At 37.0% G+C, this 288,358-nt stretch overlaps 1 protein-coding gene and 1 long non-coding RNA gene across 2 annotated transcripts; one reads left to right on the forward strand and one right to left on the reverse strand.

The window, feature by feature from the left end:
- Nucleotides 1–17,470: 17,470 nt before the first annotated feature.
- On the reverse strand, nucleotides 17,471–232,080 carry LOC129119846 (uncharacterized). Its single transcript, XR_008534158.1, has 2 exons — nucleotides 232,034–232,080; nucleotides 17,471–17,726 (listed from the first exon to the last, which is right to left on the reverse strand). It is a non-coding gene; the product is annotated as an uncharacterized LOC129119846 (long non-coding RNA).
- HNF4G (hepatocyte nuclear factor 4 gamma) lies at nucleotides 132,652–194,815 on the forward strand. The gene is made up of 10 exons (XM_054632057.2): nucleotides 132,652–132,729; nucleotides 175,449–175,617; nucleotides 177,965–178,059; nucleotides 181,523–181,629; nucleotides 185,866–186,021; nucleotides 188,105–188,192; nucleotides 190,224–190,376; nucleotides 190,555–190,791; nucleotides 191,383–191,505; nucleotides 191,914–194,815. The coding sequence occupies exons 2-10, from the start codon at nucleotides 175,472–175,474 to the stop codon at nucleotides 192,030–192,032; spliced, it is 1,224 nt and encodes a 407-aa protein (XP_054488032.1). The 5' UTR covers nucleotides 132,652–132,729; nucleotides 175,449–175,471; the 3' UTR covers nucleotides 192,033–194,815.
- Nucleotides 232,081–288,358: the final 56,278 nt, after the last annotated feature.

The following is a 288,358-nucleotide window of genomic DNA, read 5'->3' on the forward strand; positions in this document are numbered from 1 at the left end:
AGGGTGGACACAAAGGTGATTTGGGACAGCCAGTACAGTTTCAACAAGGGCAAGTCCTGACCAACCTGGAGGCCTTCCATAGTGGAGAGACTACACTGCTGAACAGGGAAAGAGACAGATGTAATTTATCTGGACTTCTGTAGAGCCCTTGAAACAGTACCCAGCAACATCCTGCTCTCTGGATTGGAGAGAGATGGATTCCATTGATGGTCTGTAGGGTGAATGAGGAATTGGTTGCAGGGTCATATCCAGAGGGTAGCGATCAGTCACTCAGGGTCTCACTGGACATCAGAGACTAGTGGTGTCCCTCAGGGGTCTGTGTTGCTACCAGTGTTATTTAATATCTTCATTAATGATGTAGATAAAAGGATCAAGTCACCCTCAGCAAATTTGCACATGACACCGAGCTGAGTGGGGAGGGATGGGATGCCATCCAGAAGGACCTGGACAATCTTGAGAAACAGGCCCATGGGAATCTCATGAGATTTAACAAGACCAAGTGCACAGTGCTGCACGTGGGTCAGGGAAACCCCTGGTATCAGCACAGGCTGGAGGCTGAAGAGATTGAGAGCAGCTCTTCTAAGAAGGACTTGGGGGTACTGGTGGGTGAGAGGCTGAACATGACCCAGCCATGTGCACTCACAGCTCAGAAAGCCAAATGTATCCTGGCTGCATCAAAAGCAGCATGGCCAGCAGGGCCTGGAAGATTTTTCCTCTACTCTGCTCTGGTGAGACCCCACCTGCAGTGCTGCATCAGGTCCTGGCTTCCCAGCACAGGAAGGACATTGACATGATCTGTTGGAGCAAGTCCATAGGAGGGACACCAAGTTGGCTGGAGGGATGGAACACCATTCCAGTAAGGAAAGGCTGAGAGAATTTGGTTTGTTAAGTATGGAAAACAAAAGTCTTTGGGATGATCTAACTTTGGCCTTTCAGTAACCTAATTGGGGCCTGCAAGAAAGTTGGAGAGGGACATTTTACAAGAGACTGGGCAAGGGGGAATGACTTCAAACTGAGAGTAGATTTAGATTAGATATTAGGAAAAAGTTCTTTGGTGTGAGGTTGGTGAAGCACTGAAACATGTTGCCCAGAGAACTTTTGATGCCCTCTCCCTGGAACTGTTCAAGGCCACCCCAGATAGGGCTCTGAGCAACCTGCTCCAGTAGAAGATGTCCCTGCACATAACAGGGGGATTGGAATTGGATGATCTTTAAGGTCTCGTCCAACCCAAGCCACTCTATAACTATTTGATTCTATGACCTTCACCATTCTTTTCAGAGTGGATATTTCTGGATGTCCTTGCCCACTGGTGCCAAGTCTCCCAGAGTGTGGCTGAGCAGGGAGATGAGCACTGATCTCAGGCTGGCATTCTCAGCCAGTACCCAAAATAATATTTACACAGTAAGCATAAGTTGCAGTATGATAAAAGGATATGGAGTATAAATAGCCTGAATTTAAGATCTCAAGGTAAATTTGCAAGGATTTAGCTGCAAAAATATGTATCTCTTGTAAAATTATGACAGTGAGGATCATGGACCTGGGACTTCACACAGTTACTAGAATTTTAACACACCTACACACAAAATACAAACTAGATGGGCTAAGCCAATGAGTGAACAATTCAGTCATCTATTATAATGCCTGCACCTTTCACAAAGTAATTTCTGTACATAGGGAAAGGAAAATGAGACTAATGCAAAGTATAGAATGAAAACTATGCAGTAGTTTCATCTGTATCCATTTCCATGATGAAAAGGGTTGGCAGTAGCTCTAGAATGGCTGGCTAACTTGGGAAGGTTGGTGTAACTTTGGTAGTTTACACCATTTAATATTGAATGATGGCATATTTAGCCTTTTTCTGTCAAATATTTTCAACAATAAATAATTTAACAACTGGGAAACAGTCCAAAAAAAGAGATTAGGATCACAGAATCATTTAGTTTGGAAAAGACCTCCAAGGTCCTCTGTATTCCAACTACTAAACACTAAACCATGTCCCTAGGTGCCACATCTACATGTCTTTAAAACAGCTCCAGGAAGACTGACTCTACCAACTCCCTGGGCCTCTTCCAATGTTTGACAATCCTTAGAGTGAATAATTTTTCCTTATTATCCAATCTAAACCTACCTTGGAATGACTTAAAGCTGTTTCCTCATGTTTGATTGTTTGTTCCTTATGAGAAAAGGTCAACCTCCACCTCACTATGACCTCCTCTCAGGTAGTTGTAGAGTGTGGTGAGGTCTCTCCTGAGCCTCCTTTTCTCCAGGCTAAACAATCCCAGTTTCCTCAGCTGCTCCTCATAAGCGTTATGCTCCAAGCCCTTTACCAGTTTCATTGCTCTTTTCTAGACACACTCCAGCACTTCAATGTTTTGGGGGTTTTTTGGTAATGAGGGGCCTAAAAACACAGGACTCAAGCTGTGTCCTCACCAGTGCTGAGTACAGCAAAAATCACTTGCCTTCTTGCCACGTTATTTCTGACACAGGCCAGGATGCCCTTGGCCTACTTGGCCACCTGGGCACAGCTGGCTCATGTTCAGCTGCTGTTGACCAGCACCCCCAGGTGCTTTTCCACTGGGCAGATTTCCAGCCACTCTGTTCCAAGCCTGTAGTGCTGCAGGGGGTTGTTGTGACCCAAGTGCAGGACTTGGCCTCTGGCCTTGTTGAACCTCACACAATTGGCCTCGGCCCATTGTTTGAGATTCTTCTGCAGAACCTTCCTACCCTCCAGCAGATTGACACTCTCATCCAACTTGATGTCATCTGCTAATTTGACCAAGGGTGCCCTCAAACCCCTCTTCCAGTCCACTGATATTAGAGAGAACTGGCCCCAATACTGAGCTCCAGGGAGCTCCACCTGTGACCAGCTGCCAATTGAATGTAACTCCTTTCACCACCACTCTTTGGGCTCTGTCTTCCAGACAGCTTTTACTCAGCCAAAGATATATCTGGTGTACATGAGTTTTAGAAGAATTTGGAAATATTCACATAAAGTGAAGTAATCAAAACAGCATGTTATATAAATATTCTGTGTAGGTTTCTGCTGCAAAATGAAAACAAAATGACATCATGGATCTTTTATACTGAAGTTTAATTCCATCTCTTTTAGAGGTAAAACACCCCATCATTCTGCTAAAACACTCTTTCTTTGATGTCATGTCATCATTATCCTGTAGGAAAGTCTTTCAGTGTCAGATGCGAACATAATATTCATCTGTGCTGTCTATCACTGTGATAGTTGTTTCTGTAGTGCAGGAAATGAGAAAGGAAACAATAAAAAGTATAAAAAAATTTATGGATCATTCAGTCCATAATTATAGGGACTTCAGTGCAGAAGCATTTACTTTTTGTAAGACTTCCTTGGCGGTCTTAATCATGTTCTCATCAATAAATTGAAAGTGCTGTGAAAGGGTGCTGCATAAAAGACATGGCTTAGGTTTTTTAATTTTTATTTCTCTACCTAGAGCCTACTTGTCTGTACAACAGTAAAAGGCTAATAAAATGAAGCAAACACTGTGACAAAAATCAACAGTAACAGAAATGTCAGAAGAGAAATCTCAAAAATAAAAATGAGAAAATCATATACAAGAAATTATAACAGCCAGCTTTTTGTTTGTTTTTCACATTATATTTTCCACTTCATGGGACCACAGTATCATTTCATGCTGTAGCAATAATTATTGTTAATATTATTAATGCTGTGATAGGGAGCAGAGAGAAGGAAAAGGTGGCAAAATAATACTCATGTGTGCTAACACTTGGAGAAAGATGTGGAAAGGAATTCAGGGAAATTACTTCAAAGCACCCCAGCACTGGATATTTGTCCTTTATTAAACTCTTAAAAATTCTACAGAGTGAATTCTGTTTTTCACCCTTCCCTTCCCTTCCCTTCCCTTCCCTTCCCTTCCCTTCCCTTCCCTTCCCTTCCCTTCCCTTCCCTTCCCTTCCCTTCCCTTCCCTTCCCTTCCCTTCCCTTCCCTTCCCTTCCCTTCCCTTCCCTTCCCTTCCCTTCCCTTCCCTTCCCTTCCCTTCCCTTCCCTTCCCTTCCCCCTTGCTTCCTTCCCAAGCATTTTCTTCTGGTTTTTCCCTCCTATTCTACAAGTTTCCTATAGAAGGACAAAGATATTTCAAACAAAAGGAAAGATTTCATGCTCCAAGAGATAATTCTTTGATACGCATATTTTTCAATCAATATTCAGCATTTTCTTACCCTCTGCCTGCCAGGTGGTCTTTCTTTTCTAACCTGTTTAATCACGTATGACAGTTTATTAGATGAATACTTTTGCCTTTCCAATGAGGTACTCTGACTTCATATTTCAATCTTCATATCTCTTGTAAGCTCTCTCCAGTGATTGATTAAAACAGATATATATTTATGGCCTACATAAATGATAACTTATTATAACGTTCTAAAGTATCTCAAGCATGCAAAACCAAGGGTGAAATTCTGGCCTCACAACAGCAAAACTCTTATAATTTCTGAGGGGCTAACATTTCACCCCAAGGATGAAGAAAAATTATTTATGGCAGCACAGGGGAATATAACTATGAATAATTTGATGAAATTAAGATGGAGTAAATGCCTATCAGTGAGATATATTATGTCAAGGATCAGTATATCAAGGGAAGTAATGGAAGATCTATAGATTCAGACATTTTAAACTAGCTTTGAAGAAGGACTAGACAGTAAAGCAGTGAGAAACTTATTTAATGGATTACTTCATAAATTCAAACTCTCTCTGGTTCTTATAGTTCAAAAGAGCTCTTATTGCTGCCTGCTTATACCATTTCTGTTAATTTTCCTAATGAAATAAAACTCATAGTCTTCCTGATGCATTTTTTGTACATATCTGCTTGGAATTAAGTGATCAGACCGAATTCTATTGAGGGAAGGTTTTATGGAGTTAGATATTCAAGACTTACTATTGGCGTTGTGGAAAGAGGCAGCTACATAGAACAAGGCAGGACCAATTGATAGCATTGAGAAGAACCTAATAAGACATCAGGGAATCCATACAGAAGAGAAATTCTGGATGCCAAATTTCATTTAGTCTATTACTCACAATTTTGCTTTGTTTCATTTTTCTTTTAGTTCCTTTGTGTGCTGAATGCTGTAATGACAATATTATTCTTATTCTTATTCTTATTCTTATTCTTATTCTTATTCTTATTCTTATTCTTATTCTTAATTTAAGAACACAAATTCAAGGGCATACATTTAAACTTCCAAGCAAGAATTTATGCTGTAAACTAGAAACCATATGCAAGAAGAAAGGCCCAGACGAATAAGATGTTATGACAATGAGAGATCAGTGCCATGTAGAAGGGAAATATAATTCTAGGATATATTATTAAACTTGATTTTAGTAGATGAAGTTCTACCCTTCTCTTGTTAAAAAATGCCCAAAAATTATCAAACCTTTGTGGAGTCTAGGACACTTTTGTGCAGTAAACACAACAATGAATAGAAGTAATTTCCCGTTGCAGATTAAATGTATTATTCTATTGAAAACGCCTCAGAAGAATAAGTTCTGCTTATAAATGTCTCACAAAGGCTTTTGACCTTCAGAAATTTAGGTTTGTTTTGTACTGCCAAACGTGTATTAATATATTGATATCAGAGGTGTGTAGGGGTAAAAATCAATGAAATCAATGTAGAAAAATTTGCCAAGACACAGGCTAATTTATTATTCTCTTTTTTGTGGAGTAAATGTGTCCTATCATGGACAGAGACCACTGGCTGAAGCAGAGTCTGGTTCTCATCTCTTTCCCTCAATTATCAAGAAGTGGAGTTCAGACTTATCTTTTCCAAATATTTACAGCCAATGATGTAACACAGCCATGAAAAGGTAAATCTTGGATTATATGGGTATCACCAGGAAAGATAAGTTCACCACTGAAATTCCTTCAGTGGGCTTTGGATCTGGCTCCAAAAAAATAATAAATGCAGTTTTTACCATTGCCTTTTTCTAATTCTCATGAATCAGAGCTATTATTAGAAAAGAGAAGTCTTAGGGCTTAGTCTTAGGGCAGTTCTTTGGCTTACTTTGTAGCATAGATTCGGAAGCATGAAATGAAAGCAGGAAATAGAAGGTTCCCAACAAAAAAGGAGGAATTTTTTTCACATCTCTGGAACACTTTGCTTGCAAAATTGTAAAGCAACTAGAGAAATGTACTGAAGAGAAATCTGTTGATGTCTACAATATTCTAAGGTACCTCCTTGCTTCAAAAAATATTTGTTCAGGGTCAGTAACACTCTCTGGTAACACCAGCATATCCTTGTTCTGCTCATATTCTCCTCTGGGCTTCTGTTACTGGCCTGTATCAGAGACAGGATGCTGAGCTTAGTGTAGACATCTAACTACCAACAGTCCTTGCAAATGCAATTATGCTCTTTTTTTCCTTCTTTGTCACCTCCACAATAATGCTGCTGAAGTTGAGCTTTATAATTAACATCTGCCTGAACACACAATAAAATATTGTCCAAGAACACTGTAAGACCAGGAAAAAGTAAATTAATAAATAGAATAATTGAAATTAAAAAAATTAATCAGGAATTGGCAATGTAAGTTTGTCTGATGTCCATAATTTCATATATTAATCCACAAACCAGTACTAGAAAAAAAATTGATAAGCCATTTTTTAGTCCTCTCATTCTTTAATTAGTGGTGAAGAACAATTTGTAGTAGTTTAGTGTTTACTTATAAACAGAGTAGTTTATACAGTATTTTTCTGCTGTAAAGATACAAACAGGGCATTTTTGATTTCCAGATAAAAAAGACTCGATAATTGATTCATACAAAAAAAAAATTGCCTTTTTTTCTATCAAAGAAATTTAAAAATAAAAATTAAAAGCTGAAACAGTGAGAATAATGGAGGATCCCACCAAAGTCAGATATTATTTATCCTCTCAACGCTATAAAGATCTCAACAATCATCAAAACCTAATTTGAAGGCAAGACAGTTTCCAGACTTTAATCCTATTCCCCCAAACTACAAGTAACTCAATCCTTTGTGATTGGACTTTAATATAAACTTCTGATATGGAACACAAACATCTTCTTCCTTTGCAGTCTTTATAATTTATATAGTAGAATTGGCATTTAAAAAAATGGAAAAATATCCCGTTTTTCATTCATTGTATAATTACACAAGAAACAGCTGTGAGTGTTGGTCAGATCTGTTCTTGTACACATGTCCCCACAAGCAGCCTTTCAGCCTCCAGAAATTCTCCTGAGCTCCGATTGAACAGCCCATTCTGCACCAGTGCAAGGAAGGTCACTGGCAAATCTGAGCCAACGATGGCATAGAGCAAGATTTGAAAATAAGTTTGTTATATTCCTCATAATAACTGTGTTTTAAAGTGACAGTCAGTAGAACCCTATCTAAAAATACTTTAAGAAAAGATAAAATTAGCAAATGAAAAATAATTTATCCTCAGTAAATCTACATGGGTATAAGCATGACCTTTTATAAGGAGTAGAGATATTAGAGTATTTCTTCTCACATGTTTCTCTCTGATTTTACAAATACTATAAAAAACTCATTCCTCTTTCCATGGAAATGAGGCTAAGTGTCATAGCCCAGGGACATTGTCTAGGACAGCCCACAGTTTTATGTCAGAAGGAATTAGACGCTTATTCTTTCTTTTGATTCAGACATTAGTCTTTTCTCATGGATTTGACAATTCCTTCTGGCAATGAACTACTGATTCTTTTCCCATGTCTCTCTCTTCCAGTTTCACACATCAGACAACTCTTCTCATTTGGGTTGATTTCCTGAATCTTGTAGCTCCTCAAGGCTGACATTTTTTTTCATGTACCATTGGCATGGCTCTCATACAAAAAGTGAATGGTGTAGGTTCAACTTCCAGCCTGCAGTATTTCTGTCCTCCCTACTGGCTCCTACTGTTTGAGCATATCTTTGAAGTGTAAGATTTGCATGACAGAATTTGCAGACTCAACATCAAGAGAATATTGTGAAGTATTTCCTATATCAATATTTCTTTGTTGAAAATTATGTCTGGCGTGCATACAATCTAGACAAAGGCTGAAAATGGAAGAGGAGGAAGGAAATTGTAAAGTAACCAATACTTGAAAAATCTACGGAAGTCTGTATTTTTTAAGCCTGCACACAGAAAACATGAAATATGTGTTCCTTCAATTCATTTCTGTATTGGTACCTCTGAAAACAAAAACCACAGAAACCTCAGAAAATAAATGGCAAGTCTAGAATTTCTATAAATAAAATTTGGAAAAAATCCCGAAACTGTGGAGATACATGTGTGTATATAGTCATGTTGAAAAGATACTTTGATCTTAAAAGACAGATTTTTTACTAAACCCTATGCCCCTTAACATAAAGGTATGCATGTAAAATTTTAATTGGAAGACAATCTTCATGAAAGCTGATATTTCCCTTACAGAGTGAGTCCTCTGAGAGCTTGATCTTATTCAAGACCTTTAAAATCCAGATGAGGAATACTTTACTTTGACCTACTAGAGCAGTGTGTTGAGAATTTCCTTATTTGGCTATACTTTGTGCAAATCAGGCAGAGCTCTCAGTTTTTTTTAACTTTGCAGAACTGAGTTCAGAATTTCTGTGTTAATAAACTGTCAATTCACTAAGCCATTGTACTACTACTACCACTAATACTACTACACTAGTGGCCATTGCCTTTGTCTGACTTACCCCAAGTAAAATTCATGTGGGAAGGTAAGATTTTTGCCTGTTTCTGGATCAAATTATTTTGCTTCTCTTACTAAAAAGTCATTTATAGACAGCTCTAAATGTATATATCATTTTACAAGTGTGGTGTAAGATACATTCCTTGCCCTGAAGTGCTTATAGTCTCTAAGATAGGTAAAAGATAAATGGAGACCAGACTGAGGAAACCAATTTAGACCGCGTGATGTGAGGAATAAGAATGAGGTAGATACGAAGGGGAATTTCTCAAAAGAACTGGTCCTTGTGGAAGGCCAAATATTATGGAAGATGCAGATGGTGATAAGGACTTGGAGACCAAGTCCTCAGTGCAAAATCTGAGCAGTGACACTTACCTTCATGTGAGTAAAAAGGAAAATAAAACTGGAAAGAGGAGAAGGAGACGGGAGTATAAATTAAAAGGTCTGGAAAGAACAGAGACACTGAGTGAAAATGGTGGACCTTGGGGGTTTGGTCAGGGTCATTTTATGTTGCCTTGTGTCCATGATAACAACACATAAGGTTTTTGGGATGTTTTTTTCTGAATATTAGCTAGGCTAGTGTCATGAGGATTTGTTGCTGTTGAGGTAGTCACGACACAAAGCAGAGATTACAAACAGTCTCAGTTGGCAACTCTTTATTATTGAACAAGGCTGACTTTTATACACTTTTTAATTGTTTATGCTTCTTTTATTTTAACTATTGGCTACAATAAGTCAACATAATACATAATACTATTGGTGAAAAGTTATAGTGACTTCAACTAATGTTCTAAAAATACTTCGTCCAGCTGCAAGGTTCTCTTATGTTTCTTCTCTCGATCACTTTGGTTACAGCCTTGGAGAGAGCTCTTTATCAGCTTCTTCTTACTTCTCATCTTCTTCTCGCTCCTTTAGCTAACAGGCCCGCTGTTTGCCTCTTCCACAAGGATTTTCCATCTTGACAACAGAAACTCAGGTGAAAGTGTTCCTTACAATGTCAGTACTGCTTATTTCTTTGCTAGACAATTTATTTCAATCAGTGTGACTTAACTGAGTTCCCACTCTAATCACAAATATATGTTTTCCTCCCATCATTGCTGGCTCTGCATTTAAAACCCGTTGTTGAAATTCCTCTTCAAGAAGGTTGAAACCAGAAAATCAGGGTGCAGGCCTTCCCCCTTCAATCCAAAAATACATGCTAGCAGCTCTTCTAATCCTTGTTCCTGTCAGTCAGTCTCTGCATTTGGGTCCAGAATAAAAACGAGCCTGAAGGATGCATGATGCCAAGAATAACTTACTTCTCCAAGTGGCCCACTGCGCCTCAATTCTGGTGACATCTTGCTCCAAAAATGCCTTGTGCTCATTCTGGAGGCTCCACAGAAGGGCTTGGTGAGCTGTGTCCGTGTGGGGCCCTCAGCTGTGGCTGCTCTGGGGGGCGGTCTGTGTAACCCAGAGCACTCTGTGCACCCTGGGCTGTCTGCTGGCATTGCTGCCCCAGTGTCACCCTGCACGTCACACACCTTGAGGTGGCTCAAGGCAGGCCCTTGCAGAGCCCACAAAGCAGTGCTGGCACTTTCTCAGGAGCTCCTTGCATGAGCTATGGCTGCAGAACAGGCTCCCTAACGGGGACATGTAGCTGAACAGCAGATATCCTGCTGGCAGCAGCACCCTGCTCCTCTGTGAAACCAGCCTGTGAAACCTCTGTGTCAGACCAGCCTGGCTTTCTCCTCCACCTGTCTGCAACAGCTTGCTGTATGATAAATGAGAAATTATAGCTATACCTATTCGTTTTGTTGCAGTTTCACCAACTCATGAGAGAATTACTGACAAGGTAGAAGATTTAACATTCCTAAATGCTTAATCTGCTAGAAAATGCTAGATTTAAACAAAAAATGTGCTTATTCATGTAGCTGGAACATAAGAAGGGTATTTGAAACATAAGTCTAGACATTTTTGCAAACTGTTAAAGAAATGTACAAGCAAAAATATTGACTTTGGAATGCAAATGGTCTTTGAAGAAAGTTAACCTGGAAATTATCTCAAGGAACAAAACTGCAATCTGCCTACACAAATACCAATTATTATTTTTTTAACCCGTTCAAGCAATACTTTTTAGCTGTGGTACAAAGTTAAAAATGGTCATCAGGAAAGGAATGTTATAACTTGTTTTCCTATTTAAATGGATATTTAAGACAATTTGTTTTCCATTTCATTTTTGGAAGCAGTAGTTAAATACAATGTCTAAAACCATATTCCAGTTTGACTTTTCACAGCTTATATAAAATAAGAACATGCTCAAAACCTATGTGATTCCATCACTAGTTCTGAACATTTAACTCCTAAATCAAGCTTTTTGGGTTTTGTAAAAACACTTCTGCAGAAAACAACAGTATCCCCATTTATTTTTTTTCCCATAAACCTATTTTAGCTTAATTTTTAGCTATCAAAAACATTTGTTTTTCTGAGAAACCTAGCTGAAAAACACAGCCTGATAATTTTATGGGAGCTAATAATAAAGAAATATACATTTTCCAAGTACATAACTTTTGACATGTTTTCTTCCCTGGCATCTGACTTGTGTTTTCAAATTAGCTTTGCCCAGCAAAATTAAATTCTAAAACAAAGAGAAATCATTAAAAAAAAAAAAAGTTAGACATGTAATGTTTAACCTGGCTGTATTTCTCACTAGAAAGTAAATACTGTTATAAAGAATTACTGTTTACATAGCTGACTCCAAAATGAAAACAAACCAACTCCTGCAAAACTGGCTGGGACATTAGTTACAGGCTGATCATCATGACTTGAAAACACACAGAGCCTGTTTTTCTTCAAAACAATTGACTTTGAATTAATTTTTTGTTTTCACTACCAGCTAGTACAGCATGGAATTTCTCTAGTTTGCTGTTTATTTTTTAGCAAAACAAAATGCCTCCAAAAAAGTATCTTAAGTATTGTGGGGTCTTCATGCAAACTGGTGGGTTATACAAACTAAGTCACAAACTGGATTCTACTTCTGTCAAATTGGTGGAACTATTTTCTCAAGGGTGACTGTAAAAGCCAAAGACATCACATCCATCCCATCAAAGACACAGTAGGCTTAGTAAGACTGCTTGAACTGTCCAAAAGATTCAGTTGCTAAAGAGTTACAGGCTGTGCTGCAATAGCATAACCTGATCTCTTATCCAGAGACCAATTCTGAGCACACACAGGCCACAACTGCAGCATTTGAAACAAGCTTTGCATTTCGTATCACAGTCACAAGGGACATAAATCTGCAAAGACCCTCCTCTTTACTGTCTGTGATAGGCATAAAAGTCACACATCACTGCTGCTTTAACTTTGGAAAAAAGGGGAGAAAAAGAGTGACTCTAAACTGGTCACAGTCATGCTGAATTACACATGCAGGAGCAGCACAGTAGCTGTTAAGGCAGCTATTGGGAAAGAATACCTCTTCCCAGTATGTGTAGCTATCATCTGTGGTCATGATTGAAAAAACCTATAAATAACAGTGATTTGATTAACTGTAATAACAAATCCAATAATTGATGTCTTCAAATTATATCGTGCTTATTTTATAGTTTATTTATGAATAGTGTTTATTTTGTCTACTGTATCCTGAACTGCATTAAGAAGTCTATTGAAAGCAAGTGGAGGAGAATGGTTCTGCCCTTCTTCTTTGAAATGCTAAGGCCACACCCAGAGTACTGTGTCCCCTCTCCAGCACCAGAGAGAATCTGGAAATATTGGAGAAAGTTCAGAGACAAGCCACAAATGTGATCAATGTGCTGGAGTTTCTTTTGTATAAGGAGAGACTGAGAGAACTGGGCCTGGAGAGTTGAAGGCTCAGGAGGGATCTCATCAGCTTGTATAAATACCTGAAGGGAGGGAGAAAAGAAGGTGAAGTCTATTATCAGTGGTGCCCAGTAGATCTGGACAAGAGGCAATGGGTACACACTGGAACAGAAAATTCCACTTAAGTGTAGGAAAACACATTTTACCTTTAAGTGGTTGAAATCTGTCAAAAGTTTCCCAGAGAGCTTGTGGGGTCTGTATCCTTGGAGATATCCAAAAAGTGCCTGAACACGGTTCTGTTGATTCAGGAACTGGAAACAATTATGGATATAATTGTGTGATGCAAAAGCAACAACAGTCTTGGTACTTTCCTACTAAAAGTTCTTTTCTTTTATCCTGGGACAGTTCTGATTCAGTGAAGACATTAAGGTGACACTAAAGACTAGTGAATACAGTGAAGAAATTCCTTATGGAACATTAAACCAAAGTTAATTATATCTGCAGGTGTGGGTCTCCCACTTACATGTCTTGGTTCCAAAGAGCTCTGGATATTCAACAAGCAATAAATGGACTTCTTCTGGCATACATCTTCACAAAGATAGGAACTTTGAAAAATTTTTTTATTTGCTTAATGTTTATATTGTCTTTGAGGATTTGAAGCCATTAATGGAAATAACTGTCTCCTGTTGGTTTGCAGAGCCCTTTATCCCAGATGCCTGTGTTGTGAAAGGATTACAACACTTGTAGTCCTTGGATCCCCTTTTGATGTGGGCCAACAGGCAGTCTCCTATGAAATTTGCAATAAAGGTAAGGGCCTGTATGGGTCAAGACCATTAGTAACAGATAGTTTGAATGTGGCTGACCTCCTAGAGATATTAAGGTTTTAATAGAACAGACAAAGAGTATCCTGTACTTGTTAAATATAGTGCCAAGGAGTGCTGTGTGAAGCATTCAATTTACTCTTATAGATATATCTAGATATAATTGGATATTCTTATGGGTATATCCAATTATATCCATAAAGATTTAATAGTTGTCACAGGAAGACAGAAAATCTGGAAATAACTCCAACACACAAAATCTGTCAAGACTATAAAGTGTAGACTGAGATGCAGATACTAAATTAAAGCAAAATAGCTGCTGAAATTACAATGTATAATTTTCCCCCGGTTTTCTGAAGGCAGACCCAGTATAGTTTATAAAGGCACTTCAGGTATACACTAGAGACCCAAAGATGATCATGCAAAAATGCATAAAGAGAGTAGAAAAAAAATTACTCTTGAATGACCAAAAGATTTAAATAATCTAATATTTATCATCAAATCTGAATTGGGGATTCTTACATGTTCTGAAATGCAGTCCACAGTCAGCCTTCTGCATGTGCTGTAAGATGTGCAGTGACACATGACTTCAGTTAAGACCTGATGGGAAAGCACACTTGTCTAACTCCCATCCTAGAGAGGAAGGCTCATTCCTATTCTCATCGAGGCGGACAGTGAAGAATGACCCATATTTATGAACCATAATGAAACCCCCACAGACAAAATGCTGAGCTATTCCTATGGCCCACCTCAGGAGAACACAAGGCTACTGAGATCTGTGACTGTAGTTTGAGACTTGTCATACAGATTTGATTGGCTGCAAGAGATTGCCAGGTATTGTTCCTGCCCAAAATTAACTCAAAATTAACTTCTAAGGTACTGGCAACTGACCTTTCAACATTATACACTTTATAACCTCCTAGATTCACAAGAGGTTCATCAAAGCTTAAAAAGGGGAAAGGGTCAAATGCTCAGCAAATGTGAGAAATAGGTGGACAGCATATGATGCTTAAAGCAGGGAATTTCAGCTTTAAATTTGGTTCATGTGAAATAGAACTGAAACATATTGAAAGTGGAAACCATCTTTTAGAGGTCTGTGCTGCAGCCACTGTATTTCTGGCATTTTTTAAAGTTTACAGTTAAGTTTTCATAAGCTTTTTCATAGCAACCCAGAGAGTTTAACATTTGAATTAGCTTAACCTGGAGGAAACCACAGTTGAATCTAAAACTGCACATTGGGCATTGCTGTAAGTGTAGCACTTGATATCTTTGTGTGTGAATGCATTCTGATATTTCCTGTTCTAGGTATTGAAGACAAAAATTGTATATAAAGTGAAATTCAGCGTGGATAAAATATTTTTCTTGAAATATCCATATAGTACTATAATTAATTTCACTTACGATACTTTCATTCCAAAGGGAGGCCATATCTTCCAACAAATTCCTGTGTTACTTTGTGATCTATTCCTGTGTGATGCTCTGTAATCTAAACTAATTTGCCAACATAAAGATGTAGAAGTGTTTGCTCTGTGCATTTGTTTCAGTTAATTTTCCTTTATAGCAGAAAAAATGGAAGGAAGAAAAACATTGCAGCATTGTCTTGTATTCTAAGTGTAAACAAGACATTTTGCCACCTAAGTTGCTTTTGGAAATCTCATTTTCCCCTCAAACATATCAATGACATACATTAAACTACTTGATTAATCAAGCTTTCAGTGATTCATATGCTTTGATTTTGCTGTAACTGAAATAAGCAGTTGCCCTAAGTTTTAATCAGGAAGGAATCGGATCCACACTTTCGAAGGATAAGGTAAGAGCAGTTTCTTTTTCTATCATTTTCCGGGTAAGACACAGTCACACAGTCACACAGTCATTTGAGGGAAAACAGAACCCAAACAACTTCCCTTCCAATGACTGTACAGACAGATTTCCTTCTTCCATGTCATTTTACAGTGACATTTAAAGCCTTAGCTACTAGGACCAAAATTTTGTTTTGATTTTGTTTCAGCTGTTTCTGCAGTTGTTTCAGTCTCTGTGGGTGTTGCATTCCTAGTTTACTGGGCTGCCTGTGGAATATATGTGCAGCTGAGGCACAAAAAAGGAATGTGTGTTTTTATGTTCCTTCTTCCTTTGTAAGTTGCAGAAAAAAATATCTGCAGAATCCCAAGCATCTAGGAGGGGTTGTTGCTCACCAACCACACCGGGGCACAAAACTGCTTAATGTTCCACTGTCTTCAAAAGTCCTCTGCAGACAAAAGGAGATATTTCCTCATTAGATTTAACAGTCTATTCTAAGTTTACATCAAATCACATCAACTAAACCTGAGTTTTGAACTACAGAGCTGATAATTCGGGGGTCTTATTTGGGACTAAGTTTACAGGATGCAAGGCTTTGCAATAAATATTGTCTTTGAGGAGTATGGGAAAACTGATACCTAAGTTAATCCCACTGGAAACAGAGAGGAAACTGAGATTTTGACATAGTTTTTCTTTAAGTTTTATAAATACTGGCATCCCCTGCTGTCTGAAGAAATCAATACTATTCCAAGAAGCTCTGACCTTTGCTGTGCATATTTTGCTTTGTTTAAGCACACAACCAGATTTCCTTCTGTCATCCAGCATAACTTTTCCCAAATTCTGTGAGAATTCAGATCATTGCTTTACTATATTCCTAGAAAACTGCTGAGAAGTATGCACGTACAGACAGGCTGTGTCTAGAAAAGCATTTAAGTTATGTGGATGGGACCTGCCCTGAGAAGAATGTTTCTCATTTCTTTGGCAAAGCTATTAACAGGAGGAGACTAACACTCTCTGTTACAGTGAAGACCACTTCTATTACTGATTTAAATAATAGGTAGTTTTTAATAAATTAAAGCTTTGAAAGAAAACTTATTTTATAGAAAGTGGCCAAGGTAATAATGTAGTATTTTTCTGGTGTGGCTAATGGCTTACTGGAAGAGTCAGAGTCTAGGAAGTTGTGGGTAGTAAGAGCTGCTCTGCCATGGTTATGCAATTCTTGTCCAATATGAAGGATGTCCCTCTTTCAAAAACCTGCTATCTACTAAGGAATGGCATCAAATGTTGCATAAATCTGTTATATGTGTTAAAACTCTTGAAGTTCTAGTTATCTCATTGGGGCTGAAAACATTAAATCTCAAAAAGCAGGTTTTCATGAACAGGTTATCTTAAGTTATAGAAAGCCAGCTTGATTTTGAGGCAGCTTGTGGAAGTCATGTTTAGAATATTATTCTTCCAAACAGGGAGTTAAGAGCATTTATCAGGAAAAGGTTTTGAGGGACATTTTTGGGAACCTTGATGTGTGCTTCTAAATACCCTGCAAAATTGTTTTTGAGAGACTACATAAGGATTACTTGAAACATTCATTCACCTGAAATGAACCATCAGAGTATTGCCTTGCTGGGAATAGTCTGCAATAACTGTAAGTCTTGGAGTTACCTATTCCCTGATGGGTGTAACACTTTACATTCTCCACCCAGAGCAGTTCCATATGAACTTTATCTATATATATCTATATATATATCTATACTACTGCATGGTAGTGAAGGCTCAGGAGCTGGAAACCCTGAGCACAGACTCATGAGCATTCTGCCTTTGGTCCCTGGCTTTGAGCCTGGCTTTGCCATTTCTTCTCTTTCCTGCACAAGCATCAATTTGTTTTAAGTTTCCTGCACACTCAGGCAAAAAACAATGAAAGAAATGGAGAACATCCACCTGTGTGAGATATAGGATGCATAGATAGCCCTGAATTCAACTTTAAGTTGTGCCTGCACACATAGATTTGTAAAGGAGTGATCTACGAGGCTGTGAGAGACTCAAAAAATGGCACAGCATGTTCTTAATTCTAGACTGTGAATGAGTGAGAAATTGGTGGAAAAATAATAGGACCATCATTCTATAATAGATTGTGATATGTTTATATATGTAAATATTAACCTTTTTGAAACAATAATTGATATATTTCATAGGTATCTGGTTATAATAAAAATTCAATTACAATTAAAACAATGACCCACACTGCAGAGCCCATTTCATAGACGGTACTTATTTTGTAGTTTCACTAGTTTTGTAGTTTCACTAGTTTTCTAATGAATTTGGAGTGATGAATTTAATATATTCTTCCTAAAAGATATAAAAAAGTAACATAATAATGAATAAGAAAATAAAAAGAAAAATTTATTTCAGTTTTGAATGGTGAGTCAAAAGTCAAGCATTAATGTACCATAATCATCTAAAGTTCAAATATAACCAACAGGTTTAATGTCTGAGGACTCAAAATCAACAACAAGGAATTATACATCAACTGAAAATTTAAATTACAGAAATTTTCATGCTGTGATAGTTTTTGCATCTTGAGAGATCCTGAGGGACTATACTCTGGCTCATCTGGTGTCATTAGTTGAGAAAGAGCCTGAGGAAAGAGAAAAAATACAGACTGCTTAGTTGAGGAGCAAAATCTTTAAAACATTTCATAGTATCAAGTAGACAAATACATCAGAGGATTCATTAAAATCAAAATATTTAAGAGGTAATAAATAGTGAAAACAGTACTATAACGTTGAAATTCTGGTCCTGCAATAAGTAAGGAAAACATCATTGACAAAACATCATTGACAGGCAATACTTATATAAAAATCACCTGATGAAGTGCAGCATCAGACATTAGTGGTTTAAAAAGCACTGTAAAAACAAAAGTTATCCCACTGGAGGGTAGATTTGTTGAAGAGCAACAGTGTGGTGGTTTTTTCCTAATGTTGAACATAATCATTGAAGTGTCACTGATATCCGGGTGAGCCAATAAGATGCTTTTTTTGTTAAAACCTGGAACTTTAATAATAGACAGACAGAAGTAAAAAACCAGAATTTTATAGAAAGTAATGAGGGAATGGAAACTGGACCATAAAGGCAATGCAGAAAGAATCAAACGTTTTTCAGATTGTGACTGAAAATTAGGAATTATGGTGATCACTGTTATTATAATTTCAGTTTCTATTCAAGGTGGAGCTCCTTTTAAGACATGAGGTTATGTTAGAACATGGCAACACTCCAGAGGTAGATAGACCAAGGCTGCAGGGGGAGTTCTATGAATGCAGTGAATTTGCCTGGAGGACTGGGGAAGAGTTGAACTAAAAGCCAGGTTACATCTCTCATGTTTCCCATATGGAGAAATAAGGAAATTATTTTTTCCTAAAGTATATTTTTGATGCTCTTGTCTTGACAATATCTAATACAAAGATGTTATGCTGCAGAGAGGAAGAATTATTTTTTTTTAGATTCAGTGTTATGAAAACGTGGGTATTTTGAATAGGGGACAACAGTGCTACAGATGGAAAAAATGCCATGAAAATTGAAATATATGTTCTTAACTACAAATATTTGGTGTAAATTTTAACAAAAAAGCTTGGAATTTCTCTGATTCACACAGAGAGTTACTTCAGACTCTGGCATCCTAAAAACAAAATAGTACGTTGGTCCCTACCTCTTTTCATCTACATCTAGCACATCTACATCTAGTACTGAGAAGAAAATTAACTCTAGTGCAGCCAAAACCAGTACAGTTATTCTGAATGAAACCATTAATTGGCTTGAATGATATTTGTCCATTCTCGAGAAGAACAAATATCACCTGTTTCAGTTACATCTTATTTTAAAGGCAATTCAGAGTGGCTATATGGTGTCTGTCCCTGCTGCCCAGCATAATGTGAAAAAAAACTTTCAGTTACTTGAAGATTGATGTTCCCAACTGACAGATTTGCCAAGTGAGTTTCCGGAAGAAGATTTTAATATAAAAATAAAAATACATTTTACTTGCTTTAAAAGATTGCTGGAAATCCATCTCCCTAGCCAGTTTTCCTTTCTTTGCTTTGGAAAAGCCTTTCTTGATACAGTCTTGTCTCTTATCTCTGCAAAATATGATGTCTGGAATCTTTACTAAAATTTCTGTTCCTATCAGAGCCTCTTTGTTTCCTGTGGCAGTTATGTTATAAAGTAGCTGTGGTTCCAATAATTCTGACTGCCCAGAGATCCTTCTCAGATTAAGGGCAAAACTCGCCAAATGCAAAGCCCTAATAGCTCTGATTAAAGAAGATGTAATATTTTCCTCCTCAAGGGGCATCAAAACAAAAAGACCACAATGTACAAAAATATGAGACACCAGATAGTCTTTTCTGTAAAACAAAGAAAGAAACTTGCACATAAAAATCAGTTTTAATATCAGGTATTTTTAATGAATCTAATCAGAAAAATGGCAGTACATGTGAAATGGAAGTACACGCACCACACCCAAAGGATGTTATACCAAGTCAGCTCCTTGATAAAGTTTCACTTTTTGTAAAAGAACAATGTAAGCCACCTGAGTTCTCTGGACTTCATGTGAAATATTAAAAGGAAATTGATCAAATTAGAAAAATTGAGGATTATTACAAAACTGTAAAAATTACTTTGAATCATCAATAAAGTGCATTTGAAAAAGTTCTGTTATTGTACTAAGACATTCTCAAACTATTTTCAGCAGAGTGCGACAATATGAATGTCAGTATGCCAAGCATAAGAGACAGAGATCTAGAGTTCTGATCACTGACATTCAGAAAGATGAGCCTGGGTTTAAATAGGTGCAGAGGGGAAATCCATAATCAGAATTTTGTGATGCCTTGGCCTAAAGAAGGAAAGAAGCAGAAAAAGAAGGAAAGTAGATACAAAATATTACAGAAAGCAACTTATATCCATTCAGGTATAGTAAATTGAAAGAGAATATGTGGACAATCACATAAAAAGATCTTGTTTTTAAAGGAAATGATAGCATGAGTTCGTTCCTGGATCATTGCAACAAACTTTGTCCTGCTGTCAGACCTTGTTGGGTTACTGATCCATAACCAAAAGAAATACCCTGTACATCAGAATGTGGAACAAGACTATCTCCTTAGCTGAAGTATTTGGTGGCACTGGTAGGTAACACTGAGCTTCCCGTGACAGAATCATACATCAAGTTTGTATGGCTCAAGTTGAAGCAATAAAGATAAATAGGCTCTCTGTTCCTAATAGTTGTTAGCTCCAGTGAGACTAAACTATACCTGTCATTGAATTATTGCCATCACTGCCCTGAAGCTGAAAAGCAGACATTTATGCTGATTATTGCAGGATGGCATATTATTATTAGGCTATTAAACAGAATGCCTAATCTACCATTCAAAATGTTTCTTAGCTATAGAAGATCCTTATGCAATGAACCATCAAATATTACCTACCACTATGGGAGACTTGAATAAACTTGTTATTTAGAAGAAAAAAAATGGAAACTTCCTAGGTTCTGCATATTAGCTATGATATCTGTGGGCATCAGTTTATTTTAGAGTAAAACAACATGATGCTTGGAGGCATTATTGGAGAAGACCTCTGAAGAACACTAAGAAAAACTTCTGTAACACAGACCTTACCTCACATCTTTACATGAATCAGATATGGTCAGTTCTAGGCCTTGAAGCAAGAACTTACTGTGCCCAAAGGCTTCTTCTCAGGCACATGATTGTGCTTTTTTGATGCTTCTGTCAAGGGAAGATTCTTCATTCTAAAGTAAAATATTTAACCCAGAAATCCTTTTTTATTTTAAACCTTAATACAGTATATTCAGTTATCATTCAACGGTAGCAAAATTTTAAAATACCAGAATGTCTACTACCATGCTATTTATTGCTTTTCACCTTCCAAAGTCATATTAGTTAGTATTGCCTCTGAGTTTAGGTTTGGAAGTTTTATATAAAGTTTATCCTTTTGTTTGTGTAGATAGTATAATCACTGTGACTAGGACATAGCAAGGTTCACCATTCTCAATAGGAAGCTGAGGCCAGAAGCATGGAAATAAATACCTACCCATAAATAATTCTCATAGAGTATTTTGATTTATCTTTTTAACTATCCACTTTAATATGTATTCCAGGACAAATAAATCCAGTGAAATGACTAATGTATAAAGTAAGTAGAAAGTGGCTTTTGAAAAAGAAACCTAAGTATGAATTGTGTAGATAGTCTAAGGAGCTGAGGGAGGATTCATTAGAAGACATTGAATAGCCCTTGATAACCTGTCATGTGATGTCATCTATCAGCTCAGCATTCTAGCCACCAACAAATGACTGTAGAGCATAGTTTGCAGACTTCAGCCAGTCACTGGCTGTTAAGATAGGCCAGGCACATGACTGAAGATTTTTTTTCAAATACCTTCTCAGTTCCCAGAAATGACAGATGAATTGGTGTCAAATGGCGTGAGAGTGAGCCTTCACCAGCTGAGGAGTGGGTCATCATAGTTTGGCTTGATAGAATTCTGAATATTGGTATGCTGCAGGCTATAGAGGCTATAGGTGTTGTCCTTTTGTTTGCCACCTTTCACATGAAAAGAGTTGATTTGAGAAAGAGACATTTATTCCAAAGAAGAAGAATAATTTTTATTTGACAGCCTCACTAAGACCTCTCTTCTCTGCTTACAGCAGCAGGACTAGTAATTGTCAGCAGTATTGGATGGTTCATTTGCAATTTCTGTCCTGTCTTTTGTAATTACAGATATGCTATTAGTTTGTTGGGTTTTTTTCCAAAAGTGTGATAGATGTGTATATTTATAATAGTATTGGTTCAGCACTGAGTTCTTAGTCAGTTTGTTTCATTTGCATACCTTCTGGTACTTTTTATTTATTTGCCTCTATAGAGGGACCTAGAGCTGAGATACAGAGCACATATATCCAGAAGGAATCTTTTTCTAAGAGCAGTTGTTTTCTGCTTTGTATTAATGATATTCCAACTCTTGCTGCTAGCTGTAATTTTTAACAAAATTCGCAATGTCATCCACAAGACATAAAAAATTTTAACTGCAAGCCTTTAGATCTTCTAAAAATGCATTAATAGATACTGAATTTAGGCAGTATTAATTAAATAATTAAAATCATAGAAATAAACAGTTGCCTGAGGAAACTTTAGCAAAACTCATTATACTTTAGAAATTACTTAGGCATTCAGACCAGACAACTGACTGCCTCCAAAAGACAAAGTTTTGGAAGATAGCTGGCATTTAGATAGTTGGCAGTATAATTTACACTAGGAGTAAAGTGGAATTTAATGCACAATAAATCATCTTATGAGAAAATTCATAGGTGCAAGAAATCTGCTTTCGAAGGGGAGAGGAGGTGATTAAGATTGCAGGCAAGATGCCTGCAGGGTTTTTCATGAAAAAAACCACATCAGATCTCAAGAAGAGTCAAAAAACCCACACAGCTCTAATGCACATTGCAGTCATATACACTGAACATGTACTTCCTCCTGTCACCAAGGAAAGTGGGACATTGACTGTGGGGAAAAAAAGCTTGTGGCTGTTTTCATCCTGCTGTGTCCTCTCTCTGGAAACACATTAATCACAGTTTATTCCTATGCTCTGGATTTATAGTAATGAAAACGTGGAAGAAAGGAGATGCAGAAAGAGAAGGAAAAAGCTGAGATCACCAGCTAGGTTATATTGTGTTTAGTTGTAAAATGGTTTTAGGATACTGATAATTCCTCAAGAGGAAACAAAACCCATTTCATTAAAGCTCTAAGGTCACTTTAAATCTAGAGAACTTGAAGGTTTCTTTTGGCCACAGGAGAAATTTAGGTTCTGTCTTGCACAGTGTGCTATTTTCTAATGGGATAGTGGGTGTCTAAAATCCTGAATTCTTGGTTTTATTGTCTTATAAAGACAACAAAGAGACAGCCAATATGAATACAGGAAACATAGATGTGTGTGCATATATATGTTTTGATAATAAATACATTGTTCTTTTAATATATTTTCATGGTTCTATATGAACCTTTGGCTTTATCTTGTGACGTACAGACTGCAGAGAAGCAAAACCAGCTTTTTTTAGGGGAGAACTGTATTATATGTAACTTATGAGGTTGTAGTACTGTTTATAAAGTGATGCCTCTGCTCTTGACTGATTTTGTCCATAAGAAGCACATTACTATGGAAGCAGGTCTGTTTCATGGTGTTTTATATATTCATAGTGGGCAATGTTGTTTACCAGTATAGAAAAGATCTTTTAGACAGTCCAGACAGCCAAGACACATAACTCATGAAAATATTTGTTCTCTCAGATACCTTCCCACCTGACAGATACTATATTTAAAGTCATGTAATCACTACATATTCCTTTTATCAAAACATTCTTTTCTTGCAAAACTAATTACAGGCGGTGAAATTACTGTCCAGAATGAATAATGGAGAGATAAATAATTAAAAGAAAAATTTCCCTTGTATCTTTCCACTTTTTCAGGGTGCAAGGACACTGCGAGATGCAATAGCTGAATTTCAAAGCTGTTAAAAAGATGCATAAAGAAAGGGCAGGTGGGAAACTACAACCCTGAGGACTCTGAACTTTGAAAATCTATAAAACCTCATAGCTAGAAATTGATTTGTACAAGCTAAGTCTAGACACTGACAGCAACTTATTAACAACTGCCGCACTTCAGGAGAGAATATATGACCTAGCACATGCCCAAGTTATAGGAATTCTTTCGTTCTGGTCACTGTCTTGAAAAAACAATTGCTTTATTGAAGTTCCTTCAATTTTCATTTGTATAAAAATAAGAGCAATGGTTGGAACATTTGGGCCTGATGTAAGTGTGCAAAAGGCCTAAGGTGACCCTGTGCAATGATGACCCCACTTCTCACATTCCAACACTACTTACCAGCCATGAAAAAGCAGTGCTGTGCTGCTGTGTGAGTCCTGTTCTCTTATCACCAGACTCCTCAGAACTGCAGTGTGCCATGTAAACCTTAGGGGGATCTAAAGTCTTGAAATAAATTCTAAATGTTCTGGTACTGAATTTTGCATGTTAAGAGACATGATTTCTTTTCTCTCATGTTAAGGGACATGATTTCAAGGTACATAGGAACCTTAATTATGATGTTTATCATGTGTGAGATATGCATGTTTTATTTGAGAAATGTAATTTTCAGTGCATTTTGGCATTCCTTTGAGAAAGTAGAACATTTTGAATTGGAAAAGTAGACACAGATTATCTACCCACAAGGACCTTGAAACACTCAGCTGAGCATTGAGGGCATTATAAGGTGTTAAGCAGCACAAAAATTTTGGAAGATTGAGGGAAGAGATTTTTTCCTTCCAAGCAACTCATCCAAATATAATGAAGTCCCACTTTTTGGTGGGACAGTTTTTGTAATGCATGGATTGTGTAGTAGAGACTCAGAGCAATCAAGAATGTTTGGTAGTTACCTTAGTGTTTAGTGTCCTCTTTCCCAGTTCTCTGAAAAATTATTGTTATGTGAAGAATCTCTGCCTTAGCTACAATTAGAACTTGATTCCAACACATGCTGAGGAGGTAAATATGTGCCCATAAATCTGAACTCTGTGAATTCCCTATATTCTAGAAGGCATTGAAGGTGATTTGCTAAATCCACAGGGTTGTTTCTAACCCCTGCCCAAAGGCAACACTGGAGGATTGGAGGTTTTCAGCATTTGTATTCAGCAACAAAGCATAAACTGGTGTACCCACAAAATTTATGTTAAAAATATTACATGTCACTATATAGAAATAGTTTTTTGTGCTTCTTGAAAATAACCTTCTCTAATTCTTTCAGCATGACCTGTCAATCCTAATGCCAGTTATACTTCCTGCTCCTGAGTGCCAGAATCCACTGCTTGTATGTTGTTGGGCTTGTGGTCAGCCCTCACAAGCAGAAATCTGAAGTAGATGATCAGTGCTTATTCTAAGAAGTATCCTATATTTATTCCAGATAGCTATAACATTGCAGGGGGTTAACAGGCAAGATCATTAATTCCAGAAGCTTTTGCAATTTTTTTCTTGCACATGATGCCGTCTCTAAATATAACACCAGATTTGGCATGAGAAACACAGGAATGTTCCAATTTCAATACTTCTAAACTTCTCCAGCCACTCAAATATCCAAGAAGTGCTGATCTATGACATATCCATCAACAACACCTACTATGTGAGAATTAAATGCCTTGCACAAGAAAACATCATCTGCAGCCCCATGTATCTTGTTTAACTGCAGCTCAGGTTGCTTTTGTTCCGTAAATCTTGTTTTAAAACTTACTCTCACAAAGCCAAAGTATGCAAACAAATGTAGTTTAAGGGGCCTCTCTCATGGATTTGAGGCTATCTTTTTTCCTGACTTCATCATTTCTGCAAAGCAGATGTTAAACCAGCATGAAATTAAATTAATGTTTTGCCCACTTTTGGCTTTCAGAAAATGATTTCAGTTCATGTAAATAGGCTCCAGCTAGCACAGTGCTAGAAGAATGAAAAACACATTATTGCCAAACCTGACCAAAGGTGAAATCTCAAAGACAGGCTTAAAAATACTCACAAATTGGTTGGTTTGTTGTTTGGTTTTTGGTTTTTTTTTTGTTTGGGTTTATTTTCTGTTTGTTTATTTAGGGGTTGTTGTTTTGCTTTTTCTGGGTGTTTGTTTGTTTTGTTTTTCTTTAATTTTAACTGTCAAGCTACTCTTACTTCAGAACAGAAACTTCTAAGTGGCCACATCCAAGTGTTCAGGATAGAGCTGATGTTGATATAACACAGTATTGTAGACAATAAAAACAGTTTTAGAATAATAATAAACAAAGCTTTAATAAACAAATACAGTGTTATGTTTTCAACTGGATTTGGAGGCTTTTTTGTAAACAAGGAATTATATTTTCTGGTCTTTTAACAAGTATTGTAATAGTATACTTGTAGTATTCTGTGACATTTTATTTTTTATAAATGTTATAATAATTTTCAGAGTAACTACAATATTTTAACAATCTCTTAATGCTGTCTCTGAAGTCAAGTTCCTGGACCTATGGTTAAATGCTTGATTAAGCAAGGAACAAGTTTTCAGAAAAAAAATAGAGAAGTAGTGGTCACTCAGTGAAAGGGTTTGATAGCTCTAAACATTTTAAATAGAGTGAATTGGCTTTATAAACAGGGATTTTTTTCTAGGAAGGGCAATGCAATATGACAAGCATGTGCAATTTTTCCATATCTTTCATGTTTTACATTAATTTATGATACAACTGGAGAAAGTTTTCAAGTGTTAGAGAAGATTTAAAACTTCACATTGCTTTTTTGGAAAAAGTTGTGTTTTCATACTGGCAACACTTCTCATTCCAATTTGGGCTGTTAATTATAGGTAAGTTTTCAAAGAGAGGTGGGCAGATAAATACCATGACCAATTTTTTCCTTGTATTCATCTTCTTAAAATATACTTTTCAAATGGTTTTTACTGGTACAATTGAGAACTTGGTTGAACTAATTTCTTTTTTATTTAATATATGTAAATTCCATTATGAAGTTCTAAAAGGTGCTAACAGCTCTACTGTTTCAAGGATCTCAGACGGAGTAGATTTTAATCATAGGAAGAATTAGAAATGTTGTTCAAATATACTATTCAATGTACTCAATATTGTTTAGAAAATAAAGCATTTAGAAAAGTCTTCTGGTGCACAAGACTTGATAGCAAGCTATGCTTTCTAGAAGTACAGACTTATTTTTTGTATTTAGTCTATGAAGAAGAATATTTTATGTACTAAATTTAAAGAACAATAAAGAAATTAAGTCCTGTCATATGTGGAGCACCATTCGTGAATCTTTACTTTTGTCTCATCCTCTGAGCAGCTTATTTTATAAAATATTATAATTTGGAAATGAATGTGTTGAAAATGTTAAATAAATGACCAAGTAAAATTATTTAGGTTAAATGATTATTTAAGGTAAGCTGAGTCTATTTTACTGGCTTGTAAAAAATAAGGTGAACTCTATCCTTTCCCAGCTTGACAACTCACTAAGAATTTTCTTCTTCAAACAATAAGAAAACAAGTGAAAAAAGATTAAGAGTGTGTATTTCACAGTGCAGAAGAGAGTAAAGAATCTCCTTTTATTAGGAAATTAACTCAGGTGGAAATCCGTGCTACCATGACAATACTGCTTTCAGCACAAAACCTTGGATATCTCCAAGCAGTTCTCCAGTGTCAGCATGCACTCTATAGCCTCTACAGAAACTATCTAGATTCCTAGTCCTTTCAACATCTCCTAAGATCTAACTCAATTCAATTCTGTAAGCAGCAAGATTGATTGACTAAAGAAGATCCTACATCTCCTCTTGGAGTATCATTCTGTAAAAAACATTGAAAAGCCTCACTCACCATTCTGACAAACCAATTAAAATCAGAGCTCTTTCAATCTGTCTTGATAGAGATTTATCCATGCAGATGAATGAACTTGGAATTCAGAAATTCAAAGTGATCAAGTTTCACAAAGTCATAAAATCTCAATTCAAACAACTCGAATGTATTCCTGAAGCTTTTACACGAGTGTAATGATTGCAGTGGAACTCTGACCAGAGTTCTCTAAAGGAAAAATACATTGTGGACACAGCACATGCAAGACAATGAATGTGATTGATAAGTGTAACTGATAATATATTTGCACTTGTAGAAGACATAAAATCTACAATACAAAATCAATTGAGCAAAAAATTAAATGGGTTAAATCTGGTTAGCTGGTCGATTTCAAAAAATAATTTTCAATAATAAATCACCATCATATGAGAACTGTTGCTAGTGGACTTCCTCATGTATCTTATCCTAGTTTTTGCTATATCATGTGCTGTTACAAGTGAGTTAGAGAAACATGCATTATTTAATTAGGTGAGAGCTCCATCAATACAGACATATATATGTAAAATTTGAAAAAATTGAATAAAACTCAGGAACATTTACAACAATTAGAAGGATAAAATAGAGCTGCAGGGAAGGATGTAGCCCTGTATAGGACTATCAGGATATTTTAGTATGATATATCACATTTCTCATATTTCTGCTCTGTATGTTGCATAAAAGTTGAGGCCAAGCTATTTTTTCTCTCTGTTTCTTCATATGTCAGAACACTTTTTATATAAACAAACTTTCAGTGCGTAGTTACCAGTGCCCAGGATCCTGAAATGGTTTGTACACCAAGGTACCTGGTTTGCTCCTAGTTGCATACAAAGAGAGAGACTAAACTGGTACTGACAACATTCATATTTGTAAAAATAAGATGGAACTTGCAAGAAGAAAGCAAGTCTCTTGTAAAGTCATGTAGGGAATATAAATGTATTTTAGTTTTGAAAAGTAGTGGAAGTACATTTGTTAAATTGTTTTAACGTCAGCTTCCAGTCATGAATTTGGAAGTTTAGTAGTCTGTAAACAGGGAAATGCTGAGTATCAAAAAATAGAAGCCATCGTACAATATTTAAATTATCTCAGTTTCGTTGTATGGAAACATATTTTGGTCTAACATTCAGACCTTTGGGAACAATGGAGAGAAACTGACAAAAAATTCAAGACAGTTGAAAGCATATTTAAGGTCAGCAGGTTTTAGCTTACAGGAGAACACTAAAGACCCAAGAGGTTAGCAGCACATATTTTACAGAAAAAGCACCAGATATAAGGATAAGTTCACCAAGAATGAATAAAAATTGATGTTATTAAAAACCAAAGTTTTGGTGCAGGAGCTGCTGAAAATGTAGTTTATGTGAGACATCAGATGTTATATTCATAAATTCTTCATGTTCTAGAGCCAATGAGCAGTCTATATTTTTCTACATTTTGACCTTTGACCTCCTGCGTAATACCCATGAGCACAAACCATAATGTTTAAAATCAGGTTGTCTTTCTCAAGATGCACAGGCTGTTTTCCATTGAGGCATTACATTTTATCTTTGGATTTTAAAATTCAAGTTATATTATTTTGTGACAACTGTGAAAGAAACTTAATCAGTCTGCCTTCACCTTTGCAGATGTGGTTTACACCTTGGAGGGGCAATGATGAATCAGGAAAACAGTCCAGGCAGCAGTTTGAAGATGAGGAGGAGGATTTTTCTTTCTAAGCATTAGGTGGAGCTCATGGGGAATCAATGCCTCTGTACATTTCCTTACAGTGTATCAGTTATCAGTGGAAACTGCTCTGGAAAAGGGATGGAATAAAATCTCACTAAGGATAAATGAATCCCTAGAAGCTTCCTGATGCAGTTGGCTTTTACATAGACATACTTTCCATGGCAACAGAGTCTTCTAGGATAAAATTTCACTTTTCACTTATAAACGTTTGGAAAAACAATTCAATTTAATGTAGTTTTGACTTAGATTGCATCACTTTTCATATTGGGGTACAAGTAAATAAACAAAATAAAAACCACTGTGAGAAAAAGTTTTGAATACCTCAAACTCATTTCAGTCAGTATAGTAAATAAAATTGTGCTCACAAATTATTGGCAGAAATCTGTCTCAAAAGTCTGTAGACACTTATCATGAAATGTCTTAACACAAGCAAAAGTACCAACAAAAGTTGTTCAAATTGCCTTATGGTTAAGTAATAGATATGTGAGGATATGGATATTTGTTTTCTGATTGTTTTCTGATTGTTGTTCTTCTATTTAGGTTGTTGATGGAGGTACTCTTGAAAGAAAAGTTTTAATTTTATATCATAATAACATTATTTGCATGAATGTTACCAGAAAGTAAATAGAAAATTGGAATTAACAAAAGAGGAGATAAAGAGAAGGCAGCATTAAAAATAGATGCATCTTTGAAAATTATTATTATTATATATATTTTAAAAGAAAATTGCACCTAAGATATCAATTCATGGACTTTTATTTCTGTGTTCATAATTCATATGAAGAGCAGTAGTTACAGAAAGGAAACAACTGCTACTCCAGTTCCAATCTGACAATTGAAAGCAATCTATAGAGAGTCAGATGAGTTTGAAGGTTTCCAATAGGTAAATGCACTAATTGGAATATGGTAACAATTAGTATGATGCACAAAAAAGAGAGATGGGCTGCATATTTGCAAGTCCATTCTTATTGACAATATTACAAAGGGATGTCAAGTTATGAGACATCCAGAGTAATATATCAGGGAGTGCTACATAGACCACTAGATTTATATCTTATCACCTAATGGGCCTTTTCCCTGTGGAAGAGAAACTCTGTTCTTCTCTTGCAGAAATTTTAAAGGGGAACACCAAGATTGTTACGAATGAAATAAGAACAGAAATGCCTGTGTGCTTTAACACCAGAGCAGGAGAAAAGGGTTAAAAGAAATGTCTGCCATTTGTCACAGAAAACACTATCCCCAGGTCATTGCTTCCAGGGTGATCTTCCCAGCAGTAAAATTGAGGAATGTGTTGCTCACCTGAAGACCAAAAGGCCTGCATCCAAATAAGAAATGGATGACTGATCGGTGAAGTTCTGCCTCCATACACCAGGAGCATGGCAGCAAGAGTGCAACATATCACACACAGCAATTCTTTCCCTGTTAGCTCCCCCGAGAAAAGAGACTGCAACATCAAACAGATTCCAAAGAAAAACAAAGCGGCAAAATTAATCAAGATTTTTTAAGGCTTTTTAAAGGCTGAAATTTGCAACCTTTTGAGGACCAGCCCATTAAGGCAAAAATTGGTTTGCCATTGTTCATCAGAAAGACCCCAGGGTTGTGATGAGGCTTTGATAGAGTCCTTTGGCACCTCCTTGTACAAATGATCCTGGCCAGATCACTGAGCTCATGGCACCCTGGTCCTGGTGAGCATTTATGTATATGAGAGGCCATGAATAATATGAAAAAAGGACTGCAAGTGGGAAAAATCTTGGTGATTTGAGTCAGTAAAAATCTAGTAAATCTTATAAATTATTTTCTCCTCCCCTTCCATAAGTTCTCATGCTTAATTTTTCATGAACTGGAGCGAGACTTTTTCTGGCATTCTTTTCAATCACTCCAGGAGCCTGGCTATGCCAGGAAATATGGGTAGAGTGATAGCCTTGGCTGCACTTACAATGAAAGAAAGAAGCTCATACACATTGGTTTGTGGCTGTTAGAAGAACAAAGAACTTCTGAGAAAAATGTTTTGCACTCCAGTTTTTCAAAAATGAAGTAGTAAAAATCTTCTTTTCAATATAAATATGCCTATTTTTTTTTTGTGAGACAAGAATGGATAATTTTAATTTATCTTTTTCTCTATGTACAAATCCAGGTTAAGTGTTCTCTAGAAATACAATTCTGAACAGTGACCATGACATTTTTGTTGCACTTTAATACTTAACACAAGAGAATAGTAGCCAACAAAAATACAAATAAAAGAAAATTTGCTAATGAAAGGCTTAAAATATGGGATTATCAGAATGTCAGCTCACAATTTGGAAGGTAAAATCAATGAGCAGAGGATTTCACAGGGAAGCAATCAGTGTTTAACAGACAAAACAAAAGAAAGGCAAAGATAAACTAATTTCCAGGAAGAAATTCTCAGCTACACAGGTCTTTCTGTGATATTAAATACCAAGTTCCGGTTTTGACCTCTAATCTAAATGCTTTTTTTCCCTCTGTAGTTTTATGGCATTCATCCACAATTATTGAGAAATGTCTTTGAAATGTGAATAATAAAGAATGCATTAGTATGGATATTCTCCTTACAAAGACTCTCCCTCAACCAGTTAATCTTTTATTTTCATATTTTACATGCACAGCTTCATCTTATCTCTGTTGAGCACAAAGATTTTTAAGGGAAGAGCAAAGACCATAAACCCTGCTTGGGAGTGGATACACTTAAAATACAACAATAAAGGATGCTTTCTCACATAGGATCTAAACATAGAATTTTTTTTTTTTATTTTACCAGCTAAATATACACTTGCTATGAATCAGAGGTACTGTAAGTCACTCGTTGTTTTTTTTGATTTCTACCAGCTGACAATTTTACCCTTAAAATGTTCTCATACAAGCAGGGCTGGTAAATCCACCTACTGTTGCTTTGCCTGTTGGTTGCATTGCACAACTTTTTTTCAGTTGTTTACAGTTTTGCCAGACTTTAAATATTTGGTCTGGAATTGCTAATCAGGATTCTGGGCTTTAACCTGTATAATTCTGGCAATGGGGGGAATGTTTAATCTGTTTGCCATTGGCTTGAAAATCCAGCTACATGGTACTACAATCCAGCTACATGTTATGAGCATTTGCAAAATTGCAGTCCATGCAGGTTCATTTTATAGTTTGTTTAAGCAGTTCAAACCCTGCTAGATTCTCCTCACTAGGGAATCAACAAGGTTCTCCCTAAAATGGGAGTTCTGCAAAGTTCTGCCAAAAATGATTTTGGATAACTCTTCTGAGACTGCAGTTGTCACATGGAGGAAGAAGACACTGCAGAATTCAAACCCCAAAAGCACAAGGGTAACAGCCATGAGTGCACTGAGTCAACACAAGTGTGGAGGAGACCTCAGAAACTGAGACTTCAAGTTGGGGAAGTACACAGACAGATTAGACATTAACTGAGAAAAACTGAGAACAGGAGACTGGGAGTAGCTGACTGGGAAGTTCGTGCAGAGACCAGTGCAGCAGTGATGAGATGTTTGAAATAACTGCAGTATAAGAAAGAGCCAGACTCAAGGCACAGAGATTTGTTGTACAGTGTAGAAAAGATGCTATGGATTGGGATTCAGAGGTCCTGAGGGAAGAAAGGGAGAATTATTTGTGTGACATGGAAAGGAAGAAAAGAATTAAACCAGGACTAGCTAAGACTCTTGGAAGAAAAACAATGTAGAGAGTAGAAATGGAATTGCTGGCTAGTCAAGGAGGCCATATTTGGGACAGAAGAAAATTTTTGCTTACAATGTCATCAGAATCATAGAATGGCTTGAGTTGGAAGGGATATTAAAGATCAACTGGTTCCAATCCCAATTCCATGAGCAGGGTCACCTTTCACTAGATCATACTAAAGAAATATTTATTTAAAAGCAGTACTGAAGTACAAAAGTACTAAAGAAATACTTTCAGAAAGATATTGGTAGAACTATTCTGTGGTGGAGTGACCTTGGCTGTCTTCCATATGCCCACACAGCTGCTCTCTCATCAACAGGATTTGGGAAGAAAATAGGATGAAAAAGCTTGTGGGTCAAGATAGGGAATGACTAACCAATGAATGTAATAGGCAAAACAGACTCAAACTGAGGAATAATAATTTAATTTATTGCAAATTAAAATATGATTAGATAATCAGAAGAAAATAAAAATTAAAGCAACACCTTTCCCTCACCCTTTCTACCCAGGATTAACTTCACTGTTTCATTCATGCCTCCTCCCTGCCCCTCTCCACAGCAGTGTGTGTGAGAAATTGGGTGTAGTGGTCTATCCCTAACAGTCCCTTCTTGGCACTCATTTCTCCTCACATTTCTCTCCTCCTCATGGGCCCTCTCCATAGGCCCTCTCCATGGGCTTCTGTCCTTCCAGATAAACCTGCTCCATTGTGGGATTTTCCAAAGACTTCAGTACCTTCAAAGAATGTTCACCTCCTTCAGTGCTGGGTCCTCTACTGCCCATGGGGTGGATATTTGCTCCAGCCTGGTCCTCTTTACAGGCTGGAGGAGAACCTCTGCTCTACCGTAGTATCTTCCTCAGGCTGTGGGGAAATACCAGTATTAATGCCTGGAGCCCTTCCTTCCATCCTGCAGCCTTGGTGTTGTTGGGCTTGTTTCTCACAGGTTTTTCTCCTTGCTCTTCATAAGGTTATGTGGTGGTTTTTTTCCTGTCTTAATTAAATTTTTTTCCCAAATATGCCATCAGTTTGACCGATGGGCTCAACTACATCCTGCAGTGGGTCTGCTGAAAACCCCTGAGTTCAGCACAGAGCAGCCCCAGCCTGGTCTCACAGAGACTATCCTTGCAGACAGCTCTTAGCCATGGACATCCAAATGGGCATGCCATGAGAAACACATTTCAGAACCAGATAAAATCTAAGATTCCTGGATCTCAGTGTCACCATGGATATTGTCCTAATAAGCTCACTGGTGGATCCAAGTTTGCTTGATGGGGTAAAAGTCAGTAATAGTCCTAGTACCAGAGCAACCCAGCTTGGAGCAGGGTTGGAACTTATTCAGTCTCATTTCCAGCACAGTCACCTGGATGACCTTCTCTTGGAAATTAGAATGTGGAGAAGGAGCTAACAAGGGAAAAAAAGAGCTGCAGAACCATATCTTTCAACCAGGTCTGAAGCAGTTAAGGGTGTGCATAACGAGGATATGGGCTATATGTGCTCCTCTTTTACTCACAGCTGTTGCAGCTCATTTCTTTGCAAAGTGGTTGCATAGCGAGTGGTAAATACAATCACCCTTTTAACTAAGTAGAAATACATTTTAATCTTAAAAATGTTATAACTCTTGTTGCAACATATGCACTTAATATAACCACTGCCAGACTCATAACCTCCTTTGTATACCTTTAATGGGAGTTCAACTAGCTAGATTTGATCACCCTTTTACCTTTCTCTGGATACTTATAATCAGATCATGAAAGTGATTGCTGGAATAGACATTCACTGATGAAGAAAGTTAGTTTTCCCAGAACTAACATGAAATCACAATGCTACACAAACCAAATTGCTGTCATAGTCCTCATATTCCAGAGAATAATTGCAAAATCAATTTTTGCAACAATAAGTCTGCTTGTCTGTCTAGCCTAAAACAATAGGCCTACACATTCTGGTAAAAAAGGTGTCACTCTCTTTTTTTGCAAAGGGCTTTTTACACAGAGAGGCTATTTCCAGTTAATTTCTCCAGGCTGCTAAGATAAGAAAAAATTCTGTTCAAAAGAATCAGTTCTCAGACATCTGATTTCCAATGCTAAGAGAATTATCAGTATTATTAGTCATCATTGGATTATATCAATCCTTGTTTGTATTAGATTAAAATCTAATAAATGGCCTTAGTTCCACATATACAATAATTTTCCTGAATTCACTGTATTATTTTCTTCAAAACCCTTTCATCCAAACATATTCTCACCATTTACACTGATTTTATTCATTTTGCTGCGATGCAAACAATGGGCAGGATATGCTGGGAGCTGTTCAGCTGGAAAGCAGCTCTGCAAAAGGGAGCCTGAGGGTCCTGGTGGACCACACTGAACACAAGTGGTGTCCTGGGCTGCATCAGGAGGAGAGCTACCAGCAGGTCAAGGGGGTGATTCTCACCCTTACTCAGCCCTGATGAGAACACACCTGGAATGCTGGGTCTGGGACTCTGTTCCCCAGTACCAGAGAGATGTAGACATACTAGAGAGAATTCTGTGAAGGGCCCCTGATATCATTAAGGGACAAAAGCATCTCTCCTATGAAGAAAGGCTGGGAGAGCTGGGACTGTTCAGCCTGGAGAAGAGAAGGCTCCCAAACCTGGTCATCAGATCAAGGGGGCAATTATGAGAACAAAACTGTCACACTTAATTGATGAGTGTTGGAATGTGGGAATGTTTATTTCATTAAGGTTATATGTTCAAGAACCTCATCAAATAGAGTGTAAGGACCTTATCAATTGGTGTGATAAGGAAAGGCAGGAAGTCATAGAGAAAACAGACACAAACTTGAAAAAACATAAGGGAGACAAAGTGAAGAAATAAGCCTTGTCAGTCACTAACTGATGAACTATCAAGAACTGCAGGCAAACCTGGATTCTGTTACTGATAAGGATGTAAGCCTAAGCATCCAGGATGTTGGAATGAGAAATATGGAGAATGAAGAGGAATTGTGCAGGGCACAAGGATGGAGAGACATAGATGGAGAAGAGACAGAAAGGTTTACAAAAGGGGATAGTTGCATGTAAAAGAAGGGGTCTTTGTCTGATGGCCGTAGTCTATCCAATCTTTTATTAAATTCTTTCCTAACTACCTCTCTGCAGAGTGTTACTTTCTCTCCTGTAGGTATATGTTCTGTGAAACTGTGTGAGATCCATACATGTGTGTGTTTGTGAGTGACAGCTGGAGTGACACTGGGGTGTAGGCACCCCTGCTCTGTGGTGTCAGCTGCTGGAGTGAGACTGGGGAGGTCTCAGTACCAGCGACTGAAATGGGTGGGGTCTTAAAGCTCAACCCACTGGGGAGGGAATGGGATGTGTCCCAAAAACCAGCTACTGGGAGGGATCAGAATGAGTGAAGTGATTGGCCTGTTCCTTCAGCTGTTTAGCCTTTGTGGGTTTGGATCACAGGATTATTTTCTTACTGAGGGATCCTTCTTACTGAAGTTCAGCAGAAAGTCTTGGTTTGTGCCTCTTGTTAAAGTTCTTGAATATTGGTAAGCAAGCTCTCTATTTGTTCATCCTCTGTGCTACTTTTATTAAAATATGATTATACCTTCATTCAACAATGAAACAAATAAAGTTAAGCAGCACAAAAGAGAATATATGTATTCTATTCCTGATTTCAGGTACATACAGAAAAAGAAAATCACTCTCCTTTTAATATGGATGCAATTTTTTCACGGGCATTTATACCAGAAAGGGCAAGGTTTGCTTGTGTGCAAGTGACTGAACTTTAAAACAAAGGAACTAATTTTTTTAGTGGATGTAGGAGTTAAAAAAACTCAACAGTTTGTGATTGCAGTGTTTTGGGCAGAACAATGGAGAAAAAGCAGTGGACAGACCTGACTTCTACAATTAGGGGCGATTTTTATGGAGTTCTGTCAAGGGAACTATAGCTGTGAATTATGACCTTTTTATAAATCCAGAGCAAATTCAACTTGTTAAAATCAAGTGAGCATTACAGAGAGTTAAGCAATATTAAATAGGAGACCTATTGACAAAAATGAATTAGACTCAGAAAAAAACATTTGTTAAATAGAAATTAGGGGGTCTCTGAAACAACCTTCATAAAATATAGGACAGTATGTCTCCACAAGCATAATAGAAATAAAGGACATACATCATATGTGGCAAAATAATTATAAAATGTAACTTTATCACATGTGGCCAATGTTTCCAATTATTTCTGTAAAATAAAGCCATTTTTTTCCATTAATGATGTTGCAGATAACTCACTCAGAGGATCATTACTGGTAGTAGAACTCTCCATCTCTTTAATGAGGACCTTACAGGCCTTGAAATGATACTGAAGTAATTATAAGATTGACTCAAAAGTGAGAGTGAAAACTTCCATGGAGACATACACCAAACTAACATGGAATTGAAGAGTTCCCCAGAGAGTCAACAAATGCAGGATGGCCTTAATGTGCTTTCAATTCCTGCTGAATATTTAATTGTAAGTATATGTTGATAAAATGTTGCCAGTTTTTTCATTGGAAAGCACATTCTTTTGTCACCCATGAGAAAAAATTATGAACGAGTGTAGAAGTGAAAAGACAGCAAGATCATAAAAATAATACATTGCATTTGTTTACTGCAATTTAAGAATCTGAGTGAAGAGACACGTAAGCATACCTTCTGTAATTTAGAATCCTTTTAGATCAGTAGAATAATTCACAGTAACAACCTATTGTTTTAATTAGTTTACTCCCTCTGTGTCTTTACATATAATCCTGGAGTAAAATTCCTAAGTCTAATGCACAGAGCAACAGATGATGCCATGTCAAAGGTTTCATATGAAATTGTTTTCATTTCTGATATTGATATTTAAAAAACAGTAGAAGCACAAAGGGAAACACAGGATAATAAATTAAATTGTTGAATAAAATGGTACTTAATTTATTCAGGAATTACATGAGAGAGCAGAAAATATGACACTGATGTGCCATCAAGTCGGGCACATTGGTAAAAAATGTGCATAAAAGTGTGTTCGAAAGACAGACCGTGACTTCATTTCTAACTATACATGTATAAACATGCAGCAGACCTAACACAATTTCCCCACAACAGTTTGTGACCACATCACATCAATATTTCTCAACTCTATTAAAGACCCTGTTGTAACCACAAGAACATACCTAGTCTTTGCAAGTCTAAGAATCTCCACCCTTTTCTGCCACCACACACAGCACCAGCCTTGTACTTTATTGGTTTAGGAAGTGGAATTATCACACAAAGAATGTAAGCTTAGAGACTTTATTTGTATAAAGCAATTAAAATCTAAGTGAGAAAAAATTACATTGGGCTAACTTCATTCTCTGTATAATAAAGAGGACCAGACCCTGCCTATGTACTGGTGTGAAATTTTAACAATATCAGAGCTTCCAAGATGGCCCAAGCTCCATTCAAATGAACTGCCCACACAGTGCAAAGCTCTCATAGCATTGCTCTGAATCAGAGCTATAATATTGCACTGTGGGAATTAAATGAAGTGCATATCCATTCATTTTTATGAGAATACTGCAGGTGTTAGGTTTGGAAGGTTAAGTTTGAAATAGTATGCTGGTAAGTGATACTGCAATGACTAGACTTTCTGGTCAGCTAAGCAGGACAGCAATAGTAGGGGAGATTTTCCTCTTCAATCAAGAATTTGCAAGCCCAGCAATGCATGCAGGAGCAAAGATAAGTATACAGCCTCATTGTATGTGACCTCTTGGTGGCCTTAAGATGCAGTGCTGAACACTGCTCAGCTTGGGCCTAATTTACTGGGAATATTACTACAAGTTAAAATAGTGTCATGGGAAAGCTGAGGTGTCTGGTCCTTTACAATAAAGACTGCTCTTATAAATCAGTGATAGTATCAGACATCTTATATTGTCATGGATTTTAAAAAATGCAATAAAAAGTATGCTTGAAAGAGTTAATGAGGGAATTCAAGAGCAATAAAAGATCACAAGACTAGCCCTTTAGTCCAGCCAAAGAAAATGGTGCTAAATTGTAACCAGGTGTTTTTATTTCCTGATTTACAAAGTATTGCAAACTCAGCACTCTGTGCTAGAAAGGGCAAGATGCAGACTCACACACATAGAACATTCATTGGATTCACCTAGCCCTTATGAAACTTTAGACTTCCTGAATCAATCTCATCAATTCCAATTGATGTATGTCCCAAAACATACGGAGGAAGCTGGTGGAAGAACTCATCAAACCACTCTCAGTCATTTATCATCAGTCCTGATTAACCATGGAGATCACAGATAGCTGGAGGTTGGCCAGTGTGTCACCCAGGGTCAAAAGGACGATCCAGGGAATTGCAGACCTCTCAGCCTGATCTCGATACTGGGAAGGTTATGTAACACATTATCTTGAATGCAATCACACATCATGAAGAGCGAAATCACAGAATCAGACCTAGCCAGAGTGAATTTAGGAAAGGCAGGTCCTGTCTGACCAACCTGATCTTTATTTATGACCAGGAGACCTGCTTAGGGGATGAAGGAAAGGCTGTGGATGCTGTCTGCCTTCAGTAAAGCCTTTGATACAGTCTCCCACAGCATTCTCCAAAACTGGCAGCCCACAGCTTGGACAGGGGCGCTCTTCACTGGGTTCAGGACTGGCTGGATGCTGGGTCCAGGGAGTGGTGGTTAATTATTAAGTCAGTCCTGCTTAGTATCTTTCTTAATGATCTGGACCAAAAGATTGAGAGCACTCTTAGCGAGCTTTGCAGATGACACAGTTGGACAGGAGTGTTGATCTGCTGGAGGGTAGGAAGGCTCTGCAGAAGGATCTGGACAGGCTGGATTGATAGGCTAAGGACAAAGATAAGAGGTTCAATAATGCAAAGTGGGTCCACTTTTTTTTCTTTTGAGGTATTTTCTAACATTAATGGTGCAATGATTTTAGGACTCTAAGACTGTTTAAAGTCATGACTAATAATCAAAACCTGTAATGACACAGGTCATCAGATAAATTGCATTACTTATTCCTTCATTAGTGTTATGTAGTTTTGCATATGCAGCCATTTTGTCACATGGATAACTAAATCGTACTTCAGCCAGTGAAGGAGAATATCTTTGTATCTTTGCACAGTGTGACTCCCTAGCATCAGACTGGGTAATGTGCTGCAGTATCCCTTCTCAAACTCCACTGAACTATTTTCAAACGAACAGAAGTACAGAAGGATTTCAGAAGACAATTGATGAGAATTTCTTCTGTAGAAGCTGCAATAAATTCTAAAAAAATTGAGCATTAAAATTCTCCCTAGATAAGGCTTTTCCTTATTTGAAATTGCACTGAAGATTCTTTGTTATCTTTTATGGCATAGTGGGTATTTTCTTTCCATTTAAACTGCTCAGAAGTTAAAAACCATTCAAACAAAGAAATTTTTACTTCCATCTTGGCATTTGCAGGGTATACTATACTATTCTGAAGCACTAACTAGAAGCCATGGCATCCTGCAACATCTCACGTGGCACTGGCAAGGCATTTAAGCAAATTAATCAAGCCTTTAATTACTCTATCTCAATGTAATATTTAATGTAGCTGCTCATCCCTGTCAAAGGATAAAAAATTGTTTAGGCCATGTTCCAAAGCACATGAGTAAATAGAAACTTTAAAGAAAAAAAACAAACAATCCCTTAACAGACATTAGATATCAGCTGGAAAGCAGTTCCAGTGAACTAATATTTCCTTCATCTCTCATTTGCTTCTCAAATTTTTATGAGATTGGATTCTTTAGACCAAAACATGTGCATTGGCTACACAGAATGACATAGGCAGTTTTACACTGTTAGAAATTAGGCTTCCATTTGGTTTCCTTCTGATAAAATAATATGGTTCTGTGCATATTAAGGAAAGATCAAGTAAAAAGATATTTATTGGGGTATTAGGGAGCTGATTCAGTCCAAACAACTTTTTGAACTGAATCCTCGAACTTCAAATTTTTTGCCATCTTCATGCTGTGAATACAATACTGGTATGAAACAAGCTTTTTAATTTCATTGTTTTAACACCTGTCAGATTGTAACAACACTTGGTCATTAATCCAGAATAAAAATGTTTGACACACTGGGTAAATAAAGCCCATTCAGAACATTCAGAAACCTATGAGTTTTCCAGTAATTAGAAAAAATGGGTTATTTTTGTACCCTAAAAAAAAGTGATATTTGGGTAAATTGAAGTCCAGCGTTTTATCTTTCTAAAATTTCTTTTCATTACTTAACCTTCAGCATGTGGAAAAACATTAATACCATTTTCTTATCAAATATAAGAAAAAAAATTCACAGACATAAGCATCATGTGGAAAAACATTAATATCATTTTCTTATCAAATATAAGAAAAAAAATTCACAGACATAAGCATTGTTTAGATTCTTACAAAAACATAATGAAAACAAAGAACTCCACTGTCTTGAGTAAAGTCTGCCATATGTTCCTTTGCACAGCATCTGTCTTCTCAAATTAAAGGCTTTAGTTTGGAATCCTGAATGCTTCAAAATGAGCATTTATAATTTAAGAATACTGTTAATCTTTGTTTTTGTCTCCTTGCATTGTTCACCTGAGAGCTATAAATTACAGAAGAACCACTTCTATAATTTTTTTAAGATAGATGACTTTACACAGCAAATGATCTTGGAATAAACTCTCTTTAGTCAATGAAACTAACTGGGTTTTTTTTTAATTTTGGGGTTTTTTTTTTAATTTGGCTGAATTTTTCAAGCAGCTTGATCAGTATTTGCATGTTATGAAAGCATACTTCTTAGCAGTAATATCTGCAGAAATGCCACTGAAATTTCTTTCAGAGGATCACGTTCTTTGCAGACGAGCTGATGTTAAATTTCTTCAGTGAAGGGTCTTCCTTTTAGAGAAATTTAGGTTTCTGTTGGATGTCTTTAAAATAAGGACTATAGGGAAGGGGCAAAATATAATCCTGAAAAAAACTTTTTTGGAATATCAATGGGCTGATTACACATTTGTTTATAATTTCATGTAGTATTTAACACATCTGTGTTGTGATACTACATGCATTGTAAGCATCATTTATTGCAATGCGAAATTCTTCAAATAAAATTATGACTGTGAAGCACCACAATTTTTACAGTAAACTTTTAAATTGCAGAACCAACTTATTCCTTCTTTTTGCTGAAACATGTCATCCTCATGACCTTTTGCATCTATATGAATACAAAGTCTGTGCTTTGCAGCATTAGTCAGGAGCACAAGGAGGTCACAACCTCTCTCTCTTTCTCAGTCCTTTCAGATAATCCCTGTCTTATCAAATAAAATATAAATCTCTATGGTAAAGTACATAAGACAAGACCTAATGGGGCATAAGAAACATTCCTCCTATAAGCAAATCATTCTATAATTTTGCACTGAAGGTTTTCTTTGTGTCCTCCTCTTGATCATCTAAAGATGTTGTCAGAGACAAAATACAGGACTAGGCATTTCTTAAATTGCTGTGCACCATGCATTGAGAAAGGAAGTTCTTCACATGGCTACTCCTGCAGTTTCAAATAAATAATTTTTTGTCCATTTGAATAAATATCACCATTGTTTTACAATGTATATTGTGACTCCTTGTTTACTGATGAGAAAACTCAAATATCTGTTGACATTCAGAGAACTAGCATCAGCTTAGACAGTACTCCCAACATCAAAATTTTAAGGAACTATTTAGACTGAATTAAAAGCAAATTTAATACAGTTTTTTATTCTACTACAAGTATTTAGATTATAACAACTGGTTCAGATTTCTGGGGATCTATCACTTCATCTTGCTAGCTCTAGAAAAAGCAAGAAAATTCTAACATTTAAATACAATGAAAATCTAGATTTTTTGCAAATGAGAAACGGAACACCAAAGAAGCAATAGCAGTACTTAAAATATTAAAATATTAAAAAATCCTTATTTGTTATATGTCCTGCTATCTTTGATCCTAATGATACTTTAAAATAGTCAGATAGGCACAGATCAAACATGTTTCTGAAAATCAATGCTAACTGGTGAATTTTTTTTTCCAATGGTTAAAATAATAATGAGCTGCATTTTAATATTTTTAATTCTCAAGGAAAGAATTATAGTAGGATGCATATATCAAGATATATATAGCCTTTCATCCATCAAAAGCACTCAAAACAAGTCCTGAAAGTAAACTTTACAATATAGTAACTCTAGACATTAAAGGCTACAACCATGAATTAAATAGAGGGATGATAAAGTCTGCAAGACACTGAACAGGATAGACTACCCTGATTAAGACAGAGCACATAATTAATCTTTAAGGTGGTCTGGAATTCTTCAAGTAAGATTCAATAAAAAATAATCTCTGAGTATTTACACACCTTCAGAAGACCAGTCTGCAAAAATCCAGACCTGCTTAAGCAGACTCTGTCCATATATTATAACTGCTGACTGGACTGACTTTCTTGGGACTACAGGACTTGCACATTCCCAGGAGTCCAGTGCTTAATTACATTTTGGGGTTTGGCTCCAGAAATCAATTGTTACAAAGGGATAGCCTTAATTTACTGACAAACATCTTATTATACAACACATGCTTTTTCAGTTCCTGGCCTTTACACTTCCTGTTCCTAGGAATGGATTCCTAACCCCAGCATCTTGTTGTTTTGTGGTTTTTTTGTTTGTTTGGCTTTTTGTTTTTGTTTTGGGGTTTTTTTTTGGTATTATTTATTAATTCTCAATTTTTGAGTTATGTGATAAAAACTCATCTGCACACCCACAAAGGAGCACAGAAACTCAATAACATCTGTGAGCTCAAACAATCCCCTGCCCTGGATGGTGCAGTCACGTGAGCCAACATTTCACAGGCCCATCTCCACAAATCCAGATGAGAACAGGGGCATTGTTGTAGCAGGCAGAGAACCAAAATTAAGACCTCAGAGGAACTAACATCCTACCTGAGACCCTCCCAGATGTGTCCTGGAAGAGGCTCAGCCCCATTGTACAGGCATGGAACCCATCAAGATGAGTAGGGAGAGAGGAGTAGTGGGAGTGACTGGGTAGGTTGGATCTAAGCCAAGCTGATGGAGGGATTTATGCACAAACACATAGACAAAAGTAGACCTTGATCCCACTTGGGCAGAGAGGGGAGGAGAATGAGGCCATAAATGTTTTGTGTTTCTCAGTTCTCTCTCTGTGTACCTTGCTGTGTAAATGCATATAAGGGATGTATACGTGTGCTGTCTTTGAGTGACCTTATTGCTTGTTGGAACTGAGACCATGGAGCTGCAGCAGACTTTACTGGCAGCTACATTCTGCCCTATTCACTAACACTGGCTTTTGGAATTGGCCTATTACCTATATTTTTAGAATAATCTATCACTAATCCTGTGGGAGGCTTGTACTGTCATTTGGATTTGACTGTCACTGTTGAAACCTCCCCACTACAGTCACAAGCTCTGTTTTCTTCCCTAGTCTGCTCTCCTAGAGTTAAGCTTCTTGACTTGCTCTGCTATTTGACTGTGCTTCTCTCACACAAAATAGAAACCTCCAGGTTTCTTGTACCTTTTTTTTTCTGGAAGCTGAAGCAGATGTTTGATGCTCTGATACACCATTTTGGTTGTTAGCCACCTGACATGAAAATATAAAATTGCATCAAAGTGACAGAGTACTGTGGAAGAGAAAGTATAACTAGTGCAGTGGTTTATTCTTTTTATTGCTGAACTAAAAGCTGGGCAAAGTTTCTTTCCAAGACTACAGAAAAATTAACTCCTGTGTGGAAAATAACCTCAAAAAATACTGCATTTAATTAGTGTGTGGGAAGTCTTTACAGCTAATATGTTTGAGAAGGAATGAAAATTCTTTTCACTAGGCTGCAAGCAACTCTTCTGTTTCAACTTTTATAATTAATTATGACTGAAATTATGTGTTTTATAAGCCCCAGCTCTATTTTATTGGTTGTTACTACTTCTGTCTGTGGGTGGGTACCTTTCGTGGTAAAGGATATGTTTTCTGCTTACCTAGACTTCTATTTCAGCTTTCAGGTGTCCTTGCCATATTGCATTATTTATTCAAGAGAAAAAGATTAAGATTTTCCCTTGAAGAGTTTTAAATAACTTGTTAAAAACTGAGTTATTTTCTTTTTTTCCCTTTATGTTTTTGGCTTCATATTGCTCTTTGTAAGTACTTTGCTCCATAGAGGCTTCTCTATTATAAATTGGAATTTAATTTTGGTATGCACTCTTCCATTCAACCATCACCTTAGGAATTCACATTTATATCACTTATATTGTTATATATTCAATTCTAGGCTTTCTTTTTTCTCTTGAGCCCAATTACCACTGAAAGAAAATATATCTTTTAGGAAGTGGGACTTTTTGAAAGTGTCCTGTCAGCTATATGGAGAAGGGCCAATCCACTGCAGGTTTTATATATGTTCAAATAAATTCATGTGTGTGTAAATATATATATGTATGTAAAAAGGAATGTAGGAGGGTGTAGAAGAGTGAAAACAGGAATCAGTAAAGATAAATGACAGGAAATAATATGTATGTTTGTGTGGGAAGAGGAGAATGAGTTTGAGGTGGGGAGAGGAAGAGGCTAATATTTCAGCCTTTGGTTCTGAAAGTTTCTCCTGAGCAAGCAAATGCTCTTTCTCTTGCTATCAGCAGGGATCTGAGTACATACAATGTGCAGACCTGATCTGACAGATTGGGAAAGAAGCTGAACAGTTGAATTAAGTGATGTTAATGGAGGGGAAAAAGGTCCTTTTATCTTGACTCATAAATCTAGTTCCTTCCTCATCTGTGCAAAGCAGCCAGTTTCAGGAGTCCCTTCAGCTGGGCTTGCTGCTTGCAGCTCATGTTACTGTTTCCTCATTAATGCTGGAGTTAGAAACATGAAGGTTCCCAGTGTAAAGCACACTTTCTTAATGTACAGTGCCTGTGCTAGAAATAAATGTTTGTTTACATGAAAGCATAGGGATTTTCATATATCCCACAAGCATTCTACAAATACTTGTATTTAGCAGAATACCCTACATTATACCTCATCAAAATTAATCAATCACTACTGCTATTCATGCCAGAATGAGAGTTTTGTCTTAAAATAATAATAACTTACCAACTTCCATTCTCTGGGCCAAAGTTTGCACAATTATCAAACACTTTTCCTTTGCCTTCTTGCTAAGAAAATGAAATCCGGAACACAGCTGAAGGAAAAGAGAGGCTCAGGGTTTTAAGACAAAACAAAAGACAGAAAGCTTAATACTATTAATTTTCATGCAGTTTTAGCATACACATGCACCTGAAACTGAGGAACAGAAGTTGACACTGTGGGGACAGACATAAAAACCAGAATTTAAGCTGCTGTGGGAATCATAATTAAATTCTACAAAGCTTATGCAAAGCAGCATACACAATTGTAGCAATTTTATCACGTGAACATAGAAATAATTATTTTTTATAAATAGATTCTTATAAAATAATACAACAAACTCAGGATTTGAGAGTGAGCTATTCAATGTGCAAGTATTGCTACATGGTGAGTTGTCAAAACCTAAAATATGTAACTGAATCCTCAGTATGGATGAAAAGTAGTTCCCAAGTTAGGCTGAAATCATGGAGGAGCCAATAAGCTTGTGACTATAACACCACCAAGAGCAGTCAAGTCAATTATAAAACTTGCTTTAACAGTGTGTTCTTCATCTGTACCCATCTGTTCTTGGTATTTCACAACCATTTTTATTGCTCTGTCAAGACCCCAGAGAGGTAAGGAAATGCTATTCTCACTCTACCTAATGCAACCTGCAGAGTCCCTACAGTGAAGGCAGGAATTTTCGGTGTTTCTGAATCCAGTCTTATGACATAAACACTGAAAGGTTTTTTGCCACCTACATAAGGCAACATACAAGGCAAGACCATGATCTACTGAAAGACACTGTTAAGTGGTCCTTTGTCCATAGGTCATCACACCTGGGAGTTAGAAGTCAACTGCAATTCCAGACAACAACATTTTCATGGTAACATCTCCAGTGCTGGCTCTGGAATTGTGCAGATGCAATAGCTTCTTATGAAAGCTCCTGTACCTTGATAAAGCTTCTCTGTCTGAGACACATTGTATTATAGGATCACTAGGTTGGAGGAGACCTTCAAGATCATTGAGTCCAACACAAATTTCCTCCATCCAGAACTAGATAGGAACACAATTCCACAATATGCCACCAATACTTGCACAATATTTTTGTTCTTGCACACAACATGAATTTTAACTGATTTTGATAATGAATTTTTTAATAGCTTTCAGAGCAGCATGGGTTGGAGAGGTACTCAGATGTCAGCAAAACAGAGATGTATTTTGGCAATTTCTGAGACCACGAGATGGTTTTAAAGCAAAGACTCGTATTTTGGCAGCAGGAAGTTTATATATGAGGTCATGAAAACACATTACAGAATAATGTCTAAACTAAAACAAAATCTATTCACTGTATTAAAAAAAAGAAAGAAAGAAAAATTGCAAGGTTCAAGGATTCAGTCCTGTAGCCTTCTCAAAGAAGCCATCCCTGAGTCACATCTTATATTCAGCCATCCCTGAGTCACATCAATATTCAGAATAAATGATGGATAGAGTGTTTATATAGCAATATATGTTTGGTAGAGAGAGGACACAATATATCCCTTGAAAGAATGCTGAAGTTTCAGAGAAGGAAGAACTCTTTCTTAGTGACACATCCAGTATTTTGTCCAGTTCTAGGCTTCTCAACTCAGGAGAGATATGGAGCTCATGGAGTGGGTCCAGTAGATGGTAACAAATACAATTAAGGGGCTGGAGCATCTTTCTGATGAGCAAAGGCTGCAAGAGCTGAGCCTGTTCAGCCTTGAGAAGAGATGGCTGAGAGGGACTCTCATCAATCTCTATGAATATCTGAAGGAAGGGGGCCAAGAAGATGGATCCAGGCTCAGTGGTGCCAGGCAATGGGAGAAGAGGCAATGGGCAGAAATTGTTGCACAGGGAGTTCCACCTGAATGTGAGGAAGAACTTCTATACTGTGCAGGTGACCAGGCACTGCTCTCAGGTTGCCCAGAGAAGCTGTAGAGGCTCCCTCACTGGAGATATTCAAGAACTACCTTGATGCAATCCTGTGCCATGTGCTCTGGGATGACCCTGCTTGAGCAGGGAGGTTGGACCAGATGGCCCTCTGTGGTCCCTTCCAACCTGGCCCATTCTGTGAATCCTTTGTGGAGGTGCACCTGAAAGAAATTGAGATCTCTTTCTCAACTCTTTTCTCTTCAGGTTTCTTAGACCCTCATTCAGGCAAAGCCATCTCATTCAGTGACTGAAATGATTGCTTTGTGAAAGGTTGTGTACAGGACTTTGGATGAGCCAGTAATAGCTGTGAGTAACACTAACCTGCTGATATCACAAGCAAGAGCCTCAGCCAGACCCCTGTGAACACCTCAGAATGACATTTCTCAATATGGCATTTCTTTGGCCCATTCAACTGCCAAAACTTGTTCTAAGATCCTGCAGGTACAAACCTGTTAGTTTAGAAAACAGTGCAAATGTGATAAGGACCAACCTTTCCTCTATGAGAGAAGAATGCTGCCACTAGTGTTATATGACAACTGTAGGTATACCCCACTGACTGCTGAAAGTTTGCAAATCCACTTCAGTTTTAGCATTCACAACACCTCAGTCTTTCACCAAGCTTACTACTGCCTGCTGTGGGGCAGGTTGTTACAATCTAATGGTGCAAAGAACCAAGTGATATTCCATATTTCCACTGACTAGTGGGATGTGCATTTCCCACTGATAGTCTGACATTTCCAGGTGCTGTTCTAAAAGACAGCTTCTTTCAGACAGCAGAATTGTGACTTTCATTGGTACACTGACTTTCATTGACACTTCCAAGTTTTAAGGTCATGGCAATCGAACAAGATAGTATCAAATACTTTTTTTCTGATCTGAGTTGCAGTGTTAGAGGTAGAACTGTGCAGGTCCCACCAGCTTTGATAGCCTATATAAAGTCCCACCATGTGTTCATTAGCCCTCTTAGCCTTCCTCTAAACCATTAGTCTACAAGAAGAAACAGAATGGAGAAAAAACTTCATGCTGTTTTCTAACAGGTTTAAATTTAGTTTCAACATCTGCAGTTCTTTCAGGAATAACCTACATTAAAACTGTTATGCTTTAACTTAACTTGTAAAAAATGGCTCCTCATAAGTTTAAATGGCTCTACTCTGGACAGCCATCAACTGGCTTCACTTTGTGAGCACAACTCCCCACAGCTGTAGGTATCCAATAAAGTCCTCAAGCAAAACAAACAGCCAAAATGAGTTATTTCCTAGGCAAATAAATGGTTTGAGTATATCTCCTTATTCTGACCTCATTTGTGGCTATTTGTTGCATAATGAAATTTCCTATCAAAAATAGTTTTGTTTTCACACAATGAAAAATGGTAATATCATTCCTCCCAAGTGAGAGACTTCCAGTTTGATTTCAAAATCGACAGAGACCTTGGAATACCCTAGGCTAAACAGCAACTGGGCTTAATGCTCAAGTTTTGCCTTACACAGTCATAGCCACTGGCTCACCTCTCCCTCTTTTTGCCTCAAAGCTAAGCAAGGAAGACGCAGAAGCAATCTCTGGATTGAAGGAAGAGTAATTACAAAGAATCTACTGATAAGTGTAAACAATTCAAAAGCTATGATTTAAGGAATTTCAAGGAACCATAAGTGTTAAGAGGAAGTCTGTGATGAAAAAGGAGGCTGTGGAAGGGGGAAGATGTCAGATAGCACCTCCAGTTTTTCCCCAATAGCTGGAGGACAAAAGCTGCTGTGGATTTTTATTGATGTGGGAATGACACCAGTTCCCTTCTGTCTGCAAAAGCAAGTCATACTTGAGCATAGTAGAAACAGTGTGCTTATTTCTTTGTTCCAAAATGCAGGGCTGTCAAACCCAGACTTCCAAATAGCCCCATGATTTGATTTGTGACCCCTTATATTCTCTTATTATTGAGAGTTTCCTTTTTTAGCACACTCATTCTTTCCTAAAGAAGCATCCATCCCAGCTGATTTTTTTTCTCTATTGGTTCTTGTTTTGGGACAGCTATTCTGCATTTCTGGTATTTTCCTCATAGTTCCTCCCTGAAAAGTCCCTGATATTCGCCTTCAAACCTCTATAAAGTTTCTTTGTACCTCACATAACTCCCCCTAACAACCTGCACAATCCATCTATTCTTTATGATGAGTAACTCTTTTATTGCCTCACAACTGTTGATTTTTACACACAGCAGTTTTCTCATGTCATGCCCAGTAGCTTCTCACATCCTGCTCAGCTGGTTTAGCTTTAGGCCAGGGTCTGGTCAGCGACCTATTCATCTGTCCCCAGCCTCAACACAGGGATTCAAAAATATTTTATAAATCCATTTTCCACAGAAAAACTTGAAAGAAAGAAACTTTTTTTCTGAAGTGTGGACTTAGTATACTTTATGTTGCCTTGGCTGAGCTGTCAGGCACACAGTGTTGCTTTAAATGCATGCAATTCTGGTAGATGTTGTGGGCAAGGATAATTTTTCTTTACTGTATATATTTGTTTAATTAACTTAATAAAACCAATTTTTTTACCGTTTAACCAATTGAAACATATTTTTTATAACACAGTACCAAAGGGTAAGAAGTTAAAAAAAGGAAGTTTAGATTTGAGGATCAGCTCAACTTGAAAGACATCATGAACAGCAAATCGTGAAGGATGAACCTGTGAATACAAGAGAAAAACTTTCCTGTCCCACTCTGTCCCACCCTGCCCCACCCTCCCCTTTCCTTTCTTTCCCTGCTGCTTGATGAGGGCCCTGCAAGGTCCCAGTATTTTATCCAAACAAAATTTGTGCCTTCAGTTCCTGAATGTGCAAGGAGCATTTATGAAAGTGTAACATAGGAATGAAAATGTGAAGTCACCACTTTTGATATGCGGAATTGTGGAAACAAATTATTGAAAACAGTTAAAGGGGATCATTATTAAAATCTGCTGTGAAAAGGAAGAGAGATAAAAACAGGGTAAAATCAGCCTTACCTTTGAGTAACAAACAGCTACTAATAAGCATTTAAAGAACAAGCAATACACACACATAAAAAGAATCTAATTTGCATTGCCTACAGTTTCTCAGTGAGGGAATTACAAACTCAGGAACATAGATGGGGAAATAGTTAAGGAGATTCATAAATTTTTTTGGCTGTTATCTGAACCTGAAACTTCAAAAAAATCCCCAAGCTTCTTCTCAGTAACGCTGAGTGGGTAAGGATTAAATTATACTTTTGATTCACTGCCCAATAAAAAACCTGGCAGAGACAGAGAACTTGAAAATCCCTTTTTTCTCTGAATGGCAACTTTTCTTTATAATAATGAACCATTTATCTTCAGTAATTGAAAGAGGAAGTTGGTGAAACAGTGTCCTGTTGTTTTGCTAGATTATCTCAACCAGCACTTAAATGTGATTTTGCTCCCTTGGATCACAATATCAAACTTCAAATATTGTAATATGGTTCCCCAGTCACCCTCTGGCTACTCAGAATGCTTTGAGAGCCAAAACTTAACCTGGATAGAGTTTTGGAATTATGGCTAGAAATATAAATGGATTTTACAAGTCTTAAATTTGTTAGAAAATGCACTACCTGTGTGCATGTTAAAATCATTCAAACTGTCTTGAAAGACTAAAGCAAATAGCACATGCAGAACTGTCATTATACATATTCTTAGTGTTCCACATTTTTAAGTCACAGTGACTTAAAGTGTGAAGTGAAATAATTTCATACAGACAAACATATTCACAGCCAAGATGTAGATTTTTCAAATTGTGACATAAAGTGAAGATAAGCCATCTTTGTGAAGGAGGGCTGGGTGATAATAATAAAAAAATCTGCAATTACTCCAGTAGTCTGAAAGCAGTTCTGAAGGGGGAAAAGGAAGGAAATAAGGATAGGACAGCAGAGGAAAACACCCTCAAAATACTTTCTTGTAATATGCTCCGTTCAGGAAGAGTTGAATAAAATGGGGTTTGATGATCATAGCAGCCAAAGTGAAGAACTACAGACATCTAACCTGCAAAAGACTTTGTGAGGTCACTAATTCCATACTCCCTGCAAACACTTCAGCCTAGAAATTAAGTACTCAGACTGAAATAACAAGTTGGGCTCTGAATTTACATAAATATATTTTTTTAATACATTTTGGACTTCCTCATTTGGGATCAATGAGTTGCTACTAGTGTTATGAAAAACAGGCTAAGGAGGACAGGGTTTTAGAGAAGTTATGATTAATTGGTTTGTTAAATGTGTCGTATTAAGGCTGTATCTGTAACACAAATCCCTACTTAAGTACTATATAGTTACAGTTTTTAGTTTTATACTATATATAGTCTAGAGGTATATATAGTATTATATAGTTACAGTTCAAGTTTTACAGTTAAGGTTGTATTAGAAAACTCTCTTCCCACACCTCTCATCCTGAAAAACAGGATGGGAACTTGTCCGGTCCGGCTGTCTGTCTCTGCCCCGACACGGGTAGGGTGGTTCTTGGGCGGCCCGTGTTTCAAAGGACGAGTCTGGACTCTTCAGCTTTCGGTCTTCAGGTTGTTTATTATTTCTTATCTACAAAATTTTCTGTCTGCCCAACAGAGGTCTGATCTGCAAGGCAGCCAAGGGCACTCTTGACCACCCACAGGGCGGTCATGTCTTTTTATACTAAAATCTACGTACATGATATTTACCTTTATTTTCCAATACTTTTCACCCATGTTAACAAGTGCACTTTCACCATAAACCAATCCCCAAGTGCCAACATCACCACAGGAGATGGAAGACAAGAAGAAGAAAGAAGAAGGACGAGACACACCCTGATCCCTCCATCTTGTCTCCATAACCCCCCTGTACCAAAAACCTTAAAGTCTATATTTCACCCTATAAATGTGTCCCTTTTACACCTTTCACTCTAAAGTGATTCTCATGTCCTCAAACTGCTGTTACTTCTGTGGATGGATCAAAATCAAGCCACCAAACACTCCCGGCAACATTCCAGGATTTCTGAGACCCCCAAGGGTTCTCCTGGCATCTCTGGACATCGGGAATGATGTGCTGAGTTCCCAAAGGAACTGTGGGAGCAAAATGCTTCCCACTTGAACGTATGAACATATGCAAGTCTATGAGACCTAAAGAGATGCATCCCAGAGTCCTTAGGGGATTGGCTGATGTAGTTGCCAAGTCACTCTCCGTGATATTTGAAAAATCATGGTAGTCAGGTAGAGTCCCAGGCGACTGGAAATGGGGAAATATTGTACCCATCTTTAGAAAGGGTAGGAAGGAGGACCCTGGGAACACCCAACCTGTCAGCCTCACCTCTGTGACCGGCAAGATCATGGAACAGATCCACACAGAGGCTGTGCTAAGGCACAAGGAACAAAGTGAGGTGATTTGGGACAGCCAACATGGTTTCACCAAGGGCAAGTTCTGCCTGAAAAACCTAGTGGCTTTCTACGACAGAGTGACAACATTAGTGACTTATGAAAGGGCTATAGATGTTTTTCTGGACTGCTGTGAAGTCTCCTCTGCCATAACATCCCTCTCTCTAAAGTGGAGAGTGATGGTTTAAATGGATGGTTGGATGGTTGCATCCAGAGGGTAGTGATCAATGGCTCAGACTCCTGACAAACATCAGTGAGAAACCTGCTCCAGGGGAAGGTGTCCCTGCCCACAGCACAGGGGCTGGAACTTGATGATCCTTAAGGTCCTTTTCAACCCAAGTGACTGTAAGATTCCATGATTTATGATTTTATTATTATATGATCTAGCAGATAATCCACATAGGACGGTGGATGATTTGCTATATTTGTTCTCTGCACCCCAGTCTGGGTAGAGGTGAAGCTTTAACCTGACCTCTCGACAACAAAATGCTTTTGTAAAACTTACACAAATTTTGTAGGGGATTCACTTCAAGGTTAAGAAACCTCAGATGCTTACAGAAAAATATCTATGTGTGCACTGTGCCCAAGCTTCCACATTTATCTGTGAGCATGTAGGACTTGAATAAATTGCCCATACACAGGTATTGAGTGTTATTTTCTACATCAAATGGACATCAGCTGCCTTATTAAATAAAAGGGCTGCAAGATTTTTTAGGTCTTGATGCATATCTGTCAAACTCATGCAGATAATGCAAGTACTTTGGTAAGTGTTACTAGGTGTCTATGCCTTGACAACTCACTCAAACCCTTTGATACCATTGAAATCTCTACAACTCTCACAAATTTACTCTGACTTAGTACAGATTTAAAATATGTTTTGGCTAACAAGATAAACAAGAACTCATACAATTACAGGCAGAGAATCCCCCAGGATATCCCTCTGGATATTTTTCAGCGTGCTGAAAGATAAACACATACCTGATGGGAGAATGAGTTTCTTGAAATTGTATAATAATTCATCAAGAACAAGGTTGTTAATAGTCTTTTCAGCTCATGTGTGTCTGCTGCACAATAACTTTTAAGAACAGATCCTTTCAAAGAAAGGCAAAACACACCAATCCACCCATGCAATCTGATGATGGTAAAGGGAAAGAGCATGGGGGAAAGTTTGATTGCAAAAGTCAATAGTAATATATGTTTATTAGTTTTTGGTTGTTTTGTGGAGTGTACAGGAGAAGGGTATACTAATATATTTGTATATTTATGTAACACTGTCAAGGCATGCAACCTGAAAACCCTCAGTGATGGAGAGCTGTTTAGAAAGAGCTCTTAGGGTCTGTGGCAAAGGGCATGAACCTTGGTCAAAAAGAGATAATGGACATGCCCTAATACACGAATATATTTCTGAAAGACATGAAATTTTCATATAGCATATTAATAACTTGGAAAGAGAAAAAAAGCTTTTTTGGGGGGAGGTGTGTGGCTTCCCTCTATTTCAAAAAGTCAGAGACACAGTTTTCAAAGATACAATATCCTATTATGAACTTCTGGCATGCTGAAATTGGAGGAATCGCTGTTCCAAACAGCCTACAGACTAACCATGGTATTAAGTATTGTCTGACAGCTTAATGTAAACAACTTTGAGTGAGGAAATGTTTTCACTAACAACTATGCCAAGCTCAAGACCTAACTATTTTGCAATGAAAAGACGTGAAACCAGATCAGAAGATGGAAAGGTATGAAGGCTGAGTTGAAAGGAATGTGCAGAGCCCAAAGTCCTCAGGGAGGCAAGAGCAGCTGTGGGCATTGCTGATGTGATTCACTTTACTCCAAAGTGGAATAAGATTGTTTGTGACAATCTGTTCATCTGTGAAGGCATTTACTTTATCACAAATGAAGCCACCATGATTTTGTCTAGTGGGTCTAGTGGGTGAGAGACTGAAGTGCTATTGTAATAACTTGTTTTCTAGAACAATGTACAGAGCAAATCCTGTTCCCACTTTGAGACAAATGAAAAGAAGTAAAACATTAGAGAATAAAATATTTATTTCCGCTAACTCTTGGCTGTCCTCTTTCTACGTAAAAACAATGTCTGCAGCTGAAATTATGGTTTTCCATAGCATGTACAGATGACATTATTGTTCTTCCCAGCTCAGTTTGTCAGAACATGGTGCTGATAACCAAGGTCATGGGTTCAATCCCTGTATGGGCCATTCACTTAGGACCTTTCTGGGTCCCTTCTGACTCAGACTGTTCCGTGATTCTGTAATTTGTGTGTATGTCAAACACTGCACTGGAGAAAACTTTTATTATTTTGTGCTGCTTTGGTAGGAGTCAAACCTTATTTCATTTTTCCATTTTTCTTCTCTGTGCCAGTGTCAGCAGGAGCACTGAAACCTTCCTGGCTGATGAATGTGTTTATTTAACTTGTTTCCAAATAATTTTTTTTAAATAGAAAATTAACACAAAGTAAAGAATAACAGAATACAAGTTACTGCATTTACCCTAAGTTATTACTGGAAAAAAAAAGTTACTGCAGCATAAATTACTATTTTTTCTTCACTGAAAAGAGGTTCACTTTTTCTCCATATGCTTCCAAGCTCCATCAAGTAACTAAAACCTTTTTGCTTTATAGTTTAATTGATACAAAAAGTAGTACAGTATTTTAAGAAACTGACATCTGTGCTGACAATGAATGCACAAACACATAAAATTATGAAAACATTAATTTTCTCCTTATTTTCTGGAAAATATTGAATGAGGAAAAACTTGATCCTTGGGATCTCAGAATGGCTGGAACTGGGCAAAAAGGGTACAAAGAGTCCACAGTGCTGGTTTTCTTTAAACCACCCTTCTCAACTGCCATAAGTAATAGAACTTGAATCCAATGACTTTATTCATATGCTCAAAATTAAGGGAACATATGGAATTTGGAACAATTGTGTATTTCGGAGAACTTTTGGCAGTGAAAGGAAGTCTATAAGCTAAGAGGATGGATGTTGCAACTGAATATTAAGAGGTTCTTGGCTGTAGTTCTTGACAATAGCCTAGCCATGAGGCACAGAGGAAGAAACAGTAAGAAGTTAGAATGAGGTCATGGAGGTGTAATGGCCTTTTTATATGGAGCAGCAGGACCAGCACCAGGTGCCTGTTCTGGGAGGGGAACAGGAGACTGAAAAAACTACTCACACAAAAGTTTTCATACCTAAAGGAAAATGCAAGACTAGAACTGTAAACCTGCAGGTTTAGATGGAGGCTATAGTTAAAAGAAAGAATTTTTTAATTTTAATTTTTTTTTCTGTTGTTAATGGAGATTTTGTTAGAAACAGTCAATTCTATATCCTAAGTTTAAACTAATAAAATTTAAGGAGATGCCACTTTCTAAAGCAATGCTATACCTATGAAAACAAATTTAAAGAGGAGTTTAGATTGTCTCCAAGAACCCTGGAAAATATTAAATATCTTTGTAATGAAAGCAGTTCTTCACTGTCAAGAGGTGTGCAACACATATAGCTAGCAATAGACTGAAGGATACAGGCATGTAAGAAAGGAATACTACAGCACTGAGTGCCTAGTCATAAGTCAAATGAATGAATTACCTTATCTTTCAGAAGTTTCACTGATTTTCATGTATGAAAAATACCTTTTTCTTTAAATTAATTTTTATCTTGTTATTGGCTGGTTAGGCCTGCCCTGTTTTCCAATCTGCACTGGGAATTTACACTGAAAAAATTAGAAGGGAATCTAGGAACTGCATTCCTGGCCAAACCCTCACTGTATCTCAATAACACACAACGTTAAACTGGCTGCTAGAACATTTGGCCCTTCTACCCAAGACTGCAACATGATGTCAAAAATTGTAACACAGACAGGGAAAGACACTAGCCAATACAAACAACAGTGATGAAAAAGGTAAGATTATGTAGTACATTGTGTCAACCTGATATGTAGAATCACAGAATATCCTGTATTGAAGGGGACCCACAAAGGTCATCGAGTCCAATTCCTGGCCTTGCCCAGGACCATTCCCAAGAGTCACACCATGTGCCCAAGAGCACTGCCCAAACATTTCTTGAACTCTGTCAGGCTGGTGCTGTGACCACTTCCCTGGAGACCCTGTTCCAGTGCCTGACCACCCTCTGGGGGAAGAACTTTTATCTAATATCTAATCTAAACCCCTCCTGACACAGCTTCAGGCCCTTCCCTCAGACCCTGTCACTGGTCACCAGAGAGGACATCAGGGCCTGCCCCTCCACTTCTCCTCATGAGGAAGTACCCAAATGTAGAAGTATCCAAATAAAGATGTTGTTTCATTCCCATGGAAAAAACCAAACCAAACCAAACCAAACCAAATGCCTCAAAAAACAAGCTATGACAGAAAATGTATCCAATCTTCCATAATTCTTTGCAGCTAGGATGGATAATTTTCTTCATTTTTTTGTGAGAAGCTGACAAGGCTGCTGCTGCTCTCCTGTTGATCCTGGTAGCTCTGGCAGCTATTAACAGAAAGACTGATCTTAGATCCTAGGGGACTCAGGAGATTGCTTCATATGAGCCACAAGGATTAATGCAATAAAAAGAATGGACTCACAATATTTTTAAAGCCTTCTTTCTTTTCAGCAATCAGTAGAGCACATCTGAAATTGAAAAAATCAGTGCATACTTCCTGTCTGGCTATATATGTGAGTGTCATTCCACTGCCTACTTCCAGTGTCAGTGAAAAAATTATTTACAGGATCTTGAAAACCATCACGCATTCTAGAAAATGTTCATTTTTATTTAATTTGGCATGACCAGACTAAATACTCAGAATATTTATTGACATCTTTCTACCTGCTTAGTTTCTATAGAAATCTCTTAAAAGTCAGAAAAATGTGCAAGAGCAGAATTGAATCCTGTGTTAATCCATCAGTAGTACAGTCACTAATGGGATTCCAGTATGCAGTTAGGATCCCTTTGCCAGAATAAATTTTTTTTGGCTTCTGCAAGCTACATTCATGAGTCAGTTTAGGTTTTTTTCCTTTACTATAGTCTGATTTTTCTCTGTGTCCTTTTCACGGACTGATGATTTCTTCCTGCAGCCAAATGAGTGCCTTGGCTGCAAAATGTTCAATGAACAAAATGAGAACATCTTAGTAAGCCTCCAGGCACTGAAATATTTGGGTGGAGATAAGTCAATTGTACATCTGAGCAAGTAATTTCTGCCCTGGCATAGGGATTTGCCTTCCTTTGAACACTGAAAGGAGCTATATGACTTTTAACCTGGACCGACCTTTAAAGAGCTGCTGAAGACTACTGGAAAACCTTACAAAAGCTTAGACAGAAACAATTCTCCTTGTGTGTCTCATTGTCCCTTCAAATGTGTCATTAAAGAGAAAAGTTCCATCTAAAATATATAATACAGAGTTTTCCAGTCAGAGAAGTAAAATATCAGGCACTTAAATGAGGCATGTGTAAGCTCTAATAGGAAGTGATCATTGTTTTCATTTTTGTATAAGGTTCCAAAAAGTCTTTCCTTGCTGATTAAACCAGCATTAAATGAGATTTACAGTGTAAAAATACACCTTCATTGCCTCAAATTCCTCCTGTTTTATCCCAATACCTACAAAAGCTTGGCAGCTCAAACACTGAGGGAATTGTCTACAAGAATGACTAATATCTATCTCTGTTGTTTCATTGTTCATCTTCTTTGTTGTTAATAGTTTACTTTCTTCATATTTAGATCATAAAAACCTTGGTCCAGAGGTCATATTTTATTCTGTGTTTGTTTTGATCTAGACATCTGAACCTGTGTTGAAACAACAAAGAACCCTACAATTCAACTAGGCAAAAACCAGAAGCAGAATATCAAAATTTTCACTGAACAAAAGGTAGAATTAATTTGCTTCAAATATGCTTTGAATTTTCTGGCTTTTGTCAGTTTCTAAGCTCTACACTCAGGCTTCCTTTATTTTAACTCTGTATGTCTAAACATTACATCTGCCTTCTGATCCAGGGGACTAGGATAGAAACCTAATGAGCTGTGCTCTATATTTTTCCTTCTTGTGGTGAGGTGCTGATTTAGTCAGGTAAGAGAAAGTTAAAAAAATGATACCATCAATGAGTGTGACACTTGTTCGTCAGTCGTATTATCTGATTATGCTACTGCACAGATTCCTTTTTTATTTCCTTCCTAAATGTAGATGTGTATTGTTTAAGCCCTGGCTCTTTTCCCACTGTGATTTGGGAACCTGCCATAAAGCAATGCCTGTGGGGTGCACATATATCCCTTAAAAGGTTGAAATAAAAATTCACTAAAGTAGTTGTACAAAATAGATCTCCACCCATGGGAATTAAATAGTGGATTGACATAAAAGGTGGGGTTTAATATCATGCCTCAGCTTCTTCAAAAGTCTCCAAAGCTGTGTTTGCATTTGAATTTCTCCCCATGGGAAGGCACTACTTTAATTTCTTTAAAGGCAATCCTTAAATTTTCCAGCTTTGATATAAGATCTGCCACAGAACTTCTTTCCCAAGGTAGAGTTACAGATAAAGTGTTAGGTTAAAGTAGTTCTAAAAGCTTTTTGAAGGAAACTCCAGGTAACATACCCATGGATTTTAAATGCTGAAAAAAATTACAGACGTTGGATGTAATGGCATGTAGCATGAGGCCTCCTATGGTGATTCATTGCAACACTCATGTCTAACACATACCTTGAGGTTCACTGCCTATTACACTAAGATAGAAAAAATTATTTATGTGGCAGCTGTAGAATTTTAGGGCTTTGCAAATAAGGCACTGTCTACATAACAGGGTTATTTTAGCAATCCAGTTTTGTAAATATTTGCCCTAGCCAATAGATAGGTCGTGGTTAGTGTATAATGAACTATTAAGTAAGTGTAATTTGGAAAGTAATAAAATGTTTCAAGTAATATATTTTCATATAAAAATGTAGAACAATATACTATATTGTAGAACACAATATAGTATTGTTTGAAGGATGCTGTGGTGAGAGTGGTGAGATAATTCAGGAGAAACATGCTGCCTAGACATTCTGGATTATTCATAGGATCTAAACTCTGGCATATACATTAGAGTTTAACACTGTGAACTTAACATTTCTTGGTATGGAATACATACAAATACAGATGGCCTTAATACTGTAACATAGTACTGTATGTTAGAATGAGTGATTTACTAAGCTTAGCAAACATATTCTTTCAATTTTATGGAAATGCAAAAAAAAAAAAAAAAAATTAAAAACTTGCAATTTGACCTCTATTGAATTACATGATTGATACTCCTGCATAAATATATTTCAAAACTTGGGGCCCACTCGAGCAGAAAATGTCCGTGGCCTTCCAGGTCATTCAAACCCTGCTGGCTGCAGAGGAAGCCAAGAGTGTGGGAGGAGAGAAAGAAAGAATGTTAATGGTTAGAGGCTCTAAGACTCTTCTTGAAGGGTACTCGGTTGAGTTGGGGCCCTGGTTTTGGTTTGATACAAAGGGAAATACAAAAATCTTACATCAGGCAAATAACTTTTCTTTTTTCTGTTCCTCATCTGTCATAAGCAAGTACAGCTTTAAACTGATACTATCAGAGCTGCTCTGATCATCTTCCATGGGGCTGATTGCTGGGCCGAGGTTAGAGAGTGAAGACAATTGCAAAATCTTGTGCTGGTGATAGATCTTCACTCTTTTCATTCTAAGGACATGTGGAGCTGTATTTTGCTTTCAGTCAGAAAAGACTGCTACATAAACCTAGTCTGCCTAATACAGGCCATGGAAGTGCATCCCAACCAAGCCTAAAATTTTTTTTTGGTATATTGTTTGGCAACAGCAGTGTTACGTATTTGAGTCAAGAACACGTGTCCTTGTCTTACAGTTAATTCAAATCACTGTCCAGAAAAAAACATGGCTGCCTAGCAGATGAGTTGGAGAACTGATATAAAAAAGAAAGAAAGTGTTCATATATATGAAAACCTGCAGCAAAATTTACAGAAAAAGAATTCCTAATTTTACTGAACACTCTGCAACAAGGACAGAGGACAGGTAGCAGGTTATAATGTGTATGTTTTATAGTAACTAATTAAATTAGTCAAACTACCCTATTTAATTATCCAGGGCCTGGTTGAGTAAAAGAAGTATCTTTGTTTTCTGCATATACAGGCTTGGAGAAGGAAATAATAGCTTTTCTATGAACCTTATGCAATGTGGGCCCAACACTTGAAAACGCTCTGTGTTACAGATATAAGCCCTCCCCAATTTCATCTGAAGGAGTGTTTAAAAATAAAGCATATGTTAAATAACTATAGTCTTGGTAACAATTTCTAGATATATTATGGAACAGATGTATTCAAAGACTGTCCTATTGGTTATAAGTGCTATCATTATATGGAAGCAGCTGCTGAAGAGTAAAGCTATATTGCTTAGACTCTGTTATTCTGTTAGTAGGTCTCAATCTCAGTAATTTATTTTCAGAGAGCAAGCTAAGAAAAATAGGTCAAGCGGAAACTGAAAACACCAGAAATCTCAGAACAAAGTCTGTTCTTATAAAAGCTTCATCCAAAACAAACTTTGGCATTTTTTTTAATTTGCCCACTGATATCCTCTCACTATGATATGAATAATTCTTGCAACTAATCTGGCTGTTATCACTGCTATTCAGTGCTACAGTTACAGAAGCCACAAGCAGTTTATTTACTTTACAATAAAACTAAAAGGATTGCAGATTAAACTGGAGATGTACTGAGAGCCAAGTAACTTCATTTACGTAGCTCAGGGTTGCATAGAGCCACATGCAGAAGTTTTACATGCACTAGCCTTGCCCGTGGGAGACTTTTAGAGTTCTGGTTCCCTGTCACTGTCTACCACCTGAAGCTTACTGCCCTCATTCCTCTGCCAGCAGGCAGGAACTTTTGTCTTTAACACACTTCTGGCAAAGTTGGCCAGGTGAACTCAAGTGACCTTTTGCAGCTGGCTTTGCCAGATGTGGATGAGTGACAAGTCTGATGCCATCTCCCTGTAGAGTTTCAGGGTCATTAACTTTCTGCAGAGGAAGAGCACTGTCTATGGCTATGACTCTTTGTGAAGCTGACTTCTACCCATGGACTAAGACAGTCCAACGGACCTCATCAATAGACGATGAAATAGGAAACTAGCAATAAATGAGGTAGTGAGAGCAGGTTATACTGAGAAAATGTCTTTGTGAGAGTAGGAAAAGTCTCTCATTCCATTTCTGAGCATTGTTCAGATAGCCTGCTTCTACCTAACAGAGAGGAACTGTATATCATCAACAGAAAACCAACCTCCAGATATAAGTAAACACATTTAATTTTTTTTCCAACTCTTCTTTAAAAAAAAACTTTTCACTGTATCCTACTGTATTGGCAATCTAATACTAAACTGAAGAGGTACAGTCTGGAGTGTCTTCCACTGACTGAGTGTCATCTGCAGTTATTCCACTCTAAAGTCCTCCTTTATTTCGGCTTGGAATATTGGTTAAATTAAAATCTTATGTTGCATCTATGGTCCTATAGGAAAATATGATGCAGACATGGGAGACAATCAAGGCAGCATAGCACTTCCAATTTTTCAGCCAAATCAGTGAACCTGTGGTTGGCACTCTAAAAGGACTTCTGGTGTAAAATGAGGGAGAGTTGCCTCTTGAGGGAAGGGAAAGGAAATAGAAAAAAAATGTTGAAATAAGAGTGGTATATTACTTTGGACTGGATTCAGCAGATGTGGGACTAACCTGCAGAAGTTAAGAAGGAGAATTTAAAATTCAAAAAGGAGAATTTAAAATGCAAGAAGGAGAATTTGAAAGTATCTGTAAAGCTCTGTGAAATAACCCCAGTTCTTGTTATTGTTACTTTTTATGCTTTTTGATAGTGACTGGCTTTGTTAGAAGTGTAGGAACATCTCTTCCTCACACAAGACAGTGCTCATAAGTAAAAATTATTGTTCATATAGTAACAACAGCACTGTTTTTTCTGGCTGTTACGAGCAAGCTGACACCTGATCACATAATAGGAACATGGAAGATATCACTCAGTGGTCTCTGGAGCAGGAAGTAATCTGATGCCAGGGGCAGGTGTGAGATGAAAATGTGTTAGAGATATAAGCATGGAAAAAATGTCAGACCCAAAGCTCTAGAGAGATAAGCATTGCATTTTGCTGATCTAACGTAACTTTCAAAAAAATAGTCTTGCAGGGAAGCAAATAATTTTCCTGGAATGTCTTTACTGCATTTATTTTTGTGCAAATTTGTTATCTCTTTCATTCATAAAAAAAAATATAATGACAGAATGCGAAAAACAGGATCTGTACCTAACTTTTAGAAACAAAAGTAGCACAGTAGCAAATCTCTGTTTGCTATCTAGAATTGTTCAAGTTGGGAGATAAGGAGAAACAAACCACTGATAACAAAAGAATTTTAAGAAGATTAAATATTTTAAAGGTCATAAAGTAGGGCAAAAGTGAAGCAATTCAACAGTTTAAATATGATAAATATTTTATTACTGATTAACTGAGAGATGAAGATGCCCTAAAGTATTTCTTGGCCTTTTCAAGGCTAGTTTGGATGGAGCTCTGAGCAATCTGGTCTAGTAGAACGTGTCTCTGCCCATGGTAAGGGGCTTGGAACTTTAGGATCTTTAGGGTCCCTGTCAACCCAAACCATTCCATGCTTCCATGATAATTCAGACCAGTCTTGAACTGATCTATCAATGTTGGGTGAAAGACAGTAACAGGAAAACTGACAACCAGCATTTTCATTGGCATCCCATGGACTGAAACAGGGATCTGTAGAGCTGTGTGCTAGTTGTTACACCTTGCTTTAAACAGATGGGATCTTAAAGGTTGGGTTGGAAACAGCTGACATAATCTCTGAACTGGCAGAGAAGGGACCCATCACACTTTTTCACACCCAAGAGACATAGACTCAATGCTGTATGTGTAGAGATCATTTAAACCACTGAACTGTACTTTTCTATAGTAAATAGTCTCAAAGAGAAGATGTGTTATGAGTAATACTCTTGAGTGCAGCCTTCCAGCACCATTAATCCTTACAATCACCACAGATTTATCAGTGCTTGACTGTGAGACAGAATTGGGCACTCCAGCACAAATCTGATCACAACACCATTTATTTGCCTTTCTGAGGGGTGACTGCTCAGCTTCTGTTAACATGAGTTTTGTACATGCAACACATTTCTCACTGCATTCCAAAACCCAGTCCTGTGTTCAGTTTTCACAGGGCACTGTGGCTACAGATATTTAATAGAGGGGCTGTTATGGCAAGACCTGGCTCCTATGATGGCATTGATCTGAATTTTATTAAAACTATAGGAAATATTTCAAACCAAGTAGAATATTTCTGGATTCTATTTTTGCTTTTAAGATTGAATTCGTGTTATCATGCAGTGGCTAGCCAAACATTTCTAAACTATACTGGAAACCTATAATAAAAAAACAAAACACCGATAACTTTGCCTCGTTAAACTACAAGTTTATGTAAAATTTACCTGACTGTAATACATTCTAATTGAAATTGAATATTTCAATACTCTGATATATAACTCAATTCTTTACAGAGTTTCTGCAATGCAATAATGCAATTGCAATTTTTGAAATGTATCTATTGAGATTGCATCAGTATATCTTGGGACATAGCACACCTTGAGACACAGCACTTGCTATAGAATCTGTATCACATAAATCTCGTAATGGAAGCACTGGAAGTTTTGCCTTCAACAACTTAAAAGACTAAACTATTGAAAATCACCTGGGCTTTCATCACAGAAAAAAGATTCATGACCACTAGTTATGGCTAATAAAGTTAATACATATTTACAAGCTTTGAGAGAGATTTTTTTCAGTCTTCATTAGCTGCAAGCAGTTAAACAGAAGAGAAGCTTACATTTTCCTTCTGAATTTCTTCAATTTCACCTGAAAAAAACTTGGATCTTGGATTAATAGTGGTATTTGGTCAAGTTTTGGATACTTTCCCTGACAACTTTATTGCTTTGTGAACACAAATTAGATTCAGCTCAGTTCTCTTTGATTTGATATGTTTTTTGATATGAGAATGTGTGCTAATCTGTCAGATAAACACAGAGCTTTTGTTGGTTTGGCCAGAAAACAACATACCTAGGGCTTGATTAATGTGACATCATTGTTTCTATTTCTAAGTGATTGCTGAGGACTCAGCAAACATGTTCCTATGCTATTTCAGTCTAAAAGTGGTACAAAACCATTTTTCATCTTAACCTAATTAGCAGTAAGTGATGTTAACAATCTGAGATGGCTGTTCATGCTTCTAATGGGAAAAAATAATCCTTCTAATATGTTTTCAGGTCTCGTGAGTCCAGTGCAATGTGTTGCCTTCTACTATTCAATAAAGTAAAGTAGGATAATTTCCTTTTTCTGTTTGCACTCTTGGGAAGCCTGTGGGTCATGACTATATTGTATATTTGGCCCAGACCCAAGTCCATGACCTTGTCTTGAAAAGCATCTGATCCTTATGTTCCTTTGTCCAAACACTAGAGGCTTGCTACTTCCATGTTCACACAGTTTATGAAACAACCCCAGGTTACTGAGTTCTTAGAATGCTACATGTTTTATGCATTGGATCAGTCTGCCCAGGGAAGCAGGTGAGTCACCATTCCTGGAGGTATTTAAAGACAGGTAGATGTGGCACTTAGGGACATGGTTTGGTGGTGAATTTGGCAGTGCTGGGTAAACAGTTACATGTGATAATCTTGGAAGTCTTTTTCAACCTATGATATTCCATGATCCTCTATTCTCCTCATCAGACAAGCCTGCCTTCACTGATTTGCAAGGCGCATGTTGGTTATTGCAGCCATAAAAGCACCGACTGGGACTGGGCTGCTCCTCAATATTTCAGCTGAAACTTCACTGTCACTGAGGCGGTCTCAGGCGGTCTCCTGGCCCATTTGGAGCAATGACAGCCTAATGCTATTTGGCAAGAGTTAGCTGCAGTAAACCGGTTCCACTGGAAATGGATCCAGGGCTGCTTTTCCACATCTGTGACGCCAGTTCCTTAACTCTTATATTTCTGTGCCTCAGCCCTTAATTTCTTCATGGTTTCCACCTGTCACCTCCTGCCCAGCCTACCTAAATGCCTTTTAGTAGGCATTTTGACTTACCCAACAGAGACCACATCTTGAGTGCTGTGTCCAGTTCTGGCCCCTCAGTTTGGGAAGGACATTGAGACACTTGAGTGCATCCAGAGGAGGCAGTGAGGCTGGTGAGGGGCCTGGAACACAAACCCTGTGAGGAACGACTGAGGGAGCTGGGGGTGTTTAGCCTGGAGAAAAGGAGACTGAGAGGTCACTTATCACCCTCTACAACTCCCTGAAAGATGGTTGTAGCCAGATGGAGGTTGGTCTCTTTCTCCAAGACGCAGCTGACAGAACCAGAGGGGACAGTCTCAAGCTGCACCAAGGGTTCGATATTAGGAAAAAGTTTTTCACGGAAAGAGTGATAAAGTACTGGAATGGTCTGCCTGGAGAAGTGGTGGAGTCACCATCCTGGATGTGTTTAAAAAAAGACTGGATATGGTACTTGATGCCGTGGTTTAGTTGAAGTGTTAGGGCATGGGTTGGACTCGATGATCTTGAAGGTCTGTTCCAACCTAGTCATTCTGTGAATTGAATTCTGTGAATTGAGCTGATTGTTCACTGATCTTTTTGATACTGCTTCAAGCTGTGATTGCAGAAAACACTACAACTTGCTCATGGGGAGGTTGAAGGGGTTCATGATTTGGTTAGGGCAAAAGTGTGTAGATTCAGGCCCACAGAAACAAAGAAACATAGTACACAAATCAAGAAATATTAGAACAAGCTCTGAAATTTGACCTTCGACATTGTATATACGTCAAGATAGTATGTCATGAATATCAATTGCTTGAATAAAGCATTAGAAAGTAATTGGAATTTGCTGATTAAATTTTTACATTACTTTTTGTGAGTGACACAGATTTTGCTTTCCAAGTCTGGTTGTGGGATATTATCCCATCACCATTCACTTGATTGGAAATTGGGTGGTTTCATTCCATGATTTTGACAATGTAAAACCTGATTTCGTTATTTCTCAATTTATAGGTACACGAGACTTATAAAATGGACTTATGAAACTAAGAATAACACACCTGGTTTGGACTGGACCTTCTGACAACTCAACAAGATTTGCCATGGGGGTCATAAAACAAGATGGATTCCTATGGATGGAGTCAAGTGGAAGATTTAATCCAGAAAGTATCCTTACCCCATGAGAAGCCAACCTTTATATTGTCCTGCTTTGGCATGATATTTAGAGTGACATTCTCTTCTTTCTTGTAGGAATGATTGAAATATATAAAGAGTTTCCAGTGTTGACCTTGGATAGCTCTGAATGCCAGTTCCTAGTTTTATGGCGAGGTCTACTGAAAGAAGAGAAAGGAGTCTAAAAGACCACTAAACTTATCATTGCCCACTCTTAACCCCCACTACCTCTAGAACACTACTTAGTAAAAATCCAGAAGGTGGCATTAATTATTCAACTTTTTGTTTGGTCATCCATACAACACTCAGACCTATGAGGTATAAATAGAGAGCTGAGCAATTCAGACTAAATAGCAACATAAAGCTTTTACTTTTGCATATGCCAGTGGAACACTTCAAAATAATTTAAGGTTCACTTCAATATTTTTGACAGGATTTATCATATTGTTTAATTCAATCATAGTAACAAAACTAATGCTTAATCATCACACACAGAGCACGGCGGCAGTTGCATTGTACCTTGTTCCAGAACAAAGATTTATGTATACAAAATAGAAAGCACATTTCTAACTTTTAGACAAAAATCTGTTGTTTTTCAACACTATCCTAAAGTTTTAACCATCACGGCACCTTGAGTGGTGATCAGTATGTCTATATTTCTTAGAGCTGGTTTGAAACTTATTCAGTGAAACTCTAATTTGCTGAAACATACTATTATGTCAAAGTTAGAAGTATTTTGGTAAAGTTCATGACTTTTAAAAGTAATCTTATTGTGAGGGGAAAAATGAAGTGATAAATTCTCCAGCATTGTAAGTGCTGGGAAATCAGGCATAAGGGGGATTTGAACTGGAATCTTTGGACAGTGTCCCAGCCATCACCTCCCATTGTAATAATGAAGTAGGAATTTATGTGTCAGTTTAAAAAGTGATAATTCAATACCATTCCAGCAATGGAAAATAAATTGGAAAGCTTTTGTTTGCATGCCAGTGTAGTACAAAATGCGTTCAAGTTCCACAGAAGGTTTTCACAAAATGAAACCACTGTTCTTTGGTCAAGTCTGATATTTTAACACATTTGTTTGCTCATGGGAAAACTGGCATAGTACTTTTAAAGGGTATTCAATATGTCACTTGTTCAGAAAAAGCATGGGGATAAATCTACTTACAATGGTAATGACACAGCTCAGGAGTGAATAAAATTTTTCATTTGCAAAGTCTTGGGATGTAGGTTATTGTGCTCCATAGGTGCAGCTCCTTGAGCAAGCAGCAAACCTGCACTACAAGGGGTTTAGTCCATTTGCACAGAGACTGCTGGTAAACTCATAGCTTTCTGCTAAATTAGTTATTTGGAAAACACTTGCTGCAGGGTCTGTTCTTTGCCACTGCTGTTCAATCTCCCAGGAGACACAGTGTGATACTTTTACATGTAAGAGGCTCTTCTGGTCCTCTTATTTTGCTTTCTCCCACTTATAGAAGGTTTTGCTTTAGAAAACAGTATCTACTGGTTTCATGCCAGCACCACAGAACTGAGTTTTACTAGGTCAGTAGTTTCTCCTGCTGTGTAAAGCTAGAGGGCCCAATCATAGCAAAAAAACCCAACCCGACCCAAGTCAAACCAAACCAAACCAAACAACCAAACAAAAAACTATGGAGCTCAACATAGCAAAAGAAATTATGCTAGTCTATGTGTAGTAAATGGCATATGTCTTCCTCAATGAATTTCTAAGGCAATCTCAAACTTCTGTCTTTGTCCAAAATTCCAAAAACACAGGGGAAAAGTTTTCTCTGCTATTATTTTTATCTTTGGTTGCTTTTAGAATTCTACATATGTGTTTTTTCCCTTGAACAGTGAACTTTCCATGGCTGCTCCTAAGGTGGCCTCTAGATGAACACACATTCCTGTATTGCCCTGTTCAGTAACAACTGTGTTGTTCTTTCAAAATTTCAGTGGGGTCTAATGAGACTTAAATTTTAAAATTTTTGAAGAGTTTTGAAATCTTTTACTTGACACTTAAGTGGCAAAACAAAGCAGAGTGGTTGCAGTGCACTTCATGCAGGAGCTATATGGTCAGAGGAAACTTATTTGTTGTGAACAACAATATTCTACAAAGGAAAAAATGAAAGAAGAAAAAAAGAAAAAGAAATGAAACAGTGCAAGAACATTTAAAAGCTGTCTTTGTTTAGTTTAACTTTGTTTTCAAAGCAGCAAACGCTTCTTTCAGGATTTTATTCTTCTCCCTACATGGTTCATATAGGTAGGAAACTGGCTGCTCTCAATAAATCTACTCCTGAATGAACATGCTTTGCACCTGACTGAGCTGAGGAAAGGCTGAGATAATTGGGTTTGCTCAGTTTAGAAAAGAGAAGGCTTTGGGGTGACCTAATTGCAGCTTTCCAGCACTTAAAGAGTGCATAAAAAAGAGGGAGAGACTTTTTATAAGAGCATGTAGTGATATGACCAGGGGCAATGGCTTTAATCTGAAAGGAGTTAAGTTTAGATCAGATATCAGGAAAAAAATCTGTGAGATGATGAGGCCACAGCCCAGAGAAGCTGTGGATGGCCCATCCCTGGAGGTGTTCAAGGCCAGGCTGGATGGGGCTCTGAGCATCCTGACCTGGTTGCAGGTGTCCCTGCCCATGACAGGGATGTTGGAACTAGATGACCTTCAATATCCCCTTCCAACCCAAACCATTCTATGATTCTGTCATTCTATGCTGTTAAGGGAAAAATGGTCCCTAAGGAAGCCTGTGGAGTGCACATCCAGTACAACGAAGGTGTAGAATCTCTGTTCAGAGTTCACCTTCTCATAATTGTGCCCTGTCTGATGTTGACAGGAAAAATCCCTCGGAAGCAGCCACAAGAGGGAGCAGGTACGGTGCTGTGAAAACACAGGCAGCTGGTCTGTAGAGTAGAGGGGTCTCTTGAACTCCCTTTCAAAGCAAAGTAGGTTACCAGTCTCTCCAATAAACCCTCATGACAAATGTCTGCTATTACATCTTCCCCCCTTTTCTTCCCGTCATGGAATAGCTCTTTATTTGAGATACATTGGCTTTTTCCTATTTTTTTCTAAAATTCTTCCTGGAATTAGAATTATTGTCTTTGAAATAGTTTCTGTGTTCTGGTAAAAATAGATGGGGTTCTCCTTGCTGATTAATGTGTTTTCTATGGTGGTAACGAAGGCAGTGAGCAATAAGTCACTGGATAGTAAAAAAAACCAAAACTTGAGACAAACAGAGGAATATTCATTTCCAGTGTTAGTTGGAATATATATTCCACATGGAATAAAAAAACAATGTTTAGAGCTACAATTTCACGAATTAATTTATTTATAGAAAATAGACAGAAGCAATGATGAGAAGTTCATTATTTCATTTTATTTTTAGGTTTGTTCTTCTAGGCATGAGTAATACAAGTGTTTTAGCGGTTTGTCTTCTACATTTTCTCTGAAATAAGGGCATCATTCCACAGCAAAAACTCAGAGTTGAAAAGTTACAAAGTAACAGAAGTAGGCCTGAGAGAAAACTACATGAAAAAATTCAAGGGCATTATGGAAGGAAATTCAGAAATAAAGCTGGTTTCCTCCATGTTCTCACTGTACTCTCCCTGAAGTATTTATGTGTTTAATACTGAAGGGTTAAGTGGAGCCCTGACAGAAGAGCTGCTAAAGCAATATCCTGCATATGCAGCAGGGCTTGCTGCTCACAAGCACACAAACCCTGCTCGCTGCTGCAGCACAGGAGGGGACACAGGGGCACACGTGCATTGGTACAGGGCCAGGGCAGAGCTCATGCTATGATTTACTACAAGACCGAATCTTTAGAAAGCTGTTAGTATCATTTGTGTACATATTATAGCACTTCTATACTGTCTGTCATACCAATCAGTTTCAAATACTTTACAGATGTCTGTGTGTAAGGTTTATGAAGAAATTATGAATAATACTTTTGTTGAGATTACACTGTGTCACTGAATGACAAAGTGTAGGATAGCCATGAGACAACAACCTCACTCCATGTCAAAGGCTTGATTTAGCAAAGCAGTTAGTGACATTTTCCAGGTACTTAAATTGTAGTTCTTTGTCTTAGAACAGATGAACAGGAAAATGGTTTGTTTAGTTCAAAAATACTGATGAAAACAAACAAAATTAGGTTTTTCTTTCATAGCTTCTATGATTTATCAGTCTAAGCATCTAAATTCTTTACCAAAACTGTTGTAAAAAAAGTTCTAGTAAAGTCTATGAATAAATTCAACTGATTCAAAGTTTCTCTCAGTAACTGCCATGAAGAGGAAGCTAAGTCTCCATAGTGTGGAAAACCCAAAACCCAGACATGAATTTGCTAGACTTGCTAACAAGACTCACTTCCATATCAGTGTTAACTATCTCAGTGCATTGCCATAAGCAGATGCTACTTAACATCTAAACATCACTATTACAGAGGCTTTCAAACTTGAAGTACTTGTTTCTTTATGTAATTTCTAGAAGTGACCAGGCTATTCTCAGCTGCCCAGCTAACCTTATGTAAACTTACTGCTAATGTTTTCTTTTCACTGAAGCCATTTTTATGGCCTCTTGATGATCACCTTTTGATTTGGCCTTAAAACTAATCTTACCATCCAGAAACCTTGTATTGCCAACAAAAAAATACTAACAATAACACCAAAATATTATGATAAATTTCCAGTTGTTTATCTCTTTACCCTAATGCATGATGAAACTTTCTAAGAGACATTGCTCTGCACAGAGCTGCACATAAGAGTATCGTGTGCAAATCTGTAAACAAAGTAAATTCATGAGTGGCTTCTTAAATGCCATCGATTTTGTATATTCCTTTTCACATGTGAAAAATGGGTTATAAATTGTATGAGCCCAAAGTGGGCAAAACATTTCTATTCTGATTCATTTACATTTTATGTTCCCTTTGGACAAGCACAAAAAAGCAAAGGAAAGGTGGCACTTTCTGCCCTGAGCCAATTTATTCTCATTATAGAAATCCTCCAAGAGAGGGAAATATTATGTGCCATGTGGGGGAATATGTAGAAAGAGAGCACCTTACATAAAGAAATGAGTATCAGAATCATCTCTAACTGTCCTCTGGTTGACTATAGAAACGGCCCCATTGCCCTGCTGCTGCTATATATTTTTTATGTATGTTATTGTCAGTCAGGAGAAAGATAATGCTGAGTACTCTGAGGTACTAGAATTACTTTCTGAGCATTTCACATAGATTTTGTTGCTATTTGTTTTTATTCTGAATTTCCTGTTCAATTTAGTGCTTTGGCATCTTAGTGCATCGAACCCTGGGGTGCCTCCAGGCTATATCCTTAGCCCATTCTGCACAAGAAATTAAATGAAATGAAGAAAATGATTGCTCTCAGCCAGCTTGTGCTATCTGGGAAATGGGATTTCCACTACCCCGCTGGTATGAAAGATGAAAACAAAAGGTTGACCAATATGAAAGCTAAAGCTTGAATATATTTTCAGCTCAACTCTTTTTGTGGAACAAAATGTTCTTTCAGAATTTCTTCTACATATTGACTTATCTGAGTAAACAGCCCTTAGTTAATAATGCAGAACACATGGTCCTGTTTTGATAAGCACATCCCCAGGGATTTATGCCATTCAGTTTGAACAGAGCTACTAGTCATATATTTTTGTACCAAAACCTGGGCAGCTCATGTTAATTTATGGTCAACAAAGACTTTTTGAGTCCTTTGCTAATCACTACTGAAATGAAATGTGAAGTACAGTGATTTTAAGGGCTCTATGAGGCCTACCCTATCAGATAATGTTTAAAACTGTCATTTAGGTTTGGGGATGGAAATAAGAAAGTCAGAACAATGCTCTGGATCTCATTTGGGTAAAAGGGCAGAGTGCACTGGGTCTATTTCAATTTCATGCTCCTTAGTAGCAAGATGCTTATCAGAATGTCTTAGCCTGGAGATGGAGTTGTATTTTCTTTGGAAATAGAAGGAAATGTTAGTTATACAACACTTCCTGGGCTAGCTAAAAAGTGGAGATAAAGGGTGTGGCTGCCATAAAATAGCCCAGTTCTGTTTGAAGTGAAGTAACATGCAGTAACTAGTAAAATAGGCTGTGGCTAATTCAGCCTATTACAAGATTCTGCCTGAAATCATCCAAGATTTCACAGCTGATGGACAGTGCACCTGATTCAGTGCCACTGTGTCATTGCAAATCATTGCCTCAGAAATGTGATTAAAGGATGCCTATTTTTCACACGCAGAGGAAAAAATTCTAGTAGAAAATGCTAGAGATGAAGCATTTAAAGTCAAAAAAATATTCACATTGCTGTTGCAACTGAAAACTCTTAAAGAAAGCACATTTACTATATCACAAATAATCAACATACTGCTACATGTTCCAATACAAACTGTGTTTTATTGCTGTGAGCTTTTGTCTAAGTGACACTGAGCAAAATAGAAATACAAATCCCTCTAGCTTAACTCCTGGTTATGAGAATAACTTTTCTTTTTCTCTGATAAATGGGAAGCAAAAAAACATGAGCTGGTGATGAAATGGAATGAATAGTAGAAGGAAAGGTGTCAATTTAAAAATAAAAATAAAAGTGGGACCATGTGGAGAGTGGCAACAGCAATAATTATTTGTATAACAGAGCTTATCTATCTTGCTGTGCAGGAATACAAGGTTTCAGAATCTTTCTGTTAAAAGAGGAATTCTCCCATAATTCTCACTTTAATGGTCATCACTGCAGCGCCCCCCCTCCCTCCCCTTCCCCCTCTCAAAAAAAAAACATTCTGTTCCATATACTCCTATTTTTTCCCAAATATTAGGTATTATTATTATTTCTTTTCCCTTCCTCATAATGATTAATAATGTTCTTCAAAGAAAAGTTCCATGGAAATCAGTGGATGTAATTCTAATGTACTTGCTTGAGTTCATCTGGGAAAATAAATTGCAAATCAACTGCAGGGAAAAATCAGAATACTATATAATCTTCAGGTTTTTATTTGTTGTAAGCTCTAATTGCACAGTCTGTCTCTTTTTTACTCACCAAAAAAATTGAACCATTTTTCTTTTGTAGTTTGGGGATATGATTAGTCCATCTAAGCTCTGATAGCACAAATGCATTTTCAATCTGCAGATAATTTCTAGGATAAAAATTAGAACCTATTCTTAAGCTGCAGATTTTTACAACTGAACTGATTTAGAAGCAATTTGGGTGTAAAATGCATCATATTACTTCTGTTGGGAAAATAAATGAATTCTTATTATTTTAACAGTAACAAAAAAGTTCAAAATAATGTTAAGGACATATCAGTTGAAGAATTCAAATTTTCACACTAACCCTGTAATTCCTGTTTCACAGCAGTTTTAATAAACAGTTTTCTTCCTTATACTGTGCTCTCCTGTACCTACTGTGAGAGACAATAGACATCTGGGACAGAAATGAACACTGAGCTGCGGGTCAGCTTGTATATGCTGATTCTTAGGATTATAACAAGAACTATTCCTGAATTTCAGATTGAAATACCCACTGAGATCTCATAAAGAACTATTTAAAGCCTCCACAATAACTTTGCAACAAAAAGGTCAAATAAGAATTGCAAGCAGAGAAGCTGCTGGAGATCAGCAATGAGATTGAAAGTAAGGAAACTGAAACAAGCCAAAGACAACAAGCGTGTTATCAGCCTCCCATCTACTCTGAGAGATTTGATAACAACTTTTAAGGTCCTCTGTCTGGCATGCAACTCTGCTCCTTGACATCTATAGGCTGTATATGTTTAGATGATTCAAGGTTAAAGAAAACATTCTGCCAAGAAAATACATTTGCTGCTGGTTTCAGTTATCAAAATTATTATTAATTGATAATGTGTCATGTTTCATAGACTCTGTTCACAGAAGCACCCCAAACCCAGGTTTGACCAAACACCCAGATCTTTCAGGAGGTGTGCAGCCTCCTTACTCCATTCACCTGCCTGCTGCTGAAGTGTTGTGCCCTGAGGCACCCAGCCCTGCGCTGTCTCTGTGTGGGCACTGCACTGTCCCCTTCTGCTGCTCTCCGTCAGTGGGAGCTGACATATGACACAGACAGATTCATACACATGCAAGGCTAAATAAAGACCAGATGGTCTTTGCAAAGTCTGTTTAAAGGGAAGCAAGAAGTTCCTGTGAGGTATTAGAGAGGTGTACAGCACCAAGGTGAGACAGCCATCATGTTCAAGAAGTGCGTGGTGCGGTGCTCCACCCGTTCCCTGTGAAGATAAAAGCTCTTCTTTGGAGCAATGCAAGGTTTATACTAGAAAAGAACTAAGAGCTAGAGCTGGAATGACTAAAAATCATACTTAATGAATAAAAGGGTGCCACAAAAGCAAAATATTAATCTTGACTTCTGAGCTATAATTGCCTTATTTCCGTGCTTACATGCAGACAGTGAATGCAGATTCAGCTAAAGCCTTAGATTAGAGGTAAATTTTCTTTCATCAGTTTTAATTCCCTTAATGAGCTAATTTAATATGTATTTGTGCAGTTACCTGCTATCCTACCCAGAATATCTGTATGTGGGTGACCATATTGATCTTAACTTATTAAGATGCAAAACTAAGCAAGACTTTTAACTTCAGGGGCCATAGGGAAACACAAAGGTCATGATATTTCTTGAAATAAGCAATAAAATAAGCAAATTCATTTTGATTTTATTCAGGATGTAGTTTGGAGTGTTAGCAGTAGCTTTAGTAACTTAGGATATCAAACATTTATTTTTGATTTTCTATTAGTACAACATGCAAAAGCTTAAAGAAGGGAACATTTTTTGCAGTTCATGTGAAATCTTAAACAGCAAAGCCCCTTTCAAAAGCAATTACTGCTAATGCAATTTTACCAGAAGCCAGTAGGCTATGCTCATGCTCTTATTTTCCAGCTGAGACACACCTGGTCATCATTCACTCTCCATGCAAAGAGAGGGGCCGCTTTGTTTCAGTGATTCACACAGTTCTGTAGAGCTTATCTCCACAATATGAAACGTTTGCTTGTTCCAGAGAACACATTTCATAACATTTATTTCTAACACAATTCCCATCATCTATTTTTGTAGAGACAGTGACTGGAAAGTACCGTGTCCTGCCTATTATAATAGACATAATTATTGCTGGGATACTAAAAGCAAGCTGGCTTCCTCACTTCCAATTGTCCAAGCAAGCAAATTCTCCTTGGCCAAGATAATTAAGTTGTCTGTCAGCTTTATCACCTCAGTGACAGGCTCTCCTCATTTTAGCTGGTGTTTTTTAGGCTAGGTAGGAATTTCAAAGAACAGAAGCCTTGCAAGCCGGCATAGAACATAATTTATATCTGTGTCATTTTCTGAATAAGTCCTAATCAATTTTACTGTAAGATCATCTGTGCATGGGATCTTTCAAGAAAATTAGGATGATTCAGCTAAGGATTTTATTTTCATGTGCATGTGCTTAAACAGTTCAAATATCATGGGAATGAATTCAAGTGTGAAGTAGCTAGAAGCAGGAATGGTCAAAGGACACTAACTCTGTGAGCATGCATCTGTGTAGTTTTAATACCCTCTAATTGACTTCACAATAGCAAGCAATGTATTCTAATTTTCCTTACTATTTCCTTACTTTCCTTAATGATAAGAAACTCAGATTCATACCTATGAATGTGTCTGTCAAATTTCCTTTACAAGTTTTTATTCTTCTGCAGTAAGCTTTCAGTTGAGAGGTGTCCTGAAGGAGGAATCAATTCTTATATACTTTTCTGAAAGACCATTTGATTTGATTTCTACCTGAAGGTTTTACTTTTTTCTGGGATTCATGGGGAAGAATTTTGGTACTTCATGCTTACAGAGCTTATGAGAAAACATGGGGAATAATACAAATATGGTTGTTTTTGTGACTGATAGTGAGCTGAGGTGGACTTGTAGCCTTACTTTCAACACTGTTTATGGTCTTATTCAAAAATAAAGTAATATAGAGCATAAGCTGAAGTCTTCACTCCTTGCAGGCCTTCTGTCTTAGAACAGCACTAAAAAAAACCCACAAACGATTTTGTAGTGCTGTGATACAAAAGAAAAAACAGTGTCTGCATTTCTGTTGCTGGATTGGTAATGCCAGAGCTGATGGTTCCCCTTAAGCCCTGTGCACAAAGAGGTTTGGCTCTGCATGGCACTGCCCTGCACCTCTGCATCCTGGTCCTGAGAGATGGCACAACATGTGTGATGTCAGAGGAGAAGGAATTGAAGGTAAGCTCTATTCCCTATTCCCTTTCTCCTCTCAGCTCTTCCCTCTAGAAGAACTGTGAGTAGAGCTTTTGTTTGTGTGAGATCAGTGACTGAAGGGCAGGGACGTGTCAGGGGATTTCATATGCTAGCAGATGTAGAGGGGAGACTCAGTGTCACCTGGTCTTTGACATTCCCCTCCCAGACAGCTCACAGACACAATTAGATCATTTGGGCAGTAGGGACAAAAAAGTGAGAGCAAGTTTTGGTACGGGTATTGTATAGGATAAAAATTGCATTCCCTATCACTTACATCAAAGAAAGGAAATGGAGGGGGTGCACAGTTCCTGACAGATGCAGGCTGAGGGGAATGGGCAGTGAAGGAGGTGAAGTGAGACAAAGCTGAGTCAGCAACAGGGGCAAGACCAATCTGCCAGTGGTAAGGATTAAGTTGCAAAGAGCCTGTTTCCCAGACTCAAGGGAAGTGTCAGGCAAAAGAGGGCACACTTCACACAGCAGTGTCCTGTTGGGGCAGAAAAGCTGAGCTCTGCAAAAGGGCAAACCAGCATTGTATCCTTTCTCACATCATGAGATAACCACACAGGTTACCTTTGAGAATTTGGAGAACTATTTATTTACTACCCTTCAGAGGATAGAAAAGAGTTCTGCCAGCACGTGCAGCACTGCTTGCCACCAGATTCAGGCTAAGCTAACCTGTGTTTATATCTCATAGGGGGGCAGGTCTTTGACATGGGGGGAATTCCAACCTGTCTCGCTCCAGGGAGCTGAGACAGTCCAAAAACATTACATCACCTCTCTGGGTTGCTGTCTGCTAGAAGCACAGCGTTGTCTTTGTGATGTATCAGGATGCAGATTTATATTTAATGCGCAATTTAAGGGGAAGAACAAGGCTAAGCAAATAAAGAATGCTCCACAAACTGAAACATTCACAGCTGAGTGAGGAGCCCCTTGAAAAGCCTTCAGTATAAACCAGCAACACGGCACAATCAGTACCTTTCCAGGCAATACTATCTAACCACTGGGTAAAAGGTTTCAATAACTGAGCACTGGCAGAGTATATTGACTGTTTGTCATTGCAGCAAGATGACTTCAAAAAACCCTGTGCTCATATCAGAACAAGCCACAAAATGCCAAGGAAATCAATAGGTCACTTACACACTTTTAGAGCCAGCAGTATTATGAGAGTCACAGTGAACTGATGGTTATTAACCCTGCAAAATTAAAAACTCACTTGAGTTCAGCACTTTTGGAGCACCAAGGGACGTAATGTAACCCAAAGAAATGTTTATAGCAATTTAAGGATTTATAGTTGCCCTTCTGCTTGTCTAAAAGGTAGATAGAGGAAAAACAGCCTCTTAAAGATTATTGTTAGGTTGTTTATCACGAAAGTTTTAAAAATTGTATACAATAACTTATCCCTTTTAATTATATTAGATGTCCTATATTTTTAGGGACTAGTAAAACCTAAAAGACTCACAGTTAAATAATGCTGCTCTTTAGGACATGAAAAAGATGATGTTGAAGACAGAAATCTCAAAAATCTGAACCTCACTACTGTCTGTCAGTTTTACAGAGAGGAATGGTAAATACGAGTTCCGAAGTGTTGGACTGGAAATGCTACAAACTCTCTCTCTTCTCATTCCATTTACATTCCATTTACCTGTACAATTTCTCTGGGGAATCTGTCATGCTCAGTAGACACAAGTGCTAGAGATACATTGTGACATTCAGCTCTACATCACTTTCTCATTCAGTAAGTTAACTTTCTACTCATTGCCAACCAATAAAACAAATTGCCATAAACTACCCCGCTCCACCTGTCCTGGAACCTGAGAGGGGTTAGTGCTATGACTAGGAACAGCTGGCTGAACTAAACTTGGGCACAGTAAAAGCAATATTGATAGGCAGAGGAAAACATTTTGGACAAGTAACCAACACAGTAATAACATTTTTGCTTGAGGGACAGCTGCTCTCATTTCTTAAGGTGACAGGCAGCCTCAGCGTGGTTCTGCATTTCTCATTACAGCATATGACAAGAAACACCATAAAAGTCTTCTTTCATTTATGACCAGTGAGATTGGACCTTCTCCTGGCAGAATCTGACTTGGCCACAGTTATTAAAACTTCTGTGGCTTGGTTTGCAATGGACTGAATTTGAATGCACTGCTCTGAAATCAATGTGATGAGCCTCAGACAGTCAGGTTCCCCACAAGCAAAACTCTGCATGAAATCACACGGATATCACAAGGATCCACAGATTTAAGACCACTCAGTGGGTTTTTTTTAATAAAACTCTTCAAACATTTTTTCAAACCATTAGAACTTTTAACATCCATATAATATCTTATGGCAAGGAGTTCCACAGTTTAAAGGAGTGTTATTTGAAGCAGTCTTACCCTTTTACTTATTTTGAGCTTTTCTTTTATTGTTTCTTTTAGTGTACCTAGGTTTTGTATATGTATAATATATAAGACAGTGTTTTCTTGCCATCTATTCAACTTTTTAATGCTATTCATGATTTTGCAGAATTTTACAAGTTCTCCCTCATATCTTCACAGAATGGAGAGATGCAGTATGTTTGTTGACTCTTTTTATGAAAAACTCATGTAATTTTGATCATAATTTTTTTCCTTTTTTCCCATGCTTGTTCTACTATTTTTTTTTTTTTTTTTGCAATGGGATGACTGGAATTATACCAGTTCTTCAAGATGTGAGCTCCCCATGGATTTGTAAAGTGTTTCAATAATTATCTCTGCTTTATTCTCTATTTCTTCTCTAATAATTTTCAGCACTCAGTTTGCTTCTTCACAACTTTGGAGCACTGAACTGATGTTGTCCTAAAACGTGTTATAATCACAAGGTCTCTCCTAAATGGTAATGATCAGTGCAGAGCATATCACTGAAATTTTTATTTCAGTGAACACAAGTTTTTATTTCATACCTTTACATATTCAGAACATCCAGACTGTTGATATCAATTTAAAAATTTAATTTTTAAAGTGAAAATATCTAATGTTTTGATTTAGTGGAAATAATCAAGATTTTCAACCCCTTTTTAAAAAATCAACAATCTTTCATGGTGTAAAAGTAAAACAGCAAAAGTATGCCAGAGTAGAAAATGGAGTTTCTTCTCAGTTCAGTGGCTATATTTCAGAACAGTATGTGCAAGGACACAATGATTTCCTACCACCCACAGAAAAATCTAAGTCTATGGTTTGGATAAGAACTATCCAAGATTTCCATGTCAACTTGCTCTTCATTATGAAGCCTAAATTATTAAAAGAACTAACCAACCAACAACAACAACAAAACAAACAAAAACCCCACCAAAAACCTTAATAGATTAAGTTTTAACATCTGCCACCAACCTGCTCTTTGGAAGTAGATCACCATGAGTTGAACAGTCTCTATACAAAACCTCTGACTCTTGCACCACGAAAATTTCTTGAAGGAAGAGTGAGCATCTCATTAACTCACAGAAGTTTTGCTCCTACTTTCAGCACTCTACTCAGAGAAAATGTCATCAATCAGCTTTCTGTTAGTTTGGGTGGCTATATCTTGGCAGCAACACTCAAATTACTCAGGGCTTACAATTTAGAAATATCCCCACCACTATATTGAATGGTGATTTACCATTACAGCAAGGAGATGTTAATTAGAGCAGAACTACAGGCTTCACAATTTAATCATATTTTAATGGGTTTTCAAGTCCTACTAAAAATATTTCCAAAAATATTTGGTGACAGACTAATGTAATTAAACTGATGCCTCAGTTTTTCAAACTTTGAAGAGTCACCAGTTACAAGCAATGTTTCAAAATCAAATCTCATTTTATAACACTCTGTACCATAATTATGCATGAATAATGGAAATCGATACAAAGGCAGGAACAGAAGCTGTAGAAAATTATTCTGGTCAAATCATTCATTAGTATTATCTTTAATGTAGAATTCAAAGATGAGCAACAGCTAAGATATCTATTGCTTATATTTTTTTAAAAGAAAACCTTTAATGAAGCTGCAACCAGAAATGTGTTTTCATAACTGTGACCTGAGATATTGTATTTCTTTAAGTACGTATCAATTTCAAACACAAGTCTGCTTGGCAGGATGAGGAGAGCTCTCCTAATAAATCATCCATCCTTTCCACTCATGCATGAAATCAGTGTAACATGCATGAAAAAAGATAACAGATTATTATACTAAATCAAAAAGGAATAAGGCATACTTATATTTTTAAGGAAATATGTTCAAGGAGGATTCCTGTCTGTGCTTAATGCTTCTGCTTTGTTCTTGATTCTGCAAGTTTTATGGAATAAGTTTTAGTCTGAGTGAAAGCAAAGACCAAGTTATGATAACATGGCATTTGCTCCAACATTATAGCTAGCATACAAAAAGTGCCACTGGTGCCAGATTGTTGGACCACCACATTTTGAAAATTCAGAAGCAGGGGGAAGGGAAGGAAAAGAGTTAAAATACAAAGGTGGTTTAAAAGCAATAAGAAGGAAAGAGAAATATATTTTAAGCTCTTTTTGCTAATTACTCTGTTGTCCCCGTGTCCCTCAATAGGTTTGCGATCCGCGGGGCTGCGCTGACACCTAGTGGCGCTCGCCTGGCTGCAGGGGGACCCTTGGGTGGCTTGCCCGATGCTGGTTGTGTCCCCTGGAAGCCAGCATCATCTCCATCTTTGAGAAATCTTCTCCAAAAGCTGCATGAAAAGCTGTTGGAAAGAATGTGTTCACCACCTTCAGCCACTCAGTGGAATGGCTTCGTTCAGAACACGAGGATGTTTCCATATTGAGGAAAACACAGCTGGAAGAGATAATGGGAAAGTTCATCCAAAGAGGTGCAGCAATGCCGAAGGGACTACAAGCCAGTAATGAAGCCCATCAGTAGAACACAAAATGTTCTCTTTCAGATGGCCATTTATTCATGCACACAGAGCAAACAGCCTGAGCTTATCATCCTACAGCAAAACCCAGCATTTCTCTGTGGTCACTATACCATAGTCCAGTGTTATGTCTGAAGAAATGAAGGGAAAACTGTTGACCCAAGCCAGGTATATCCCATTTAGCTTGAAATGCCTCTTGGATACTTCACTGTGGCTGATGCAAATGAATTATGTCTCTTCAGTCTTACCAGGATGCAGTATATTTATACAGTGAGTTGTATCTGCAGGTTTAAATCTGGAGGCTTTAGTGAATGGTGCATTACACTCAGGATTTCACTATATAGAAAAGTTTAATAGGGCAAAACATTAATAAGTTTCAAATATTAAAAAAAAAAAACCCAAAAAGACCCTTCAACTACTCTAACCTGTTTTCTTCTTTCCATTAAGCCTTGTCTAGAGGATCAATTACTTGATATTTTCTGACATGATCTACTGGTTGAAGAGCATTTGGTAAAATTAAGTATGGATTATGGACAAAATCCAAGGACTCAGTGAATTTGAAGGGTATTTTATCTATGAGTTAAAGAGGGTCAAACCTGAGCATTTCATTTAGTAATTTAATGGTGCTCTTTCAAATACTGTTCCTTAAAAATACAGAGAGTCTGCATCTGTTCTCATTGATCATTATATATTCATCTAATCACATGGAAGTACTGCATCGTAGATGCTGGAATAGGTGAGACCTGAACTCTGCTTGGTAAGAGCAACCAGAGGACAGACGACCTGGTTAGGAAATTAGGTTTGGAGAAAGTTGTCTGCATATCACTGTAGATCTACATCTATAGGCAATGAGCTCCTCAATTACAGTAACATTCCCTATATGCTATATAAGCTCACCATGCCGCTCCTCTTCAGACAGGACATTATTTAGCAGACCTCCCTGGCAGCATTACGTGGGGTTATGAAGCCTGTGGTACTATTAGGCATGCTGAGGAAGAGAAAGGGATTTATAGGAGCACTGTACCCCTGAATCAAATCTGGGTGGATATATGTCATCCCTGTGAGGCATTCTGAATACATCCAGTAATTTCAGCCAATTTTATAAAAGGGCAGAATTGCAAACAACATTAATTTCATGTAAGTCTTCTGAAAATTAGAAGATTTTAGGGCTTCCCCCCACCTCTCCCCAATGGAGATGCTGGCACCTCTCTGCCCTGTTGGTGCCTGCCCAAACTAAACAGGGCTGACACCATGCAACCTTCCCAGCCAAATGTTGCCAGGAGGCAAGCAGGGATGTGAGGAGAGGTGGAGGCAGAGCAGAGAGTCCGAGGAACCTTTGGGAGTAGGGGTAAAGAAGGTTTGAGTTAGCTGCTTGCAACCACAGGTTTTATAAAGCCTATTTGTTTCTGGAGAAACTCTTTCTGTTTTGTATGCAAGTAGTGGAATTGTCAGTGCCTACCACAGTCAATTTGTTATGGTTTGAAAGAGGAAATGACTACTGGATAGAGCATAGGATAAGATGGGAAACTTGGGGTAGATACCTTGCTCTCACTCTAATCAGATAATTTCCATAGGTTTTAATGTCTTAGGATCATGTCTTTCAAAGAAAATATTCAGATGCTGAAATATTTACTACCTTATGTTAAGATCAGTTCTCACATAGCTTATGTTAAATTATAGGTGGTTTATATTTATTCATTGAGGAATGGATCTCTGTAACAAGACAGTCTTTTAGGATTGATCAAATGTACTGCAGCTTTGCTGGTTTAAGATGTTGAGAGTACGCTACTTACAGAAGTACTTTTAAGACATGAAATGCCATATAAAATCTGGGGATGGTTTGTTGTTTTAGAACAAAAATATACATTTAGGAGAAAAATTACTTCTATCAAGAAAGATAGAATTATTTGATGAAAATATGATGAAAAATTATTTCTAACTATTGGAAGATTATAAAAGAAAAATCAGGGTGAGTATATTTTTAAGCTAACACGCCACATCTTTTAAGAAATAATGGGGTATAAACTGAAGGATTCTGATGTAAAGTAAGAACCCTTCCTAAGCTCTCGTCTATTCTACGTTGTACTTGGGCAGATTCATGAAAGCTGTGATGGGATAAAAAAGTGAGGAAAATATTTCTCTTTTGGTTTGTCAATGCTGAAAATATTTACAGCATATTTTAGCAGTTTGAACAATATTAATAGCATCTGTGAATGAATTTCCAGATTTGTAGAATAATTCCTATAACTAAATGACCTGTTTGAATAACACACAATTTTACAAATTCTGCTTTCCTGTTCCTTTTTTTTTCAGGTAAATTTAGCATTGTTAATGAAAATACTACAGATGCCACTTAAGCAGGGAAGGGACGATTAAAAGTAGGTATGTGTTTCATTTTATGATTTCTCTTTTGTTATTGTTGTCTTTAGAAGTGCATGGGGTGCCTCTCTTTCTTCCACCTTCTTTTGACTAACCTTTGTCAAAATCTTCTAGAATCTTCTAAAACACCAAAGAAACAAATGTATTGCTTTTTTTCATGGGCCATACCAACCTAAGGTTCTCTGTGATCACTTGAAAAACTCAGCATTGTATCTACTGAGGCAGAACAACTCACAGATGTTTCTGAGATGTGCAGAGGTGTACAGAAATGATACAAAGATGGACCAATATCATGTCTGGAGTAATAGCTTGGTCCTGAGATATTTTACTACAGGAAGCAACTTTAGGTTACATGCAAAATACCAGTCCTGAAGGCCCTAATATCACTCCAAACAACCCAGTAATTTTTCCCTAGCTAACATAAATTTGTACATCTGTTGTGGTGCTCTTCTAATAAATCCCTTGGTGCAGAGTGAAAAAAACTGGTATAATTTGTTCAGACAAGCAGATGGAAGGGTGTATAGGATACAGCTCTGTTCTGATTTCAACCAAATATGCCGGGAGTCAGCTACTGTTGTAAGGTTTTGGGTTTGGTGGGATGGGTTTTTGAAGGGGATGTAGGTGGATTTTATGCTTATCTTGTCCCTCTTTATCATTGACTTGGAGCTCTGTTGGAAGGTATTGGATAGGAATACATAGTCTAGCAATGATACTCAGTGATCTGTTAAAATAAAGATTTCTGATGACATGGAGATTCCCCATTTTATTTACATTTTCTTTAAGCTACCTGATCAATTCTTTGAATATCTGTTTTAAGCTGCCATTAACCAGTGCTCAGTTTGACTCCTGCTGTGTTCTGTGTATTTTTCTCCCAGCAAAACACTCTGGCCATTGTGCAAGGGGCACTGCCATCCAAATATGTCATATTTATTCAGATAGTCCATGCCAAAATAATTTTAAGTTATACTTCAACTAAAGAATAAATAAACAGTCTGAAATTTCCCTCAGTAACATGGTTCCTATAACTGCAAAAACACTTTTTGAAACAGCGTTTGTAATTTTTTGTGACAACAAGCCGTGGAAACTGTCCCTCATATGTTTCTAATAATATCTGAATTTTCAAGATATACTGGAATATGTGAATTTCCAAGATGCTCTGCTTGGACTCCTTTGCTAACTAACCTTACTGCTCTCACTCCTCAGCTGTACCCTAGCACATGGTTTGATGGTAGGAATGCTAACCAAAACAGATTGTTTACAATACCCAGTCACACATACTGCTCGCTCTGATATATGGAGAGTATGCTAAAAAATCTGATTTTCAAAAATAATTGGCTCACATGGTACAAATGAAATGCAGTGCTTTGCTTCCACTGAGGTTCCTAAATGATCTCCAGAAATATTTAGTTCTTGCTCCCAATGGTAAGTACAGAGAACACTTGAAATCTTGATCACTTTCTTTTAATATGTAACAACAAATGTCATCTCTTTAAAAGTAGGTCAGTTATTTAGGTTCCTTAATAAAAACAGCAAATTCCTTTAAATGTGACACCATGTAGCCTTTGTATTTAATCAGAATAAATCTGGAGAACTGTAAAGCACTATTCAATAAGCGTAAAGACTGTTCATAGTATTTTAGAGAATGTTCTAGGAGGGACTATAAAAAGTTTAGAAAGTCAAATAAAATTCTAGATTAAAATATTGAGGTTTTTCTATGAAAAACCTAGACAATGATATAAGGTGGATTTTTGGAATCAGGATTTTTATACTGATATTTATATTATATGAACACAAATACTTGTGGTTCCGTGGCTCTAGCAGCATTTTTCTCCAGTCTCTTCAGGTTCACTGTGTCTCAGACACGACTCATAACTTCTGGCATGTAGGAGTCCATCCAAGTGCCTTCATGAGCTCCAGTCTTCTTCCACAGAGTAACTCCACAGGAATGGGTGTTCCCCTCTCCCATCCTTAACCACATTTGAAGACATCTTTACATAACTTTATTCAAAACCTGAAAAGGAAACTCAGATTGTTCCTTGGCTTCCTGGAGGAGCAAGCTTGACCTTTTCATGTCTATATTTAATTTAAATATTTATGCAGCAAAAATAAATCCTGTGTTTTCACTCTGTTTTCTGGAAATTTTCAATGTTAGGTTTATACTGTCCTTGATTTTCCTTTCTTTTCTTATGACTCAAAGTAGCTGGGGTTATTCTATCTGGATCTGCTGCTTGGTTGTAAACAGCCCTTTAGCAGCCAGTCACTAGTGGTGTTTCTGAGGGCTCATTTTTGGGGCCAGTCCTGTTTAAAGTCTTTATCAATGATCTGGATGAGGGGATCAAGGACACCCATATGCAGTTTGTAGATGACACCATGCTGGGCTGATCTGCTGGAGAGCAGGAAGGCTCTGCAGAGGGATTTGAACAGGCTGAATCAATGGGCTCAGGCCAGCTGTATGAGGTTCAACAAGACAAAGAGCTGTGTCCTGTCCTTGTGTCCCCACAACCACAGGCAGCACTACAGGCTGGGGACAGAGTGGCTGAAAAGCTTCCCAGGGGAAAAGGACCAGGGGATGCTGCAACAGCAGCTGAACATGAGCCAGCTGTGCCCAGGTGGCCAAGAAGTCCAGTGGCATCCTGGCCTGTGCCAGCAGGACAAGGGCAGGGATTGTCCCCTGTGCTCAGCTGAGGTGAGGCCACACCTCGAGTGCTGTGCTCAGTTCTGGCCCCTCAGGACAAGAAAAACAGAGAAGGGCAAGGGAGCTGGTGAAGGGTCTGGAGCACAAGTCCCATGAGGAGCAGCTGAGAGAGATGGAGAAAAGGAGGCTCAGGGAAGACCAAGAAAGCTTTACATTTACATTAGGAAAAATTCCTTCATAGAAAGGATTGTCAAGCTTTGGAACACGCTGCCCAGGGAAGCGGTGAAGTCACCATCCCTGGAGGTGTTTAAAAGGCACATAGATGTGGCATTTAGGGACATGGTTTATTGTGCATTTAGTAGTGTTGCTTTAATGGTGGGACTTGATGATCTTGGAAATCTTTTCCAACCTAAAGGATTCTTATGACTGTATATACATAAAATATTTTCAGAAAAAAATGTGGAAACTGGTTGTTTTAACAAGATTCAGGAAAAAAAAAAAAAGTGTGTTTCTTTTTAAAATTCCCTAAAAAATAAACCAGTTTCAATTTTATGGAACGGATTTCTTCAGTGTACTTTTCAAATATATGTTAGAGAGAATGATTTCAACAAATTGCTCCCCTTTTTCATTCTATGCCTGAATGCAATTTGAAAACTGGAAGTTTGTGAAGAAAACTGAAAATACAGTTTTGACTTTACTCAGGAAGAGAGGAAGCACAAGAAGATTAATCAAGTGTAGTTTTTATTATATTTTCTTTTAATTTTTTTATTATTATTATTTTCATTGATTAATGATCCAATATCAGTAAGTAAAGCTTCTCAATAAAATAATTTCTCTTATTTTCTTCATATGATGAGAGTACAAAAAAATGGGTACAGAATTTGCATAAAGGAGTTCACTGGTGCTGGATGCTTCATATTTGGGATGCTCTGTGTTCTTGTAAGATCTGTAGTTCTGAGGCTTTTTCAAAAGGCTGACCTGAATTACTCACTCCAACTTTAACAGCAAGGGAGAAATCGTGGGTCTTTTGAAGTTAATAGCCAGACTTTCAAGGTTTTCAAGGGAGCTGGTTTTTCATCACAGATCTATCTAATGTAATAAAATCTAGATCATCTAATCCCTAGTCCTGGAATTTAAGCACTGGACTTCGTTTTTACATTGATCACTGAATAGTTCAGAATTAAAAGAGAATATTTTTTCCCCTATTGATGTAACATCTCAGGGATTGGCAAATCTAGGTGGTCCTACCACCCCTAAGAGAACTGAAAATTTTTAATGGAAATTGGAGCATAGATGAATGAGCTAACAGCAGGGTTCAATTTTAATGACAGCAACAAGGAATTCTGTAATTAAGCACATTAAGGCAGAACAACCTCTTTGAATTTCAGAACATCTCTAGTTCATGCTCTAACATCTGTTTTTCTTACATTGCTTTAATCTGCATCCTCCCTTCAGGCATCTTACACTAAGGGCTTGGCAGACTCCTAGCTGACAGTAGCTGGCATCCTTTTAATTGACAAGGGAAACCACTGTTAAAAGAGATTGGGAAGAGCTTCCTCTCTTCCCTCAGGGTCTAAATGCTCTGCTTTTGCAGAACTCCTGCAGGACCTGCTAGCTACAAACCCAACCTGAAAACACAGATTTTGCAGAATCCAAGGAAAAGTTCACCTGAGCTTCTCATATGCTTTAGACCCTTTTACTTTGGATTTTTTGCCCAGTATCCCAAGGGGTAGGGGGTTGGTATTTTATTTGTCACATGTCTGTTTTAGCAGAAAGTTAAATAATTTCTATTTTCACCAAAAAATGAAGCATTTGTTTATGTCCCACTGGAAGCAGATACAAATGAGTTTACCTAAACTTCTTGTGCGTATAGTTATGAGATGTAAGAACACATCCCTATCTTTTGCTGCATCAGGCCCATTGAATGTACCTTGGAGAAACATAAACATTGCATAGAAAAGTGTTTGTATTGCTCATAAGCAATCCCAAGAAAATATTTTATGCCCCATTGTACCAAATGCATTATTAAATTTGTCATCCAGCTGTGCTGGCTTTCTTTGACTTACTCTCATCATATGCATAAAAGCTCTGTTTAGGCTGTATGCTTCTGGTTTAGGAACTTTGCCTTCCTGTTAGTATTTAATGCATCTGGTGCCATGTAAGTAAAAGCAGTGGTTTTTATAATCACTTGTTCTGCCATTTCTATGATCTCAGTTATTTCACTCGGCTTGCTGTCTATGATTTATCCCTCTTGACTGTATTCAGCTTGTTGAATAGCCATTACCTGGTGATCTGCTCAGATTAATTGTACAGATGCTTTCCAAAGCAGACTGTTTGATGTCTGTTGTCAATGTGCTACATTTTCTGTGATCTGTTCTCATAGCCAATATTCATGGCTAGGTGTTGCTGACTGAAACTTCAGTTATATTCATGCATGGCTTTCAAAAAAGACTGAACTCCAACTTGTCAGGACTATTGTAACAATGGTGGAATGATTATGATTAAAGCTAAACTGATATTTCCACTTCTGCAGCCAGTGTTTCTGGTTTTATTATTTAAATCTTCCAAAGAATGAAAATGGATTACCCAGATGATTTATTTTCCCTAATTTCCTTTTTTTATTTTCTTTCTTAAAAAATCCCCAACAAAACAAATGCTCTAGCTTCATTAATCTATTCTTTCTTAATTTCTGAAACAAACCAGCTTCTGTGGATAAAATGCTTGACATAGTAACATGGTTAAAAAAGCAGACTGGTAAAGACGTAAGACATACACTGAGCCTTGTTATTAACAGACTTTTGAAAACAGAAGCCTTGCTGAGATCTCAGAAGCTGTTAATGGTATTGATATTTCTCATTATTGGCTCAACTCTGTATCCTGTTTGCTAGTCACTTTAAATATCCAGTACCTTCTACAATCCAATGTGGGCATTGATCTCATTACAGATTAAAAATGTAAATCAGAGAAGCTTCTGAAACAGCAGTAACTATCATGAGGTCTATGTATTACTTTGCTTTTCTTCCTCACCATACCTGTTGGGTTTTTTGCTGAAAATAAAAAAGCAGACCATCTTTCCAAAACCCTCACACTTTTCATCAGAAAGATATGCTCTCGGGTACTATATTCCATTAGAAATTGGAAGCCTTAGGCTTAATAATTTGGAAAATTACACACAGTGTACAAAATAAGTGTTACAAACCACTTTCAAAATGAGATACACCTACCCAGGAAGAACCTGCTCAAGGGGAAACGGTTTCCTCTGGCAGCTTATTCCAGAATTCTTAAACCTGGACCCTGCAGTGTCCAGCAGTCCCCCGACACTCTGTCCCCAGCAGAGGACTCCCCAGCACTGACAGATGCTTGGCACTGCATCTCCCACCCACCTGCCCCCAGGACAATATTTATTTCATCAACCTGCAGGAAGCTGGATACATAGATAAACCGCACTATTTTGCACACCTCTGTTTTGAAGAGCTGTCCAGGATAAGTAATGTTGGCCAGTGTTGTGAGAGTGTCTAATTATTTTTTTGCTCAGAAACCACATGCAAACTAGTTGGCCCTTGCTGTCTCTTGTCATCTGATGTTACAAAGCAATCTACACTGTCCGTGAGCTTCAGAACACATACTGACAAAAGAAGTAGTTTCCCTGGTAACAAGGACCATATGAAAGCTCTCAGAACATATCCTCCCCAGGAGTTAATTTGTTTCAGATGGGAAAGGTGATTACTTATAAGAAAAAAGAGAAAACAGCTGAGCTATTAAAGGATGAAATAGTAAAGAGTAAGCAGTGTTATTTGTTCCACTTCCACTGTTTTCATTTATATGCATGATATATATATTTATATAGAAATACATACATTTTTGTATGAACTATCGTTGCATAAGAGCTAATACAACATGTTCTGTATTTGGCAGTAAAGAACTTCACTGAGGTCTTCATTACAGCACCAAAAAATGAAAAATCATTTCTCAAATGTAAATTCAGATATTTCAAAAAGATTTCAAGGATACAAAGAGATGAAAACACTGCAGGACACATGAACACAGATCTAGCCAAAAGATTAGGATATTACAGGATTGTGAAAATTAAAGAAATAAAAAGCAGAATAAATAATGGCAAAAGTTACAATAACATTCAAAAACAAAGCTGTGTATGCAAGTATAATGTTCTCATGCAGATAACTCTTAGAAAAAGTAGAACCCTTCTCCTCTAGAGTAACTGAAAGGATTATTGATATAGATGGTCTTCCAGACGTGGAGTGTGGGTTGCTAATGATTTATGGCTCACTAGGGGTTTCAAACAATTGCTCATGACTGAAAGGGAAAACTGCCTGAGCATGAATGAGCTGAAGAGCAAATGGTGTCCACAAGTGGGCATGGCAGAGGCAAGGAGTGTCACAAAACTCATGGTGTGGAAGGTGATCAGTGCAAGGAGCACTTCAGTCGATCACCAATTCAAGAGTGGGTATTTGCTCAACTGTTTAATCATCTTATCCACAGAGATGTTTTGCCATAATGGTTCAATGAAGAAGGATTCTGCTATGCTTTATAAAGACCCACTTCTTAAAAAAAAAACCGGTCTAGACATTACTGGAAAGAGAAGGAGCAAATTAATCAAATATCTTTAAAATGAAAACTATGGCTACCTAAATGAGGTTATTGAAACCAAGGGGTTTCTTTGTTGATAGTTCAGAGGTTTTCATCAGCTTGCTTTTTTAGGTAGGGTTTGTTAATTTTGCCTTCGGTAGGGTTTTTTTGTTTGGTTTGTTTTGGGTTTTTGTTTTGTGGGGTTTTATTTTTCTTGTTTGCTTGGGCTTTGGGTGGTTTTTTGTTTGGGTTTTTTATTTTATTTTATTTTGGTTTTCATTTTGTTGTGAGGTTTGTTTGTTTGCTTTGCTGGTTGGTTGATTTTTTTTGTTTGGTTTTTACAGATGAGCGGGGAGAACCAGTCTGAAAACTACAGATTGGCCTTGGTCTTTACAGAACACTAAAACTGTTAGAATTGAGGTAGGGGGAAATTAGAAATGTCTTAATCTCTATATTCTTGTCATGACTGTAATTATTTATCTGCCATTTTTCAAAAAAACTCTAGCAGTAGCAATTCCTTCATAAAGTCAAATATTTTTCTTATTAGTTCTCAACAGCATTAGTTCATTCTAGTTTTCATACATAGTGTTATTATTTTTTTCTTTACAGCTAATGAAGGTATAAAAATTACTACCTGTTTGAGAAAGTTATGAATAAGCAGTTAATAATAATGGATATATTTCAAACCATTTTATTGAAAAAATAAAGTATACATTACAATGTCTTTTTAATATCTCTGTTCCTGAAAAAGAAGGCATGAGTTGACAGTTCATACATTTTGCTACATATTAAAAATGTAGGAAAGCATTCCTATAAATTGTACTTTCTGCAGTGTGCCACACCTCAAATTAGCTGGAAATCTGAACTGAGCTCTGGTAGGAGTCTGTGATTTTCTTGCAGAAGAGTTCTGCTTTTGGGGAGTATATGAGTATTCCAGAATTTCCTCTGGGTCTCCAAGTGTTTCTGCTTACAAATCAAGATATTCCTTTTGTTTTTAAAATATGTGATTGACTTGGAGCAAAACTTTGAGGAATGTCTGAGTGCCTTCTCTCAATTTTAGAAATGATTTAGGCACACTACCTAGAGACAGCTAGGACCAAAACATTTCTGAAGTGTCTGAGAAGCTAAATCCTTGTACTGCATGGATTCACAGATTATTCTGAGTTGGAAGGGACCCGCAAGGAACATCAAGTCCAACTCTTAAGTCAATGGACCACATGTGTGGTCCACTTAAGTGAATTGTACCCACAACCTTGGTGTTATTAGCCCCATGCTCTGGCCAGCTGAGCTAAAGTGTTCTATAATCCAACTCTCCTAGAGTCTAAAATAAACGATGAGATGTTGTTGTACAGAAATGGCGTTCCCCAATTTAATGTTCCCACTGAAACACTCCAAACCATGCATCACTCGTGCACTTCCCCCTCCTCCCTGCAGTTGGCTGGAGAGGAGAATTGGAGGCCCAACAGGTAAAGATCACAGGCTGAGATAAGAAGAGTTCACTGGAAACAACAAAGGAAAAAGAAACAAAAAGTAACAGTGATAATACTAATCACACAGTGTACAAGAGAAGGGAACAGTTCACACAGGAGTGTTCACCATGCAGAACCCAGCAACACCTGAGTGCCCCCTCCCCACTACCTGACCGGAGGGGGCTCCTTCCCCTCCTGCCCCCTGCACATGCCCTGAGGTGGTATAAAACAAGCTCCATGTCCTAGCCATGCCCCTCCTGGCTACTGTCCTATCCTGGCCAGAACCACATGAGACCACATGAGATGTGTCAAGGTTTGATGCTGGTGCAATGCCAGTGCCCCCATGAAAGCACACTCTCCCTGGTGTCTGCTGTGAGATGTGACCAGGAATAAGCAAAGCAGGCCCCCACTTAGAAATAAAGAAAAGAAAACTTTATTAACTAAACTACAACTATATGAGAAAAAGACACACACAGGAAAAATGAAAACCTTCCAAAAAACATTTCCTCCTTCTCCCACCACATTTCCAATAAATCCATCCCTCAGATCACCAGCTCTTGGTCCATCACCATCCTTTAGATAATCAATTCTCAGTTCATCAAGAGGAGAGGAGTCCCTCTTGTGCCATAGGCTTCCCCAGGAAACACAGTTGAAACCTCGTGTGTTTCCATGTCACTCGTGGCACCGTCCGGAGTACATCTGCCATGGTGACATCTTCCTTCCATGCCCAATGCTGTCACCACTGCCCATGGACCAGAGCTGCTTCTAGGGTTTTCCTTTTAAGGATACATTTTCCTGTTCCAAAAAGAGCACAGTCACTCACCTTCGGGACACCTGTCCCCCCAAAATTTCACCCCCTGTGGCCAAGGGGTCTAAACACTGAACCCTCTTGGCTCTGAGCCTTTGCCTCCCCCTGGATGCAGTCTCTGTGTCACAGGAAACATGGTTCTGTCCATGGCTATACAAGAAAAGTCCAGCCAAGGCCACTCCATCATCTCTTCCCACCTATGATTCTTCTCCACTCTTCCAACATCTTTCAATTGCACGAACTTTCATCACACTTGCCCATTTCCTCCTCCATTTCATCTCTATCTCTCTTCTCATTCAGATCCAGGAGGATCAGTATTTGTAAGGTTTCCATTATTCGAGAAAGGGTTAAAATCTCAGGCTCTGCCTGCTCAGGGCTCCCACTGCCCTGCTGGCACCTTCTTGCTGCACCCGGTGGCACCAGCACAGGCTGGCTCTCTCTCTCTCTCTCTCGCGGTGGGGGTGGCTGCCTGAGGCCTCTTGGCGCTTCTCCACCCTTCCATCCTCAAGGGCCTCTTCACCTCCCATCTCTGTCCAAGGCCCAGGCCTACCTCACCCAGCTGCATGGCTTCCCCTCTCCCGCCCAGCCGGCAGCTGGGCCAGGGGAGGTCTGACCTGTTTCCTTCGAGGAAATCCAAGAGAGCTTCCCCCGGGGAGTGCTCTGCTTTTAACCTTCTGTGTTCTCAGAGGCGTATCCATGTCCCCAGTGTCCACACCAGGTGCCAGTATTCAAATCTGGGCACCCATTGGCTTGACCACAGCATTCCAAAAAACTCACCTCCTCTCAAACCATGACAGATGTCTCAAACCTTCCCATCCGCTTTTCTGTCAAACTCTTTCTACCTGTGCACACACTGGTGATGTCTCAATGACCTGTGACTGGGTTTGCTTTTATATTATCCACTGGAGATAATTTGAAAGTTTAAATATTTCTCTTTTTTTGTTCTGTTTTGTCATTTTTCCTCTTCCTTTTATCCAGAGTACAACCTCTCTAATGCTTTATAGTACAAGTATTTAGAAAGTGTATTGACTAATGAACACAAAACAAGAAATCTGATTTCTGTTTCCTTTTCAGTCTTTCTTATTACTAGAAGTCCTCAGATTCTTTGGTTTTTTCCCTAGGGAAGATAAAATCTCCCACATGTTTATCTTCCCACTTTAGAGTCTTTACCACTACAAAAGTCTGTGGGCTGAGGAGCCCAGTCTCCCTAAAGGAAGATAAAATCACTTACACTGTCATTTTTATAGCTGGGCTTTCTGTTTCTGAAGGGCTGCCCCCTTGTACAGATGACCTCTCACTCCTAAAATAATTTGTGACACATTTTTCATTTCTGTTTTATGGCTGGTAATTTTTATTGCCCTGTCTCTCTTACCCATTACTTTTGGACAATGAGTTTTTAAAAGTCGGTGTCACAATTAGTAGCAGTCTCATTGTCCTGCAACTTAATACTGAAAAACTTCTTCCTGTCTTCATTTTTTTTGCCTCAACTTTCCAGCTTTCATTTTTGCTGCAAAATGGAGGATTTAAAGTATAGATGATACCAGCATAAAGAAAGGTGGCAAATTTAAAAAAAAAAAAAAGTGCTGACTCCAATATTGTACAGAAACATTTTTACTCTCATACTAAATATTAATTGTTATTGTTTCTTTTGAGGATTTATTCTGTCCTAACCAGGTATCTGGAGATTTTCATATAGTCCAAAGGGAACTGAGACATACTTTTGAACTAAAAATTAATTCATACTCTGATATGAAGTTATGAAATCTCATAGTAAAGAAAATCCTCTACATTATTATCTAACCATAGCTTTTTTTCCCTCCCCAAATTGATTCAAGATGCATTTTATTCCATTTTTCCAAGGGGCAGAGCAAGAATATATGCCATTAGAATAGCTGTTGATACCATAAAGCCATCAAATAAAGAACATAATTTCAAGCTAAACAGTGGAATCCTGTCACAAACTAAACACTCCATCTGGTGCCATTTATCTGAAATAACTTCTTCAAGGCGCCACTCCCATGAAACATACAAACTTCAAACAACATTATTTTACTACAAATATGGGCTATAAAACTTGATAGAAAACAAAGGAAGCCATAAAGCCCACAAGTTCCCTCTGAGCCTGAGCTAGAATCCAGATCTTCCTGAATTAAGTCACTTTCAACATATTGTAACAGATGACTGAAGGTCCCAGTAGATGTAAGTTTTATTTTCATAATTCATTCTCAGCTTGGCTGAGAGCAAAGTAGCCACCTCCACATTTTTGGCAAGAAAGCTTTCTTTACTGGAATAAAGGTCTGCCTCTTCAATGGGGTGTTTGGAGAGAGACCAGGAAAAAATAATATCTGATTTCCCTTACACTTGACTTCCTCTTTTTTTCATTTTCAAGCTTTAGCAAAAACACTCTCTTCCTCCTTCAAATCCTCCAGTCCAGCTATAATTGCTCTTTTAGCACCTTTTTGACCCGCTCACATACCAAATATTTTATATCTGCTTTACAAATATTGTATTTTTAATGACACTGAAACCTGTGAGCTTTGAAAGCATTTTTTTGCCTCAACTTTCCAGTTTACTAGCATCTGAAATTGTTTTACCCACAGGAAGATTATTATGCCAACATCATAAACCTGCATTTTATTTTCCAGCATAAGAATGACTTTTATTTTACAAGATTTCAAGCATTCATCAAAAGTCTCTGGTCAGTATATCACTCTTGTCCCTACAGTGTCTTTTCCTTGAGTGTCTTTCTATTCTAATTATGAGCCAATCTATGCTGTAGACCTTTTCTTCCCACTAACCAAATTTCTCCTCACCACAACCAGCATGATTGCCCTTCCACAGTAGAATCCCTTGTATTTTTTAGTATTATAAAGAAATATGAAGGGGTTGCTACAATAATTCAGCCTTCATAAACTAAACATGAGTGCTGTTCTTGCACTAACCTGAAACAAAGCACAAAATATCTTTCATAACTGAAAAGATTGTTCCGTGCAAATTGGTTTTTGCACTAGTCTGAGCAAAAAAGAGAAATACTTAACTACTCAGATAGCAAACCTCTCAAATTGAGAACATGAGATCTCTGTAGACTTTTACAGAACACCCCAAACATACTGCTCTCTACAACAAATTTCCCCTGATACAGATCATCTGCCTCATTTCCCTCTGAAATAGAAACTGAAAAAAAACCCTAATGGAAATTCTCTGGCATAGGAGATTAAACTAGGGAATTTATGGTCTGTTTGGAGCTTGAAAGAAGCCATGTTTTACCTGAAAGTGATGAAAGGGAGTGGACTTGGAGAGGAAGAATTTACCTACTATTCAAAAACACTTTATGTGTTGAACCTGAAGAACAACTTCCTGAAAGCTGCAACATTCACAGGAATCTGTTGTCCACATCATTAAAGTGAGGATGGTTAACAAAAATGCATCTACAAAGTATGGTGTGAAAATTTAAGCAAAACTAACAACAGCTACAAATAAAAAAGCTTTGAGAAAGTTGTAACAAACTGAACAGAGAGTTTTATATTACATTACCATCCCAACTTTATCCCATACAACCTATAATAGAGAAGAGTAAATTTGTTATTAGGCAACTCCATGGTGCTACAGGGGAATTACATATAATAAAAAACTAATAGAAATTTTAATAGTGGTGACGTACCAAAACCAATTTTAAAATGCTCATAACTGTATTTTAAATTCCATAGTACTTGCAGGGGTATATCTACGTTTTTAACAGAATGAGATGCTGAGGGAAGCTCTCAAGGGTTCCTGGAAGCAACTTGTTAAAATTCTGTCACCAAATTGAAGGGAAATTGAGATTAATTTTAAAGTCTCTAATGCAATTCATACTTTCTCTGAGTAGAAAAAAACATCCCCACTGGAAATGGTCCCTGGTAGTCATGAAAACAACTAAAAGAGTAATTTATTTTGCTTTTGGAATGCACAGCACTGGTCCAAATTACATTATCAAAATGTCTTGGGGTTGCTATAAGCCAGCCACCTACAAGGTCTTCATGTGCACCCCCATCCAATTACATGAACTGAAGCTTATGCCCTTGTGTCACTGGAATGAATATGATTTTCTCCCTCAGTTGAAGGAAGGCTTGTGGAGTTTGTTTATTTTTCATGGGTAAATATATCAGTAGATTTTCTGGTCTAACTTCTTGAAGTATGAGGATGGTAGGTAGTTTAAAAGAAGCTGTAGGAGAAAATGTATGTTACTGCCTGATAGTCATGGAATGAGAAGATTCAATACATTAGAACATTGTCTCCTTGATGCATCTGAATATGCAGATTATCATAAAGACTTTTGATTGACTTTGAAACAAGTTCATGCTTTCATTCAATTTTATTGTGTATTCTGCCATGCCTTTTATCTATACAGAAGGAGGTCTTGTGTGAAAATTTACGCTTCATCCCTGTAAACACACTGGCACTTAAACAATTTAATAGTTCCATTGCCTTCTGTGAGACCAGAAGAATGTATTTGAAGTGAAGCATTCACATCTACAGTTGCAAGAAAGCAGTTCAATGAAAGTATTATGGTCAAAAATTATAAATTGAATTCTGTTTCAGCAGAAAGACTATATCCTGCCATAGCAGTGGTATGAAATTGGAATTTAAAATTTGCTTGCTGTTTTTCCTCAGTAGCCATATAATCCTAGCTCTTGACAGACCTCATACACCATTCTAAACCTTAGAGATTACTTTGTTTTTTACAGGTTCTGTCAATATGAAAACACCAGTGGAGGAATCATATTTTCCAACTAGCCAAATTTTTCTATATCTTTTTTGAGCTAAGGTGAAGTGTGAACAGTTTAAAAAAAGTTTAAAGCATAAGCAAGAAAGAATAGTTTAGAGGAAAACACTACTAAGCCAAGATCAATAAAATACCCCTAACTGATGACATTCTTATAGCAAAACTGATGTTAAATATTAGATGTTAAATATTTACTCTTAGTATAAAACTCAAAAAGTGTATCCTGAAGTTACTTATCAGCCAATATTTATATCTTTAAGTTGTTCTGCAGTATTGTGAAAAATTTTAAAAGACAATATATCAGAGAAAAAAAATTACCTTGAAGCTGTAAAAATCTATGTGTCCTTGGCCACTGAAACTGTTCTGGTAAAATTTGGTAGCCAAACTGCAAAATTTGTATTTAAATAATGCATTTCTAAAATACTTCCAAATATAGTTCCTATTATGCCTTTTTAACAGGCAGAAGGCAAAATTTATTATTTATGACAGAGGCAAGACAATCTGTTTGAGTAAATAACATAAAACTATGGGGTTTTTTCTTCTGTAAGAAATACATAGGTATGTCCAAACTCCTATAGGATTTTGGTAGTGGCTTATTCCAGCATTTGCACATTGTGATGGAACTCTCTAATTTGATTTAGATAATTGTCACAAAGATGTAGTAAATGTTCAGATTTTTCAGCTGTACCCACCTCATATATCAATCTGGCTTTTAGCCTTAATGGAAATCAACCAATGACATGTTACATCTTACAGAAATGAATATACAACAGCTGAGAAAACAGGAGCTTAGTCTGCCAGTCTGAACATTGTCTTGTTACCTCTCTGCATTAAATTTTGTTTTTAGTACCTGACTACACAACACTATTTCTATTAGTTAACTAATAATATAACAATGTATTTTTTAGAAGTGTTACCTTTAGGATGAGTAAAGCATGAACAATATTAGTTCAAAACGGAAATGAATAAAAGTAATAGAATACCTGTTTTCAGGGCTATTCCTTTGTCACACCGCAATTAGAGACTAAGCATATTTAATTTATCATATTTAGTTAATAGCACTGCCTGATAATCTGTAATATATAAGCAATGTAAAATTATTTCATTTTTCCAACTGAATGAAATTATAGGAACTTTCGTTCAATTACAGTTTCAGCTGATAACCCAGTGCCTGACCAAAATACATCTCTGTTTCTCCTGGTCTAAAGAAGGTTAACCTTGTAAAGACAGACTTCAGATGTTCACCATATGTAAAAAAACCTTCAAAGTAAATAATGTACAGCAATGGTCAGTCCTAAAGGGAGAACAACCTGCTAACATCACTTGGACAAACCAAGTTTTAATTTTACAAGTTCAAGTACATGTGACAACAGAAACACAAGTCTGTTTCTTGTGTCACTTCTCCATAGACTTCACAACCATCATAAAAAGCACTGTACTCTTGAAGCTATATTTCTAACATTCAGAGGAATCTTTCTCTTTAGATGTCAAAATAAAAGTCACAAATACACTTATCCATGTGATCTTATTTTCCATAATTTGCAGTTCTACCTATCACCAACATCTTTTATATCTTCACATTTTCTTCCACAACAGGCAAAAACCTTAATTCTTTTAAGAAAAAATTGCACATGTCAAAAATCAGTCAAATATCAGACCTATATTGATGGTTTTAACAGCAGCCAGTAAATATCATTATATATTTGGTACAAACTGCAGCTAAGAGCAGCCTTTTAAATAGCAACTATGGTCACACCAAGTAATGTGGGTTATGGTATGAGATGTATGACATAAGCATCCTGTCTCCAGAAACAGGAGTAAACTATTGGTGAAATGGCATCTCAGAGCTAATGAGAATTAGCTATCTCAAACCTTTACAACTATAAATCAGAAAAATGGAAATCAGCAACCAAAGGCAGATCCTATAGCTATCCTAGCCTCCTGTAGTTAAAAACACTTCCAAAGAATGTTGGAATTTCAAATAGAGGCATTTATACATCTATGCAAAGCCAGGCTATGAATGTTCATACAACAAATACAGCAAAGCTGTTATAACTTCCTTGATGTTCCTTAGCCCAGAAAACATGCCTATTTCATCCTAATATAATTAATATCATTTCCTTAGTCTGAGAATTTAAGGCTCTCCTGCAATTGAAGTGGTCCAAGAACTAGAGTAGCCTCTAAAACTGGAGCTGCAAATCCTGTGTGTGGATGGAGAAGTTTAGACCTATTGTCACTCTCCATTACATTTAAAATTTATGCTTCCATTCAGCAGAAATGTATTCTTATAATTAGTCCTTTAACAAATAACAGCCCTGAAAAAAAGAATTGAGAGACCAAAAGTGAGCTTCTTTGGGCTTGAAATTTGGCAAAATGCTTTCAAGATCACCCTTAGGAACACGAGTGGTGATGTTACTCCACGCGGCCCCAAGCGACCACTGAGAGATTTGTTATTTCACTTTAGGCTATCCTCTTTTTTCTGGAGATTGAATTTTAAAGATGAAAACATTATAGTTTAAGGACAAAGGTTCAACCTGAACATCCAGTTTCCCTGTGGGTTTTATTGAAATTGTTTTTGTGATCTTGTGCCTAAAAATGAATTGAATGCAACACAGCAGGCACTGGGTAACAAAATACTGACATTTAAAAACAATTAAAGTGGCCCCAGCTTTATTAATAACCAGGGAATATTGTGTTTTCTAAAACAGATGCTTTAGTTATACCACAGAAATTTAATACAAAGCAGTTGTTATAGAATCAAGGCATATGGTCTATAATGGTGCAAATTGTGATAATTTTCTTAATTTAATTTGCTTTGCTTGACGATTCACTCATAGTCTTTCAGAAGCTATATTAATTATTTAAGCCTGAGATACCTGATAATAGCTAATTTGTCATTACTACAAGTCACAGAAATAGATGTTTTGATGGGTAAAGTAGATTTTATCCCATGTACTAAAGTGAGAAATGAATTTAAACTAGATAAGGCCACAACTCTTCAAGGTATTTGGAGGCAGAAAATTTCAAAGACCGGTGAAACTTTATGTAAACAAAATCCTCAAGAGAAAATAAACAAAACAAGACAAAATTTCTCCCCATTTTGTAAATACCACATAAGCAAGATTGTGTTTGAAAGCTGGAATTCCTGGCATGTTTCCCCAGATGCATTCTGCAAATATATTCCTACTTCATTAAAAGAGCACTTCACCCACTAACACATCCACAATTACACCCTATCCTGCTTTCATGCTTCCTTAGATAAGTTGGTATTTTCAAGAGACAATCAAATCACATTTTGGAAGGTTTGCAAGCACTTAATTTAAAATGTTTCTCTGTACAGTCCTTGTATTTGCACAAGACCTGCATCACTCTTCTCTATAATTCTCTTCCATGGCTTTTTTGTCTCTCACATCAAGTCTGAACTTCTGGCCTTGGCCTTCAACTGGCTCTTCTTTGTCATCCCATTACAGCCTGCCTAAGTTTCTGAGCTACTTTTTCATAGCTTCTGTGTACCTGTTTGTCCTGGAATCAGCCCCACGTGCTATTTATATTAACTAAAATAGCTTTTTAAATTAACTTTTTCTGTCCACTAAGGCTAATTAACTTCAACAAAGATAGTGTCGCCAGCTCAAATGAAACACAGCAACATGCTTTGCATTTTGGGGTGGATTTGTCTGATCTGCATATTTAGACTGTAAAATCCTCATGGCAGGAGCTCTGTCTCCATCTCTTCCTGATTCTGTGAAGCAGCACAATGTTGGCACCTAGAAAATAATTTTTTATAAGAATAATAAGCTATGTTTTGCCAGGCATGATCTAATGGTGTCCTTTCTAAGGTTATGCGGCAAGTATGAGAGACAAAAGGTACTTTTTTCTTGAATGAGGATGGTTTCTCAGAAATATTCACATTTTAAATGGGAAAAAAATGTCATCTTATTTTTTCATTTAACCAAACTTCTTTTTCAGACTAAAGCTGTTTAAACAATACAGCTGACCTGATTCTCACCTCAGATAACTGGCAAAAGAGGCACTTTCAAATCTGGGACTTCAAAGTGTTCCAGAAAAATCTCACATGGTTTGCTGCTCACATTTAAAGGTAAATTAGACCATTAAAAAGGACACAAATGAGCTCTAAGCACAGGGAACTCGGAGCCTAAAGTTAAAATAGTGATAATTAAATCATTAAAATAACAGTAAAATTCTCCCTCGTTGATTCTCAGGCTTTGCACCTTTTGACTGCCTGTGACTGTTCAAGATAATAAAGTTAAGTACATCCATACGTATTTGGAAAAAGTGGGCCTAATTTTATGTTAAGTTTTACAGCACATGGTGGACGTTTTTCAGTGCTGAGACATCCTTTTCCTTCCCAGAACCAAATTCTCTATGTGTACATAAAAATTACTAATGAATTTCACTAATTCACTATTAATATGTGTATATCTAAAAAGTAAACAGTTTAAAAACCTGTCCTAAAAAATATTCCACATATCACTGCTAGAGGCACAAAATACCCGAGGAAAGGCTGCTTATCAAGAGTCCTTGCTTTACTTTTGAGGGTTTGCTGGCTTCCTCTGCCCCAACACAGCACTCAGGAATCTGCCACACAGCAAAGCTCACCCAGCCCTGCCAGCCAATGAATCCATGCCATTGGAGAATCCATATGTGAATGAAAATATCTGTTGGAACAGGTTACATGGCTGATGGGGAGAAGCAGGGAAAAACACAAATGCCACTTTGTTCAGCCAAGGATTTTGCCAGCTTTCCTGTCAATTGCACCAGCTCTTGTACTATTTGTAGGCAGTTAATGGCAGCTGCCATTGATATATTCATTTATATACAAGTGCATATAAATCAATACTAGGAAAATACTTTAAGAATAAATACATTGGGACTGTCAAGGCAAATAACTGTTTTATTCTTGCCTTTTAAAAGTGCTAGGTCAGTGAAACAGCATGTTAAAAATCCCTTCCCAAATATTTTATATTATTGCTTCAGAAGATAGTAATAATCATAGAAAGCCTAGAGCTACCAACCACCATTATCATCTCAGCATAGCAGCTAGTTTCACAATGATGGATTTAATAAAACCAAGTCTGTCAGAAGTATTTTTAAGGAAAGCATTGGCCAGACATATGTTTTCAGGTAATGCTTCCCATCCACATACCAACTGTTCCTTCATCATGAAAGGATTTTTATACACATAGCTATTTGTATATATTGTAGCTTTCATACATATGTATGCATGTATGTGTATATATATATTATAAATTTTAAACCTGAGAAACACTTCTTCATATGGAGGGAGACGCATATTTTATACCAGAAGATGTGAAGTATTAAGTAAAACACTCAAGAAAACCTCGGCTCACTCACAAATATGTGAAGGAGGAGCCTGATCTTGGAACTTATATGAAGGCAATGAAAAATCTCCTATTCACATTTCAGTGCGCTTTTCACAATTCTTTTCACCATTCAACCGTGTTGTCCTCAGACCCATACTGAAACACTTTTGGTGTGAAGCATACTTTAGATTTTGCTCTGAATTAATATGTGAAGAAGTCAGAAGAGAAAATTATTCACAGTGTTTAACTGAACACTGCTAAGTTGTGATTTCTTTTTCTATTTGTACTCAGAATTATATACCTCTACTTATAAACTTTTACAATAAATTCCAATGTTGCGATCTGGTTCTAAAGAGTAAGTTCATCAAACGGATTTTGGATTGATCCCTAAAGACAAATCAATAGTTGGAACAGTCATAAACATGCAACAGATCTTTTTCTTACTTACCAGTGATCTCACACAACAACTGAAATTATGATTAATGACAATTTCTTATTCTAATGTGCTGAATGCCTGCCTGGAAAGCATCCACTTTACAATGGCTAACTTGGGCATTTATCTGGACTTTTACCTCTTTCAGAGGTAATGAGGTCACACATGAGCTAATGACCAACTATCTTCTGACTGAATTCTTCAAGGGCAAATGCAGCAAAAGGAGCCAGTGTAACAACTGGAAAGAACAGCAAGTTTCCACGGTCAGTGTTTATAAAGAAAATAAGCAAGCACACAAAACTGTAGGGTGCTGCTCCCTGTTTCTCCTGGCCCTGGTCACCTGGGCTCCTCCACAGAAGTCTCTGCAGATCCCTTTATACTGGATAAAAAAATAAATTATTCAGAAATTCCTGAGAATGTCCTTTGTGAAGGCTGAGTTGTCTGGTTTCTCTGGTTCACCAAACCACCGATAAGCCTCTGACAACCAACTCAAGAACCCAAAACTGGAATGAGGGGTAAATTTATTTGGGCTGTCATGCACAGACTGAACAAGTCAGGCTCCTGATCTGTCTGTCCTCAAATTATGCAAACATCTTTAAAACTGAAGCTGTACTGTCCTGTGCCTGAACACTTTGAATAGGGGGCAGGGTTTACACAGAGAAAAAGAGTGAGGTTCCAGATGGAAGTATTTCATTTTTGCAAGCATTATTAATTTCAGTGGGAAGCTTATATAAGTGGAGCTAGAGCAAGCATTGAATTAAAGAGATGAAATAATGAAAAATGACAGCAGAAAATGAATGCAGACAACAGAAAGAAAAGACTGTAGAAAATAAAATGAGTGGAGAAAGCTATGTTAACAACATAATTTGCAAAGCATAATTTAAAAAAAAAAAACTTACATTCAATATGAACAGATTAAAAGTGGACACAAGGCTGTTAAATGGGAGTTTTGATAAGAGATCTAATGTTGTAGCAGGTTGAATGACTCCCAAAAAGAAAATGACCTCTGATTAGTAGGAGGCAATACGAGCTGAGGGAAAAAAATGAGGGGGCTAAGGGCTGGACAACAGAACACAAATCACACAAAAAAAAAGAGGAGTAACAGAAATGAGGGATGAAAGCATGACCGTGACAGCTTGAACTCTGGGTGTGACAGTGAGCTGCTGGGCACCTAATGCAGTGAAAATGAGTTATAAGGAGAATGGTTTGCATAAAATGAAGAGACAAATATATAGATGAAGATAACAAAGAAATGTAAGAGATAGTTTAATTAGAAATTTAATGATTTAAAATGTAGCTCAAAATTTTGCACAAAAGATACACTTTTTCCTCAGATATTTAGCAAGAAGAACATTTCTACATAAACTAAATATATCACAAAACTTATTCCTATCAAATTTTTTTTCTCAGTGTTGTCTAAGTAGAGACTTTTTTCATACTTTATCATTTAAAAATAAAAATGAAGGTTGTCCAAGGAAGAGGAATTTCAGGAATTACAAGATATCTCCAAAAATGAAAGATTTTATTAAGACCAAATTCACAAAATAATAAATCCAGAAGACAGGAACTATTTTGTTACTTTTAAAAAGAAATGAAAAAAATCTCTAATTACAGTGAATTCTTTTTCTAAAGAAAATCTTCCTTTAAATAATGATCAAATCAAAGAAGCGTCTCCTTTGTGTCTTTATGAATGTAAGGGAAGTATGAGTTCCTCATATACTAGATTTAAGAATACTACATGAGTTACAATTCACTTTATTAATTAGGAATTACTTTTACAATTCAGGGATGTCAAGTGGTTGTTCTAAAAACAGGCATATATTTCATGATTGTTGTAACATGTGGAATGCAACTTATGAGCACCGAAACAAAAAGTTACCACTGTCATGGACCTTTCCCTTCTTTAAAATAAAGCTAGATTATTTTGCTGGTGTTCCTCCACCTTTGCTACTGATGCTGCATGTTCCTTGATGAAGGGAGGTTATCTTGCCAGTTGTCTGTGGAGTGCCATGCATAGTGAGGATTTAGCCTCACCTGGAGCATCTAAAATAAAAATTTAAAAAAATTGAAAAGAAAACCATCAAGATGATGTTCAAAGCTGTCCACAAATGTCCTATTCGAGAGAGCTGTGAATGGCAAATATTGACTTAGTGTATTCCAGACAAATCAGAATAAACCCATTGTGCTCTGTAACATTAGGATAAAAAAACAACAAACTCTTCTGCGGAAAATGGATCCACAGTAAAACAGAAGGATACATTTATTTTATTCACTGTCATAATCTGGAGTCAGTCCTAATCCCAAACCATAAATTTTTATTATTGTCATATTTTTAGATGTTAGCAACCTCAGCATATTTTTAACATAATCATGAGTTGTGAGATTGGTATTTTAGCATGCAGTGTATCTGTATAATTGCAATCTATACTGTTCAACTCCTCAATTGAACTGCAAAGCTCTGTGGCATTGTTTATGGAAAATTCCATATGTTTTTAGACTTTTAACCTAGATTATTTAATGTTTTCTAAGCAAGAACTTCCCAGACTTTATTATGAGAGTAGTTAGGGCAAAAAAATGCCACAGGAAATTTAAAAAAAATACCTTTCAATGAGTTGTTGTTTTGCTTTTGTTTATCAATTAAAGAATTTTAACTCTGTTAAAGTACAGAGGAAAAACAATTTCTGTCAAAACATTGCTTCTGTGCTGAACAGCCATCTGTATAGTTAATAGGTGCCAGTATCCTTCTGTTATAAGTAAGCTGTGAACTCAGATAAATAGCAATTTATGCTGAGGAATTTATTGATAAATAAACTGAGCTATATAAATAATTTTATATAGAGCTGGCAGTGAAGAAGTGCAAGCATAAGGAGGACATAATAGTTTAAAGAACTTGTTTTCTTCATCTTGCTGCAATCCTCAAAATTATTTTTCTGTGAAGGACAAATAAAAAAACAAAGCCAGAGTCACAGTATAAGAAATGCATATTAATTTATAATATAGTACTTAATGGCTTCAGTGGATGGTAACAGCAGGGCTTAGAGCCTTGTGAATTATCAAAAAGGGTTAGTTTTTCTGCTAACATCTACATGAATAAGTAGTGGTGGAAAGCTGAAGAGAAATCTGGAAGTCTCTGATCTCAGGTTACTAGAGTTCTTTTCTTTAAAGACTTACTTGACCTTATGACAGCATGTCAGCAAATTAGATTTAGGTAATGCTGTTCCCAAGAGCTCTAATTATGGTTCATATGTATATTCTGTGGTTCATTAAAAAAACATGCATTATAACTGCCCCACTGTACATTAATTTGCATACACATCAAAATAGAATCTGTACAACCAGAATCTGCAGAATGGCTTTAATTTTTCTAAAGCAGTTAGATATTTCATAAATTCTCCTAACTATTATTCATCATTGACATGCATTTCTTGAACTGTCTGAGCAAGGATAATTTACATTTGTTTTGGAAGTGGCTAACACAGATAACTGGTCGGCTCAAGAACATCTAATAAAATGAAATATAATTTAAAAAAAAAAACTGAACAGATTGCCCTGGGTTTGACATCTATGGAGGACAAGGAGAATACAGTAATGAGAATGGCTTATGCTTGCTATTCCTCATTCACACTGAAAACTTGTCAGAAAAATGGATTACCTGCAGTTCTGTGCTGTTTGTTTCGTTTCATGGTAATAAGACATTAGAAGTTTAATATATCCTGTAAAATACAATAGCATATAAAGATGCGTAGATATCAAAATATTTGCTACCTCAACTTCTTATCTTTTACTCTGTATATCTCAGGTTGACAAATCAACATGCTATCTAATGCTTTCAGGCTTCTGGGAATAACAGTACATGCTTGCAAGGACCACAGATACCTTCCTTGACAAAAGAAAAAAGCCCCACTGAAGGTGATAAAGATCTTGGATGGGTGACAATACCATGAGGTTACCCAGCTGATGTTGGTGGTGTGTTGTTTTATTAGTAGCCCAGCTGCTCTTCACTTTTACTAACTCCAGAGGAGAATCTGCAAGCTACTGAGTGCTTCTCAAAATGTAATGTCAGTACCTGCCTTACAGTGATCACAAGGAGACCCTCTGCAATTTGTCAAGACAATTTTGTATTTAGCTAATTTACTAATGGAAATTCAGTGTTCAGGACTGAACCAAATCTAACTAAGGTATCTGAGGATACAAACAAAAAAAAATCAAGAGAGATGCTCCATATTACATTGTAACTCCCATGGCGTTAGATTTGAATGGCCATACTTTAAACACAAAGCTGATGGAAAGGAGTGCAGAACTGCAGAGAATAGACATCTCTCCCCCTTCCCCTCTCACCTCCACCTTCTCCTTACCAAGGTTTGCAAGCTAGGATGCTACAGCTTCTGTCACCACTACTGCATTGCCTGTGAGTACTCTGTTTATGGACTGACATTGCAGTTACTTAAAACACTGTTAAATTAACATTAGTAAGACTGGGACTGAGCCCATAGCTATCATCATCTACATTTTGTGTGTTTTTAAAATCTCTTATAATTACTGAGTTTTCTGAGCTCAATTCAAATGAAACTTGACTGAATAACCTCAAACTTGAAAAAAAGAAATTAAGCAGAAAAGATACTAGAGTAAGACCAAAAAAAAAAAAAAAAAGTCAGACCAAAAGGAGGTTTTCTGTGGCAGTTAAACAAAAGCAGTACAAATGTATGTTAATATTAGAAAATGTGCCACATTATCCTATAGAACCATTTCTCTAATGTAAGAGTGTGTGTAATCCTTCCAAAAATGTCATTAGAAGAGAATTTGTCACCCCAAACTTCAGTTACATTTACAGTAGAATATTTGTACAAGCTGCTTGCTGAAATATGTCTGATTCCTCAGTAAAGAGAGGAAAGGCAAGAAGCTCTAGCTTGTATTTACCATGGCACACACTCAAGATAAGCCTTAAAATTACCTTTTGGTGTCCAAACAGTGTGGTTTCCCCATCAAAAGGTTATTTGTTATAAAAGAGCTTTATTTGGCGAAACATTGAGAACATTCACTTTTTAATTAGAGCAGCAAACTTCTGAGCACAGAGTTATGGCATTTTATAATGCTTCTTTTCCTGATTATAAAAGAAACAACAAGTGCAGCAGAACCTATTTCATCCCCTGGGAATTTCCCATAGGTCAGTTACATTATGAAAAAATAAACCAGGAGTTGTAACACTGAGTACAATTTCTTAACATCTTAAGGACTTTTTAAAAAGTTGTGGAGCTTAGCTCCTGATGTTTTTTCTTTGTTTAATCTCATAGTGCTAGAAATTTTAAAAACACATTTAATTAATTTCCTTTCCCTATGTATTCATATCCTTATTTTTAACTCCATTTTTCTTTGGAGTGTATTTGTGTTTAATTTTATTAGTTAGGTGAAAGTGGGTCAAGTATAAGTTTAAGTGTCTTTTTTTCTCTGTCCTTGAAGGAATGGGACCCTTTTTTTTACTGGATATTTTAATAATTCTTGCTGCTTCAAAGTGGATATTCTGCTGAGTTATTGAAGATCTCTAGGTAAAATTAATTCATATCTAGCTGGTCAACTGTGAAAATTGTATCCAAACCTTCCCAAAATAAATGATCAGATGACATTGTTGAAATTTTTTTAAAACTCTACTAGATTAAACTAGATTTATTCTTTCAAAAAAAACAATTTAAAAAAAAGTGACTTCCTTCAGTTTTTAGACAAAACAAATTACATTCTGCTTGTCTCTTCATGTGATAAGACCCAGTAAGCTCATTAATTAAAACAGCCACCACACAGCAAATGCAGCAGTTATGAATGAGTGCAAGGTCAAAACTGCCTGTCTTTATGGATCAGTATTTGTGTGAGAAGGTGAGGGACTCATTGCCTGTCCCAGAGTTCTCTGTAGCCTGAGTCTCCTCTCTCAGAGTTGGATTAGATGCAATGGGAGTTGTCCAGACTGTGTTTATTTTTAGATATCAAGGGTAATGGAAGTTCTGCCTGAAACAGCCTGAGAGTGTAACATTTTGCAAGCCATGTAGGTGAGGTTCAACTGTAATGTTTCAGTGTTTGAGAGGCTCATCTATCTAAAAAGTGCCATAGATCACTGAAAGCTGAGCTTCTAGGGAAGATTTGTTTGCCTGGAAGCAGTTCACAGCCATGGTTCACAGCTAGAGGGCCTTCATATTGAGGCTAAGGAATCTTTTCTGGAATAAAATAGTTAAACTACCAAAAGCCTGTTTTGTTATGCAATATGAATACAATCACTGAATTTGCTTGAGATTCATTTTGGGTAACACAAAAGGAATTTAAAGACAAAATCCTAGGGAAAAACCTGCCATATTGATGTTCTACAATAGCTTAAGAAGAAATAATTTAAAAGAGGGTTTTAAAATAATGAGATTGATAATTTCTCATGGAATCATTCATCATGCCTAAAGAGCTTGGATTATGAAACTGAAAGTGAGTTTTGGAAGACACACAAAAACATTCATTTGAGCAAGGATAATAGAATTAATCAAGGCAGTTTCCGAGGAATAAACCTGAAACACTAATGAAAGGGAAAAATAGCATTTTCCAGCTGATGAGAGTATTAAGGTTCACTTATCAAAAAAGATGTGTAATTGAGTTCTTCATCAATGTTTAAAAATGGAAGTATAATAATGAATATCACTGTTCAAGTCTGCATTGGTGTAACATCTTGAATTGTTTGTCCACTGTGAACAGGTTGCAGTAGTACTAGAAAAACTAGAAAGAAAAATAATCCGTATTATCCACCAGCTGAAGAGAAATTATGTAAACTAGGAAAAGACAGTTAAGGATGGCTGTAATAAAGCATCACTAAAATGAATGATGACTAAAACTTTTACAGACAAGGAGGAAGCAGCATGCAAACAAACTATTTTAAATACAAAACAAGTGTTTTCATGGAGAAAATAATTAATTCATGGTAATAAATACCACAAATGTTGTGGAGCCCAAAATTATAAAAGGCTTCAAAAAAGACCAGAGCACTGTCACAAAGCATAGGCCCATCAGTAAGTAATGTGTGATGGTCTATGCCCATGCTCTGTGACAGTAAAATCATGAGAAACAAATGTTACAACAAAAAACCCCACAGATCATCCCCCTCTGCAGCATGTTTCTCACTCCCTTTCTTCAAACCTGTTCATATGAGGATTATGATATTTTCAGAAACGCTCCAAATGGCCATGACTTTCTGTGGAGTCTCTTCCTTCTCCACAACAGGACTCGCAGTCTCTACCTGAGGCATTTAGCCCTTCTCCCTCTGGAAAGCTGACACACTGGCCTATTATTTTTACTTGGCTCCCACTCCTGGTCAACTGGTAGATTTGCCCATGACAGAGGTTTCCTGTAATTTAATTTGCTTTGACAGCAAGAGAATATAGAATAGTTGAGGAATGAGAAGAATATCTTAGGAGAAGAGAGCTTTACCTTTAAGTGGGTCTAATAGCATCCTTCCGACAAGATCAACAGGAATATGGAGCAATGCCCTTTGCAGCTGTGAAGGACTGGAACATGAGAGATGATGGGCACAAGATGAAACAAGAAAGTCACATACAGGGCAGAAGGGAAAAAAAAAATCATCACTTTGTGGATGTCATGGTATAAAGCAAGTTGCCCAATTAAGTTTTACAGTTTCCATTTCTGGGAGTTTTTAAGACCCAAATGGTTAAAGCCATTACCTGACCTTACAACTGAATCCAGTTTGAGCTAGGCATGACAACAGATCTCTTGAGGTTCCTTCCAGCCTGAATTTTCTAGGATCCTATAACTGGTACTATCATGAATTTGATTCACACACATAATCCATACCAATTAATATAATCAGCAATTAATATAAACAAGATTTAAAACCAACACACAGTTTGATTAAGCAGAAAGAGTATGCTGCTTGATGGACATATTTCAAAATGACTAGGTGGCCCAGGGATGGTTCAGTTGCAAATGGCTTCCAAGAGGTAAAGGATGATAAAAATAAATAATTGGGGAGCTAATGTCAAAACTCATAAAGCAAGAGATAGTGTGATGATGCTGCAGTGCTTTTTCTCCAGTTCTCCTACTCTGGGAGATGTTTTCACTGTAGCTCAGTTATGCTGTTTTATCCTGAGAGGGATGGATGAGGAAATTCTGAAACCTTGGAGATTTCAAAGGAAGAATGCATGCATCTGAGGATATAGGGGGGAAAAAGGGAGATTGCCTATTCTTGTACAAATAGCTTTAATTAGTTATAAATAGTGATTTAGACATATAAATTCAGTAAAAATAATTAATTCAGCTTCCCTTTACTGCTGAAGGTTATAAGAGAAAAGTCTAGAGGAGGGCCTTTCAAGAAGGAAGTCTTAAGGAAAACTTATTTCCTAGAAAACATCATGGTGGGATTGAGTCAATAAGAGAAGTTGGTATGGGTATGATACAAGGTCTTTTCCCTCCACCTGTCAGTTGTGCATGAGTTTCTCAGTCTTGGTCAAATCACTTTACATGATATGAAAACGTTCCATTTTTGGGGAGTGTTAGGGAGTGTTAGTGTATGTCAATTCTTAAGAGATACAGTGGAAACTGTCACTTGAAACAGCTTGCATGTTCTATGGAGGTCATGTCAGGAAACTGACAGCTCAGCATTGTGTGTGAGACACCTCCTATGACAATGTAGGGGAACTGCTTTGACACAGCACATTCCTTGCAAGCAGTGGAAGAAAGTCTGCATCAGTGTTTTCTGTTCAGGAGAGGACACATCATGGTCTATGTGCTCATGACTGAGGGTAGTGGTGCTCATGCTCTTACTACAATCATTCTTTCTTAAAGAGTATTATTTGCTCCACAAGCAGCTTAAACATTAATATTTCATAAGGCCCTTGAACAAAGTATGTTCAAGCACTCCAGTATATGTTATTATAGGAGATGGATACTTTTAAAGCTCTCATCCCCATACCCTTTGTCTCTTACTAGTTTTTCCTATCCTATGTCTCAGCGTGTCATATCAGTTATGCCCACAGAATTCTTCATGAGTCTGCTTTGTGAAGTGGATCAAGAAAATTATTTAGATTAAAAATCATGCACCAAAACCCAGGGTTATTTATGTCTGACAGGAGGAAGATGGAAATTTTATTGTAAATGTTTGAATAACTGGTAGTTTGGATGCCAATATTCCTTCCCAGTGCTTCTTTGTTCCTTACTTTGTATCTATCTTTTTACTATACTTCCTACTGAAAAGTAGAAATGGCTAGGTATGAACTTACACTGATATATGATTACAATCTGTTAGAACTTAGTTTGCCACAGACATTACTAAAAAGTTGATCTTCTAATCTTCAGAAAAACTGGAATTTCAAGGTTTTAAATGTCTACAAATATCATGACCTCTAAAATATATCAAGGTAAACATCTATATTTTTTAAGCTGAATACTACAAACAGAAATAGACCATAAAATAAACTGAATATTTTTTACAATAACTATTAAATAGGAAAATATAATCTGAATGTAGAGATTTTCCATACTGACATGAAAAAATATAACTCACTGCAGAGTGAGAAAAAAGAAAAAAAGAAAAGAAGAAAGAAAAAAAGAAGAAAAAAACCCATCTTTTTTATTGTATATTGTATTTTTCAGTCTTTGGATGTACAAAAAAATCACAGCACATTGTCATTCAATGTTTGTAGTAACTAGCTGGAAAGATGCAATTAAAACCAAATAGTAGTCTGGCTGGGTTTGCTAGGGTACTTCTCTGTGATAACAGTGTGTGTTCAGACAGGGAACAAACTCAGGGGGAGTCTTGGACAGTGCAGCCAAAAAATCTTATTTACTTCTGAGATTCAATGCACACACTTAGCAAAGCAGCGAGGTCTCAGAACTAGTTTGAGAGTTAATTTGATAAAACCTGAGTATTCAACTGGGAAAACCAAGTCAAATTATACCTGAAACATTTCAGACTGTCAGTAATTTTCATGAAAGTTTGGACGTTCTTTAAACAGAAAGAAGTTTCCCTAACTCTTCACTAACATGATGATGTTTGTTTATTTATATATCAATTATATATCAGCTATTTTCAGCTAGCATAATCATTAATGAAGCGGTATAATATTTACTAGAAATATCTGTAATATGTTTTGTGTGTCAAGTTTTTCAGCTATGTGGCTATAGTATAGATAATTAAAAATAGAGAAGCATTCTCAAAGTTTTTCACTTAAAACAGGCAAATAAATCTGTCCCAACGCATCCTGAAGTGGAGTATGGAACATATGGTGATATACTTAAAATCGGGGGAAAAAAAGAGAAAAAGCGAGCTGTCAGTGACCATGAAAACATGGAGTTCCTAGTGTTTCAGAAAACTGAACTGGGATAGAAGCCTTTCATTTCAGGATAAGCATATAATACTACTGCCAAGTGCTGCGTGAGTAGTGAAACAGGCAAAATGCAAGCTCAGGAAAGCTGCCCAAATAATCCATTTTATAGAACTAAATATGACTGTACCTACAACCTGTGATCTCCATGAGGGGAAAACCTGCAATACATTCCATGTGGAATCAATGGTTACCACACTGTGAGTTTATTAAACATCTTGCCACAATGTCAGTGATTTGAAAATGCAAACAAAACATGTCACTAATGCTGAAGAAAAACTATGTTCATGGGTGTCTCCAGAAAAAAATAATGGTTATTTTGATGCAAAGCAAGGAACATTCTAGGTTAGGACTTCAAACTTTGTCCTAATTTTACTTTATATTCTGTGTTGATCTATACACAATCCGTTTAACACAAGGCTCCATTCAGTAATTTACTAGAAAGTCAGTGCCAAAATCCATCATTTTTGTCAGTTTCCAGTCAGATTCCTAGGTTAGTGGAAAATGCAAAATAAGAACATTTTAGAAATATCACCAAAAAACATATTTTGATTCCTATTTCTTCTAAAGGCTTGTGTTAGGTTTCATTTCTTCCCCTTAGATCACCAGGAAGAGGACTCTGAGTCAAATAGATGGTAAAGATGGTAGCAAGACATTGCAAAGGTCACCAACTCTGCAAAGTCAGCATAACCTTCCACCTATTGATTCTGCAAATCAAGAAATTCAGAAGCTACTGCAAGTAAATCCAAATCCTATAAATATCAGGAACACGAAGGTTCCAGTAAATAATTCCTGTCAAAGTCAAGTCTATAAACAACTTGTTAAAACATGTCAAACTGTCAAACATTCTTTATATTTTCAGTCCCCTTTCCAGTACAGGAGACAAAACAAGGACTTGCTGATATTACCATATAGAAGGCTGCTGGACATGCTGGTGCCTTTCCAAAGGTCCTTAAGAACTTTGAGACAGCAAGAAGGATCTAGCAAATTTCTTCACAATACCCATCTCTCTGGCAAGTTATTAAAAAAATATACAGTTGGAAAAGTAATGATCTTGGAAGCAAGCAAGCAGTTGATTCTACCCTCTAGAAGTCATTATGTTTGACAGTACAGTGCCTGCCATAGCTTGTTAGAGATCTTCCTTTTCAAGCAACCAGCCATGGAAACAGTTGCCCTAGCAGAGCAATCAGAGATCATTTAGTAACAGCATTCTGGTAAAGCTCTAGCATAGTCCACTTTTACTGAATACAGCTACTGAAAGAAATGCAAGCACACTTGCAATAGTTACATTTAATTATCAAGTTTGCAGGGAGGGATGCCCGACAGTTAAGCTTATGTCTATGTTATCAAGCATACAACGCTTACACTTATGGTGCCCAGCAGTAGAAAATCTTAATCTTGTATGCTTAATCAAATTTCTGAAAGAAGGATTTGCTCGAGACTCGCTACCTCTTACTCACCAATAATCCACCTACAGTCTCCTGCAAGCTTATGTCTGCAAATGACATTGTGCTTATTATTGAGCCTGGTGCCTAGAAACCATTACTCCAGCTTTCTCCCAGAACAGGAAGAAAATCATTGTTAGAAAAGGTAGGGGCTGGTAAGAAATCATAAAAAGCCTCAAAATATTTTTCAGGAAAACAAAATTCCTGAATCAGAGAATAATGCAGGTTGGAAGGAACTTCAGGAGGCCACCTAGGCCATCCTTCTGCTATAAGTAGAATAAGCGTGGAAAAAGGACCAGGTTAGGATTGCCTGCTGAAATGTGTTGGAATCTGAAAGCCACTCACAGCTGCCAAACATATTTTGAGAACAAGCCAAATGCAAAAGTCCAGACCTACCCATTAGAAGGTAATGGGAACTACCTGGGGTAGCATTGTATATGCCCTGAAGATTTTAAAAGAAGGATTTGTCCTATCTACAGCAAAGAACTGCTCATCTGTTTGATATAAGAGCCCTCATACATAGTTCATCCCCCCTGAAATAAATAGCTCTTTGAGAGTAATAAGCAGTGCATTAAACTCAAATCCAATTCCTTGGCTTTCAATACTATTGAGCATTCTGCCATCCAAATATTAAACATGAAGCAGCTGCACTATAAGAGTGCCAGAAATTTATGGCCAATAAAGATCCACCACTCAAGGCTAACATAAACGGAGGACAAGCCATCTGCCTAAAATCCAGAAAGCTGTTTAGAATATGTGTCTCAAATCTTTGGGCAGAACATAAAGATCTCACATCTTGACAGTATTTCATATAGGTATCTACTAGTATCCTAAATAAGAAATGAATATTTAATCCCACGTAGTAATGCCAGTATTTATGTTACTCTGCCAATAAAAGTCTATCTAAACTAATTTGCAGCCAAAGAAGTCACAAAACGTGTACACATCTTCTGCATAAGCAAGGATAGTATTTTTAACACAGTTTCAGAGGACTTAATAAATCTCATTATGAAACAATACTGGTTTGTGCAGTGATCTAGGTAATATCAAAGAAATTCAATATGTTGTCCCAAAATCTACAGTAGGTTTTCTATAAATAAATAGTGTGTTGTTGTTTTTTGGAATGTCTAATTGTAAGAGAGAAGGAGAATTTCAATACATAATTCTAGAGATAGATGTTATTTTATAACTTATTGGGTATTTCCAATTTATATATAAGGTTTTGTTAGTCATTTCTGCATTTAATTTCAGCGGGCAATGGATCTACCGTTTTCATAAAGGTTCTCTCTTACTGTAAAATGAACCAAAACCAGATGATGGAAAATTTCTGCTTTTTCTATCAGAGTCAGTGAAAGCATGGGATAAGAAAATAATGTGTAAAAACTTTATTCAACCTGTGGAAGTCAAAGGCATTGTTGAAAACAGAAGGACTAGTGTTCATGTTTGTTACTAGGAATTTAGGAACCATAGAGCCTTCTCAATGAAAGAAAATTATACTATTTCTACAGAAATGTGACAAAAAATAATGATTTCCATCAAATCCTTTGCAATTATTCAAGTTTTACAAATAAATCTGAAGAATTTACAGTTGTTAAAAAGAAGATACTCATTGTAAAATGATAATGCAAACCTTGTCCTAGAGTTATGTGTATGTTTAACAGTTTTGTTTGATGCAACTTTTTTCTCAAAGACTCCTATGCTTTGAGAATGCAAATTATCCACATTATTTAGATCATCTTATAGTCTGATAGATATGAAATGCCTCTTAATTTAAGGATTGCCACTGAACAGATTTGTGAACATTCACCTATACCATGCAGTCTTACTTCATGGAAATAAGCTATGTTATACCAGAATGTACCTTAAAATGTCACTTAGGGATTTTTATCAGAGAACTTACTTTTCTTTATAAAAATATTTTTAAAATTAGTTTTACTGCATCTCTTATGGACCACAGGGTGTAGTTATCAGGTACAATAAAAAAATTGTGCATTTCTGATGCTGATGCAATCAGTCTAAAGTGGGCTAAATTTTCCTGAATAATTTCCGATTGTGATATTATTTATAGTCATTCAGAACACCACAGGGGCTATATCGTAAATAAGGTTTAACATGGCAAGAAGTAAAAGGCCAGATGGCCATCTAGCGCTCACTATGAGAAAGGCAGGTGATCAAAACGTCCCATTTGACAGTGACTTTGCTTATCTTCTTTGAGAGCAACAATCTTTTCAGCCAGGCCTCACATTATCTTGGCAAAGCTGAAATCTAAAACTCTGTGTAAAATACTGAGAACTGTAATAAACAAGCTCATTTCACTGGTTAGGTTATATCCTTGTGTCTAGACTTTTACAGCACACTCAGCAGGGTGAAGCAGGAATACTGGGGCATGCAGATAGAATTTTCATACTCTCTCAGGTGCTGCATGAATACACTGAATTTTGGTAGCTGCCAAGTGCCTAACTCCATGTGGTTATGTAAATAATACCAGCTGATATGCTAATATGCCCAATTACTTTTCATTGACTTGTCGGGGTTGGATGGGATTTTAAGACCACGTAGTTCCGAGCCCACTGCCGTGGGCGGGCACACCTTCTGCTAGACCAGGTTCTCTGGGCAACCCCTTCCAGTGCCTCACCACCCCCAGAGCAGTAAAGAATTTCTTCCAAATATCTAAACTAAACCTACCCTCCCTCATTTTAAAGCCACTGCCCCTTGTCTTATCCCTTCATGGCCCCTTCTCCAGCTTTCTTGTATGCCCCCTTTAGTCATTGGAAAAGCCAAATGAAGATTTCTTGCCTTCTCACATGCACAGACTCTCTGCAGCCTGTGACTATTCTAGGCTGCTCTGCAGGAGGGTTATGCTGAGCAGCCTTGAAGATCTCTGCTTTGAAAACACAACAGGCACACCCTGGAATGTGGGGTCCAAGAATGTGCTGCAAGACTCGGGTCTGGTCTTGCTCTGAGGACAGCTTCATAGCCATAGCAAAAAAGATAAAGACAGATGTAATAGGATTCTTTGGCTGCAATATGACCTGGTGCTGAACCAGAGCAAGTATTTACAGAAGATTCATAAGTTAAACCATTCTTATGGCTGTCATTACATGTCAGGGTGGAGTTAGGATAAACAATTGTTACAACTGTAGGTTAATGTTTGCCTGTACATTCTATAATGGATTCAGGGCAAAAAAATCACATCCCACCAGAAACAAAAGTCATTCTGTTTCCCTTGAAGGCAAAAGGAATCTTACTATTGACTTTGGCAGCATTACATTTCATACGAAATTAACTCATTTCTGCTCATACATATTTATCACACTAGTTTTCCTTCACAGAAATGCAGAAATTATCATACACTCACAGAACATGTGAGGTTGGACAAGACCTCTAGCCATCTCTTCCACCTCTCACGACCTGCTGAAAAGAAGGGAGAAGCTATTTTGACACCCGAGTACTGACAACACCCCTCAGAAACTCAAGCTGAATCTCTCTTGCAAAATAACAATTCTTTTAATACAATTTCTACTTCAGTGTGCTCTGACTGTCACTGTGTGGTTCCACATAGAAATCAGTGGTAGTAAATGAAATCCTTCAGGAAAATTGACAGCCCTTCCTGGGAGTAGAAGTCTTTCATGAAAGCTATTTCTAATGCATCTGAAGATGCAAGAGACATAGCTAAACATCTCATCAGTACATGTTCATTAGGAATGGCCCTTTTGTGCATAGTGAATTTTAATTAATATTACCTTTGTCCCTGAAGGGAATACTGCCAGTGACAGCTGAGTTCACTACCTTGCTGCCACTGGGTAAACACTGTGATGTCTGCCACCAACATGGATCTCTTCTGCACTCACATGTGGCTTCTTGTTCCACCTCTGCCTCATTTGTTAATTATGGCCATGGAGAATTATGCCATCAAGCTTTATTTGAAGGTACTTCCAGCATAAAGATGGAAGAAATTAAGTGACATTATTGCTAATGAGGGACCACCTGAGCCCTATAGCAATTTCTACAGGCATATGGGATCTGGTGGGTTATTCAAGAATGTAGAAGAAATATCTGATGTGATTTAATTCATTAAATAATTCCCTAGGTTCACACTAAGTACTACACATACACAGGTCACAGTGTTCTCCTTCTCTTTTTTCCAGTGTACAATTAATGAGATAGCATACTGGGGAGCAGTTGGATTTAAATGTAAGAAGAGATGCCCCATATGCAAATGTCCTGAAGGCAGCCCAGGCAGGCATTCCACAGGAAAACCATCAGTGTAACCTGGCACTACAGCATTTTCCAATCTAGGTAACTGCACTTATCCCAGATAAGAAAATATTATACTAAGACAAAGGGAAAATCTTTTAAAACCTATCTCAAGGGCTGGAAACATATCCTTCAACACATTTAATGAAAGATATGCCTAAGTCCCTACAACATTTAAAAGAATTCCCTCATCCTCACTCCAAATCATATGACCCCTGTCACATGTCAAAGAACCAGTCTCAGTCTTAAGCGAGCCACAATGAACAGCTTTCTTTCAGTAAAGAAAATAGTAGGACTTGATTATGATGGGAAGACTATAAGGCCTTATGACTCTGTACAGTATATCCAATATATCCTCTAGCTCCTCTCACTTCATTGTCTAGTGAGGGGTGGTGTACAAAACATAGATAGCACTGTAGCTCATTCCAGCCTAACCTCTCAGGTTTCCTTCCTATAAAACCATAGGAAAAAAAATAGGACCCTTAACTCCTGTCATACCCATATCTCTTAGTATAGACATAGTCCAAGGGCCTAAACTTGCTCCTGCTAAATACTCCATTGGTTGTACCTTTTTTTTTTTTTTCCAAAAAGATTGAAATGAGAGACAAAACCCGTCACCTTCCCCTTAAAAACAGAGGAAAATGTTCATGGCAAAACTGTTTGCTTGGGGCAGAAAGCAGATGACAAGCTCTTTTCTGTTGCAACTACATCACTGACTAATGGAGAACAAAAGGGGAATTTATTTTGCACAGTCTGCTGGTCCATGTGACCATAAAAATACAGAAGTACGCCTACAAAGAGATTAATCAGAAACAGGGGCCATTTCAATTGCTCTTCAGATGTTTCTCTGCACCTACATTCAAGGAAAGAAAAACCACTCAACCATCAAAGGGTGAATCCTGGCATGGTCTTACATCAGCTTCATATCTGACTCCCTTACTGTACCAGAACAGTTCATATTCTCTGTATATTTGTTTTTACTCTATACTGTTCTGAAATATGGAAGTATTTGCATATTTTCAAAGAACAGTTTGGGTTGGAAAGGACATCAAAGATAATGGACAGTGTCTATTAGATCAGGCTGCTCAAAGTCCCATCCAGACAGTCCTGGAACACTTAAAGGCATTTTCCTTTTAGACAGGAGAGAGAGAGGCACAGAGACATTTCTTTCTTTGGCTGAGATCTGTGGCAGAGGGGACAAGGGAAAATCCTTGCAGTCACAAGGCTCAGAGTGCAATTACCTTTCAGAATTCTGGCAAATACACAAAGAACTTGATTAGAACTATCCAATGATGTAAAATCAATACATGAAGATACACTTGTGAGAGTAATTAAATTATCTTGCACTTGCCTGTTTGCTGAATTTTCTTCATTTTCCCAGTAATGCATAAAGCTTCCAAAGCTTTAGGTTTCAAAATTTTACTACCAGCTTGACAGAAAGTTGTTACATTGCATTTAACTTTCTTAGTTGTTTCAAGGATTTCATGATGCATTTTGAACTGCTATTAGGTGCCATTTTGCAAATGATGCAGCTTAGGGGATAGGATACAGAACCTACAAGTGCATGTCTGTGGTGGCCATCTACCTTCTGTCAATAGCGATTACAGTAAATGAAAATGAATTGGAATTCCAACTCTGCTTGCTAACCCACAGCAACTGCATCAGAAACTACCCTGACAACTGACATTCAAGTTGTGATGCCTCAATGAAATGGGTGAAAGAAGAAGTATCAGACTCCATTCTTATCCTTCTGGGAGAGGGTTGGATCACTAGATAATTTGAGGAAATACATACTACCCATAGTCAATGACCAAATAAGGAACTTCACTTTACAGGATTGTCAATCTATCACCTTTCAGGAGCTTTAGGTTCACTTAAAAAAATTAACTTTAGCAGAAAAGGATGTTATTGCTTTTACTGAGGTCACTGAAAGGGTAAGATCATTCTCAGTGATGCTAATGTGAAGGTACAGGGGTGACAGGAGTTAATTGCACAGTTACCACTCTATTATTGATTTATACTCTCCTGACATTTACAGAGAAATAAAATAGAGTTTACATTTTACACACTCTCACAAAATACAAGACACATAAACTACTGTAGAGAGTTGGAATTCAAATTGTTAAAATTGTTACATGAAAAGGAATAAAACTGAGAAAATATGTAATTTCTCTCTGTTTCCTTCCATGAAGCATTAAAAATATAATTAGGGATTTTAAATTAAAGCACAAAAAAGAGATTCATACACTAAAAGACTTTACTCTTCCAATTGCTATGTGCATATACAGGTGTTCTGCCTCTGTGATTAGCGCAACTCCTGTAATTAGCGCCCACAAGAGGGCTGCATACATGTATTTGCTACACATTTTTACTCTGTCAAAAAATAAGTTGAAACATGAATAGAAATTAATTGGCAAATAAATTTACCTGCTTGAACAGCAGCAGTGAATTTAAAGCATATAAATAGTTGATTTACCTTGAAAGAGCTTTTTTTGGCAGCCTATTCAGCATGGTAGCTCGCTTTGGTCACTTTTGTCCCTTTACAAGTCAGGCTAAGTAAAAAATGAGGATGTACTGCTTCAGACTTTTTGAAAATAAGATTCCTCAAGAAGCTTCATCTGATACCTTCTTCAGTCACAGGGCTCAATTAAGTTTCATGTTTCTGAATCCCCTTCCCTGTTTCATATAACACTATATGATGAATGGTATTGGGAAGAGATGCTTCCAATACAGAAGAAAGTCTGAAGTTCACTTCATAGTACACATTTCCAGCCATGAGACTCAAACACAATAACAGAAGATGAAGCTGGTGTACACCAGTAGTTCAGATGCAACACAGGCCCTGGTTGCAGTGCATATGGTTCATATCAAGCACCTGAAAAAATATGTCTTGGATCTTCTTCCATGCATGCTTTGTAGCACTGAGTTCTTGTGCTAGACCCTATGGAGCATGCTGTTTCATCTTTAGGGAGTCTGAAGCCTCTTTCCTATTTGTGTCTGGCCTTCTCTCCAGAAGTTCTATTTGTTATATGAGGAACATCCCACTATGCTAGGTACATTAATAAGTAAATGGAACACAGTGAGCCTAGAAACTTGGTAAAATATCACACAATAAGTCTACTGAGAAAGCAAAGGAAGTAGTACATCTAAAAAATGTATAAATATGTATATAGATCATCCCTCAAAGACAAATCAGCTGTTATGTGATGATGGTCTCAGAGACAATAGAGAAGCAGTTGTTTCCCAAGGAATTATTTCTCAGATCCAATGAATTCCACACTCAGGAGAAAATTTCTTTTCAAAGTACTCTTTCCCAGCATGCTTATTTTGGTTTACATCTTTTGTATTAAAGAGGCAGGCCAATAACTCTTAAAACAGCTATCTTGTTTGATGTATTTCATTTCTTCTAACAAACACATCATCTGGACTTAAATGGTCATTTTGTTTCCTTTTCTCAGGAAAAGGTGAATACTGTAAAATTTATCCATGCTAGCATGCCACCATACCACATACAAACTTTCTAGGAAAAACCAATCTGAGCACTTCACTAAAACATCCTACTACATCCTGTCAGGACAGTAAAAACATGCATCAATCTTTCCCATTGCATGAAAGAAAATGCCTATGTGCAAATCAGTATGAGAAAACACACTGAAAAGTAATAGTATTATTTTATATAGTGTGAAATAATTTATGGGGTGCTGTTATTTTTATGGCAACCCCAGTATATTTCATGGGGTTAGTGACTAAATTTTACAAATTATTTAGTAAATAAATTTATTGTCTCTTTGCAACCTTAAGTGATGTTTGATTTTACACTTTCTTTATTAAGCTTTTAGTTTTATGCACTTAAGGGAACCTGTATTATTTCACATGGTTCTCTCTGAAAATTAAAATGCAGAGTTTTATTCTCTAGCTGTGTTAAACAGCAGTCTTAAAAATTACTCCTGAAATGACAAAATGCCATTCTTCTCCATTTTTCTTGTCTTAGAAATAAAAATAGGCTCATATTATTAACATAAATCTTAACACAGTAGAGTTTGATCATGTGTGCTGAATGTTGCTGAGCTCTGTATAGAGTATGAAGAATATACATGAATCACTGCTCTGGGTTCTTCACAGCTTTGGTAGTTCTATGACCATATGAAAGGCTGAGGCACATATAAAAGGGCCTGCCCCTTCTGAATTTGATAACTTCAGAACTTGAAGATAGACAGAGATTCTTCCCCTCAGGGATGTCTAAAGTTATACAATGATTTGGGTTGGAATGAACCTTAAAGATCATCTAGTTCTTATACCTTCAACATCTCCAACACTGCAGTTAACCCAGAATACAGCCACATACCTTCTGTTGCAAGCTGCCAGCCCTCCTTTGATCTGTGTTTTAAACATTATTCCTCCTGCTAAGATCTCCTATCATACCTTGCATGCATTCCCAGTACTGTTAGAATCATCTAACAGGAAACAAACTGATGTAATTTTGACACAGTTGGCAGCAAATGTGAGGAACTGGCAGCTTTGAGCTAGCTGGTGGGCAACCTAAGAAGTTTTTGGAGAAAAGGTGGGACTGGGCAAGTACTTCAGCACTCACCTGGCTCTATCCCTTCAGCCTCAGCTCCTATGGTCAAGATTTGAGCCTTCTTCTGCACTAAAGACCTGACCATGTGTTTCTGAGCCAACAGCACTGAACTGGTTAAAGTGAACCAGTTCCACTGAAACCATCAGGAAGAAGTTGGCCAGATTTTCATAAAGCAGCACTTTCCAGCTGAAGATGAATCACTGTGGTTTGCATGGATTGAGGAGAATGTGAGAGAATACTAAAAAAAGTAAATAAAACCATGAGTATTGCCATGAGTCTGTGCCTCCACTTAAAAGGTGGTGATTTGCAAAGGGAAAAAATTAAATTCTTTTGAAAAACAATTTAACACCCAAATGGGCTCCAAACCTATTCCACAGTTTTTTAAGTTCAGTGCCAACAATGCACTCTGGAATGCTATAAACAATCTGGCAAAGTTTAAGACCTAGGAAAAATTGAATTCTCTTGTCTTCTCTGCATCATTGTGAGCATAAAAATAGCCCAGACAGACCACATAATTTTAACTATCATTATTAACACAGAAATGGAATTTCTTAAAAGGTTCATTAGACTTCCAGGGTGCTTTTTACCCAACAGAGCCTGACTGAAAACAGAAGTTTTCATCAGTTGATGTCATGGAGATTGCATTATTCTCAACTCTCAGCAGAAGATGATTGTCATACACCATGTCTACACTGTCAATATCAATGTGTACACACTGTTTAGCAGTATACACAGTGTGAATTATACTCACTTATCAGTAAAAGACAATTTTATTTTTCCATGCTTACATTTTGAATTCAATCTCCTCTAACTGAATCAATGAGTTGGAACTATTTTGTGTACAAATTATGTATCAGATGCATGCTCATCCTGTTAATCTCTCTTGCAGCCAGTTTCATTTTTGCTGTGTTCTCATATCAGTACTGTTTAAATCTCTTTCAACAGCAATGTTCTCTGCTTACCTATCCTACAGTTTCCAAGGTATTTCCCTGTATCATCAGGCAGGCAGTCTAATGCAACCACTACATACTCATAGAGGGAGAAGCCTCTGCTTGAGTTAGTATCATTCCAGAGTAGCCCATATTGCACAGACCATGTAGACTAGCAGATATATACCCATTCTAAAACTGCCATGCATATACATCCTTTTGATCGTTTTTGTAGATAAGCATGAGATACATTCTAAATCACATGATAGGCATCAAATAATCACAGAGCAACACACTTCACATGCATAGACCAAGCAACAAATCCTTAGGCAGCTGATGTGCTGTGACCGGTGCTCTACATATGACATGTTGAAGTACTCACAATAACCATTAAATGTTTTTCCTTTCATCTTTTGTTCATGCATGCATTTCTCGGCTGTATTTTGGGAGGAAAGGAAACTAATCCTAATTTGCATAGGGTATATTATGAATATGTTTTGGGGTCAGCAACAGGATCAAAACTATATCTCCAAATATGCAGCTACTGTCTTCAGGCAGGGAATAATTTCCACTACATGTGTTCTCATTACATCAGTGGAACATTTGTGCTTCCGAGCTCTTATTCCTGCTTCTGCCTGGCAGGATTTTTAATCAGAAAAACAAACACGGTGAACATGATTCATACACTCACTCATTCACTATTAGGTGTGTTAATGACAATGTCCTAGACAATGATGGGCTCCACACCCTTTATTTGCAGGACCAGAGGACGTGCTTTTCTGGAGAACAAATTGCTAGAACCACTGACATGACTCAGGTGAAGCAAACGGGAAGGAGCTCTTACACTCCTGGCTCTTACACTCTTACTTAGCTATCTATCTGCGGAGTAAGAGGATCAAGATGGGGAGTGGGGTGGGGCCGGCGTTGAACTAAGCTTTCAGGCAGCGCCAAACCTTCCTGCTGCCCATCGTTTCCTCCCCGCCTGCGACATGTGGGACGCCTCGCATGTGACACTTGGCACATGCTGGCAGGATTTTGCCCACTTTCGGATTTACAGGAGCTCCTCCCTTGCTCCCGCTGCGAGCCCCCTGCGGCTGTGCTGCGCCGCGGGCTCCTCGTGTGCGGTGGCGGGGGCGGTGCGGGGCGGGCGGCGGCGGGCAGCAGGTGCCGGGCGGCGGGCGGCGGGCAGCGCGGCCCGGCGCCGCTAGGTGGCATGGCTGGGTCTCGCACGGCTCCCCCGTACCTGCGGCGCTGCCCGGCCCGGCCCGGCCCGGCCCGGCCCGGCACAGCCCGCCGCCGCCGCCGCAGCCCCCCCGGCCCGTCAGACAGAGCAGGGCAGCGGGAGCCCCCCGCGCCCCCCGCCTCCCTGCGCTGCTAATGAGAGGAACGGCCGAGGGAGGGAGGCGCAAATCATCTTAAAAGAGAGGCAGAAAATGACCGCGGGCAGCCGCCACGAGGCGGGTTTTGTTCGGCCGCTCCGGCAGTAAACTCGTGTAATCTGCAGTCATTAGCATAATCTTCAAAGATCTTTAGGGGGATAATCTTTAAAATGCCTGGGGTGCTCGCTTGTGAGGCTCCTAAATAGGATATCGTCGGAGGGCCGGCGATACCCTTTGAGGTGTCTTTCTTGGGATTCGAGGGGTTCCTCTCCGCCTTCTGCTGTGGCGGACAATAATGTGATCTCCGCCTGGATGGGGGTCAGGAGAGCACTGCGGCGCTGAACACTCAGACCTACTCTCTGGCGGGCTTTTAATTTACGAGGGGGAGAGGCATATATTTTCCCTCGAAGTTTACTTTTCGTCAAGGGTAATTATCTCACTTGCATTTGAACTCTTCGGGGGACTAGAATGAGTTTCCAAGCATTCGATTCCCCTGCCTGAAATCTATAGCTCTTTTGTGTGAACCTCCAGAGCTCTGGAAATGAACAACCCAACCCGCGGTTTGCAGAAATGTTCATTGCAGTGAAGGGCGTGTTCGGAGAACACAAACAGCACCCACAGATAGTTGCCAAGGGCACCTAATACATCTTTGCATTACACCTTGAACCAGTTTGCCCATATCTCCGAGTTTTTATTGCACGGATCATAAATGATTGTAAAGTCTGCAAATCTTTCATGAAATCCTGACAATTAATAGTTTAGCCAGGGAACCTCTAAAGAAACCAGTCTCTAATGCATCCCTTGAAATCGGTTCACAGCCGCGTGGTGCCGGCGTAATCTGACGATTCAGAGTTTTAAGAGGTTTACGGCTTTTCTTTTTCTTTTGAACAATATACTTTCACTCTGTTTTTCGAGGCAACAAAACGCAGAAACCTTAGTACAGAATGCCAGGTGCTCTCTGATCAGAGGGAGGGGGAAAGGGCTCTGCAGAAGTCAGCTTGAACGCTCGATACCAGAACCTGTAAAATTAGACCGCGTTTCCCATTTATGGTTTCAGGTAACCACATAAAACTATCTGTTTCTTTAAACCGGTTTGGTCCCGATCGTTTCCTGTATTGCGCTTTTAAAGGCAGGAGCACCCCGTGACCCCAAGTGACTATAGTTCTCGGCAGCCGTTTAGATGGTTTTTGAAGGCACGTTGGGGTCCTTTATCAATTATTCGTGATAACAAAGGAAAGGCGCTTGCCTTAAGATGGGAAAGTTTTTCAAGGGAAGCTCCTGCGAGGAGAGAAGTGCCTAGTTTCCCATAAATGATTTACGAAGGATGGATCAGTAACAGGGAAAAAAGCAGCCCAGGGGAGGGAGAGAGTGCACACAAACAGTTGATTCACCCGCAGGTTAATGATACCGGAACGAAGCGAGAGGAGACCGGGCGGGTTGCCGCGATGGGCGGCCGCCCGTTTCCGACCCCAGCCCCTGCCCCGCCGCCCGCAGAGGCAGCTCCGCCAGCTCCCCTTGTTTTCTTCCCGAATAAACTGCCTGGCGAGGGGTTGACAAACGCTGCTGGGAGCGGGTCGGGAAGGGCAGACCCTCGCAGATGTTGCCCTGCGGGAGCGTTCCGGGCTGCTCGCCCGGGGCGGGGGTCGCTGGCCCCGCTGGAACAGGGGGGCTATGCCGGCGGCCGCAGCCCGGCGGGCAGCCGCCCAGCAGCTGTCTGCGGACACAGCCAGAGGCAGCCAAGTGATTAGAGGGGCTTCTTCAAAATGGCACAGAGATCATACTGTCTGGGACTTTCCCCTTGAGGTCAACGCCTGGAAATATTCGTTATCTCCGCTGTAAAAGGCTTCGTGGGTTTTATCCCCTCGGCACCGTCTCCCAGCCCTGCTCCCCGGGGTGCAGTGAGGGAGAGGTGTGGAGAGCAAAAGGGGTATCTCCTGCCTCCCGTGGCCCAGCTGGTGCTTTCGGAGATCCGGGGGCAGAGCGATCTGGCCGCTGCCCTAGTGTTATGGTGCTCCATCCTCAACAGAGGGCGGGAGGATTGGAGGTGGTGGGAGCCCCCACCCTTGAGGGAAGCGGGAAGAGCTCCCGGCCATGGGCGCTGGGGCAGTTTACAGCTACCGCGGCTCTTAGGGCGGTCGCATGATTCCATCGTGGACGTGACATATGAAAATGCTGCTTCAGAGGTAGCACCGGCGGCGAGGTGACCATCAAGGGACTCTGTGCCGCACCCCACTCTTCCTCAAAAACCTCGGTAACTATAAGAGGCAACCACTTCATAAAAAAAATTTAAGGAAACGCTGAAGTCGAAATGAAAACCACTAGTTACATTAAGGTTAAATCAAATGTGGCCTTATGTGATGAGAAATAGGCGCGAATATTCCCCTCACAGGAAAGAAATTCCATTTACTCTTCTGCAAGCTATTTGCTTTTGGAACAAAGCAGTACCTTTCCCGCAGAAAGAATAATAATAACGTTTGTATACGCTGAAGGGACTGGAATCAAAACATCTTGACCCCCTCCTCCATCTCCCCCATCCTCCCCATCAAACCTACCCGCATCTGAATGCAGGTGTAGGAATACAGTTGCCTCAGATGACCACACGGCTTTAGCGTATTAACTTTATTCTAATTAAGACAGCAAAGAAACTCCGACACATCCTCTTTATTCATCTAAGAAAACTGGTTATTAGCTCACGGCATATGCCCAAGATTCCCTGAAGAGTGGTAAAAAACAACCCTCGCGTAAGTGACAGTCACTTTTTAAGCCGGCTACTTGTGCCTGCGGATTGCTCCGAGGCGCGCTGGAGCCAGCAGCAGTAACGTTTATTTCACTGTCAGTGCTGCCCTTGCCTGCAGTATTTTATCTGCGGCAGGAGATGAGCAAGAACTCCTCAGAAACAAGTCTTCCTCGGCCACTTTTATTGGCCTTTTAAAAACCGCCTTTGAAATAACACCGGAGGGCTTTGGATGTATTTACACCTTTCTTGTGGCTATCTGGACAATTATTTCCAGTGATTACTAATGTTTTGTAATAGGGGGGGAGGGGATTGTCAAGCAAAATTCTCTTTGTTCCTTTCAAGGGACAATCGAAAGCCCCTAGAAACTGGATCCAGAGTTTCCACGGGCAAATTCTGGAAATGAGTGATTGACCATCTTAACGAGATCCAACAGCATGGCAAGGTACCGTCGGTAAGAAAGTAGAGGAAACCCGCTGATCTGCTCGCTGGGGAAACCAATCAATCACCGGCCGCTTTCAGAGACTGGAGGAAGAGAACATTTTTCATATTTTTTTTCCAACTTCCTTCCTGTGTAGAGCCCGTGCAGTCCCTCTCCTGTGAGAGCGTCGTTAAATCACTGACACGGGTGTGCGGGTGCGGATGTCAGGCTATTCACGCACCCACGGCGAGGCAGCCCCTTCTTACGGGGACTTTTGTCAGTCTTACATGGGAACTTGTTCCAAATATCCGCCCGTCACGGGGCCGAGGAGCCCCCCCCGGGTGATGTGTGGAGTGACAAGACACCATTCTTCCTTGAATTATTTCCCTTCTTCCTGATGCCTATGTGGGTGTGAGCGGGTGGTATTATAACATAACCAAGACGTTAATTATTGTTTCGAGTCTGTGAATGTTCAATGTCTGAAAACAACGGCAATTATTGTTTTATAAACATTTCCTCGTGTCACGACCTTCCCAACCCTAAGAGGCCGGCGAAGTGTCTTCAGCGCTGGGAACCCAGAGTTTGCAATGGATCCCCGTGTTTGATCCCATTTCTGTACATAGCCTAGCACCGAACTAAAAAGAGGGGGCTTCTTTCTCCCCGTGATAGCTTCAGTGAAGACAAGAGGGCGACACTGGCATGGGAACATTTGAGGTCGGGGTGCCCGCAAATGTGTGGCTGCCAGCACGGCGGGGAGCTGAGGGCCGCGGGCGGGTGCTGCGGGGACGGCCCCGCGGACACGGGTTCGCTCGGTCCCTGCGGAGCGCTGGGTTCGCCGACCGGGACAGAGCAGGGCGGCCCGGGGGACGTTTACCCTCGTCACAGAGGCAAGGGCGACCGGCGGGGTACAGCCGCAGGAGCGGGGCACTAGCCGCTTTCCCGTCCCGGCGGCCGGGGGCGCTGCAGCGGAGCCGGCCGAGGGCAGCAGGGCTGGGACCCAAAGCCCGTCGCAGCGCCGCAGCGCCCGCCGGCCGCTCCCGGGCCGTGAGGGGAGCGGCGGGCCCGCCCGCCGGCGGGGCGCGGGCTGCGCAGGCCAGTAGCTGGAGGCGGCGGCAGCAGCAGCTTTCAGTTTTCATTGAGGCCGCTGGTTACTGTTTAACGTCCCCACCCACGTTTCAGTTTGTTTAGTAAATCGATCTGATGCTGGGGCTGAGGCTGCTGCCCTGTCGCCATTGAGCAAAGTTAATTCACCCTCACACATACTCTCTCTCCTCCTCCTTCTCCTCCTTTCCCGCTTCAGCATATGGTGAGGACGTTGTCACCGCACCAAACAAGTCGCGCAGCCCAGCGCCGGGACGTCCGCGGGGAGCCGGGGGGTGCGGGGGAGGCAGGAGGCCCGGGGGATGCCGCCGGCCTGAGCTGCGACCGCGCCGTCGGAGGCCGAGGGACGGGGCGGCCCCGCCGGTAAGTTCCCGGGGGCCGGCGGCCGCCCAGTGACACAGCCCCGCGCCGCCCGCCGCGCCGCAGGGGCCGACGTGCGCGGCGGCACAGCTGGCGGCCAAACGGACAGCAGCCGGTTTGGGGGGGATTTTACATTATTCTTTTTTAATTATTATTATATTTTTTTCTTAAGTCGCCTGGTCACGTGTCCCTGTTATCGGGTCCAGGGGCGTTGCGGGGAAAGGCGCCGCACTGGGCGCAGCTCCGGGGCGGGGTGTGTGTGTCTGTGTCCCCCGGAGTGCGTGTCCGTGTGTGCGTGTCCGTGTGTGCGTGTCCCTGTCCCGGCCGCTCTGCCCCTGCGCCGCGTCCGGCCGCACGGCTGCCTGGCGCTGTGCTGGCATCTGTGGCTCCTCAACGGCAGAAGTCATGGCTTTTCACCCGGTTAAGGAACATTTTCTAAAAGGCTTTCTTGGTTTTGCTTCCCTTATTGATTTCTCCGCCCCCGCCCTCGTGGTCACCTGTGCAACAGACGAATTGTTATTGTAGAGATGTGCTAGTAGTAGTACTCGGCCAGGGCTGGATGCCTTGTTAAAGAGTCACAAAATACTTAGAGGGAAAATAATTCAAAGAGAAAAATTCAAACATGAAACAAGCAGAGCAGTCCAAGGGTGAGTTTTGCAGGTGGATCCAGCTTTTACAGTGCAGGTGCACTGTTTACAGGGTATCTTTGATGAAAGCCAACTTTCAGCTGTCACACTTGTGAGTTGAACATGTGTTCCTGTACCCTGAAACGGGCAATACAGTCAAGCATTTTGGAAAGTAGACAGTAGATTACAATGGTACCAGTATCATAAAGTGACTTTATAAATTTTTAGCTATGGAATCCTATTCCACAGTAAACTCTGTTAAACTGGACCTTCCTTTGTGTAGGCCTTGTAAAGTGCTGCACATGCTTTGATTTACCATGATTTCTCATCTGTATTACATAGAAAGTGGAGTAATTTTACATAGCATCTCTGTTAATTGATGCTGAGTTCATTAAAACTGAGCTTGTGAATCAGACTTACTGTGCTACACAGCTTTCAAACCCCAAGTCTCTTGTATGCTAAAAAAAGTATAAAGTGCTATGTCATTTCCCACATTCCTTAAGAAGTTCTTACATCTTATATAGGAGGCATATTAAACATTTATATATGTGCAGGTGTTTTCCAAATTTGATGAAAAGTATTTTTGTCATTTCATTGTTTTACTTTTTTTTTTTTCATAGTCACATGGTAAGGGGAAAAGGGACAAAATGCTTTGTTGTAGTTCAGTTCATACTTCTCATTATCCTTCAGCTTCTGAAGTATTCAGAGTAAAAAAGAATTTGAAAGTACTATTTTCATAGTGCAGTATTCTGTGTCCTGTACCCCTCTCTCCTGCTGAAAGACACCAGGCTGCCTTAGTTTCACATCATACCTGTATTAAAAAAACCCCAAACGAATCGGTGTAAGACAGGATCAGGATGCTGTTACCTTGTTCATGGTGTTACCTTTGATTTTTGCAACTCACACATTTGGACTCTTTTCCTGGAACGCAAACTTTGGTTTTCCTTAACACAAAGTGAAACTTTATCTGCAACTTGCCTCATATAACAAGAAAAATGTATCTTCCAAAAATTTTAGTACTTAGTAGCAGAAGTTTAAAACTAGAGCAATGCAGAGGTCCAGTCTGCATTTCCAAGATGGCTATTTTAACAGCATATTGGGAAAAGCTTCAGGTGGCATGGAGCTACCCCTGCCCTCCCTACTGCCTCCTACCATGGAGGTACAATGAGGAAAATGGATTTCTTGTGGCCCAGCTATAACGGCCAGTTCCTTGGATGGCCAAGGGGTGTTTACTTCTAATTTGTGCACAGAATTAAATTATCGCTAAGCCAATTCCCTAACAGAAGTGTCCTTGTATAAGCACGTCTTTACTGCTCCCTTCCCTCAAGATAATGGCCCAGTATTGCTTGCCCAGGTTTAAATCTCCGAATCAAATCCTGTTTGAGTCTGCTGAGTTTCCCAAAACCTACAGGAATGCAAAAACAGAACTCAGTCCTTAAGCTGGACATGGCTTTGGTTTCAAACTTCATGGCAGACCTTATGTCATGGGCATATGGACTCCATACTATAAGAGGTTGCTCTTCTGTTAAGCCTATGGTGGAAGGGGTCTAGTGTGTCATCAGTGTTATCTGTAACCTGCATCATGTGCATCATTTACCACTGGCTATGAGAAAAAAAGCATTAAACAATTCAATTCTTGGCAGGTCATTAATTAAAAGATACTTCCTGAAAAAAAATTCAATTTGAAACTAGCAATATGGCAACCCATATGATGGAAAAAACATCAATTTTTTGTTTGTTTTTGGTCATTTGGGAATTTAGTCTATTAGAACAAACAATAATTCATGACTGATTTAAAACTGCATTTTTGGTGTAGGGGTGTACTGAGCTGAGCAGATTGTGCTTTTATATCTGTCAAATAGCAGAGGCAACGCACTCCATGTCTTAATTGATAAATAGACTATTTCAATGCAGGGATCTCTCTACCTCACTTCTCAGTGATTTCAAAGACCCATTTATTGCTTGTGAGCTTCAAAATATGATCTGATTTGTTTGTTTTAGTTTTTTTTTTTCTTTTAATGAATTGTGTAGCTCTTCAGAAGTCATCTACTTCCATGTTTGAGAATTAATATTAAGCCTGAAAATCAGTTTGGTTTGCCTGTGTTGTGTCAGGTGGGCAGGACGTATGTCATCTTGGGTAATTACATTACTCTGGTACAGTAGATTTGTAATGTAGAGTGCTTTAGAATATAAAGAAAGGTTTTATGTGGCTGGTAAATAGTTACCTGTTGTACATGGTAGTATATTCTATAATAGAATTAAATTTCTCACTGAAAGTATTGCTGAAACATAAAAGAATGTAAGGTTGAGTGAAGGCATGGCTCTTAGGTTTTAATGTATCAATGAATAAAGCATTCTATACATATCATGATGAGAAAATAAGGAAAATGAATTTCTAACAGATTAAGATGTTTGAATGTCTTACAACAGCTTTGATTGAATCAAATATTTTTCATTTCAAATTCTCAATTTTAAAATGGCACACCTTAAAAATCAGGTCAGAATGGTGTGTGTAATGTCAGAACTGAGATCTATCAAACTGAAAGGCTCCAACAACATTTTCAAACCTTTCTCAATTGTCAATTTAAGTTAATTGAAAATGAAAGGTCTCGCTTTCAGGATTGGGCCATTTAAATAGAAGCCTGCTGCTTTCATTTTGTAGAAGGGCAATCTCCCTCCACATACGTGTTTTTAAAAGGTTCATTCATAATTCTCCCTTCACACTTCTATTGGAAATGACAGAATTCATTATTTTGAGTTCTTGAACTATTTTTCTGCAACTTGGGTGATGAATTGTATGAGATCTAGTTCATAACGTGGCACGGCAACCCACAAGATTTAAAATTCTCAAGGCTCGATTTGTCTCTTTCTGGCATTCACCTGGCACAGGCGAGGGAAGCTTCCATGTGCATCTTCTGCCTCTTATAGAGCAGGAGGTTGGGATTTTTTTATTTAATACTGATCAAGGGAAAATCTCACACCCTTGCTCAGTAATTCACTAGAGGTATCCAGGCAACGAGGACATACATTACAGTCAGCGGTATACAAGGTGCTGTGAGAATTTTCCTTGCCTCCTGTTTATCTGGGAATCCAACTGCAATAGACCTATACAAACAGCACTGTTTCCACTGTCTGTTTCTAACATGCAGTTTGTCTGTAGACTTCTGGGGGTTTTATTTATATTTAGCTCTCTGATGGAAAAGGATTTCTTGATGTGTATCTGTTCTTGCCTAAATAAAAAAATTTGGCTCAGGTGGGAGAGGGGGACAGAGACTCCATGAAATGACAAATACAGCTCAGCTTGCAATTGATGGTGCATCTGTGTGAGTGTTGCAATGAGAATCCTCTTTTTTTGTCTGAGATTGTTAGGCTGTACCAGCCTGGGTTGGACTTGATGGAGACAGTAGCAGTGTCACCAGTTACTTGCTAACCAAAATAGGCCTCGCTGGCAGAGAGTTGTGGTGATTGAATTTCCCTTTTTCTTTGTTACATAAAGATATTTTCACTAACTGCTGATGTGTATCAACAGTGAGCACTGAGTGGGGCCAGTTCATACTATCAGAGCTGGTCTAGATTCTTGAAGATTTCTGACTACAATGACCCAGTTGATCATGTATCTTAAACACTTTTTGCACCTCTGCAGCTACAGTTTGTTTGCTTGTTTCTTTCTTTGTAAATTGAAGACTATGATGAGAAAGATGATTCTTATTGATACCACCTTTTTTCAGAATCATATCCCTAAGTGTCTTATGCCCTTCAGGATGATAATATTTATTTCTTTTGCAAGGAAATGCCAGACTGACATTACGCTACCTGACAAAATTGCCTCAGCAAAGGTCTAGACACTTCTCAGAGACACTAGACAGAAAAGAGATGGTGACATGGTGATCATGCTGTGATTGCACATTAATGCTCAATCCCTGTTCTCTCTCAGTCCCTAACAGGTGTTAGCTTGTACCTGCTGTTGTAGTTACAAGGGTAAAATTATTATTTGGGAAACTGATAGGATTTTGTACACCGAGTTATTAAATACTTCAACTGCTTACTGCTGCCTACTCCCAACTGCTAAACAACTTGAAAACAGTATTTTCTGCTGGACTGTTTGGTAGGCATGCAGTCGCCCTATTAGGTGGGATAGAGATCCCATACACTGGCTGCATGGGGAGTTTTACATGTTTTCTGGGCAGTTACCCTTTGCTTTATATTGCCTCTTTTGTCCTCACAAAAATGGAAGTAGGTTTTTTCTTACAAAGGAGAAATCAATACAGAGCTTTTAGTGCTAGTTCTGATTTTGGTGCTGGGCACTATCTACATAATAGGTATATATTATCCTTATGTAATATTTCCTGCCTTTTGGAAGAACAGTGATATTTCTGACTTTGATCTCCAAATCCAAAGCATTTCCAAAAGATTTACATTTTTAAAGAGGCTGTAATATCTTCCAAACCTCTTGTCTCTAGTGATGTTTTAGAGTGTCTTACACTATATTATTGCTTTTAACTTTCTTTTTTTTTAGTCTTTTTATCTGAATATCTGAGCTTCACTTATCTGACCTTCAAACTATATTAATATTGAACATGCAATTTTAACTAGGGTTTTAGGGAGACTTAGGGACAATGCTTTCTAATTTACTTAAGTTTTGAAGTGCCAGAACTTAGACAGACATAAGTTTAAGGTAAAACTTTGCATTTCATCATAGGACTGTGAATAACTTTGGCTATGATAGTAAGAGGGAAAGAATGCAGAGAAAGGCAGTTAGGTTTATTATCAGTTTTATTTTCTTATGCCTAATTTCAGGCTCTTCTAGATAAGTTACAGCAATACAAATTAGTGCCTTTAAGGGTTTGGTTCTGACACCAAATCTTGTATGAAAAAGTAGATAACTATATCAATGAAAAAAACATTATCTTCAAAAATAAAAATAAAAATTAAATAAAAGGAATTTTTGTTTGGAATTTCCCCAAAAGAGCAAAAAGTATCTTTAGGAGTAGAAGGAAGAAGTTTAAATTGAAAAAACGCAAAATTCATTAAGCTAGTTGCTGCTGTAATATGTTAGGGCTGTGAATGGATTTTGTTTCTTTGTTTATTATGACTTTTTTAGTTTAAAGTGAATAAAGATGAAAAGAACATACCTCAAGCAAAAGCAACTTGACAGGGTCTGTATCGCCTTAGCTATCATCATTTAGCATTCAGAGTAAAACCGAAGTAGTATGAACCAAAGCCCTGGTGCCCCGGACTTAACCATCTGTAGTACATTTAAAAATGCGGGTGCATTCTGTACATCAGGGAACACAAGGCTATTTTGAGCCTTTGGTTTAATTTAAGGTCCATTTTAGCCAGATTTTTCAGGTTTCCTTCAGATGCCTTTTTTTGCACCTATGTAAGGGTTGAGAAGAAAGCGTGCAAGTTCCCTGGCGCAGGCTCATGCATTTTGCTTCCATTTTCTGGCTTGGCCGAAACAACCAAGGCAGTGTAAGGCATTAACACCACTTGCTTCTCCACTTAAGGTTTCAGCTGGCCTAAAGGTGATTGTCCCTATAACAAAAGTACCAGCATTAATACATATGCTTGGCCCCAGTGGAGATGGTTGCTTAAATGGCCAAATACAGGCAGATGCGTGTTGATCGAGTTCACGTTGAACTTGCGCAGCTGAGGTCTGCTTGCGTCCCTGCCTGTGCTGGCACCACTGAAAAGAAGAGTCAGTCAACACAGTATGTAATTTCTTTTCTTTCTGAAAAGAGTAGGCTGACTGGTAGATACATAGTGGAAGGGGCATTTTCCCACTCAAAAATTTATGGACGACAACTCATTTCACGTGTTTAGCATGTTGATTAGAGGTAAATAGAAGAACAAGCAACTCTGCTAATGTAATCTTTCTGGTATCAAATCTATAAAGATCTTTTAAATAATGGAGCAAAACTTGGAAACTTTCAATTCAGAGGCTTATATTTCAAGGGCAAGGAAATGTTAAGCAGTTTGCATGCTCTGGATGAGAAAGGGATTCAAATGTTAACATAAATTTTACCATGAGTTTTGTTAGTGAAGAATTTAATAGTGAAGTTTTTATCTTATTTTAATCTAGTAGGTCAAGTAATTTATTTCCCAAGATGAATTTGAAGCTGAAAGAAGGCAGAAAATGAAAGACATTCTCAATGATAATTCCCAAGATTCTGTGGTTCCAGAGAGCATAAAGGACTATTCTAAAATTAAGATACATGTATGAATTGCAAAAACCTTGGCAGGTAGAAAATGAGCACAGCTTTGAATGGCCTGAAGAAATTATCTATGAGACTGCAGCAAACGTATTAACCCTTTATGGTCAGTGGTCTTGTGCATCTTGTAGCTTTGAATTTGTAGGTCAGAGCTCTTGCTTTCTCTAAAAGGATGAAAAGTAGCATTGTGAGCAGTCCAAGCAAACAAAGTTCTTGTTAAACCTTGGCTGTATAGTGAAGGTCATGAAGGAAAAACTCTCTTGGTACATAAGTATTTTATTAGCTGGACAAAGCGACACAGTTAAATAGTTGTAGGGAAGCTGCTGTAGGGAAGCTGCTGTGTAGAACTTAACTGCTTATCAAACATAGAAAGGCAGCGTGCTCTTGGAATTTCCTATGAAAACAGCTTCTTTTTCTGCCTTTACTGGCAATTCAAGGAGGTCAAAGTGATAGATTTGTATTTTTCAGCTTAAGAGCTCTGCTCTACCTCAGACAAGAAAGCAGACACTTTGGGAAACATGGTTTAGAAATCTAGAAAATGGATTGTGTGGTGCATTCTCTACAAAGGATACATCTGCTCACCACAAGTGCAGTTTGTAATGCTGGAAAATCAAAGATACTCCATTGCTCTTAGCTAGGTAAAGAATTCAACATGTCCTGTAATCCTTGAGGAGTCAAAAGATTTTTTTTCAGATGTGAAGAAAAATCTATGGTTTGCTTGTGGCTCCTATTTGCAGGACTCTCCTTATTTCAGCTTCTGTGCTTTCCCATTTACAGTTTGGAATTGGTTTGCCAAAGACCACAAACGTCCTCATCTTTGTTTCTTTCTCTGTGTCCTAATCCTAAAATCACTGAATTCAGATTTCTGCATCATTTTTGTTTGGACTCAGTGCTGGCTTTTTGTGGTGATCCTGGCCCTAGAGTCTGTGTAGTTATACTAGAGCTGCAAGAGGATCTTGTGTACGTACAAGGATATCTTCGTGCTGGGAATGCTGAAGTTACTTATAGTGTATATCTTTACATTTTTAGGTTCAGCATTTGGAGATATACATATATTTTCTATATCTGTGAATCATACAAGTCTGAAAGTTGCTTGCCTTCTTGCTCTGATAAAAAACATGTAATGCTCTTATTAGTATGTGACATAGTTAGATTCCTGTTGAAAATCAATAACTTTCCCATAAAGCAAGTCTTACATCCTTTCTTAAATTCATTTAGAATCATTTTGTATGCCTCATTAGCCTTGTAATTTAAGAAAGAATAAAAGAAAAAGAAAACAAACCAGCCACCTAATATTAAACAGTGTATGTAATTTAATTTTTCCAACCAGGGGGGATGTTTATGATGCTAAATATATCTGCTGGTCTATAAATATCTGTGTTTATAGTGGACCAGAATAGTGATTCTCAAATGGTGCTCTATCAGACACTTAATGTTAATACACAAAGTGCTGTAGGTAGTATTATGTCACTGCTACCTTTCTTTTTTCTTGCATCTGCTACATTGCTTTCATGGAAGCTAAACACACCAGATGAAATACATTCCTAAATGTGAGTCTGTGAAATTGCCCATTAGAAAGAGGATGGTCAATGTGAATAAATACAGGAATTATTTTAAAGACAGACCCTATACTTAAGCATTGTCGACATTTAAAGCAAAAGGTGTTAAGTTCCTGGAAGGAAAGACACTTTACAACACAGAAGAATATTGTTGACTTCTATGTAAAACTCAGAGTGAGTGTGTTTGAAATGCCTTGAGAAGGGTATGGTGTGAGAAAGAGTCACTAGCTTTTATGCATATTCCTTGGAGTATTCCCATGGGAATTACACCAAATTAAAGAAATGGCATGGGGCTGATGATGACTTACAGAAAAACACCCAAAGATAGGCATTATTTAAATCTTGTATGTAATGAATGTGGGAAAAAATAAGAAACGCTTTGTTTATTAGTACAGTGACACCTACTTTATTGAGTGGTAAAATGTTCTGCAATGCCAAAGCAGATAGCTGTAGTAGACATAGTTGTAAGAAAAAAAAATGCAAATCATTTAACAGCTGCTTCATTAAACAATTTTTTGCTTTTATAAAGGAGATGCACTTTATAAATTTATATTTATATTTATTTTCTACATGCAGTTAGTATTGAGAAATTTTGAATTAAGCAAACTCTTTGCATATTTCAATTTATCTTTTAAGAATTGTCTCCAACAAAATAAAGGCAAAACCAAAAATATTTCTATAGTTTGTGGGGGTTTTTTTGTGTGAATGTTTTGGCTCTTTAAACTGCTCCTTAAATGATTATTTAAATTTAAAATAAAAAATTTAGTAATTTAAATTTTTTGTGTAGTCTAGGTCTTGACCGACATGTTTTTCTGTTTGTAGGATCTTCACTTGTAACACTTAGGAATGATGTCACACATGTGAGAACCTTACTGCAGACTGTTTCTTGAGTAGCACATTTATTAGTAGCTATGTTAAGAAACATTGTTGGTTGTAATGAAGGAAAGAATCCCATTATTTTGAATTCCCTGAGCAATTTCTTCATGCCACTTGATGCCTGTTGATTGAGCCTTGATGCCTATTCTGTCTGTATTGTTACCTATGTCAAATTAATTAATTCACGACTTTCTATGTGTATCGCAAATATGTACATTTTTATTTAAGCAAAATTGTTGATTTTTTAACCTCTGTGAAGTTAAATCTTGACTTTTCCCATTGTATATATTTCTCCCATTTTTAGTATAGCTGTGCAGCTCCATCAGAATTGTCTTGCCGTAACAGAATGAAAATAAGTGTGTGTGAGTTATTTATAGACACGAGTATTAATAACTAACAACAGTATGTAGAGGTAATTTTTTTCCATACAGAGGCTGATTGTATATGTTTTGTACATGTATTTGGGAGCTTGTTTGGCTTTTTTTCTCTTTACTTTTATTTGTCTTTCAAGTAGCCCATGAACTTTTGCTAAAGATGCAAGGAGAAGAGCTGCCAGGGTATTAAATGTAGTTTGGTGGTGGACAGCCACAGCATAAAAAATGTGGCATACCATGTTCTTATTGCATTACTGTAGATTTCTACAAGGCAATTCTTTGGAGAGAGACGGGGTTAATCTTGGAGGAAATTTATTCTTGTTATTGTAACTTACTCTTGAGTGAGGAGCAGGAATACCATTCTGTGTTTTAGAGCATGTATTACAGTATGTACATCTCTAGGAGTGGAGAGCTTGGCTTTAGGGCAGAAAGAGACATAGCTGAACTAAAACCAGATGAAAGTCAAGATGAGGAATTTGGTGAAGATGTGTATGGAGGAATTGTAAAGCTCTGCTCTCCCACCTGCCACAGGTTTGTAAGGGATGAAATGAAGTGACTGACCTCTAGTACCTGGAGTTGCTGTGGCTGGGAAGATCACAGTTCTGACATCAGTCACAGGAGCTAATGGACATGGTTGGACTTAGAGGTGGAACTGTCTTTGAAAAGGGACAAGGTCTGCAAAAATTGCTAGGTCTGGGATTTTAAGTAATCTGTTGTCCATAAAGTCCTTGGAGAAAAAGAGCACACTCTGGCTGTGGCAAAGGAATTTTTATATACAGAGGATGTTTTGGGAATCAGAAAGCAGTTTGCAAGCAGAGGAGAAAAACTGGATTGATGCTGAAACTATGAAATATGGAATCAGTTGAGAAAGAGTGCAGAGAAGGGGTAAAGAAAGAGGTGCTTGCTTTAGGCACATCTCAGGCTGCAGTGTTGTAAGCCAAGAGGAAACACAAAACTTGAAAATCAGGGGCAAAGAGAAGGAGGTATGCTCGTAGGTGTTAAAGTATCTAAAAATAAGCATCACTGTAGCTGGTATGGTGGTTAGGATTATAGGTGACTGAAAACCTCAGGTTTAGCGTTTAGGCAGTATTAATGTGATGACCTGGGAGAAAAGATAAAGGAAAAGCCTGGTAGGAGTCCACAAGGGTAAGATTCTCTGTTTAGACAAAAACAAATATTGAGACAAGAAAAATGAGCAAAAATAGCAGCATTAGATTTATGTTACAAAGACAGTGGGAGAGTTGAGGAATTAGAGAGAGATGTGTATGGATTACAAGGCATGTATACGTATACCTGATAGAGGCTCACTTTTAATATATTGCAGTTTGTCAAATTCTTTAATGTCTCATTCTACATCAAGTGCACTCTTACAGAATCACTTTGGCATAAACCTGATAAGAAAAAGGTAAGTCAAAGGCAAGACTTGAATAGTCACCAAGAAATGCTGGCAATTTTTCACTGCAGCCTAACTTTTGAAAAGCTCAAGCTGAAAAAGTAAAAATTACTTGATTAATAACATTTCCAATTTGCAGCTGAATAAAGAATTCTAAGTACAACTTTTTAACAAAATGAAACTATTTTAATAGTCATAGAGATGCCAGAAGAGCAGCATCAATATACTATTACTAGTATGTCACTGCTGTCATGTGGCATGTACGAATATTTGCATCAGTTCTGCACAGTCTGTTGTGGATCGTTCTGCTGACCAAACTAAAGTTAATTAAGTTACACCAACTTAAAAATTACTGTGATATAAGGTAAAATGAATTCCATCATTTTCATTTAACATATTTTCATTGTGTGACAGTAATTTTTAAATTCAGTGCTCTAACTCCCTTTGCGTGTTGCTTGATTGAAGCAATTTTATGGGCTTGCCTAGCTTGTACCTTAACAATGGAACAGTATGGATACAGACAATTGCTTGTTCTTGACTGCAGAAAGTACTTAAAGCCATCATTATATGACAAAGTATTTTCTACAGTAGAGAATCTTAATTGATTCTTTGCTCAGTCCTTTTAACTCACCAGTTCACATGCAGTGGTTTAATTCCAGCATTTATAAATACCTGCTGCATAAATGCTTAACTTTTGATGTTCTTCAGATATGTATTAGAAAGAAAAGCTTCATAATCCAGTCCTATGAGTTACAGGTATTACAGTTTACTTGGGGAAGCTACTATACTGCATTCTCTTCAAAGATGTTAAAGTCATATCAAGAGAAGAAAAATAATGCATAGACTTGGAAATTTGTGTTTTTGTAATTGGGAGCTCGTTTGGCTTTTTTTTTAATTGGAAATTACAAAGTTATTAATAGGTCATAGAAACAATGCAATAAATTTTGAAACAAAAATAAATTTGTTCCTCTCTAAGAGTTCTTTTAGCTATGAGATCCTCTGCAGTGCGGTCCTTTGTGCTAAGGTATAGATAACGTAAACATAAAGCTTTTTCATGCCTTCCTGGTCATTCAAACTGTTAAATGGCTGAGAGAAAACTCAGATGAGCAAAAAGGATTTCTAGGTGTTGCTCTTACAGCAAATATTTACTATTTGTAGTAATTATAGCTTAGCAGCACTAATTCCACTAAATGGGCGATAGTCTGTGTCCCCTTTTATTTGAACGAGAAAACTTCAGCTGTTTGTATTTCATCTGGAATCACTTAAAATCCAGAACTGTGTTTTGGCCAAATAAGCAATTAACATTGGCACTCTGATGTGCCTGGAAGGAGGTCTTGTTTATTAATAATTTCTCCTTTGGCAACAAAAGGAGCAATAGCACCTGCCCGTAGTTTGGGTTTACTTGATGAAGCAAAATAACTTCGCAGACCTTGTGAGAATGGGGCCCGTAGGATTGGTTGTGGTCCACTTTCTCATTTGTGGTTTTTTTCTTTTTCATTTTATTTGAGATTGAATTTGAGAGAGAGCTTTGTTCCGGACAGTAGTTTATGGCAGTGGGCTGAAGAGATGAGATTTCACTGAATCATAGAACGAATACACAAAGAGAAAATATGTGAAAATTGAAATGACAAGGTAGAGTAGCTTGGTTGTTGAGGTAGATAAAAATAACTGGGTTCTCAGGGAAATGAGGTGGGGATTTTTTTTTCCTGAACTAGATTTACTTTGAACAAGAGTAGTTGAGATGGAAAACCTAGACACCATAAAAACTTGAAAGAAACAACAACAAAAAAAAGCACCCTGCTTTTTCTTGTAACTTTGTGTTTTACTATCTGTGTGATCCCAAAGAAAGCAAACTAGAGTCCATCTTCTGTCAGTGTAATTCATCTAAAGGACTTATAAATAGATTTGATTAGAGTGGGTTTCTTTTCCTTTATTTACTATGCAATGTTGCTGTCGGAGCACCCTGAGATTTTGAAATACACAAGAAAATCTGTGTGTTCTACCAGTTGTTTTGCTGTTTTGTTTTAAAAGCTTGAATAATAGTATATTTATTTTACTTCCTTTAGATATACTTGGGCAAGTTGTGACTGATCTAAGACATGGGAAATACACCTTTGTGAATAGAATTATAAAGTCGGCTTGTTGCCATCATGCTGCAGTACTGAAAAAGATGCGTGGTTGGAATTCAAAAAGCCTAGGGTGTTAAACAGCTCTTCCTCTCTCATGTGGCAGTAAAAGAGAGAATTATTTTGCTTTTGATTAATAAGGAGTTAATTTTAAGAAAACTTCCTTTAACTGTTTTAAAAAGGCTCCTAGAGAAAGCAGCCTTCACCAGCCTTGGTGGCACACACGGGAATTCGCTGCACCCTAGGAATGCGGAGCTTTGTAGTGAGAGGAACAAGCCAGGGCTAAGCCCTAAGCGAGACAGTGTTCCCAACTTTTTTATGTTCTTGATTTTAGTACCTGAAAAAAGAAAAAATCCATTGCAGTCAAATCTCATTGACTACGAACGTGCAAGGACTGTAACATATTTGTCAGTTTTTGCCAATTTGCTGAGGTTTTCTGCAGAAATGTGGACTTTCATATTTGTTTGTTTGTTTTTCAATTTCTGTTACTTCCACTAGATTTCCATGGAGTATTGCAGCTACCCTGGATAATTATTTTTCATTCTACCAAAATTATCAGTCTGGCACAAAATAGCCACTTTCTCATCCAAGCACTTTCAGCTACCAATTACTTCATCAGTAAGGAATGCTTGTGTAATGTGGCTGCATCCAGCTCTTCTCCTGCATAAGCAAATGGTGACAATTTACACTGTAGTTTCACTCGTCTGTTTTGCTGCTGGATAGTCTTATGCTGTTAGTTGACTTAATTGAGAAGTATTTATAGAACTATACAAAAATACATCATAGGACAGTTCAAAAGCCAGTAATTTAATTATCTGACTTCTAACTTACCTTACCCTATATCTGAGATTCAGAGCAGACCTCAAACTGATCTGCACCATTGCTGTGCTTTTTCATATATTACTGTGATGCTTGTTGGCCTCACAAGGCTGAATGCCATTTGCTACCATAGTTAAAAGGTAGCCTTTGCTCTAGGATCTTTAACACTTGCTAAAGTATGATCACAAAAGTTAATATTTCTACTGCAGACCTGACTTACACAGCCCTCACTGTTCTTTATTTGCCAAAATAAATTGGCTTAATTTCCCCCAAGTGGAATTTTCTGTCAAAGTCATGTTAGATTTTGAAAAACAATTTACTCCATTCTCTTTTATTTTGTCAGGGTGGCAATTTGCAAAGGAGGAAGAATTTTTAACTTTTTGAAAGTGTTTTAATTTGTTGCTGTTTTTGCAACATTCCACACTTTTTTTTTTGTGTGTGTGTGTGTGTGTGTGTGTGTATGTGTGTCTGTGTGTGTGTGTGTGTGTGTGTGTGTGTGAAACTAATTAGCTTTGAAACCTTTGAAGGTGCTAGTGCCTCCGTGTTGGGAAACTTAACAGCTGGATGTTTGGAGGTGTACAAGACGAGGGTAATACATGCACTTGACAAACAGGACAAACAGTACACGCTAATTGAGACCTACAATATTTCATGTCTCTATAATAGATAGGCCAAACACTGAAATAATGTAAAATGAGATTTTTTTATTTGATGATGACATTTTACCAATCTTGTTCCCCCCACACTTTTTGCTGCCACCTGCTGAGGTGGGTTTTGTTTGATGTTTATACCTGAATGAATGGAACTTGGCTGTAAGTGACTCCTTTGAGTCCTCTGGGGACATCTGGTTATTTGTTAAACAACTAACTGGGACTGCCAAGTTCCTTCCTTAAAAACAGTGGAGTTAATTAGTCACCAAAGTTAGAGCAAGAGGGTGATGAGACATACTTGATAGGAGTGAGAAGAAGGACTGTCCTACAAGATGGAGAAGTTGACTAGAGCAATACTTTCACTAATTTCATATTCTCATTCTTTTATACAATATAAACACCATAGTTACAAATAGCTCTAGTACTTTTTCTAAGTCTTCTTGCCTTCCTGGTCATTTGAACTGTTAAATGGCTGAGAGAAAACTCAGATGAGCACAAAGGATTTCTAGGTGTTGCTCTTACAGCAAATAATTACTATTTATGGTAATCATAGTTTAGCAACAGTCATTTATTTGAATGGTAAGATTTCAGCTGTTTGTATTTCATCTGGAAATCATTTAAAACCAAGAAGTGTATTTTAGCCAAATAAGCAATTAACATTAACACTCTGATGTGCCTGGAAGGAAGTCTTGTTTTTATAAACCCTTTCTCATTTGGCAGCAAAAGAATTGATAGAAGCGAAGGAGAACATTGCTGCAGTTCAGGTTGCACTGAGGAGGCTAAAAGTAACTGCCATGTTAGTTTCAAAGACAGCAGGTAGGATCATTGGGAGGTACTGGTAAAGAACCATGACAGTGCTGGTAAACCTACTCTTTATTTGATCACAAATAGCAGGTAATAAGTTAGACCAGAATGGTATTTTCAACTGCGTATCAACTATTTTTTTATGAAGTATCTTCTGTTGTGTGCCACAGTTAAAGCTTTTGAAAGTAGAATGTTCCTCCTTGGTTCAGTGACAAGTTTGTCCAATATCTTAGCCTAATTTTCTATGTATATGTATAAATATGCATAGATATGTGTATATACATATATTTTAAGGGGTGAATATATGTATTATATTACATATTCCATGAGGATTGTAACATTTTAGTAGGATTAAAAATATGGTGGTCATTGTTCAATTCTGAAGGAAGATGCAGCCCTTGCCCACAAACACTTGACAAATGTCTTTGACTAAGTTGAGAAATGAAGTTGTTTTCTACAGTTAGCTGGTCTTTATTCTTATCAAAATTGTGGGGCTTTCCAATGTCAGGACACTTGGTGGGTGGATACTTCTCAGAAAAATAGAAGACTTATCAATGTTTGCTTAGGATCTATTGCATTCTCAGCCATAAAAGTAGCTATGCTGTCTATAGCACTCATAAATTTTCGCCTAGTCAAGGCTACTGTCACTTTTATCATACAAGGTTGTGTTTTAAAAAATGACCATAAATGTTTTTCATTTGAAATGAGTGTAAAAGTAATTACAATCTCAAAATATGTAACTTCACTGCTGGTTTTGAAAAATAATACCATAATTCAGTTTGCAAAATCATCTGATTGCTTATTAGCCTCGCTATGAAAATCTCTTTACCCTTACAAGGCAAGTATATTCTCAGGCACATTCTCACCAGAGGGCACTGTTACACACATTCTTACAGATCATTTTCTGCTGGTGAAAATAATGTCTGGTCCTGCAAAAAATGGCATGTTGATGTTAGATTTGGATGCACATTTTTCATAGGCTAGCTCTTGCTAATAAGGTAGTTTGAACTGGTTTAGTGTCTTTATCTAGTTAAACTACATTTTTCCTATTGAGAAATGCCCACTGCTTCTAAAGATAAATTTTTTTAAAAGGGTCCATCTTTATATGTGTGAATTAACCACATTGTTTAAAACTCAATGCATTTTATGAAAAACTGATTCTAAACAGTCCTGAATCTTTAAGTTTACACTGAAACAGTAGCAGAAGGGCAGACATTTGTCTTGTTCCTATGGATTTTTTGTTAAAGAGGATGGGAAGGTAATATCAAGTAAAACCAGTAATTCAGCTTTAGATAATTGTTAAATTTGGTCTTTATTAATAAAAAAGCATATAATCAGGCAATATGATTACACACAGGATCTCTGCATCTATGCAGTTGCACAAATTTGTATTTCTACTAGGTGAGTGAAGATGAGAAAACTAAATAATGGTAAAGTTTATGCTTCAGGCTATATGTCTATATTTTGTTGTGCAAATAGTCTAGTTCTGCAGATTTCTCAAGAAAAATCTTACTCAAATTTCTTTTCTTCCTGATTATGTGCCACCTTAATTTTTATTTATATTTTTAATAGGAAAAAGATGTTTCAAGTTTTCTAGGATCTGTTTGGGCTTTTGCATGTATATTTTTACTTCACTTTGCTTTAGTATTTCCCAAACCACAACAAAACACCAAAATTAAATAATATACACTGTTTAAAAAGAAATCTTCCATAGCAAATGAATGCTGACATTTCTTATTGATCAGCTACATTTCTACTGAATGTGCTCCAGCATCTGTTGCTTGTGAGCTTCCATGGCTGCTTGATCATAGAGCAGATTTCTTTTATTTTAGGTGTGTCCATTTAGGTGTGTCCATTATCACTGGTCTGTCTGACAGTGGCTGTAGTGAGACAGCTGCCATTATGAGCCCAAGGTGGCTGGGGGTCCTTTGCTGTGACCAGCAGTGAGGTGATTTGCTGTGGTGGCAGGGCAGCCCTCTGAAGGGCAGAAGGAGATAGGGAGCCAGGATTTTTCTTGCCCTATTTTAAATGGTTTTGGTTTCAGCTGTTCAACATTTCCCCTTTAAGTTCTTGCACATAGTACTGGTGAAGTTGGCTTTACTTTCATGCTGTTCACAAGTAGGAAGGTATTTGAAGATATTGTTATTTCAGCTATCTTGTTACAGTTTGTATTACTAATCTGTCTCACTAGTCTGTGTCTGTCACCCTATCAAAGGACCATGGAAAATGATAAAAGCTATGACATTTTAAAAATTATTTTTTATTTATTTCTAAAGAGGGTTGCAGATGAAATCTGTGGAACTACAGTATAAGCTCAATGAAAAAAAAAATCTGATAAAAATAATTTTCACAGCATGAGTGCACACTGCATAAGAATCACTGGGTGCAAGGATAGAGATGTGTTATTGACATCAGTGTGCCTCATTGAACCTCCTCGTGGTGTGTACTCCATGTGTCCTGGTCTCTGATTGCCTTGCCTTGGGAGAACAAGCAAATACCATAGCTCTTCTCCTGCCAACAGGGTTAATGAGAGAGAAGCAAGGCTGCCAGTGCCCTTCCAGACCTCATCCCAATGCAATATGTAGTAAGGCTGGGGTATGTCAGGCTCAGGACCTTTCAGTGCTTTCTCGTTGTGGTTTTAGACATTGTCACAGTATAGTTAATGTTCCAAGAAGCCTTTGGCAAATTTCCACAAAAAAGCACGTAAGGAAACAAAGCTACCATGAGTTAAGGTGGAAGATTTTTCCTGGATTAATGATTGTTTAATAGAAAACAAAGGGCAGGGCTAGGATTAGGCTAAAGTTAGCTGTTATACTGAAAGGAAATTGCTAATGAAGTCACACATAGATTTGTCCAAACAGACAGATATTCCTAGGACTTCTGTTGTTCGATATATCCATGAGGACTTACTGAAAGGAATTGATTAATGAGGTCGCAAAGTCATCATTGCAGACCCACTGCTGCAGAGTTCATCTAACACGTACCCACATCTTAGGTATTGGTAAACAACTTAAAAAGTTGAAAGAGAGGTTGCAAAGATATGCCTCACCTTAGTGTCAGTCAAGATGGCAGCCATCACAATGATACTAGATAGGATTTTGTAACTATTTCAGTTATTTGGAATTGAACAGACACTTTAGTTCTTTTCTCCACAAACTGTGCACTGGAAATCCTGGTAAAACAGACATGTTAAAACAGCCAAAAAACACTGCATTTGTGGGACTTCTAAGCATGTCTCCCTTTTTCATTAAGTGTTTTGTAATTTCTGCTGATTTTTCTGCAAGCCCCTTTGATTATACTTAGTCCAGCCTTGATGCAGCGTGCTTGAATTGCTGTATCAGTGAGATTTGCTAAAATAAGTCACACATGAATTGTAGGTCATTATCTATCATTAAGTCATCTAGAATTTCATGGCAATGCAAGGGCTATGTATAATGTGTTTTCTCAGTTTTTACTGGCCATGTTGCTTTAGTATATTAGAATATGGCTGATAGTAACGTCATATGGAGTTTAGATATATGCAAACCAGTTTTGGGGGAAGGAATGGTTTTAATTAATACCTGGTAATATTTAGAACTATTCTAGTTTTTTCAGTTACTTTAGAGATATTTAAATTAGAATTTATAATGCATTTATTTCTTGCAAATACAAATTCAATCATCATACCTGTCTAAAGAACACTTAGGACTAGGGTCAGATTTTCATGCATCAAAAGTTGAAATTAGATGTCTATTAAAATAGATTATGTGTATTTTATGTGGTATGTGTAAACTGATCATCTTGTCTGCCAGCAAAAAGGAAGAGTGATAAAAACCTTTAGACATAGTTGTGGTTGCTAATTCTCTTTCCTTTTGAGAATGGTGGTACAATGAATATTGTTGCTGTGTATGTGTGTGTATGTAGGAGGAAATTTTGGTTTGGAGAAGTTGCTGCACTAGATACCTGCTCTTATTCAGCCTCTTCTGAATGTGAGCAATGCTGTTCTTCCTTCTCTTTTTCATTCTTTCAATTGAGGATATTTTTCAGCTTGCTGGTTCCCAGCAGGGTGAGGCCAGCCATTATCAAGAACCATGAGTATGCCTAGCTGCCTATCTTAAGGTGCCTGAATACTTTTGAAAAGTCTCCGTGGCTCCTTTCTGTGGGCATATTTGATCTTCTGCTAATTTATGTTTTGTTGATACTTCTTATTTCAGTTTGTCCACTGATATTTTGTTGAGAACACAAGTTGTAAGCAGTTCTGTGTGTACCACCTTCCACAGTCTTTGTGTTCCACCTTTAGTGTTTAGAACTGGTGGGGGCAGAATGTTCTCTGTGAAAGGAACATTGGCAGAGTGGTATATCTCAGTGTTTCTTCTCATTTCTGGTTTTCTCATCTCATCTCATCATCTTATCTCAGTTAATTTTCTGAAGACTAGATACTGCTTTGTTCAATGTTTTCTATAACACGTCTTCTAATAAATAAAAGACTGTTTCCACTAAAATTATTGGGATATTTTTGTGCCATAAAACAACTATAGTTTCCTTTTTATGGTCTAAAAACCCTGAAAATATTATTTTATTGGTCTAACTAAAATTTGATTATCTTTATCAGACTTTCATTCCAGCTGTCATCTGAAAATTGTCCTCAGACTTATGTGAGCTACTATTTCTAGACTTATGTTTATTTCTGAGTTCAAATTTGTCTTTTCTAGTTCTGCTTTTTACTATGAGTACTGGCTCGATTTTTCATCAGCTTGTTTGAAAAAATTGTCCTGAGTGATACATATTTTTTTAAGACCAAAGGAGTGGGGTCCTTTGTCCCTTAGTATTGCCTGGGAGATGGTACATGTTACTATTGTTTGAGATGTAGTGCTGCTTTGTAATAATTTGCACATTTTGTTTGTGGATTTGGCTACTGAATGGTGTACTGTATGACTATATTCAGTTAAATATTGTGAGTTTATTGTGTGATCATATTTGCTTAGCTTGATGTAGATATGTTGGAAATCAAGAAAAGTGGCTTGATTTTCCAACCTACTGATGTTTTTAATAGAATTAATGCCATTTTCTTTTATACATTTCTGATGAGCAATGGTTTCAGCAATGAACTTTTCAGAGTGAGAGGTAAAAGTCTGTGTTCATTAACTCAGGAAAATAAAAGCTTAATAAGATGGTAAAGAGTAAGGAATAAAAAAATTGACATGAAAGGGTAGCAAAATGAAAAATTTCAGGGACTTGAGTGACTTGTAAGGTGATTCATGATTAATCTCATACAGAGATTGTAAAAAAGCTTTTTAACCATTCTGCTCCTCACTGGTCACAAGTTCCCAAAAAGAAAAAAGGTTAATCTTGTTGGCTGGTTGGGCAGGTGGAAGGCACTGTACGGCAGCTCTGGACCTAAAATGCTATTGAGTAGAGAAGAGGCAGTGAATTGGAAGAAATGGATGTAAATGAGAACCTGGTTTTGATCTTGCATCTAACTATTGTTAGATGTAGAAAATTTCTAATTTGCTAAAGTTTTAAAGAACCGTTTTTAAGTTTAATTAACAATTTTTCATAATTCAATTAACTAAGATTTTCTTCATTTTGAGAACTACCTTGATCCATTGTTTTTAATTTTTCACTGTCATTGTTTTGTAGATGCTTTTTCAGAAAGTATATATATTAATCAAAATTTTGACTTGGCCTAGTAGTTACCATTCTTGTCAAGTCCTTTTGATGATGTTTCTGTAGTGACTAAAGAATTAATATGGCGAATGTTTACAAAATTCTGGAAGTTTTTTTCTTAGAAATTCCATTTTTAAACCTGCTATAAAATGCATATGTTGCAACTTCTAAATTATCAGCACATTTCCTTAAAGATAATGGGATTGCATTGAAAGAGGACCCTATCTAAAAATGTGCATATTTAGATATGTACATTTGCATAACCTTTTAACTCCCTATATACACAAAAGCATTCTCTCTCTCTCTCTCACTATATATATGTGTGTATATATATATATATATGCATTTGTTGAATATAAAACTTTAATATAAATATGTAGACATTAATTTTTCTTTATATTTTGGTAATTTACAGTACCCAGATAAATTGGTATTGATTTTCATTCTGGACACTAAAATTGTAACTATTAATGTGACTATATTTGCTTGTCCAAGACCTCAGTGCCAAGTTTTGCTATTAAGATTAGGTAAAGTACATGTTGGCTACATTTTAACTATGAGTTTTTTAGAATAGTTTAAACATGTAGGCAAACAAGCCACAGTATATATAGGGAGTGTAAAGTTTTTTTAAAAGGTCATCTGTGTAAGTTCAGCTACAAATAACTTTTTTTTACCAGTCGTCTTGTTGCTATAATTTATGTTATGAAAATTCTATTGAAATATATTAAAAATGTTTTCATATTTTTTATAGCTGGATAATTCAGACCACATTATAGACACTGTTTTGTGATTCATTTTTAGGTTCTTTATTCAGAAATGTCTTCTAAATTTAGGGAGGCATAAAGTTGACAAAAAGCTACGTTTGTTTTTCCAACCCTCTTCCGACTGCCTGACTTTGTCAAGAGTGTAAAATTATGTAGCAGAGAGTAAAATATGGATTAAGCAAGATTCAATCATCCTGAAAGAGGCACTGCTTTGTTTTGTGTTTTGGCTTACTCCCATTATTTTTCCTTCTTTATTTTTCTCCTCTATGTGTCCATGTTTTGTTTCCCCCTGCTTTTAAGCAAAATTATGTGATTTATCATAGTACTTTACTTTGGATCCTAGCACACTGAAATAATTCAACACATAGCTCTTTTTCATTGTGCTTTTATTTCAGCAAGCTGAGTTTTTGCACAATGGGATGGTGTTTGGACACCTGGAAATTCAAATGAAAACGAGAACTTTTACTTGAGTAGTTTTTGACCAACTTTTCTAAGTAGAGCATGCTATTTTTAGAATTTTGTCAATCTATATACATTTTCCATATAGATTGGATGCAGTTGCTTGTGCAAACACAACCTGTTGTATGTTTTGCTTACAATATTAATGCAGCATATCACATGTTATCTGGGTCACATCACTTATGTGTTCTGAGTAGTTGCTACTTTATGGCCAGGCTTCCACATTTGTGCATCTCATTCCAGTTTAAAAGATGACAGATACCCAGAGCTGAGTGTAGAGAAACAAACCCCTGCTGAAATCTGCAGTAAAACCAATCTGTCTAATAAAAGGCTGACCAAAAGAGTGATTATCTCTAGAAAAGTCTAAAGATGGAGAGACCACAAGAAGAACAAGCAATGCAACAGATTTTAGATTGAAATAGAAAGAGTTGTAGAACTAATCACTAATCATTAATCACGGTATGCTATAGTTAGTACAACTTTAATTTGACTGATTGTTAAGTATTTTGGTGAGAGAGAAGTCTGATTTGCCATCAGATTCACAAACATGTAGTTAGATTTTAAATACCTTTCTTACCACTAAGCATATGTCTACAGTCTAATAACAACAGCCACCCAATACCATTTGATGTTTCCAGCTAATTTGGACAGTATACTCAAAGGCTAGGATACATATTGACATTTTTTAGCACAACCTCAGTGCACCCATGCAAATTTTTCATTGTATCTAACTCACATGCAAGTAGATTTGGGATGAATTTGAGAAGCTTTCTTTTTTCCCTTAAAACTGATTTTTCTTTCTGTGAGGGTTTTTATTTTTTGAACAGTTCATGTGAAGCAGGCTTTAAAACATTGGGCATAAGTTTAAGAGTAATAATAACCACAGATCTGAAGTAGAGGAGAGTTAGTAGCAGCTCCAGGTATCAGTGGGTGCGAAGGTCTCTGTCATTAAGGACCACACTAAATAAACATGCTGGAATATGATTGCTTTATTGCTCTTTGCTCATTTTATGTCATTTTATTGCCCTACTAATGACTATAGAATTAGGTGTGTAAGGGAGGTCTGAAAATGTAGCACTAAAAGAGGTACATAGATGAGTGTGGGCTTCCTATAGAGATTCCAACTTCTCATCATGGATGATGAAGAATTTACCTTGCATAGATGAGTGAGGGTAGGGAGACAGGCAGAGAGGTACCTCAAGTATGGATCCATTTCTAGTCTTCATCGTCACTTTAATACCCCTGATGATTTCTATGTGCCTTTTTAGTGATCCCAGTGGGAGAGGCTGTGCCATTTCAAGTAGTGGGGTTCTTTTCCTCCACTATTAGCCAAATGGTATATTCCTGATTCAGGGGCTTTATGTGAAAATACGCAAATAAGAATTAATTTTATAGATGTTTAACTGTTGAATAAAATAGTCTAATTTATGAAAATGCCAGAATCAATCTGGTATGCTGGTGTAAAGTATCACCTCTGAGGACAGAAAGTACTGATGGGCTAATAATTTTACTGCTTTCTATTTTGCATGCACTGCAGTTTACAAAATCAATAAAGAATGTAGTACCTCAGCAGACTTAAGATTTAAACTGTAAGAATCTCTGTTCTTGACTAAAGTCCTGTTCTATCTAAATAAGGGAAGTTAGTTTTATCCCTAGTGTTTAGAAGTGATTTTCTGTGTTGTCACTTTCTTCCAAGGGAAAGTAGGATGTATTACCCATAAGGTTTCAAGTAATGTAAAAGGCAAAAAAATGCTGCTGAAGCAGGCAGATATTTTTGAAATACGAAAAGCTAAAAACGACATGCTTTTATTTGGATCTTAAGAGCATGAAGTTATATTTGGGGTGAAGAAAGCAAATTGTCTTTCAAAACTTTATGAGTGACCAGTGCATATTTTGTTTGGATTTAAGAGTTGCTCATAAATGCATAGACTACACATACATAAGAATGTATAGAATTAATAGGCAACATTGAAATAGGTATCTATGAAGCAATAAATTGATACTGCCTGCCTAGCTAAAGCTTAGCATTTAAAAGTGCAGCTCACCCCGCCCAAGAAAAGTCAGCAAGTCTGCAAGAGCTGTATAGTTCTCAAGGTGACTACAAAATGTCCCTTTGTTTCTTTCATGCCTTCATCCTTTTTGAAATGCTGTGCACATAGTCAAATTAAAATTGTTTTTCTTTCAGGCTTTTCTACTACAAATCCTGTTTTACTATGTAGTTTACCCAGTTTACCTAAACATTAGTCTTCCAAAGAGCAGGGGATCTTTTATTCATATGCTTCTATGTCAACAGAACCGCAGTCTTAAAAACCATTTTGTCTTCTATTCCCTATATGTAATCCTTCCAGATAGTATTTCAAGACATTGTATAAATTCTATGCTTTTTTACTCTACAAGTGGAAGAAAATCTGGCATCAATGTTGTCTGATGACTTAAGCATTTTCTTTAATCTTCAAAAATGCCTTTATACCTTGAATGAAAGCACTGTATTCTCAACCTTTATAATCCAAATAAGAATTTTATTTAGGAGCATAGTTGGTTTGCATTACAGGTAGCTTAGCATTTATTTTACTTTTATTGGCTACAGGTATTACCTAGAAATGAGGATGGAAACACAGCCTAGGAAATCAGCCTTTCCTCATCTGTGTATGAAGAACTGAAGTGTCAGTGCTTTGTAGTTTTCTTTTTTGAATGTAAGTAAAGTTTTGTTGCATGCTTCACTAACATCCTTGCTTGCTACAGACAAGACAGACAATGGCTGACCCATTTCAACATGCCTTTCACTCAGGAACTGATGGCTGTTTAGAGATGAATCAATTGTAAAGATCATGTGCTATGAAATTTGAGAAGCTGTTGGTAGGTTGGTGGAAGATATGCTCACCCCAAAAATTTTTGCTGAATGGTATCATTATTTTTGTCCACCCAAGGCTGTGTGTGTTCCTTCCTCACCAGGCAATTGTTCCCTCATCATATCTTATTAGTTTCACCAGTTAAGATTTTTCCAATATCCTTTGGGGAAAATTTGGAAGACCTTTGACCTACTAGTTACTTCTTTCTTTTTCTTAATTGGGATCCTTTAGTCAGCTAATTAAGGACTTAACAACTCCAACATGTATTCACCATGAAGACCTTATACTTGAAAGCTGAAGACTTTTTTCTACTGATTTCATTAGACTTTGAATGATCAGAGATTCTTCAGTTCTGAGCCTTAAATATATACCACTTGAAAAAAAATATTCTTCCCCCTTTCCATTTGTTAAGTGAATTCTACCTTGAGTGTTTTCCTCTGTCCCCCAGTGAGCTCCATGATTCTTGTTCCTTTCTACTTAGCAGCCACATGTGTTTTTTAGTCCCCCTTTGTTCATCAGGATGATTTCTTTTTTTTTTGCCAATATTTCATGTTTAATAACATACTTTTGCTTAATTTGTGCAAACATCTTTTGGAGTTGTTACAATTTGATTTTCTGTCAGGGATAGTTCCAAAGAAGGGAAAATGATGGGCAGAGGAAATGATGCTGGTGTATATCTTATTTGCAATTCTAATAAGAGCTTTGTGAATTTGAACACATTAGTAAAGAGCACTTCATTCAAGTGCATATTACCACAGAACTTGCTAAACATGCCTAAGAATAATGCTATTCCAATCTGGGCAAATTAGATGGATAACATAATTTACAGTAGTTGTTAATTACACATCAGCTTAATCACAGCATAATTCTGTTAATTGCTTATCACAATGAGGTTAACTTTCTGTCATTGATATTTCTTTAATTTTTAATTAGAATAATATACTTGATATTTTTCACTGGCCACTGTATCAAAGATAGTCATGATGCAAATATTCTTCACAATAAGACTAGAAGAGATCTCCTGAATCACCTATTTGTCTGACATCACCAACCCATGTAATACCTCTCATAAATTTCTCTCCATGTCTTAAAACCAGTTAGGTTCTTCTCCTCTGCTGCCCAAATGGAGGAGTTTTGTTACAGTGCCATAACCCTGACATGCTTAGCAGCTTTCCACTTGCCAGCCTCAAATTTATATCTTTGTTCTTATGGCAGAATTGTTTTATTGTCTAAATAAGTTTTTCCCCTATGTAGCTTACAGTGCATGATTTATTTGTGGAATAAACTCCCTCTCACTTTTCACTTTCCTGAGATGAGTAAACCAACTCCTTTTAGTCTCCTTCAGTAAGATCTACATTCTCTTGCCCTGAACATGGCTGGCAAGCCATTAGTGCTCCTTAATTCCAGCTGTAATGGCAGCTTTTAACTCCGCTGCTCGCGTAGATGGAAGCAGAAATGCCATTCACTGTCAGATGAATGACAGATAGCAGGAGGTGTAGATGAGTTCTTCTGGCTGTAGGAAATGAGTCCAGAAGAGATTGGCGGGCCTCTTATTCTGGCTAAATTAACAGATATGACAATGTCTTAATTAGAGCTGTTTGACACAGCTAAGTCAATTTTTTCAAACCAAGTCCATCATAGTAATGTTATTTATGTATACACCTGAAAAATAGGGAGTGCTATTAATGCTAGTAATTTAGCCTGTGCAGGCTAGAAAGCTGTTGTGATTCTTAGGGAATAAAAATTTCATTGAGAATTGTGATTCTTAGAAACAACTAGAGAGCAGTCCTTTACTGGGGAGACAGTTAGAAGACTAGCTAGGAAAAAACTGTGCTGAGAAGAACCAAAGAGTCTTGGTAGACAATAAGCAGAGCATGATCCAGCACTGAATCCCAGGAGAAGAGGGCCAACAGCATCCTGGGCTGTATTAGCAAGGCTCAGAGAAATGATTATTTCTTTTTACTCAGCACTTGTCAGATGACATCTAAAATGGTACATCATTCCCACTCACCCCCTTCTTTCTGTGAGGAAATAAATGAATTAACAGAAGAAAGTTCAGAGGAGGACCACCAAGATGTTAAGGGGCTGACACATCTGACCAGCTGAGGAGAAGCTAATGGACCAGAGTTGTTTCAGCCTAGAAATGGCTTTGTGGGAAACACCCTCACAGCAGCCTCTGGTACCTCAAGGCTGTTTGTGAAAAGATGGACTTTCATGGTTGTGCAGGTAAGAGGGCTATTATGGCTGAGTGGACTAGAAACCTATGGATGTAAGTTGAAATCAAAGTGTTTCAGACTGAATGTAAGGAGAAAAATTCCTATTGTGGGAACCAGGGGACACCAGGGCTAGTAGGAAAACAGAGTGCCCAGAGAGGTTAGGCAGTTTCCATTCTTCAAAGTATTTTTGGATATGAGTATTTTAAGCTCTTAGCAACCTGGTGTGACCTGCATTGAGAAGAAAGTTGAACCTGATGATCTCCTGAGAACCTTGAAGTAAAGGATTAAGAATGTATTCAAAATGCCTTATGTCCCTAGTAGTATTTGATACAGGTCTTCCTTTTGGAGTCATAAAACTTGCTAATGGATTTTATACAAATATACAGTCATTTAGTTCTCTCCTGTTTCTCTTCTTACTTAACAATATTTTATATATATATATCCCTTTCAGAAAATAACTCTCAAAGTAATAATTTCTTTTTAATTTTTATTTTTATTTCTCTTTTTCCTTTTCTTTCTCTTTTTCCTTTGGTTTTTCTTCATTCACTGCAAAACAAGGTAATACAGCAATCTGCTACAATATTACTTTAGTCATTTTAATTTACTTCTGTCTTGGAAATTAGCAAAGAGCCCAGTATCCCGTTTCACCTTTGATTATTTGTTTTTCTGTCCTAAATTATGAAAAATATGACTTCACTTATGTAAAATCCAGCTGTTTACAGAAAAGATTGTGTCTTCATGTTTTTTTAATATTTAGTATTTTTAGTATTCAAAGATTCTGAACACTTTGGGTTCCTAAAGTGATTACTTTTGCCACGCTTCCTAGGAATGGTTGGTTTTCAGGTATTTTTAACTGTTCCTTTCAAGATAACAGTAGACAACAGTACTGTAGTTTTGTTCCTTTTTTTTTTCCCAAGAACACTATGTAGATAAAATGAGACAAGTCATTCAACTGGAAAATATTATGATGTTTCCTATCCCTAAGATTTATTATAAGTAAAAAGAAAAGTAAGTGTAACAGAGAAGTTTCAGTGCTGTTTAGAGTTTTACTTACTCAAAAGCCCAGGCAAGCCTAAATTTTAGCACCATCTTTATTGGGCCAAGCAGGACTTTCAATTCAAACAACCAACACTGCTATTCTTTTTGGTTCAGCTGTTATGTTGTTAATAGATTTAGTGGTCAGACACTACAACTGCTAGACTCTGACTGTGCACCTTACATCACCTTAAAAAGAAAATAATGTTAGTCCTGTTTTTCCACTCACCTGCAGATTCTGAAAGTTTTCGAATAGCTTTTTTGTTGTATGTGTAATCTATTTTAACTAAATAGGATACACCCAGTAGTGACATTTCCATCACCTAAGTGAAGTCATCTTTTTTTCCTTGCATACAACTGCTACTGACTCAGCTTTCCAGATTCCTAAACAAATAGTTCTTTTTGATTAGAAGTCTTTTCTACTGCTTCTCATTTGAAGTTGAAGGACTACATTTTCACAGGAAGTTACTTCTGCCATTCTCGTAAATCAAGAGTATTTAAATACTAATGTATTTTAAATGCTAATTCATTAACAGAACTCACTTAGCAAAAGTGGACTGTCACCTTAGATATTTTCTCACGTGTCTAGTTAAAGCAATGTTATCTGGAAGATTAATAAATTTTAGGTGTTGTCAGGGCATTTAATCAGTAGCAAGTACAGCTCACAGCTGCTTTTTCTTCTTAATCAGACAAAAAGGTGTGTATCTTTATTGCATTGTTTTAAAGAAAACTCCAAAACTTTGGAGTGCAGCAACTTTTATGTGTCTTCAGAGATAAATTTAACAAATCTGTTGTGATTTCTCATTTTTATCAAAATAGAGTGTAGCTTTGAGAAGGCAGCATAACTTCAAGCTGTTCCTGTGACTGTGTATGTGCGTCACAGTCCTGGCCCCAGGAGATGCATCTGAGCAGTGTCCCAGCAAGGTGGGGAAGTGACCCGTATCTTCTGCATACCTTGTATTTCTGGTTGTCAGGCCAGAGGAGGTATCAGCCAGGAAAAGAATCTGTGTGCTTGGTGCCCCTTCTAAAGAAAATTATAGTCCTGTCCTTTGGTCATGGGGATTTTGGGTGCTCATTCACAAACCAGGGATGTGGGCAAGACCATGCGGGACAACTGTCCCCCTTCTAGATACAGTAACTTAATATTTTCTTTGTTTCTTTCTGAGGAATATTCTTCATCTAGCTTATTTTTAGTTTGATTTTTAAGTTTTTTTTTCTGTTAATCCTCAATTGGTATAATGCATCATTTTATGGCTTCACACATTGCCATTTTCTTGTGAAGTTGGCTGACTCTTTTCTTGAAGCTCACACCCTCTGAAATGTATTCAAGTTGGTGAAAATATTAATTATTGAACTAGGACACTAAAAATATTTAAATTTTTTTTAAGATATAAAGGAAAAGAACCTGTTTTTCCTGATGTTCATAAGCTGTTTTTCCTGATATTCATAAGCTGTAGCAGTTCTGCTCTATATGATATATTACCAGTTTTGAGAACGTCCTCCAGTGGAAAGTGTAGGAGGTAGGTCTCCATCCAGGCTCTCCACCTTCAAATCTCTTCTCAGATTTTGGGGAGTCATTTGTGTAGATTCACCTCACCTAACTCTAGGTCTTGCAGTTGTTTGAGCACTTTAATTAGACAACCAGTGGGAAGAAATGGAGGTGATCCAGTTCAACCTCCTGTTAAAGATAAGTTTGGAATCTGTTTAGATGTGCCTGTTTCTGATCATTATATACAAAGGGAATTGAATGTTTGGTTTGTGTGCAGGCAACTCTATTGTAGACATGTGAGCTCAAGTGTCATAAACACTATCTTCAGTTGTCCTTTGCCTCATTTCTCTGTTTATTAAAAGGGGGTTATAATTTGTTCCTTTCTCACAGATAGGGAAATAATGTTACTGATTGCAAAGTTCTCAGATAAAACAGTGGAGCCTTCCTACATGAATACATTAAAAATTAGGAATACAGCCATATGAATGTTGTTCAGGTCCAGAAAATCCACACAGACCCAACTGTTACCTTACCTATTGGAGGTAAACTTGATCATGTAACCTACATTATTGCAGCTAAACATAACTTTTCATATTTTATCTTGATGACTTGCATGGTGTTTTTATGCATAACTGCACTTATGACCATTTCTCAAAGTTTCCTCTTACCTCCTCTCAAGATAGAAACCAATTAAAACCTTTCTAGACTTCTCTGATATCTTCCATGCCAGTGATTTTTTTCCTGCTCAGCTCAATCAGTGTTCTGGCTTCATTAGTTAGAAGAGATGCAGCCCAACTTATTTTCTAATATTTATTATCAGCTTTTAAAACAGACTTCTACTGATGTTGAACTTGTAAAAATCACTGTTTAAAATCTGTTTGGAGCAGATATATCTGTACTTCTGTGAAGTCACAGTATTTAGTATTTTGTTCCTACCTGGGAACACACCTAACCTGTTAAAATTAAAGAGATAACCACTGGCCAATGGAAGAGTGTCTATATGTGTACAGCAAAGCAAAGACTTGAGCTCCTTCTCCAGAAGATTCTGCTTTGTGCTCACTGGGATGTGAATCTTCTGTGCTTAGGGTATGGATGCCTCTGCCAATAAAGATATCAGGTGTCCTTGGCCTCCCTGATTCTTAAGACAGCTCTGTTATTTGAATTTTCAAGGAGGTACTGCTGTCAGTTCATGTCTGGTGAAGCAAGAATTAGTTTGTTCTCTTAAGAAATACAATGTAATAATTTTCGGGAGAAGGCTTTAGGAAAACTTTATAGAAGGCTTTCAGTACAGGAAGGCAGCCTACAAGAAGGCTGGAGAGAGATTTTTTGTAAGGGCATGCAGTGATAGGACAAGGAGGAAAGGATAGAAACCAAAAGACAGTGGGTTTAAATTGGATATTAGGAAGAAATTATGTGGGGATGGTGAGATACTGAAAGAGGTTGCCAGAGAAGCTGTGAATGCCCCATCCCTGGAAGAGTTCAAGGTCAGTCTGAAGGGAGCTTTGACCAGCCTGGTCTAGTGGAAGATGTCCCTGCCCATGGCAGAGGAATTGGAACTAGATGATCTTCAAGGTTTTTTTTAACCCTAATCATTCCATGGTTTTATAAAAATCAGGGTATTGTACACACATGCCTTCCTAGGCTGTGAGTTGTTATAAAAACTTATTTATTTGGTTAATAAAATGGAGTTATTTTGATACTTTAAAAAGCTGATCCGAAATATGGTCGAAATAGAGAATATGCCTTTATGCTTTCTTATTGCTCTTTTGTTCATGGAGTATTTGAAGTTCTTGTTTGTTTGTCATAGTTTCACTCTAAACTGATAGTCTTTACTATGCTCTGAACTTCTTATTAACTCATTTTTGTAACAATAGCAATTAGAGAACTTGTTAAGCTAAGCATAACCATTCTAGTGTCTTGGAAGAGTTAAACTGAGAGTGTTGACACAATGTTCTTTCTACAGGAATGTGATGAGTCAGGCTCTAGTTAAAAATTTTAATTTTAGACAGAGTAACTGAAAATAATGGCACTTGTTTGACTATTCAGTTATTTAATTAGCCTTTTACATAGGACCAGGAGTTATATAGTTACTAGCATGGGCAGAAGTGTACTGAGTTTGTTTTGAAATGTTTTGTAGAATACATAACTCATTCAGCAGAGGATAGAATATAGAAATTAGAAAACTTGCAATGATTAATTGATCACAAAGAAAAGAAAGATTCCAGGCAAGCTAAAAAAAGAGAATACCAAACAGTCCTTGCCTTGATACTGGTTAACCTCTTTTTGAACTCTTTTATTGTGTATGACAAAGGCAAGGGTGTTTATCTGTGGAAAAAAAAATCTCATTATATGGTATTTCTAAGATAACTGTGAGTAAATTGTAAGTTAATTTTATCTAACTAGCTAAATAAAACATTGTTTACAAGCAAGTTTGCATAAAACCTGCCAAGAAGGCTTATTAAGAAATTACTAATCACCTGGGGATGACTGAACAGGAGTGCTTAGCCTTGCTTATCAGTAACATGATGGTTTGTTTTATCTTATGCCTGAACTCTTTCCTCTTTTCTTCTCATTTCACTCTGCTCTCCAGGACAATTCTCTGATTAATTTTCCTGTGTGTATCAGAAAATAATAAGTTACCTGATTTAAGCAAATAATTAACAAGCGTATCCAGTCATTTAACTGTACCTCAGCAAATCTCATCACAAAATTCTATGCTACAAAAATCTTTTAAGCCCTCTAAATGGTTAACACTTCATGGCTATAGTGAGTTTTCAAGAATAAATTGAACTGAAGAATATAAAGTTAAAATAGAAATATTACATACTAAAGTCTACCTAGTAGTAATTCACATACTTAACACTAAACCTAATCTGTTGCAATGTAAAAAGCAAAAGTATCCTATTTTTTATCCTTCCTCCCCATAAATATGCACAAGTTCCTAACAGTGCCTGCTAACCTCAGATAGGGTTAGAAAATCTACTGTTAATCTGGACACAAAGCAAGCACAGAAATGGATTGAACTGGCAAAATACAAATTTGCTATTAGTTCATGGAGAGAATCTGGACATGGACAATACACTGTGAAGAATTACTAAGAATCTGTATGTAGAAGGGAGAGCTTCCCCCTGTCAGATTATTTTTTGTATACTCCGTGATAATTCAAGAGGCAAATTCAGCTGTCAGAAAAACACTGACAATAAGTTCCTGTGTGTACATACTTATATATAAACATATGTGTACATAAAACAAGATTTTAAATCTGCATAACATTTGATATCTACATGGCTTGCAGTCTACTCTGGACATCCTCCTTGAATGGCTAGATAAAGGAACATAACTATTCTGAAAGGAACATAACTATTCTGTGTCCTCAGTCTTTACTGCCTATCCCTTGTATCTTGCATACTGGGTTCTGACTGAATAGAAAATATTAGGATTTACTAGACTAGATGAGATTGGAATAGAATAGAATGCTTCAGTTGAGAGGGACTTGCAACAGCTATCTAGTCCAACTGCCTGACCAAATCATCGCTGATCAAATTAAAATCTTGATGAGCATTTTCCAAACACCTCTTAGACACTGGTAGGCTTAGGGCACTGATCACCTCTTTAGGAAATCTTCCATGTTCAACCACCCTCTGGTAAAAAAATTCTTCTCAATGTCCACTCTAAACCTCTCCTGACACAGCTTTGCACATTCCCATTCATCCTATCTCTGGATATAAGGGAAACGAGATGAGCATCTCCACCTTCCTCCAATTCTCGTCTTCAGAAAGCTATAAAGAGCAATGAGGGCACGCCTCAGCCTCCTTTTTGAATGACTATCTTCAAGCTTCCACTTCACCATTACTCATTCTTCTAAATCTTCCCACAGAAATGTGCTGCTTCAACTGGCACCATCAGGGCCTTCACTCTTCCATCACCGTGACATAATGCTCTGCCTCAGTGCAGCTGTGCAGCTGGCTGTGATGGCCCGTAATGCAATGGTCCATGTTTGACCTCTTAGCTATGAGATGGCTTTTCCTCAAATATTTCCTACTGGTGATACTATTTGCTGAAAGGCTGTCACAGATACACTATGGGTTTCACTAAACCATTGACAAACAGTAGCATGGGACATCTGCAAAACGAAGAAGATAATGTCATTATAATTTTGCTCTGTGAGGATTGTGAGTGAATGTAATGTGAGAATCGTCCTCAAAACACCTTTCTGTTTAAGAGAGAGCACAAATGAGGATTTATAAACTGCAATGTGTTTTATACTTTGTGAGATGCTACCCAGGTCACTTCTTGATGTATGTGTGCATGTGTAAGTGATAAATAAAATCAGATAAACCAGATAGCTTTGTCTACCTTCACCTTAGGAGTGGAGGTAACATCTTTTTGCATATGACGCCATTATATTGCTGTTGCTATGCTAGCAACATATCCCATCAGTGACACTGTGGTATATAAAGTGAATAAATAAATCATTTATCCTTTTAGAATAAGATGGAGGAAATTATATTTGGAATAAAGAGAGAGAATTTGAAAGCGAGCTATGTCCTCAGCAAGTGCAAATTATTCTTAAAATTATCCTGCAGCAGCTATTCTTCAGGCTCAAAATATTTTAGAGCTTTCATATTCCTTTGATATTTACCCTCAGCTACTGACATGGCAAATACCAAAGTGGATACAACATTAAAATTGTAAATTGCTCATCAAAGAATTTGGAGTACTAGATCTTTTGCTCAGTTTTGAAACTCTGATGTAGATTACTCATTGACATTTTAATAACTATTTCAGGATTATTTCAAGCTCTAAAGAGTGCTGTAGGGTGGGTCCATAGCATTTGACGAGTCAGATACCAGGCATGTTCTTCGTTTTTTATATTTATTCAAATTCATGACCATTGAAGCTGTAGCTGGTTGTTCTGAAAGACGAATAATGTTTTAAGCCAAAACCATAAATATGACGACAATCAGACCTCACAATAATTGTCTGTTCTGTGTTAAACCAAAATGGAAAAAAAAACCCCAAAAACACAACCTTCGACATAACTTATAAAAGAAAGCTATATATGCTGTAGGTTAGAGTGGAGCTCAATGTAATGAATGACCAATTTAACTGAAAAAAGAGGCAAATTCAATATGTGTAAGAATCTCCTTTCTGTAGAATGCCTGGGGTGGTCTAAGTGTCTAAAAATGTGAGTAATGAAAACAGGCTTAGCCTGGATTTCCCACAAAGATCTGTACTTAAGTTTCACCTGGCATGATTTGTTGCAGCTAATCTTACCACCTTGCCTAATAAGTGTGCCATGAAAACCTGTTATTCAGTTCTGGTATTGACTGTGCTTTTCTAGTGTTTTGTTTAACCATTTTTTTTTAGGACAAAGTGAAAAGTCTAAGGGCCATAAATTTGCTTGTTGAAGGTGATAGTTGGTGCTGTGTTTGATGCAGGGTTTGAGATGATGCCTTTGGTCACCTTAGTGGAAGCCTTTGTGCTATATATTTATTCTCATGATTCACAAATTGTTCTGAAAAATCCTTTCACATTAACCAGCTGAAACGCAATTTTGTCCTTTTTTGGCTCTGAAAATTTTGGGGAGTGGTGGAGGCAGAGGGGGGACATGACAATGTTACAAGTCTTGCTGTACTTTCTTAGAGTTGTAGAGCACTGTAGCCATAATTCCATCATATTACCTAGGTGTTAAGAAAAAAGGCTATTTCTTTTTGAAGAAGCTTGGTTATACACATTTATACTATAACATCCATTCATATTTTATCACTGATTTTTAGATCTAATCCCACTCTATCATTTTTATTTATTTAAAAAATAAGAAGCCAGCAATCTTTATCAAATAAAGCAATGCCACAGTGTTACAAAGCTTTCCATGTCGAACATGTCATAATTTTATGTTTAGAAGACAAGCAAACATTTCCCAGTCATTACTCATGGACCATTTATGAAGCACTTGGGGGTAGGTGTCAGCGGAGCTGATGTGATGGTGACTGGCAGTGTTCTGCCTGGCACTGAGGGTGTGTTCCAGGAGAGGGAAGCTCAGTCTGTGCTATTACATGGGCGTGTACCTTTGTAAGGCAAAGATGAGATTGCCCATGGGTGTGCAGAAATGTTCACACTGCTTCCTGGGTTGCAAGTTTCTGGCAATAAACTCTCTGGCTTGGAGGTCTTTGAGTTTACTGTAGAAAGGAGGCATTCTGGCTCAGCTCATATGGTTTCTTTGGGGTTTTTTAGTATGGCCTGTATGAATACCCTGTCCTATGTGTGCCAACCATCAAGAGGCAAGGAAATCAAAATGTGTGTTTTGCCAGCATTCTGGATAAATATGACAGATTGTTGACAAAACCAGGATGCCTTCCAAGTATGTCCACCACAACTCACTGTTCTTGCAAAGCAGGAAACAGAAGGTGTGTTGTTATCCAGAACACGTGGGAAACAAGAAATAAAAAACCCTTAGAATTAACATGTTTTTCTGGCAACCTACATTTCTCACTTAGCTGGAAATGTAAAAGAACATGTTGCTACTTATTAAAAGAGAAAACTAAAACTCTTTCAGTGGTGATAGTAGTTTGAGATTTGTTTTTATTTTCAGGAAGACTTTTATGGAAATAACCTTGATTTTATTGGGTTGTGCTGTGTTTTATACCACAGTCAGAAAGAATGATTACATTTAATATGGAGAGCTGAACAATTAACAGAGTTAATAGTCTTAAAGATAAGATAGGAATGCCATCTGTATGTGATCCTGAGGTCATCAGATTTAAAGAAAAAAAGCAAGAAAATCATGATCAAAACCATTATTGTATAGCTTTCTCTTCACAATTACTGTAAAATTTACTTTGAGGAGTTATTTCTTTCTCAGTTTTACAGTATCACTTATCTCAAAGAAGTGCTTAGCAGTTTGACTAATTACACAGTTTTAAAACTTTTGCTTACCTTAGGCTGATGTTTCTTGGCTGTCAGTAGGCAATGACTTGATTTAGACTATTTTATTCTCCAAGCTGCAGTGTCATTCAGAATTTGAAAAACAGTGCAGGTGTCCAATATGAAAAGAAATCTGCTGTGAGGGAGTCTGAATACTAGTGAACAGTATACAGCTTGAACTGACATAAGACCAAAGCTGTTCATCATTAGCTTCTTTCATCAACTGCTCTAATTCCAAGACTGCATTCTAATCCACCTAAGGCTGAAAGAAAACATATTAATATTTTACCATAGTGATTTAGTGTACATAAATTGTTCATGATGTACTTCATGATGCCAAAAATCCCCCAGAAAGCACATTTTTATGAGTGCAAGATTTGACTGTAAGAAGTTTCCTTAGCAAAACATGAAAAAATAATATAAAGAATGTCTTTCCTATAGCATACATTTTTCCATATTAAAAAATCAATTGAAATGAGTTTTTATATGACAGAAGTATGAAGGGTCAATTCATTCCCTCTCTTTAGCAGTCACTAAGGGACATGTTTTGGCAGCATTGAAGAAGTTCTGCTAATAGCAGAGGGAATAGCAGGATTTGATCATGTCATACATGATATCTTCCATCTTCCATTCATTCCCTTATTTTGAATTTCCTTATATGCCACAATGTTCTCAGGGCTGGCATATAAGGATGTTTCAGGACTTTGAAATAAAAAATATGTAATGGATGTGTTTGTAAGCATACAATTTTGGTATTAAAAAGCCAGATAATATTTATAGAACATATTATCAAAAAGTGTATACTGAAGAACAATAGATAATTCTAGTTAACATGTAAGCCTTTTTATATTACACTAAGTAGCATATTAAGGCAATGAATCATTTTTATGTAACTAGTAATTAGTTTTATAGCAAATACTATACAAGTACAACAAATGGTTGTAGCAAATACAACAAATTCTGCTACAGAAGAAACTTTCCAAACTGAGCCATCAGGTAATATAAAATTATTCCATCTCATGATGAAATTTCAGTGATTTCCTAAACAATATTGGCTGTCAACAAGTAGCTTTTCACCAATCTTAATTTAATATACTTATTTAAGTAAAAGAAAGAAATATTAGCTGTGTTTAAAAACTGTGAAAGCTTGTGCACTTCCACTGCTGTGAAATGACACTTTCTGAGTAATTTTTGTCCATGACTGTAGGCAGTAAATATTCTAAAATTTTAGTCATATTCTTAAATATCTTTAAAAATATTTTGTATTATTTGTCTTCTGCCATGTATAGGAAGTATCTGTAGTCATATCAGCTGCTCTATTTAAGAAGTAACTTTTGCAGTTTTTTGATCTCTCATTAAATATAATAATGGATGAATGGTTTAGAGGAAAATGAATACCAGTAGGTTGAAAAGGACAGCCCCTGTGGAGACCCTCCAAAGTCTGAGGAGAATTTGTGCAAGCAGTAACACAACTGTAAATATACTTTGGTTTAGGGATAGGTCTGTGAATTATACAAGAATCCTGTTGTCATAATTATGTTACTGGGCTCTGCTGGAGTCAGGAGGAGAGCTGGCCTGAGGATGCATCTACATGTCCACAAGGAGACAGCATGATTTATGACTCTCAGGTAACCCTGGGGACATGGATAGTAGAAGGATGAATTTTGAAAGGGTTTTTTGTAAGTCTTTTAGTGTAAATTTTCCTCCTTCATTGGTAGCTTGTCTGTCATAAATTGCTTTTAAAAACATTTATTTAGTTATTTAATCAAGAAGTTAATTTACAGTGCTCTTTTACAGCTACTTTTACTGAGTAGGAACTGCAGGCACTTTTCCATTCAAATATGCATTTCAATGTTGTATATACAGTTACTAGTTACTCTTAATTAGGCATAAACTGGGTAGTTTTTCTATATATGTAATCTTTATGTAACTATTTTTAGGAGTGCAAAGGGTAGTTTTCCGTAAAGAATGTATTGAGAATAATAACATTTGGAATTCTGCTATCAAACATTTGGAAGCACCAGATTAGCAAGTGAAATTCTGCTGTTCAGCTATATATTTGGCACAGATTCAAGCAGCTTTACAGGAGGGTTTTTAACTGGGTTTGTACACACCATGTCTACCAGCTGATGAGCTGTGAACCTACCCATAGATTCTTCATTACAGAGAAGGTGATTAATATTTCTTGGCACTTGGAAATGCCATGCAGCCATCACATTTTGTATGAAGAAGGGTTAGAGCAGGAAGCCACTGTCTGAGAGGCTGCAGGATACAGTGCCTGGAGCCATTGCAGCAGCACAGTGTGTGATGGAGGGGATTTATGAATGGGCCTTGCTGCAGACTTGTGTGACTTGAAGCCTTGCTTAAGGATGCCTACTGAGCTAAGTAATTGCCAGTGGGAAAGAACATTGCCAGCTGTAAAATTGGAGATTTTACAGCTGTCTTTTAAAATATGTAGGTTGGTGATTTGGTATAGTTTGAGATAGTCCATAATCATATCATGTCACATTTCCTTATTGTTCTGAAGTGACAACAAAATGGCATATGAACTTAGTTTCTACATAGAACAACCAGAGTAGTTTGTTTAGAACTGTTTGTACCACACATTGACAGCAAAATGTGAAGCAAGGCATGAGGGATGGGAAGCTTCCTGCATGTCCTTGGGCTCATGCAAGAACTGGAACCAGTACAGCTCCTGATAAGATTATTTCAAAAAAGCATTCCAAGATTATCAGAAAGGTTGCACTGTATCATAAAAGAAAAAAAAAAAACCCAGGTAAAATACAGCATGCAGAAGCAGTTTTCCAGCTCCTCCCATTGCTGCACTCAAGTGACACAGTTATAGTTAACTTTGGATTATCAATCACTGTGAAACAGAATGGGAAGGTTGTACATTTGAACAGCTTTTTCACTGCTTTTGCATTCAATGATGCGGCTCTCAGAACCAATACTGGACATGGAAATGGCAAACTACAGTGAAGTTTTAGATCCAACATATACAGCACTGGAGTTCGAAACTATGCAGATTCTGTATAATGGCAATGGTGAGTTCTGCCCTTTGAGGCAAATTCAAGCCAGTTAACAGAAAAAGTGAATTGTAGTAATGCTATAAGGTGTTACTTAAATGTTTTATTAATGGAGCGTTTGGGGGTTGTTTTCAAACTACAAATCTACTCTCTTACACTTCATCACTGACTCTGAGTTAGTAACATTATAATTCTTTAAGGAAAATAAAAAAGATTTTATATATAATAAAGTAGTTGTACTGTCACCAGTCAGTTAATCAAAGGGAAAAAAATGGTCTATTCAGCAGTTGTTTTATTTACTGTAAGACAAATGAATAACTAGTATTGACAGTTTGGACATGGAGGTATATTTTGTATATAACTTTCAGAAGGAAAGGAAAAAATTATCTAGAGTTTTGTGAAAAAAATTAGCTACTGTTTCTTGATGCCTAGTTTCTAATTGTTATACTAATATTTATTTTATTTAAGTATTAATCTAGCCTTTCTAGCTAAGTGTATATATACACAAGAGTGATTTAAAAAGAATCACATTGGCTTTCTAGAGGATAATGTTTAGCTGAGAAAAAGTATTTGCGTTTGGTTAATGTAACACTTTAGGCAGATTTTTTTTTATATGCAGTTTTTGAGAATTTTTCTCAAGTTATGCTTGAAATAGAAAGCACATAGTTTCATTCTGCCATCTAGTACTGACAAAAAAAATGTGAATAAAAGTATCAAGCAAATTAAACTACTCAAAAATGGCCTTTCAAATCTTTTAATACACTAAAAAATGTTTGTTTATTGTGTCTTAAAGTATAACTCATAGTTCTATAGTAGTATGTATTTTAAAAGGCAGAACCTTTTATGCAGTGATTTGCAGGAAAAATATTTAGCACCTGCCATATAGAACATAATTAACTTTTTATTGTTGGGCTTTAAGTTTTATCTGAATTTCTGATGTTAAGTTGCAACAAGGTCGGTAAACAGAAGGTTAGATTTGGTTATCAATTTAGGAAGAAAAAACAGAACTTTATGGGCTAACTAAATTTGTAGCTGTCAACAATGATTATATAACTTTAGATGTTTTCTCTGCTTTTTTTGTTCTAAAATGGGTATTTCATTGGTCATATGTTTTTTGCTGAATAGCAACCTTTTGGATCTGTTAATGTTAAATAAAATGAGAAGGCAGATTAGGGAGGTTGTTCTTGGTTGCATTATGTGTTGGAGATAGAGCTGGTTAAATTATCACTGTAAGTGATTAGCTCGATAATTATTAGTTATCAGGTGCAGCCTTTTTATATTTAGAGTTTGTATTGAGTTTAGCCTAAGTATTTTCTTAGACCATTTATAAAAACATTGTATTGTTATAGTGGTAGTTTGGAACTGAAAGCTGTCCCTTATGAATCTTCCTGTGTATCTATTCTAGCTGTTTAAATTAATTAGGAACCTTTAGAGAAGTTTAATAAGCCACATTCAGGCAGATTACACAGTTCTGTTGAAATCAAAGAATTTTTCAACAGCAGGTCAGTTTTCTAGACATTTTGGTTCATAATAATAGCAAAGAAAATAAGTATGCCCTTATACATACATACCTACATATAAATATATATATATATATGCGTGCAGAACTTATATTGTATTTTCAATTATTCTTCTATATGATGCAAAGCTACAAAACTCCAAAAAAAAGGTCCTATATTTTTCTAAAGCAATTCTGTAACCTTGTTTAAAAGTAGTTTAGAATTTTCCAGTCATGACAATCCTAATTTTAAAATAAATTATTTACAGAACTGAATTCTTCTAAGATTTCTTTTTGATGTAATTCCTTCTTTTTGATGTAATTCAATTACAGCTCAGTAAAACAAAACAAAACAGAAAGGTTGCTTCTCTCTGTATCTGTAGAACTCTTTTAAGCTCTGTGGGACACAATGGAAATTTTATAATGAATTTGTGTTTTGCATTTCGGTTGAATCTATACAATATGAGTAATATTATGTATCAATATTAACAGTTTTACTGTTCATCCTGTATACTGTTCATGAACTCATGTACTTGAATTTTGAATTCATTTTTACATATCTGATTCACGTGACACTCTTTCCTCTCCTGGACTAAACAGATAGAAATGCTTAGGATATGTTTTCCTTCTGTTTAAACCAGAAGCAAAACCGAAAAAGCTATTTTGAAGTTGTTTCTTTGAACACGTCTGTTAACATTGTGACTCAAAGAATAAATATAGCTGATTTCAGGTGAATTTATTCAGTAGTGTTTACCATATTCAGTGACTAATTGTTAATCATGTAGCTAATATTCTGTGCAAGGAAAGACTGCACCAGTGCTCCTGTCAAAAATATCTTCAAGGAAATAAGAGACTTGTTAACAGTATGTTAATACTCTTAGCACGTATTTTTGTTGTTTTGTTTTTTTAAAATTAAGTCATACAAATTCCTTCTTTTTTTTGTTTCTTTTTTTTAATGTCATAAATCTTTGTAAGACAGTTGCCAGCTATTGCTAGCTTGTATGAGAGCTGATACATGAGATCTTAAGACTGCTTTGTGCCAAAGTTCCTTTTCATGTTAGTAGGAACATATGTAGGAACATTTGTAATTATAAATGCAGAGGGACACTTTAATTTTTAGCCCTTCAGCTGAAAAGAGTTTAGAGCTAAATTATTTGTTGTTATGAACTTCATAAGTTCTTTTAACATATCTATCACTTTGAAAGTGTTCATGTCAGTGAGAACCAGATGTAATCACATGGGTCATACTATATAAATCCTAAGTGGCAATTAAAAGAGATAAGGCCAGAAAAGCCTCTATTTAGGTACAACCTGCTCATGGGGTGGTCTTTGGAAGTCCTATCCATAACTATGTATGTTCTTGTCTCTTGTCAGACAGTTCAGGAGAAGCCGTCAACATGAATGCTGCTGACAACGGGGTCAGTAGTCTCTGTGCAATATGTGGAGATCGAGCAACCGGAAAACATTATGGTGCTTCCAGCTGTGATGGATGCAAGGGATTTTTTAGACGTAGCATAAGGAAAAACCACGTCTATTCATGCAGGTATTTCAAAAGTTCATCTAGAGGCACTATATTAATGAATTTAAGCAAAAATTATATTTATACTTTATCAGAATTTTTCAATTATGTCAGGGGATTTTCAGTTTTTTCTTAAGGAATGCTACTTGATATTACACATTCCAGAAACTATGTTCCAGGTGCTTGATGATATTGTTGATATCATTACATCACTCACAAACTGTTTCACTCTTTTATTTATGATTACAAAAGTCATCTCTGAAAAAAAGGGAAAAATGATCATATTTTCACTTCAGTGTGACAACTGTAATACTTAACTGTTTTCTAAAATTCTTTCCTTATGAAGGTAGCTTCTGAATAGAAAGTCTAATATTTATGAATCTTGTTTTAGGGACTGTACAAACACATCTGCACATACTCCCACCTGGTGTGACACACAGGTCTTTTGAGCAGCCATTTCCCCCTTCTGTCTGAATGGCAATCTGTTAATTTCCAAATGGTGCCCAAAATATCACACTGCACCATGTTTGATGAAATGATCTGTGTAGGCTCAGGGCTATAAACTGTCCATTCTGAGTCATAAGCAGAATATATGGAAAACTCAATGCATTTAAACAAATCACTGAAGGAGAATATTGGGTTTTCATGCCAAGATTTTGGTAGTGATGGAGTTACAAAAGTGGATTCTTGTGAGAAGCTGTCAGAAGTGTCGCCTGTGTCTGGTGAAGCCAATGCCAACCATCTCCAAGATGACCAAAGCTGAGCTTTGCTATCAGCAATGGTGGTGGTAATAATTGGAGGGATAATGTATTCAAGAAGAAAAAATAATTATTGTGCAGAAAAAAATTGTAGCCAGAGAAAAGTAGTGACAATATGAGAGAGGAACAGCTCTGCAGACACCAAGGTCAGTGGAGAAGGAGGGAGAGGATTTGCTCTAAGTGCTGGAGCAAAGATTCTCCTGCAGCCCATGGTACAGGCCATGATGAGGCAAGTGTCCTTGTGAAACCCATGGAAATCCACAGGGGAGCAGATATCCCCTTGCAGCCCATGGAGGACCTGCTGCTGGAGAAGGTGAATGCCTGAAAGAAGGATGTAACCTCATGGGAAGACTGTGCAGCAGCAGGCTCCTAGCCAGACCTGTGGCCCTGTGGAAGGAAGACCCCACACTGGATAAGGTTTTCTGGCAGGACTGTTGACCCTGCAGGGGACACATTGCTATAGCAGCCCAATCCTGAAGGACTGCACGCTGTGGAAAGCACCCATGCTGGAGTGGTTCATGAAGAACCAAACCCATGGGAAGGACTAATATTGGAGAAGTTTGTGGAGAACTGTCTCTGTTGGGATGGACCTGACAATGGAGCAGGTGAAGACTGAGAGGAGTCCTCCCTTGAGCAGAAAGAAGCAGCAGAGACAACATGTGGTGAACTGACTGTAGTCCCCAATCTCTGTTCCCTTGTGCTATTGCATGGGGTGATGATAAAACTTATAAGAATGGCTTGTTACTGGAAATGTTGTTTCCTACACTCTTCTTTGGTTGTGTAATATTCTTAAAAGGAAACATCTCCCTTATAGACATCATACAGTGATATAGCATAGACATACCCCTAAAGTGGTGTGTTAAGAGCTGACATAAGTGATTTCAGGAAGAGCTCTGCTTTTGCAGAGTCTGTTTATCTAACAAACACATGCAAAGAAGAAAAGGCAGACATAAATGGAGAGAGGGACAAACGGCTCATATGTAATCCCTTACACACACCTGTAGATGTGCATAATAGCCTGGGTAAGCTGCCTTGCAGTGTCATGCTCCATGTATTTCCTCAAGTCTTTATTTCATTGTGTTGGTTCCTCTCATTTCCTGTTTAGGTTGCCATCTGTAGTGATAAAACTTGCAGCTTGTTCATTGTTACCTCCCAGTAGGAGTAAACACTGCCAGACAAGGGTAATGGTTTTGCAGCTAAGGGGCTCCTCTATGCCAGCACCATTTGGCTTTTTCTTTGATTGTTCTTTGTTTTTTCTATTTGCAGCTTTTCTTCATTTTTTTTTCTTCCACTTCCATTTGGTGCAGCCAGTTACTGACTTACCTCACAAATCAATTGAGGTAGAAATGATGTACATACCTACAAAATTTTCCACACTTGCCTATTCCAATGCATACACGTGTTTATACATGTACATACATTCCTGGAAAATTAGCAGGTATGGAAAACCTCTCAAAACTGATTAATAAAGAAGAATAATCATTGCAACTGAAGAAGAGAGTCTGTGGTTATAGGCATTATTCTGACAGGACAGATAAGTTGTTTTTTTTCTTTGTAATCAGGGTGATACTTTATTAATGCTTTATACATTTACCTTTTCTTGTCTCTGATAGATTCAACCGACAGTGTGTTGTTGACAAGGACAAAAGGAATCAATGCAGATACTGTCGTTTAAAAAAGTGTTTTCGAGCAGGAATGAAAAAGGAAGGTAATGGAGAAATTTATTATTTGATACACAAAGAAAAAGTCCAAATTAGCTTTAAATTTAATGAAAATTCTAAAAAATTCCAGCAGGATAAACCAATGGAAAGTAGCTACAATACCTTCATAATGGGAAAGTGCTTTTATGTTGAGGTGAAATGAATGTCTACTAACTTTCAAGGGAGTAAGCAGTTCTAGCATTTGGGGCATTAACAAGTCCATGGAATTAAAGTGAATTTGCAACTGTATAATTCATTAATTCTGGCACCAAAATTCATTGATTTCTACATATTGAGCCATATGCTGGAATATTTCAAACAAAGAGATTTTACTTAAAATGTTTACCAAAAGTGAGTAATAAAATCACTGTCTGGCTGGTTTTTCCCTGCCCTAAATAATGACAGTGCCAATTTACTGGTTCTTCCCTTAAATTTAAATGTATGAAACATTTAAGCCAGACAAAGGACTGTGAAATTGAGTGAAAAAGTAGTGGGAAGAGTAGTGGTAGCAGTCAGTGGAGTGTCCACATTAATTAATAAAAAATCCGATTTCCCTAGAGCTCAATATAGGAAAATTGTTCCTTAGGATCTCACTGACAGATATGAGAAGCATGTGTCACAGTGATTCTTCAGTCAGAGTCAAAGGACCAGATCACCACAAGATCAGAGCAACAGAGAAAGAAGATCAGTGCAAATATTAGAGGGTTTATTTTTTTGTTTGGGCTGTTGTTTCAAAGACAGTAATGATGTAGACGTAAAAGATGTCCTTATCGTTTCAAATACACACTCAAATGTGGTTTGTCACAAACTTTGCTACCTTTTTTGTTTGGAGCGTGGTGCATCCGCTTGCAGGCCAGCCTGAAATGTGAATGCTTAGTTCTCTTGTAATGTGGCTATCATTCTTTTTGTCTGTACAAAGGAAGCTTTTTCTTTATGCTCTTAAGTATCTGTCCTGTAGCAGTACTTTGCTAGTGATCAAGTTATTGGTATGAGGTAAAATGGATTTTTTCTCCTTGAACTGCATGGGGATATTCTAAACAGCGTTACAGGGTATGAAATAGGTTTGCCTACTAATGTGGATCTCCTTTAAGACACTTTGGCCTTTTGGAATTTGAGCCATTAAGTCAGTAACATATTGTATATATGTTATGAATCTGATGTGAAGAAAGGGGAAGATCTGTGAATATGCAGCAGCCCTAGAAGTTTTGCAAATAGCAGAACTTTACAGACTTTCAAAACCTGGAATTAAAGAATAGTTTATCTCAGAACGGACATCTAGAAGTCATCTAGTTCAGCTGCCACTTAAACGAAGGCTGACATCTAGGTTCAGTCAGGTTGCTTGGGACCCTGTCCAGACAGATTTACACAGTCTGTGGGAGGGGAGATTGAACAATCTCTCACTCTGCAAGCTCTTCCAGTACTTGACCATCCTCATTGGGAAGGGTTTTTTTCCTTATAAATAGTTAGAATATCTCTTACTGCAGTTAGGGTAGTGTCCATTGGGTCTTGTCTTTTCATTATGCATCTGGCTCCATTTTCTGTATGCTACAGAAATTAAGACTCTCACATCCATGTTGCTCCTCTTTTTTCCACATAAGCAAAGATGCCTGCACCTTGTGCATCTTGTGGATTACATCTCCATAGGCCTCTGCTGGACACTACCTAGTTTTCCAGCATCTTTCATGTGCTGGGGAGCCCAAAACAGAGAAATGCTCATTTGCCTCAAGATGCTAATGCAGCCTAGTGCATGGCACAAAATTTTTTACCCGCTTAACGCTACTCTGCCCTACTCTGATCCCACTGTGTCTAAGACTTTCAACATTGCTTTTGTTTTTTATAACCTCTCTAGATGATCAGGGCATGTCTCATAGTATAAGTAAGTATAGCATAAAGTCTATGATAGATTCTCATGTTTTTAGCAAATCTCTTTCTTTTCTTCAGGACAAAGATAAGAGAGGCTTCAGTTATTAAAAGCTTTACAAGTCCTCTTTGAGCAAATGTACCACCCTTCTCATGGAGTCTCTATTTAAGGCAATTTTAGCCTGAATTGACAATAAAGCTTTAGCCTCATAGTCTAGTCTAATAATCCAAAATTATGTGTATGTAGAAGAAAATTAAAGCATCCACCTATGGTGGTAATGTGCTCCACTAGTGATTTTCTCTAGTGATGTATTGTCAGAATACCTTACTATTTTTGCAAAACTAATCAATGCTGAATTAATTTTAATACACTATATTTGTTTCAGCATTCTTTTATAAAAGGTTATATTTTTTCTTTCCTGTCTACAACATACTGTGTGTTTGTCACCGCACAAGATTTTTTCCTGTGGCCTTAATAGAAGGCCCATCGGTGAGTGTACTAACTGCAAAAAAGTTAGTGCACCTCTGGAATAAACTGTGTGCATTGTTCAGATAAATTCTGAACCTACTCAGTGCACAGAGGTTTTTTTGGTTTTTTTCTAATTAAAACCCCTTGTACTACTCCTTAACTCTGTAATGCAGATTGTTTCCCACAATATAGCAAATGTATCTTTGGGAATAAAGCTGCTGCTCTTAAAATACAATGAAGTTCCTCATGCAATAGAAAGATTTCCACTGGCACAATTATTTTTTTCCCCTTTTTCATTTTCCTTGGCCTAATCTTGGACATGATCTAGGTTTTAGAAGGATCTAACTGTCAGTTTGTTTTTTTTTTTTTTCTTCTTCCTTTAGTTTGAAAGCATACTTTCTTTCTTTATAAACCTTACATGTGCCAGTTACAGATTCCCTATCCAAAGCTCTTTCAAATGCCTGTTTTTGGACTCCATGAGACAAAACTTACTGAATTTACTGTCCTAAAACTTTTTTGGTGTGCTGGTTTTTAGATTGGTTTTTTTTTTTTCCCTGTAACTTAGTTAATATTCCATAAACTGGCTAGGAATGCAATGTCATTGAGGAGGAACATGAGATTTAAGTTTCAAAATTATTTTACTAGTGGGTTAAATTCATTATTCATTCCTGTTTCATTGTTTCCTACAGCAGAGCATGAGTAGGATGTTCATATTTCCTCTGAGAGATATTTTTTCAGTGGTGATGCTGTACCACTTGACCTGTTTGGCAGTCTGGAAATATCCATTTCTGCTGTTATCATAAAGACTGACTTATTAAATTGGTTGAAATTGAGACCATGTGTTCAAGTTCAAAGGAGGAAAGAGGTTTGACTGTAATTAAGCCAGTGACAGAAGTGCAGGTGATTCAGTGCCTATCTGCAATTAGTTATACGTGCTTTTTACAGGCAAGTAGGGTTCCAATAGAAACTGTAAACATGTATTATCATCCTTCCTCATCACTCAGAGCTAAACGCAGATCATCTTCTTTGAATGCCATACCTTTCAGTTCTTAGAGTTATCTTCTGGAATCTAGTAAAGTTCTGAAATTAGTCTTTGTGTCAGTGTTTACAAGTCAATAAATGAGATGATTATTCTTTTCCAGCTGTACAAAATGAACGGGACAGGATAAGTACAAGAAGAAACACTTTTGATGGCTGCAACAGTCCCTCTATTAGCACATTGTCACAAGCCGAGACACTCTCCCGCCAGGTACTGAGATCTATCACAAAATTGTTTAGTGACGTTAAGACCACTTTTACTAAAATTAAATGCTTCTCAATTTCTTATGGTATCAAAAATAATTATTGAGATTACTTTTTTCCTACTTCCAAAATGCACACAACTTCCTCTTCTCAATGGAAGAAGCAGTAATAGAATATGTTCTTGAAGCATAGTCAATAAAAAAATTCTACTTTGTCCAGAACAATATGTCTTAGGCACCTTTCTTAATAAAGGTTTATGGTTCTTACTGCTTTTAAATCAGTTGCTGTCTTAGGCATCTGGTGGCATCTATCTATCCTTGAAGCAGGCTTTCCCATGAAACATAGGGAAAATTTGTCCAAAGCCATTCAAAGGGGTGTGGACACTCATTTCCTTACATTCTTTTGAAAATCCTATTTTTAATATCCTTAGACATTATAAGTAAGGCAAACAGAAGTGTTCCAACTGCAGAGTCTATTCACATCTCACTTTTAAATTTTCTTTGTCTCATCTGAACTTCATTTTCTCTTTTTCTTTTTTTTTTCCTATCGAATCAATTGCTGAATGGAACAGTCTCCAGTCCTTTTCTGCACCTCAGATAAATCATGGTCATTGATTCTGCATTCTTGCACCTCTTACTAACTTGCTTAGAATTTAACTGCCACCTTTATGATTTCATGCTGACTGATTTATACGTCCCCAAATGGTTTGTAATCTCATCCTTTATAAGCATCTCTCTTAGGCTGGAACTGCCTGTAGAGAATTGATGCAGGAATTACTGGGTTATAGTCTTTGGCACATATTGCATGTCCAGGCAGACTAGATGAATAGAATGTACCTTCCTACCTTTCCTACCTATACAGTATGAAAAATATATCTATATTTATCTCTTTCGTAATTTTTGAACTTGCCTATTGTGCTTTTTTTATAATACTCCTTAATCATTTCCAACTGGTATTTGCAATTCAGGAATAAGAACTGTCTTGAACAGAATCACATCCTCAGCTGTTTATAGCACAAAGTTCTTTTCAAACAGTAGGTTCTTGGCCTAAAACATCTCCTTGTGTATACACAAATTTATTGTACTTACTATTTGTTATGTTTTACTAGAACAGAATTGCTACCACTATGTCAAGCATATATGAAGATACAGTCTTGACCTCAAAGTCCAAGAGACTTCATTAGCATGGTGGAAAAGCAAAGAAGTCCTAAAAGTACTTCTTTTTCCCTCAATTGAATAGGTCTGTAAGATGAGTTCAGTCCTGAGAAGAGACATAGAGGAGGTGGTAGTGTCCCAAGTACTTCAGCTGTGAAATGAGGAAGATGGTGGTGTTCATCTCTTTTGAAATGTTCATATTAAATAAGGAAAAATAGATATTTTCATCCCTTTTGAATTGTTCATAATAAATAGGAAAAATTAGTAATTTTGTTCCTTAAGATCCCTTATAGGGGGGAATTGTCTAAGTACAATTTTTCTCATTCACACCTGGGAGAGCCTTCCAGGATTATGTAAATATGAAAAGGGCATGCTGGACTCTCATATGAGTAAAGGCATCTGTCCCTGAAAGTTTACAGAACAACTGGGATACAGTGTTATATTTTCATGTTCATAAACTCATTAATGGGTACAAGTTACACTGGGTAAGATTTCACCTCAATATAAGAAATTTTTTACAGTGAGAACAAGCAATTACTGGAGCAACCTTTCCAGGGATGTGGTGGAGTCCTTATCACTGAAGATTTTCAAGATGCAATTGGACAGGGTGTTAGATAATCTCGATGATTCCTTTCCCATAAAAGATTGGATTAGATAATCTTTCAAGGTCCCTCCTAACCTGTGCTAATCTACAATTCTATCAAGTCAGTCAGTTCTGTGTTGTACCCCATAAATGAAAGGCAGGTTAAAGCAATAGAGAAATAGAAATTGAAAAGTTCATAGCTTCATATCCTTGTCAAGACATACAATCCTGGGTGTTCATAATGAACTCCATGGGAGTCATCCCACAAATCCCCAGCAGAAGTTCACCAAGTAATTTCAGCATGGAGACTGTAATTTGTAATGTAAGATGTAATTTATAAAAATGCACAGCTTTAAATAAATATGTTAAGGGAAGGACAATGTATTAACTTCATGAGTCAGTATGTCTAACAGTTAAACAATCTACCTCTTCTTTGCCTTCTTGTATTATCTTCTAGCTGCTGCATGGTTAGTATCATTTTCAGGTAGATCAGAGTGTGACCTACTATCAGAAATCTCTTTGTACCTTTGAATCATGATCAAGACCCCTTTTTCTCCTCTGGAAAAAAATGAAATGTATTGAATTTCTTTACTGTCTTTCTGTACTGAAGGCTTTCTAGACTGAATCACTCTGGTAGCTCTCACCTGAATGAATATCAGTATTTTCAGCCTCCTTTTTGTAGAGGAGATGCCAGAAATGGATTCATGATTATAGCATGGATTTCACACATTCTCTGTCTACAAAGAGGCAATACCTCTAACCTTTTTTGCTACATGATAGCCTTTGAATTATGTGTCTGAGGAATTTTTCACCTGCCTAGCTGCTGTATTTCCCTGAGAGCTAATGTTCAACTGGTTAACTGACATAAATATCTAAGCTGTTTTCACTGTTTTACACTGCTGAATTATGTAGGAAGCACAGAGCTTTAGTTCAGAAGCACAGCTCCTTTTGACTACCAAGGATAAGGGATTTCACTACAGATCCCACTGTGGGGTTTAACATGGGTATATGAATGGAGGGAACTGGTAGGAGTCTAACTAAATACTTTCCAACGTCCTGAAAAGTGTAGGAACGTGATAGTGGAAGACCAAACAATTAATTTCTTTTCCTGAGGAAGATAATTATGATACATAATTCCCTGAACATGCTTTCAGTAATAAAACATAAAGGGAAAGTCAGTTTTACAGGCCTTGTACAGTGATCTTTTTATTTTCTTTTTTTTCTTTTTTCTTTTTCTTTTTTCTCTTTTTCTTTTTCTGTTTTCTTTTTCTTTTTCTTTTTCTTTTTCTTTTTCTTTTTCTTTTTCTTTTTCTTTTTCTTTTTCTTTTTTCTCTTTTTCTTTTTCTGTTTTCTCTTTTTCTCTTTCTTTTTCTTTTTCTTTTTCTTTTTCTTTTTCTTTTTCTTTTTCTTTTTCTTTTTCTTTTTTCTCTTTTTCTGTTTTCTCTTTTTCTTTCTTTTTCTTTTTCTTTTTCTTTTTCTTTTTCTTTTTCTTTTTCTTTTTCTTTTTCTTTTTCTTTTTCTTTTTTCTCTTTTTCTTTTTCTGTTTTCTCTTTTTCTTTTTCTTTTTCTTTTTCTTTTTCTTTTTCTTTTTCTTTTTCTTTTTCTTTTTCTTTTTCTCTTTCTCTTTTTCTTTTTTCTCTTTTTCTTTTTCTTTTTCTTTTTCTTTTTCTTTTTCTTTTTCTTTTTCTTTTTCTTTTTCTTTTTCCTTCCCTAGTATGATAGCAACTATAAACTGGCCTTCTCAGTTTTGCCTTTATCTTAAGCTGGCTTTCCTGCCTGGCTCAAGAGAAAGCCTGGTTTTGTTCCTTTCCTTGAAAAGTCATTAAGAATTTCAGGAATTGGCTCAGTAGAAGTGCCCAGCTTCAGGCCCAGAAAGATATTGCTCTCTTGCCATTTCACAGAACACTGTTCCCTGCAGGTGGTCTAATGCACACCCATATCCTTTACAGTTCCTCTGAAACATCTCAGACCTCTGCCTATACCACTACTTCATCATTACAAACCATTCTCCTCCAGGCACTAAACCCCCCTGTTTTACCTTCTAAAGTTAATGATACTTGTCTTTACACTAGAAGAACGTACTACCCTTTTATCATTCTCTTTGTCTTATTATCTCTGTCCCTTAATATTACTAAGTGCCACTATGAGCTCTTCTTTTTTTTTCTGAAATGAAGTAAATGTCAACCATTTTAAAGAAAAAACCCCAAAACACCTCTCTTCTACAAATGAAAAGAGCTCTATATTTTTAAAAATAGTGTTGTGAAATGAGAAGATATTGTACCATGATATGATTAATTAAAGTTTTAGCATATTGCAATGCAAACTGGTAATAATGAGAAAGAAAAATTTATCATTTACGTGCAGGGTAATGGTCCATATGGTCAAGGAACTTCTCAAGAGTATCTGGGATTACTGCTGTGATTTTTTTCTTACATATGCTACTAACCAGTGAAAATAAAATTATATGAAATTTAACATAATTCATTTTTTCTCTCATTATGGCCAGATCTCAATTTCCAGTCCTGGTGCTAGCACTGATATAAATGTTAAGAAAATTGCTGGTGTTAGTGATGTCTGTGAATCTATGAAGCAACAACTTTTGGTCCTGGTGGAATGGGCTAAATATATTCCGGGCTTCTGTGAACTACCACTCGATGACCAGGTATAGGAGGAGACCAAAGAGAAAACTCTAATTACTGCTCTGTTATGCCTGTGATATTTAAATGTCAGGATGAAGCACTCATTCTTTTTTTGTCTGAACAAATAGAGCTGAGTACTAGACCTACCCTCTTAATTTATTTTATTTAAGTTGTGAAGTAGCACCACCACAACAGAAAAGACATGAACAAAAAGAAGCAGCAAGGCAGCATGGCTTTAAGTGTTTTGTTCTTTTTGTAGTGTAGAAGCAGAACATTTTCTGACCTTAAAAAGTATTCCTTTTATGTTCACCTTTCATTATAATATAGTATAAGACAGCATGTTATTTAATATGATGCAAGACTTCTGTACTTTCAAAAACCAAAAACGATTAGAATCTCAAACAAATTCCAAACATACTGATATCAATCCATAGCAAATAATCTTTCATACAATACAGTGTACTAAAATTATATTGTATATAATAAATGTAAGGAAAAAAAGCACCAAATATTGAAAATTCATAAGAGTTTTTATGACAGAGGTCTGATCTAACATCACATTTGTAATATATTCTAATATATCACTGGCTTTTAGAGTAGGTTGTGCTGGCAAACCCAGAACCAGAATCTCCACATTGTGGGGATCAGTTCTCTGACAAGCAGCCTCAGAAGGACATTAATTCATTGCTTCGGATCTCTTGATTCCACATCAAAATCTGATTAATCTTAAAAATCACTCTGTGAACTGGAATTGTATAAATCCTTCTTTTTGCTTCTTCAGTTTCTCAGTTTTTTAACAAAATACTGCAAGTTTTAGGTCATCCTGGTTTGAACTGAGTCATTCCCCCTTATATCATTCCTCAGGAATATGGGTCTGTTTCAGGCCACAGGAAACTCCCCAAAAAAGAAGTTAAATGATGTCTTTGCAGACTCACAGAGCATATATGTTCACAAGCTCAGCATACTCAAATAAGTTTAAACTGTTCATGTGAAAAAGAATTTCAAATGTCATTACTACACAAGGGCAACAAAAGTAAGCAAAAAAATTGCTTCTTTTATTGTTAAGACAACATGGATAAAAAGAGGAGGTATCAAATATCCTTAAAATATTCCTATCTGCATTTGAAAAAATGAAATATCAGCTTAGAATGATAGGCTGAAAATGCCCCTGCTGTGCTTGAAGAGTACATGTTGGGAAATACTCTGAAACCTTAAGTACCTTGGAAAAGTAGGGACAAAGATGTTGAGAGATAAAACGAATGCCAGTTTTTCATTTTTTGATAGCCAGTTTCTAAGGGCCATTGTGCATTCAGTTATGAAATAAGCCATCTGGTTTTGAAAAAATGATTCCTGATCTGGGAGTCAGCCTGATTCACAAACCACAGAGGAGACCAAAGCAGCTGAGAACCTGAAGTCTTAACACATAAGTATTACCCAGGTACAGTGTACCTTTATATCTCTCCTAAAATGACTGGCTTGGATTAGAATTACTTGTCAAGAGATGAGTTCTTTGAGGAAATAAAGGCCATTGCTGAAATTTCAAGCAGACATTAAAACTTGAGGAAAGTAAATAGGTGACTAAGAGTAAACTAATAAACACAAGTTCCTTCCTAGTACAAATTGGGATTCCTCTTTGTGGACAGTAGTGGCTCTGTTAGCATATCTAGCTTTGTTGGGAAAAAGCTCTTTTAAGTGCCACATAAATTTTTGGTTCAAGAGAAAAATGAAACACTGATAGAACCAAATTTACTCTGACAGTTCATTACAGTCCACTGGAGTTTTTAGCATCAACTTAAAATGCCAGAGAAAACTTTGTCAAGGGAATACACACTAGGAAATAAATGCAGGTAGTATATTTATTAAGAAGTATTTTGCAGAACCTGATGTTTAAAATCTAGACAGAATCTAGATATGACAGAGAATGACAGTTTAATTAGAAAGTGCTGTTTTGATGGTGTTCAGATTTTTACAGTCACTTTACATTTTACGTTGGAATCTTAACAGTCTTCAACATGTACCTAAACACAGTTAGGTGTGTTCTTTTCTTTCACTCTCATTGAAGCTTACAGCTTTATCATCTAATGAGTCTGCTTTTTTTTTCATGAGGTTGCCCTGCTAAGAGCACATGCTGGGGAGCACCTGTTGCTTGGAGCAGCAAAACGGTCCATGGCATATAAGGACATTTTACTTTTAGGTAAATATTGGTTTTGTTTTACTTACTGATGATGATGTTATAGTACATTTGCAATGATGTAGTCACTTAAGTGGAACAACTGTTCTGGCACAATCAAAGCAATGCATTCTGTAAATGCTAAATAGCTATTAATGATATAATGTCACATGCCTGTTCTAGCAAAAGCAGGTGGATGGTTTCATGTGAGTTAATACAGGTAAAGGTCTATTGGAAAGCAGAAACTACAATTTAAGGGAGTTCCCTGGCAATTGACTCCTTATGCTATCATCCTTTCTACACCTTTTCCCATAAAAAAAATTGGAACAAAATAACAACACAAAGGTAATAACCCCTTTGCTTAGGAAAGGAGTAGCCAGCCTGTTGCACGTGTACTATTTTCAGTCTTCATGAAAGCCATTTATCTGGAGCTTTCTCAGGAGTCCTTCAGACTCAGAGAAGACTCTACTGGCTAAAATATTAGATAGAATGTTACCTGCAACTCACTTTCCCAAGACCCCTCTCACGTCTTCCTCAATAGTCCCCAGATGGCCACCATGTAAACATCATTCCTCCTGTCCCTGCAGCATGGCAGATGGGTGCACCCACAGCACAGTGCTGAGGCACGCCTGCAGGAGCGTGTTCTTGGTCAGCTGAGATGGCTCCCACAGAGGGTTATATTGAGGGAACACGGCTGTCAGGGAAGAGGATGTTGTCTCTGATGGAAGCATGTTCATGCAACGGAGAGGCCCAGTTATAAGATGAGATGTGTGCTGGTGTGGAGAGTGATGTGATGAGGCATTTGTTAGCCTTGTTTGACACAGTGCTCTGCCAGTCTAAAGTGCACTCTGCCAAAAAGGGTCTCATTAGACATGGTCAGCATTGGGGCTGTTTCCTGAGACAGGCTGTTGGTTGTCTTGGACAGGATATTTGATGTGAGGCAGGGCTATATGGAATACAGACTCAGACTTGTCTCTTCACTGGTGTTGTGGTACAAGGACATTTTCTACTACTTGTTCTCCTTCCTCTTTGGGCCTGCCTTTTCATAGCTCTAAATTAGCTTGAATTTATTTTTACCCACATTAAAAGGACAAGAAGGGCTTGGTATGAAGGTATTTCTCTCACCAGCAATCCTTTCAAGATAAATGGCTTTCTTAAAGTAGTAATTTCCCTAGATACAGTTTCACTAACAAAACTAACAGAAACAGGGAAAAATAAATTTGTAATTTTATTTAGATTAGTAATAAGGTAAATAGGAAAACAATGATAAAATAATAGTAAGAAAACTATATATCATGAGCATCAGCAGATGCACCAAAAGAAGAAACAAATTGAGGCTTCAAGGCTTATTTTTGATACTTGGAGGCAGGTATCTGTTTTATGAGTCATTTTGACATGGATGGCTTGTGATATAGTTACCAGTTTGTCTTTCAAAAACTGCATGGTGGCTTCTGAAAGCTCCAAGGTATTTCTGGTGTTCTTCAGAAGGTGAATTAAGATGCAATAGTGGAGACCTTCAAAATGTATATTTTAAAAACAACCCAAAACCCAAAAAACTCTAGGTAAAATTATTTCTTAACTGAAAATTTTATGATGCTACTAAATTTTATTTGGAACAACAGAAACATCCATTAGAAAAAGAAGCTTTTCCAGTGTTTCCTCTTTTCTATTGTCAAATCCTTGTAATTCAGCTTGGGATATATTATTTTAATCAGGGAAGAATACATTTTAAGATCAATACATTAGTATATTTATCTGTTATTTAAACATAAATTGCTTCATACTTGTAAATCCAAATACCAACCTTGGTCCTGTGGACTAATCACTACATGTTGGTGTACTTATATGTACAGATTATTTACTGGGTGACAGCTATAATTTGCACATATACTCTGTTTGCAATGAAAAGTTGTGTGTGATGCAAGAGAGAGTTACTGCTTAAAAAAATTAACTTGATCAAACAATATGAAATGTACTTTTGAAAATTGGCTTAATCTAGTACATTACATCAAAATGTTTCTATTAATTCATATGTTGATATTCTTTCTCTCTAAGGAAACAATTACATAATCCATCGCAACAGCACTGAAATGGAGATCTGCCGAGTGGCAAATCGGATTCTGGATGAATTAGTTCGTCCCTTCCAGGAAATTCAAATAGATGACAATGAATATGCTTGCTTGAAAGCAATTGTGTTTTTTGATCCAGGTATTTTTACAAAAATATCTCTCATTTGTTTTACATGTGATTGTATTTAAAGTAATTTTTGTTAATGTAGCATCTGTTCATGTTATCTAGCTGAAGGGAAAAGAATAAAATGAAACACAGTAAGATGCTCCTCCCAAATCGTAATATGCCTTGACTAAAGTTTTTGTCATTTTTAAAGATGCAAAAGGCTTGAGTAATCCATTGAAGATTAAGAATATGCGATTCCAAGTCCAAATCAGTTTAGAGGATTATATTAATGACCGTCAGTACGACTCCAGAGGAAGATTTGGAGAACTTCTTCTTCTACTGCCTACACTCCAAAGCATCACTTGGCAAATGATTGAGCAGATACAATTGGTTAAATTATTTGGAATTGTTAAAATTGACAGTTTGCTTCAGGAAATGCTACTGGGAGGTAAGCTATCAATTTGTTAAATTTACCATCTTGTATTATGTTGAATTTATATTCAACAGAATATAAATTATCTTTATATAATCTATATAAAATAATTATATTATTTTATAATAACTATTAAAATATTATTAATATTAAGTATTATGTTATTATTGAATCTAGGATGTTGAGATGTTGAGGGAACCCTGATCTTAGTGACCGCTCTTACTCACTGGCTGAGCTTTTTGTTGTGTAATTGTTAGCTAAAGCCTTCTTGTCTTGGCAGTTCATCTTGTTTAACTTAGTCCTACAACAACAGATTTTGCTGTGTACTTCTCAGTAACTACTGGGTTGTCCTACAATTCCCTAGGCAGATGAAAGAATCCTTAGAAATATTTCATGAAACACACTGTTATTGCAGTCAAAACAGTGAAAATAAACACAGTGCTTAATATGCTTGAAGTCTGCTTAAATTGTTTAATGAATACCCAGAGGCAATTATTCAAATTGCCAATCAAAATATTTACTCTGTGGAAATGTAATTACTGAAGTATAAGTCACTGGCAACAACATGCTTGTTTGCATTGATATATGCTCATGTTATTTTTGCAGGTACTTCTAATGATGCCAGTCATCTGCATCATCCAATGCATCCTCACTTAGCCCAAGATCCATTGACTGGCCAAACTGTCCTCATAAGTTCAATGTCTGCTCCTGTACATACAGAACAGATACGTAAGTAATTGCAAGTTAGCCTTCTGTCATAACACTTCACTGTTTCATTTTAAAATATTAATTAGCATGGTGACCTGTCAGTGTTCATAGAGCTATTTCCTCATCAATCTTAAATTAAAATAATTGTGCATTAAAAATGTATGCATATAAATGATGTTAAGAATAGACTTTGACCTGAATTTAATTTAATTTAAAAAAATTCAGCTCCATTTTGATATATCATTGTTTTTACATGCACAATCTTTAATAAACTAAAAATTCTGATCATTAAAATATCCTGTTTCCCGAGCATGTCAAGGCACTCTCTTTTCCAAACATGCAACAGGACTCCCTTTCAGTGAAGTAGTGTATATATGTAGAGTAGACCAGGCTAATGAAATATATAATTATTTCTGTGTTTTTTTTCAGCAACTCCAGAAACTCCATTACCTTCCCCTCCACAAGGCTCTGGGCAAGAATACAAAATGTCTGCCAATCAAGCTTCAGTCATTGCACAGCAATCTATTTTGAAACAAAAACCATTGTGATATTTTTATCTATGTCTTATCCTTCCTTCCTTCCCTTCCTTCTCTTCCTTTTTATGCACTAGATAGATTGGTAGAACACTTGCACATTTAAAATCTCAGGTTGATATAGGAAATTATTTCCTCAGCAGCCACTGCTAAGTGGGTGTTCCTTAAAACACCTCATGATTTGGAAAGTAAGTAATGCTGTTCTGACTACTGCATACAACTGTAACTGTGGACACTGAAGTCTGACAAATATGTATAGAGGTAGATATTATTTTTAGATCTTATAACTGCACAGATTCATGTTTTTATTTCCTGTTTTAGTTGTTGTCTTAATATTATTGTTTTAGGTGTGTATATAATTTTTTCATTGTAATGGAACTGCTTAGTGCTTGTTTAGCTGTGAATTGTAGATATGAAAAAGTGGGTTATTCAGGCAAAAGCCAAGATTCCACTAATAGTAGAACATTAGGCTACCAAATAAGCACATGAATGGAAAAAAAAAGGAAAACATACTTAATGGACAGAAAACTGCAACTATTTTAAAAAATCCTGATTTTAAAGTACCATCTCTTTTAAGTAAAATTTCAACAAAAGCATTGGATCCTTCCTGCTTAACAGTTTGTATGAAGCAGAGGGCCTGCCTGGGTGAATATGCTTGAGGACTTCTTAAAATCTATATATAGAACATATATAGATACTATGTCTATACATAGTCAATTGGCCCATGCTGAAGCATTTATATTGATAAATACTTAGAACAAGGACTGGTAGGCTTTTTGGTCTGGACTAACTAGTACTTTCCAAAAAAATTTATTAGCTCACTTTGGGAATTAGGCCAATCTAGGGACACTTTTCACTTTCAGGTACTTTGGACACAGCCCTTCTCTTTAAGAGTACAGAGAGTATTACAGAACCCCAGAATAAACTGATTTGGAAAGGACCCACAAAGATCATTGAGTCCAACCCCTGGCCTTGCCCAGCACCATCCCTGAGTCACACTATGTACCTGAAGAGGTTGTCCAAATGCTTCTTGAACTCTGTCAGGCTTTTCTGTGACCACTTTCTTGGGGACCCTGTTTCAGTGCCCAGCCGCCCTCTTGGTGAAGAATCTTTTCCTAATATCCAGCCTAAACCTCCTGACACACCTTCAGGCCATTCCCTTGGGTCATGTCCCTGGTCACTGCAGAGAGAGATCAGTACCTGCTCTTCCTCTTGCCCTCACAAGGAAGTTGTAGACTGAAATGAGGTCTAACTAGGACCATGTCAGGGCAAGAGGATACTTTGTGATGTTTGGTTTACTAGTGTAAGAGCAGCCATCATGTTTATTTGTAGTAGTAAATGCATGTTTCAGCAATCACTAAAATTCACCTGCAGAAAAGTTGTAATTAATGTAGTAGCTCTGTGTTTGGAGAGTTACGACTTACTAATTGCAGTGGCAGATGTGCCTGAGTTCAGCTCCAGGTGTTTCTGGTTTGAGCCATGGTATTTCAAGCCAGAAGACAGCTAGAAGACAGCACACCCTCTCAATTCACATACTCATCCTCTAATGTCTAAGTTTTCAGAAGCATGGGATGAGTTGCTTTTCTGTGATGAGCCCCTTTCTCCACCTCTTCTTCCCCTTCCAGTCTGGGCATCCAACCTTGACTGGGCTTTGTGTCCGGAGTCCGTAACAACCCGTCTGGATTTGGACCCTCTGTGAATTTGCACAAAGTGGACCTTGTGACACATGCTTACTTGGGGCATTTATACTACTCAGTTACAATTTGTGAAAGTAATCTTTTTTGATATATGAAGTGATATCTTGTTCATACAATACTAACATCATAATAAAATCACCACTTCACATATTTTATTTATTCCAGACAGCAATGATTTAGTACTTTAAAGCAGACTTTCTACCAGAAGATATGAGAGAGAGAAACAGACAAAAAAAAAGAGATAATAATATATTGCAGTTTGCTAAACTATTGCAAAGAGAAAGCATAGTGGAATCAGAAATTCTTCAAGGTGAGATGTTGATCACCCTGAACCAGAGATCTTCATTAATCACAGCATCCAGAGATGGTGCAGTTACACCCTTGGCTTGTAAAGTTGCTCAAACAATCAAAAATGATTCTTCAAACACGTTTTTGTAGGCCGGAAATGCAACGCAGTAAATGCTGAGCTGACCTGAATATTCAAAAGGTTTTAATGAGAATGCACCTACCACCAGGTAGACATTGTGTTTCTTTGTTATTTTAAAGTAGTTGCTTTTGTAAAGTCTGTATACAGTAGCTATTAATGTTTGCCTTTTGCTTTTTAGATCCTTTTCATTTTTGCTGTTTACTGTTTGGTTTTTATTAATGCATTGCTCTTTTTACAAGTTCCTTTTAATATGAGTTTTTATGACAGAATGAGGTACTGAAGTTTTACCATTAACTTTAAGGGTATCCAGGCTCTGCTGTTTTTTTACAAGTTGGCCACCAATGCTTTACAGTGATACACAAAGGTAAAATAAGTGTGAGAGATACTGAGCAGCCCAAAAATTTACTGATTTAGCTTACTTTTGTGTACTTGTCATAGAAAGAGTGTTGGACTCTAGGTGGATCAACATGAATTTACTGTGTCAGATAAATTATTTCAGCTACATATACATGGCAGCATTGGTCTGACTAAAAACATATAATTGGAAATAAAGATCAGTCCCCCAGCTGGCCACCCTTGCCTTATGTAAGAGATGGGCATAATAGCTTACTTTATTTTTCACAGTGAACTTTAGATATCAAGTGTACAATAAAATGTTGTCACACACTGCCAAAACATACTGGAGGAAAAATATACTTTACTATTTTATCTGACAAAAAGCTGTTGTCTATTTTGTATGATATATTACATTTTTGAATAAGAACACCACTGTAATTTATTGGGAAAAGCTGATTTATTTTATAAATGTAACATTATTTTTGTAAACTTAATTATGAAAAATCAGAAATGATTAGTGCTGTTAAATATTAAATTATAATGAGATGTAACTTTATATGTTTGAACTCTGATACCAAGTTTTTGTATTGAGCATTTGGAATTGAAATGGTTGCTGGAAATATTTCAAATGGACTGTTTTTCATCAAAGCTCAATAAAGAAATATGAATGATCCAAATGACACATTTGCCTTTTAGGGTTTTTTTTTTGTTTTGTTTTTATTTTTACTATTTACACAAACAATGAGAATGGTTTATATTCCTTACACAATGAATAAGTATATAACTAACATGCTTTCATCTCTACAGTGTTCACAGCATCAGGATGGCTGAGGTTGGAAGGGACCTCTGGAGGTCAGCTAATCCAACCCCCTCTGCTCAAGCAGGATATTGAAATCATGTGAAAGAATCTGATGGCAACATTTTAGTTGATTCTGCTGCAACATGGCAAAGTATTACATAGCTATGGTCTTCAATTTTTGCTTCTGACTCAGAACAGAACTGAAGCACATGCTTAATTCCATCTGTGTTTAAAATTAACCATATGTTCAACAGTCTGTTTTTTTCTGGACAGGGATTACTTAAGAAATCTCTGTCTTTGCTCCAGCGCATTGTTATTTAGAAAAAATTAGGTGTAACTTGATAAAGATATTGTAAACTTTAGAAAGACTCTTTACAATATATTTTTTAAGATAACCATTTCCTTTGTCTTGGAAATTATGTCCAGTTGCATGTATCTTTACTAGATTTTGAATAGAAATGGGGTTAGGTTGTTGGTTAGTTTGTTTGTTTTGGGTTTTGGTTTTTTTGTTGTTGTTTTGTTGGGGTTCTTTTGTTAACAGTAACAGTGATTTGGGCTGCGTACTTTTGCTGAAATGGGCTCTACTCTGGAGTGCAGAACTACAGGGGAAAGTGGCCATGGAGACTCCATTTTGAATGCTGGAGATCTTCTGGTCCTTCTGAGGAACTTGAATCAATGGCTGACTACTCTACATGCAGGAAACCTCTACTTGTGAAGGTTGACTGGGGTGTAGGAGGTTTATGATTTTAGGGAATGGAAGAGGTTTTTTTCATCCTAGAGCAAAGGAAATATGGAAACCCCCTTACAACTTCAATGCTGTGAAGTGCTGACAGACTATTCTTCAAGGATTTTGATAAATCAGCTTTACAAATAGCCACAATAGGTGAATCAGGATTATGTGTTTTACAGAGAGAGATAGAGGAACTAGCTTTCAGTTCTAATCATTACCCAGAATTTCTCCCATTTAAAGAATTCTGAAAGTGAGCAAAGATATTTACTGAGCTCCAGGAATCTTCTGTGACAGAAAATTTAACATACACAGAATGAGAAGAGAATTTGTTATAATTCAACAAGAGAATTTGTTATAATTCTTTGTTTTATTCATATACTTGGAAGTTCTGTTTTTACCTCAAGGATGTCTGTCAGTCTGTGATGGCCTAACACTTTTTTTTTATGTCTTTCAACAGACCATTTCTAGTTGTGCACCACCATTTGTGATACTTATGCTAAAGTGTCCATTAAAGAAATACTTAGATCAACATTTTAATAAGTCTATCAAAAATCTTCTGTATTGGTTCGCAATTAATTTTTACATTTTTTTATTAGGTCTGATACAGATGCATTAACTTTCTTCTTTCCCTTTATTCTCCCTAGGAATAAACAAGAATTGGGAAAAAATTATTGCCAAATTTAGTGTTACGATGGTAACAATGCAATTGTGCTTCTCTTTCTTCCTTGTTTTTCTAATATTAAGATAGGAGAGATGGTTGTCATCAAGGTTGACATCAATCACTACTTTCTTTTGGTTCCTTATTTTCTTGCAGCAAATCCAAGTATTTTCATTAATCAAATAGTCTATGTGTAAATAAAAAGCCCTCTATGAAGCCAAAAGCTATATTTGATTGCAGAGGGGATTAAAGGTTCTCAATTGCAGGAATATATTTTCAAAAATTTATTTCATAAAAATTAAAATACATGCCTTATTTCTAAACAAAAACATAAATATTTCTAATAAAGGGTAAGAAATGAAGACAAAATCAAATGTAAAGCTTATTATATAATGACTGTGACAGAGAACTTCCATTTTGTATCACCAACTATAATAATTTCCTTTTGAATACCACCTAAACAGGATGGGTAAAATCTCATCAAGACATATGCCTAAAGATGTTCTTATGACAAAGATCTCTATTTTTTAATATTATGATGGAGCTATGATTGCTACTGACATTATGTCCTAGTTCACCTGAATCAAGCGTCTGTCAAAGATGCCACGCTGATACTAGATTTACTGATGCTGCTGAGAGGGTAGCCACCACCTCACAAACAAAGCATGATGTGACAGCTTCTCCAAGTCACATCATGGTGGGGCACCCTTGCATCGGCACAAGGCTCTTAATTACCCAATGATTTTGGCCTGACACCACTTCTTCCTTTTGCAAGGGTGAATGTCACCAATGTCTGACATGATGAGGTGAACAGCAGCAAGTGATGAAAGTTTTACTTTAGCCAGTCTGGTCAAGGGGTAGTTTCATCTAAAGCTTAGCACTCTCCTCTGAAATGAGCAGAAAGCCTAGAAATCAAGAGTATTAAAATGTCTTTGGCTTTGATCTGAATAGCACTGGCTGGTCTTTTTGAGTCTTAATGTAGCAAGAGTTGAACCATTGAGTGTCCTGTGTCTGATTGGGCTCAGTGACATTTTGGGGTCTGGCCTCCCACCTAGTCTCCTTCGCCAGTTTTTTGGTGAGTTGAGCAAAATTGAGACAGAATTTCAATTTTAGAATACTGAAGGTCTTCAAGGAAGCATAATCATAAAGATTGCACACAGAGATGGGACTGAAATTACCTGAACAAGTTAAAAAAGTTAGTGATTGGTTAGGGAAAAAAAGAGTACATAATAAAGTGTTTTTCAGTCTTTCAAGGGGATTCAGTGAAAGGAGGAAGGAAAGAAGACACACAAAAATTGGCTAGCACTGTTGATTTCATGAGGAGATTAGGAAAACCTCTTTACTGGAGGTATTAGATTAGACAGCTTTGCTCCATATATTCAGTGTAGTTAGGTCTGTGGTTCAGTGTATCACCTGTAGATTGCAAACTTCATACTCGGAGCAGCTGATTTAATCTACAGTTTTTATTAAGCAATTCATGAAACATATCCCAGCAGGTTTACATGCCCTCAGGTGCCCACTGGCATCTTGTTGGCTCTTCACAGGGCTGTTCTACAGGTCTGGCCACATTCTGCATCACAGCTCTGGGACCCTTACTCTTAGTATTACTTAAACACATTCTTTACCAATGGGCCATAATGCCATGGGAGTGAAAAAATGCTCTTCATGTAGCCCATGGCAGTTCTTACTGTCACCAATCCCCTTTTATCCTCATGCCCTGTTTCATGCGACACAGCTGAACTTGCCAGTGGTATCACCTGCTATGCCATGCTCTGTTTCATGCTTCTCACAAAGCCAACTGAGACAAGATAAAACTTTGGTTGGGTTTTTAGTTGCATTCAGAGTCAACATTTCACTTTGATACAACTTTGGAGCAAAAACCTAAGTGTTGGATCCAGTGATGTTCTCATCTGTCACTTTCATGTCAGCCACCTGATATGCAGAGTGTTTGTGTCACCTATTACAATGGCTCTTGTTTCCTGTCTTGTTCAAATAAAGCAAGTAAATAGGTTGGGTTACAACTGCTCTCTTGCTAAAAGTAGGATGAATTCCTAGAACACAGTTTGAGATAATATTGAGCTGTTTTTTTCTAGTCTATGCATTTTGTAGCTTAAATGAAATGGCGCAGCTTATGTTACATTTTGATCAGCAGGCAGTTTTTTTCTTCCCTGTTTTTTTTGACCTCCTCACAATTGAATGAATTTTCATGAATATGACTGCCCAACAAAGCATCCAGTTTTTCAGATGCCTGCCTTTTGTAATTTAAATAATGTAAGCATATGAACATAGAGTTTGAATTAAGAGGCAAAGGCAATCTCACCAAAAGAGTTTATTCAATATATTTCCAACATCATCTATTTCAAGATATAATTAAGATTACCATGGCCCAAGTCTAATTTACTGTAGTTTCCAAAAAGTGGAGCAGATAGCAATTGTAATAGAGGACAAGAATTTTCCATATAAAATTTTTCATTGTCATATTAGATTTTTAATGAGCATTATTCTTGATCAAAATGTAATAAAATGGAACAATACTCTAAAATATGCAGACAGATGTACTATAAAATAACAAACTTTATACATTTAATTTATGTACTATGAAGTACACTTTTCTTTTGCAAAATGAACATTAATATCCATTTTTTATCTCAACACCAAAATCACAATTTAACTGCAGTACGAACTGTCCTCTATTTTATTGTGAGCTTTTTTGCAGGTTGATTAAAATTGCATTGTGTGATTAAACACATAGAGGCAGATATTCTGTCCTTGTGACACTGTGCCTCTTTCAGAGATTGACAGCCTGAGGTGCTGCTCATTAACCAACAAATAATTTGAAAATGAAAAGAGGGATGGGGTCCTTCTGGAGGGCAGGAGAGGAATCCCCATCTCCCTGTTCATGAAGACAGCACCGTTGGAGCTTTCAGCTTTTGACTTTGGAAGGAGACACCTGCTTAAGGAGAAATTTGCACTTTGAAGATAGGGGTAACAGTGGGGAAAAAAATCCCTTAAAAAATATAGTGGTGTAAGTCTCAAGAGAACCTAGTTAGAGAGGATAGATTCAAGAAAGCTTGATGAGCACAGAAGGGCAGTTAGTCCAGGAACTAACACAGTGCTATTGTCTTTTGCAATGCCTCAGCCTCTGGAAGTATATCAATACGTGAAAGGGAATCTTTCTTTTGTCATGGTCAGAGAAAGCTTGAAGGCACCATGGTTAACAGAGAACCTCCTTAAACAATGAAACTTACAAGCAGAAAAATAAGGTGGATCATTATTTTGATTTTGAAATAATTCAGTTTGTTGATTTTTTATACAAGTCAATCTTCCTGGTATTCTGGGTGCTCTTAACAGATTTTAAATGCTTGGAATTGACTGTGATATGTTAGATGTCATCTTTGTGTTCTGCTTGCTAAGGGGGGGTGGGAGCAGTGAATGAAGACATAAAAAGGTCAACAAAAAGCCAAAGCCATGGAAACTCTCAGATCCAAAGATTATACCTTCTCCAGCACAATAAATAGACTCATGGAACCTACTTCAACTAAAACATGTGAATAGAATAATTTCCTCAAATTACTATCTTCAACCCTAATGTAATTTGCTGGTGATAAAAGGTTCTTTAGTGTAATAACTATTAATTGCATTACCCTGTCCTCTCTCTCACCTGAATCTTATCTTTCCCCGAGTAAGAGTCCTTATTTATTTACAGCTTAATTTATATTGAATCTTGTGCCTGAGAATCCTTGAACCCATCAAGCTTACAGCACTTTTGTTGTCACACTGCCAGCCCCATTTCATGAAAATTCAGGCCGAGTTTCCTGGAGCAACCCCCTCTGCCTACTAGAATATCTAGAAAAGGCAAGAGAAAGCAGCAGATTTAGAAGGATGCAGAGCACCCTGTCATTTCTGTTACTCACTGCTGCTGAATTCACTACCTGCAGTGTATGACCTCTGAACATGTATGGTAGTTCCTCACGTCACAAGAGACATATGGTGACACAAAGGTCTGTGTGCTGCCACTCATTTTCTCTGCAAAAGCCACATCTGTATTGTTATGGGGAGTGTTTGGAAGGATACAAACAGCACAGTTATTTCATCTCATTCTTTTGTTTAAAATGCAAAAATGTATGAGTCATCCTTTGGCTCTTTGCACTTCATTTCATTCATAAATATTGATGTTGGCATATTAGTAAAAATATAACATTTAAACCTCATCTTAGCTGACACATTTTACTCTTTTCTATCATGCACCTTATTAAAATAGTTTTTTGTCTGTGTTTATCTTCTAATACCACTTGATTTTATTGCAAGGTAGTTTAAGATTTTAGTCTAAGTTTATAATGTGACTGTAGGAGAATAAAGAAGTATACCAGTATTTCTATAAATGAAGCATCATGACAGTCAGAGTGTGTGCTACAATGCTTTAGAGTGGCTCATCTCTGAAGTTCTGTAATTTGGGCGCACTGTGTATTCCAGGTTAATCCCCAGTACACACAAACCAATTCACCAATTTAAACCTCATTATTTCCTGTCACTTTGTTTTAAACTGCAACCACTGCAAGGCCAAAGCTGTGCCTGTTGTCTACTGTCATTTGCTTTATATATGGAGACACTGAGAGTTATTTGTTGACCTTTGAAGTAAAATGTCGAGCTCCTTTAATATTCTTTCATTTCAGATGATGAGAAATACCACTGAGAGTGCTCGGTCAGTCCCACGTGACTCACGTCCTCCCTGGTAATGAGGCTAAGTGGCACAGGTGACCCCTAATGTTAGGGAGCAGCAGAGTGCCTGCTCCAGCATATCTGTAGGGCTACACCACCCTGTAGCAGGAAGGGAACTAGTTTCTGCTTCTTTTTCTCTGGTATAAAGGTAGCTCAGCCTCCACTAAAGCTGCTGCTACATTGGAATGATTATTATCCATGCATTGGGCATGCATGTTTCTTTATATGAAAAATATTACAGTGCAATATTATGACACAATACAAAGCATTATAGTATTATTCAAAGGAAAATTTTACTAAATTCCACAGTAAGTCTACCTTACAGTTTGGACAGACTTTTGTACGAGTAAGCCAACCTGAGGAAAGATAATAGGAGTCCTAGAAATTAAGAGTATTTGGGTATCATTTACTCTTATAACCTAGTGTATAAAAGTACCTGCCTTCAGAACATAAGGTAGAACTCTTCAGCCTAAGACATTTGAGATAGAATCTAAAAAAATCTACTTAGCACTCTGACCTGATCCAACAGAGCACTTGAGCAATGCTTAAATTGAGAGTCATGGCTGACTTCATTGGAGCTGCTGGTAGGCTTAAAGTCAAGCACACTGGGACATGCTGAACCACACAGGGATAGGCAGTGTGCACTGTGTGCCACCCTGTGGAACAGAAAACACTCCAGGGCTGCAGCCCATCATAAAAATTATTGCTGCTTCAGTCACAGTTGTAAAAAAACCCCACCCACTTTCAGCAGAATGGATGTTTTCTCCCATCCACAGGAAATAACAGTAAGAAAACTAGTCTGAGCTAAGTGTCCTCTATGAATCACAAAAGTTCCCCCAAATCCTCATCATTTTGAATATAAAATTAGTCACAGATGGAAAGTTGTGATTTTAATCCTTGGACATTTGAAGGAATCATGTAGCTCTTCCCATCCACACTGGTCAACAATTGGATGAACATTTGCCCGCAGGGTGCCCAAGTGGCCAAGGTGGCCAATGGCATCCTGGCCTGGATCAGAAATAGTGTGGCCACAGGGACTAGGGCAGCGATCAACCCCCTGTACTTGGCACTGCTGAGGCCACACCTCAAGTCCTGTGTTCAGTTTTAGGCCACTCACTACAAGAAAGACATTGAGGTGCTGGAGTGTGTCCAGAGATGGGCAATGAAGCTGGTGAAGGGTCTGGAACATAAGTCATGAGGAGTGGAGGAAGGAGTTGGGATTGTTGAGCCTGGACAAGAGAAGGAAGTTGTGGTGAGGTAGGGGTTGGCTCTTCACCAGGCAACTAGCAATAGGACAAGGGGAATCATGGCCTCAAGGTACTCCAGGTGAGGTTCAGGTTGGACATTAGGAAAAATTTCTTCACTGAAGGAAAATAAATGAATACAGAAACAGTATTTATTAAATACTGTTAAATATGGAAACAGGCTCCCCAGGGAAGTGGTAGAGTCACCATTCCTGGAAGTGCTCAAAATAAGACTAGAAATGGCAGTTTGCTGTATGATTTAGTGGGCAGGCATTGTGGTGTTTGGTCAAAGACTGGACTTAATGATCTTGGAGGTCTTTTTCTACCTTAATGAGTCTATGAATCTATGATCTATGTGAGAAGTACTGTTGGAAGTGAATGTTTTGCCACCAGCTGGGTAGAAACTTGTCTGATCACAAAGCTGTGCCCACAAATAGTTGCACTCCTCCTTGCAGCCAGGTTGGAGACTGAATGGACTGCGAGACCCTGCATTGTGTTCTAACACTTTTTGATGCAGCCCCCCTCAAAATGGATCTAATGATGGGAACTTTGGGCTATAACTAAGACATGAATCAAAACTTTGGCACCAATTTTCAAAGGTATTTTGTCACCTATCTACTACAAAAATCGATGGAAGCTGGCTACCTAAATAATAATTAAGTGTGCATGTATCTCTGAGGATCTGTGCCTTTGATCTCAAAATATGTCAGTCCAGCTCATTACAAGCTGTACATTTACTTTAAAAAATATATGAGTTATAAATTAAGGATAAGATTAATTAATAGTGGCATTATAACTGTAGCAAAGTAAAGAGACTGATTGCCCTGACAGAGAAACTAGAAAGGATAATGGATTTAATGGCATGTGTTCTAATGGAAAAAAATAACCTATTACATGAGTCTGTCATATCTGAAAAAAATGTGGCTACCATTTGCAGTTCATATAGGGACGAAAAGGTTTATATACTAGCAGTATATAAATCACTGAAAAGAGTAAGTTGAGATCTTTATAGTAGCAGTGATATATTTTCCCTCATGGAAGCCTTAGCCCAATTTTGTATCTACAGAATCTCTCTCTAACACAAGGGACTGACATATCTCAAACACCCAGTTCTGGGGAAGGATGTATGCCGAATGGAGACACAGATTCTTTGAGCAAACACCTATGGAGGAACAAGCCTGAAACCTTCCTGTACCACTGGCTAACTCAGAGATCTCATAATTCAGCTTACTAGACTGCCATGGTTGTGATGTAAAGTATGTTTTGAAGTATGGTAAGGACAGAGAACCTAAATCAAGAATGAGAATTTGATGGGTGGCCAGTGAGCTAGGAAGTTAAACATTCCTAGTGCAGATATCTCTCATGTAGGAATTCACATGTGCTAACCACTGAGCTGGCTGCTAAAATGAAAAACAGGTGGTTTCCTTCTTCATCATTTTCCATTTTTTTGATCTCCTTGAGGAAATTTGATTGAGTTCAGAGCCATTGAGGCTAAGATGCTCCTGGCTCTGTATACAAGTAAAAATATAGGAGCTTTTTTATAGGACCATGGTGTTGGACAGAATTTTGAGGATGACAGTTAGCACCTCAGATCCCCTTTGGTCATAGAATCATGTAATGGTTTGGGTTAGAAGGGACCTTTGAAGGTCATCTGGTCCAGTAATGAGCAGGGACAACTTCAGTAGACCAGGTTGCCCAGAGACCCATCTAACATGACCTTGATTGTTTCCTGGTATAAGCCATCTACAGCCTCTCTGGGGAATTTGTTCTATCTCACCATCCTCATTGTAAAAGATTTTTTCCTTCTACCTAGTCTGATGTTGGAGAGCAGACAAAAACAGACTATGGAAATTCCACTCCAAAACTTGATGATGCTGAACAATTACTGCTCAGCAATTTCTACATGGTGCAGGATGATACTGAGGCCTCTGAACCACCTCTGGGCTTTCACTATCATGCCAGCTTACATACTGCAGGCATCATACTTGTGTCAGTACAACATAATCTCAAAGATATAATGCTCTGATATGGCTAAACTGCTTTTAGAACCATGTTTGCATTTTCAGGAATGTCTGTGCTGACTTGGTCTTCTTCACCTATGCTGCACTGTGCAGCACAGGCATATACTTGTGTCGACCTAGTTTTCAGTGCTAGCTTAAGAGGAGTTTTTGCCTCTTCCCTGAGTCTGATTTCTTAATTATCCTATCCGTGCAGATATGGTGGAGGAAGTAAATAAAATTTAAAAATAAATATAACTGAACATGATGTAACTGCCACAGGAATCAAGAGTCAATCTGATATATAATGAAACATGATGACAGCAATAATTTTACCTGGAAATAGTGTGGTGAAATTACTGAGACTTAAGGATGTATGGGGTTTCATCATGCTTAGAAGTAGGAAGTACATGCCTAATTCTGATGGCTGTGAATATTCTCAGCTTGCTGTTAACATCCCAAGTACACTTGTACAAAAGTTGCAATAAAAATAATAAAATAATAGAAAATAAAATAAGTGTTTGCAATTATAGTAAAACAAATGATCTTGGTTTCATATTCCCAAGGCTTTTGATTGAAAGTGATGGATAGTAAAGAAGTGTCTTAGGAGCAAAGTGATGACCCGTGATGATTAAGTGCATGGTTCAATTTGAGAACGAAGGGTTGGAATGCACAACAAGAACTGTTACCTAAGCCCTCCTCTTGTTCTGGGCTGCTGAATGGGGACCAGCCCTCAGGCAAAGGTTAGAGCAGCCCTGAGGCTGCTAAGTAGACAGATCCCTCTGCAAGTGCAAGATTACTCCCAAAAGAATGTTATTGACTGCTCTGTTCAATTTGGTTTTAAATGATTCATGTACTAATTGAGCTTCTACTACTTACCAGCTGAAAATATCATTTGACCTGCCTGTTAGGGAACTCAGCCTTGTTCTAGTGTCCAGACAATTGTCACTGTGCAATTGACCACCACCACCAAAAAACAAACAAGTGCCTGTGGAGTGAATTGTGCTGATTGAATTTGTTAGGTGAGTGTGTTTGGATAAATATGCTGCAGATAATTTTTCAAGAAACAAAACTATGAAATGCTTCAAGGCACAAAAGAAGAAACCAGAACCTAGTACATTGTTCAAATGCCCTGGTTCATGCTAGTAATAGAAAAAAAATGACAGACAACTGTATATGATCTTCTTCATAAGTATTTACTAAACACCAGAATACTTGAAAGATGAAGTAACAAAGGATCAGGAATGTGATTTAAAGGATCCCTGCCAGAATCACTCCAACACATTCAGTTGACTGGTGGGGCTGTATTTTCAGTGACTATATACTGACTGAAATGACACCTTTTTTTCCCCTCTAAACAAGGTGTTTGGCACAGATCTGTCTCTTTCCAGTACTGATCTTTTCACAGAGTGTAGGTTTGTATTGTATCTCCAAACTAGCCTTTAAAACCTCAGAGTGCAGGGAGATGACAGATGTGACCTAGTGATTGTCCAGAAGTACTATGGGGCCAGTTGTTGAAATAATTAAACAGACAGGACTAACTAAAAAACATTTTCATAATGTCCTGAAACCTTTCCCTATTATTTTTTCAGAAAGGAAGGCCAATTTTTATCTTTGAGAGGAAAGACTTATTGGATATATGAAACCCTATTCAAAATCTGACTTTAAGATTCATGAGCACTGAGCAATTTTGGATTTAGCTTTGAATGGGATGAGGCTTTCTTTGGGTTTTGGGTTTTTGTTCCTTGTTTGGGTTTTTCTTTTTTTTATTATTTTTAATTATTTGTGTAATTTATGGCGTATATGAGGCTAAATGTTCTGTGAAAAAACTGAAGGAGCAAGTGCTCTGTGGAAGGAGAGCACTGCTGTGATTCTGTCACTTGTTGCAATTATAAATGCATCAGGAGAGGGTATTGTCTGGACCCAGTTTATCTCCAGGCCTGATACACTGGCAAACCAAGACCACCTCAGTACCAATGACTTCCTGTGCTCTCCTAAGCCTTACAGGCTTGTACATATTTTCTGTGAGTGGGACACATTTTTATTTCTAGCCAGACCTTGAAAATACCATGAAATAGAGCTAGATGTGTGCAATACTATATTTGGCCTCATGCATTCTGCCATCTTCAGTGTGAACTTCAGTGTGAGCCTATGGGTTTCAATATGAGACTGAGCTCCAGAGGAAGTTTATCTGACCCTGCAGGGCTTTATAGGAGCTGGACATGCCTTGGGGAACAGCACAGGCCATATTGTTTATCCCTCCTCTAGAGGACAGAGGAAATCATCTGGCCACACATGATAATGACTGAACAATCAGGAAATCATCTGGCCACACGTGATAATGACTGAACAACCCTAGTTTGCATGTGTTGCTCAGAGAAATGATGAAGGCAAAATAAATATTTCATTATCTGCAAAATAGACACATTGAGGTAAATCACCTGAACACATGGACACATTGACATTAGGATATTTGAACTATAACCATGAGAATCTGGCTGTTCTTTGTATTAGGTCTTACACAACTAACAAAAAGACAATATATGTTTTTCTTCTGAATAAGCTGTACAAAATTATATTGAGACTTACAGGTATATTAATCTTACCAGGCATAGGAAAGGAAAAAAAACTCCACAGAAATTAAATGAGCAATTTTGAACCAGTTCGATGATCCTTTCATTTTATTATAACTCACATCACTTTCATAAAAGAAAATCACGTCTTGAAGAACTGCCTCAGTAGAACACCCACCTAATTGTGTGTTTCAAAAGGATTTAAACCTGGGATTGAGTGATCTGATGAATCAAAGCTTTATATATCAGAGCACTCCTGAGCATGCTAACAAAACACTGGAAAAGGAAAGTAGAAATATATATTTGGCCATCCAAAAAAACTTTTTTAGTCTATTAGGTAAGTCAAAAGTTATAAAGGCAAAGGTGATAAACAGGTTTGGTTTCTTTTTTTCTCTCAATAAAAGGCAAAAACCAATAAATGGGAATGAACAAGTGAATTTTACAACAGCTGAAAGGATGAGTAAGAAAAGAGTTCTCATGTTTCTTGGTGATATGGAAATGGGATCAGAGAAGAGGGAGAAATCTGTATTTATTATCTTTGTAACCTATGGTAATAAAACAAGCTTTCCCTGTGGAAAAAGAATTGCTCCTGAGAGCAGGATATTTTTTCTGTAAATACATCTGTCTCCCATTTCATCTCTCTCTGTGTGATGGCCACTTTTCATCTCTGGGATGCAGCGTCCTCCTGGGGTGCCCACCTGGCTGGCCAGCATCTCTGGGGGGTCCCACAGGCAGGGAGGGCTGAGGCAGAGCAGTGGCCATGGAGTGTAGGACCCTGCTGCAGCCCAGCACCCAGAAGAGCACTTATTCAAGGCACAGTTGTTCTTACTTCAAACCTTGTGTAATATATTCCTAAAATTTTTTGAAACTGATGGAACTGTAACAATTAGGGAAGTCCAGGACCTGTGGGATGCATACAGCCCCTGCCTACAGTTCTATAGTATTTTTCTCTAACTTTGTTCATTATCCCAATGCCACCTTATTATGAAAATTCCCAAATTTTCATAATAACATTCTGACCAAAGATAACACGGAGATTTTTAAATTTGCTGCCTTTGATTTCTGACTTATTCATGTTAAGAGGTCAGATGGATAATCTATTCTTTTTCTGTTGCAACTCAAAAGTATCATAAAATCTCCACAGGCCAGGGATTTGTAGAGGAGACATATAAGAAATTGAGATGCCATATTTCTAACACATAATGCTCATACACATCAGTGCACAAAATAACCCACAGCTCCAATTCACTTTAGTGTGACAAGAGCAAAAGAGGAGTAAAAATCTGAGATTGCTGGGAAAAATTAAGCTGTCACATATATTGGTATTCAGATCCTTCAAAATTATATTTTTGACAGGGAAGGTTCTGTTGCAAAATTTTAGACATTTATTTATTTTAAATGTTTATATTTTTAAGGTTATTTAAATAAAGCATGAGATTATGGCATATACATAATAAGTTATATATGTATATATGTTTATATTACATTGATCCACTGCTGTATGCACATAACTGGCACAATGTCTTAGGTATTCTTAACAGATTCAGTTTTTTGGTTCTCTGTCAATTATATAACAAACATTGAATTATTCCAGCTGTTTCATCAGTTTTAGGAAGAAACTACCTCTTGCATTATCCAAAGTAAGATGAATGTGTCTTCTTTCTTCTACAGAATCTCCAGCTTAGTACGAGATCTGAAGACACTATTTTTTCCCACTCAAAATCATAAAAGTTTAGCATGCTATAGACTATTACCCTAACTTAAACACTGACCTAAACTCAAATTTGTGAGGATCATCTGGAAGGAACACAGTAAGTAATATAAAGAAACCTCCTTCTGGCCTAGTCATTTTTCAGTATGGGGTCTTTCATTCCTATGCTTTATATCTTTGCAGACAAAGATATAAAACAATATTATTGGTATTCAGGAGGGTATATTGAAATGTAAAAAATCCTCTCTTGGTTGTTTGATTTTGCACACTACAAATACAGCAGTCTCAATGTCTGTGAAGATCTAAGTGGCCACATTACACTTCACTTGTACAGCTGAATAAAAAATAGATGCAATTTAAAAAAAAAATTAAAGTCAAAAAGTTCACCAAAGATTGCTTTATTGTAGCATTGAACTTCCTGGCCAGTTTCCACAACTTTGGGGTCAAGTCTGAACAGTTAAGGCCCAAAGAGAAAGGGGCAGATTTGACACTTCACAGGAGAAAAAGCTGATATAGCAATAGTGTATGAATATAGCAAGATTCAAAAATGACCTTCAGAGAAAGTATCACAAAATAAATGTAATTAGATTCTTAAATTGTGAAATACCAGACAAAAAAACAGTTCCTTTAAATTTCTCTCTGAACTGAATTCCCACAGATATTCTTGGGGTTGTTTTATATTTGTTTGTTTCCTCGGGTTTTTTTCCCCCTAATTTTTGAGGTACTGAGGAAATGGTACTTCCATTGCTACCCATTCCAGAAGGCAGCAGATGCTCAGAAGGTCTGAAAAACAAAGTCACCTGATTTCAAGAAGAAAATATACACATTGAGGCAAGTAAAATATGCCATGCCAGGAAATTTCTAATTTATATTAAAATAGTAATACAACTACATCCCATTAAAACATTGAATTAAATGATGCTTTAACAGTGACTTTATAAAAATTTCTACTTTAAGAAAGCAATCTCAGTTCTATGATAAACCACTGTTTATTATAGAAGATGTGGCACAAGTTTATATAGTCAGACAATTACTCCTGATATAAAAGTAATCCAGCAGGCTTTACACTGTCTTTGCAGATAGTGTAAACTAGATGATTCCCAAAATCTTTGATATGCATTCAGTACCATTACATGAACCAAATATTATCCTCTTAAACTACAAGAATCCAATCTAAATGAAGAAGGTGTCAATATAGAGCTTTCTCTTGTGTTGGAAATTAGTCCACGAACTGTCTTCAACTAATTTTGTTATATAAATTACTAGGAACACTATACTATTTTTCTGTGAAAGCAGGGCATATGCCGAAGATCACAATGTCTTAGATATAAACTGCAACAGATCATTTTAGTCTGTTTCATCCTTTACTTCTCAAAACAAAACAGGTAACATTGCAAGAAGAGTGTGTGAATCAGCCTTGCAGCTCACCAGTTCTGCTTCTGGACTAATAGGAGGAGGATATTTCTGTGATGCTCCAAAAACTGGTGAGACAACAACCAAGGAACCTCATGTCTATGCAGAGAATAGTCTCTTACAGTGAGTCAGTCTGTCAAGAAACATTTTCTCTATTTTTCTCTGCCCATTTTATATTCTGTTACTTTCCGCAGTCTCAACATTATGAGAGCAAAAATCTGCGTAGGAATGGACAAGAAATTGTTGAACTATGGACTCTGTTTTTTGTTGTCGGATGTCATTACATCAGGTTTCTTCTTTTAGTTCATAAATATGTTCATATCTCTGTTCATTTCTTCTTCCAAAAGTAGTATTCCTAGCCCCTAATATAATCTTCTCAGCTAAAACTCAGGACCTGCTTTTGGTTATCACATTGGAAAACTGCTGATAGACAACCAGCCTTTGTTAGAGTGCTTTGGGACAGGCTCAGTAAAAGATAAAAACAAAAAGTTTGTGTTAACTTTGTGTTTCTTGGGAAGACAGTCAGAATCACATGGATAGGGCCATTGTGTTGTCAAACTTTTGTGTTCTACTTAAGTTCATTAAAAATACTTCCTGAAGATCTTTGGTACTCTTCACGAAGATTGCTGGCTTTAATATATTTATTTATGTGTGTATATATTTCTTTATTTATTATTGTCTTTTTTCCTGCTGTCCTAGTTCTGGAGAACTTTTCTTGCAGTTTGTATAAATATATTCACATTCTAGTGTGGCTAGTATTAGTCTACGAATTAAGTCTTTTACTTGTGGTCTTTTGTCTGTAAAATGTGATTAATTTTAAATTAAAGCATGACCCAAACAACACTTGAGACTAAACTGAAAGGTGTTATAAAATATGTATATTGATTTTAGCCAAATGCAATCTTTTTTGATAAAAATAGCCTTTGATCAATAGTGCACCAAAAACTAGCTTTCCTGACTTTGATCATGCAAAGACATAGAGAAGATGTCAGACATGAAATAAATAAGTGAGAAGTGTGGAAAAATGAATGAGGTGACATAGCACTCTTTCAGCTTTGTTGTCCCTGCTGTACACTACTAGAACAAGCACTTCTTGCTAATACTATGGAACAGCTCAACAATTTTCAGTTACAAAGACTACTTGAGGGAAAATTCAATAAGTTAAGAATACCAAACTGTAATCAGACCTTGGGGAAGGAGCAGTATTGAAACACAACTTTTTTTTGACAGTTTTGAGTGTAGCTCTGGTAGTCTGTTTCAAAAACTGTCAAAATGATGATAAGTGGTCTTGGGAGTCTAGTTTTGAGTCTTACACCAAATAATCTGGCTGCCTTCTTGGTATTAGTGCTATTAGCAATTTAAGAAGTCTGATTTTTGAAGGAGAAAAGATGCTAAAATAGAAAAATGACTATGCTGAATGTAGAGTAATTACTTTTCATGACATCCTCATCAAAATCAATAGGATTGACTAATTAAGACATCTAAGCTGAAATCAATAGGATCTGACAGCTAACACCACCCTGTAGCAATAAGCCAGCATCAACAATTTTGCATCTATACCAATGTTAAAATCAGCCAATCCTATTTCCTTTGCTATTTAATACTTAATGTTTTCATGAACAGCAAAGCCATTTCATACCTTAATATGCTTCCTACATTCCAAAAATAAAAGCTGATGAAACTGCTGCACTGATATTCCTTCTGCCATGTGGTTCACATTTGCAGCTTGTTACCAAAGAACCTTGATTGACCTCATGTTTGGGTTCTCAATCCTAAAATGCCAGTGGACTATAGCAAGGCAATTAAAATACATGCCAAGGCCAGGAGTGTCAAATACAGAAACAGTGATCCACAACAGGAAAAAAATTCCACAACCAGCTTTTTTTTTTTTTAATTCTTCCACCATCAAGTCTTTAATGGGAAAGCCTTTGGGTGCATAGTTGCCTGCCAGTTCTTCCTCTGAGGGTTTACCCTGCCTTCCCTCAAGTTTCCAATTTTCCCTCAGTAGATTTCTGTTGATCTATGCAAAGTCTGTCCTGTCCTCAGTGCACAGTAGAACAGGTTCACAGAAATCATGGCACCTTGAGGCTTTCTGGAGCTGGAAAGGCAAGAGAAACAATGAATCAAAGTTCATTGGATGCCATCCAGTAGACCTGCAGTTGTAGGTTTGTTTTTTCTGCTGGTTGGATTCTGAGTCTCCTTGAAATTTCTGTTCCTTCTGAATCTCTAGGCAGATGTGGTGGTCAACAACATTTTCCTTCCTATTTTGCAGTTTGATTTTGTGGCTGCTCCTCAAATCATGCTGATGATAACGATAGTCTTCATTAAAGCAAACAGAGTTCATTGACATTATGTACAAATGACCTTGAAGACAGATCAGGAAATTCAAGGAGAGCAGAGCACATCAGGAATGTTTTCTGAATTATCCTATTGTCTCTAGAATACACTTCTATTTATTTCCTGATATTTTCCCTTCCAGTCGTTGTTGGATTTTCGCATAGTTTATTTTCATCTTTAATTCAGGGCCAAATTAATATTATTGGTTTTAATATAGCTGTGCATAGAACCATGTCTTCCAACCACAGTAAACAACTGTTTGAAGATATGTTAGAAGCTTGCTATGGACCATATGTACATTTTCTCTTTCAACTGCAGGCACATTTACTTGTAAATGGATTACAAATTTAAGAATGCCTTTATGTGGCCTATGTGTTTCAATTTGTGAATTTTAAAGCTAAATCTCATAAATTTTTAAGAACCCAAAGTAACAGCATATCATGTCCGAACTGTAAAATTAAAAAAAATCCAAAATATATGTGCATTGCAATCTTTCATATATCAAATTATCTCTTCTTAATTTCTGAGTCAAAGTATTCCATAATTTCTTGTCCTTCAAAGGATTTTGCAGATGTCTGGATATAAATAAAAAAAAAGTTATATGATTCATATTGGAAAAAAGCTGAAGTTCACATTCCCTAAACAAGCAGTAAATCTTGATGTTTGACATACTAAAAATTTTCTTTAGGTACCATTTGCTTTACAAGAAATTTCTTAGTATCTGCATGCTGTATTTGATTTGAAAGGAAGTAAGTTCAAATTTGAGATGTGCTGAATATTTTGTCCTGAACTGGGCTGGCAAGAACATCCTTGACATAGTGGCTGTTCGTCTTATTTATGTAACGTCTGCCACAGCTTTGTTCAACTCAATAGAGTTTTTCTGTTGGATCAGGGCGCAGAGAATTTAATCACCTCTGCTGATCTCACTTAAAGAAACATGGCTTAGAAGCAGAAGATTGCACTCAGGTTGAAAGTTCCACCCCTCTTAGGAAACCACACTTCACCTGATTCAATGTCCTCTGGAGTGTTACTCTCTGCAAATGTTACTTCTCTGCAAGTGCCACCATGAAACAAAAAAACATTACTGTATTCTTCAGTGAATGTCACCATTCCTTCAACTCTGTGTCTCCTTTAAAAAAGGAAACAAAATTTCCTAAAAAATGTGGAAAAGATGGTAAAATGTTGGTAAAATACCAACATTTTGATGTGGCAGGAGCCAAATTGCATTGTAGCTAATGACAAGAAGTATAATAGCATGCTCTTTATGTGAACAAAAAGAAAATTTTATACGCAGACTATAAACATAGGAGCAATGGGTTTTGTTTCTTCATTTTTTCAACATTTATTTTTTCAGAAATATCTTGGTCCTGATGGATCTTGTGTTCCTCAAAATAGGCTTGATATGGTTTTTAGGTACTATCCTCTATATCATTGTCCACAGCCATGGAGGAGGATATGGACAGACAGACACTCAGAAGAGAAAAAATGCTTAGAATTGGGGTTAATGAAGTACATATCTGAAACACATTTCTCTTTCAAATAATTATTTTTTAAAATTTGTGTCAACACAAGACTAAGTGCTAATATTCCTTATATTAGCAATATTCTTTATATTAGGAATATAACAGGGTGGGAAAAACTGGATTCAGATCCCTGTTCTGCCTTTGCCATGGAAGTGATCTAACACAAGTAAATACATATGATAGATGAATACTGCTAGAAGAAAGAGACACTCCTTTTTTTTCTTATTACATAATTTATAAAACACAGACTAACACCAATAAGATAAATTTACACTTCAAGTGTTTTGCAATTAAGGTATTCACATGAGAACTGGCAGCTCTATGAGGAAAATTCTTGGTCTAGTTCCAGCAGCAGCAGAACCTGAACACAGGCTTACCTCTATGTGAATGTTTTAGACTTCAACTTACTCTATGCTTTCTATCATTTTCTATGCAAAAGGACAAACATGAGCCTCATGGTGGGTTAATGACTGGGGATTTGAACATGTGATGTCTTAAATTTTGCAATTTTGCAACCTCATGTTGTTACTTTTAAGAGGACAAACATTTAAGTTTCTCTTTTTCCCTTGTCCATAAAGAATGGGATATTGGTGCTTCTCACATTCTACAAGTGTAATCATAAAATTGCAGGTAGTGGAACCATCTAAAATCTGTGCATGGATATCTAATACAGTAGCTCATGAAGGTAGTGAGCCAATGATTTACAAAGGTTGAAAGAGAAACTATTTGAAAAGAAACACCTCACAGACTCCACTGGGTACTTCTTTTCTAGAGGTTTCAGGTGTTCATTGTAAGAAGAACCGTAGCAGAGGTAGCAGAGAAAAAAAATTTCCATGTGAGAAGTGGGAAAGGATTTCTATAACAATTAAGCATGTGGGCTTTGTAATGAAAAGGCTATTGCTAACCTCTCCTTCCATCTCTGTGATATCAAAGAAGAAGCTCCGTACTTTGAATATAGTATAAATACTATAAATAAGGTAAAAAAATTACATCTGCATCCCATAAAGTATTTTCATCAATTCAGTCAAATAAGAGTCTATAAGCAAAGCATTATACAGATTAAATAACAAGGTTCAGATACCCTCGTTTAAGCCCGCAGAGCTCTGTGATACTTCTCAGGAGAATACCTACCATTTTAAGTGCATTATATTCATTATTCCTTTCCTCCCCCTCCTTTCTTCTTACATTTTAATTCATTTTGCAGCTTTCTCTTCATCACATGGGCTTTTATTTTCAAATAAGCCATTTGTGCAGTATCTTTTTCAATGTCTTTGGAAAATTTAAATATATAATGCAGCTACACTCTCTTTATCTGTCATGCTGGCAATATCTTCAAAAAGTCTAGTGTATTTGTAAAGCAAGTGCAGCTCTCCTAGCATTCTTACTGCATCTTGTTAACTAATCCCCTTGTCACCACCTTACTTTCACTTTCTTCTGTCACAAATTAATCCATCAGCAATCATGTAATTCGAATGATCTGGTTTCCTTCTCTTTCCGTGAAGTGACATTAACTCGCATTTGAGTTGTAAGAAGGGTGCACAGATTTCACAGAACAAAATATAATCAAATCTTACTACTTTTAAATGCTACTTGAGGGCTTTGCTCGCTACCATGCAATGCTGTCGAGGATATTTAAGAACCTAGACAGAGGCAAAATGCAGATTGGTTAAGATGTGGGATCCAGACCTTGATGGAGCCAGCATAAAATTTCCCATTGACTTTGCTCCCAGGGCAGCACAGTCCTCTGCTGGGTGCAAGAGACTTCATTTTCTAGTATTCTGGGGAGGTGAAAGTAGGTAACACAAAAGTGTCATGTTAAACTGAGAAGGAAGAAACAAGACTGGTATTGTCCCATATAAAAACAGAGAAACAAACAACACCAGAAATAAAGTCCCTCAACACAACAGACCTGAGCACGTGTTGCTTATGAAAATAAAACATGCAAGATTGGGGAGTCACCTGCAGCTAGACTTTTGGGTTTTCTGGACTGCTACAAACTGTACCATGCTACTAGCAGGCAGAAACAGCTCAAGCAGAAACTAAAGCCATGAGCAACTGCTGCCACCTTGTTTCAAATAGGAAACAAAGGACTGTGAAAACAATAACAAAAAAAAAATAGTTTCAACAGGTAATCCCATTTTCCAGTTGACTAGAACCACTTGACTTTTGTCCTTGCTTTTTACAGTATGTCCCAAATAAACAAAGGTCTCATGTAACACACATCTTGCTGAGGGCTCTTGCAGATAGAGATAGGGGACTTGTTTCCTGTTGTATTGAATTTCCTTTAGCTGTATACTCCAGTGCAAAATAATTGTAAATATTTTTGAACTCACCTTGATGGCACTTATATGCCTCTTGCTTTTTATCATGAAGCATGTGCAACAATGCAATGTAAAAGACATCTGAGAATTAGTCCTAAATATTGGCATATTAACTTTTTCCCAACTGACTTACTGAAAACCTCCCAACAACCTTTACAACCTTTCATTTCTTTAATGTCTTTCATTTCATCAAAATTTTTGAAATTAGGAACTTTAAACAGTTTCACATAAATATTATATCTTAGAATTCTGGGGAGGACTTAGCTACACCATTTGGAAAGGAGGAGGTCCATAGTAAGGAAAAAAATTGCTATCACGATCTCACATGAGATTGGAGAACCTCATTCAATATGGAATCCTGTACTGTCTTTTATAAAGTTATATGGATGGCTCGCTAGTTTGAAAATTTTTAATATTATAGGCTTTTAAAAATGCATACATTCCCCTCCCCCCCCAGACAAGACCAATTAAAAAAGCTAACAAATATTTTACTTTTATTCTTTTAATCTCCAGTAAGAAGACTAATTTATGCACAGCTCCTCACTTAGGCCAAAATTCTGCTGTTTTCAAGACATATTTGTTACTCAATCTCTTTCAAAATTAAAATTTAGGGGGCCTTTTTTTTTTTATGAGTTTCTTTCAGCTAACTCCTGGAAATATCTAGAAAGCTTTTACAGCCTAAATAATTTCATTTCAGGAAGAATCAACACTCAGGTAAATTCAGACTGCTAAATAGATACGTCTGAATGTTATAAAGGTCTGAATTTGATATGATGAACATGAAAAGGGTTGTTATTGATGCTGTATTGTAATGGAGTCTGTACCAACAGTCTCCCATGCTGAGAAGGAAGACTCATGTTTTATACATCTGATTCATATGATGGCAAGAAAGACACACCCTTGAAGACAGAGATGTTTTATAGTCGTGCAGTTGAGCAAGACGGATGCAAAGAAATTTCTCTGAGAGAAAGAACAGTGTGTGGAGCGAGGAGTTAAAAGATGCAGAGGAAGTGGTTTTTCTAGTAGGCCTCTCAGGTAGAGACCATGTGGGGTGAAGGATTTTGTTAAAGGTCACAGCTAGTGCTGGGGTTCAACACGGAAGCCAAAGAGTGGGATCACCCAGGGAAGAGTGAGGACACCCAGCCATGGACAGAGGTTATGTGAAACCTCACAGGTTGTAGGGGCAGCCCTCCACTCCCCAGAACCAAGAGCATTGTGTCTCCTTGCCTGGCAAGAACTGTTTTGAGCTATTTTCTGTTTTATGTTTATAAGAAAACCCCTCTATAATCTTCCCATGTGGGGATAGGGACTGGGCTTTTCTCAAGAGAGATGGCTTGAATATTACCCACTCTTAAGGAGTCTCATGCCGTGACCCTTCCTGAGTTCCCAGGGGACTATATGCAAATTATGGTCTCTGTAGGTCTCAGTTTCCCTGTCTGCAAACAGAGAACATTTAGTCCAGGCGACTTCCATTGCCCTTGAAGACATCTGAAAAGAAGCAATAGTTGAGTGCAGATATCTACTAAATATTAGTGCTGTTAGAAACAGGTTATAAAAGCTGTGTGGATCAGCTCCAGAGATGGGTTCGGGCACAGGCAGGAATTTGCAGATGCAAAATGGGCACACACAGCAGTTGCACACAGTGGGGCTCAACTGTTCATTATTATTTTCATGATATTTTCCTGGTTTTATAGTTTTGTTTTTTATTTCAAGCACTAGGCAGTGGATATAAAGTCAATTATTGCCCGTGCATGAAAGTTATGCTTTCTCATTTGCACCTCTTTTATTATGGCAATTGAATTCTCATCATTGACCCATATTTGTCCTTATCCATATGGGTTATAGACTTTTTCAGTTCTTCTCTCCATTGCTGTACTGTATTGATCAAGCAATTTGCAACCTTGTCCTTCCTTTAATGTCATTTCCAAATATCCATCTGTCTAGCTTCCTATCTCTCCCAGGTCAATATTTGGTGGATTCCATCTTTTCCAGTATAGCATGGAATTATTTCTGTATTTAAATGCCACCTTATATACATAAATGTATACTTAAATATATAGTATGTAGAAATTCATGAAGAATCTCCCTGAAGGTGTCAAGCAAACCCTATTGATAAAAGCAAGTGAGATAAAAGGGTAGCTTAAAATAGACAAATAAACAAATAAAAATGATAAACAGAAATTTATATATAGAGGACAGTCCTAATAATTGCCTTCTTCAGCTGTCAGAACAACAAAAAAGCCCAAAGAAAGAGAATAATCTTTCCCTTTGCTGGAGAGCACACATTTATTCCTTTTCTCTGGAAAAAGCTGAATGGTCAAATTCAGATCACTTTTGTATTGGTGTAACACAAGCATTTTCAGAAAAATTATTTTCAGCCTGTGGAAATGATACAAAACCAGATCTGTAAAGCAATGCCATTGCTTTCACTTTCATTTTAATACCACTGTTCTTTTACTCCCCCCTATATAAACTGTATTTTAAGACTAAAATCTTCTGATAAGCCTCTGCTTTTATGAGGAAGAATTTTTACTTCACAGAAAGACAATTTTTACACTTTTTGTGAAAAGTAAAGAGTTTAATTTGCAATATAGTGTACCAACCTCACAAAGAAAAATGGCCCTTTAGTCCTTTAAAAACAATATAGAATTTTGAGAAAACTTTTCTAAAGAAAGGAAATAAATGAAGGCTTGTAAGAGCTTTTCCAATTTTCAGTTTGTTTATATATATATATATTAAATTCATATATATATGTATTTTTATACATACACATAAATATATATATAGGTACCCATGTATATAATTATATAATTATGTATATATTTTATATCTTGTTATTATTTTTGGTAGATCTCCTGCTTTAGCTGCCAAAGCAGTGTCTGAACTCCTCTTGCTACCCTTTTCAGCTTTCCTTAGGTCTCTGTGCTCCTAAATTTGGGATGGACCATAAAAAGTTGCTCACAGAGGCTTAACTGCAGGATTGGGACCTTGATGTATAGTAAATGTCAGCCTGCAAAACTCTAGTGTGCTTCCTAGCATTGAATTTGAAGATTCTGCATGAGTCATTGAAATTTTTTTTTTTTTTGTAGCTTTTTCACACAAATTTGTACCTAGTACCTCTCTAAGTTTGCATGGGAGGCAGAGGGCTGAAAGCAGAGGAGCAGCGATGTGCTCCCACCTGATATTGGCTCAGATCAGTGGAAGAATGTTCGTATAAACAAAGAGCTGCAGGCCATGTCAGAGCCCCTTTCCTCTGCTTAATCCACAGCTCAGTTAAGAAATAACACATTTTTCTTCATTCAGGACACCTTTTATCTTTTTTCTGTCTCATGTGTCTGTGGGGTGTTTTCTTTCTCCTCTTTGCTTTTGAACTGCTGCTGAATGTTGATGAGAGAGTACTTAGGCCAATCCTAGAGTGATTTTACAATATTGTAGGCTTTTTTATCCTTCAGGTCTGGCAGTACCGGATTCCTGCATTTAAGAACACCATGTGGCTTAAATTGTCTGAATACTGGATGCTGTCCTATGATGACACCTTTCCTCAACTCTCTTGAGGAAAAAAGATGCTTTAGAAGACAAGGCAGAAACGTTTCTCAGTGAATTTTGCAAAAGAACAAAACTACTCTGTCTTTGCCTTGCGAGCAAAAATCACAGGACAGAGTCATATTGGAGAGGAGAGAAAACAGGTTCAGCACTGGTGTTCTGGGTCAGTAGGTTCCAAATGTACACTTACTTTTACATCTGTTGCTCTGATTTATAGACAAGGTGGAGGTTAACTGTTTTCTGTTTTCCTTTTGCTACAACTTCCTCTGCGCTCAGAGCATATGCTTTCTTGATAGTATTTAAAAAGAACCCTTGGGTTACTTTTTTGGGGCTGAGATATTTGCCTAGACATGTTGAAAAGCCCCGTTTTAAAATTGTATCTTCTATGCCTGTTAAAAAGCCCAGCAACCATTCCTGCTCAATTCTGTTTTCTAGGATCTAGCTGCACTTTTAGCAGCAGTGGTTAATAAACCATACGTGCCCCAAAATCTTGTTCCCACTGTAGCTGTGACTGCTGGGAGTGCTGGATAGTTGATGCTTTTCTGTGCTGGTTTTTGCTAGAGAGGTGAAAACATTAAAGCCAGCTCTGCAGAATGGCAGCAAATGAGGTATAGCCTGATAGAAAAATGCCAAGAGAAAATTTGCCAAGACCAAGGGAACTACAGGGAGTCTTGGACCAGGTGGGTTGAGATTTAGCTAACACAGGGGCAGGTACAAACCCCTGCTTCTGTCCTGCATTGATGCACTTCTGCTGCAGGAAGGGTAGGCATAGGAAAAATAGTTCCTTTTCTCTGTATCATCTGAAGATTCTACCAGGCTTATACCATAGAGAAACCTTTTCAGAAAGCTGTTGAAAAGAATGGTATCTAGGAGTGACACTTTCCCAAAGCTGCAAGGAAATGTGCTGGTACCAGTTAGCAGGGGAAAATATTTGCCCAAGGGTTTTGTTGTAGGGCAGATTCCCTGATGTAACCTAATCAGTAGAACAAAAAGTCTATTGTGGACTACTTATGTGCACCCTTAATGGGATGTATGCAAATCCATTGGCCTTAATGGCACTATTCATGTATGCAAAGGTGGACACCCTGCTTTAGGCCTCCCAGTCAAGCCATTTTGTTGTCAGTTCAGCAAAAAAGCAAAGCATTTCCCCCAGCTCTTACCTTGGCTACATTTGCAAAAGTGCTGGTAGGAAAAATCAGAAATGAAGAAATAATATTGAATATTTATAATGAAAAGATGGAGGCCTTGTTGGCAAAGATAATAGAAAGCAATAATTTCCATGGAATTTTATTTTGGTGACTTTTTAAGAAGCTCAAACCGTAAAAAACGCTGCAGTAACTGTGAACAGCAAACACTTGATGCAATTTGGGATTTGCATGGCCATTGGAAAGCAAGACATCATCAAAATCAGGGGACCACTTGCAAAGACTGCAAAGATTTTCCATTGAGTCTTTTGAGATAATGCATTTCAAAAATCATGCCTTGTTTGAGCACTGGTGGCTTGAAGAATACAATTCACAGAGTCAAATATCAGAATCTTCTGTATTGTAAAGTAGACAGCAACAGACATTTCTCAGTAGAAGTGTGTAAAAACGCTGTGATCTGTCTTGTAATGGATATCTGTCTATGAGGTAATTCTACCATCTTGCAATTACATGCCTGAAGACATTAATAGCATAAAGCATATTTTAAAAGTAATTGGTAAACCTATTAATTTCCACATCTCCATGTTTTTGTCATTTACCATGAAATACTTAACTGGCTTTTGCATTGTTTCAAAAGACGTGTCCATATTTAAATAGAAACCTCCTTTCATTGTCCATGCTGCATGTTTCATTTTATCTGTATGAGAAATGTGAAACTAGGGAATTAATAATTATTTCACTTGGAAAGGTATGAAGCAAATTCCATTGCCTTTGTCTGATTAGAATCTTCCCTGCTGGTTTAATTAAAAATGGCCATGTGACAAGCAAAGAAAGCATCTCTCCTTTGGGGTGGAGGGGGGAGAAGGGAATGGTATTGTATTTTCTGGTAAACAGTGAATCCTGAAGCTCCAGAGTTGTAAAATTTAAATGCTTAATGCAAATGAAAAATGCAGACTCAGGTCAGCTATAGACAAATGTCACTAGACTGGATGGAAAATGCACTGCAGGCAGAAAAGATGACATTTATCAGTCATCCATACATCAGTAACTAAAACAATTTTAGGGTTGTCTAGACAGGCATCTATTATTCCTTAAATTTAAAAGCTTTAGTAGAAAGACAACAGCAAACGCTCTATTTATATTTAGGTGTTTTTCAATTTGTTGTGGGGTTTTTTTTCTTTTTTTTTCTACATGAAACAAGACAGGAAAAGGAAAAATCATAGTTTTCAAAATGAAAAATACAAATTTGTTTTTCTTTCTCTTTGACTTTTTTTTTTAAATATTTTTTTTTTTTTGCTCTCTGGGTAAAGGAGATTTTCTTGGCGTGTTCTGAAAGCAATTTAAGTGAATTATCAGAGTGTGCATGCAATGCTGGCTGTAATTATTACAGTACAGCCCTGTAATATTGAGCTTAATTACTGTGTACAGTGTTTGGCCTTTATGTTTTCTGCTTAATTTACCCTGTATAGTTAACGTGAATTTAGTGAAATAATTATGCACCTTTTGGGTTTTTTTCAGAAAAAGGGTATTTATATTTTCAGGAGAGAAAAACTAGAATAGATGCAAATATTAAAGTAAATCATTCTGGCAGATGGATCCCTTCCCTCTGTTGCTTATGTAGAGCCACAGTTCTGCATATATATATTGATACACTGAATTACAGTCTGTGAATTTAGATCTGTGAACTGTCCCATTAGCAGCCACAGGAAAACTTGCAAGATTCAATTTCAACTATATATTTTCACTACTGTTTTTTTCTTTTAATTTTTACTCCATATGGTAGCATGCATTTTTGCAAAAATGTGCACAAAATTGCAATTATTCTCTCTACAATGCAGAGCGTATACCACAGTTTTGGAACGAATTAAATTATTTTTGTGATAAAATTTTTCACACTTCTCCTTTAAGATTAATCTTTGGATATGCTATATTTAAGCAGAAACAGTATAGCCCAGCCCATCTGCAGACAGTTCTCCATTAATACCTCTTTTGTTTTCAGATCTTGCTTTTCTTTCAGGAGGAAACAGTGTCAGGTTGCCTCTCTGGCAGCGGGGCTGGATGGTTTGCTAGTCAAACCCTGGGCCTTACTGCCAGTGCTTTGGAGCCCTTCAAATGTAAGGAGAGCTCTAGATGTCCCATGCAGAGCAGGGAAACTGAGTAGTGGAGCATCTTGATAAAAATACAGAAGCAAATGATGCTGCTTGCACAGTGGGCCTCAGAGTGCACTGACTTTGGAAAAAATGGATGCTTTTAATGGGCCACAATGAAACACAGACTGCTCGTAAAGAAGCTGCAAGAAAATAATTAAAAAGTGAATAATATAAAATAAAAATCAAGGGGTTCAGCTGTGAATATGCCATCACATTCACTGCCTTTCAGGAAAGTTGTGACAACTCTACGCATTGAAAGGGTTGGGGACTTGGTTTAGATTTGCTCTGTTTTTTCCTGCATACAGCTCCTCCAAAGTTCTTACATTCTGTGTCTGCTGGGAAGAGGTGATGTATTTGTATGACATCATGATTCTCATATTTTGTCATCTTGGGAATGTTGAGGTAAAGGTAAAGAAATTGAGGCACAGAGGGATTTTGGTAACCATGCCCTGGAATCACTCATGTCTAGCTGCATGAGCAATAGCAACATGTGAGTGTCTGAAAAGAACATTAAAGCAATAAAATATATTACAGAAGCACAAATGAATACCTAAATAAATTGTGGATACAGTAACTTCCCATATCTTTAACCTGGCAGAGGTCATAATTTCATCAATGTGTCCAAAGGGCAGGAGTAAAGAGGATGGATCCAGGCTCTTCTTGGGGGTGCTGAGCAACAGGATAAGAGGCAATGGGCTGAAACTGATGCACTGGAAGTTCCACCTGGATATAAGAAAGAACTTCTTCACTGCGCAGGTGACAAAGCATTGGAACAGGTTGCCCAGAGAGGTTGTAGAGTGTCCTTCACTGGAGATATTCAAGAATGACCTGGATACCAATCCTGTGCCACGTGCTCTAGGATGACCCCGCTTGAAGCAGGGAGGCTGGACCAGACAAACTGCTGTGGTCTCTTTCAATCTTACCCATTCTGTGATCCTGTGAAAATTCTGAATGAATATGAAAATTCAGACACCTTTTGATAATAAACATATATAATTTTGGCAGCTTTATCTCTTGCTTAGATGAATGATCTTGCCAGTATTAGAGGGTGCTGTTCTCTGAGAGAGCTGCCTCACCTGATGAACAAACAGAAACAGCCAGCCTCTCAGCTTTGATCTCGAGAACAGAGCATGTGTTCTGGTTGAAAAGGGCCGCTGCACGGCTCGTTCCCGCTGGGAGCAGCGGGAGGCTGCGGCGGGGTCGGCGCTGCCGCGGCCGGGCCGCCCCCGCTGCCCCCGGGCCGCGCTCCCCGGGGCCGCTGCGCTGCCCCCCGCTGCCCACTAGGTGGAGCTGCAGCAATAGGATTCCCTCCCGCGGCTGAGGCGGCGCCAGCCCCGAGCCGCGTTGGAGGGCGACGTTCGGTTTAACAATTCAAATGTATTCCTGTTAATTTGTGTTTGATAAAGGTTCAGGAGTCTTTTGTTGTGTGTCTAGTTAGCCTGCGTGTTACACTCAGAGCGTTTGCAAATTTCCTGTTTGATTGTGAGCCTTACTGTGAATTTTTTATGTGACTGGGTACCTGTGCATATTTGTTTATCCATGTGTCTCTGTGTGTGTGTGTGTGTGTGTGTGTGTGTGTGTGTGTGTGTGTCTGCATTTGGTGGGTATATAAAAGGCAGGAAGAGAAATCCGTGCCTACACCGTTGCTATTCTCATGAAGGAAGTGGCAAAGCACAGAATGATGCCTAGCCTGTACACAATGCAAATATATTATTCACAGCCAGGTGGGGATTAAGGATTTGACTGTCTTCTATGTACAGATCAGTGGGTCTAGTGCTCAGAACCCAAAATTGAGACAGGACAGTGTTTAGCGTTCAGAAGCCCTCTTTTTTTCTCTCTGTTTTCCTCTTGGCCAGTTTGTTAAAGTGGGAGCTCAACACCCTCATGCCAGTCTTTAGCATCTAGTTATCACATCCTCTTTTTAAAGGGTCCAGACCTCCTATGGTAGATATCTCTAAACAATGAAAGGCTGAAAAAAGACGAGGAAAATTCACACGTGGTGGATGTACAAGTGTGCTTACCCTTAGGGTTGACAGCAGATTCAGGGCTACTGTTGTTTGAATGGAACTGCCTGCAATTTGTTACTCAGGTTCATGACCATACATCTCCTTTTAGATTTTGGCCATTTGTGGAGGGCAGGATACTTGAACTGGGCAGGCATATCCTTTCCCTTCCCTCCTGGGAAAAGGATTTCAAAATTTTAATTCAGATGCAAGATCTTCTGGCACTATCTAAACGTTTGCTACCTCTGACTTGCTTGGCTGCGGTGAGCATCTGTAGGGATCTCAGGGTTCAGCAAGTAGTATTCGCAGAATCACAGGAACACAGAATCACAGAATCACAGAATCACAGAATGTGTGTAAGATTCAAAGGGAGAACAATGGGCTATCTGGTCCAACCCCCCTGCTCCAGCAGGGTCATCATGGTGCCCATTGCATAGGATTGTGTCCAGACAGCTCTTGAATAACTCCAGTGAGGAAGACTCCACAAACTCTCTGGGCAGCCTGTTCATTGCACAGTCACCCACACAGTAAATTTTTTTCTCATATTAAGGTGAAACATCCTGTGCATCAGTTTCTGCCCATTGCCTCCTGTTCTCCATGCCCTTGGCAGACACCTATATACATTGAGTTGGTCCCCTCTCAGCTGTTTCTTCTCAAGGCTGAACAAGCCCAATTCTCATCTCTGTAACCCTCTGTTGGGCTCACTCAGGAAGCTCCATGTCTCTCTTGTACTGACAGGCCCAGAACTGGACACAGCACTCCAGATGTGGCCTCATCAGGTCTCAGTAGAGGGGCAGGACCACCTCACTCAACCTGCTGACAGTGCTGTTCCAAATGCACCTGAGGTTGTCACTGGCCTCCTTTGCCACAAGCGCCCATTGCTGGCTCATGGACAAATTTGTTTAAGTTCAAAATGTGAATGATCTGTGGAAGCAGTGTTGATATTCAACCTCCAGAATTTGCACTGCCTTCTTTTTTGTTGAGAGATGTATTTCTGACTAATTAAGTCCTCTGTAGTTTAGACCTTGTGCAAAATTTGTTTATTCCTCTTTTGGTGCTGGGTCTACCATGAGACTGTTATCTGACATTCCCAACATAAGTCTGGGTAATTTTTGAGATGTCATTGGAGAAAGTATTTAAATCTTGTGACTTGTTTTAAGAATCCTGGCCAGGTATCAGAAGTTCTTCTGTACTTTACAGTGCAGCATCAAGGACCAAGGGCTGATGAGCCAGCAGTACTTTTTATGTGAGAGCCATAGAGCCATGATAACGTGCATGCATGGTGAGGGGTATGGGTGGGGGTCTCCAGTCTTCAGTGCAGCACGGTCTCAGTCTGAGGTAGGTAGTCTGATTTCCATTGCATAAATTGTTTTTGTAACTTTAGACCTTGCTAGGCTTACAAATGCAGAGATAGGGAGGGACACTGGGAAAAAAATATGTTTGGCTGACGAAGTGGCTGACACCTCTTTACACAGGTGGACTTTATGATGAAATTAATAAATTTCTTAATCAAATGTCTTCCTGACTACATTGGTAAAACCAGTGAGATTATTTAGAAATACCTGCCTAAAATGTGTCCATCTGAGGGATGTGCCATCCCTCCAGCATTGTTCAGCACTGCTCAAGAATACAAGGGATTCTTTGTGTACTCTTTGAGTGGCAAACCTTGAACATTGACTTCTTAATTCATAGGTCAGCATATAAACATACCTGAACAGCTTCAGCCTACAAACACAAGGTTGTGTTACTACTTGGGTGTTTCTGTTTTGAATTTTCACTGTGACTGCATCTCTCCTTGCATGACAAAACAAGAGCTGGAATTTAACACCAATTTTTGTGCTCAAAGAATGCAGAGTGATCTTTTCCCACCTCCTTGTTTCTTTCTATCTTTTTTTTTTTTTTTTTAACTTCAGGCAAAGTTGCTGAACTGCTGTAGTCAGACTAAAGTAGGAAGCACAGAAGGACTTCTGAAATGACATTCTATCAACAGGAGAGTGCCTGTCTCTCTTCTTTTCTTCTTTTACTTTAAACTACGCTGTAAGGTTAAGAAAAGGTAAGAGGGTTTTAGAGGCTTTTGCCTGCAGTATAATGGATGAAAGAACTGCAGAAAATGGGAGAAAAATTTCGGGAAATTTTTCTGAGCCCCAACAAAAATGACCAGTCTTGAAAAAATCTGTGAAACTGAGACTCTTATGGCATAACTAAGTAAATTGCTAACAAGACTGAGATAGGCTATGTGAGCAGTTCAGATGTGACTGTCCCTGGTACTGTGCACTTTTTCACAATTCATGTTGATTTTGAATATTAATTTTAGATAAAGAAATGTGTTTCTTTATGTAAACATTGTAAAGGGTTAAAAATTATGCATGAGGTGTACCTTATGGTGATTCATTGGAGTAAGAATGACAGGATGTTCCTACTGTGTGCAGTGGTGATGAACATAGTAGTAAGAGACTAGCTGTAGCATAATTTTTCCTTTCTTTTCTTTCTTTCTCTTTCTTTCTTTCTTTCTTTCTTTCTTTCTTTCTTTCTTTCTTTCTTTCTTTCTTTCTTTCTTTCTCTCTCTCTCTCTCTTTCTCTCTCTTTCTCTCTTTCTCTCTCTCTTACTTTCTCTCTTTCTTTCCTTCTTTCATTCTTTTTCTTGTTTTCAGGCTGGTTTTTGAGCTACAAAGCCCTAGGAACGCCATCTGTCCAATTAATGGTTGTTACAAGGTTTGCATTACCTAATGTAATTAAAATGGAACAATCTTTTAGACCGCCTTTCCTAAGACATAAGCCAAAGTAGAAACCCCTTGTGATGGTGGAAAGATGCCATTCCACCAGGAACACGTGCTGCTCAGCAGCAGGAGGCTCCACACAGCAGTCGACCATCATTATAGCTGTGCATTACAGCCATGCTTCTGGAATGGATGGGAGAAATCTCCTGCCAGGAAAAAGGTGCGTCTGGGAAAGAGTAAGCTACATATTATTTCACTTTAGGTCCTGTAAAAGCCTAACCCGCCACTCTTTGAAGACTAGTACCTGTATTTATGTAAGTGGTATAATGCAGGGAGACCTGTAGGCAATTAGCCTACATTCATTGCATAATCAAAGCTGTTGAGAGCTTGCAAACTAGTAAAACATTTGTGAGGAAAGCAAGTATCTAAACATTATAGGGCTATTTAATTTAATTTTGACTGGATCTGGTAACCTAAAGCAACAATTGGACACTGCTGCTGCTGCAGCAGTTATGGTTATAAAGGCCAAAACCAGAGAGGTCCCCTCTTTCATGCTGATTATCCAAGTTAAGTAATCAAATGAGAAGTTTTAATTGGCATATCAGTTGGGAAAGTCAAGTCAAGTCACTTCTGACATTTCAGCTCACAAGCACTCATAGGAACGTCTTTCATATGTTTGGTCTCAGAGAATTCTCAATGTGTAGTGTCTGGTGTGGGTGGAATAGAGCAGAGGATAATGCATTCTGATATCATGAGACCATCAGAATCTACATTAGCTGAGATGCAGAACCTTTCCATAATTATCTGTACTTACAGAAGGGTGTTTTGATGAAAGAAATATAATTTGCAGGCAAATATACAGGATGAGGTGAACTTGAAATAGTGATATTTTCACACATTGCTTTCCCAGCTATAAGCAACCCTCTTGGCGCAAGATGTTATTCTGCCTACTGTGATTACACATTCATTGCACCCACTGGTGAGTAAACATGTACCCTTTATTTTTGGTAATAGAAGAATTAGTAAGCTTCCTAATGTATGTGAATGTATGCAGCCATATTGTTTATTGAAAAATAACAAAAATATTATCTAGAAGGGAAATACATGAGTATTTAATTTTTCTTCCACTTGACAAAGTGTGAGGCTGTTGGGGTAAATTAAGTTCCACCCATGGTGTAAAACTGGGGCAGGGAAGGAGAGGTTCAGGCCAAACACGCTGGCATAGTTTAACATAGTGTCAATCTAGAAGGGAGGCTGTTGATCCTCTGATCATTGCTAGAATATAGTGTAATGGTTCCTTTGACACCTTTGTCTTTTATTTCATCAGTATGTAGTACATGACATTTTGTACTCGTGAAAGGTGCTGAACTGACAGGCCTTGAGACTGAAGTCTTCTCTTTGTACACATATCAGACGATACATAGACAAACACAGCAGCCCCTCTCTGCCTCTTTCTCTGTCTTTCCCACACTTCAACCGCTGTCTCGCTGCAGCTCTCTCGCATGACCACCATTTGAAGTGAAAAGATCCTCCCATCTCTGCAGCCACTGCTTGCTGCTAATATTACCAGCAAGGTTGCTACCCTGAGTGAGTTCTGTGGGGCTTTTTTTTTTTTTTTTGTGATACAGAAATGTATTTCCATGAATTTAGGTAATTCCAACTCATTTCATGTGGGTCACAGACTGTCCATTAGTCTGTAATATCTTTAGGTTACCAGTGACCCGCACTAGACTTGATCTGGTAACCTATAGCACAGGTAAAATGCTCCATATCCTATTTTCACTCCTGCTCATATATGAATTGTTCAGTATAAGGTTAATCATGCATACAAGAGAATTTTTTTTCTCTCTGAAGTGCACAGTAGATCTGTGTTTTTTCTCCTTGCAATCTGTTTGGAGCAGACAAAGGGAGTCATTAATGGGCAAAGTAGAAATTAAAGTTAATAAATTTGTGTCTTTATTCACACAGCACAGAATTCCCATTGGGAATACTGGATCCACCATACAGATCAGAGAGAACAATTTTGCCTGCAGTATGGACTTCCAATGGTTTTACCATTCTTGCACTTAGAGGGAAGAAAAATGTGGGGGAAGGAGTTATTGTCTCCTCTCAGTTTTTAATAATGTGACCTTATGGTGAAACAAAATATGAAACTATCCACGTTCATAACCAACAGCTTGCAAAACTTAACTTCAAAGTGTATAGTTAGTTTCTGAAGTTTGCATTTTCCCAATGTATTTTCCATAGATACATTTTATCTTTGTCCATCGGCTCCTTAAAAATAAAATAGTGCAAGTTTGAGAAAAAAAAGTTGCTGTCCTCAAATGAAAACCCACACATAATAAACCTATAACTTTTGTGTAATTTGCATTTAGCAGCAGACTATCTTGGGGTGGGATGGTGGTAGTGCAGGCACAAGGTTCAAAATTCCTGGAAAACAGATTTCTAATGAAAATTTTGGGCAAGGTCTCTCTGTTGCAAGTTACTTAAGTTTTTTTCAAAGAATATTTCAAGGACATACACTTCATATAACTTGTTAATTGTCATATTAATTATTGAACAAAACCAGTAATATAAAAGAAATAAGTATATATATTTGTGAGAAAGACTGAAAAATAACAGGGTTCTTAAAATATTTTTTACCTCTAAAATGACATAGGATGAGTTTAATATTTTTGGTAGTAGCATCATATTCCTATTCCACTGACTCATACAAGGAATCATATGAGCATGTACTTAAATTATTTTTGTCAGGACTGCCGCTGCATTAAGGATGTGTTTAGTGATTAAGGGTAAAAAACTGCCCCCTATCATTTTTCACACTTGCATTTACTCATACTTTCAGACTTGTCTCGGCTAGATCAAGTAAATTTTCCCTGAAAGATTGAGAACATATACAGCCCCACTCAGTCACAGTCCAGAAGGAATTCAGTTATTTCAAGAAGTCTCATTACACCAGATCCTTCTATTGCCTCCTGTTATTTATCTTTCAGTACTATCACCTTTTACTACCCTTTCTTCTTCCTTAATTCAAATTAATAAAGTCCAGCAGTGAATGATTCTTCAGTTCCTTTGAAATTTCTTTTGAAAGAGTGAGAAGTCCTCAAAAATCACAATACTCATAAAATGGTTGAGGGAGAAAAAATCCTTTATTCTTTCCTCTAGACTTCAGTGACACTATGAAGTTTCACATAATTTGCAGACTGCATCTCATAAAATACTGGCAAAATTTATTCAATTCAAATTAAATAGATGTAGCACAGAGTAATCTTTCTCTATTAAATATGTCACTTTTTGCAATTGTTTCTTAATATCCCGCACAGCTTCCATCTAAGATTAGCACTTTCTTTGCTGCCACAGTTTCACTAACCTACTGAATTATTCACTGAAGCATAACCTTCAGATATCAGGTTAGAAAGACCTTGATTATGGCAGGAAGTGAACTGTATAAACCATTTTTCTTTAAAAGAAAATTTCTCAGTATAGAAAAGTCTGAAATGAGATAAGTATTAAATGTGTGTAAAAATTAAGTTCATAACTGATAGGAATTTAGTCAGCTGTGACATTCCTGTATTTTGTTTATAATAATGTACAATAACATTCTAGATACCACTTAATAGTGTAAAGCCACGTGCATTTTCATGGTGCTTATTTAAAGTACAAACCAGGGTATCCATGTTGGTCTCAGATGTAAAGTAGAGATGTGGAATCTCTCACACAGATTTAACATACTGGACAAAGGATATTTACATCCAATTCCTGATTTTGTCCCACTTCCTGAAGATTACTTTTAAGGATCTCTCAGCTCCAGAAACCAGAAAATGGTGACAGAGTGGAAAGCTTCACTACAACGAACCACTGTTATTGCCCAATAATTTGTGCCAATCCACTGTTGAAAGGTCATTTGAGCACCTACCAAAGAGACAACAGCTTTGGGAAAGCTTCCTTTGCAAGGGTTGAAATACAGACTCACCACTCACTTGTCTGCTTCTCATGACCTGTCCAATGGCACTCAGGAGCTGAAACGTAATTGTGAAGTTTTAACAGGCTTTTAGAGGTACTATGATAGCAAAATGTCAGGGCAAACAACATTCTACAAATTATTCTGCTAGTCAAGCGTACAAATTTTCATAATGACTTGACCTAGAATAGGAACAAAATGTGTTTTCCTAACGTGGGTGATAACTGCATAATTATGCAACTGATTCTGCTAATATTATTAGCCTTATGTTACTTTCCCAGATGTCAGAGAAATGGCACAGAAGGAGAAAACAGGTGGCAAGTTTGTTGGATGTTGCATATTAGTGCAGTTCATAACAGAATTTTCTATGCAGATTTGTTGACCGCGGTTTGAAGGACTGTAAGACAAACACGCTGCACAAGGATTTAACGTTTTGGGTGTAGCAGGGGCTCCAACAAATGTTGTGCTGCACTGTGAAATGTTCAGTTTCTAAGATGAGTTTAAACCTCTTGTTTCCTGATCTCTGTCTCTCTTTCTCCTGGTGTTGTTTTTGGTTTGCAGGGCTTTTTGAACATGTGAGAGTGTTACTTTTAGTCAGCTAAATTTGTATTGAATGTTTATGTGAATTTGTAAGTCAGGTACCATTTTATAAGAAATACAAGTAATGCAAAGAATACTATTGATTTTATAAACTTCTAAGAAAAGAGATATCTGTTGCTTTTCAAGAGCCCTTACACAATAAGAAGCATTTAAAAGCAGTGAGGGGAAGTCATAAAAATTGGGTTGACACTGTGGATATAGAGATTATTTTATTTTTTATGTTTTAATATATATTATGTATACATATGTCATAAGAACACATACAGTTATGTATCCTTGTATACTTTTATTTAATAATTCAAATTTGCATTATTCTGTGTTTATTAAAGAGTTACTCCTTTGACAAAAAGATCTGCAGCTGTGACATTTGAATTGCAGACCAAACAACCATGCAAAAGAATTAAGTTTTCTATTTGGGAAAGAGGCTAAAATGTGTATTTAGGGAAATTGATCATTTTAGATTTAGAAATATATGTTGGAAGACACTGTGGGCACGACTTACAGTATATTGTTCATTTCAGTCAACTGCATCCACTGAAGCTGCCTGGGAATTGTATTGAGAGGGCTTGCAATTCCTAAGTTCCTGCAATTTTTCCTTTTAGTAAAGCATGCTAGTAATCTTGTCAGGCTTAAAATAATTGGAAGCAAAATACAAAATCAGCACTGAAAATGGAAGTAAAAGACAGAAGAGATTGTGGTAGTGGTTCCTCCAATAAAATAGACAAAATGAACATTTCATTATGTGCCTGGTCATTTCATGATAATCTGAAACCCTAATTAAAGGGAATTCTATTAAATTGATTTTTTACTTTCTTTTTTTAAATTTTCCCCAATTAATTGATCTGCCATCAAGCCAGCAAAAACGTTGTGTAATCTGAGGCAAGCTACCTTTGTTTAAATTTTTACCCTCTCTCTTTTCACTGGAATGTTTTGAAGAAGCGCCTGGCTGTTAACATGTAGAAAATTTGCCTCTAGTGGAGTGATATAACCCAAAATATGGCAAAAAACTGCTTTCTCTGAAATGGCTTTATTAATTTCTGATTCTGCATATGCATTTTTGTAGAATTCTTTAGAGTTGGAAATAAACCATAGAAATAAAATCTCTGTTGAAAAATGGAAAAATATTGCATCAAAACTTGCTGTTCATATTAGGACTTTGTGTAATTGATGGACAAGTGTGCACTTCGAAGTGTATACACTTTCTTCAGATTTGTAGGCATTTGGAAGGTTAAAAGCAGACATATGTTACAGTGGTTGCCAATGGCAACCCCTGTGATTTGGGTTGGGTTCAAACAGCCAATCAACCCCACTTGTCCCCACTTGGTGACTCCCAAAGCCAGCCATGCTGCTGGGGGGATGACATTTTACATGTGTGTCTAGTTGTCTCTTATGTATGTATTTATCTAAACATTTATATTTATTCCATCACCGCATTACACAAGTGTGAATGAATCTTGGCTGACAACTTAGCAGTAAGGAATGGACAGGGACATTGTCTTTCTCATTTAACTAGTGAAGAGTGAACTAAGATTTTAAGACTTACAGAAAGTTTCAAAGAAAATAGAGTTCACTGCTGGATATTGCTGCTGAAGTGTCTGAGGCTTTATCTGCTTTTCCCTTTTTTCTTGTGTCCTTGCAGAAACATGCCTGAGTCTTCTGTGCCAGCGACTCCTTTGGATTGCTACCAGGAATGATATGTTGGTTCTTAGAAACAGCTTTGGGTTTCCTAGCTTTTATAATAACAGGTTGTTTTGTTGTTTTTTTTTTTTTTTGTATGATGACATTCAGATTTTTAGGCATATGTGTGTGCCTGTATGTGCATATTTGTTATTCTTGGAATCGTTAAATATTCACTGTCATCACATATTCATAACAGACATTTTTTGTGATAAATTGTATATGCTATTTGGTGATAGCCAAGCTACTTCAGGATCTAGCTGTAGTTACACTGTGGAAGTGGAAGCTGTTACAAAAAAAATCTATTTCTTTTCTCCTTGAACAGCTCATAGGTACATCCTCCAGTCACAATGGGATTGGTAGAGGACTTGTGAAGCCATGCCCCAAGGCAGGCAAACTGCACCTAGGGAGCTCTAAATGGTTATCCAGATAACATGAAATGGAAATGCTTTTCAGACATTGCTAAGCAGCTTGGATAAGATAAAAAGAAACCTCTGAACCATACTTTGTGTCCACACTTAGTCCAGTCTTGAACCTAATATCTACAGTGACCCCTTTCCCTCCTGCCTACACTGCCTCTCCAAAGCTTGACTCTGTTGCTCTGTTGTGCATTAGAGGGGAAGAAGCAAATATGAGGCAAATGTATACAAGTCTGTGGCTGGTAATTTTCAAATCTTTGATCACATTCTGCAGGAGACCAGGCACAGTCATTGCTAGACTCTCTGAAATGGGTGCTGTTGTTCTGATTATCCAGCACAACTTCAATCATTTCCTTTTGATGGCTCATGCTTTCTGAGGCACATCCCTGAAAGTGCATGGTTAAGCCTCTTGGACAATCACATGCAAAAGTGATTTTTAGAAGTAATGAGGAATATAGGCAAATAGCTATAAATACAATTTACTGTTATGTGTCAAGACCTTCTCTCCTTAGTTCCCAGAGATCTGTTCAGCATAAGAATGATAAAACAGCTGAACAGAGGTACAGTCTAGCTGCCCTCTTCAGAGTCCTGCATCACCTGTTCTGGCTAAGGGGTTTCTGGTAAGCATCTCTAAATTGTGAAATTGTTCAGGACAATTGTTCAGTTAGTGATAACTATATGCATAGTGAGGGATTTTCACAAACACATGTGGATGTTTCTAGCAGAAAATTATGTATTATTATTCTGAATGTAGCTTGAGGGGCTCAGTAAGGACCACAACAGGTTTCATAGCCCTGTGTACATGCAAATGGCACCCTTTAAGAGAGGCAGTCTTTCTCTTCTCCTAAACATGGGAAGGTGTGAAGTGAACTCTCTGCTTTCTGGTGTGAGCTGCTATCGGCATCCATCTCCGGCTTCCTCCCACCCTGCACTATCATGACTAATATACCTGCACTACAGTAAAATTCTCCTCTTAGCAAGCCAAGAAGACTAAACTTCAGATTAGGAAGCCATTGTAAATATATTTTATTGAGTTGTGCTGGAAAAAAACCAAAACTGGATAAACTATCTCCCAGACACATGAAATGGAGATGATCATGAGAGAATGGTGAAAGAAAAAAGTCACAAGGAACATTGTGACTTTTTGCAATCTTTAAAATAAGAAAAGAAAAAATCAGAATAATAAAAGGGGGAATGTATTTAAAGATTGCAAGAAAAGGGAGCTGATGGAGGTAGATTCAATATTTACAAATGTGAGTGAAAAATTAATTTGGAAGGAAATTACACCAAAGGGGCTATGGAAAGGAAACTAGTAGGAAAGGAGGAAGGAGGGGGTGAGCAGGAGAAATGGCTGAGGGAAGAACAAAAGAAAGAACAAAGAAGAGAACAAAACCTATCTTACTCTGCAGTTATTGTATTTTGGCGATAAATATTTGCAGGTGGTTACAGTAGTTATTTCCCCACTTCTCCTCCCCTTTTTCCTTTCAGAACCAGCTCACAAATCAGTAAAATATCCAAAACAGATGAAACTGAAAAAAAAGTGAGTTCTGCATCTAAAAGCAAACCAGTCACTCCACAACATCCACATCACTGTAATGATGTTTTCCTCTTTCTCAGTGCTGGGAGGCACATGGAACTGACCCGTCCTCATATTACACTAAACTTGAAGCAGCCTCTCTCTTTTACAAACAAACAAAGAATACAAGTTTTTCTTTGAGCTCATTCACAGATCCTGGGCTTGTTGCTGTTTGTGCGTTAATGTTTTCAGCTGCGCTTGGCATTTGTTAGCATTTGTGCATTTACTATTTTTGTGCATACTATTAGTAACATACAAATGTGAAATGTTTCTGGGAACTTGCCCCATTTCAGTCATTCACACAATTCTGTGCCCACAGGGTGGTCCAGCTTTCCTCTTTCTCTGTCTGCTGGGGACCTTGGGGCTGTGAATATCTTTTTTTTTTTTTTTAGCTGTACAGGTTTGGAAGGAAATCAGAAAAGGTTTTCAAGTGCATCTCTTGCATATATCTATCATTTCTCTGATAATCTGTGCTCGTGGTTGTGCTGCATTTGTGTATGGCGGCGGCAGTTTCACCTGCCCACTTTTATGTGTCATTAGTTGTCACCGTGCCACCGTGACTGTGTAGACAAGTCTTCACCGAGAGCAGCTTTGGCATCGTGTCTGGGCCTTGTAAATCCTGGCAGCAGCGCTATGAACGCTGCAAAGGCTTTGTGACAAAATAGAAAAATGACAATTAATGATGGCTGAATTCGGGAGACAGAGCAGGAACACGCTTTGGTTGTGCGGAAAGATGCATTTAGGGGCTTTCAAGCACGAGACAACACTTTACATTTCAAGCTACGGTTTTAAAGCCTGATAGAGAAACCCCTTCGTCCTGCAGAGCTCAAAGCCTGCATTAGTATCTGCCATTTGCAGAGCCTCCCTACTTTGTCAGGGGCTAATTTTCTTCTGGTGGGAACATCACTGGATGATTGAGGCATTATCACTTTGAAAAGAACCTTAATCGTGTGATCAGTCTATAAACTACATTTTGCTCAGTGTGAGCTGGGGTGCCGGGCCTGGCCCCCTTGGCTTCGGGTGAACCACTCACTTCAGAAAGGTTTTACGTGGTCTGGACTTTGGATTTAAGAATAAATGCTTTATTTCCTGCCAAATATACAATAAGAGTTAATCTTAGTAAATTATTCTGAGCTTTGCAAATGCTAAAAATACGTGTTCATTTAGTGTGCAGGAGTTTTGTTTACAATGGGCATTAAACAGAGGGAATGTCAGTGTAAGAAGAGGTGGACTTAATGGGTTAAAAACTGTGTAAATGTTACTCTAGTTAAATTACAGCTTGTTGTTCAGATGAATACTCTCCACTTCTCATATAGCTTTAAATTATGGACAAATGCTTGCAATTGTGAACTACCTACATTGTGGCTGCCTGTTCCCAGGCTTCATCAACCCTAGCTGTCCAATGGGATTACTGTAAGCTTTCACGGCAGTCTGCCAGCCACTGATCAGAAATTCATATCCCTGGATGTTAGATTGCTCTCTTTATTCCATCCTTGTGATGGCTGTGATTGCTGTCATGGTGTTAGGTTAGAAATTAGCATTTTGTGGCCCAAATTTTGCCATCCAGAACATAATCAGAAAAAAGAGGGTGGGGGGGTGGGGGGAGGATGGAAATCAAAGAATAGTAATTTCATCTGTCAAAGAAGGGAAATGCAGTGTTACCATGATACAGATGTCTACGAAACTTAGGTCAGGAAATGTTGTGGTATTTATGGTCCTATTTGGTGAATGCTTAGGCAGGTGGTGGTTTTTTGTTACTGCAGACCACTGTTCTTAGATTAATGCTTTACCTCTGATAAAACAACAAAAAAAGAATAAATAAATAAAAATCCATCAGTGAAGCTATAGGTGGGCTTCAGAAACTCTTAAATTAAAAAAAACAAAGGTCTCTAGCAGATACTTTCAAGGACATGCTGAATTAATCACAAGAGGCTGGTTAGCAGGAGGTCAGAGAAAGACTTCTTAGCATCATTTTGGGTCATATGTCTAGAGGCGATGGCAGTACGTATGTGCTGTATTGTAATATCCCCTTCCTGGTTTTCTTGTTTCAGTCAGAAAAGGCTGAACACATATTGCATAGGGCACTTGAAAGGAAAGAGACACTGGCAAAAATCAGTAGTTGGGAGTTTTTTTTCATGTTCTTAAAAACTGAGTCGTGTCTGACTGGCTGATTTAAATGTGCCATTGTTTTTTATCAGATTTGTACTATATTCAGCATATTGTATACCTTGCATTTTGTTTTCTAAATGCGTTATATCTAGTGATACAAAGGTGGTGATTAAACAGCCCAGTGGTAGTCACTGATAGATTTAATGAACATTTATTATTGCTCTAAATAAAGATTTCTCTATTAATCTGTTCCAAAACAATTCATCAGGGCTTATTACAGAAAATTATGGAAAACAACTGTTTAAAATTTAGTGTAGAGATATGGTTAGGTCCTTAAAGGTAGCTTGTTATCCTTTTTAGGCAACTCACAGACATGCTAATTTTTTCTGTCATTAGCACTGAACGAGCTGGAAGGATTCTGACATGTGAGGTGCACAGATTCTGTTAGGAGCCTTGATTTTTATCCACCCAAGCTTATCCGTCATCTTTAATCATGCAAAAAGCAGGATTACTTAATCATTTCATTTTATTGAAAAGAAAAAGAAAGATTTACATTAAAATGATGACATGCAAGAAAAAAATAAATTGAAAATGATTATGAAGAAAATGTAACATAGAGACTAAAGCTCCATTGGTTCTGTGATGCTCATTTAAAGCAATGATCTAGTAAAGCCAAAGTATAAAAGTAATGATAATGTTAGCAGTGGAAGTATAAGCATCTCTGCATTTTTATGTGCATTCTGACATGAGGTGTGCAGATGAGAGCAGATACGTAAGGAAGATACTTTTTTTTCACCTAAGCTGTATTTATTCCTTGCATTAAATTGCATCTTTGTCTGAATTAAGTGCATTTTAACACACAAATGTTAAGAGGCAAAACATACTTGCATTTTCACAAGCACTTCAGTATGCATGTGCCTGCCTGTTAATCTTTCTATATAGGATATACAAAAAATTATACTGATTTTGAGACTATCTATAAAAAGAATTGATTTAGTGCAAGTGTGAATTTTGGAGATAAAATTAACAAATTATTAATGAATGCCTTCTGTAGCTTATGGATCTTAGACACTGCATTTTATTCTGCACCTGTTCTAGGTTTCATGCACTTAATTTAATGTATTCCTTTTTTTGTTTGTTCTCTTTACATATTTTGAATACTCTTTTAAGATAATTCATTTTTTTCCTGATACAAAATTTATGTCTAGTCATATCAGAATTTGGGTAGTAAAAGAGGTGGAGAAAAATATACTTGCAAACTTTTGATGCCACAAAACATTTGTTTAGGAAACATATTGCAGTTTCCAAAAGAAAGTTTGTTAAAGCAGGAAACAAGGACATATTTTTATATGTGAATATATACAAGTGGTGTATTTCATCAAAGAGAATTTATTAAAAGGACCACACTTTTAGGTTTTGGTCTGATATTTACATAAAATTGTGCATTAAACAAGTAATTACATTACAAATCAATGTTTAGCAATTAGGTCATTAATAATTCATTCTACTGTACTAAGTTGAGTGAATTTAAGGTTGAATACTCTAGTATCAAATTCTTTTAGGTGCATAAACAATTAATGAAATCTGAAAAATATCCAAATTTTTCCTTTAATATATAACATTTCTAAGTCTTGAATATTCATTTTATTTAAAGAAGTAAAAAAGACAAAACAAAGTTCAGGTTTTTTTCACCAGTGCGAGAATCATGTATTGCTATTAGAGTTGAAAGGGTAGAAATAAGAAAAAGCACAAGAAAGATAACAAAAGGTGTGCAGAAATCTATTTCTCTTCAGTTATTCCCTTTCTGACATTAGCTCTGGACACTGCTTGGCTGTCAGAGCTGACTGTTTGGAGAGGGAACCTTCTAGCAGGAGAGAAATGGTTAAAAATTCCATGGGGAAAAACCATAAGACTGAGGAAAAGATTAGGAATCCCTAACTGCAAGAACAAGGCTTGGTTTATGTTGTTTCTGAGTTCTGAAAGGATGTAGTTATGATTACAGGAAAAAAAAATTGTCTATAAGGAATTTAACCTTCATATAAATTCCTTCTTTTTGTATAAATACTCTCTATGCTACCATGGACATTTTAAATATTTGAGATTTAAAATACCTGCATATAGGTGAAAAGAAACCAACAACCAAACCACAAAAACAAGCAGAGCCCCCCTGTCTCAAAACAAACAAACAAGCTAACTAACTAACTAAGCAAAACTAAAAAAAAAAAAAAGGTTTTATTTTTTAAAATATATTCTACTTTTGCTCTTCCTGAGTGCATCCATCTGTCTTAAAATTTCACAAATCTTCGAAATTGAACTGGACTCTTAGTGATATATTTTAATGTAGGGCAAATGTCAGCATTCTGCACAATAACTCTAACATTTTTTGGGCACAAGAACAATGGATTTGTACATTTTCTGCTAATAATAAAAGATAATATAGGGGATTTTATACAATATACAGATACTTCCCTGTAGTGAAGAATTAAAGTCAATTTATTTTATACATGTAGACTGAGTAATACACTGAGGATAAAAAAGAGCCTTTGAACAATAAATTTTCTTCCAAACTAAGTAATCTTTCTATATTGCTGTAAATTAACCTAGACAGTACTTATACTATATATTTTATATAACCGGTGTTAAGTTATCTTCCTGATTGATTCATACGACTTTCCTTAGTACGACCAAATATATTTTTCTCACTCTTTCTTTTAAAGAAGTGGAAATAATTTTCTTTCTCTCTCTTTCTTTTTTTTTTTTTTTCCAAGCTGACAAAGGTTATTCTTATGGCATGATCCTTCTTTAGATGTAGAATTAGTGGTTTTTTGATCGTTGTCCCGAAAACAAAATTATTTACTGAAAAGAATTAGGTCTGATCTTATACTGACTTATTTGCATGCTTCTCAAGCTGTGTCCTTAAAAGACCTGCAGATGTATGTTTACAATTTGAGCATTTGCTTATCCACTTGCAAAATGTTAACAGTATTTGGCTATTTTGGATTCTATCAGAAAACTTATATTTAACAAATAAATTGGATTGTGCAATATTGGCCATCCTGTAACCTGAAGAATCTTCTTTTTATTTCTTTTTGTGGATGGATTTTGTATTTGAAATTGATTTTCTTAGTATTTTTTGAAACTTAATTTTATCGATACTGGAAGTCTTTTAAGTGTTCATTGATTCCAGATAAATTATAGTCATAATACTGAAGGCAGATGCTTATTATTTGTTACATAAAAGAGCATGAAAGTCTCATTCAGTTGTTAGAAATAATGAAAGCATAGTAGTCAAAACGAGCAAAGATGAGTTATAAAAAAACTGGACTGGATTTTAGTCACTATGACCTTTAAGCAATAGGTGGCAGTGTTACCTAAATACTCTTGGCTTTGTACTGGAAAAGAATGGGAGTACATAGGAAGGCACAGGACATTTGTTTTACTTGTACATAATTGCAGATTTGTGCAAACAAATTTCACATCATTAAGCATGTTTTCTAAAAGTTCTCCTAAAAATTAAATTCGGTATCCACTCTCACCTAAAAGACCCACATTTTTATGTTTTCTGATTTATTAGTTATAACACGATATTGAAATCTAATATATTCTTGTCTGAAAAACAAGAACATTTTTTGCTACTACATGCTGTATTTGAAAATGTGATTCATCTTAACTTCATTACATATTTATAGTAATAAACACCAAGCATACTTTTAGAAAATATATTACAGAATATACTTTTCTGGTTTATAACAAATTTATAAATTTAGGACCTAGTTAATAAAGCTTGTAACACATAGTGCTTCTTTAGAGATTACAGGATAAACTTTATGAATTCTTTTCATATGTATAGCACAGTATCACAGAATAGACCTGCACCAAAATACAAATACTGTTTCCCTCTTTATGTACAAGTAGGCAGTGATTTCCACACCTGAAAAGCATGCAATAACAAAAAAAAAAAAAAAAAAGAAAGGAAGAAAGAAAGAAAGAAAAGATGGCATTGCTCATCAAAATTGATGCCTTAATATAAATTTCTAAACCAAGAATGCCAATACACATATATTCACTTAAATATAAAATGTTTCACAAAATGCAATATTGTATATTACAATCAAAACCAATTCATTTATGCCATTTTGGTCTTCTGAGTGTTACTTATGTATATCTCATCATATAATAATTAAAATACATACTGACCAATGCAGGAGCCATATTCCATACCATGTGCTCTACCTCTAGGATACAGCTTTCATACAGTAGCAGTTCCAAGGGATGTGTTCATCAGTGTGTGATAGAAACACTACGCAGTACTTTTTTGCAGTTTGAAGCGGGGTGAGGGGGAGAGGACTTGTACAGTATGTAGTCTTAGTTTGATAATTACACCTTATCTATTTACTGTGGTATATTTATCAATTTTTAGTTTTAAAATAGGATGTTGCTTGTAAGAAGGAGAATAAATGATAATCATGCTAGAGAAAGGAGATAGTGATGGATAGAAGCAATGATGAAATGTGTCTGATAGGGTAGTTTTCTTCTGTACCACCATTTCGTTGCTGCTCTGGGATTACAGCAAAATGGTGGCTACTTATATTTTATGGAAAATGTAAATTTTATGGTAACCTTTCTATAGACTTCAAATTGCTTCTCCCCTCCATCCCTATTATACTGTTTTTGTTAGAATGAGTGCATGGTTTACCTTCTGAATCTTTTAGCACTACAGAAAAGGAAAAGCTCAGTTGCAAAATTCTGCATCTGCATCAGCAATAAAGACTTCACTTTTATGTGATTAAACCAAAGCATAATCAAAGGGGAAGATCATGTTTTCTTACATCTATAGATAAGATACTAAATGGCCAGAGGTAAATAATATTTGGAGCGTATTCTTGTTTTGCACAGCACAGAGCTGCTGTAGATGAGGCAGTTTGCGACTCCTTCTTGGTTTTTGGGGTGAAATTTAGTCTGTACTATCAAAAAATGCTACCATTTAGCAGATCTTAACAAGGAGAAAATAGATAAAGTCCTAAGGCTTTGCTTTTTAGCCTCACTGTTTTTCTGTTCCAAAGAGTTGACATGGCATGGAGTGACTAAACTGTCTTGTAAAAGATCCCCTTATCTACTGTCTTGGGCAGGGTAAGGTGCTGAAACAGTACCTTACTGAAACAGCTTTTGGGTTTTGTCACTTTGCAGAAGGATGTTACTTGTGAGAATATGAGTTTTCCCAAGTATCTATAGAAACGAAAATAATTAGAAAGCATGGCTCTAAATATGATTTTTTTGTTAGCTACACACGTTAAAATACAAAGAATGCAGGAAAACAAGAAGCAAAGGGAAGTAAGCAGAACCAAATTAAGAAAACTAAATGAAAGAAAGAGTTATGAGGACTATTACAATACTGGCTTTTCCTTAAATTCTAAAGGAAAGATAACTTATAGAATACTTTCTCTCTGAAATTACTCTGTTATAGTTAAAGCATTTAAAATATGGGGCATTTGTAAGATACGATTTTATCTCTCTCCAGATAGATATTTAAAATTAAATTTATATAGTATTATGTAAAATTTCCTTGCTGAATTTTATGTTCTTGTTGTAAGCTAACTCAGCTCTGAAGCTGTGACTTTAAATGTAGAAAAATAATCAAATATTTTAAAAAATCAGCTTCCAGAGACTTGTTGCACTGTTTACCAGGTGGATATAAGTGAAGTGATAAAGTATTGAATTTAAAGCATGTCTTAAGAGAGTACATGCACTGATACTACCTATTTTTAAGGAAGCCGGTTGTTCTGCTTGCACAGCAACCTTTCTTCCTTTTAACTTCTTTACAAACTATTAAATTTGGCATTGTGATGGCTGTATCCATATGAAAATATGCCCTGTCTCTGGGCATACTGGTTACCTATGGGCAGAAGGGGTGAATGGTTCCTGAAGTCCATTTGGATGTGCACAAACACACCAGCCCTGTTAGCCCATCCTGCCAGCTGGAGACAGGGAAGGTGCTGCCTTCCCAGTGCACCTCCACCTTCCCCCCTGCCCTGCACACAGGGTGAAATGCTCAGGGTGAATGGGGACTCACAGCATGAGGCAAACGCAACGTTGCTCTGGAGCATTGCTGAGGAGCGCGTAAATTTAAACCTCAATACGTTTTGGTTTTTTTTCATTTTAATTTTAAATTATTTTGCCCTGAAATGCTCAAACGTATTTGAATAGAGATTTTAAATGTAAAAATGGCAAGGATATAAATATTTTTACAATACAGTCATAAGCTTTTTGTTGCAACACAACTATTTGTTACTGCAGTTTCTTATAAATAACTTGAAAACTGGCAACATTGCTAGGGAGGATCAGGTTAGGAAATCATTCTATTTTATACCTAACAAAAAAAGCACTGATCTCAAACTACATGACTTTACTTAAAGTTAGATTGATTTTTTTCCTTTGTAATTTGTTTATTTTAGCTGTGCATTTACAGGCTAAGATTAGAGTACTTTGAAGTTCTATACCAAATGAAATAACATCCTGGAAAAACCTAAAAATACATTTTTAAAATTTTACATATTTAAACAGAACTGATGTGTATCATGCTTTGATTTTAATAAAAAACCATAAACCTAACCCCACTTATATAAATGTCTTAATCTTTCAGCATTATTAATCACACTCTAAAATATAATTTTACATCCTAAATATTCTACTTAAAACTGCTAAATAATAACATCCATATTTGTGTAATGTACTATAAAGATTTCTTTTTTGTAGAGGAGTTCTGCAGTCATTTGGTTTTAAAGTTCTCTGCCTTATAGAAAATTCAAATTTTGGTTCTTAAAAATAAAGGACAAATATATGATGAGCACAAGTTTTAGTGCTGAAACATGTATAATCCTACAAAATTACAGTTGTGCAGATTAACATTGGTTTGATCCAAGTCTGTCAGAGTTGTGATTTCTGTTTTCACTGTAAATAAAACTGAAATCATCTGTGTCAGAAGATGTGATTAAAAAGTAATTAGATGCAAGGGTTTATGGCATGTTGCTATAAATTTGTAAGTGTAGGACTTTAAATATAAAGAAAAAATATTTTAAAATCTCAATGAAATATAAACTGTTCATACATTGTAACAATATTTTTAAAAATGGTTCTAATGTTTTCAGATGTAATGGTGTTAAAACAAAATCTCTTGATTATTTTATCTTTGTGTCAAAAAATATGATAGTCATAAATATACAGGAATGATTCAGAGGATTTACATTTTCTAATTTCAATCACACATTCAATTAACACATTTTCTAAATTTTACTGCAAACATTGAATAACTCAAAAGTTTTATCCTATCCAAAAAAGCCTAACACCAAGGGAACATTCTAATCCTTTTTATTGAACAGATATTGCTGGCTAGTCAGTATGGGATAGCACATTTCATACCTGCAAACCTGCTATTAATCTTTACTGCTACTTTATTTCTAATTATGTTTAAAAAAATTGTAAAATAAGATTAAACCTCACAAACACATTTATGTTGCCTCAATTACTTATCTTTAATAACCACAATGCTTTATGTAATCTCTTCCAAAACAAGGAGTTCAAAAGAATGTTAATTTTGATTCTGAATTTTCAGAAATTATCATATTTTGGTATAATTTTGAGGTATCTATGTAAGAGCATTTTAGCTCTTCTTCTTTGTCTTACTGTTAAAAATTATCTATTTTAAAAATTTCAATTAAAGTTCTTTTTATTTTTAACTTGCTATTTTTCTTGTTAATTTTTTTTTGTCAATTAAGGACCAAATTTTTACTAGATAACTCAATTAACTCAGAACAACAAAATTAATTCAAATTAAAAGGAAAAAAAAAAAAAACCACAAAAGACAAACCAAACATTTTAACATTTTTCCTTTCTTTTTTCTTTTTAACTTCTGATGCTTGCAAAGATAAAAGCTGTGCAATTACATCTCAGCAGCCAGAATGCTGAATTTCATTAGATTTGTCAATCAGAAACCTCAATTTACTTGCTCAGTTTCATAAAATTTAGAAGCAGGGAACAGAATGGTAACCTAGTCTTCTCTCTGTATGGCTGCAAAATTATTTCCAGCCTGTTTATTTATTTGGTAGTGTTTTGGCCAGTTATTTTAAAATTGGCTAGCTGTGGTCTACCCTTTGCTCTCCAGGGAAATTTTTCTATTGGTTAACTCACAGTCAGGTTTTTCTTTTTCCCCTACTGATGTATTCCCTTTATTAATTTTCTCCCATTACTCCTAGTTATACCTCCTTTTACTATGCTAAATAATTCCTTTTATGCTAAATAATTCCTTTTTTCCATTTTTGAGTTATCACTCTGTAACTTTGCTGTTCTCCTTTTTTTATGGAAACTGTCTCAAATTGGCAAGGTCTAAAATATGCTGAGTTCAATCTGCTATAAAGGACTTTATTGACAATTACTATAACTTAAACACAGTCCTGCTTTAATAAGCTCAGCTAAAACTGAAGTTTGAATAATTTTTGTTAACTGAAGCAAGAAATCTATTAAAAGGAGCCCTCTATTTTGAGCTGTTTTGTAGTGATGTAATGGGGCCAAATGATTAAGCATAGCTTAGATAGCCAAAATCCTCTGGGTCAAATTACCCTGTCTGCTGAGAAGCACAACAGGGCTGAAAGAAACACAGATGCCGGACAAATGTTTCTGCTAAGAGGAAGAAAACTATTACAAGCCTGTCCCCTTTTTCCAGGGCTGAAGGTAATTTCACTCTGCTTTCCTTCCCTCTCTGCATTTTCCTGAAGGCTGGAGACTGCCTAGTGCTGAAAGTCTGGATACCCTCTCCCAAAACACTGCCTTCTCCTCCTGGCTGAGGGAACGGGGGCTCGGTGCTGCAGATTTGGCCTCACTCTGATCCTGGCTGGAGGAGAGCTGGATGGGCTCATTAACTGCATGTGCCTGCAAAGCAGAACGCCCTCATGCCCAGGGTCCTGCAAATGACTGAGCCATTGAGGAGGAAACATGCTTCACAGTGAGTAGCATCTGCAGACAACTTTTCTGACAGGCTTTGATCAAACTTCATGCCTGGAACGGCCCAGCTAGGGACAGGGACAGCAGCTCGAGGCCAGCAGCCACTGCAAAGGGAGATGGCAAGGTAGAGTGAATGCAAAAAACTCTTACATTTTCAAACAAGGTAACAGGTTGCCCAGTAAACCTCGTGGCATGTTGGGAAAACTTGGATAGTAACAGATAAACATAGACAAAACATGTCTAGTTTTCTGAACTCTCTTCTATCTCTGCTTCTTTTCCCTGGAGAGACCCCTAAATTTAGTTAGAGACTACACCAGCGAGCTGACAAGGATGGAAAACCCCTGCAGTAATGCTGTGCTGATGCATGCTACCACCATGGTTACAGCAGGGAGGCTTCTGCTCTCTGGCACTGTGCATACGACATCAGTAACTCTCCATTTGCATCAGGGCTGCTTTTGCAAAACAGCAAGTGGATTCTACCCTGGCTGCTGTTAATAGAAGCTCAGGGCTCATTCCCTTTGACAAAGCCAGACATGCTTTAAGACTACCTGTGTATGGGCACCTGGGTTTTTTTCCCTTCAGCTAGTTATCTTTGTAAAACTTTAGTTTCTGCATCCGAAAGGACTGGGCCCTCAAATGTGTGTTGATAATTTATTTTATTCCATTTAATTCTCTAAACTGCTGTGAATTTTTACAAAGCTTTCAGTGTCATAGCAATGGCTGTATTTAATACATTATGTTTCCTGATCATTGTATTAGTTCTGATAAAAAGTCAGTTTTCTCAGATTCATCTTATTTTGCAGTTTAAGTCTGCTTTTGGAATATTTTATCTTGTCTTGAAATATGATCTCTTGCTGAGAACACCTGAAAATTGACAGAATTTAATGTAGGCAAAAATCCTACAAGTACTGGAAAATTGTTACACAAAAAAAAATTCATTTCCTTTATATCTTGATATAATTTGTTTTAAACTATTCTGCAGTCCCTTGGAGCATGCAAAAGCGCTCCATGTAAACAGGTCCCTCTCCTCTTGTTCTTTAGACTGTAGTGAGGCTGCTGAAAGATTTGAGTGATGGTGCAATGCTTTAAATTAAATATAGATTTGGGGTTCTGAGCCTGCTGAGTTGAGTGCTGTAAACACTGGAGGACCAATCAAAACAAACCTAAGTGACACAAGTGATCTTCATTGAATCATTTGGCATTTCTCTTGACTTGTTTAGAGACAAATGCTTTTTTTTTCTTTTGGTGCAATATTGTTTCTAGATCTACTCTGAATTTTCATTTACAGAGAGTACATCACAAGATAAATAGCATGCTTTTACCTTGAGCATCTAGTTAAAAATGTAAAGCATGAAGCAAGGGAGCTGTGGCATTTGGAGGCTCTGTATTCCATCTGTGATCAACCGTGCTTTCTGTTTTACAGTATCCTTGCTTCATCATGTGTTGTTTATGAGTAAAATTTTCAACTTGAAATTGCTGTGGCTGAGAAGAAAAAAGCATAATGTGCATGTGTGTGTGTGTGTGTGTGTGTATTCATTAACATTTGGGGTAGCAGGTGTTGAGAGCTCTTTTTCCTTGGTATGAATACATTTAGCATCAGTGGAAAGCACTGAGACATCTTATGCTGCATTCTTTTGTGAGCTGCAGCTTAAGATTCTTTTTATTGCTTCACTAGAAGAGGACCAAGCCAAGGCCCTTCTCCAGTGCTAATAACTCCAGAATGTTGCTCAGCTAAGTGGTGAGGAGAGCTTATATGCTGAAAATATTTCAGTTACCAGAGAAAAACAGAACAAAAAATCCTCAAATTTAAAAACATTTTAATTGCTCCTGAAGCAGGGATAAGAGGGTCAAAATGCCATCTTACAACTTTATTTTTTGAGTGCAGACACTCATTGGGAAGGTTGGACTTGAGTTGGGAGACTAAATGATTGTGTAAAGATATGTTTTTTTAACTTATATCATTAGAGAGCCAGGAGGCATAGCAGGGAAGTCCATGGAAGGCTATTTATTTATTGTTTTTTCCTTCTTGCTCTGTGAAAGAGCTTGACCTTTCCAGTGGTGTTGATCTGGTCCTTTCAGAGGCCTTTTGCATATGCAGTGATCATGTTCACCATTAAAAATGTGACTAAATATGGAGAATTTCTTTTTTTAGCTGCTGCAGAAAAATGTGCTCCTTTGTCAGAAAGGGAGACTATGGAGTAAAATAAAGATTAGGCCGTTTCAACACCAATCACTTATTTATGTAGTATAGAATATCAACACAGAGAAATAGGGAAATAATGAACAACCCATGCAGAGGTGACTTTAGGAGAGAATAGACTGAGATGTTAAAAAGTAAACAAACCAAGTCACTGATGAGAGTGATGCTTAATACAAAATGCACCTTTCCCCTTTGAAGGGCAACATCACACACCTGGAATGTCTCAAACAGGCTGAGAAAAGAAAGACTAGTTAGTGGCCAAGAACACCCTGATGTTCTGTGCTACAAATTGAAAGTGAAGGTTACTTTATTGTAGACTTTATCTTAAAGCAGTAAAACGGGTAGCTGCAGCTACAACTGAAAGTATTGATTTTGTAATTTCAGCAAATTAAGAACAAGACAGGAAACCTATTAAACCTTTCCACTGATTGCCAGGGCACTTTTTGGTGATGCTGGTGCTGACATTAAAATTACATGCGCCTGTCTCTTTAAAGCCAAATATATACATTTTACAGAAGATAGTGCCAGCTAACATGCTGAAAAGGGATCTTTATAAATCTGTGTAATTTCACATTTCAGATGTGAAACTTTTGAAGCCTGATGACATGAATGTCAAGCAGCACATCTAAAATTTTCATAAATTATGGTTCATGTTAGATGTGCTTTCATTACATTTTAATAAATTAAAATTTTCACAAAGCCAGATTTTTTATAATAATAGCAAAGATTGTAACGCTAGTAATAGCATTATCTGTCAGAACATTATGAGTAATGATTATGTAAAAATCTATGTAACAAAGGCTAACAGAAGAAATGATCAAATTATATTCTTCTGTATCTTGTATAAAACAAGTTATTTTATTATGGTAGCAAAAAACCAACTTCTCTTAAAGCAATATTTAAATTACTTTTAAAAATCAGTGTAATTAAATTCATGTGAATTACAATAGTTAAGATCACTTGTTTCATAAAGGATTGTTTTAAACTTTTGCTTTAATATTACTAAGTATAAATTAAAGAGCTGTGTCTTTTAAAAAGACAGTATTTCTAATAGTCCTTTGGAAGAATGGGGGAGAGGAAGGGAAATTATACCTGAATCTGCTCTGAACAACTTATAAAGATGTAAGTTTCCAGTTTATCCGATTCATAAATATTTTGTTTCATCTGAGCTAGTATTTGGCATCATTCCAGTGTGTAAACAAGCATCGGTTTTACACACACAAATCTAATTTACAGGGAAGCCATCATCTGCATTTACCGTAGTAGCCAGCAGTTTGTGATGTGCCTGTAACAGAAATGCACAGTGATAGAAGAGGACGTGGGAACGTAAACTTCAAAAGAGATTGGATTTGTAACAACAAAGGCACTCTTAAAGTGTGGGGGAACACTGCTGAGAGACTGTGAGCCAAAAGTCTCCTTTAGAATGGACTTCAGGAAGTTGTAGCAGATATTTACACCTAAACATGAATGAGAATTCAGAAGCTTATGTTGCTAGGGAAGCCTCAAAATAGTGTATGAAAATGAGTATCGGGTGTGAAAATATGTATCTAAAGATAAAGGTGAGAATAGGTGAAGTAAATTTAGTAGTCAGAGAGATCTGAAATAAGTAGGAGGGCAAACCTAAGAGGAGTGCAGAGCTTCAAAAAAATGAACAAAACCATTTTTCTCTGTTGAAGGAGAAATGCACATGGGCAATGCTGGAGTGCTCTATCCACCCCTCCAAGCCCAGCAGAAGCTGGGATAGCAATGGTTACTCTTTCCTGCATTCTCTCTTCAGCTTCCCAGGAATGACATGCCTGATTGTACAGACCGATATATTTTCTCTTTGTTTTCATGGCAGATATGCCAAGCTATCGAAGCCTGCCAAAGTGGATACTGCACATTACATATTACAAGTATTTTCAGATAACACCTATAACTCCACAAAAGCATTGGTGCTTTATTCTACTGCAGAGGCAGAAAATTACAGACACATCCACCTCCCATGCTCTTCATAATCTGGGACTTCACTGAAGCTGGAGCAAAGACTGTGAAGAGCAGAAAGATGCAGCAACAGTAACTACAGGTGCACACATAGGTTATTCACTGTGGCCTGTATCCTTACAGGTGGCCACCAGAATAACCACTCCCAGAGGGTGATGATTTGTAGGGCTAGAGGAAAAAGGTAGGTTTTTAAGGAGGAGTCTAAAGGGATAAAAATCAGTAGCTGCTTGAGAGATGCTACTTCATTTGGTACTTGGTGGCTTGAATAATCCAAGAAGAAACTTCAAGCTACATTTCTTGAATTCCTTCTGGCCATTTGACAATGCTGAGATTTTATTAAACCTACTGTGAGTTTAAGCCTTCTGATTTTTTTCTTTGAACAACCTTTCTTCCTACTAAAGGTTGTTTTCTCACTTACCTGTAGCAGATACTCACTACCTGCCACTCTCCTGTAGAGCTATAATTTTGCCAGAGTTGTGATTAGTGGTGTTTCCACTTAAATTAAATACAGGGTTTCCAGAGTTTTTTTTTTTTTTAAGATTTGTCAGAACTCTTAACTGCATTTAGTTTTTTAATGGAATGTTCCAGTTTTGAACTGGAACATATGCATGTATATGTTTTACTTATTCATATGTGTACTTATGGATTTAAATACAAATAGGAACCAAAATCTCCTGTTTATTGGTTTCAGGAAGGTGAAAGAACAAAGAATGACTGTGTGATGGAAGGTGCAACCTAAAGTGTTCAAGTCCATCCTTTACTTGATTTAAAGTGAAGATTAGAACATCAGTCTTCAACATCCAGAGAGAAGACCTGAAATTTAGACTGAAGTAATGCCTAATAATTTTTTTTCTGCAATACAAGAGATGGATGGAGACATAGACATAAAGAAGAACTAGTAGCCAAGTAATGTGGAACAGTTGCTGGAATGTTGCACAAAAACCATAATGTAGAGTGGTATGTAGGTCTGCCACAGTCCTGGGAAGGGCCCTCATTAAAATCTTTTTTATGTTATGCTGCAGAACTTGCTTTTCATATGAAACACTTGGAGAATCTGGCTTATGACCCAAGACAAAATGAGAAAAAAAATATTAAATATCCCAAAATGTTGTAATGTAGGAGAATCACATCCTGCACACCTTTACACTAGGAGAATTGAAGGATTTTTGACACTCGTGAATCTATGCTCAAGAATGGACATCCGCACACTGGAAAACACTGATCCTTCTTAAAATTTGATTTTTGCCTTGAAGCCTGTCCAGAAGCACAGAAATAGAACTGTCCAAAGGTCATTCAAATTGTATCAACAAGTGATAAAGTCTTTGGCAGTAAAATGTTGATTTTATGGAAGGTAATTGCAGACATCGATGCCTCAATTTCTTAGTGTGTTGTACATGAAAAGAGCAAAATTAATTTGCATAGTCTAGATGACTTTATGTACCTGGAAATGTGAATGAGTTGGAAATACTGATGTTGTGATACTAACATGAAGTTTTCAAGGGCTGATTTTCAGTACACATACAGTGAAAATAAACTTATATTTGAGGGTTGAGGAAGTCAATAAAGTTTAAGTTAATAAGACTTCTTGATAACAGGACTATGCTAAGTGAAATTGCCAGAAACATTGTAATGTTTTTAATAAATTGTATTATTTTGGACATAGACCTTAATGAATGTCTCTCAAAATTTCACAGAAATTGTATAAAAATAGTGGAAGCAAAATAAATTCTTAGCAATGTAAAATAAAGAGAGAAATAAAGAATTTAAACCACCTGAAACAGGTTGTTGAACTGACTAAATCACCATTCTTGGATTATGTCACCAAAGTAGATGAACTAAGATCTATAATTACCTTCACATCAATAATAGATTTTGCACTAGAAATTGTGATTTTTTTTGTTGAAATTGAAATAGAATGTAATTACAAATTTTGATGAGGAAAATAGGAAAAGAGAAAAGAAAATTCTCACAATTTATTTTCTTCTGAATACACTGTACACCATTCACATATAATAAATACAGTAGGTACTGCCTGTTGGAGTCTGCGCAGTATTTTTTTTTGTATAGGTTCTGATTTTCCATGGTTTATTCTTTCACCTAGGTAAGTAAACTGATAGGAAACAAGTGTTCCTTTAGGAAGAATTGACTTTTTCATTGAGAAATCATTGAGTGCTAAATACACTTTGATGACCTGAAAAATGTTTCTAAGGATAACAGAAGGGAGAAATCTTTTGAAGTTTAAAGACAATATCTTTTTTTCTTTCACTGCATTCAAACAAGGAGGGGGGAGAGAGATGACTGGGAAGACAGAAATATGTTTTCAGTTTATGGAATTCAGTGGTGTGTGAAATTCATAAAGGAATTTTGTTTTTATTTTCTTTGTTCCCTCCAAGTTTTCCTTATTGTTTAATCAATGTTTCTACTGGGGCAAATACATCAAAGGAATGATTTTGTCTCATGGTTGTGACTCATAAAGACGTGGTTAAAGACAGAAATGGTAAATTGTCTTGAATCAAACTTAGAAACAGTCAAGAAAATATCAAATATTTTCTGGAAATAATTAAGTGAAACTCAATACCTATGTTTGTCATAGTTCCTTACTACTGTTTCATTTTTATCTTTTCTATAAGAATAAGGGAATTGGCATTGAATTTTGGTTTTGGTTAAATCTCAGAATATTTGGATATTTTTCTGAACTTACTGAAATTATTCCCTTTCTGGCTTCTTAGGCATTTACCATTGTAGCTTGTTCATCCTTTAAATGCTTTATATTTTTGTCTTTCTGTGTTGTCTTTTTTAATTGGCATGGTACTTTCTTAATCTTTCTTTTAGTATTGGTGCAGACCAACTAACAGTTATGCAGGAAAAATGGCAGAAGTGGTGTTTTCCAATACTGTCGCCTGTTGCTTTTCTATACAGCACCATTTGTATCTCTTTACTTCCCAACTATACCTTCCAACACCATAAGCAGGGTTTTGTTCCCTGTTCTTGGGGCTCTTTCTCTTCCCACACGCCTCTTTTCTGCCTCTCATCTTGCCTCTCTTGCTTCCCAGATTGGGAAATATTGATTCTATTGATCACAAGGCAACTGGGTGTATATGCTCAGCAGGCATAAACAGTTTTCCATCTTCTGTTAATTAAGAGGATTTCCCTGATAAACTACCACTCTTCCAATCTGACTGTCTGCTAGCATCGCTTTTGGATCCTCCACTGGTCCTCCACTCCAGTTCTGTTTTTTCCAGTAAGTGCCTCTCAAAAGAGGATTGTCTTTCCCCAGAGCCCCTACTTTTTCCATACTGAGTGTGAAAGCTGAATGCAGCTTCACCTGTCTCTGCTACGTTCTCGTGTTTCCCACTGAACTGAGAATCATCACATAATTCCCATAAACTGGGAGGAAAGCTAGTATAACATTCTTTGTGCTGGCTCTGACACTCTTCTTACCTTTCAAGTGTCAGCTTTTGTGGTGGTGAAGACCTAAATGTGGCACTATGGGGTAAACTGTATAGATGGAAATATGATATTGTGATAAGGAGAATGGAATTAGTTTTAGAATTCCTTCCTACTTTGGGATGCATTTTTTCTAAAAGCTCAAAACTTAAAATGTTTTATGTGGAGAAAAAATGTTTGGTAACATTCCACTGGCGTGTGACGGAGAAATTATATTACTTCTCTCTCTTCAGAGAATTCATGGCTATAATACATGTTTGCAATTCTTTCCCTGTTTTGTTTAATTTAATTAGGTTTTCTTGTTTTCCTAGGCTGCCTTGTTTTAGGAATCAAAATGTGTTAGATAATTCAATGGAAAAGTCTGTCTTCAACATATTATTTTTAAAGCTCAACATCACACCAGGAAGAGATTAAGACACTTTTGTAGTGTGCTTCCTTTGATTTATTTTACAGGATGACCAGAAACTGGTTTAGGGTTGCAGCCTCATCATGTCTGGAGAAAAGCTCATACTTACATCTATGAATATGAGGTATGATTCATTAACTGCTTTTTCACATGCTAAATGGATGATGATGAAACTAAGACAAGGCAATATTTTAAAGGTATGAAAACAATCTTTTATAGTAAAGAATAATTTCTAAGGGGAAGAATTAGAAGCCTGCAGCCTGGGACACTTAAAACTGGAATGCTCATTGTCCAAAAAAGCTTAGTCTTGCTGTCTACTCTATACAAGTTAACTGTGGACTAGGTGATAAAGTAAGTTTCATATGCTTCCTTCAAACTTCATCAGTTTCTTTTGAAATCAGGAACAGAATCTTACCTATCTACTCAGGAAGATTGTAGAATGAGAGAAGGTGACCAATATATAGTCAGGTTAACTGGTCCCATCTGCCTGTTGAGGTGTGTTACTTTGGGGAAGTATCTCTGCAAGTGGGAAGACTTGCTTCTTATTGGAAATGTGAATGAAATGGGCTTCACCACTTAGCCAGATAAACTTCAGCTCAAACATGAACAACAAAGTTAAATATATATACAGCCTAAGGTGATCTGTTATATTTTGTGACAAGAAAAAGAAGTTTTAAAAGATTTTTTTTTTCATTTTAAGCCTTAAAGAAAATGCATATTCACATATATGCACAGACATAAGAAAGTCAAGGGATGGGTTTAAATATTGTATTTTAAAAATTATAGGTTGAAAATTCTTAATATGTGTCTTGCATTTCACACCACTAAAATATGAGGATTTTTAATTTGGAAACATGACTACAAATGTAGCAGCAAGAAAACTACTATTTAAGTATGAAACAGAGTTTCATATTTCCAGGAAGAAGGAGACGTAGATTACAAACATATTTTCAACAGTGAATCCATCTATTTCTTTATTAAATTATTTGGGCAGATTGAGGAGATTTGAGGGATCTGGGGGGCAATGAAGGAGGCAATATCTAAAAAACAAGGGTGTTTCTCTGTAAAAAAGAGGTAATTTAATGACTTTTCTAATGAATGTTACAACTACATGTTAGAGTAGACTGGTGAGGAAGATTTTGCCATCTCCACTGTTGTTTCCAAAGAAAGGAATATTGGAATATTCCATTAGGAATATTGGAAAATATCCATTAGGAATGTTTCAGGTGAGGCCTTGATGTACAGAGTAGGATTATTGATTTATGAGGTTTTTTTTCAGGTTCACTTTCACTTCTGAAGAGCAGGCAACTTTTTAAAGATGTGGTTCTGAGAGAATGGCAAACCTCCATGGTCTCTTTAGTCAGCACTCCAAACAGCACGAGCAAGTGTTGTCCGCCATCTAAAACAATAAAGGAGACTAAAACCAGGAACTGTGGGTTACAGCCCCAACAGCGTCGTGTTGAATGGAAGGTGGACATGCTCTGACTGAGAGGCTGAAGAAAGATCAGCCCTGGACTGATTTTCTTGTAGAGGGACTTCTTACAAGGGCATCTTGTGAAATAGGACAAGTGGCTTTAAGCTGAAAGTGGCTAGGCTAAGATTAGATTTAAGGAGGAAATTATTCACTGGGTGGGTGATGGGGCACTGGAACAGGTTGCCCAGAGAAACTATAGATGCCTTATCCCTGATGGTGTTCAAGGTCAGGTTGAATGGGGCTTGGAGCAACGTGGTTTAGTGGAAGGTGTCCCTGCCCATGGCAGGAGGGCTGGAGCAAGATAATCTCTAAGGTCCCTTTCAACCCAAGCCATTCTGTGATTCTTGCAGAGATGTCTGCAGACCCCTCATTTTACTGCAGGGTAGCGGGGAGAGAAGGGAATGGAGCTGCAGCCCTGCACAGGACATGTGCCCACTACCTTCCAGCTGCCACTGTGCTGCTACTGCCTGACCCCCATGCACACACTCTAACCTAGCTCCTCTCCACAGATCTCTTGAACCCAGTCCAGCACTTAGGCCAAACAGTTTCTCACATGGCCAGTGGACAAGAGCAATCAAGTCATCCTGGTGGTCCCCAGTAGTGAGTTTCTTCCTCACAAACAGGGAGAAAAATACAATGGAGGTGAGATTTTTCCTAGACTGGGTCTTTACTGCAGACATGAAAGTTGCCTCCCCTTCCTCAGTGAAAATGATTCCCACAGTCTCTCAAAGATATGGGGGCAAACTGTGAGTGAGTCTACTTACAAAAACTTCTGACAGGTATCCTCAAATTTTGTTTCAGTTCCTTTGAATTTAGAGGAATGTTACTTTCAACCAAACTTTAATTTGAGTAAACCTTCTGATCAGGCCTAGCAGAAGGAGAGCTTCCCTACCCCCTTGGGAATAGTTTAACAAAGATGTTGTCTTGTGAAAAGAGGGTGAGAGGAGGCAGCTGAAGAACCATCAGACTGTCGAGCTGGAATACAGAGCTGCCCATCACATGCAGCTCTGCTGACCTGGAGGTGCCTCATATTGAAACTACCAAAAAACATGATAATCCAGGAGTGACTGTCCACAACCTAAAATATGCCTGCTGGGATGGAAAGTGTTATTCACCCGTTTCATATTTGTTATAGACCAGATGTTGAATTTCTACTGGTTCAGAACTGCAACTCTTTAATGAACCACTTAAGGAGCACAAGGATGAGTGGTTTCCCTTTGGCTTAGCAAACCATCCTCTCCTGAAGGGCTGTGAAAGGCAAGATAATTGAGAGAGAAAATGGGGTAGTACTTTGTACCTGAGCACATTGTCTCCTGTGGAATATAGGTCACATTTGCAATATCTTTCCTGAAAACAAAGATGCAAATTTAATGCATTAGATTCGCATTTTTGTTCTCTGCACAAACAAAGGTGATACTGCTAGAATTCTGATGAAGTCTAATGAGGAAAAGTCTAATGTATTCATTCTTTCCAATCTGGCTTCTTGAACAGATTAGCTTCAAAATTTGCCCTTCTTCATGCTAACAAAACATAAACATGGTAAAAAGGAAATCATAATACTACTTGATGTAAACCCAGTGATTAATATTTTAATCTTTAAAGAATAAAAGCTAATACATCAATAGCAAATTAAGAAGGTGACATCTTGGTCTATTTACATTAATGGTTAATAATCAGCAGATTAACACTGATGCATGCCAAGAACAGGTTTATGCATGGACAGTAGGAGGTGATAACATCCTATTCAACCAAAATGTCATTGAGTCTACCTCAGGATTATGTCACCAAGTCAAATGATTGTTAAAGAAACAAGCAGACAGAAATATTAGTTTAGATAAATTTTTGTGCAGAAATGTAATAAAAAATAAAAAGAGTAGAAGAATCATGGGAACATTTTAAGACACCATTTATAATTATTTCTATGTGTATACATGGTATGTTTTTCAAAGTTCATGATTACATACATACCTTGCATATACTCCACCTATAGTTGCATAAACATTCAGATAGGTTAGAGATAGCCATTATCACTTTTTAGAATAACTTAATTAAACTTGCTTATTAAAACCCTTTAATTCGTTAGTGATAAAATCTTGATTAGTACATTTTCCTGCTAGGTGACCTTCTAATTTAATAGAAAACGAATTTTTAAATGGAGAAAAATGCCTGTGGCAGAGATTTTGTGCAAGTGAATAGAGTTTGTAATACACATAGGGATATAATCGAGCCTAATTAGTGAGGGTGCAAATGAATTTTTATTTCATACACCAGAAGTGTCATTGATGAACCATGGTTCAGAGTTTGAAATGCATTCAGGCTGGCAGTATGGGACTCAAGTCTGTGGGAAAATCACAAGCTAATTCATTGATTGCCCCTTGGAAATTACTGCTGTTAATTGTTAGGTAATTAACATGGAGCTACAATTATACTGGCCTTAGGGGGTGATTAATGTTTCAACATGTCACATTAGCAGCGGCTGGATTTTAAAAGCTTTTCTTTTCACATGGTTTAGAGACAGATGGTATATTGTCTATGGAAAATTGTTTTCTTTTACTAAAGTTTATACCAAGACCAAGTGAATGTTCTTCTTGTGCTGCAGTGTATTTTTGTGTAGTTGAATTGTATGTACCTTGCCTGATGCACCTTAAAAAATAATATTTATTTTTAAAAAATCCCCATTATACCTGCTATGAATGCATAAAATATGCATATTGAAAGGAAATTATGTCTACTTTTATTTTTTAGGTAGAAAATAAAAAAATAGGTAATGTAAGATTAGACTATTTCATGGCAGCTCTTACATTATTTAGAGCTGATACAGAGAAAAGAATTGCATAATATGATATTTATTACAATCAATATAATTTAAGCAGTAACCAAATAAAACGTGTTGAACAAATGCATTTAGTAACAGTTATAAACAGCATATTAACATCTCCACACTTCAATATTGTACTTTGTTCTATGTTAAGATTTTTTTCTCTTCTTCCAGTTCCAGTAGTCAGAATAAGACTAGCACAAACTTTTAAGAAGCCTACTGTGTTCTGCTTTATCTGTAACTATGCCAAATTAAATCCTTAAAATCTTCCATCAAAGACAGTAGTGCCTGTGTTAAGAAGACTGTTTATATATCCTGAAAATATTACTTATATTTTCTCTGTTTTTTTTATTCTATATGCTGCTACACTAGATAGACATATTGCAAACTGGTGGGTTATTGGTATTCATTGTGTAAATATTTTCTTGGTAATATTCCTAAAACATGGCAAATGTATGTTCCTGTTTGCAGTAGTTTTGAAAGCACTTCAATTTTTTCTCGTAATTGATAACGGCACTAAGTCTTATGAAGGGATATGTTTAAATGTCACACTTGGATTAGTTTCTGTAAATTCTTTAGGTTTGTAAGATTACTTCTTTGCTTCTATAGACAATGAAGTCACATAGTCCAAAAGATGTAATGGACCTCTGGTAGGTGAAAGGATCGGTTTCTATGACAGCATATATATTTCTCTTTTTCTTGTTTCATTTTTTGTCTTCCTGTGATATTTCAAGTTGGAGTCTTTCTTAGTAGTCTTATGCAGTGGTCTTTCTTATGACTCCAGTCGCTTGCATTTGTATTGATTGTTCCACTGCAACATAGCCCAGAAATATATTTTTTTCAGCTGGGTCTGCTAATAATTTTTAATTTCTGCTAAAGCAGAAGAACATCTGCTTTAGGACATCTGGAGGACAAGTTTCTGCTTTAGAAACAGCCTTTTTGTAATAATAAAAAATCCCCAAAGAAATATAGCAGAAGAGATACACAAATTTTGTAAATATTCTATTGTCTTTATGGTTTTAATTTCTATAGAATAGTATGAACTATGAATTAGTATCCACTTAGGTTTCATTCAGTGGAGTTTTCTTGCCTTCTCAGAGGACTCCAGGTGTTGCCTATACATGCAAAGTGTCAGTGACTGAACTGGAAGAAGTGGGTTTTATGAAGAAGTTAATGGAATGGAAGGATTAAAATGATTATACCACAGGAGATCACCTGCATTTGGTTACTCACACAGGGTTTCCTGGGCTTTCTGTTTGAATGATCAGGAGCCAGAAAATCTCAGTACATGGGGAGGTTTAACCAGAGATTCTGGCCACTGCTTTTAAAGAGTAATAGAAGTAAGCTGATACAATGCTTGGTCAGCAGAACCCTTAAGCATATGGTTAACTTTAAGCACATGAGTAGCTCTGTTGACATTACAATTAAGTGTCTACCTACATGTTTTTTTATATTAAGGTCATTGCCCTGGGAGGACTCCATAGGGAAAATTACTTCAATTGGCGGCCTCCTGAAGTTACTCCTGGCCCTGTATCTATGGAATGGTAGATTCATCTGTACAAAACCCTCAAATACAAGTATCTGTGCTCATATATCCTAGAAAAGATCCTAATTTACACTAGGGCCATTTTTGGACTTCCTTAGTATATAAGAGATGTGCAATTATTATTTGCTCTTGCTTTAAGAACTGCCTGCATTTCCAGTGCATTAATAAGGGTGAGCACCAGATTCTACATGATTATTTGATCACATAAAATTTGAGGCCATAGCATTCCTCAAACGTATGTTATACATATTTATGTTAGTTCGCTGGATTATTTTATTCTGAATTTCCATTTGATTTCTGTTTATGGGCTTTTTTTGTTTATGGGCTTTTTTTTGTTGTTGATTTTGGGGAGGAGGAGGAGGAGGGCTGTTGTGTGCTAGTTTCTATATTTTATGAAAGCAGTGTCTGTGCTACTAGTCTAATTTAAATTTAGGCTTTTATGCTAGTTGGCAGTAATGTAAGTGCTAAGAGTGTGGTGAAAAAAATACTAGGAAACAGCATAGATTGACTTATTTTCTTCTTTTTCTGAAGCAACCCTACTAATAGTATGTATTGGGAGATTATCTCAAGTCTCATGGTTTTCAGGTTTGACTCGTAAAATCTGAAGGCTCTCTAGACCATTATACTTCAGAGGACATAATACTAAATAGAAGTTGTTGTTCACTTGTGTCATGGTTTGGGAATAGTATTCCCCAATTCAGTGTTCCCACTGAAAAACTACCAATCACTTGTTCTTCTCTCAATCACTCCTCCTCCTCACCATTTCCATCTCTGGAGGGATGGAAAGGGGAATGGGAAACACAAAAGGTAAAGTTCACAGGTTGAGTTAAGAGCAATTTGCTGGAAAGAGCACTGAGATAAGAAAATTAGCAGTAATAGCAACAATACTAATGACAGAGGGTGTATGAAGTGAAGAATTTGCACTACTAGAGTGCTCACCCCTGACCATACCTGCCTGCTCCCACCGTCAATCTACTCAAGACTCAAGGAATCCTTTTACCCCCTTGCCCTCCTGGCAATGACATGAGATATTATGGAACTGAGACATGAGATATATAGAATATAGATATTATATATATATAGTCTCTAGGTCCTGGCCATGCCTCTCTTGGACACTGCAATAATTAACCCTGTCCTCCTGGCTGGAACTGGGGCAGGATGGTTTTAGAGAAGGCCACCAGGAAAATATCTAAGGAATGGACTTGTTTGAAGGACACATGAGGAGGTGAATAGAGGAACTTCCCCATTCTCTGTGAAAATTTAAGGCACATTATATGCTTTTTAGCAAGGTGCCTCTTTCCTCCCGTCTGTGTTTTGTTCTAGCAGTTTTCTTACACTGAATTGGAAGACAGAATTGAAGGTGGATTTGTATGGGTAACAAGTGCCATAAAAACCATTGTGTCCGTTGTCGCATATACGTAAATATGCATCTGGCACACGATATGATGTTCCAGAAGAACAAAGCTCCTGACAGGAGCCTTCTGCACAGTCCCTGTCCCTTTGAGTAAAGTCTGTGGGCGATTTTTGGCTGTTTTCCATTGACTCTGCCAAGGTTGCTTACTTAAGGGTGCTTACATCACCATTCTTTCATTCCCTTCTTCCTCACCAAATCACTCAGTGAGTTTGGTTTTGTACCAGCTGCAAAGGCATATTCGCCCCTCTCCTGGAGACATCAAAGACAATTTGTGGGTAACATGTCTGCATTTGTATTTAAATTATTGTTAATGATTGGGAAATTACTCTAAATTTCTAATTAAAAAAAAGTATTAAAACTCCCCATTATACTTCTTCTCAAGATTCTTTATTTGTGTAGGAGGCGCCTGTCTTAAAGAAAGCTATACCTGACAGATATGACTAGAAAGTAAAGACCTCAACCTGAACACACATTCAAAAATGTGTTATTTATTTAAAGAAAAGCAGAAAGTTGAAGAAATACAGAAAAATTATATGTATGAAGTTAAAGACATGAAAGCTGTTCCCTTTCTGAAATTTCACTCCAATTAACTGTTAATTTTGTAGAGAAAATATGGGAATGTATGTTTATTTTAAACCCATCTGAGAACACAATCCACTGGTGAAACCACTACCAAGAACCTCCATATCTGTATGTGCCTGTGATTGTATACATAAGAATCAAATTTCAATCCAATTACTTCTGTGGGAAAAAATGTGAAAGATTATCAGACTATAAAAAGACTTGAAAATGAAAGTACCCTTAAGGTTGTCAAATTTTTAGGAAAAGCAACTTTTAAGAAGGTCCTTTAAAATCCCTTATTTGACCTCTTTACATGTTTTCCCACTGATTTGGTTGCAGTCTTCTTTCCTAAATAAGCCTCTGCTTTTCTGGAAAGCCATTCAGAAATTAAATACTCCTTCTTGCTTTCACTTTTTAACTACTGCTTCTAATCCTTCATTTTCTGGTCATTCAGTATATTGGCAGTATATCTGTACTCCTTAATTTTGTGTTTTGTTGTCTATTCTGGAACCCTCCTTTTTGAAATAAATCCTTTGACCTTCTCTTTCTGCTGTCTAATGACCACAACAGTCTCCTCACCACCGTTGCTCCTAATCTTATCTTTTCTGTCATTGACTGTATAAATCTGTTTCTGTCACAGACGAACTGCCTTCAGTCCTGTTTTTTGAAAGCATCTTTGAAGCTTGCTGACTTGGCATCATCCTGGGGAGTTCCAGGGTAAAATTGCTAACTTTCTGCATTCCCTTGCCCACTCTTGGTCTTATGAGAAAGCAAAATAATTTTTCTCTCTGCTTTTGCAACTCCACCAATTTTAGACTAATTTTGGTTTTGGTTGGTTTGCTGGGGTTTGTTCACCTTTTGCTGATGATTGCTAATACTTCATTGATTGCTAATACTTCATTGATTGCTTCATGATTGCTTAATGGAGGTGGCTATGCATAGATCTTGACCAGATTATTTGAGAGCTTAAAGATGAGCTGACCTGCTGATTCCTAAGTGAATCCAGAATCCAAATAGGCTAATTTTCTGGAGGAGTACTGCTGAACTGTAGGTATTGCATTCATTCTTGCCACGTAACTCTGCTTTCTGTATATACATCTGTCTTCCTGCACCCCCTTTGAATTCTCTTAAATATTGTCATTATTACTGTGAGTAACTTGAGTGTACTAAGTGTAACTTCAGGATTTAAAGCCACTTTTACAGATAGATGGTCCCTAAAGAATTCTATATAGAGACTGAGTGCCTTGGGTCAGCGGGTCTACAGCTTTCAGTCTGGCAAAGAGTGTTTCCTCATACAATCCATGTGATGACTATTGCAGCAAAGTTGTGCCAGCCAAATTAGACAAGACTCAACTCTATTGAGTCTTGTCAAGTTTTGTATCCAGCACATACACAGTGAACTTATTTAAAGTACTGGATATTCAATATCTTTTTCTAGGGTGACATACAATACTCTGTGCTAGTATCTGCTGCACACTGACTGCTCTTCATCAAGCTTTGACACAATTTGACTCTCTTCTCACCAGAAGTAAGCTTATATATTCAAATTTGTTTGAGACCCAGGACCCCTCACTTTGTTGATTTTCTGATATATATTACTGCCAATTGAACAGTGCCACTGAAAAAATGTGACAGGCTCTCCTCATAATGTCAAACAATAGAAAAATCCCTGAGTAATTTCCAGAAAGTCTGAGAACTTTATGATAACAGAATGGTGAGAAAATATTGCCAAATTTCTGTACATGCTGAGACAAGAGGATTATATATGTATATAGTATATGTAGTGCAGCACAGTAAGAAAGTAATCTTTACTCTCTCTCTGTATTAATCTTCTACAGCCTTCAAAGATTTTAATTTCAGTCCTTCCAGCTAATGGCATTAAGCCACACTTCATTTTTAAATGTGCCTTTCTGCACTAAGTGTAACATCTGGCATTCCCAAAATCTTTTTTACAATTGCATGTACATTTAAAATGCTATTCCCTAATCATTTTGTTTTTAAAAAGGATTTTAATATGGTCTAGTTCTAAAAAAAATTAAGAATAAATCAAAATATGTAGTAGGGATTAATACAAATGTGTATTAGAAGAGCAAAGAAATCACTGAGACAAAACTAATCATCATTTAGATTATCAGTAGAAGATGATTAAAAAACAAAGGATTGTATGACAAGTTATGTTGATGCCATGTTTGTGTAGCCAAATGTTTCAGCTTTATAAATGAAAAAGCCTAAGCAGCTTACAGTGAGACAAAGTAATCATTCAAATTACAAACTTAAGAATTTCAAATTACATACTTCATCAAGTTGAGTCTATTGTAACTTAAAATACATAGGGAATGATTCACTCTAGTTGAAAAACAGCATGTAATATTTCAGCCATTATGAAATTGCTGCCTGGCTTTACAAAAGTGTTAATGCCATTAAACCATCTCTTTTTAGGATGAATGCTCCAAACTCATACTGTTTATAATCCAACACCTAGGAAGAACATTTTCTTATATTTAAATGGAGATTTATTTGGGGCATTTTTTTGGTTTGTTTAAATGAAAACCATGTTGATCTCTCTGACTGTGTTCTCTTGCTCCAATAATTAGATATTTTTGATCAAGAGCTCAATCTTCCAAATACTTAAGAGAAAGTAAAGTATTTGCTGTTCTTATTGCTCTTCTTGTCAGTAGGGGTTTTTATACTGTAAAGACTAAGCTGAATAGTAATTTTGGGCAAGCTGTATGCCAAATATTTGAACTCGATTTTCTAGGATTTTATTGCAAAAAATAGACTAGTATAGGTTCCACCTCCTTCATAATTATCGCATCAAAGAACAGAGCCTGGGCTGGAAATTCACAATTCTTTATGTTTAGGAACTTTCATTGAAGCAATTACAGTTGAATGCGACAGTGAATTTATTCTTACTGAAGGGTTTCTTCAAATATCTGTTTCGTATACAACTTCTTTATTGGTGGTATTGATGAGAGTACTAATTTGTTCTTAATTTTGGTGGATATTTCTCTTTCTGTCCCTTGACTGCTTCTTCTAATTGCTTTACTCATTGCTCTACATCTCATCCAAAAATATTATAAATGTAGTAAATCTAAGATTTTTTCCAGAATGTCAGTAAAACCCAACCATGACAGGGCCATTAACAGGGCCTTTTCTTACTTTTCTGATTTAGTTTTTCTGAGAGGACCTTGTGTGTGGTACATGGATACCTGAAGTGCTTATATCTGTAACCTGTTTCTCTGCTTTTTCTAGTGATAAATCATAGTACTGACATTGCTGGGATACTGTGCATGCCTTGAACAGTTTTGTTCTATCCTAGTTTAAATATAAGAGCACAAACTTTAATTCATTTCAATATTAATTTATATTAATGATATTGAATATTATATTTGTCCTGCTGTGAATGAATAAACACTGAGGAGAATGTAGGGGAATTTTGTTTCCTCCTTCCTTTTTTTGTTACCAGACAGAAATATTTAAGTAGAAATTGATTCTATTAGTGGGTTTCCCCAAAATTCTACTAAAATAAAAATCTGTATATAATTTCTGATATATTAGAAAATTAAAAAAAAAAAGGTAAAAAACTGAAACAAATATGCACCCTTGTAGCTCCTCCTCTGCCCTAGGTTTAACCAAACTAGAAATGCAATCCAAAGTCTGACTCACTTAGAAAATCTTAGTGACACGTTTCTATTATGGATGTCTCAGATGATCAGTGGAGGCAAAGTTTACAGATGTGAATTTTCAACTCCGAACTAATCTGGGGTAAAAAGAACTACATTCTAGTGAAGATGCAGATTTGAGCTTAAATAAGAGGGAAAAAATATTATTCTATATTTTTGAAGAAAAGTTGTCATGAAATACAGGGTTTGCTTGTCACCTTGTACAGATTTCTGTTATATAACTTCCATCAGAGATAGGCTGATATGTTTCTTACTTGTCTAATGGAGTTTGTTTGCTCCTTGAGAGCTCCTTCAACCACATCTGTGCAACCTGGATAAAATGAGAGTCCTCAGGACCAACCTTCAGGCTTACTTGATACATTTCATTCCTACTGGTATGCCTCTTGAAGAGGAAAACTAGCCTTATAAGATGGAGTCAGAGGCATCATTCCTGCCTTCCTGGCTTCCCTGCAAATACAATAATCAAGCATTCATGTCCCTTTCCCAATGACAAATCTAAATGGGCTGCAGGTGGGACTTAGTCTGAGGGTAAGCCTCCCATGCCAGGTGCCTCAGCATGTGTTACATGCACTCCAAGGAGGCAGTGGGCTCAGGATAAATGGTAAAGCCTGCAGGGGGGATATGCTGAACTCCAGCTGGATCCTGCGCTGGAGTGCCTTGTGTCATGGCACTGCTCTGCAGTAGGACAAGTACACAGAGCTGATGGATATTTACTTTCTTCTGTGGGAGATTTGAGGTTTTTGGAGTTGCAGCTAAAAGCCAGCAGGAATACCCCAAGTACTAAACAGCCCTGTTAAAGTAAAATTAATTACATCACCAAAGTTAATGTGGAATTGAAACCTACTTCATGTGAACATTAACCCTAAAATATAATTTTATACCATGTTTGAGTGAGATATGTTAAAATATATTTTAAACAAAATCTGAATTCCAGTGAAGGTAAGCTTTATTGTCTTGACTGATATATTTTGCAAACAGGGGAGGTGTCTTTATATTATTGAAAGAAGGAGAATAAAAAGCATATGAGGAAACAAAAAATATGTATATCCATAGTATGTAAAGCACAGCTTGTTATTACTATGTGGCCAAATTGTAAGCAGGTGAAAGAAATGTGAATTTGAAGGAAGTGGGGCAAAGATCAGAAACAGTAGATGTTGAGAGTTTTTCTACTACTGCCTTCATCCAGCTGTCAAACCTATACTACAACCTTACCACAACACTGAACATATATCATCTAAATATTTTTCTGTGGAGAGACTTCTCCTATATATACTTCTCCTAATATATATTCACTCAATACATAAATAGATCAGTTGTAACTATAAACTACAGATATTCAGGCAGCTTGTTTCTTTCATGTTATTTTCATCTTTTAATGCAGTAATTACATTTGGTATTTAAGGGTGTTTGAAATTGAGAATGCAACAGTTTAAACTTTTTCTGAAACAGTCAAGTAATTTTTCCAGAATGAGCTATTCTTGGTTAGATCAGCTGGAAGAAAACATATGCACAAGATTCAAACCACTCTGTTCTAAAGCACTGCTTCATTTCTTTTTGGTGAGATGCACCTCCATTATAAATACTCAGGACAAGCAAATAAGACCCAGTGGTAAGGAGAGGTCAGAGTGGCCCTTAAGGTGTAAAGGATCGGTGGAGAGGAATAGAGAGTTGAAAGAGGAAGAATTACAAAAGTTCAAAACCACTGGTGTAGAAAAGGCACAAGGATGTCATAATTTCTTGATATACATGGGTAAGTCTGCCAGAACCAGCTCACTGGAACAAAATTAAGATTGCTTAGGGTTTCTAAAAAAAAAATAAAAATTCCAAGGTCTAGTCAATTCTATAAATTTAGTTTTTCTGACTTTTTTCTGCTATATACTTCTTTTGCTGATTGTGTCTCTTCTGGTTCAGAAAAACTGGAATATAAGAACTTAGGAACAGTTAGAAAATGTGTAGTCAGTAGAATATGAAGTAATTAGAAATTAAGAGGTGATTGATTGCAGTCTTCTTAAATTGCATAAGGGTTCTTTCAGTTTCAGATAACATTAGATATATAGAAGCCAAAAAAAATTATCAACCCCTGTGAGGGGTTTGTCAGTTCATTTTTTCAGGATGATTTGTTTAAGTCTTTGTTCCTCATCTTTAGGTATTAGAAACAGGAAAAAACCTACTTTTTTTTAGGTATTTTCTAATTCAGTGGATGCTGTAAGAAAAAAAGGCAGTATAAATATCATACAAAATATCAGAAATATTCACAGGTCTACATTGATATTTGTGTTTTAGCATCCCACCAATTGTTTGTGACTACTTTCTGGTGTTAAATCTCTTCTAAGGGAATTTATTGCTTTGGCAAAGGTACCCAGACAAGATTATTGCTATTTCTTGTTCTCTGGTCATGCAAAATCGTTTTTCCATGCTGTTTCAGAAAACATATGGAAAAGGAAAGTTGAATTCCTCAGCTGAATGAAGCAGATGTTTGTTGTTTAGTCTTAATCACTGTTGGTGAGTAGACTTCTTCATTCACTGCCCTTGTCAATGCAGTCTCCTTAAGGGCAGTGGGGTACTTTTTTCATTCAGCCACAAATTTCTCATATATTATAGAAAACTCATATCAAATAAAGACATTCATCAAATTTTTGAAAAGACTTTAATATTAAGGAAGTCAACAATAAAGAAAGTACTTTAAAAATACGTTATTTATTTATATATTCAGATACTTTTTTGCCAATGACCTTGATAGTGTATTCTGGGCTATATGCCACAAAAATGTAATTAATAAGGTTTTATATAAAATGGTATTTTTAATCTCATCCCTACAAATGCATAACATTTGCATTCATTTCCAACATATGCACTAAGTGTTACTTAAATTTACCAAGTTAGTTTATAATTATATATTGCATTATCTAAATTTTGGATTTATTTGCCTCTTCCTGTTTTCAGATATAAAAATGTTACTTCCAAAAAGCTTTTTGTAATACTAGCAAAAGCTTTTCCCTATCTACTTTGAGACTTCTCAGCATCTCATTTATTTTCAGAGTTTGATCAAACTTGATGACTTATTTATAGTAGGCTGTTATTGTGCTTAGTGCTGTAAAAACCATGGACTCAGTTCCAAAAACCCCTAGTCTAAATCAGATCCAGGCAGTCTAGTTGAACACACTGTACAATTGCTTCATCAGTTTCCATTGAAAGATAAAATTTCTTTCATTATTTTCTTTTTATAACCCAAGAAATGCAAAATGTATGACTGTTTTCTAGTATTCATTCCATATCCTCCTTTCTGAAAATTGATATGAAGATTTGTTTAAACTGATAGCAGTAACTACCTCTTCTGTGAATAAATTACAGTTCCCATTTCTGAGAGGTCCTACTCTTTTCCTCCTTGCTGACCTCTTCTTCTCCATGTACTTTAAAAAATTCTGATTTATCTCAAACCCTCATGCAATCTGCTTTTCATTTTCTACCCTTAATTTTCTTATCATTTTTTGCACTCTCTCTTAACTTCATTCTCTAATCTTCTCAGTACTGCTGTGTAGCTGATGTTTTATGCTTCGGATTTCCTTTTTCCTTACTTTTTATTACATTTTGGACTTTCCAGCTCATCCTCATTGACTTTTACTCCTTGTATATGTATTGCAAGATTGCCCATGCAACCTTTGGGTATGCATTCATTTACCTCTCCACATTTTTCTTTTTTTTTTTCCTTCAGCTGTCAATATTTTCTCTTTTAATAGTTTCATCATGTTAATTTTTCATTTGACATGTTACATTTCTCTAAAATGACTAATCTGAAACATTTCGAATTTTTTAACTAGTTCCAATTTTATTTGTCTTTCTAGTTTTGAAAGCAGTTATGGTATTTTTGGTTCTTTCATGAATAGGTTTTCATGCCTCTAGTTAAATTATAATCTCAAAATTCTTTCTGCAATTACTTTTTTAAAAGTATGTATTAAAAAGACAGAAAACCTCTCTGGGAACAGGAACACTTAATTTTTTGTAACAACAATTGTATTGCTAAAGACAAACAAATTAATCCTTTCGTACACTAAGGAAGCAGTTTTGCATTTTCTGTGCCAGTCAAGGATTCCATTAAGGCTGAGATATCGTGTTAAGGCAACTCTGCTGCCCATCCCTGTCTGTAGTATATCTTCTGAAGTTAGCAGACAGGTTTGTTCCTGTTGAAGGGTCTTCCTCTTGACTGATAATAAAATGGCAGTGGTGGCCATGGAGCTCAGTGGCCATAAATCTAATAAAGAAGTGTTTATGATGCCTAGGAAGGAGTTAGAGATGCTGTGAATCAAGCTTTATAAGTAGAATCAAAAACAAAGATGCTAGAGGCCTAGGCAGAAATTTCTTAGGTGCTATACACAGTTAAATGGTATTTCAGTTTCTATACAACATTCACTTTCTGGATAGGATTTTGTTATACATGGTTTTGTATGTGCCTACACACATGTATATATATATATACTTATATATACATCCATATAGGTGTGTATATAAACATACTTACATGTGTCATCTTGGCAAGTTGATGATAATTTGACAAGGCTGAACATAGCTGGGATTTTTCAGGTTTTTGTTCTCTAGTAATGAAAAATCCACTGGACTAACAGAAAATAAGTTGCACATGAGTAAGTTAAATTCATAAATGTTTCAAGATAGTTTAAAAAAGTTGTTTTAGCCAGGCCTTTGCTCCCCCTGCACTCTTTCTGAGGCCGATGACTTAATTTTGTGCTGGTTAAGGAAAAGTAGAAGTGGGCAGTGAGTATCTTGAATAATTGAAGCAACAGATAATGCAGGGGTCATGTTAAGGATTTCTTGTTTAAGCATCTGTCAAATGAAAGATGATCCAAAATCTCTCTCTTTTGTGAGATGCAGACTCAGAGTAGATTTTAGCCCTAAGTATTTATTAGATTTTCAGCAAATTGATTTGAGTGCTTCTGAACTGTACAAAATAAATGAGGTTTTTACAGTTCTGGATTAAATTTTTACTTGTATTACAGCTGCAAATGGCTTCAGTATACAAAATTATTATTTTATGGGTGGTTAATCTGTAACATGGGCTAAAATTTTATTGCACAAAAATTAAAACAGAGAGACACAAATACTGAAACAGTTTATATCTGATTTATAGCTAGCTTAAAAAAATAACACATTGAGCAGATCTATATCTAATTTACTATTGTTTCAGACTTTCATTAACATCAAAAAGGAGTACAAGTTATGTAGCATCAGTAGGACTCTCCACCTCAGAGAAATACTGACGAATCAAGTGTTGAACATTAACTTTACATGACAATATATACCTAAACCAAGGTGACAGTGGGAGCTTTCTCTGATGCACTAGGCTGGGTGGGGGAAGGGAGAACTGAAAATGAGGAAAGGAATAAACTGGACCCTTAGTGCCAAGCAGCACAAATTGGAGTTAAGATGAATAAGAAGAATCCAAGAGCTATTAATCGAAGCTCAGCACCTCCAGGGATAAATGATTCTTATGCCTGAAATAGATTTAACTCTCCCCAAACAGTAATCTCACTCCTGAACAGGAAATGAAAATAAAAGCCAGCTACCTACCAGGCAAGAGCAGATTCTACCTTCTGAATATTGCAGTCACTCTAGAGCTGCTAAATGTCTCTCCCTAAGTCCCCTACTATAAAAATTTGTGAATGTGAATGCCTGCATAATAATCTTTAGCTATACAGAGATTTTAGAAAGGGACCCTCCTTTCTGAACCCTCAGTTCTTCCTCGTATCAGTGCTCTGTCATTAATATGTAAATTTACATGTAACATAGTTTACACTGTACTTTTGTAAGCTCTAGTACTTCCTTTTTCTCAAAGAAAAGTTTGGCATGCACAGAATCATTATCTCAATTTTGAAATGGAGGAATTCTTAAAAGTTACTTGTCCAACATTCTGATGAATTATTTATTTTTAAAGAATGTTAGATATGCTGCTATTAGTTTTCAGATACATTTAATTTAGTTGACATGTTTCCCTCATCTACTGATTTAAGCTACAACAAATATGTGTTTAAAAGATGCAATACTTGTTTTGGAATTTTTTAAGTAAGCTTTTGGCTTAAAAGTCAATGGATTTTTTCCAAAGAGAGGAGATCTAGATGCATGCTGTGGCATTCTTCAAGTCCAGCCCTGAAAAACTGTATTTAGCTGCTAAAAAGGGCAGGGAGGAGGCAAGGATCTAGTACTACAGTTTTCTTTTATGCCATGGTTCTTTTTTGAAAGGCTTCTTCAACCATTTCTTAAAAGCCTTTAGTTTATGTTTGGCTGTAATTCATATTACAGACATCTTTTCCTGATTTTCCTATTTCCACTGGGGTTTCACTGCTTTGGATAAATCTAGCTGCAGTGGAGTCAGTCGCAAAATTTTGACTTCATTGGCATCAGGATTTCATCTTCCACTTCAAGTTCTCTAAACCAGTTCAGGTGCAGCTACTTCAGTAAAGTTGCTGTAGTCTACTATATCCTGATTCTTCCTTTTTACTTTTCACTGGATGTGCAAAACTATTTTTTTATTGATTTGCTAGTTCTTTCATGAATCACTGTTATACAGAGAGACTGATTCAGCCTGAGTTGGAATTCCTGAGAATCTCTAATTTTGTATTTTGAAGTATGTAGAATCTATGAAGGGAAGGATAATTTCTCTTTGTGGCATAGTCAAGGTGCTAATGAACTAGGAAGCAGATCTTAATTATTACATTTTCTAGTGGTGCAAGATTAAAAATCAAGGGCTTCTCAACTTTTGATGTTGTTTTCAATCACCCATGAATCTCAACCTGGAGAAAAATTACTTAATATAATTTTCAGTTTTCTTTCTCTGAACTGGGCTATGTTTCCTCTTTTTCTGTATTGGGAGAAAGTGTTAGACTTGTTAGAGAATATCATAAAGTTAATGTACTCTAAATGTGTATACCCACATTGTTCAGAATGCATAAGCACTGTGTAAGTGATGCTTTCCTCTTTTGATTTTCATAATACCTTCTTAACATCCTAGCATTTTTATTTTTTAAGTACTATGTCTGATATTTGAAATATGTTTTATAGAAATATCTGGTTAAAAGCCTTGAGGTTTTGTTGCAGAGCACCAGTAATCAGATCTGACCTCCTCATGGTGTGGAAAGTTATGGGGGTTTTCCACTTGGTTTTCCACCCATTTAACTGAACTTTGGTATTGGAGGATTCTACATTCTGAAACTGTTGCTTCTTCATTTCCTTAAATAATATCTTAAGCAAGATATTTTTCCACCCAACCAATTCAACCCTTTCCCCAGATAATTTATTAATATATTGGGCTATCTACTCCTCTGCCCAGAAACATATGGGAAACTTTTAACCTACATTTACCTTGAAAGTGACTTTTTTTAATATTTATTCATGCAAAGACGGACTTTCTCATCATGTGGCAGATATGGCTTATTTGGATCTTTTGTTGAGGGTCACACTAAAATGTTTTTTAAATACCAAATACTTTAAAAAATGTGGATCTGTCTCTTCTGCAGGCTGCTTGCCTGTCTTCAAAGGTTTACTTAAGGTATCTGAGACATTTCAGTTGGCATGTGAGTTTCTAGTGTGGATATTAGTGTACAAGGAATGTTCCTACAGCTCTAGTCCATGCTTTCCACTGAGTGAATACTCCTTTAATTACTCCCTAGAAGAATTTTAAAAAAAAGAAATATAATGACTATGCTATGTACAGTAACCAGGATAGAAAACTGAGGCAGAGCATGTTAATGTTTGAAGGACACAGCATCTGCATGGCCAAGACTGCTTTCCCTGAGGGACTTGGGAAAAATTGTTAAAGTGGTTGCTCCTGAGGCAGTGCAGAGGAGATGGATTTGTGGAGGCCAAGCACTGAACAGAGGAAGTGACAGAGAACACAACCTGGCTAGAGAGGTGTAACAAGAACTAAAATGTTTTATTTTGTTAACTTCAGTAAACACTCACAGTGAACACACAAGAAAAATCCATGAAAATATCCCATAACAACCAATTTTCACTCCTGCCAACTCCCTCATTCACCACCTTTCAATAAAGCACTAGTGCTCCCTTTAAGACATAGATACTTTATTTGCAAAACAGTGATCATGTTTCAAGGCAGTCTTACCTCTGATAGGAGATGTCATGCGTTCTGTTACAAAATAAGAGCAGACCAGCACATCTCTGATGCTGAATGCAGGTGGAGCTCAAAGTTGTGCTTGAGGATAATTCAGAAGTGTGATGTCCTTTCAGGCAAAGCTGAACAGTTTTCTGTATCTTGTGGGACTCAAATGCACGTTCAAGTTTGTCTTCACATATCTCTTATATTTACAACGAATGAAAAATTTATGCTGAATATCAAGAGATCCTCACCTCTTTTTATGACTAGTCATTGACTGTCTCTAACAAGACTTAGCAGAATTGAAATATACATTTAAGTCATTCCCATATAATGCTTGAAAAAGTGCTGGATTAGATTAAAAAGTACAGAAAAATACTAAATCTGTATAAAATACATTGCTTCTTAATCCCAATATGTTGTAAGAACTGCAAGCATTTGTTTCTAATAAATTAAAATCTCATTTTTTCAACATAAAGCCAAAGCTAAGGATGAGTTTTAATGGAAATGGGAGTGAAACCATTTCCAGAAAAAGTAAAGACAGAAAATTAAATGGTGAATTCTACTGGAAAGTATGCATCAATTCTTCAAATATGCATCGGGGGCACCTTCCTAGACCATTTGTTAGAAAGAGTAGTGTGCTGACTACAATTAGTACCCTGAACAACTCAGAGATGATCATAGACACAGCTGTTGTTGTTTAAGGTAACAGGCACATCAATGGCAAGGCAGTAGATATTGATTTGTGCAGTGACATCCTTCTAGCTATGTCATCTGAGTGAAAGAAGTCCCCAAATTAACCAATAATATAGTGTTAGAAGTTGTAGTAGTTGCCTCCTGGGACTTGTTCTGGTTAAGGATAGATACCTCTCCTCTTCCCACAGCCATCAATCCTCCGTGAAGGATTGCATGCAGGTCTCCATTGGTCAAAAACAAAATGTGAAGTCCAAAAGGACAAAGTAGCAGATTGCTGGATTTTATATATATTGAAAATTTCCTCACAAGACACTGGAACTCAATCTAAGTCTTAATATGCAATTGTAAGAATGTTAAAAACAGTGAATCAATTTTCCTCTTTAGGTATTTTAATACAGATGTTTTAAATGTAAAGTCTCATTTCCATCAAAATCAGATGTCAAAAATTGTTAGTTGTATCAACTTGATTTTCTTACTGTTCTGATTGTACAGTCCATTTTTGTCATGGGCCACTGGCTATATAGTACATCAGCTGACTGTATGTAATAAAGGGTAACAGGCCTGGACATTGTTGATGTTAGAGCAGTAAAAAGCAACGACCATAAATACTTAATCCACATGAACATCAATGAGAAAGTCTGTATGTAAGTAATAATCATATGACATATAAAATGTTAATCAAAGAATTCAAGCTCTAATTTGGATTTAAACTGTCCCTCATTATGGTGAGATTTCTGTTTATTTGGTAATATAAAACCTTCTTGTAATCAAACATTTTACAGTTCTTGAATTACCTTTTTTATAAAGGTTATGCATTTTATCAAAATTATATGACTGAATTTGTTCTCTTGCTGTTTTCAAGTAGATGGGCAAAAAAAACTCTTTTGACACATAAGCTGAGTTTTATTCAAGAAAGTATTCAATTAAATTTGGAGAAGCTTATTTATATTACTGATTTTGAGATCCAGATGCAATTATAGACCAAGCCTGAGTTTACAAAGTGAAAGTGTCTTTTCATATATGAGTTACATTACAACTGCATATAGATTCATATTTCCAAGAACACATAATTGCACATGTGGCTGAAAGTAAAAGAAATATTTGACAAAATCTATTGTCTTAAAAACAATAAGATAGTTGTTTGCATTAGTTATTTTTTATAATATTCACTCCACAGAATAATTGTTTTTCTTTATTTTTTTTTCTTGGAGCTAGAGGAAAAATTAGTATGTCAGCTATGGCTTTTAACATCATGTACAAATAATTCTGAACAGAAAAAAGAATTTAAAAAAATCTTTTATATTTATTAAAAAAACCCCTCGAGCTCTTACAACATGTAGAGAGGTATGTAATCTTATCCTTTCTTCTAATTATGCTGCAATCAAGGTATACTAGGACTAAGACCATGTTTTAAATATAAGGGATTTTAGAAATGCAACTGGTCCCTATTAATACGATATAACAATTTTTAAAAAGTGCAACTGCCAAATGTTCATTTTTTTGCTGACATAATGCTCATTTCTAGACTATGGGATAGTGCCTAGCGAGGCTTTCTTTGCATCTCATTTTCTGTATTTTTTTTCTTAATAAACATTTATAACAATTCTTCAAAGGTTTCTGTTGTAAAACTGCTTGGAAGTCAAAAAGAGATTTGAGGATTTCAGATTTAAAGCCTTATTGATATCTTCATTGTGTTAAAAGACTTTGAATATGAAGGTTATTTATATACATTTGATGTTCCCCTTACAAGTAAATATTGAAATTAAGGTGTTTTTCCAGTTTTTCTCTTATACAGCAAGGATTTAATGCAATTATATCAAAGGAGAAATTCCTTGCATTGGATGAAAACTGAATGCATGTTTATCCTGCTGGGGTCTATTTTAGAAAAAGGAAACAGGATTTCAGTCTGCCTAAGGTAGTTTTGATTTTGTATTGCAGCGAGGGGGGGTTTTGTTGACATTTTATTCTTTTTTCCCATTCCATAGCATGAATCTCAGACCAAATTTATAACTCTTAATGATTTACATCTGTTATACAGTCCCAGTGTTTGACTCAGCACCTTTTAGCAGGATATACAGAAAACCAAAAATATCAATCTGAAATCAAATTTTAAAGTTTTTGGAAATCTGTTCATATTTTACAGGGTCCTTCCAGTCTCTTTACATTGTACAAGGCTCATTGGGAGGTAAGAGAGCACATCAGCCATCTTGCTGATCCAGTTTAGAATGGCAAGAACCATATCCCATGATACTGAGGAAACTGATGCTGAGTTTAAATGTTTGAATTTAAGGCATCATTTTGGTCATTTTTTAGGTGCAGCTGTGGTTTTGAAACTGGAACACGGAGTAGGATGGGAATGGGCAGCTGGTGCTCACAGTTTAACTTAGGAGATGGCTAAGTTCTGTGCAGCTTTGCAGCAAATTACTTGGGTTTTTGACTGCTGCAACACAAGCTTTGTATCTTTTAGAAGATGGAAAACATGGATGGGTTAGTTGCTGCTGTTAGCAGAAAGCCACTGCAATTGAGGGGAAAAGAACAACTACTGTAGTTTAGTCTATCTCACATAAAGTCATCCCAAAACAGTTTAGGCAGAATAATAATTGTTAAAGGGCTGAGAAATTTGAGATTTTAGTTTTTGAGTGATTTAAGTTTTTGTTCAAATATTTTTTCCCATTTTTTTTGTAGTGCCCTATTTTTTTTTTGTAATTCAGGGCTGTATTCTCTTTGTATAAGCTGCAAATATCGGTATATAGTGATAATATTAGGTAAAAGCATTTAAAAAGTTCATTTATGATCACACTTGAGTCTTGCCTAATCATTTGGTAATTGTATTAGGGTACCTATTTTTGAAAATTATTTCATGATAGGAAGCTACATTTTTGATTTTATGCTGAAAAAGAAAATTACCTTGCACTCTCATTTTAAATTGGTCACTGTCTGTTTTCACTCCATGTCCTGCTGCATGCAGAAAGTGAAAATCCACAGGCCTGTAGTGGATGAAGCTAATATTGTCTGTGTCTTTCACTGCTGGCTGTTACAAAAATCAATACAAAAAACTTATGAGCATTCTCAGTACCCAATTCAATAGAAAATATGTCCCATTTCTGCAGCTTTTGCAGCATTGTTTGAGCTTCCAGGGCATGGAGGTCTGGACATACTTTTTATTGAATCAGATCCTCAGTAATGTCTTCATATATTTTTAAAGAAAACTGTGAAGGTACACACTGAAATAAACAGTGAGAATCGTACAAGTTGATGGCTACACCAGAAAGCTTGAATCAGGATGTGAGGACTGAAATCTCTGGCTAGCAGCACTTTCGTCTGAAAAATATTTTATTCCTAACATAAGGTCTACTAGATCTGGCTGCATCAACTTCAAAGAACACAAACATGGTGCCTTTGGCACTGCCTAATTTTAAAAATATATACCCACCAATAAACCAGCAAGAGATACTTACTGTAATAAAAAAATCATGATGGATAAAAGTTTTATCCTGCCAGGTTTACCAGAACATGTTTCTCCTTCCTTTCCCCCCCACCCCTTTCTGTTTGATGCATTCCTTAAATATTCAAAAATATATTTTAAGCTATTCTTATTTCTAAAAGTCTGATTTGTGTCAGTTCTGTACCTATATTGAAGTGCCTGGAAGATATATACAGTCTGAGAGAAAGCAGTTGGCTCATGATAAACACAAGATGAAAGTGATGCTTCTAGGCAGAGATTCAAGGAAATTTCTGGAAGGCCATCCTCTCTGTCAGCTGAAGACATCAAAATAATCCTATGGGAAAGAAGTTCTTACTTCTTTTCATTGTCTTTATATATACTTACCGTAGTCAGTAAGTGGCATTTTGTGAAAAATTGTCTTCTGCATCCTCATCTGCATGGACTGAGGCAAAAATTTGTAACACTTCTAATGTCTGTGTAGGAATATTGCAGACTTCAAAGAGGTCCTTAGTGGCATATAGGTGAAAACTGATACAAAGTCCAGTCACAGCCATGAATGATGTGAGAGATATATTAGTGATTTGCTGACATAAAATCTGGTGATTATGTTAAGAAAACTAAACTTGTCTTGCCTTTGCAGTGGCCAAGGAGAGGTACTGAAGAAGCAGATATTGTGACTTCAGACAAGCTGAGAATCCCAGTTCTCCCACCACTCCTCATGGTTCCCCATTTTCTGGCTGCTTCACTAGGTCATATTGTTGATGTGTAAAAGTATGGTTTCATTTCATGAACTGAAACAAATGTTTGACATCTTCTAGATTTATTTTGATGGTATTATCAATACTATCAATAATGATGGGTATCTGAAGGTATCTTAACTTCTCAGGCAAGATCTTTTTGACAGGATAACAAAAAATCATAAAATGTAAATGTTTTAAAGCTAGTAAGGTCCCCTTGCTAACTGCTAAGAAAACATTTAGACATTCATTAGTGAAGCAAAAATAATTTTTTTTTATTATGTTGCTCAACATATTTAAGGAAACTGAAAAAAATTTATACATATACATTGTATACAGTTGGGGTGTGTGTGTGTTATTTTTGTGTCTCTGTGCGCTATTTCTTTCCTTTTGTACTGTTGACATATTTGATCACCAGTGCAAAGGTAAAGTCTGGCTAGACAGTCACCAACAGGGTGGTCAAACAGGGGGACAGGCTGCCCAGAGATGTTGTTGATCTCCTCCTGAAGGGGGTCCTGGGCAGTCTGCTGGAGCTGAGACTGTGTGAGGAGTGGGATTGGTCTAGGGGTCTCTTCCAACCTCAACCATTTCATGATTCTTTGATTTTTCTACTCAGTTGCTACAGAGGTCCAAACAGAACTCATGCTAAAATTGATCAGATATTTAGTAACTCTGATTTGTAGAAAGTGCAAGTCAAGATCTCATATCATCTGCTCTATACTTTTTGGAAGTAAGTAAGCTAAATAGGAATTATTTCATGTTCTACACAAAATGAACTGTGATTGCTTCACCTGCCACTAATGAAGACAGTTTACTCTTTTTAGGAGATTTTTTTAAAACAGTCTGGGTGCCCATTATCTGCAATTTCTGAAAAAATATAAAATTAGTTAACTCTATACACATGAATAATTTTGTAGGGAAAGTTTTCATCTACAAAATTACATGACTTAACCTGAGTGACTAGCAAAATTATCAGTATTAGTTGTTATTCCAGTGGGGATAATACAGTGAAGACAGATCTTTCTTTGGAGAATTCAGTCACTTTTCGTGGATCTGGGTCCTTAGATATAAAAACAGTTTCTTTAGATACTGTTGGAATCACAAAAATAGAAACGATCTCTTTAAAAACCATTACTGTTTTTTTTTTTCTATTTTCACTGCCGTCAATCATTCTCCATTATTCTTTCTCAGGGCTATCATTTCCAGAGCTTTTCCTGTCCCTGGCAATCCCTCTGTTTCATTTTCTCTGTTTCTCTCAGACAGTTGTGCAAAGCAAAATGTTGCAGAAATTCATGTCCTTTTTGTCAGTCCCCAGAAAATCTTTGCAAATGCTCTGAGACTATTGACAGATGTCTGTCTTCTGTGTGGTAGTTGATATTGCTTTTTCAATTCTCAATAAAGTGGAAGATAATTGTCTCATTAAAGCTGTTCATTAGTGTCTACCATAAGAAACCTCTGAATACCCTGTAATGACATCACAAAATATGAATGTATATAAACCAGAAATATTTCTTATTCATAATTGTATGTTTATAATGCAATCGATTTCAAATGTGCTAGATGAAGCACTCCATACTTAATTTAGCTTTCTTTTGTTATGTCATGTTTGTTTTATTCAACCAAGTTTTATGTGACTATATTTCAACCACAGGATTGTCTGTGAACTGATTGTGGGGATTAACATATTGTAGGTATGAGAAACTTGAGTTATTTTGATTGGTTGCATATGACATAGCTCTTGTTTCCATTAACAGACTGCATGAACAAAACTTGTAGAAACTTGAAGTTCTTTGATTTCGAGTACATTTCATAATAATTTTAATACTATATTCAAAGGCAAACAACCTGAATATACTTCTTAAAATATTAACTTTCATTTTGATTTTTTAAAGTAGACTTCTAAAAAGAATTTTTTTCATGATGGTTTTAATAGAAATTGTTCATTAAGTAAACTGTAACATTTCTGGTGAATATATATGGTGGATTTTTTTTTGTACAGACACAAATATGTATTTCTGTATAAGGATTTAAATAAAGTAATTATTATTAGATTTAATTATTATTATTGTTCAGCAAACAGGGTTTTCAAAGCTGAAAGATTCCACTAGTTTATAGGGACATTAATTCTACAAGGAAAATTTTAGTAGTTAAAAAAATGATCAATTTTCTCAAACAGGCCAACTAATATAGGAAAAGAACTGCTAGAAGTACTTATCTGTGTGAATTATGCTATTTATTTTTAATTTAGACACTGCATGAATTCAGTCTTTTCCATGACTGTATTATGTGCATTATCTGGAATAATAGAAAATAGGTGAAAATCAACAGCTAAATATCTATACATTTCAGAAACTATATAAAATACATCTCACTTTGCATTTTACTTGTACATTATCTAGTATTTATAAGAATCATATTGTGCAGGTTATAGTCACGTACAGGAGAGATATTTCCCCCTTCTGGTATTAATATGAGACCATTTTCAAAATCCAGGCAGATCTGTACGTTGCCTGGCAGATGTGTATATCCTCCACCTGTGGGAGTGTGCACAATGAAGTAACACTTTATGAAACCACACTTGAGAGTCCAACCTGAAATATCAAATTTTCTGGTTTGCCAGAGGAAGGAAGCGTGAACGAACTGAATAGTGTATCTCCTCCTTAGAAGTTTAGAAGTCTGCTCCTGAGAGATTATTTTGTTTGGAATTGTTTCTTTGCACCTTTTATAGTGAACTATTGGTTAAGTGTCACTGATAACTCTTTTGTTTTAGCACCTTTATAGCTTTTTGGCTTTATACCTTGTCACTTATCACGGTGTCTTTCCACTTGCACAAGTTAGTTATCACAAGTTTGTAAAATTAAAATGGCTAGGGGGTCACTAACATTAAAGCAGTACTACACACCAAAAGGTAACAGCAATTTTCACACGATCCCCTGCATTAAACCCCAATTTTTATCAAAGAAAAGGAGTATGTTTATAGCAGAATTATTTCCAGGAACAAACTTTGCAGCCAAGTTACCTAATTGATTGGAGAATTTTTCATTTCAGTTATGACCTTGAAGTCAGTGATGCCTGGAATGCCCCTCAGACCATGTCATGGGTGCTCTAGTAAAGATCTATCGCTAGATCAATTACTAAAGCAATGGAACATCTGATCCTACCCTTGAAATTAACCAGGAAAAGTAGGTCAGCACACCTTCAGCTGACACAATGAAGTATTATGCTCTCAATGACCCAGGAAGGAAAGCACTAGTGATTGATGGGAAGAGATATTTAAATGAGAAAGTTGAAGCACACTAGAATTAAGCATGTCAGAATGATCAAGCAACTCTAGACGGCCAAGTGCCTTCAGATAACAGTACTTCTGGCCAAATCTCACGCACGCTTATCCCCCAAAAACAACAGTCATATTTATAATGAAATTTTAAAGGATTTAGGCTTCAAAGATCTAACAGTCTTTCCAGATGGTAGCCTTTCCTTTCTTTGTTGATCTATGTTTTCTGTTAAAATTGCCTTTCGTTTGTTATCGTAATCTGTATATGTGGTAGAAAGGCCGTTGCCATTTCTTCTGAGCAGCTAAAACCACTGAAACAGGTGTCAGGAAGAATTTTGCAGGTTATCACTGACACAAGATTTAAAGAAAACTTTTCTGAGTATGGTTCAGAGGCATTCTTCTTTGAGTAAATAACATGGAGAAATTCAACAAAATACTTGTGGTAATATAAGAATATCAGAATTATATGAAAGTAAGTTGAAATTATTCCATGGTCAAGAGCTCAGCATGTATTTAGAAACCACTTAGAAAAGCTTTTTTGGTTGTATGTCAGCAGCACTTGTTACACCCCAGTCATTCAAACCTAGGCCTAAAGCAATGTTCTTTTGTTTTCAGTGGAGCAAATTTCAACCAAATATTCTCAAGATGTAAAAATACACAGAAGTGTACTGGCAAACTTAAGAAAATTAAGGAACATTGGCAAAAGAGTAAATACAACATACTGTCACTTATTCCATTGAACATAGAAAGCCTTTAAACTTATTGGATGTTATGTTCCATGAGAAGAGAGTTAGAAGAAGAGGAAAGGGAAGAGAACAGTGAGGTGGGTTGAGATCTGGCTGAACAGCAGATCCCAGAGGGCTGCAATCAGTGGCACAAGGTCTAGTTGGAGGCTGTCACAAGTAGCGTCCCCAAGGTTAAATATTGGGCCAGTATTGTTTAAATTATTCATCAGTGATCTGGATGAAGGGACAGATGTCTCCTCAGGAGTTTCATTGATGACACAAAGCTGGGAGCAGTGGGAAATACCCCAGAGAGTTGTGCATCCCTTCAGAAGGACATGGACAAGTTGGACAGATGGGCAGAGAAGGACATTCTGAAACTAAACCAAGGCCAATGCAGGGTCCTACACTTAGGGGATAATCCCCTGCACCAGCACAGTCTGGGAGCTGGCTTGCTGGGAAGAAGCTCTGGGGAGAAGGACCTGGGGGTCCTGTTGCACAACAAGCTGTCCATAGGACAGCAGTGCCTTTGTCACCAAGAAGGCCAATGGTACCCTTGGGTACATCAGGAAGAGCATTGCTAGGAGATCAGGGGAGGTGATCCTACCCCTCCACTCAGCCTTAGTGAGGCTGCTTCTGGAGTGCTGTGTCCAGTTCTGGGCACCTCAGGACAAGAGAGACATGGGACTTTTGGAGCAGGACCAGTATAGGGCAACAAAGATGATGGGACCTCACCAATGTCGGTAAGTATCCTAACGGAGAGTGTCAAGAAGATGGACCCAGGCTCTTCTTGGTGCTTCCAAGAAATTGGACAAGACACAAAAAGCATAACAAGAAACTAATGCATATCTGAATATGAGGAAGAACTTTACTCTATGGATGATGGTACACTGGAACCTTGCCCACAGAGGTTTTGGAGTCTCCCTCACTGGAGATATTCAAGAACCCTCTCAGCAGAGTCCTGTGCCATGTGCTCTAGGATGATCCTGCTTAAGGAGAGAGGTTGGACCAGATTCACAGAATATTCTGGGTTGGAATGAACCCACAAGGGTCATCAACTCCATGTCTTGAGTAAATGGCCTGTTCAGGGATTAAATCCACAACCTTGGTTTTCTTGGCATCATTCTCTAACTTACCAATGATCCAGTCTGTGAAGTTATTGTTTAAAGACTGAGAAATCTTTGTGAAGGCAGAAAGATTTCATTATTGCTTTTTAGAACAATAGTCAGATAAAAGGTATGGTTTTGATGAAGTGTGTTAGAGATTATGCAATGCCTTTCCCAAGGTTTCTGGGATAAACATCTTAAAAAAAGAAAAGGTGAAGGAACTTGTTGGTCTCTTACCAGACTGACAATTTTTTTTTGCCAAATCTGAAGAGGAGACTATACTTGCACTTGCCTTTTCTACAACTAATCATCCAAAGACACAGCAAACAGAATTTTGAGTAGCCAGGGATTTGGGGTAGTCAATGTGTTTGCAAATTTGTGGCTCAATTGTTGTCAATTCAAATGACCTAGTTTTTGTATTCAGCAATTAAAGGCACACCTGTCATAGGATATTAATAATTTAGAGCTATAAGTCTACTGCATCAACTTTTTCTTCGACTACTAGGAAGAGAATTTACAATGTGCTGCTTTTTCTAAATAATCTTCTATTGAGGAAAACATTACTTACTTCACTGAATATTTTAAATGGGTGTATAAGAAATATGAAACACCTGTACAGAAGATTAAACTGAATGTCCTAGAGCTTGAATGACTCTGGGAGCTGAATGTATGGTTTTTGGTTTTGCTTTTTGGTTTTTTTGTTTGTTTTGTTTTGTGAATTTTTTTTGTTTTGCACTGGAATTGTTCAAGTTTATGGTGTAACAGCAGCTGGAGTAGAGTGGACAGGGAGTCCAGAGCATGAGCAATGAGACTACTTCCACATACTTCATTGTAGAAAAAGTAGTTGCGAACGTAACTAAATGTTTGTTACCACATTTTTATCTATCTTTTAAGTATAATCAAAGGGCAAATCTTCAGATTGAGAAACAGCTGGGGTAACTGATTTACTGTCTCAGTCAAGCCCTATTAACTGCAGCCTCAAGAATAAATTGTTTTTTTAGACTGTGATTTGGGTTCTGCCAGATATAATTAAAAAAATTTGCAGTCATCTGTTTCCACCATTTCACGGTTTCTCCTTAGGTCCTTGGCCCTTAAGGGCCACATTATTTTATGTTTCCAGAAAAGGTGTCAAAATTATTGGAAAATAATACCAATTCTTACTGGAAGAAATTCTGAAATAGCTCATAAAATATTTTTCCATATCTGGTGCATTATGATTTAATTTCTCTTTTAACTACATTTTCATGCTCACTTACTTTCCTTTTGCTCACACAATGATGAAAGCTAGCAAAGCTTCTGGTGCCTGAACTAAAATAAAACATCAAAAAACCCCAGTGGTGCTGCTGCATGTATGTGAATACACTGTGGTGATAAATGTGATCTAATTCAGTTATTTTACATAGGCCACATGGAACTCATTGTTCTATTTGAACAGCACCCTGTGAAATTAGCTTTACTCATAATGCTTTAAACATTCAGCATCAGGTTATTTATTTATATTAATTATTATATAATTTATGTAAGTATATGATATTTATATTACTAAATAAAACACATTAGATTGGTGTAGGCAACTCCATCTATTCGTCACTGAGGTAAGAAGGAATATCTCTACATTAAACCAGATTTAAAACTCTCATCTGAAAGGAAATTTGCCTATTTAGGTTGTAGAAAGTTCCTAGCCTTCATAGTTAGTATCTTCATAAAAAGCACCATTTTAAGATAAATATTAGGCAACCACAGTCTGTAGTATTACTAGCCTATTGGAAATGGGCTTCAAAACCTGGACTTGCAAAGAGAGCTCAAAAATAACTTAGAGAAAAAAGTCTTTCAGAAGTAGGTAATCTTGGATTAGAAAGGAACATTTCTGGATTGTTTTCCAATTTTTTTAAGAAACTTGAAGCAAAACTTATCTTTCTAGGGGAATTCTTAAATTCTTATTATTTCCTGACTGCTTTGTGGAACACTTTCATTATGTATCATAAATGAAACAATAACAATGTCACCTGGGAATTATGATTTGGTTTAAGGTTTGTCAAGTCATTTTTAAGAGCATCAACAAATGGTGTAAGGAGCACTAAAAAGATAATTTTGTAATTAGGAGTGGTGTGCTTGTAGTGTTGATTAATTTCAGGCAATGATTTCTGAGTACACTGGGTATATAGCAGAGTTTTTTAGTATAATTAGACTTTGAATGCCAAGGTTCTGATCAATAAGAATTAAAAGACCTTTTTCAAAAGCTATACTTATACAATTTATACAATCACCTTTTCTTTCCTTTAAATATCTCAAAGCCTAAGGCATAAAAATTTTCAGGATCCTATGCAAGTAACATCAAGAACTCTACTTCTTTTCTTGCTCCATATAATAGTTACCTAACCTTTTAATTTTCCATGTAAAATAAAGTTTGTTGATATTTAGTTCATTTGTATTTAGTTTAGCAGGTGCCAATTTAATTAATAATCAACCAAATGACATTCTAGATTTGCTTTGGATAGCAGTTCAATGCATTCTATTGATTTTTGTATTATTGGACTAGATGTTGTCATCATTATTACTGTGTGCCATGCTTCAGGCAGGATTTGAATTAACCAGTAGTATTTCAGTATAGGGAGCTTTTTCTTTCAGCATGGAAATCGTATTATAGTTCAGCAATAAACTACAATAAAATATTTTCAATATCCTTTTGGGGTATTTGTTGTTGATTTTTTTCTTTTTAAACCCCCTTATGAATTTAAACATTCAAAACAAAATGCTTCCAAATACTTTAGCTCATTTATATACAAGAAAGTTTTTCAGTTTTGTTGTTTTTGTTAAGGCTCTGCTACATTTTCTTCAGAAAATAATAATAATAATAATAATAATAATAATAATAATAATAATAATAATAATAATAATAACAACAATAGTAGTAGTAGTGGTGTGATATTACCTAGCATTTTAACAGGAGGGCTGAGGTGAGACGGTTGTTCTGTGGATTAAGCTTTATTTTCTCTACAGTAAAAGCAGCACACTCTACTCACTGTTAAGTCAGTTAAAGGAAGGCATCCTGCCCCAGTGAGCAGGAACTAGAGAACTTCTCTGTAAGGAAACCAGTCTTGGCATGGACAAGGATTACAATGGAGGAATTCTTAAGTATGTTCAAAACCTCTATAACTCCAAGAAACTGGACATCTTGTATTACATTTTACAAACCCGTGATTCCCTTGGGAAAGAGTCTTTTCTTGCAGGAGTAACAGAATTTGAGAATAGTGTAGACTTCTCTCCATTTTCTAGCCCAAAAAATATATTTGTTTCTTTTGAAACTAGCACTTCTTATGAATGTAGGAAG

The sequence above is a fragment of the Agelaius phoeniceus genome, chromosome 1, assembly GCF_051311805.1.
Source record: "Agelaius phoeniceus isolate bAgePho1 chromosome 1, bAgePho1.hap1, whole genome shotgun sequence".
NCBI lineage: Eukaryota > Metazoa > Chordata > Aves > Passeriformes > Icteridae > Agelaius > Agelaius phoeniceus.

Excerpts from the sequence above, each read along its gene's own strand:
- HNF4G (XM_054632057.2), top strand. The coding sequence starts at position 175,472 with ATGAATGCTGCTGACAACGGGGTCAGTAGTCTCTGTGCAATATGTGGA. Across the intron at positions 178,060-181,522 it reads AGCAGGAATGAAAAAGGAAG|CTGTACAAAATGAACGGGAC; the intron begins GTAATGGAGAAA and ends ATTCTTTTCCAG. Across the intron at positions 191,506-191,913 it reads TGTACATACAGAACAGATAC|CAACTCCAGAAACTCCATTA; the intron begins GTAAGTAATTGC and ends GTTTTTTTTCAG.